Source organism: Phocoena sinus, chromosome 16 (genome assembly GCF_008692025.1).
Source record: "Phocoena sinus isolate mPhoSin1 chromosome 16, mPhoSin1.pri, whole genome shotgun sequence".
NCBI classification, from domain to species: domain Eukaryota; kingdom Metazoa; phylum Chordata; class Mammalia; order Artiodactyla; family Phocoenidae; genus Phocoena; species Phocoena sinus.
This window is the reverse complement of record NC_045778.1, coordinates 22821143-23108171: the sequence shown is the minus strand read 5'-3', so window position 1 is coordinate 23108171 and position 287029 is coordinate 22821143. Positions and strand designations below refer to the sequence as shown.

Sequence of the window (287029 nt, the reverse complement as noted above, 5' to 3'; positions counted from 1 at the left end):
GGCACGAACCCATGTCCCCTGCATCGGCAGGCGGACTCTCAACCTCTGCGCCACCAGGGAAGCCCGAGAAGGGTGGCTTTTATCTTCCTCTTTATGCCCAACCATATTATTCTCGTTCTTATTGTTGTTTTTTACTATTAGTATGTTTTCTTTCTAAAAAAGTTTTTTTTTGTTGTTTTTGTTTTTTACTTTTGAGATCCTTAGCCTAGGAACTGGCAACAAAATGAGTTCTACATTAATGTTAGCGTCTCCAAATTGTCATTTTAGATAGTTGAATATGGTGTATGTGTTGTTTGGTAGCCATCTCAGCTACCAAAAACCGATACACAAACATGGATTTGGGAACCATCTGTTGAAAGGGTATTATGTACAGAGCGGAGTGCCAGACACTGTAGGAGATTCAGAGATGCCAATTTTCCTCTTTCAGGAGCAAAGGAAAGGAAGAACAGGAAGTATTGAGGAAAGAGACCAAATAAATGATGGTCAGGAGCTGGGTGGGTTCCTCAGGGAAGGCTCCCTGGCAGGGGTGGGTTTATGGGGAAGCAGATAAAACCTGAGCCTCATGGCCCTTCTTTTGAAGGGGACCTACCCAGGGACCAATATGGTCACATGGTTTTGCAAAATTTGCAAAAGATAGATATTTTAAGTGCAATAGATTAAGCCCCTTGTCTTTTGTCACTCCAACTTTCCCTATGTCACACCCCTCATGTTGGGTTGTGTTAAACATTGGGCATGTTTGGGGATCATACTAAGGGCAAGTTGTATTGGGGATAGAGTTATTTTGGGTTTAGATGGATACATGAATGAATGATTCTAAGTTACATCCATGTCTAGATTAGTTATTGCTAGCTGTTCTGGTTATAAGAATTCCTTCCAGAAATATCCCCAACTCCTGCTGTGCCGAGTCACCCAGCGTTGTGTGGTGACATAGAGGTGCAGGGCCAGAAGTTGTGATGGGAATGCATCCCACAGCCCCTGGCAGAGAAGCATGTTAACGGGGGAGCTGGGTGGCTTCTGTACACAAGGCTCGCTGTGTACAGAAACAGCATCTAATGTGTGGAAATTCCTTCCTATCATCAGATGTGCAATATTTGTAAGCAGATGATTTTTTTTTAACTTTCAGTGTGGCTTCTGTCACTTAGCGTGCTTTTCAGATTCATGTACATTGTTGCAGGGGTCAGCAGTCATTCATTTGTATTGCCGAGTAGTATTCCAGTTCATGAAGGGACCACATTTGTTTATTCATTTCTCTGTTGATGGACATTTGGATTATTTCCAAATACAGCTGTTATACACATTTGCATATGGGATTTTTTTCCCCGTGGACCTGTTTTCATTTCTCTTGGGGTGGGATTGCTGATTCATAAGGTAAGTGTATGTTTAACTTCACAAGAAATTGCCAATTTGTTTTCCAAAGGGCTGAACCGTTTTGTATGTCCACCAGCAACGCATGGGAGTTCCAGTGACCTCACATCTTCATCCACACACATGGTATTATCAGGTGGCATTTTTTCCTAGTCCTTCTAAGAGGTGTGTAGTGGGATCTCATTGTAGTACCAGTTGGCATTTCCCTAACGATCCCACAGGAAGAAGGTGTCTCTCCACATACTTCCCACATTCTTGCCCTTCTCCCAGTGGTACGCTACTAGGGGGGGGCTGGTAGGGGGCTGGAAGTGGGCTCTCTGTGGCCCTGGTAGGGGGCTGGAAGTGGGCTCTCTGTGGCCCTGGGTGCTGGAGCTTTCTCAGTGTTCCTGCCCATCCCCGCCCTCCCTCGGCCCCATGGCAGCCAGACTGCCTTATATCTGTGGCTGGACTTGTGTGCAAGTTTCCTGCTTCTCCCCAGAGGTAGCCGACCTCCAGTTGTATTGGTATAGGATCCCAGGCCCAGAACTGTTTCCTGCCCCTACCCCAGGGCAGAGGGATTTTCTTTTTTCCTCCGAGTATTTGTATGGATATATGCTTTCACATATATCTATATCTATCTATATATATATATATGGAAATGAAGCCACAATGCATATTTATCTGGGTTCTGGGAGAGACAGGATTTGTTGGCCCTCTCCTAGCGATTTAAGGCTTTTGCTCCTTTAAGACAAGGGTCTGGAGAGGACTTCAAGTTTGGCCCTTTTCCCACAGCAGCAGCCAATCCCCTGCTTGGCTTGGGGGGAGGGAGAGGGAAGGGGGGTTTGCTCCCATCTTTTGCCCTTCCCCCACTCTTTCTCCTGAGCACTCAGTGGAGGTCCATAAATAAAAGCTGTTTGTGTGTGCAAACTCTCCCCGTGGTGTCTCGGGGACCCAGCTATTCCAGACTGTATGCCAGCACACACCTGGCTTCCAACAATGTGTTAACATTTCAGCTGATTTCTTCTCACCCACTTTTATGGAGGCTGTGTGTCTTCCCCCTCCCCTCCCGGCCCCACGCCTGGCGGCAAGCCTGGCACAGGTGCATCCTGCCTCCCATGGAATTCAGACTACTTGGTTGCCCTGTGACCTCAGCTCCCCGGCCAGCTGAAGAAAAGTGATGATTGTATATTATCTCCAGGCTTTTCTCATTGCTACTGTGGAACGCTCTTTCCAGCTGTCTACACCCTAGCAGAGCCCAAATCCTCCTTTCTGTCTTTGAAAACTCTCGTCTGCCCTCTACCCACCAGCGTTGCCAAGCTAATGCATGAGTCTTATTATACCAAAATATAAGATTTCTGCCAACAAAGGACATCATGCAAGAAGTTAGTGTACAGATGGCTGAACGGGAGGAGATATTTGCAATATCTAAAACTGACAAGCAATTAAAGTTGAGATATATAGAGTTCCGAAAACCAACTTTAAAAAGGCACTGTAAATTCTAAAAAGTAAAACTAAAAACTATAAAATATAGAAGAAAACATAGGAGAAAAATCTTTGTGACCTTGGGTTAGGCAAAGATTTCTTAGTTACAACATCAAAATACCAATTCATAAAAAAAACTTTTGATAAGTTGGATTTCATCAAAATTAAGAACATTCGCTCTTTGAAAGACATTGTGAGAAAGCAAACAAAATATTTGCAAATCATATATCTGATAAAGTGCTTGTATCCAGAATGAAGAACTCTGAAAACCCAGTAAGAAAACAAAAAACTCAATTTTTCTTTTTTAAACGGGCAGGAAATTTGAACAGGCAATTCACCAAAGACTGACCATTGGCAAATAAGCACATGCAAAGGTATTTAATATCATTAGTCATTTAGGAAACTCAAAACCACAGTGAGATACCACTGCGCACCAATTAGATTGGCTAAAATTAAAAAGACTGACATAGCAAGTATTCGTGCAGCTGGGGGGGGTGCGGTGCAAGGGAACTGGAAGTCTCATACACTGCTGGTGGGGATGTAAGATGGTCTGACCACTTTCAGAAGCAGTTTGGCAGATTTCTAACAAGTTGTAAGTATATACTTGCCATATGGCCTAGCCATTCCACTCCTAGGTATTCACACAAGACAAGTGAAAACATATATCCATACAAACACTTGTATGCCAAAGTTCACAGCAGCTTTATTTGTAATAGTCAAAAACTGGAAACAACCCAAACGTCCAACAAATTGTAGCATATCCATTACAATATAATTCTATAAAATAACGTCTACTTAGCCATAAAAAAGGAAGAAACTATTGATATGTGCAACGACATGGGTAATCCTGCTGAGTGAAAGAAGGCAGATATAAAAAGAGTATAATTTGTATAATTTTCATTTACATAGCATTCTAGAAAATGCAACCTATAGTGAGGAAGCAGGTCAACAGTTGTCTTGAGTTGGGAGGACGCAACTTAAGGGTTATGGCTATGTTCATGATCTTTATCATAGCGATGGTTGCACAGATGCATACATGTCAAAACGCATCAAACTGTACACTTTAAACGTGCGGTTTACTGTGTGGTTCAATTTCTCAATAAGGTGTTTTCAAAAAAGAAAAAGTTAGTAATCTCGCGCCCAGGGTCACACAGCTGGTAAGTGGCAGAGCGCGATGCAATTGCTGGAGTCCGCGTTTGGAGCCTGGGTCCTTAATCCCCGAGCTCCCTGCAACGTCGGCACGGAGGAAAGTGCTGGAAGGCAGCCCCAGCGGTTGTTAATGATTACCAGTGGGCGGCCCCTTCCCGGCTGAGCTCCAGCCCCGGGGCGGCCCGAGCGCCGCCCCGCGCGACGGCTTCCCAGTGCGCCGGGCGTCTCGCTCGTCTGCTCCGCCGCTACCAGCTGCTGCCCGCGTCCGCGCCCGGCATGGTGAGCGAGTTGGTGGGGCGTGGGGCTCACCCGTAGGGGCGGCCGGGTTAGGAGGGGGCGCGCGGGAGGGGCGGAGGAGAGCCAGGGGCTGCGCTGGGTCCCCGCCCAGGCCAGAGGACGGCGCCGGGAGGTACGGGGCGGGGGGTTCCTCCGAGGCCTTCGCAGAGCAGCCGCGCGCCCGGCTGGGAGAGTGGGGGTCTCTGTCCCACCCCCGCCCCCGAGTGGTGCCCCCTAGGAAGCTGAAGCCGGGAGAGGGGCGGTGGCGGGTCCGGGTTACAGCTAGGCGGGAGCCCCGGCCAGAGCCCGCGCGGGGCCTCAGTGCCGCGGGTGGGGTTTAGAGACCTTTCTGGGCGGGGGTGGGGAGGGGCAGCATAGTGAGCCCAGGGCATAGTTCCCCTTGGTGGAGAGGTTCTGTCCTGTATTGGGGCGACTGAATTTGCGTGTCCCTCTGTCTGCCTGTTTACTGCCCTTCTCGCTTGCTCTTCTGCTAAGCCCTCTGTGCTGTCCCCCGACCTCAGAGCCGGCCCCTGGCTCCTAGTTTGAGGCCTCTGCCCAGCAATGGGGACATGGTTGCTCAGGGTCACCCGCCCTCCAGGCTGAGCTTTCCTGGGAGTCTCAGGCCCTGTGCTCAGCTAGGGAGGTGAAGGTGAGCCTGTGGAGAAGCTTCTAGACCCAGGAAGCTTTACTAAACAGCAGAAGTGTTAGGCCTCAAAGCGTTAGGAGCGGTCGGGACTGCGGTGCCACCTGGGAGGGCACTTTGAAGGTAACGGTTCAGATGGAGGGGAGGTGGTGGGTGAGCTGATTGTGAGGTACACTGAGGCCCAAAGCCACAGGGCGTGGGTAATCAGTAACCCCTCTGCACACTCCCAGAGGCCCAGGCTGAGTCCAGGCCTGACCTGTGATTTACTAAGCAAACACCACCCCTGCCCCCTCTCTGATCCCAGATTTCAGAGGGACTTGTCAGTTCAGCCCCAGGCTGTGAAATGTAGGGGATTCCAGAAGACTCTAGAAAGGAGCCTCCTAGGAGCCCGCTGGCGCACTCCTTTCAGAGCCAGAGAACTAAATGGTGGGTTCTGATGCCTTGGCTGCCATGTGGTCACCCGGTTGCCTGGATACACGGACCAGGCTTACCAGCCACTGAGACAGGGTCAGCTGTCTGGGGGTTGGGCGGTGATGCAGATCTCGACTGCCCTCACTGGCCTTCCAGAGCCCAGTAGAGGAGACAGAGCCAGCCAGATGGGTCCAGAGAGAAACCACACTTTCAGGAGGGAGAAAACGGTTATCAGAGCCCTGAAATGTTTTTCCAGTTCTGCCCCAAACCTGAAGGCCTGTCATAAGCTTACTTGCCCCAGCAAGTCTCTTTTTAAAAATGCAGGTGATATTCCCTTAATAACAATGGAGTTTATTAAAGTGTCTCCTGGCTCCTCTGTCTGATTCCTAAAGTGGAAGTTCTTGTGCCTTTATACCCATCAGGCGAGGGGAGATGAGTGCCCCAAGGCCACCTGGCTTCCAGTTGGCAGGCTGCCTCATAAAAGCTGAATTAACCTCCCTTGCCTTCTCTTCCCAGACCTAACTGATTTAATTTAGCACTCTCACTTTCCTGCCTTGGGTAGTTCTACTTCAGGGGCCTAAATTCTGGGATCCCTTAAGCTCCTCCACCTGGATCTTCTTAGAGGCTGGAACTGACCTTTGCTTTCTTCTGTTCTCCAAGAGAGGGTTCCACTCACCGCCTGAATTAACGCCAGTTTGGGCTGCCTCGAGGGCATTTTGCACAATAGGAAAATAGGCTGAGGCAGTGGCTTTGCCATTTGCCCTTGGCCAAGTTACTTCTGCTTTGGGGACTGAGCTCTGTGGCTCCAGCTTCTCAAGCTGACAGAATAGAAAAGAAGGTGGAAAACTGAGAAACGTAGGCCTAGCAGCTGGGAACCAGAGGCTGCCTGGGAGCGTGGTGGGATACCCACTAGGAGGTAGTGCCAGTGGTTGTTGACCGCGGTGTGGCTGGGGATCGCCTGGACCATGCTTTAAGTGCTGGTTCCTTTGCCCAGCCCCGGGGATGCAGACACATGGACCCACCTTGAGAAGGATTCCTGTGCTTTTGCTGACTGAGGGTGGGGGGTGAAGGAAGAGAGGTCATTTCCCCTCTCTAGGCCGCAGTTTCCTCTTCAATACACAGCAACAGTAGGGGCTTGATTTACTTTTGCTCCCCCATGAACAGAAGAGACCTAGTTTTTTTACGGAGGAGTGCCCTCTGTAAGGCTTTGGGGGCAGGGGTGGGGAAGGAGTGTTTCTCTGCCCCAGCGATTTGCATTACACCTCAGGACTCTCTGTTCTCTAAGAACCTATCAGTGCACCAGACAGAGCCCCTCCTCCCAGTCTGTTGATTTAGACCAGCTGCCCTTTGACTGCGCCACCAGAACTGCCAGTGGAGGCTGGCTAAATTTCCCCAAAGGTCCAGAGCCCTCTCTTTTGTCCTGTGAAAAAAAACGAATGTCCTTGGTCTTCTGTGTTTTCCCTCTCCTAGGCTGGCAAAGCGCACAGGCTAAGTGCTGAGGAGAGGGACCAGCTGCTGCCAAATCTGCGGGCCGTGGGGTGGAACGAGCTGGAAGGCCGGGATGCCATCTTCAAGCAGTTCCATTTCAAAGACTTCAATCGGGTATGGCATCAGGGTGGGACAGAGTTTCCTGAGACTGGGGCTGATCGGGGTCACGCTCCAGAACGTGTTCCTTCCCTTAAAGTTCTGTTAGCCAAGACTGTCAGATGCTCCGCTAATCCAGTTTACTTGGAAGGTGTCCTCCTTGGGGATTGGAGAGGGCGGAGATGGGTCTTGGGCTCTCCACACCTGGAACTTTTCGAAACGATCCTTAGAGAAGACAGTTCAAGTGGGAAGCGGATGCACATTTGAAGACATTTTAGTAGATAACCAAAAGATTGGCGAAGACTCAGAAGCTCTCGGGGGTTTCCACCTTGTTGGTGGTCCTGGTAACAAGACTTCCTACTGCAGAAGGACCACCTCAAACTGCAGCCTCAGAACGAGTGGCAGGGTGCTAGGCGGAATGCTGAAAGCTGGAAGGATCACCTTGTAGGGAGCGAGGCAATCCTCCTGAGTCTGGGCCTTACGCTGGCCATAAAAGGGGGCCCAGCAGTCCTCTCCTTCAGGACACTAACCTGGGTCTCACTTCATTAAACAGGCTTTTGGCTTCATGACAAGAGTGGCTCTTCAGGCTGAGAAATTGGACCACCATCCTGAATGGTTTAACGTGTACAACAAGGTGAGTGATACATGCCTAGAACTCCAACTCATTCTGAAGGCCACTTCCTTGGACTTGCCTGTGGGCTCTCCTCACCCGTAGGTCGACTGTCCGCTCCTGTTCCTTTCTTCTCCTTCCTAGGATCGACATAAACACCCCTAGAAAATATTCAGTCTCACTACAGATTAAAGAAAAGCAACTTGAAACACTAGTGAGACAACGTGTGGGTTAAGGAGACATTAAGAAGGCAAATCCTAGAGAAGGAAAGGCTGTGGGAACCAGGCATATTCACTGTTAATAGCTCTAAAGGGGTGACATTTTCTGGAGATATGGAAGAATGAAAAGGCAGTAAACTTGAACTAAGAATACCCATGCACACCAAGGAGATCAGCCTGTCCGCTGAATGAATGGAAACAGTCATTAAATGCCTGTCGTGAACCAAGAGCTATGCTGGACTCTTTCTAAAGGCATTAAGGCTGGAAGTGATGTTCTGTAAATGGACCGTGTTGAGGAGTTGGTTTGGGGTCTTGTCTCTGGCCTTTAGGTTGCTCTTGATATCTGGATCTTTCTTTTTTAATCCTATGCTGTGGTTACCAGTGTTTATGGAGGTGTAATAGAAGACAGTTTTGCACTGAGGTTAGAGACTCGTCAGGAAGGCAGCCCCCAGGAGAGGGGTTAGTGTCTGGTTACACTTCTTGGTGTGGCTGAGCCCGGGAGCTGGTGACTCTCTCCTGCTCTTAGGTGCAGTCGGTGGAATCAGCTGGCCCCGAATCTCTGGTTTTGTTTCAGGTCCACATCACCCTGAGCACTCATGAGTGTGCGGGCCTTTCAGAACGGGACATAAACCTGGCCAGCTTCATCGAGCAAGTAGCAGTGTCCATGACATAGACCCTGTCCTTCCTCTCTGAGTTCTTCAGGGGAAAGGGGGGACTGAACTGGGGATCCAGAGAGGGAACTGGGGAGCCCTGAGACGTTGGTGCAGTCAGAAGGGCCAAGTTGACCCCGCTGCTTCCATTTAGGGGCAAGTCCTTGCCTTGGAAGGAGAGGCCAACATCACTGCCAAGACGAGGAACTTAGACCGTTTTTCCCCACACCACTCTCATCCTCCTTGGGGCCCTGTGACATGTACATTGATTTGAATAAGTTCTTCTCTTTCTTTACAACTTCCCAGCAACAGTAATGATTTTCTTTCCTGGCTGTGTCTTGTTCTCTGATTCATTTCCCAAGAAGCTGTGATAGAAGCTGTGTTTAACATAAAGTCTTATCTTAGAAACCAGTAACCTAAAGCCATCCTCATCCTGTGTGACAGAAGCCCATGTGCTTTTATGCCTCAAATAAAAACACTATTTCACTTGGCCTCAGGCTCCGGAATCTTCTTTTCGACAAGTCAATCCAAATTGGAGTCAACAGGCATCTAAATCACCTACTCTGTGCAAGACAGAGTTCAGGCCACTAGGGGGAAAGGGGACCAGGGCACCCTGCCTTTTAAGCTCCTTATTACCTCAGGGAAATAACTAGAAAAATAGTTAACTATTACTAGGCAGCATGAGTGAAGTTAACGCCAGATGCAAAGATAAGTGAGTTAACGAACACAAAGTGATTCACAAGGGTGAATCAGAAGGCTTCATTTCAGCTCTGCCTCCAAGACCTGATTAGGATTCTGGACGCAGAGGTGACTGAGGGAGCATCTTGAAAAGATAAAGGTTAGCCGGACATTTATATGCATGGTGGGACCTATGACTAGATCTTCTTCCCAGCCTGCAGGATCCAACACATGGAGATCTCTCTTTTATTTATTTATTTTTTACTTGAAGCATAGTTCATTTGCCAATTTGCCATACTGTGTAAATTTCAGGTGTAGATCAGTGATTTGGTTACATATATGTGTATGAGTACATATGTATACACACACACATATATACAGTATAGATATCTTTTTTATACTTCTCCATTAAAGGTTATTACAGAATGTTGAAGATAGTTCACTGTGCTATACATACATCCCTGTTGTTTATGTATTTTATATATGGTAGTGTGTATCTGTTAATCACATACTCCTCATTTATCCCTACCCCACTTTACCCTTTGGTAACGATAAGTATGTTTTCTATTACTGTAAGTGTTTCTGTTTTCTAATAAGTTCATTTGTACTATTTTTTATATTCCATATGTAATTGATATCATGATATTTGTATCTGTCTGATTTCAAGTAGTAAAATAATCTCTAGGTCCATCCATGATGCTGCAAATGGCATTATTTAATTCTTTTTTATGGCTGAGTAATATTCCGTGTGTGTGTGTGTGTGCGCGCGCGTGTGCGTGTGTTTGTGTATCACATCTTCCTTATGCATACAGCTATCAGTGGACATAAAGGTTCCTTACAAGTTTTGGCTATTGTAAATAGTACTGCTTAAATATTGGGGTGCATGTATATTTTCAAATTAGAGTTTTCTCCACTATATGGCCAGGAGTGGGATTGCTGGATCATATGGTAACTCTGTTTAGTTTTTGACGGAACCTCCATACTCTTCTCCATAGTGCCTGCACCAATTTATGTGCCCATCAAGAGGGTAGGAGGGTTCCTTTTTCTCCACATCCCCTCCTGCATTTATTATTTATAGCCTTTTTGATGATGGCCACTCTGCCCGATTGTGAGGTGACAGCTCATTGGAGTTTTGACTTGCATTTCTAGAGTAATTAGTGATGTTGTCCATCTGTTCATGTGCCTATTGCCCATGCTATGTCTCCTTTGGAGAAGTGTCTGTTGAGGTCTTCTGCCCATTTTTAAAATTGGGTTGTTTGTGGGTTTGGTATTGAGTGGTATGAGCTGTTGGTATGTTTTGGAAATGAAGCCCTTGTCGGTCACCCCATTGCAGATATTTTCTCCCAGTTCATAGGTTGTCTTTTGGTTTTCTTTATGGTTCCCTTTGCTGTGCAAAAGATGAGAAGTTTGATGAGGTCCTATTTGTGTAGTTTTGCTTTTGTTTCCATTGCCTTGGGAGGCCAACCTTAGAAAACATTTCTAGGATTTATGCTAGAGTATGTTTTACCTAAGGTTCTCTTCTAGGAGTTTGGTGGTGTCATGTCTTGCATTTAAGTTGTTAAGCCATTTTGAGTGTATGTTTGTGTGTGGAATGAGGGAGTGTTCCAACTTCATTGGTTTACATGAGGCTGTCCAGCTTTCCCAATACCACTTGCTGAAGGGACTGTCTTTTCTCCATTGTATATTTTCGCCTCCTTTGTCAAAGACTAATCGACCGTAGGTGTGTAAGTTTATCTCTGGGCTCTCTATATTTTGTTCCCTTTATCCCTATGGCTGTGTTTGTGCCAGTACTATGCTGTTTTGGTTACTGTAACTTTGTAGTGTTGTCTGAAGTCTGGGCGGGTTATGGCTGCAGCTTTGTTCTTTTTCCTCAGGAGCGCTTTGGTAATTCTCGGTCTTTTATGGTTCCATGTACATTTAGGATTATTTGTTCGAGTTCTGTGAGAAATGTCATGGGTAGTGTGGTAGGGATTGCATGAAATCTGCTTTGCTTTGGGTAGTATGGCCATTTAAATGATACTAGTTCTTCCACTCCAGGAGTATGGGATAGCTGTCCACTTCTTTGAATCATCTTCAGTGGCCTTTATCAGTGTGTTGCAGTTGTCAGCATATAAGTCTCTCACCTCCTTGGTCAGGTTTATTCCTCTGTATTTTATTTTTCGATATGATTTTAAACGGGGTTGTTTTGTTTACTTTCCCTTTCTGATATTTCATTGTTAGTGTGAAGAAATGCAACAGATTTCCATATGTCAGTCTTGCATCATGCTACCTTGCTGAATTTGTTTATCATTGCTCGTAGTTTTTGTGTGGGGTCTTTACGGTTTTCTATGTATAGTATCAGGTCATCTGCATACCAAGAGAATTGTACCTCTTTCCTTCCAATTTGGATACCTTTTATATCTTTTTCTTGACTGAGTATTGTGGTGAGGACTTGCAATACCATGTTGAATAAAAGCAGTGAGAGTGGGCATCCCTGACTTGTTCCAGATTTTAGTGGGAAGACTGTCAGCTTGTCCTCATTGAGTATTATGTTGGCTGTGGGTTGGTCATGAATAGCTTTTATTATGTTGAGATGTGTTCCCTCCATACCCGCACCGGTAAGAGTTTTTATGATGCATGTATGTTGAATTTTATGAAATGCTTTTCCTGCATCGATGGCGATGATTGTGTGGTTTTTGTCTTTTCTTTGGTTGATGTGCTGTGTTGCGCTGGTTGATTTGTGGATGTTGAACCCTCCTTGTGAGCCTGGAATGAATCCAACTTGATCGTGGTGTATGAGCTATTTTTGTTTGTTTTTGGGTTTTTTTTTTTAAGTATGGTTAATATACAGTGTTGTGTTAGTTTCTGGTGTACAGCCAAGTGATTCAGTTATACATTTATGTATCTCCATTCCTCGTTGTACTTTTTCCATTATCGTTCCTTATAAGATATTGAATAGAGTTCCCTGTGCTATACAGTAGGACCTTGTTTATCTGTTTTATATATAGTAGTCTGTATCTGCTAATCCCAAACTCCTAATTTATCCCTTCTCCGCCCTTTCCCCTGCGGGAACCATGAATTTGTGTTCTATGTGTGTGAGTCTGTTTCTGGTTTGCAAATTAGTTCATCTGTGTCATATTTCAGATTCCACGTATAAGTGCTACCATATGATATTTGTCTTTCTCTGTGTGATGTCGTATGATCATCTCTTCTGCAAATGGCATAATTTCTTTCTTTTTTATGGCTGAGTAGTATTTAATTGTGCATATATAGATATACATACACACATCTATTTATACATATGTCTATATGTATAGCACATCTTTATGAATTCATCCATTGATGCACATGTAGATAGCTTCCATGTCTTGGCTATTGTAAATAGTGCTTCCATGAACACTGGGGTGTATGTATCTTTTTGATTTAGAGTTTTCTCCAGCTATATGCCCAGGAATGGTTTTGTTGGATCATATGGTAACTCTACTTTTAGTTTTTTTTAATTAATTTTTATTGGAGTATAGTTTCTTTACAATGTTGTGTTAGTTTCTACTGGACAGCAAAATGAATCACTATACATACACATTTATGTGTATACACACACACACACACACACACACACACACACACATCTATTTTGGATTTTGTTCCCCTTTAGGTCACCACAGTGCAATGAGTAGATTTTTCTGTGCTATACAGTAGGTTCTCATTAGTTATCTTTTATACATAGTAGCAGTATGTATATATGTCAATCTCAATCTCCCGATTCATCCCACTCCCCCTTTCCCCCTTGGTATCCTTACGTTTGAACTCTACCTCTTTGTCTCTGTTTCTGGTTTGCAAATACGATCATCTAGATCCTAGATACGATCATCCTAGATTCCACATATATTCGTCAATGTACGATAAGTGTTTTCCTCTTTCTGCATTTCTTCAGTCTGTATGACAGTCTCTAGGTCCACCCACTTCACTACAAATGACCCAGTTTCATTCCTTTTATGGCTGAGTAATATTCCATTGTATATATGTACCACATCTTCTTTATCCATTCTTCTGCTGATGGACATTTAGGTTGCCACCATGACCTGGCTATTGTAAATAGTGCTGCAGTGAACATTGGGGTCCATGTGTCTTTTTGAATTATACTTTTCTCTGGGTGTGTGCCCAGTAGTGGGGTTGCTGGGTCATATGGTAGTTCTATCTTTAGTTTTTTTAAGGAACCTCCATACTGTGCTCCATAGTGGCTGTATCAATTTACATTCCCACCAATAGTGCAAGGGGGTTCCCTTTTCTCCACACCCTCTCCTCATTTCTTGTTTGTAGATTTTTTTGATGACGGCCATTCTGACCAATGTGAGGTGATAACTCATTGTAGTTTTGATTTGCATTTTTCTCATAATTAGTGATGAGCATGTTTTCGTGTGTTTGTTGCCCATCTCTATGTCGTCTTTGGAGAAATGTCTATTTAGGTCTTCTGCCCATTTTTGCATTGGGTTGTTTGTTTTTTTGATATTGAGCTGGGTGACCTGCTTGTAAATTTTGGAGATTAATCCTTTGTCAGTTGCTTCATTTGCAAATATTTTCTCCCATTCTGAGGGTTGTCTTTTCATCTTGTTTGTTTATGGTTTCCTTTGCTGTGCAAATGCTTTTAAATTTAATTAGATCCCATTTGTTTACTTTTGTTTTTATCTTCATTACTCTAGGAGGTGGGTCAAAAAACATTCTTGCTGCAATTTATATCAAGGAGTGTTCCGCCTGTTTTTTGTTTTTTTGGGTTTTTTTTGTGGTACGTGGGCCTCTCACTGTTGTGGCCTCTCCTGTTGCCTGTGCTCCGGACACGCAGCCTCAGCGGCCATGGCTCATGGGCCTAGCCGCTCCGCAGCATGTGGGATCTTCCCAGACTGGGGCACGAACCCATGTCCCCTGCATCGGCAGGCAGACTCTCAACCACTGCGCCACCAGAGAAGCCCCCGCCTGTTTTGGTTTTTTTTTAAATTATTTATTTATTTATTTTTGGCTGTGTTGGGTCTTCGTTTCTGTGCGAGGGCTTTCTCTAGTTGCAGCAAGTGGGGGCCACTCTTCATTGTGGTGTGCAGGCCTCTCACTGTCGCGGCCTCTCATGTTGAGGAGCACAGGCTCCAGACGTGCAGGCTCGGTAGTTGTGGCTCACGGGCCTAGTTGCTCTGCGGCATGTGGGATCTTCCCAGACCAGGGCTCGAACCTGTGTCCCCTGCATTGGCAGGCAGATTCTCAACCACTGAGCCACCAGGGAAACCCCTGCCTGTTTTTTCCTCTAAGAGTTTTATAGTGTCTGGCCTTACAGTTAGGTCTTTAATCTATTTTGAGTTTGTATTTGTGTATGGTGTTAGGGAGTGTTCTAATTTCATTCTTTTACATGTAGCTGCCCAGTTTTCCCAGAACCACTTATTGAAGAGGTTGTCCTTTCTCCATTGTATATTCTTGCCTCCTTTGTTGTAGATTAATTGACCATAAGTGTGTAATTAATTGACATTAATTGATTGTTTCTGGGCTTTCTATCCTGTTCCATTGATCTGTATTACTATTTTTGTGCCAGTACCATACTGTCTTGATTACTGTAACTTTGTAGTATAGTCTGAAGTCAGTCTGAAATCAGTCAGTGTAGCCTGATTCCTCCAGCTCCTTTATTCTTTCTCAAGGTTGCTTTGGCTATTTGGGGTCTTTTGTGTTTCCATACAAATTATAAAATTTTTTGTTCTAGTGAAAAATGCCATTGGTAATTTGATAGGGATTGCATTGAATCCGTAGATTGCTTTGGGTAGTACAGTCATTTTCACAATATTGATTCTTCCAATCCAAAAACATGGTATATCTCTCCACCTGTTTGTGTCATCTTTGGTTTCTTTCATCAGTATTTTATAGTTTTCTGCATACAGGTCTTTCACCTCCTTAGGTAGATTTGTTCCTAGGTATTTTATTCTTTCTGATGCAGTGGTTAATGGGATTGTTTCTTGAATTTCTGATTTTTCATTGTTAATGTATAGGAACCTAACAGATTCCTGTGTATTAATTTTGTATCCTGCAACTTTACTAAATTCATTGATTAACGCTAATAGTTTTCTGGTAGCATCTTTAGGATTTTCTATGTTTACTATCATGCCATCTGATTGATTTGCATATGTTGTACCATCCTTCTGAGCCTGGGATGAATCCACCTTGGTCTGTGGTCTTTCTAATGTGTTGTTGGATTTGTTTTGCTAATCTTCTGTTGAGAATTTTTACATGTATATTCATTAGAGATATTGGCCTGTAATTTTCTTTTTGCTAGTGTCTTTGTCTTTTTTTAATATCATGGTGATGGTCACTTCACCAAATGATTTTGGGAGTGTTATGTCCTCTTCAGTCTTTTGTAAGAGTTTCAGAAGGATTGGTATAAGTTCTTTGTATGTTTGGTGTACTTTCCCAGTGAAGACATCTTGTATTGCTCTTTTGTTCACAGTAAGCTTTTTTTAATTAGATATTAATTTCACTTCTGGTGGTCAGTGTGTTTAAATTATATATTTCTTACTGATTGAATTGTGGTGGACAGTAATTTTCTACAAACTTTTCCATTTCTTCTAGGTTGTGCAGTTGTTGGGATATAATGGTTCACAGTATTGCGTTATGGTTGTTTGTATTTCTGCAGTTACCGGTTATTATATCTCCTCTTTCTTTTTTTTTTTAAGCATCTTTATTGGAGTAAAATTGCTTTACAATGGTATGTTTCTGCATTATAAAAAAGTGAATCAGCTATATATATATATATATATGTATATATATATATATATCTCCCCATATCTCCTCCCTCTTGGGTCTCCCTCCCACCCTCCCTATCCCACCCCTCTAGGTGGACACAAAGCACCAAACTGATCTCCCTGTGCTATGCGGCTACTTGCCCACTAGCTATCTTTTTACATTTGGTAGTGTATGTAAGTCCATGCCACTCTCTCACTTCGTCCCAGTTTACCCTTCCCCCTCCCCGTGTCCTCAAGTCCATTCTGTACGTCTGCATCTTTATTCCTGTCCTGCCCCTAGGTTCTTCAGAACGTGTTTTTTTTTTTTTTTTTGGATTCCATATATATGTGTTAGCATACAGTATTTGTTTTTCTCTAACTTCACTCTGTATGACAGACTCTAGGTCCATTCACCTCACTACAAATAACTCAATTTCATTTCTTTTTATGGCTGAGTAATATTCCAGTGTATATATGTGCCACATCTTCTTTATCCATTCATCTGTCAGTGGACACCTAGGTTGCTTCCATGTCCTGGCTATTGTAAATAGAGCTGCAGTGAACATTGTGGTACATGACTCTCTTTGAATTATGGTTTTCTCAGGGTATATGCCCAGTAGTGGGATTGCTAGGTGGTATGGTAGTTCTATTTGTAGTTTTTTAAGGAACCTCCATACTGTTCTCCATAGTGGCTGTATCAGTTTACATTCACACCAACAGTGCAAGAGGGTTCCCTTTTCTTCACGCCCTCTCCAGCATTTATTGTTTGTAGATTTTTTGATGCTGGCCATTCTGACTGGTGTGAGGTGATACCTCACTGTAGTTTTGATTTGCATTTCTCTAATGATTAGTGATGTCGAGCATCCTTTCATGTGTTTGTTGGCAATATGTATATCTTCTTTGGAGAAATATCTATTTACGTCTTCTTCCCATTTTTGGAGTGGGTTGTTTGTTTTTTTGATATTGAGCCGCATGAGCTGCTTGTAAATTTTGGAGATTAATCCTTTGTCAGTTGCTTCATTTGCAAATATTTTCTCCCACTCTGAGTGTTGTCTTTTCGTCTTGTTTATGGTTACCTTTCCTGTGCAAAAGCTTTTAAGTTTCATTAGGTCCCATTTGTTTATTTTAGTTTTTATTTCCATTTCTGTAGGAGGTGGGTCAAAAAGGATCTTGCTGTAATTTATGTCATAGAATATTCTGCCTATGTTTTCCTCTAAGAGTTTTATAGTGTCTGGCCTTACATTTAGGTCTTTAATCCATTTTGAGTTTATTTTTGTGTATGGTGTTAGGGAGTGTTCTAATTTCATTCTTTTATATGTAGCAGTCCAGTTTTCCCAGCACCACTTAATGAAGAGGCTCTCTTTTCTCCATTGTATATTCTTGCCTCCTTTATCAAAGATAAGGTTGACCATATGTGTGTGGGTTTATCTCTGGGCTTTCTATCCTGTTCCATTAATTGGTATTTCTGTTTTTGTGCCAGTACCATACTGTCTTGCTTACTGTAGCTTTGTAGTAGAGTCTGAAGTCAGTGAGCCTGATTCCTCCAGCTCTGTTATTTCATTCTCAAGATTGCTTTGGCTATTCGGGGTCTTTTGTGTTTCCATACAAATTGTGAAAGTTTTTGTTCTAGTTCTGTGAAAAATGCTGCTGGTAGCTTGATAGGGATTGCATTGAATCTGTAGATTGCTTTGGGTAGTATAGTCATTTTCACGGTGGTGATACTTCCAGTCCAAGAACATGGTATGTCTCTACATCTGTTTCTATCATCTTTAATTTCTTTCATCAGTGTCTTATAGTTTTCTGCATACAGGTCTTTTGTCTCCTTAGGTTTATTCCTAGGTATTTTATCCTTTTTGTTGCAATGGTAAATGGGAGTGTTTCCTTAATTTCTCTTTCAGATTTTTCATCATTAGTGTATAGGAATGCAAGAGATTTCTGTGCATTATTTTGTATCCTGCTACTTTACCAAATTCATTGATTAGCTCTAGTAGTTTTCTGGTAGCATCTTTAGGATTCTCTATGTATAGTATCATGTCATCTGCAAACAGTGACAGCTTTACTTCTTCTTTTCTGATTTGGATTCCTTTTATTTCTTTTTCTTCTCTGATTGTTGTGGCTAAAACTTCCAAAACTATGTTGAATAATAGCAGTGGGAGTGGACAGCCTTGTCTTGTTCCTGATCTTAGTGGAAATAAATTCAGTTTTTCACCATTGAGAATGATGTTGGCTGTGGGTTTGTCATATATGGCCTTTATTATGTTGAGGTAAGTTACCTCTTTGCCTACTTTCGAGAGGGTTTTTATCATAAATGGTTGTTGAATTTTGTTGAAAGCTTTTTCTGCATCTATTGAGATGATCATATGGTTTTTATCCTTCAACTTCTTAATATGGTTTATCACACTGACTGATTTGTCGATATTGAAGAATCCTTGCATTCCTGGGATAAACCCCACTTGATCGTGGTGTATGATCCTTTTAATGTGCTGTTGGATTCTGTTTGTTAGCATTTTGTTGAGGATTTTTGCATCTATGTTCATCAGTGATATTGGCCTGTAGTTTTCTTTTTTTGTGACATCTTTGTCTGGTTTTGGTATCAGGGTGATGATGACCTCGTAGAATGAGTTTGGGAGTGTTCCGCCCTCTGCTATGTTTTGGAAGAGTTTGAGAAGGATAGGTGTTAGCTGTTCTCTAAATGTTTGATAGAATTTGCCTGTGAAGCCATCTGGTCCTGGGCTTTTGTTTGTTGGAAGATACTTTTTTTTGAATTTTATTTTCTTATACAGGTTCTTATTAGTCATCCGTTTTATACACATCATTGTGTACATGTCAGTCCCAATTCATCACACCACCACTCCCACCCACCGCTGCTTTCCCCCCTTGGTGTCCATACGTTTGTTCTCTACATCTGTGTCTCAATTTATGCCCTGCAAACCAGTTCATCTGCACCATTTTTCTGGGTTCCACATATATGCGTTAACATGCGATACTTGTTTTTCTCTTTCTGACTTACTTCACTCTGTATGACAGTCTCTGGATTCATCCACGTCTCTACAAATGACCCAATTTCGTTCCTTTTTATGGCTGAGTAATATTCCATTGTATATATGCACCACATCTTCTTTATCCATTCGTCTGTAGATGGGCATTTAGGTTGCTTCCACGACTTGGCTATTGTAAATAGTGCTGCAGTGAAGTTTGGGGTGCATGTTTCTTTTTGAATTATGGTTTTCTCTGGGTATATGCCCAGTAGTGGGATTGCTGGTTCATATGGTAATTCTATTTTTAGTTTATTAAGGACCCTCCATACTGTTCTCCATAGTGGCTGTATCAATTTACATTCCCACCAACAGTGCAAGAGGGTCCCCTTTTCTCCACACCCTCTCTAGCATTTGTTGTTTGTAGGTTTTCTGATGATGGCCATTCTGACTGGTGTGAGGTGATACCTCATTGTAGGTTTTTTTTTTAATAAATTTATTTATTTTATTTAAAAATTTTTTTTGGCTGCATTGGGTCTTCGTTGCTGCATGCAGGTTTTCTCTAGTTGTGGTGAGCGGGGGCTACTCTTCATTGTGGTGCGTAGGCTTCTCATTGCGGTGGCTTCTCTTGTCGCAGAGCACAGGCTCTAGGCGCGTGGGCTTCAGTAGTTGTTGCACACGGGCTTAGTTGCTCCACGGCATGTGGGATCTTCCCAGGCCAGGGCTTGAACCCGTGTCCCCTGCACTGGCAGGCAGATTCTTAACCACTGAGCCACCAGGGAAGCCCATCATTGTAGTAGTTTTGATTTGTATTTCTCTAATAATTGGTGATGTTGAGCAGCTTTTCATGTGCTTCTTGGCCATCTATATGTCCTCTTTGGAGAAATGTCTATTTAGGTCTTCTGCCCTTTTTTTTTTTGGTACACAGGCCTCTCACTGTTGTGGCCTCTCCCGTTGTGGAGCACAGGCTCCAAATGCGGAGGCCCAGCGGCCATGGCTCACGGGCCCAGCTGCTCCATGGCATGTGGGATCTTCCCAGACTGGGGCATGAACCTGTGTCCCCTGCATCAGCAGGCGGACTCTCAACCACTGCACCACCAGGGAAGCTCCTGCCCATTTTTTTGATTGGGTTGTTTGTTTTTTGTAATATTGAGCTGCATGAGCTGTTTATATATTTTGGAGATTAATCCCTTGTCCATTGATTCGTTTTCAAATATTTTTTCCCATTCTGAGGGTTGTCTTTTCATCTTGTTTGTAGTTTGCTTTGCAAAAGCTTTTAAGTTTCATTAGGTCCCATTTGTTTATTTTTGGTTTTATTTGCATTACTCTAGGAGGTGGATCAAAAAAGATCTTGCTGTGATTTATGTCAAAGAGTGTTCTTCCTGTGTTTTCTCTAAGAGTTTTATAGTGTCCGGTATTACGTTTAGGTCTCTAATCCATTTTGAGTTTATACTTGTGTATGGTTTTAGGGAGTGTTCTAATTTCATTCTTTTACATGTAGCTGTCCAGTTTTCCCAGCACCACTTATTGAAGAGACTGTCTTTTCTCCATTGTATATCCTTGCCTCCTTCGTCATAGATTAGTTGACCATAGGTGCGTGAGTTTATCTCTGGGCTTTCTATCCTGTTCCATTGATCTGTATTTCTGTTTTTGTGCCAGTACCATATTGTCTTGATTACTGTAGCTTTGCAGTATAGTCTGAAGTCAGGGAGTCTCACTCCTCCAGCATCGTTTTTCTCCCTCAATACTGCTTTGCCTATTCGGGGTCTTTTGTGTCTCCATACAAATTTTAAGATTTTTTGTTCTAGTTCTGTAAAAATTGCCATTGGTAATTTGATAGGGATTGCGTTGAATCTGTAGATTGCTTTGGGTAGTATAGTCATTTTCACCATATTGCTTCTTCCAATCCAAGTACATAGTATATCTCTCCAACTGTTGGTATCATCTTTAATTTCTTTCATCAGTGTCTTATAGTTTTCTGCATACAGGTCTTTTGTCTCCCTAGGTAGGTGTATTCCTAAGTTTTTAATTCTTTTTGTTGCAGTGGTAAATGGGAGTGTTTCCTTAATTTCTCTTTCAGATTTTTCATCATTAGTGTATAGGAATGCAAGAGATTTCTGTGCATTAATTTTATATCCTGCAACTTTACAACTTCATTGATTAGTTCTAGTAGTTTTCTGGTGGCATCTTTAGGATTCTCTATGTATAGTATCATGTCATCTGCAAACAGTGACAGCCTTTACCTCTTCTTTTCTGATTTGGATTCCTTTTATTTCTTTTTCTTCTCTGATTGTTGTGGCTGAAACTTCCAAAACTGTTGAATAATAGCAGTGGGAGTGGACAGCCTTGTCTTGTTCCTGATCTTAGTGGAAATGAATTCAGTTTTTCACCATTGAGAATGATGTTGGCTGTGGGTTTGTCATATATGGCCTTTATTATGTTGAGGTAAGTTACCTCTTTGCCTGCTTTCCAGAGGGTTTTTATCATAAATGGGTGTTGAATTTTGTTGAAAGCTTTTTCTGCATCTCTTGAGATGATCATATTGTTTTTATTCTTCAATTTGTTAATATGGTGTATCACATTAATTGATTTGCATATATTGAAAAATCCTTGCATCTCTGGGATAAATCCCACTTGATCATGGTGTATGATCCTTTTAATGTGTTATTGGATTCTGTGTGCTAGTATTTTGTTGCCAATTTTTGCATCTATGTTCATCAGTGATATTGGTCTGTAATTTTCTTTTTTTGTAGTATTTTTGTCTGGTTTGGTATCGGGGTGATGGTGGCCTCATAGAATGAGTTTGGGAATGTTCCTTCCTCTACAATTTTTTGGAAGAGTTTGAGAAGGATGGGTGTTAGCTCTTCCCTAAATGTTTGATAGAATTCATCTGTGAAGCCATCTGGTCCTGGACTTTTCTTTGTTGGAAGATTTTTTTTTAATTAATTTATTTATGGCTGCGTTGGGTCTTCGTTGCTGTGCGCAGGCTTCTCATTGCCGTGGCTTCTGTTGCGGAGCACGGGCTCTACGCACGCGGGCTTCAGTAGCTGTGGCTCGAAGGCTCTAGGGCACAGGCTCAGTAGTTGTGGCACACGGAGTTAGTTGCTCCGTGTCATGTGGGATCTTCCCGGTCCAGGGCTCAAACGCATGTCTCCCACACTGGCAGGCGGATTCTTAACCACTGCGCCACCAGGGAAGCCCTGTTGGAAGACTTTTAATCACAGTCTCAATTTCAGTGCTTGTGATTGGTCTGTTTATATTTTCTATTTCTTCCTGGTTCAGTTCGGAAGGTTGCGCTTTTCTAAGAATTTGTCCATTTCTTCCAGGTTGTCCATTTTATTGGCATATAGTGGCTTGTAGTAATCTCTCCTGATCCTTTGTATTTTTTCAGTGTCAGTTGTTACTTCTCCTTTTTCATTACTAATTCTATTGATTTGAGTCTTCTCCCTTTTTTTCTTGATGAGTCTGGCTAATGGTTTATCAATTTTATCTTCTCAAAGAACCAGCTTTTAGTTTTATTGATCTTTACTATTGTTTCCCTCATTTCTTTTTCATTTATTTCTGATCTGATCTTTATGATTTCTTTCCTTCTGCTAACTTTGGGTTTGTTTGTTCTTCTTTCTCTAGTTCCTTTATGTGTAAGTTTAGATTGAGATTTTTCTTGTTTCTTGAGGTAGGCTTGTATAGGTATAAACTTCCCTCTTAGAACTGCTTTGCTGCATCCCATAGGTTTTGGATCATCGTGTTTTCATTGTCATCTGTCTCTAGGTATTTTTTGATTTCCTCTTTGATTTCTTCAGTGATCTCTTGGTTATTTAGTAACGTATTGTTTAGCCTCCATGTATTTGTGTTTTTTACGTTTTTTCCCTGTAATTGATTTCTAATCTCATAGCGTTGTGGTCAGAAAAGATGCTTGATACGATTTCAGTTTTCTTAAATTTACTGAGGCTTGACTTGTGACCCAAGATGTGATCTATCCTGGAGAATGTTCTGTGCATGCTTGAGAAAAAAGTGTAATCTGTTGTTTTTGGATGGAATGTCCTATAAATATCAATCAAGTCCATCTTGTTTAATGTATCATTTAAAGCTTGTGTTTCCTTATTTATTTTCATTTTGGATGATCTGTCCATTGGTGAAAGTGGGGTGTTAAAGTCCCCTACTATGATTGTGTTACTGTTGATTTCCCCTTTTATGGCTGTTAGCATTTGCCTTATGTATTGAGGTGCTCCTATGTTGGGTGCGTAAATATTTACAAGTGTTGTATCTTCTTGGATAGACCCCTTGATCATTATGTAGTGTCCTTCTTTGTCTCTTGTAATAGTCTTCATTTTAAAGTCTATTTTGTCTGATATGAGAATTGCTGCTGTAGCTTTCTTTTGATTTCCATTTGCATGGAATATCTTTTCCATCTCCTCACTTTCAGTCTGTATGTGTCCCTAGGTCTGAAGTTGGGTCTCTTCTAGACAGCATATGTATGGGTCTTGTTTTTGTATCCATTCAGTCAGTCTGTGTCTTTTGGTTGGATCATTTAATCCATTTACATCTAAGGCAGTTATTGATATGTTCCCATTACCATTTTCTTAATTGTTTTGGGTTTGTTATTGTAGGTCTTTTCCTTCTCTTGTGTTTCCTGCCTAGAGAAGTTCCTTTAGCATTTGTTGTAAAGCTGGTTTGGTGGTGCTGAATTCTCTTAGCTTTTGCTTGTCTGTAAAGCTTTTACTTTCTCTGTTGAATCTGAATGAGATCCTTACTGGGTAGCATAATCTTGGTTGTAGGTTTTTCCCTTTCATCACTTTAAATATGTCCTGCCTCTCCCTTCTGGCTTGCAGAGTTTCTGCTGAAAGATCAGCTGTTAACCTTATGGGGATGCCCTTGTATGTTATTTGTTGTTTTTCCCTTGCTGTTTTTAATATTTTTTTTCTTTGTATTTAATTTTTGTTAGTTTGATTAATATGTGTCTTGGCATGTTTCTCCTTGGATTTATCCTGCATGGGACTCTCTGCGCTTCCTGGACTTGCTTGACTATTCCCTTTCCCATATTAGGGAAGTTTTCAACTATAATTGCTTCAAATATTTTCTCAGTCCCTTTCTTTTTCTCTTATTCTTCTCAGACCCCTGTAATTCGAATGTTGGTGTGTTCAGTTTTGTCCTAGAGGTCTCTAAGACTGGCCTCAATTCTTTTCATTCTTTTTTCTTTATTCTGCACTGCAGTAGTTATTTCCACCATTTTATCTTCCAGGTCGCTTATCTGTTCTTCTGCCTCAGTTATTCTGCTATTGATTCCTTCTAGAGAATTTTTAATTTCATTTATTGTGTTGTTCGTCAGTGTTTGTTTGCTCTTTAGTTCTTCTAGGTCCTTGTTAAACATTTCTTGTATTGTCTTCATTCTATTTCCAAGATTTTGGATCATCTTTATTATCATTACTCAGAGTTCTTATTCAGGTATACTGCCTATTTCCTCTGTTTGTTTGGTCCGGTGGGTTTTTAGTTTGCTTCTTCATCTGCTGTGTGTTTCTCTGTCTTCTCATTTTGCTTATCTTACTGTGTTTGGGGTCTCCTTTTTGCAGGCTGCAGGTTCATAGTTCTCATTTTTGGTGTCTGCCCCCAGTGCCTAAGGTTGGTTCAGTGGGTTGTGTAGGCTTCCTGGTGGAGGGGACTAGTTCCTGTGTTCTGGTGGATGAGGCTGGATCTTGTGTTTCTGGTGGGCAGGACCATGTCCAATGGTGTGTTTTGGGGTGTCTGTGACCTTATTATGATTTTAGGCAGCCCTCTCTTGTAATGGGTGGGGTTGTGTTCCTGTCTCGCTAGTTGTTTTGCATAAGCTGTCCAACACTGTAGCTTGCTGGTTGTTGAGTGGAGCTGGGTCTTAGCGTTGAGATGGAGATCTCTGGGAGAGCTTTCGCTGTTTGATGTTATGTGGAGCCATGAGGGCTCTGGTGGACCAATATCCTGAACTCGGCTCTCCCACCTCAGAGGCACAGGCCTGACACCCGGCCGGAGCACCAAGACCCTGTCAGCCACACGGCTGGTTTCAGTTCTGGTTAGAATTTGACAATCCTGATGATGTTCAGTGATTTTTTTTTTTTTTTGGCTGTGTTGGGTCTTTGTTGCTGTGCATGGGCTTTCTCTGGTTGCGGCAAGCAGGGGCTTCTCTTCGTTGTGGTGCAGTGGCTTTTCTTGTTGCGGAGCACAGGCTCTAGGCGCAGAGGCTTCAGTAGTTGTGGCACGTGAGCTCTAGAGCGCGGGCTCAGTGGTTGTGGTGCACGGGCTTAGTTGCTCCGCGGCCTGTGGGATCTTGCCGGGCCAGGGCTTGAACCCGTGTCCCCTGCATTGGCAGGCAGATTCTTAACCACTGCGCCACCAGGGAAGCCCCTCAGTGATTTTTTTTTGTTTAGTTTCCAAAACTCCTGAATCAGTTTCCAGGTTCTCTGCATTCAGTCAACACTGATGCCCAGAGAGAGACCATCTCCTTTCAGTGGATGAGCATTCTTTTATTCGTAACCTATTTCCTGTTTCCTGAAAGAAATTTCCATTTCACCCTAGCCCTTGTGCATCACAATGCACTGACTGGTGATAACAGCAGTGCAGCAAAGGAGACAAAACAATTCAGAAGTTTGTTTCTCCTTCTCTTTCCTTTCTTATTTTTTTTTAACTTAGGTCCTCTTTCTTTTCTTCTTGGTGTTCCTGGCCAGAGGTTTGTCCATTATGTGTACTCTTTCAAAAAACCAACTCTTGGTTTTTTTGAATTTTTACATTTTTCTTCATCTCTATTTTATTTTCTCTCTGATCTTTATTATTACATTTCTTATGTTACCTTTAGGTTTTGTTTATTCTTTTTCTAATTTTCTTAGGTGGTAGGTTAGGTTGTTTATTTGAGATTTTTCTTATTTTTTAGGAAGACTTGTATGGCTCTGTACTTCCCTCTTAGGACTGCTTTTGCTTCGTCCCAGAGATTTGGTATGGTTAGATTTTCATTGTTGTTCGTCTCATGGTTTTTAAAAATTTCCTCTTTTATGTCATTGTTCACCCATTGGTTTTTTAGTAGCATGTTGTATGGTCTCCATATAAGTCTTTTCTTTTCCTTTCTCTCTCTGGTTGATTTCTGGTTTCATGCCATTGTGGTTAGAAAAGATACTTCAAATTTCTATCTTAAATTTGTTTAGGCTTGTTTTGTGAGACAGTATGTGGCCTGTTCTAGAAAATGTTCTATGTGCACTTGAATAGAATGTGTTTTCTAGTTTTTTGGATGTAATATGCTGAAAATATCTATTAAGTTTAACTGTTCTACTGTGTCATTTAGGATCTCTTTTCCCTTATCAATTTTCTATCTAGAAGATCTCTTTATTAATGACAGTGGGCTGTTAAAATCTCCCACTATTATTATATTCCCATCAGTTTCTCCCTTTATGTCTCTTAACATTTGTTTTATTTAAGTGCTCCTATAATAGGTGCATATATGTTAATGAGTGTAATATCCTCTTCTTGTATTGATACCATTATTATATAGTGTTTTTCTTTGTTTCTTTATGGCCTTGGCTTTAAAGTCTATTTTGTCTGATATGAGTATTGCTACCCCCTGCTTTATTGTCATTTCCATTTGCTAGAAATACTGTTTTTGATTACCTCACTTTCAATCTATGTGTGTTCTTCACCCTAAAGTGGGTCTGTTATAGCCAGCATATTGTAGACTCTTGTTTTATTATCCAGTCTGCCAGTCTTTGTGCTTTGATTGGAGCATTTAGTCCATTGACATTTAAGGTAATTATGGAAAGATATTTTTTATTGCCATTTTAAACCTTGTTTTCTTATTGATTTTGTATTTCTTTTCTTTTTTTTTCCTTTTGTGATTTGATGGTTTTCTTTTGTATTATGCTTTTTGTTCTCTTCGCTTTTCGTGAATATGTTTTTGTTTTGTGATTACCCTGTTTTCAAGTACGTTTACCCATTACTGTATCTACTTGCTTTAGACTGGTAGCCATATAGGCTCAAGCATAGTCTAAGAAGAAAAATCTACATTGTCTTACTTTCTTCCCCCACATTTTGACTCTGATGTCCTCTTTTACATCTCATTTATACTTTTGCTGTTCAATGTGGCTATCATCACTTTCACAAAAATTTTTTTGATTATTTTTCCTCAATCTCTGTACTGGTTTATTTAAGTGACTTTTTTTTCCAATTGTGTGATTTTCTCTTTCCTATAGATTCTTCTTTTCTACTTAGAGAATACCTTTCAATATTTCTTTTAGGATTTTAGTGTTACTGTATTCTTTTAGTTTTTTCTTCTCTGAGAAATTCTCCTTCTATTCTAAATGATAATCTTGCTGGTTAGAGTATCCTAGGTTGCAGGTTTTTCCATTTCAGGACTTTGAATATATCTTGCCACTCCCTTCTGGCCTGCAGTGTTTCTGTATTGTGGTCAGTTCATAGTCTTATGGCGGTTCACTTGTAATTAATTCTTTGTTTTTTTCTTGCTGTCCTTAGAATCCTCCGTTTATTTTTCACTTTTGCCATTCTAATTGTAATGTGTCTTGGTGTAGTTCTCTTCAGGTTCATCTTGTGTTGGACCCTCTGTGCTTCCTATACCTGGATATCTGTTTCCTTCTTTAGGTTTGGGAAATTTTCAGCTATAATTTCTTCTAATACATTTTTGATCCCCTTTTTCTTCTTCTTCTGGGATTCCAATTGTGCATAGATTGACGTGCTTTATATTATCCCATAGATCTCATATATTGCTTTTTCTTGTCTTTCTGTCTGCTGTTCTGATTGGGTGATTTCCATTACTCTATCTTCCAGATCACTTATTCATTCTTCTGCATTATTTAGTTTGCTATTTATTGCCTTTAGGTTGGCTTTCATCTTGGCAAGTGAGTTTTATAATTTTTATCGTCTCCCCTTTATAGTTTCTAGTTCCTTTTTACAGTGATTTGTATTTGTTGATAGCCTTTCTTAATTCTTTCAGTATCTTTATTACCTCCTTCTGGAACTGGGGGTCTGGTAGTCTGTAGAGGTCTGTTTCATTATTTGCTCTTTCAGGGGATTTTCTTATTTTAATTGGGAGTAGTTCCTCTGCCTTTTCATTTCATTTAAATTTCTCTGACTATGGATTTAAGACAAAGTTATATACTGTGGTCTTGAAGGGCTGTTTTTCTGTGGGAGCATCCCTGTGTGGCCTAATATTTTTGGTGCGAGGACTTTTTAGTGTGGATGCCTGCCATGTCTGTCTTCAGGTTGTGCTGGATGTTATAGGAGGTACGATAGGTGTTGTGGTGACCAGAGCCTGCACTGGATGTTCAGCAGGGCCTCCTCTTTGCTCTGTGGTTGTCACAGCCCTCTTTGGGGCGGGTCTGCTCCCCAGTTGTTGGAGAAGAAGCCCCATATCCATTTCTGAGCTGTGGTGTGAGGTAGGCAGGACTGGAGCACTCCCGCTGAGAGAGGAGCCACTGAGTATTCTTCCACCGGAGCTGTCCACTAGGAAATGTGCTCTGTGGTGTTGCCTGTCACCTGTTGTGCAGGCTCACAAAGTACACTGTTGTTGGCACTGCCCTTGGCCCCGAGTCAGCCATGGGAATGCAGGCAGTCTACCAGGTGTACCTCAGGTGCTGTGCTCACAAAGCCACTAGCACAGATCCACCAAAGTCAGGCATGGGGACCGCTGTAGTTGCACACCTGGACCCGCCATGGGAGCTAAGGAGTCAGCTCAGGCCCTGACCATGCATCTGCATGCACGGGGCCCACAAAGCCTGCAGCTACTAATGCCGGACCCACCATAGCTACAGGAGCGCCAGTAATCTGCTCAGGTGTCCCACAGGCAATGAAGGTACAAAGCTGCGTGCAGCTACATAAATCCACTGAAGTCACACGCCTCTGCCTGTGGGCAACCCGCCAGCACTCGCATGCCCCCCGAGCTGTAGAGGGGGAGCCGTGCCCACTGTAAGCACCGAGAACGAGGCCGCTACGGCGAGGCCCCCCACTCCCTTGGTGTGCACGTTAATAACGGGGCTTCTGTGACCAACCCATACTCTGTCCTGCACACACGCCTGGCCGCAGCCTGGACCACGCTCCAGCCCCTTTGGGCCATCTCTGCGCAGCCAACCCGTCCTCTCCCTGTGTCTATCTGCTGAAGCCGAGTTTCAGCACCCAGCCCCACGTGCTCCAGCAGATGCGCGTCTGGGCTGCGGAGTGCAACCAGGTGGCCGCGACTGTCTGTGCTGGTCTCTCTCTGTTCTGCCTGCTGCAAGCCGGCTGGCCGCACTGTCTGAGCTGCTGAAGCTCCCTGTCCCGGCTGATCTCCCAGCTGGTGAAGGGGGTTCCTGGGGTGAGGAGACCTTGCCTCTTTCACAGCTCCCTCCAAGGGGTGCAGGTCCCATCCTGATTCTTTTTTTTTTTTTCTTTCATCCTACCCAGTTATATGGTGATCTTTCTTGAAGCTTTGGTTGTATGAGATCTTCTGCCAGCCTCCTGTAGGTATTCTGTGAGAATTGTTCCACATGTACATGTATTGTTGATGTATTTATGGGAGGAGGTGAGCTCCATGTCCTTTTATATTCTGCCATCTTGATCTCTCTGTCCGGTACCTTTTTTTAGTAACAAGTTCTCAGTAAAGCTTAATGTCGAACCAACAAGGTTCAGACAGTGGTTCCCCCATCTGCTTCACTTCTGACATAAATTCTTCTAAATGTGCTTTGACCTAATGACTGGATCAGGGGACAAGCCACTAGACATGGCAGTATGGACTGTTATGTCACCTTTCTGCCTCTGCTTACTCATGGATCAAAGACTGAAAAATGCCAACCTGGAAGGCACTACAGTTATATGAAGCACCTTGATGTGGTACAAAGACACAAGGAACACTTTTTGGAAATAAACATGTTTATTCTAAAATTAATGCAAATAATTGAAATTATAGCAGAGGATGTTAAGGAGCTATTATGGACCAAAAAAAACACAAGAAAAAGTAAGGCAATTACAACTCCAGCTCAAGAAAAGGCTCTCAAACACATGCCTTCTGCTTACGGGCTATAGCTGGTGGCTACCAAGTTAGGCCTCTGTCATTACTTCTATCACTACTGGGTCTAGCTAAAAGCAGCTTGTTGCTGTCAAGACCCACAGAGAAGGCAAAGGGGCTCACAGCTGTGAGCATCAGGACACCACTTCTTGGGTGGACCACGCCTCCTCACCAAACATATCCTGGCCCCTTTTTCTCTAGGGTTTACCCCAAAGCAAGTAGGGGCTCAGGGAACCAAGTCCTTTGGCAGAAACTATATGGCAAAGGCGGTATTCCTTGGCTTGATTCTGGCCAAGTGTGAATGGGCTGAGAGCCAGAATGAAAAGCTGGGTTACCTGAAGGACAGAACTTCAGAGCCTGAATAACCCTTCAGAAAGACTTCTCACTTCCTATTCATAATGGGACAAGAGGCCCAGTGGTTACGTGTGCAGATATCTGAGGAGTTCCATCAGCTCCCAAACCAAACGTAGGGCTTGAAATCAGTGTCCTTTGGTGAAATGGATCCACACTGCCCAGCTGGGTGGAGACCACCCCAGATGGCTCAATCCATCAGTAAGATGTAAGCAGGTGTGGATGAGGGGGGCGACTGAAAACTTAAGAGAAGGCCCTGGCCCTGAGGAACTGAAGATGTGAGTTCCAGACCTTTAAACAGGTGTGGCCACCACTTCTGGTGGAGCTACCAGGAAGGTGCTTGGAACTGAGCAGAACTGCCGCTCGTCCATGTCTGAACTGGTTCTGGTATCAGTGGTCACACACAACCATTTCAACACCAAGGGGCACTTCTCCCCAGCAGCCGGTTTGGAGCTGCCACCACCCCAGTAGGTATCTTCCCTGTGTGAATATAGTCATCCACAGTGACTAAAACTGGGGACATTTTATTAACTGCTTCTTAAGAGATTATTGCTGCAATTAGGAAGGGAGCCTTGAGATGGAAAAGGGGGAGAATAAAGACCGAAAAGATCTAAAAGAGGCCAGTACCGTTTTCCAGGTATAAAACCGGTCATGTTAAAAGTGACGTGGCAGTATATTCACGCGACTACTTAATTCTAACCCAGAAAAGAGAGTACAGTCTTCGCAGAGGCCGATGTGACACCTGCTAGCAACAAGACATCATCAAGACATTCTACCCACCACTGCCAGACTGTTACGTGCACAGGTGTACAGAATAGAAAGCCCACAAGTGTTGGTCAGACTAACGCTCGTGACCATAACCTAAAGTGGCAACAAGCACTGTCACAGCACAGAGGAAGGTCCTGGGAGACACGGGAAGCAAGAGCACACTCTGCAGGACACGTGCTTCTCCATCTCAGCAGCTGACAAACCACAGTGCTGCCTGCCGGGGGGTTCTGGGCCCCTGGACTTCCTCTGTCCAACCTGAACACACTGGAGATTCGGACGGTTCATGCACAGTCTCTCTCTCAGGAGGTGCCCAGCAGTTCAGCCACCAGGGGGAACGTGACTCTCACCTCCAAAGGATCTGAGCCTCTAACAGAAACATACCCCAACCATCCTTGGAACCCACAGAAGACAGGACGAAGACACCACACCAGCCCTGCAGTGACATGGCCAGCTGGTCACAGTTAGTGTGGAGGAAGTACAGAGCTAAAGAACACTTCAGACAACCGTGCCAAGGAGCCGGCGGGAAGTCCGGGCGTCGTGGCTCTCCCGGCCGGTGTTCCCAGCGAAGAAGGCTAGAGGAGTCCAGCCTGAAGAGGCTGAATATTCAGGAGTCCCTGAGAGGGGTAGGGGACGAAGGAAAGTTCCTCCTGACTTACCCCTACCCAGGTGAAAGCCTCAAGGACCAATCCAGTTGCCCTCGGCCCGGGTCAGGAGTAGCCCGGCCCCGCTGAGGAAGAAGGCACATGGGGTGTCAGCATGAGAGCAGGACCACGGCTCAGCCTAGATCAGGGCCCCGCGTGGGAGGCGGAGCGTGGGGAGCGGGCGCAGGGTTGGGTCCTGTCCCTGCACCACCCTGAGCAACTAGTCTGACGAAGGAATCCCAGGCCCTGGGCCACAGCTGACACTTGCCATCATGTCTTCCTATTCCAGAAAGTTTACCTCATCCTAGCCAGGGCCGAGGAGCTTGCAGTACCTGAGGCTTAACTGCCGTCGTACCTTTGGGAGCTGAATAAAGGGGGAAGAGGCAGGAAGAACACAGAATGGAGAGAGATTTTCCCTGCCTTGGGGGCTCTCTCACGCCCACCTCGGGTAAGTTGAGGCAATTTGTGAAGGTGCTTTGAGCTGTTCCTTCAGGCAAGCAAACATGCTTGACGGCTTGGAGTGGCAGGGAGGGGAGGACTGCTGCCAACTCTGGTGACACATGTGAATTTGGGTGCTCATCCCACCCCAATCCTCAGGAAAGTACAGAAAAGGGCCCAGGAGAGAGTTCAGGTGTGCCCCAACGCTGCCAATTCAGGGAGGCAGCCCCAGAAGGCCCTAGATTCTCTGAAACCGCGTTCTTTCCCTCGTCCATGGAAATAGGGACAAACCAGTGGGGACATAATTTCCAACAACAGTCTTCAAAGATGACGACAACCAAGTATCAAATGGGAACTGCAGGCACCGCCGAGGACCAGCGACTGCTCCAGACCCTGCCGTGGTGGACTGAGCAGATCTGCTGGACCGTGCCGGCCCCGCAGAGCAAGAAGATGGCTGGTCAACCTGTGTCTTCGAGAGACAACACAAGCTGCAACAGAAGGGACCCTGAGACAGCTAACCACTCACAGAGGAGGACTGGAAAAGCCTCCTGCTTAGAGCAGACCTCACCCTCACCAAAGGAAACATCGGTTATGGAACACTTCCCGTCTGACTAGCCCACCTGCCTGAGGTAACAAAGCAAACCTTTTCCTATCTTGTAAACCGTAGCCCAGCTTCCCTAAGGAGTCAGGACAGGTCAGAGCTCCCACACCGTGATTAAGTGAAGCTGAAAGCAAGAGGGGTTAGAGAAGGAAATGGTTAAAACAATTCCCAGGGTAACATTTAGGACAAGGGCAAAATAATTACGTCATGGAATCCTTTAGAGTCTTCACGTTAAAAACCACAAAGGGATGGAAACAAGAATCCTGAGGATCAAGCTGTCTCATGGTCTGCCGTGCTGTGCTCTGTGGAGCAAAGACCAGATGTTGAAACCACGTGGCCCGTCCCACACCCCGAGAACCTTCTGAAGGCCAGAGGCACCTCAGGGCCACGGAGGATCCCAGCTCAGCGGGGTTTTGGAGAACCATTCATCTGGCTGCCCTGAGTTACAGCGTCTGTGCTGAAAAGGCTGTCCAAGAAGACGGAGGACAGTTCTGCCACCAGGTTCCTGTCGACTGTAGCCTGGGCCATGCCGTAGATCGCACCCTACAAGCCCAGTCACAGAGTGTCATTAGAGACGGGGGGTCCGGAGCAGCCCGCGCTGCGGTCGCGCACTCCTCCTCCCCCCATGCCCGCCTCCCCAGCCCAGGCACTGTGCGAGCAGCAAGGCATAGGCTGTTTTTCACAGGCATTTGCCAGCCTGCCATTCTGCCTTAAGAACCGTCCTACGGGATTTGGTGTAGAAAATTCCGGAGGAAACAGGCTTATTGCCTTTACCTGTGTCAAAATTTTCTTTTGAAATGGACACTACCACCACCTGTCTTTGTACAGCACTTTCAAATTTACAAGGTGCTTATTATATCTAGCATACCTCGTTTGAGACTAAAACAAACCCTGGGAATGGGTGAGCAGAGATCATCAGTTCTGACTAATAAGGAAAGAGGTTTGTGGATAAGGGACAGAGGCAGGAACAGACTGGAGATCATCTGATTCTTTCAAGCCCACCAACACCACCTGAACTTCCACAGGAAGAAAAAACCCCACGTGTCCCTACCATTCCTGTGGTCTTTGCTTTCGGATTCTTCATGATTTGAGTGACGGATTCCCGGATGTCCTTTAGGAACTGTATCGCTACTCGCTTACGGGTGTGTACCAGTGTGATGCAGAAATGAATGCTATGGGAGAAGAAAGACAAAGTGAGATGAATCCTGGAATAAGAGGGGGAAAAAGTTCTGAAATCAGGCAGCCCCCAACACAGGAATTGATTGACTGCTTCTTCATGGTGCTCGTGACAAGTGTAGCCAAAGTGCTCCCAGCCGTGGGCATCAGGGCTCTCAGATACATGGGCTGTCAAGAGGGCTCCATGCCCTCAGCGTGACCGGGAACCACCCTGACAAGATGAATACAGCTGGCTGTTCTGTCCTCCCCCTCCCCTCAGAAACTGTCCACTGCTGTTCCTTCAAGCATGTGACAACCCACAGGACGCTTTTATCTTAGGTGGTAAACCCTCATGGGGCTAGGGCCATGTGGCTGGGGTCTCGAAGGTCTTCAGGGCAGAGAAGAAACTGACTGCCCCTGTAGGGAGATTGGGGTACAGTGGGATTGTGAAGAGGAGAAAACGGAATCCAGATGGGACTGGCAGTGGCACGACACATGACAGGATCGGCAGGGGTGCGGAGGACACTAAGAGACCTACTCTGTTGAAGCAGAGTGTTTATTTAAAGGCATCCTGGAAGATTAGGTTAGAAATGCCTATGGAAGGCGACAGCAGCAGGCCTGAATGACTGCAGGCCCTGGATTAGAGGCCCTCCGTTACTCAGGTCATGAGAGCACCTGCGGATGGGCCAGAACAGAGCCCAGAGAGAGAGCAAGTGTGTGTGGGGCGGTGGGAGACGATCTCATGACCGACCACTCGTCTCAAGGCTGCCACCTAATTTGCCAGACTTTAAAGCTAACAGTCTTGTTCTTGATATCGAATAACTCCAAATAGCAAGACAGACATCCTGAGATACTACAGGTGCCACTAAAGTGCTGGGCTCTAGCAGTCACTCTCTGTACTTCAGGTCGTCTTGCTGTCCAAGTCCTTCAGCAGTCATGGAGCAAAGGAAAGTCTTCAAGCTCACCTGGGTGGGAACTGCAACTGGTTCAAGCTCCAGCCCTTGGCATTCATCAGGTTGAATAGTCGATAGATGTCAAAATCATGGGAGCCCAGAGCAATGACTGACAATTGAGGATTCCCAAAAACAAAGATGCCTTTGATATTTTCCAGTCTTAAAACAAAAAGAACAGAAAGGAAATTCAGGCACGTACATTCTTCTGGTCATCTCATGTCTCCCTTGTAACAAATCTAACCTTTGGGGGCTTGAGTTTTCTCATAAGGTGGCTAGACTGAGATCAGTGGTTCCTAAATATTAAAAATATTTTTAAGGCTCAAACCCCACTAGATCCAATGAATCAAGACTGTTGGCTCTTAACCTGTCTGCCCAACCCCCAAATTATAATATGCCCCTCAGGGGTATCTGAGGGATAAACGCTGTACTTTTTTGTAAATCCTGGAAAAATAATCCATCTCTCTTTAAAAAAGTCATCCATGTAGGGCTTCCCTGGTGGTTCAGTGGTTAAGAATCCGCCTGCCAATGCAGGGGACACGAGTTCAAGCCCTGGTCCGGGAAGATCCCACATGCTGCAAAGCAGCTAAGCCCATGTGCCACAACTACTGAGCCTGCGCTCTAGAGCCCACGAGCCACAACTCCTGAAGCCTGCACACCTAGAGCCCATGCTCCACAACAAGACAAGCCACTGCAATGAGAAGCCCATGCACCACAACCAAGAGTAGCCTCCGCTCGCCGCAACTAAAGAAAGCCCGCGTGCAGCAACAAAATTAAAAAATAAAAATAAAAAGTCATCCACGTAATCCCTAAAGCAAGAAATGGTACAGCACTTCTCAGCAGATGGTGTATCAGGACCATATGCAGGCCTTTTTCAAGTGAGCTGTGCCTACTGGCTGCTTTCATTCACCCTCAAGAGCGTGAAGAGGCCTCCCCAATCCTGGTGACACACGGAGAGCCAGGCAGGTGACACACGAAGAGGTGTGTTAGACAAAGCACACAAGCTGGTTCTAGCCTTCACCCCAGATTTCACCACCCCTTCCGCCCTCCCCCTCTCCAGTTCTTCTCTTACTCCAGCGATCCTCCAAGTGTGACTCAGACCAGCAGCATTAGTGTCCACTGGGAACTTTCAGAAATGCCAATCTTCAGACTCCCGTTCCAGACCTACTGCGTCAGAATCCTAGGAGTGGGCCCCGGCAATCTGCATCTTAACAAGCCCTCCGTGTGACTGATGAGGGTTCAACCTCACGTTCTGAGAAGCGCTGTCTTAACCGTTAAGCTGTACACCAGCACCTGGCAAGAGCTGCCAGTTGTCAGGGAGACAACACGGCCCACGGATGAAGCCCGGGTGCGGCCTCCAAGTCCCAGCACGCAAGGGAGCTGACCCCCCCAGGCCAACACCACACTCCGGGCCTGCAGACGGGCTGCAGCCACGGCACTGGGCCTAGCAGCTGCCTTGAGCCTACAGCAGACAAAGCAAGTGACACGGCAGAGCCCCCCAACCTTCCAGACATACTCTGACTTGAGGAAGCGAGTGGTTTTGATGATCTGCTTGGTAGCTTCAACGTAGCCGCTCTCACCGAAGTACATCAGGGCGGCCCAACAGGCTGCACTGATGCCACCAGGCCGTGAGCCCGCAATGGTTGGGGAAGCGTAGATGCCGCCCTGCCAATCTGTGTCAACGAAGAACTGATGGTGCCTGTACTTCTTGTCAGAGTATAACACCACTGAAGAGCCCTTGGGAGCGTAGCCATACTGAGGGGCAGAAGCAGACAGGTGAGTGTACAGTTCCACGCAGCAGACCTGCCCCAGAGCTCTCTTCATGCAGATTCCCCCTGTCTGTCGGTTTCCCTCTGTTCCCACTCACATTAAGATTTCCAACTTATTTATTAAAAAGTATAAGAAACTTCAGGGCAGTTCATGGGGTTTAAATTCTCTGTTTTAGGAATGAGGAATCTGAGGCCCAGGAAAAGCAACGTCTTGTCTAGTTAATCGGTTTGCTTCCTATCTCTCACGCAGCATAGAGTTTTCCTTATTCTTATTTAAGACAGTACCCCAGGAAGGTATGTCAGGATGGAAGCAAAGATAAATTTCCACTGGAAGCCAGGACAGGTGGAATTGAGGTCACTTGTAGCAACTAAAATCACGCTCTGACCCCCTTTCCATCCTTTCTGGCTGAGTATCATGCTTCCTTCTTAACACCATGGTGCTCAAAATCTAGAAGCTACTTCATCCAGCTGTAAAATGAACTACGTACTTCACGAGTGTGCCCTCCTAATTAGCTCACTGAAGCTAACACGTGACTGATGTTACCCCCTGAGCCACACAAGGATAGACAGTAAGAAAGAGGGCACTTTGCCTCAGTCCACCAGGGGTAGCAGGCATGGACATTTCAAACATCACAAGCCAAACATTCCTGAGCACATAAGTTCATCCCTTTTTCAGAAGGGCTCTTCCAGTGATAAAACTCCAGTCACGCAGGTACAGGAGCCCCAGGAGCTTGGGGGCTGCAGCGTCAGCGTACCTCCTCTTAGGAACTCCGGTTATCAACCTCACCTCCTCCCCCCACCCCCAAGGATCTCAAGGCTTCAGGGAACCTTTGTGTAAGGGCCACTACACTAGCATGTCGCAGTTACATACAGTCACTGGATACAGAAACTCTCTTAGCTGTGACATAAAGATAATAGCTTCCTTTTCACTACTGCTGGTCACCTCTAGCATTGTACCTTGTCATACGAATCAGCTGCCTTGGTGTGAGCAAAGAGCCAGATTTAATTTTATATTAATGGGGGAAACTAATGCTTTAACCAATTTTTTTACTGGTAGTAGTCAAAATAATCAACTGTCTACTTTGATTAACATGTGGTCTCTTCCCTCACTCACCTTATGAGTATCAACTGAAATGCTGGTCACACCTTTCACCCGGAAATCAAATGGGTGCTCCAGTGGGTATCCGGCTTTCTCCATAAAGACGATGAGGAAGCCCCCCAGACAAGCGTCCACGTGAAGAGGTATTTTGTATTTGACAGCCAGCTAGTTCCATAAACCAAAGACCATAGACAATATCAGTTATAGCTCTACAACGAAAACTTTGCAAGACATGGGTGGAATGGTGGGATACAGGCCCAAGGCATTATGTACTGTCTTCCATGTTTTAAAAACCTGGCTGTTTTTGACATTTTTTAATAAAGCTTGTCTTTCAAATGTAGTTAGCCTTCAAAATAATTCATCTGAATGTGGTTTCTATTTTATATTTAAATACGTGGGTCCTCAAACTCACCTGCAAAATCCAGCAAGAAATGAGAAGCACTCTGATTTAGGCTGGGGGCGGGGAAGGAGGGAGGGATGCTCTGGGGCAGCATGGTGAGCTCTGGCAGGCATGCCCTAAATGCAGATTATTTCCTGATCTGAATCAAAACGTCAGTACTGCTTCAGAATGTCCAGTTTAAACAAAGGCTTCCTCCTCGTGTTATCCCTCCCCCGTAGCAGAAGCTAGTCACTTTCAGAGGCTTCGGCAGAGCTGTGCAGCTTATCACAGGGCGGATGAGAGCTGTTCATCACCACTGGGCTAGAATCTAAACTCAAAATAGCTTCTTTTTGCCAAGTACTGCACCATTAGATTCTACTTTAAAAGCTCAGTCTGCCTGCCTAGTAGTCCATTCTCACACATACCTTGGCCACATCAGGGACAGGATCTATCACACCGTGAGGAAACTGGGGGGCAGAACAGACGAGCATGGCAGTGTTCCTGGAGATGGCTCTTCGCATGGCCTAGGGGTTTAAAGTTGAAAGGAAAGTGAGAAGCCACATCACAATTCCTCCTCTTTTCTGCCGCCAGGAGCCATCTAGGCTACTAGCCTCGAGTTCCAGTTCCACTAGCACCCCTGCTTCACCTCTCCAACCTGGAAGAACACCACCGCCCTGCCGTGCTGGCCGGATACAAACATTTGGGGGGAACAGTCTGAGAGCACAGTACAAAAACAGCAGAATCACCGTGAGGGTAAAAAAGAATATTCGGCTAAGAGGCAAAAGAGCCAAATGTGAGTCCTTGCCCCACCTATTAGCAGTGAAGCCTTGAGGAAACTACGTAACCAGCCAGTGTGTTTCCGCGGCTGCAATAACACTAACAGCTTCTACGACCTCCCCAGGTTGTCATGAGGCTCAAATGCGATTCTGATAACACTGAAAACTACAGAGTTCTTCTGTGTAAATGCAAGGCATAAAAGTAATTACTAAAGGAATATTACTCTGGCTTAAAATATCCTGCCATTTGCGACAATGTGGATGAACTTGGACGACATTATGCTAAGTTAAATAAGCCAGACACAGAAGGACAAATACTGCACGATCTCACTTATATGAGGAATCTAAAACAAACTCATAGATGCAAAGAGTAGAACTGTGCTTGCCAGGAGCTGGAGGATGAGGGCAACAGGGAGATGTTGGTCAAGGGGTACCAAGTTCCAGTTAGGCAAGATGAGTGAGTTCTGGAGCTCTAATGTACAGCCATGTGACTATGCTGAGCAACACTGCACCGTATAGCTGAAATCTGCTGAGAGATCTGCAGGGTGGTCTTACGTATTCTAACCGTGAAGAAAGAAAATGGAACTATGTGAGGTGATGGAGATGTTAAATAGCTTGACTGTGGTGATGATTTCACAATGTACGCATGGATCAAAACACCAAGTTGTATACCCTATACACAATTTTTTACTTGTCAATTAGTTAATACCTCAATTAAGGTGGGGGGAATAATGCTAGTGCTAATAAATTGTACAGTTTACTTCTGAAAAAAAAATTACTATTATAATGGCAATGGTACTAATTCAGGCCAATCGAAAACGACAGTGAGAGTCTTAGGGCAAGTTAGTCCTGGCTCATTTTACAGACAGAAGAGAGTGATGGTGCTGAAACAAAACCTTAAAGTCTCAGGTTTGTCTCATCTTCCTATTCGAGTTCATGAAAAGACTGAAGCTGCAGTGACTCACCACTGCCAGTGGCAGTTTTTGCAACTCTGGCTACTACAGTCAAAGGCATTTTGAGCCTATCTGTGTGTGACACTGGAAAAAGCACTTCCTGCTTCTTGCAGCCCAAGACAGACAACAGCCCTTCAGAGGAACTCACCCGAACATCCACCTCCATCACTTTGTTCAGTGGAACCCGTTTAATCTTCATCCCAAAATAGTTGGCTGCTTTGTCAAATGCAGCATGGGCACTCTGGGGGGCTACACTAAAGGACAGGGAAGAAGAAAACAGTGAAATTCAAATCAAAACAGGGTTCAAGAGATAACATGGTTAGCAGCTAATCTAAATCACCAGGAAGCAACTTCTGATTACTTTTAGTCCAGTTTTTAAAACTGTTTATATTGTTTTATTTTTCTTTTTAAACACAGACAAAAAGAGGTCACCTGATTTTCTAGAGAAACCTTCTCCCTACTTCTTCCTGCTACCAAACCATTTTGGTAGCAGGAAGAACTTGGAAATAATGCCACATGGAGGGATCCCAAGCATCAGTCAGGGCTGACGGGGAATCTGGCTCAGATCAACATGCGGTCGAACCCTCTAGGGGTTGCCTACCCAAAGACGGGTACCTCAGTGAGGAGCAAGCTTCCTGACACAACACATGTTCAAGCACAAAACATAAGATTGCTCGGCAGGGATGCTAAAGCAGCAGTCAAGCATCAGATCAGTGCTCTTCTCCATCTCTGGAAGACCATGATCCTATGAAAAACGACAATCCCCATTTTTCCTTCATATTTGGGAGCAGCATTTCAAACAGTATTGAAAAAGGAAACCAAGTCATTTGCTTTCAGACTTCCCTCATTTACTCCTCTCTTACAATTAATCTGTTCCCTTTAAGGCAGAAAAATCGCTATCACTGAATAAGTACCAAGCATCAAAGATTCGTGCATCTTTGCACGAATGGCAGCCTAACTTACTCTTAGGCTAGGTATGGATCACAGCATGAGATCATGTACAACAAAACTCTTAGTCACTTGACACTTGTGGAAAAAAATTAACCCAAAAGATGTGGTATGAACACATTGTACAAGGAGGGAACCTAAAGAAAAAAAAAAATGCAACCAAGTATCAAAATTATGTCCATGGGGTGGCAATACAGGTACATCTCAAGAAGATTTATTAAAACTTTCCTCCCAGAACACAGCTGTCAGGCTGAAATTTTCTTAGGGAGCACCCCGAAGCAGCCTATTATACTTAAGTAACTTTCACTGAACTGAGATAAGTAGAGAGCTTTCCTTAGGCACGAGATAAACTTATAGCATCACAGAATTCAAAGATGTAGTCCTATAACTCTGTCAACTTTTAGAAAAAGGATCAATATACACCAGGTATAAATCTGGGTGGTTGGGAAAGGGAATGACCTTCAATATTAACTAGCAGATCCACTTAGGATTTTGCTGAATGTGAAGGATAATGGTCAGGGGCACAGGACGGGAGAGAAGAGGACTGGAATTACCAGAGGAAGACAAGAATCAGAAAACAGATTATCAGGCTGTTTCACACAGCAGTATTCCACACAGACAAACCTAACAGGGGAGAAAACCCAGCCACACATACAGTCAAGCCCTCCGTATCCATGAGTTCAGCCACCCAAGGAAGGAAAATATTCAGGGGGAAATGAGTTCCAAAAAGCAAAACTTGTATTTGCTGCATACCAGCAACTGTTTACATAGCATTTACACATTAAGTATTCTAAGTAATCTAGAGATGATTTAAAACCATACGGAGGGGCTTCCCTGGTGGCACAGTGGTTAAGAATGCGCCTGCCAATGCAGGGGACACAGGTTTGAGCCCTGGTCCAGGAAGATCCCACATGCCGCAGAGCAACTAAGCCTGTGCGCCACAACTACCGAGCCTGCGCGCTAGAGCCCGTGCTCTGCAACAAGAGAAGCCACCACAATGAGAAGCCCGTGCACCGCAATGAAGAGTAGCCCCTGGCTCACCGCAGCTAGAGAAAGCCTGCGTGCAGCAACGAAGACCCAATGCAGCCAAAAATAAATAAATTAAAAAAAAAAACACAAACCACTATATGGAGGATATGTATAGGCCATATGCAAATACTATACCACTCTATATAAGGGACCTGAGTATCGAGGATTTGGTATCCATGGGGGTCCTAGAACCAATCCTCCATGGATACCAAGGGAACTGTACATACATTTCTGGAGTTTTGATCCCATTCTCGAAGGCCAGTTCCCGATAAGCTTTACAGGCCATCAGAATACTTTCTGTCCCCCCGGAGGTCACCTGTAATAAAAAAAAGAGAGGCCATCTGTGGAAGGCAGTTAGGGACGGCTGTCAGCGCGCACTTCCCGCCTTGATGTTGAGGGTGTCTGATGCACAGACAGGTGAGCTCTTGGATGCATGCTGCAGAGCACATGCTTCTGTCCACAAGAAGGAAAACGTGGCTTTATTGGCTAAGCCCGATCTTGGTTCAGGAGAAGAATAAAAACTACTAAGTGATGAGAAGCTCCACACTGTATGAACAAATGTACCTCTGCCCAGATCCCATCTGTGCACAATCCGCCTACATTTCTGTTGTTCGTCCAGCTGCAGATAGCATAGGGCATTTTACCTCATCCAAAAGCATCAGGATTACTGACTTTCATTTAAAATTTTAATGCCCATTGAAGAATGTGAGACTGTGAAGTTACAACTCTAGTCAGCTATGCAATACACCAGAAGACCAAGAAGAGACACTCAGATATTCCAAAGTAAACTTGTCGTTTTGACAAGTTTGAAACACAGAAAAAAGCAGAAGCCTCTACTTAGAAGTTTGTTAACTTCTCTGAAATTAAAAAAAAAAAATCCTAATGTTTTTAAAGTGAAGAAAAATGTTCTCCTGAAGCTACTAGGCCTAGCACCTCTGATACAGGCGAATTTCTTTACCAGATTTGATACAAAAATACTCAGAGGTCATTTCATTCATCTTGTCTTCCTCACTGGACTACAAAACTCATGAAGGTGGGGACCGTTCTGTTCATGACAATATTCCTGGCACCTAGCTAGTAGCTGGCACCTACCAGATCCTCCATTAACATTTCTTAATGCCTGATTTGACTCTCAGTAAACCATGACCAATACAGGTATGTCATATCCATCTGGCTATCCTTTGATAACATCTAAGAATGAAATAATTTCAAAACAAACAGGGGAAAAAAAAAGCCATAGCACTGAGCTAGGTGGATATTTCCTTAGATTTATCATCTCCAAAGATTCATATAATCTTAGAAAGCTTTTCCATTTTACAGGTAAGAAAACTGAGCCCCAAAACTGAGAGACTAAGTGATTCATCCAGTGTCATCCATCTTTTGATAAAAAGTAAAACTTTCTATATTTTCATATTTAGTGTAACTTAACATGAGATGAAATGAGAGCAGGCGATGACTGAAATTTCCTAAAGTAATATCCACATATAAGACAAAAATACCACAGGATACAAAATCCCAGTGGAGGGACTTCCCTGGTGGCAGTGGTTAAGAGCCCACATGCCAGTGCAGGGGACATGGGTTCGAGCCCTGCTCCGGGAAGATCCCACGTGCTGCAGAGCAGCTAAGCCTGTGCGCCACAACTACTGAGCCTGCGCTCTAGAGCCCATGAGCCACAACTACTGAAGCCCACGTGTCTAGAGCCCGCAACAAGAGAAGCCACTGCAACGACAAGCCTGCGCACCGCAACAAAGAGTAGCCCCCGCTCGCCACAGCTAGAGAAAGCCCGCGCACAGCAACAAAGACCCAAAGAAACCAAAAATAAAAATTAAAAATCCCGGTAGTCAGGAATTAGCTGAGAAGAGTCAGTCATTTTGTAATTGAGGAAGCCTTCAGGAAACATGACCGTCATCCACACAGTAAGCCACTGAACTCAGGCACGGGACACTTGTTTGTAGGTCTCTGCATTTCTCTGCTTACAGTTGAGGTCAGTGCTGTAAATCGCGGCATGTCCTGTGGTCCAGCATAAAACCTTAGAACATCACATGAGGGGCCAAGCCAGTTGTGAAGGAAGTCGAGAAAGGATCAAGTCCTCAGCACACTCATCTCTCACTAAGGTCCAGTAATGACCTAAGCAGAAATATTTCCAAACCCCTAGTCACTCACTCACTTCACATGTCCTATTTTCAGTCCAATAATTCATCCAATCAACATCATTATCTGTTAGGCAAACACCAGTGTACTTTGGACTGTAAAAGCAGGAACACCTAAATTTTACTTCCAATTTTTATTTCTGATCCCTAAATTCTGTGTTCAGATATGCTGCTACTCTCCCATTTCCCTCTACCCCTGGCACTACCCCTCCAAAAATGGAAATCTAATTCTGAAGTAAGAAGACAGAGGCCTCAATAACTACTTATTACGTTAGTCAACATCTTTCAACATTTTTAAAACCTCTCACTCTAATATATGACATCTAAATCAGCAACAAGAGAACAGGTCCTATTTGGAAATTTTTCTTTTAGATACTCTTTAGATACTCTTTTAGATACATTTGCACAAGCCAAAGCTGTTTCCCATGGCAACAATTTCCTTCAGTATATAAAGTCACCTCTCACCCATTCGAACTGGGGCAAATGAAGCTAATAAAAGGACAGTTTAAGGTTGAAGAAGAAAGAATGAGAAGAGCTTAATACCTTAGTTGGAAACAGGCTAAAGACTGCCCAGCCAGTTGGCCGTGTCTGCTTGTTTCCCACCTCTGAACTCTGAACTGTCTTCACCAGAGATGGCTCATCAAGAGAGACAGAAAGACAGAGACGAAAGAGAGAAACAGAGAAACTCACATAATCCCAGAGGTAATTAGTTCTCTTATAAAAGTCTAAGTATCAGAAGAGACTGGGGATCTTAGACTCTGTCTTTCCTTCTCCTGACCTGACACAGCACTAAAAAGGGTCCTAATGGGAGAGGCATGGTTTAACTGTAGCAATGCAAAAACCACCCCCCCCCCCCCAGAGTTGGATTTCTGGATTAAGATGGAAGACTGAAACTACTTCACAGACTTTCTCTCCCCCAGTATGTGCAAGAATAACGGAAAAAAGCATTAAAACGCTGCAATAACGACAACCAAACAAAGATCTTAGGAGAGGGAATCTAACACAATAAACTTCAAATACTGATGATGAGAAAAAGAAACAAGTTTCTAAAGCACAGCAAAGAGTAAAACCCAGTTCTTCATCCCTCCTCCAAGACATGGAAATTGTCCGGGTAAGTCAGCAAAACCCTGAGAATTCTCATTAACACCCCCCAAATCTTCAGAGAAGCAAATGGAGGCGGTTTCTTTATTGTCAGATGAGTGGGTGATAGACATAGCGGCTGGGGAGAAACAAGCAGCCTGGGGAGAGAGAACACCAGGACTGACTCTTTAAAAGTGAAGACTCCAGGGATACAGGATGAGCTAAAGAAATAAAGCCCAAAGAGTATTATTCTCTTCCAGCTAGGCAGAGTGAACTCTGGTAGGTAACTTTTAACAAAATCTCAGAAGAGGCCTAGATATTCTAATACAGGTGGAACAAAGCTTCACCCAAGCCTTGCCTCTCAGACAAGAAATGACCCATCATGCATCAGAACAAACAGAACGTCTAGAGACAGTCACTGAAGCACGAGCCAAGATGAAAGAAATGGCATGGTAACTATGCAAACATATGAAAAGGAAAAAAGGCAGCCTGCAAAGTAAAGGCCAACTCAGGAGGAAATTCCTCCTGTTTCTCACTGCAGGACAACATCATAAGAACATGAATTCAAGAAAACAGAAGCTGAAAGACTGGCCACTGAAACAACAGAGTGAGACCACAGATCTGGAAAAAACCCCAAAGTACCAAGTAGCATGATTCCAGAATTACTAAATACATTAGGAACGGCAAGAAACAGACTGAACACTGCTGAGAATAAAAATACTGACTTAGAGGAAAGGTTTAAGGTAAATTAGTGAACCCAGATAAGAAAGAGATTGAAAGCTCAGTGCTGCTCTACATTTGCAGAACTGTGTCCACCTGGCTGGTTATAGATAACCAAAAGGCATACAGAGAGGAAGGACGGGCACAGGTGGAAATCTGTGAAATCATATTCTCTAAGAAAAGCAGAGAATCCTAGGAAAACTGTGGTGAAGAGAAGATTCAGGGGGAAAGAGGCTTTCAAGTATACAAAGGTCTCCCACATGGAAAAAAACAATCATGGAACTTCAATTTCCAGCAATATACATTATATAGCTTGGGCAACCCTCCTAACTAGAACAACTAAAAAAGCTTGATAAAACATTAAAAAATATTTTTACATCCACCACTGAGTTAACATAAAGGAACACACTGAACCCCCAAACAAAGCAAAATCAAGAATCCTACAAGATAAGTGAATGTCAAAGCTGGTTTTAACTCTGAGGATTATTGCCAACTCCTAGATCTAGACCTCAAACTCCCACTTTGACAAATAAACAGGAAATAAATGTAGGGCCTGCTCAAGATAAGGAATCTAAGAGGTGATGGCTGAAAACAGAGACTTCACCCACACTCTTAGCAGTACAAGAAATAAACCCCGCTAGTACAGAAGAGAACAGCAAGAAAAATTACTTTTCTCAACCCAGATGCTCAGGGTAAAGAAAAATAAGGATCTCTCAAGAATGTATGCCAAGACAGCTTTTATTCGAGTTTGTGGTCTGAGTTCAGACTACTTCCATAGTACAAAACTGTGAGCTGAAACTCAGACTTAAATTGGTTCCAGTGTGGCCGCACTTCACAGCAAATCCCCAGTAACTGGCAGAAGTAAATACAAAAATACAAATCTTCTCTGGAAGAACTTAACTTCAATCTAGGCCTCAAAGTTAAGTTTCCAAGAAAATGAGTGACTCACAGAAAAAACCAAAACAAAAAAACACAAATATAAGGATACAAGACAGCATAAGTGAAACCAGCAGAAGCAGACAGGTAAGGCTCATCAATAATGGAATTATCAGACATAGACTATAAAACAATTATGTGTAATATATTTAAATAAACAAAGCATAAGACAAGGAAAGGGACTACAAAGAACCAAGCAAATTAAAAAAAGAACCAAACCGAATTCTCAAGAATGAAAAACACAGTAAATGAAATTTAAAAAACAATGGAAGAACTAAAGAGTGGATTATACACAGCTAAAGGGGGAATTAATAAAAACCCTGCATGTATCACCCAGCTCCAACAATTCTCAACTCATAGCCCATCTTTCTTCTAACCTCAACTGCCCCAGCCATTGTTGCTATTGAGAATATCAGTCATTCTAAAAGTTAAACCTTTACAGGTTATCTATGTCTTCTGGCTGCTTTTAAATACCAACTAGAGGTGTGTTAGCCTTTCTCACTCTATCGTTCATGTCTCTTAACTTTCTATTTGTCTCTCCAGGTTTTATTCTGGTTAACTTTTAAAACTCTCTTATTCCATAAATTTGACTTAGGAACCATGTAAATATTTTACATGGCTATAAATGAACTAGGGCTCCTTGAATGAATGGCTGATTCTGGGTCTGGAGCAGGAAATGTAAAAGGTAAACCTGGAATATCTCATCAAATAAAAATATTTTGTCCAGGGCTTCCCTGGTGGCGCAGTGGTTGAGAGTCTGCCTGCCGATGCAGGGGACACGGGTTTGTGCCCCGGTCTGGGAGGATCCCGCATGCTGTGGAGCGGCTGGGCCCGTGAGCCATGGCCACTGGGTCTGCACGTCCGGAGCCTGTGCTCCGCAGCAGGAGAGGCCCGTGTACCGCAAAAAAAAAAAAAAAAAAAAATTTGTCCAAAAAAAGAGAAGGAAAGAAAGGAAGTTTGCAAAGACTACTTGAATCATGCAAAAAGACCCAGGAGCCAAAATTAAGAAGTTCCCCTTTGTGACAGCCTGGAGGGGTGGGATGGGGAGAGTGGGAGGGAGGGAGACGCAAGAGGGAAGAGATATGGGAACATATGTATATGTATAGCTGATTCACTTTGTTATAAAGCAGAAACTAACACACCATTGTAAAGCAATTATACCCCAATAAAGATGTTTAAAAAAAAAAAAAGAAGTTCCCACTGGCCAAAAATGGAGTAATTTGAGTATCATTCTGAGTGACAGCTACAATAGACTGACACACACACACTATTCTATGATTCATCCACCCCACTGTTGATAAGCATTTGAATTATTTCCAGTTTTTAGCTATCATGAACAATGTTGCTATGAATATACATCTATCCTGATACACACATGTACGTTTTTCTAGAATATATCCCAAGTAGTGGCATATCAGGGTCATAAGATATAGGTATCTTCAACTTCACCGGATAAGGCCGAAGTGGTTTTGTGCTTGTTTAAACTGTGGTCTCTTAAAAGTTCACAGAGCCTGTCATACAGAGTGAAGTCAGAAAGAGAAAAACAAATATCATATATTAACGCATATATGTGGAATCCAGAAAAATGGTACAGATGAACCTATTTTCAGGGCAGGAATAGAGACGCATATGTAGAGAACGGACATGTAGACACAGAGGGGGATGGGGAGGGTGGGACGAATTGGGAGGTTAGGATTGATATATATACACTACCACGCGTAAAACAGATGGCTGGTGGGAACCTGCTGTATAGCACAGGGAGCTCAGCTCGGTGCTCTGTGATGACCTAGACGGGTGGGATTCGGCGGGGTGGGGGGGTGGAAGGGAGGTCCAAGAGGGAGGGGATATAGGTATACATATAGCCGATCCACTTCATTGTACAGCAGAAACTAACACAACACTGTAAAGCAACTATACTCCATTAAAAAAAAAAAGTAAACTGAGCAACTGATCTTCAGAAGAAATTATTTAAAAAAATATTTAGTGAGGCTTGAAAAAAGTTCATAAAGAGTCTAACGGCACAGAAGAATACCCACGTACTGTAAGTATACTGGCATCTCCCCTCTACATCATCCCATTCATCTAAATGCCATAAGGGAACCCACTGCTAGATTATGGTTGGTTTTTAACAGTTTTGGAACTTTTGGGGGGAAAGTGAATGCCAGGAATACCAGTTTTGTTAGCTACTGAGTATCTGAACATGTTGATTTTTCATGGTGCCAACTGAAAAGTAAATGGAGAGATATACCATGTTCTTGGATTGGAAGAATCAACATTGTGAAAATGACTGTACTACCCAAAGCAATCTACAGATTCAATGCAATCCCTATCAAACTACCACTGGCATTTTTCACAGAACTAGACCAAAAAATTTCACAATTTGTATGGAAACACAAAAGACCCCAAATAGCCAAAGCAATCTTGAGAAAGAAAAACGGAGCTGGAGGAATCAGGCTCCCTGACTTCAGACGATACTACAAAGCTACAGTAATCAAGGCAGTATGGTACTAGCACAAAAACAGAAAGATAGATCCGTGGAACAGGATAGAAAGCCCAGAGATAAACCCACGCACATATGGTCACCTTATCTTTGATAAAGGAGGCAGGAATGTACAGTGGAGAAAGGACAGCCTCTTCAATAAGTGGTGCTGGGAAAACTGGACAGTTACATGTAAAAGTATGAGATTAGATCACTCCCTAATACCATACACAAAAATAAGCTCAAAATGGATTAAAGACCTAAATGTAAGGCCAGAAACTATCAAACTCTTAGAGGAAAACAGAGGCAGAACACTCTATGACATAAATCACAGCAAGATCCTTTTTGACCCACCTCCTAGAGAATTGGAAATAAAAACAAAAATAAACAAATGGGACCTAATGAAACTTCAAAGCTTTTGCACAGCAAAGGAAACCATAAACAAGACCAAAAGACAACCCTCTGAATGGGAGAAAAAATTTGCAAATGAAGCAACTGACAAAGGATTAATCTCCAAAATTTACAAGCAGCTCATGCAGCTCAATAACAAAAAACAAACAACCCAATCCAAAAATCGGCAGAAGACCTAAACAGACATTTCTCCAAAGAAGATACACAGACTGCCAACAAACACATGAAAGAATGCTCAACATCATTAATCATTAGAGAAATGCAAATCAAAACTACAATGAGATGTCATCTCACACCAGTCAGAATGGCCATGATCAAAAAAATCTAGAAACAATAAACGCTGGAGAGGGTGTGGAGAAAAGGGAACACTCTTGCACTGCTGGTGGGAATGTGAATTGGTACAGCCACTATGGAGAACAGTATGGAGGTTCCTTAAAAAACTACAAATAGAACTACCATATGACCCAGCAATCCCACTACTGGGCATATACCCTGAGAAAACCATAATTCAAAAAGAGTCATGTACCAAAATGTTCATTGCAGCTCTAGTTACAATAGCCCGGAGATGGAAACAACCTAAGTGCCCATCATCGGATGAATGGATAAAGAAGATGTAGCACATATATACAATGGAATATTAGCCATAAAAAGAAAGAAAATTGAGCTATTTGTAATGAGGTGGATAGACCTAGAGTCTGTCATACAGAGTGAAGTAAGTCAGAAAGAGAAAGTCAAATACCGTATGCTAACACATATATATGGAATTTAAGAAAAAAATGTCATGAAGAACCTAGGGGTAAGACAGGAATAAAGACACAAACCTACTAGAGAACGGACTTGAGGATATGGGGAGGGGGAAGGGTGAGCTGTGACAAAGCGAGAGAGAGGCATGGACATATATACACTACTAAACGTAAGGTAGACAGCTAGTAGGAAGCAGCCGCATAGCACAGGGAGATCAGCTTGGTGCTTTGTGACCGCCTGGAGGGGTGGGAGGGAGGGAGAAGCAAGAGGGAAGAGATATGGGAACATATGTATATGTATAACTGATTCACTTTGTTATAAAGCAGAAACTAACACACGATTGTAAAGCAATTAATACCCCAATAAAGATGTTAAAAAAAAAAAAGTAAAACCTAACGCTGCTTATTGGGAAAAAACAAAAAAGTAACTATAAAATGTTCTCGTCTTTGGATGGGCCCTTCAAAATTAAATTTGCAGACTTTCTAATGATTACAAAAGTATTTGGTATGATAGGATTAGCACCCCTAGGTTACCATTACAGCACTCTGGGTTAAATCTAACTATCCTGATAAGCTGAAATTTACTTTTTTCTAGAGAAGGCAAGATCAGTTTGTGGTACCAAACCTCAACAGAAGTTTATCAATCACAGTTTAGGAAAACTAACAAACATCTACTGGGAAGAATAGTTGAAAGAAGGAATCCTCACGTGCGTCTCTAAATACAATGACACCCTCTTCCTTTATTCCTAAACCAACTGAGATTCAATTTATAGCAAAATAATAAACATCCAGCTCAAGCAAAACAAGTATATCAAAAAACTATGGGATGGTTTGAAAAAATTATATAGATAAGTGGGTAGGTAGGTAGGTAGGTGGGTGGAAGAAAGGGAGGGAGAGAAAGAGGAGGTGAGAGCAGATATGACAAAGTATTTATATTTAGTGAATCTAGGATGTTCTTTAAACTATTCTGACAACTTACTGTAAGTTTAAAGTTTTTCAAAATAAAAGACTGAAGAGAAAAAATATCTAGAAGATATTTACCAAAATGTTGATACTCCATGAATTACAAAATCATAACCTTTAAAAATCGCTGTTAATCTCGATCTTCCTACAATAATCATGTATTACTTGTGTAATAAAATGTTTTGAATAAATTCTTCCATTTTAAGCTAAAAAAATCAGATTATAGGATGCCACCTGCATATACTTACACATCCACAGGAATCTGGTCCCCCATTGAATAGGGAACAAGCCATCCTCACAATCTCTGCTTCTATCTTACGTAGTCCTGGGAAGATATCTGGATGCAGCGGATTACTCCATGCAAAATCTCCATAAGCCTGCAGAGAAATGCAAGCAGATGTGAAGACGATTACATTGTATAGAAAAAAAGAATCATGCAACAAACAAAAGTTTCTAGGTATCAGACACAACACTAGAAACTGGAAAAATGGTAAGATATGTTTCCCAATCTAAAGAAGATCAAAATATACTGGAGGAGACAGGCAGGCATAAAAATTATTTTACAATGTGGTAAGAGAGGAAGTATAAATGCGGTTAAAAGCACAGACTAAAACACCAAACAGCCCCAGTTTGAAATCTTAGCTTTACCTGTCACTTCTAGCTGTGTATTCTTAGGTCAGATAACCTCTCTGAGGCTCAATTTCCTCATATGCTAAAGGGGATAATCATAGTACCTACCTGATGGGGTTCCAGCCATAAGTAAATAAGATAACGCATGCGAAGCACTTTAACTATCTGAAGTGCGATACCGGATGTGGTAAGGGTAAGGGGCCTTAAAGAGGGAATAACGGACATCCTGAGTGGTCTGGAGGTTATCTGTTCAGTGGAACCTTGAGACATGAGTAGGAATTCATCACTTAGAACAGGAGGGAAAGGAAAACAACATAGGAGCAAGGTGTACTCAGTAAAGAGAAAAGGCAGTGGTTAGTATTCATGAGGGAGAATAACAGGAATGGTTGAAAAAAATAGGTGGGAGCTGGCTCACGAAGGGACTTGTATTTTCTGCTGCATGGGCAGCTTGACTTTTGTCCTGTAGATAATGGGAAGCCACTGAAAGATTCTTAAGCGTAGAAGTAAGGTCAGGGTATTCTGTCAAGATACAGCTGAGCAAAACCTATAATATTTAGTAAGGTATGCACAGTTTCATAGTTACAATAATCAAACACAAAGACCTTAGAGACCAGCAGTCCAATGCCAATTTTATACGACAAAGTGGGGTTTAAAAAATAAATCTGATTAGAAGTGGAAGAAGCTAAGGGCAATTTTAAAGTCCACAAAAAGTGAGAATTATTTGAATTATAATTGAGACCACTGCTCATTCTCAGATCATGTGATTTGAGACTCATGTTGTACAGGAGATTATGACCCAGTTTCCATCCCTTGTCTCTTCGGATCCAACAAAATATACCTTGTCATTAATAATCTCAAATGATGGACTACCTTCCCTAGTATCTGCCTTCTACACAGGGCGTCTGTTAAGCCTGGAAACATAAGTAACATTTTACTTTTTTACAGATGGAAGATGTCTTTGATCAATATTATGCATATTCGCCTATGTCTGGGTAAAGAGACACTTTCTAAACCTCTTTAGTTTTATTTTAACAATAAACTTCCATTAAGTAATTTTTTTAATTACAAAAATAAGGAGAAAAAAATGCGGTAATCTAAAGTGGCAGGGCCACACACTCCCTGCAAGTACTGGGCACTCGCTCACCTTCACAAGGAGTTCAGTGAGCTCCTTCTCCCCACTGTACACCGCTCCGGAGGCCTTCCCTTCTTGCCACAAGACATCTACAGAGAAAGGGAAGACCACTGGATCAGTAAGCACGAGCCTTTGGGAAGACAGGTTCTAATAAAGAAGAAATAGGAAGAAACTCCTCTGTGTACAAAAGAAAAAAAAAGTTGGAGTGGAAACCCAAAGGTATTCTTACATAAAATCAAGAAAAAGAACTCCAGTAAAGAGCTATCACAGCAAAATAAAGATGAAAGGTCAACAATTACCATCAACAACAGTGTGAAAAAGGTATTAACAGCATCTAGGTACAGTAAAGACAGTCCAATAATAATGTCACCATCCCCAACTGCCTTCTAACAGCAGAACAATTTTCCTTTATCTGTACTCCTTTTCTGTTCTCTGTATGGCTCAGCTTGACCTTTTTTGGCAGTGGCTTCCTTCTTCTCTCCCTTCCTAGCCAGTCAAAGGAAGTGTGGGAACTGCTATGAGCAGAGTTAGCAGAAAAGAGTAAGGCGAAGGTGCAGAATTTCCGTAAACTAACTATCACCAGAGCTGGAGCCAGGGAACTGAATCCCTGACTAGACAAACCGTGGTGAGAGATGAACCACTGGCATCCTGTCCTCAGGGACCCCTCCTTCAGACAAGCCCGGAAACCCATACAGAATTAGCCACCTGCTTCCAGCAACCTCTGCCGCAGCACTAAGCATCAGGAACAGCCATCACTGCGAGAAGGCTCAGAGGACAGGTTCCTGACCAGAATGTAAGGTCCGACTTTCCACTTCCTGTCTGAGGTGCCCCCCCCCGCCCCCAGAGACACTCTACATTATCAACAAATCTGTTCATGTGGGTGTCTCAGGTCCTTTTAGGACAACATGGCTGTGCCCATTGAAAATGGGTAGTGAGGATTACAGAAGCACCCTAACTGAAAACTGTTGCCATGGGCTCTACAAAGCCAAGATCTGCAGTTCCAATGAGAGCAGAAGACTGAGTAGTGAATATGCCGACAAACCCCTCATTGTCACGTGATCTGCCAGCCTGTGGCCAGTTAGACCCTCCCTCTTTCTTTAGAGGACACTGGTCTGTGCCATGCATGTCTTCAGACCAGAGGTCACCAGCATTTCAAAAGCACGATATATGGTTTTATTTCCTGTTCTTTTACTGGGGCTACAGAGTATGGCAATGGACAGTGACTTAAAAATGGAAGGGAAGGAAATATGGGGCAGCCAACCAGCCCTCATAATCACAGAAATCTTTAATACACAGGCCTCAGAGAATGCTAATCCTTGCTTTATATCATATATAAATCCTGCACTGTATCGAGTTTTGTACCATCTGATGTCAAAAATTCAACAGATTTCAATTAGAAATTTTAAAATGTAATATGGTATCCTGGACTAGATCCTAGAACAGGAGAAAGAACATTATAGGAAAACTGGTGAAACAGGAAGAGAATTTGTAGTTTAGTTAATAGCACTGTACCGATGTTAATTTTTTAGTTTTGACAAATGTACCACGGTTATTTTAGATGTTAGCATCAGGAGAAGCTGCGTAAGGGGTATGTGGGAAATCTATTATCTTTGCAAATTTTCTATAAATCTAAAATTATGCCAAACTAAAAAGCCTATTTTTAAAAGGTATTTGTAATATGATCTTAATTTGTAACAAACATGTTTGTGTTAATAATAGTTAACACTTATCGAGCACTTATTATAAGCCAGGTATTATATATTTACATGCATCATCTCATTTAATCTCTACAATTATCCTTTCAGATAAGTATCATTGTTATTATCCTCATTGTAGAGAGACAGAAACAGAGGCAGAGAGAAGTTAAGTAACCAACCCAAGGCCGTATTTTAAGTGGCTGAACCAGATGTGAATCCAGGCTGAGTGAATCCGGGCTGTACTCTCAAACATTAAGCTACTTATTAGTTCATTTATCCTTCCCACACGTGCTCATGCATATATGTACGTGTGTGTGCTTATTACACAAGACACTATTAACATTCTGAGACGATACATATATATCATCTGTGTTTCTTTTGAGGATGAAATTATACTGACTTGTTATTTTCTTCTGTGCCTCTTTACAGATTTCACAATTTCTATAATGAATCTGTATTTCATTTTATTAGATACTTTCTCTTTCCAAAAAACAAATCGGTCTATTTTATTCAGGCTTAGAAAAGAAAATGGAACCAAGTTCCACCATCTCCGAGATTTGTTTGCTTTATGGGTGAAGGATGAATCTATATAAATACAGTTTTTAAAATACGAAATTCAGCCTTTGAGACAGGGAGTGGGCCCTCCTGAATATAGAAGCACCCGGGATGAACTCTTCTTAACCTCTGCCAACATCAAATGATGACCAAATAAGCAGCCACATTAAGGAAGCAGGGAGCATATATTTGCTGAGAATCGTACCCATAGAGCTGTATTCTTTGAGCTTCTCCAGAACTGCAGCCGGGCTCATTCCTTGAGAGGGCAGGGCTTTCACGTAATCTTTGTCCACTTTCAGGAATGACATATTCTTGCTAATATCTTCCTTGGTCTTGTTCAACTTATCTTGGATCTCCAAAGATAAGGAAGATAAAGTTAACAGGGAGCTAGAAGAATACAGCGCGGAGAGTAGAAGAACCAGTTACAACACCAAACCAACTGCTCAACACTGGGCACTGCACAAGTGCTTCAGAATAAGGATGATATTTTTTCTTAAAAAGGTGTGGTGACATTTTGACCATTCAGCTATTTTCTGGCCTGGGCAATAGTCTCTTAGAAGTTTGAAAAGTCAGCTTTCTCTCTGAAGGTCAAAGAGACACTCAATTCCCTACTCCACCCCCACCCTTTTCCTCTGCCACGAAGACCTCACCAAGTCAGCACTTCTCTGAGGGCGATATTTGGACCTTGTTCGACCCTTGGCAGCAGCTACAGTGTGTGCACCAAAGAAACTAAGGTAGAACCATGAACAGTAGCCAGAAAACAGGCCAAGCAGCAGTAAAACAGATTCTGGTGCTTGAGCAAGGGATGAGCTCCTTCACCAAGGCATGCCCAGAGCACACCAGGCATCTGGAGGCCCTACACAAATCCCCACACAGAAGCCCAAGACATGCTGGGAAGAGCCAGGGAGGCTGCCACCTGTCTCCTCAGGTTGACAGCTTTGCACTGCTTGACTCTTAAGTGCTAGGAGGAGCTGAAGTCCTTTCTGCTACATCACTTATCAGCTATGGTTATTTCGTTTCCATCCTCATCAGACATTTTCTTTCATTCATGCACTTATTTACTTAATAAATATTTGTTGAACTACTACTGTGGGCCAGAGATACACAGTGAACAAAACAAACTTAGGCCGGGAATGGGGTGTGTGTGTGTGTGTGTCCTGTTCTCCTGAGCTTATTTTTAGCATCACAGTCAGAAACTAAAAGTCAGGTAATGAAAAGCGCCATGGATGATTAGAATCCAAGAGGGTCTTCTCAGACGTGGCCCTCAATGAAACCACAGGGAAAGCCTCTCCTTTAAAACATGTCTGCAAAGTCTAACACGCAGACATTGGCAGGAAGCAGAGTCCACACTCCTGGGCAATGCCAGGGCATGTGATGGACATGAAGATATTTTTTAAGTTGTAAATAAAGAATTATGCTGCATAAATGTAACCAGAACTATGAAAGCTGAGCTTCCATGCATAGATGCTGCTGCTGTAATAAAGCAGACAAAAATGATAGAGAGGCAGGTTAGGAAGCACAGCAAACACATCCTCACCCCAATTCTTGCCTCAGAACCTCCACTGCATTTTAATTTCTTCACAGCATTTATTTCAAAGTGAAACTCTTATGTATTTGTTTACTCACTGATTTTCTGTCTTTCCTTAGTACTGAAATATAGATTCTATGGAGGAAGGACTTGGCCTTGTTCACCACTGTGTCCCCAGCACCCAGAATAGTACCTGACCCTAAGCGGGTGCTCAATGAATGACAGAGGGACACACACACTCAAAACAAGTAACTTTTGTCTCTGCGCCTCAAAATCTGCATCTAAAAATTGAAAGGTGATTATACAATTTCTAAGTACCTTCCAATTCTGTTATCATATACATTTAATGGGTTCTGGAACCCCAGCATTTATTTGTCTCAAAATCTGAAACTGAAGGAGAAAAGTGTGATGAATAAAAGCAGAAAAAATACAGAGAATAATACGGGGAAAAGCTATTATCCTTTGTGATCAGTCCATCCTTTCTGTCTTCCCTCTCCCCTACCCTTCATTTTCTAAGGACTAAAGTAGATTTAATTTTAGGACTTAATATGATTAGAGGTCAAATAAAAGCCCTCATGCTCCTTCTCCACCCTAGTTATTACTTCCACTTCCCCACAGGAAATGAACCTGAAAATACAAAGTTCTGGGAGACTTAGCACAGTGGTCTGAATGGACTTCAATCAAAGGCTAAAAGATGGTCAAAGGCCATCTTTTCTGGTTTGGCCAGGAAAGGGGAAAAGGAACTGAAAGCCAAAAGTGAAAGAAAGCTTGCAGCAAAGTTGAAGGGCAGGGCAGGGAAGCAAGGAAGATGAAGCCATCAAGGATCATGTGCGTTCCTTAGAGCCTGCAGTGGGGCCTGCCCTGTTTATTTTCACCTGTGATAAAGAATCTGTGGGAAGGGCACAGACGTGACTGTCTTATCCTGAGCCTGGACGAGGATAGAGAGGATCCAGTGAAGGGAACATACTAGACTACAGACATGAACAAAGAGCAAGAGAATGGCTCTGCTCTAAGTTTCTAAACCTGGGATCAGCAAACTACAGGCCAAATCAAACTATAGGCTGAATTTGGCCTGTGCCTGTTTTTGTAAAGAGAATCTCACTGGAACACAGCCAGGCTCATCCCTCTACCCATCGTACTATCACTGCTTTCCCTCTGCAAGGGCAGGGGTGAGGAGCTGTGGCAGACATGGCAGGGCCTGCAACGTCTAAAATGCTTCATACCTAGCCCTTTACAGGAAATGTTTGCCAACCCTGATCTAAACCATGTAAGCACTCAATCCCTGACAAGTGTCCAAATTCAGCCAAATATTGCTCCAAAGCTTCATGTCACTTCTGTCAGGTTGTCGAATTTCAAATTTCTCCTGAATAGCATCTTTCTCCTTCGGTCAGATACGTTGGAGAAAGGGCTGGGTCAGCCTTCTCATTCTTGGCACTTCTGCTATTTTGAGTCAGCCAGTCCTCTGCTGTGGAGGCTGACCTGTGCACTGGAGGGTGTTCAGCAGCATCCCTGGCCCCTATCCACTAGATGCTGACAGCACCCACCTCCTCTTGTGATATCCAAAAATGTCTCCAGACATTGTCGAATGTTTCTTGGAGGTGGGGGACAAAACTCACCCAGCCCCCTTGAACTTCTAGTTTCAGTGACTATACAGAAAGAGGTCTGATGACCATGGGGGTAGGAGGTGGTAGGGAAAATCTACAGGATTCTGCTTACCTTACGACCAATAATAGGCATCTTCCGGATAAGCTTAAAACATCTCTTTTTAAACCTTGACCATAAACCTAAAAGAAACAAATGGTTCTATTATCCAAATAAATTTCCACATATTATATGACCTGACAGTCATAATGTATGAACTATTCAACATGTCCTCCGCAATCTCACCTGCCCTCAGATGGCAAAGGTAGTTTCTTTCCTTTTTTAAAAAACCTTTTAATTTTTGAATAAGTAATACATTTACATGGTTCAAAAATAAAAAAATAAACACACACACTCTCTCATCTATCCCCCAGACCCTCATCCTACCCCCAGGTTAATATTACTACTAGTTTCTAGATACCCTTCTAGAATTTCTTTATGCATATACAAGTAAGAATAGAGGTATGTTCTTATTTGTCTCTTTTACACAAAAGGTAGCATACTCCAGCACTGTACTAGACCTTGTTCTTCTACTTAGCAATATTCTCTTAAAGATCTGTGCTTCCTCATTCATTTTTATACCTGTAGAGTATTCCATTAGATGGATGTACCCTAGTTTATTTAACCTGCCCTTTCCTGATGGAAACTTAGGTTGTTTCTAATATTTGCTATCACAAACCATGCTGAAATAGCTAACCTTGTAACACACACCATATGTGTACGTGACAGTATACCTACAGGATAAATTCCCAGAAAGAGAATTGCTGGGTCAAGTATATTGCAGAGCTCCTTACCTTCCCAAGGTTTCCAGATGCCCAACATTTCTCTCCCCTCCCTCAAAACAAATGCCCAACCCGTGCTTTTCTTCAGGATCTATGCTCCAGTCTCTCATCCAACACACATCCCAACAGCATTTTCTGGACCTAAAAAGGCCTTCAAATATCACGGACACCAATCGGACTCCATTCTGTTGGGCAGTACACAGGACAAATATGGAATTCTGACCCTATCAATTACAATAGTTATAAATACATGGCATCTAAATAGACAGTCGTGCCTTTTAATGAATTCACTTCAGTATATCTCAACTGACTCTGACAACAAGATTCTGAGGTTGGCAAAGAAGGCACTACCTACTATCCAAGGGCAGCTAAGGATCAAAGCATTAACTTGCTCAAGGCCACAGATGAGATCAGTGATGGGGCGGGGATTTAACTGAAGTCTTTGTTTTTCTAGTCCTAGACTCCCAGGCCTCTACACTGCTTCAGACGCACAACAGGAATTTTCAGTTAACCCAAGTGAGTTTCTAAGGAATCTACACGTAGACTTTCTGCAAAGATACACGGCATGAACTGAATGAACTTCACTGCTTTCCTAGGAGATCTGGGAAATCCAATTTCCTTGGCCAGAAGGTGCTTTCAACAGCCAAAGAATGTGTCTGTACCTTTTTTGGGTATTTATTATATGATGCCTTGCATCTTTACTAATTGTTTTTGCTTAGGTTGCATCCCTAAGTGCCAAGCACTGAGGTCAACACTCTGTAAATGTCTGGGACAAAACCCACTATCTAAGACACAGACTGACTAAGACAAAGGGACTGAAACCACTGTTACTTTTTGTTTCAATTTTGGAGTATTTCCTTTCAGTCCTGAGATCTTACTGTATGTACAATGTCATACCCTCTTCTCATTTACAGCATTTTCTACATTATTAAAAATTCTTCCTAAACGTATTTTTCAGTGTTACCACAGTAGTCCATCAAATGAGCGTAACTTAGTGTTGGATAGTTAAGCTGCTTGTTATTTGATTATTTCTAACAATGTTAAAGCTGTAAAGATTCAGAACCACTTCCTTATTTAACAGATGAAGTAATTAATTAATGAGCTAGAAAGAGGTCTAGAAATCAGCAAGCTGAGTCAGGTGTCCAAAAGTACATTGATGTGACCACAGGTGGAGGAGAAAAGAGTAAACGAATTTTGTGGAAGTTGTGAGATAATATGGTATAGGGTAAAAAGAACAGAATACAGACCAGAGATGGAGAAATTGAGAATGAAAAGATTACATGGTCAAGACCTAAAAAGATAATCTCAAAAGCAAAATTTCCCAGAGGTACAGGAAAAGAAAGTAACGAGAATGTTTTAAGGTAATACAATAAGAAATGCCAGTCTAAGAACGACAATGCTTGGCTCTTTACAGTTTACAAGTTCCTTTCACACCACTTATGCCACTCGATCCTCCCATTTTACTGCGAGGAAACAGGCCAACAGGCTTAAGGGTGTTGCCCAAGGTGCCATGGCTAGAAACCTCCTCCTACCACAGAACTCAGATTTCTGTTGATGAACTGCAGACAGTCCCACAGTTTAAGTCAACATGAGTTAGTAAGGATGGAGCAGGATTAAAGGAGAGATCACATCTTAGAGGGTTCCAGCCCTGCCCGGCCCCACCCTCCTGCCACCTCCAGTTCTTATCTACCCGTGTCTGTCCGGTGTTTCGCAATTACCCTCCCCCCTCAGAAGGGTACCCGGAATTTGAAGATCAGCAAAATTTATCACTAGACGGACATTAGACTCCTCTAAGGCAACATACTACAAGTGACTGGATGTTCAGTAATACGTGGAATACTTCTACATGAGCAAGGTGCTGAAGAAATCGGCAGTTCTATCAAAATTACCTCCGATCTCTGGCGGGAAGACATTTCTATCTGTGTCTAAAATTCAAGTTGGAAGTTACAAAATAAAAAATGTGTTGTGTGTGTATATGTATTAAAGCAATATGAAATTGCCAATATTCAACAATTTTTGACCAATAAAAACTACATTTTATATGATTCAAGCAGATTCAGATACAGAAAGAGATACAGATACATAAATGGTGGTTATCTCTAGGTAATAAGATTTGAATTTTTTTCTTATGGTTTAGCTACATTGCCTAATTTTATACAATGAACATGTACTGCTTTTATAATAAGAAAAAATGTTATTAAAAATAAAACAACCGCAATGGCTTGGAGCTCACAAAGATTCAGATGCCACATACCATTAACACACTGCTCCTATTAATTTTCTCATGGTGTACTCAGAAGCCAGCACATTCTTTTTGAACGCTAAAGGCAAGTAAGTACTGAGACCTAAGACAGCTTGCGTCAACTACCGGTTAAGCAAAATGCACACGGGCACCGAGGGCTGCACAATGGAAAATAGAAGTGAAAACCTAAAGCTAATACTAATCACAGCAAAGAAATATAAACCTCAAGATCTCTGGCCTTAGTTTGGATTTACAAATGCACCATCTTAAAAGGAAAGGTACACAGAATGGTGGCTGCCAGGAGCCGGGGAGAGGGAGTCGTGGGAGGTTTGTGTTTAATGGGTACAGAGCTTACAATGATGAGAGAGTCCTAGAGAAGGACGGTGGGGATGGCTGCACAGCAATGTGAATGCACCTAATGCCACTGAACTGTCCACTTAAAAATGGGTGAAATGATCAATTTTATGTTATGTATATTCTATCACAATAAAAAAAAGAGAAGTACATGTACTGCTACTCCTTAGAGGCCTCTGGAATTGGACAGGATGGTGGGCAGCACTGAATCAAATGCTTCCCAGGAAAGGAATCAGCCTGAGCAGAAGGGAGGGGTTGCGTCCGTTTCCAAACCATGGAGCAAACAAAGCACAAGGGTTAGTCTGTCTAATCTGTCAGAGTTTATGAGAAAATCTTGCACGGACTAGGAGCAGAAATTGAGGACAGGGTTTTTAAAGCTGGAGTGAGCTAAACTTCAGACAGGGCAGTCACGTCTCATTTCCATTTTAACTAAGTGCAATGTTGACTCCACCATAACTCGGCAATGTTACTAGAACAGCTGGATGGCTGTCTGCATGGTAAAGAGAGGAAACAGAATCTGGCCTCTAAGTTGACTTTTCTGGGGGAAGAGGAAAAAAAGCAGAAACAGTATTCAGTTAAAGAGCCCCTTCAAACAGATGTTATCGGGGAAGCAAATAGTTATGGAAATTTTAAACAAATGAGAAATGGCAAGCAACTCTCGTCAATGTTATTAACTCAGATACCCTACTAAGGGTGAGAAAGGAGTGCAGGGGAGTGTACAGAGCACCCACCACCTCTCCTACCATTTACTTACAAAACACAGCCTGCAGGGGAAAAGAATTTGTAAGGAGGTACCACACAACCAGGTGGTTGGGAGGTTGGGAGGGGTGCAGGGAGTGTGGGCAGGATCTGAGGAAGGATGGAGGATGTTCAAACTGATCACTAATAGACTTCTCATCTTCCACACTCCCTGAGAAGCAGCCTCCTCTTCTCATGTCAGTCTGGCTCCCAGAGTCACTACCCAGGAAGCTCAAAGTGTACTGTCCCCTGACAGCAGAGGTTCAACTCCAAGAGGACATGGACCCTGTATTACTTGTATGGATCCCTAGAGCCTGGCAGTGCCTGACACATAGCAGACATTCCAATGGTCACTGCATGAGTGCTGTTCCAATGTCACATAATCTTTATTGAAACAATGGCCTAAAATGAAAGCAATAAACTCATGCTTGGGGAACTCCAGGTGACACAATTATGTTCTAGGCAAGAAGCTGAAAGTGAAGAGAGTTTAAGCCATACTCTGTGGATCCTTACCAGGACTAATCTCTCAGGGGTTTTAATGTAAACTGCAAATCCAGAAAAATCAATGTAACAGTTACAGTTACACAAGTCCTATTAAAATTTTACCAGTCAGAAGGCAATGTCCTTTCTATTTAAACAGACTTTAAAAATCAGAACCAAACCAACCAGACAAGAAATTAGTACAGTCCTTTAGCCATCAGTTCCAAAGCTAGTGTAACTCCACTGTATCTTTACAGGGGGGACAGTATACTTACTCTCTGGCTGGAAGATAAACTCGTATACCCAGACTATCAGCAGAGTCCACACGACACTCCATGCAATTAGCTGCCAGGGCTCATACTTGGTGCAATGCCCGTTTACATAATTCTTGGCCTTTGTGGAATACACTTCCAAAATCTCGAAGTAGGGCTCAAAGGCCTTCTAGAAATACAAAAGAAAAAAAGAAATATTACATTCAAAGAGAGAAAGGAAGTCTATTCTTAGTTTGCTCTTCAACTCATTTTTCAAGGGCAAGGCCACTCATGATCTGGCCCTACCCCAGCAATAATCTTATCATCCTGCTTCTGCGCTAGGAACTCCAGTGCACACTGCCCCTTAACAGACAAGTGGACTTTGACAGCGTTTTTGATCTTCTATCTGTAAAATAAAAGGTTAATTGGACTTCCCTGGTGGTGCAGTGGTTAAGAATCACTTCTTAACCACTTCGAGCCCTGGTCCGGGAAGATCCGACATGCCACAGAGCAACTAAGCCCATGCGCCACAACTACTGAGCCTGCGTTCTAGAGCCCATGAGCCACAACTACTGAGCCCATGCACCACAACTACTTAGCCTGCACTCTAGAGCCCAGGAGCCACAACTACTGAGCCCGCATGCCACAACTACTGAAGCCTGCGCACCTAGAGCCCATGCTCGACAAGAGAAGCCACCGCAATGAGGGGCCCGTGCACCGCAACGAAGAGTAGCCCCAGCTCACCACAACTAGAGAAAGCCCACACACAGCAACGAAGATCCAACGCAGCCAAAAATAAATAAAATAAATAAATAAAAGGTTAAGCTAGATCATCATTTCAGCTCTAAAGTTTCTAGATGACTGCAGTATTCACTGTCCCACTCAACTAATCTTCTCAATATGAATGTCTTTCTCTTCTTCTCTACTTGAATCTTTCCCAACCTCTAACACAAAAGGCAGCAGACTGTTTCCGTAAAAGGCCAGATAGTAAGTATTTTAGGCGCTGCAGGCCAAAAGTCTCTGTCACAACCACTCAACTCTGCTGCTGTAGCGCAAACACAGTCACAAAATAGTGGGTAAAGAAATGAACGTGGCTGTGTTCCAACAAAATTTAATTACAGATGCTAAAATTTGAATTTCATGTAATTTCACATATCACAAAATATTCTTTTTATAAAAACAATTTCAAGTTAAAATATCATTTTAGCTCATGGGCTATATAAAAACAGGCAGCAGGCCAGATTTGGCCCATAGGCCATAGCCTGCCAATCTCTGCTCTAAGGCCCTATTTGACGAAAACTCTTATAGCCAGGAACCGTATCTTATCATTATGTGTATCCCTCACAATACATAGCACAAGAAAAAATCTTCTCCCATGAAGTTACCAGAATACCCAACTCATGAGAATTAATCTCCCCCATTAAATTCTCGTCAAGCATTCATTTGTGCCTCTACACAGAGCTTATCACAATGTGCCTTGCTGTCTACTCATCTGTTTCTCATCTCCTTTACAACATGATTAGGTCCCTGAAGACTGACCGGATCCCAGCCATATTCACAAGCCACCGGGTGCCCTGTAAAAATAAGTTCGTCTTCAGTTTGCCATTCACTCACTTATTCAACATTTATGAAGCTTCTCCAGTGTTTAAGGCATTAAGCTGGGGGAACATTAAGGTATATATGCTAAGTTCTTGCCCTTACTGAGCTTACAATCTAATGAGAGAGGTTCATACATACACATGCAGACACACATGGGCACACACATATATAAACAAGTAATTGGAACTCTTCAGGATAAACACTATAAAAAGGATGTAAATGAAGTGCTAAGAGAGACCACTAAGGAAGGCCTATCTAACTCTACCTGGGGGGAGATAAGGAAGATATGACAGAAGATAAAATCTAACAATGATCAAAAAAAATTCTCTAGGCAGAAAAATTAAATGAAAAAAAAAGTCATACCAGGAAGACAGAATAATAGCTGCAAATGCATAAAAAGAGTCTGAGAATGGCAAAAAGGTCTGTGTAGTAAGAGCACAGGCTAGATGAGGGCAGAGACCATATCTGTCTTCTCCAGCACTAAATCCTCAACATATAGCATGGTGCCTGGCAAACAATTTGTACTGAATAAAAGCTTGGAGAGCGGCTTGACAGTGACCAAGTAAATGAATGAACACATCAAGTTACAAGAGAACTGAGGCTGGGAGAAATACACTACGTCCAGATTTTAAATGGTCTTGGGAAAAAAAAGCATAGAGATTGGAAGTATAAATTGATAGGTACTTTTTGTAAAGTGATTTGTCAGTATCTATTAACATTTTAAATGTATATTCAATTTTACCCAGAAATTCTTTTTGGTATCTATATAATTGCACCTATGTACATGTTCAAGGATGTTCACTTCAGTATTCTTTGTAACAGCAAAAGAAGAAATATAAATAACTGTCCATTGATAAATGGTTAAATAAACTATAATATATACATTTTATGTACCCATACTATGCAGCATTAAAAAGAAGACAGATTTATGGACTTCCCTGGTGGCGCAGTGGTTAAGAATCCGCCTGCCAGTGCAGGGGACACGGGTTCGAGCCCTGGTCTGGGAAGATCCCACATGCCGCAGAGCAACTAAGCCCGTGTGCCGCAACTACTGAGCCTGCGCTCTAGAGCCCGTGAGCCACGACTACTGAAGCCTGCACACCTAGAGCCCATGCTCCACAACAAGAGAAGCCACTGCAGTGAGAAGCCCATGCACCACAACAAAGAGTAGCCCCTGTTCGCCCCAACTAGAGAAAGCCCGCGCACAGCAACAAAGACCCAATGCAGCCAAAAATAAAAAATATATACATAAATAAATTTATATTTTTTTAAAAAGACAGATTTAAATGAACCACATGGAAAAATTTCCAGAACACGATGTTGAGTTAAAAAAAAAAGAAAAAAGCAAATAGCAGAAAAACAAAACGAAAGGTATGGGTATTAATCAGGAGAGCAATTTTTTTTCTTTAAGATAACTTCATGGGAAAGGAATAGAAGGAGGACAGAAATTAGAGACAAAAATTTTAGTTAAGAGGACTGTTGAAATAGTCCAGGGGAGGGGCTTCCCTGGTGGCGCCGTGGTTAAGAATCCGCCTGCCAATGCAGGGGACACGGGTTCTAGCCCTGGTCTGGGAAGATCCCACATGCCACGGAGCAGCTAAGCCCGTGCGCCTGTGCTCTAGAGCCCGTGAGCCACAAATACTGAAGCCTGCGTGCCACAACTACTGAAGCCCGTGCGCCTAGAGCCTGTGCTCCGCAACAAGAGAAGCCACTGCAATGAGAAGCCCGTGCACCGCAACGAAGAGTAGCCCCCGCTCACCGCAAGTAGAGAAAGCCCGCACACAGCAACAAAGACCCAATACAGCCAAAAATAATAAATAAATTTAATTAATTAATTTTTTAAAAAAAGTCCAGGGGAGAAATAAACTGGGTTTCACCTTAAGCAGTATGGTATCTGGGCCAAAACATGGTATGGATTTGAAACACATTTTTAGAACAGTGTTTGATAAGTTATTAGATATAGAAAGTATGGAGAGGGGAAAATAATTCCAGATTTTCAAGTTTGAGAGACTGGCTAAGTGGTGACAGCATTAACCATGGCAGACTAAAAGAGGAAGGGAAGCTGAAGATGGTAGAGGAGATTCTGAGAACAAGATAATGCTGTAGGTTCATGTTCCTGTTGGATATCTACATGCAATGTTCGAGGAGCAGCATGAAAGCTCAGAAGGAGGACGGGTGCTCAACTAATGTTTGTTGAAAGCATTTATACACTTAGCAATTAGGCTGCAGTATAAGGTAAGTAGCACTAGACAAGTACTGGGTTCCCAGAGGGCTATCCATGGAAACACAGTTTATCTGCAACCCCCTCATAGTTCGTGGTGGCCATTCCCTAGAGCCCACTGTTGCTATCAACAATCTCAATCCTGCACAGCAGTGGCAGTGCTGGTCGAGACCCGAGAAAGACCAGAGGGGTCTACCACCATTGAAGGCATGTCATAATTTCAACTATCATAGAGAATCTTCTAGTGTTAAAGCTGTGATCAAACCAAATGGTTGAATCGTGTGTATGAATGGGATGACGGAAGAACAATCATACAGATCAGCTTTTCCTCTGGTGATTCTAGTTCCTGGTTCACCCAGAAAATAGGGGTTACCAATTGCAAAAGATGACTGTAGATATTATCACAGCACTGACTAAACCAACGAGTAACACAACTAGTATTAGGGAAAGAGCAAAGAGTCAGCACATGCAAACTACTTCCATTTTGAAAAAGCCCATTAAGATATGAAGGCATTCCTTGCTAACATTTACAAAATTATATTCAGCAGAAGTACATTTTCTTTGTAATTGCTATGAGAAGATAATGGGAGTCCTTGAATACATCTCCTTAAGAGGAGATATAGAGAAACACCTCTCAAGGAGATCTATTTCTATATTCTCTTACTCCTGTGACAGAATGATACTGTACTTGGATGGGTCCTAGCAAGCTTTTTGAATGGGCAACCAGTTGGTCACAGAAATTATATCTCCTGGCCTCATTCCAAGGTCCTTCTAGGTTACCACAAACAACCTAGGCTCAGTCCCAACAAAGAAGCACCTCACAACACTGACAACTCGCTGCACTATAGGGCTCTGTGGGGTAACGTGTGCTATCTCCTTGGAAAAAAGGATGAGGCAGTTCCTTGGGGCCTTGCAACCAGCACCAACCCCAGGCTGGGTTCTGATGCAATATTCCAGCCCTGGGGAAGTATACAATCTAAATGTTGAAGAGAACTTTAGAGATCAAGCCCACATTTTCACTTTACAGAGGCCCCGAAGCAGCACGGCGTACCTCAGCTCATGCGGACGGGCGTGTGTCAGAGTGGAGGCTAGGAACCCACGCCTCCTGCCAGTATTTACTACTCTTTCAATTCTTCACTCTCAGTGTCACAGGCAGAGGATCACCAAACACATTACAATCCAGCGCTATCCCAGGAATTTTCTTTCCACAGTTTATGCTCCTGGCAGAATATACCTTGGATATATGGTAACATACAACAAACCAAAATTGTACTGCTAGGTCATGACTACAGAAAAAACATCTAGACAGAGATGGCACGAGAACTTAATATAATTATAATTACTATTTCCCACCGCATCTTTCTTCTTATAGAAATATATTTTGTCTATATACACTTGCATATTTATTTATAATTACAATACTTAGGCTTCTGTCTATTTCAACTTAATCTCTACATTGTGTCTCTGGAAATACAAGAACCATAAGTGGTCGTCTATGAAGGCCACTAGCTTATTGTGCAACTCCAGGCAAATTATTTCACCCACCTGTGCCTTCATTTCTTTATCTAGAAGGGACGCAGAATATTCACAAAATAAAGTGTCTGTGTACATGTGTGTCTGTGGGTATGTGTGGGTGTTCGTGGCTGTTTATCTCCAGTATTTGCTTAATAGAAAAGTAGTTTTGGTAAAACTTCCACAAAAAAAAGCATTCTTTCCTTCACACTTCTATAAAATTGGAAATGTATTCCCCTAGAGGAAAAAAACAAAATACTTTGCCCAATGAATGTATATAAAATGATAGTAAGAATACCATAAATCTTTTAAAAGTATAATATTAAAGGAAAAAAGATCAACTTTAGTGTGAAGATTTAAAATATTAACTACTTTGAAGAAGCTACTGTCAAATAAGGATGAATAAACTAACCAGACTTTCTCTTTTTATTCATCCCACTTCAATCTAAAGATTTAGGTTTTAGCAGATACCTAAAAGACATCAAAATAGTACTCAATAATCCTAATCATTACTAGACAAAAGGCAGCTGCTGGGATGTATGGGAGCTTGGTAGCCTACTATTCTCATACTGAACCCTCTCACCCCCCAAATCACTTCAAGGCAGCAAGACACTTTCGTGAACATGATAGTAGCAGTCTACAAATTTGGTAAATTTGGGGCCTGCCACTTTTTTTTTTTTTTTTTAAGCATATGGTTTGGGCTTTTTTGGCTGTGTTGGGCCTTCATTGCTGCGCGTGGGCTTTCTCTAGTTGTGGCGAGCGGGGGCTACTCTTTGTTGTGGTGCACGGGCTCCTCACTGTGGTGGCTTCTCTTGGTGCGGAGCACGGGCTCTAGGCACACGGGCTTCAGTAGCTGTGGCTCACGGGCTCTAGAGTGCAGACTCCACATTGTGGCACATGGGCTTAGTTGCTCCGCGGCATGTGGGATCTTCCCGGACCAGGGCTCCAACCCGTGTGCCATGCATTGGCAGGTGGATTCTTAACCACTGCGCCACCAGGGAAGTCCCAGGGCATGTCACTTTTTAGACCAAAGAGTTTCAAACTTTTCCAATACAGTCCCACAGAAATGTATTTTACAACACAAACTAGCACGCACAGCAACAGAAAGATATAAGACCAAAACAAAAATTTCCAAAATAATACTTAACACCTTATTACTTGTGATACACTTACATTCCTTCTCTATTTCTTCCTTCTTTTTTCAAAGGCTTGGCCCACTAAATTGACCCTGCATCCCTCTAAATGGATCATGACCTTCAGTTGTAAAACCAGTGTCTTAGAGTGGTTTCACTCCTGGCTTCCTTAAATTTAGAATGCGGTTCTGTAATGCAGTGAAGGGAGTTAACACTAAGGTTATTTTCCACTCAACACAATCTCAGCGCTTTTTATACTTAGGATTTATTCTCTTAACATTTTTGTGAGGCCAGGATTATGACGTGATGGAGTGACTCAGTCCAGCAAACTCAGAATTCTTCAATCACAAGATACTTTCCTATCAGTACTAGCCCACGGTTCTCCCCAATGGTAATAAACTCTTTCAATCCTTAAATCACTTCAAGAGAACAAGATTCTGTAAGCAGACTTCCCATAATGGCACTATCCACACCCCCATTCCCCCCAAAAAAACTTCTTTGAGAACTATTACTGTACTTAACCAACTGCCAATTAGGCAGTGATAATTTTCCCCCATTAAATGTCCTTAATTACCAACTTATACCAGAAGAAACATTTTAAAAATGACTATCACTGAAAGAAGACATTTCCAGACCCACACTGGATGGTGCTTCTTTCCTTAATTATAACAATCCCTTCACCATGATTTAATGGGGGCTAAACAGTAGAATGCTTCAAAATCATCCAAGGAGCTTTCTTCAGAACACTCCACCCCAGAGGTTTAGTAAGTACAGAGTGGAGCCCAGAAATATATATTTTGGAAAACTTCCCCCAGGTGATTGTGACAGACATCCTTGCTTGGTTAAGAACCCTTTCTCTACACCACAACATGGCCCCTACTCTCCCCATCCCCTTCTTTGATAAAAGAATTACCCAATAATTGAGTTAACATATTATAAGACAGGGGTAAAAAGACATCCACCAAGTTTTATTGTAAGTGTTAAAGTTGGGGCCCAGCCACATCAATCCACAGATCAATGCATTACTCATGGCTAATATTTATTCTTTGGCCAGATACTAAAGAAAATCAAAATCTTCCACTCTGCAATGCTACAGAGAAAAAAAGGATTTTGTTTTCCTCTTCCTTCCACTTTCTTCACCTCTAATACAAGTGCACAATTCAACACTCAAGAGTTTTTCCAGAAGAGTCAGAAATCTGAGCTTTAAAGCAGGAATGGGCTGTTGAGGAAAAGAAAAACCTGTTTCACCCAGTTCATCCACACCTGAATGTCTTCAAATCAAATGGTACTCTAGTGACTGAGACTCAGATAAGGGAGTGAAGTTAAAATACAGAAGAAAGCCTAAAAGTTAAGTATTTATTCTTACTCTACTTCTGCTCTAAAAATGGGAAAAAAATTAACTGAATCTGATTCTCTTTCATATTACATTCTGCAGAACTTCAAAGTGCAAAGCAAACAGGTAAGAAAACACTATTGTCTTTAGAGCCTCAAAAGGCATTAAAGTTTATCAGCAAAAACAGATCACAAGCTCAAAGGGAAAATTCCCTTGGGTCATTAAAGAAGTAAGAATTGAGCAATAAACCAAACAGTCATTCCAACCAACCAACTGGTGACTGTGTGATATAGAAATGTTTAAAGGGACCGAGTCATCATTTCTTAGGAGGTAAAGAGCAAACCATATACTTCCCCCAAAATTCTACTACGTAAGTCAAAAGATCCAGTATCTGAGAAGCTCATCTCAAAAAGCTTAACTGTCCACATTTCCCTTCCAGCCATGCCTGGAGTCAAGTATACATGCTCAGTACTAGTTCACAAGCACTTACAAAGTCTAATTGCTCTACACTTAACACTGGAGTATTTGGGCAAAGCACCCCGTCACTGAGACACAATCTTGGCCTCAGAAAGGAGAGACAGCCATGCAATGTTCTCCAGTCACTAGGAGTGCACTCACAGAAAATCCAAGCTCCTGGGTTCATAAAAGTGGGCAGCCCCGAAGACTGCCAAATGGTTGCTGAGAACTTCTTATTCATTTACTTATGGTCAGGACCATAAGTCTGTCTTCAAGTGAAGACAGATGCTGATTCTGTCAACTAACAACTCTGAGCACCTCTCTTCTGATGTATATCAAGAAAGGCACTACAGGGAGCTTAACCTAGCAGAGAAGACTGAAATGCATTAAAACTTAAGTTGAACAAGCAGAGGAACAGGCTGAGGGATGTAGAGGTAAGGGCAATCATGGGTTTTCTTGGTAAATACATTCTCAGCCTGAGAGAAGTAGGGAAGATGTGGGGGAAAAGTACTCTGCAAACCTGAACATGTCATGTTGCCAAATTTGCTATGAACTCCCAGAGTCTCTTAAAGTCAGTAGCTAGATGACTTTCTGTACACGTGCACAGAAGTTACCTTTCAAAGTAAAAGAGGTTCATTATCCTCTGAAGACTGGAAATGAGAACCCCCTGGAGAATAAGCAAGGTCTAGTGGAAATAATCCTACGTTCTTCACACACAAAGGAGAAGTCTTGACTTCCCTGAGCATACCACAACTGCGGAAGAAGTTGTCTAGGCTTCTCCCTGCCTGTACTTCTTTTACTAATAGGATTATCTAGCTACCTTTGTCAGAGTTAAGAAAGCTAGACTTTTTTTTTCTAGAAAAGCTAGACTTTTCTAAACTAGTTATAGAAATCCCCTCCCTGCAATAGTCATGCTGATATTAGAGATGAGAAATACTGAATATATGCCCAAAAGTGTAACCTAAGTTAAGATGCAAAGCCTACTTCTCTGGAGATTTCTAACAAATAATCCTGTTCAAAAGAATAAACCAGAGACCTATCCCTGGGTCTCCGACTGATACTCAACGGATACAAACATTTTTCTAAATCTAGTCACAAAGGAGATGCTTTTTAAAACTGAAGTAAAACTCTAAATTTAAAATTAACACTTGGAAGACTTTCAGACTTTTTGGATAATCTGTTGAAAGTGCAGGAGAAAATGTGTGTTTCCAGTGGAAAATCATACATTGTCTAGGACATCCCTCTGATTCTGATTATACGGCAGTTATTTTACAAGTCTGGAAGATGTAGATAACTGATAGCAATGCAAACTGATCTTAATCTATAAACGTACAAAGTCTGCCATGTCCAGTAAAGGTTCAAATGACCTCCCTCTCCACTATGGAAGAAACTAGTTTTGCCTCCATTTGCATACTCATTTTAATATTCCTGATCTATAAATGTATCTGTTCTTTGGACTTCTCCTTTGAACACTGTAAGTAAAATAAAGTGTGTATTCATTTTCTAACTGTATGAGTGTCATGATTTTACCTTTTTTGGGAAATTATCTTTTAACAAAAGCTAAATCTTCTCAGTCCCCTAACCTCCCCCACCAAAAAATGCCTGGGAATATAAAATCTTGCAAATAATTACGAAGGGTTCAGGACATCCTGAAGGCCAGTTATATATGGGATCCATATTCCTCAGATTAATAATGCCTTCCCTAAAATGAATCATAGAAGTAGCCTTAATATGACAAACTATCCTATTATATATAAAGCAAACAACATTTTTGAGAACAAAATAGAAACACTGGATATATCCATCACTTACAATTCTTCAGGAAAAGCCTCATGAGTATAATAAAAAGGAATGAAGTTCTGATCCATGCTACAACACGGATGAACCTTGAAAACATCACGCTAAGAGAAAAAAGTCAATCATAAAACACCACATAGTATTTACATGATTCATTTATAGGAAATGTTCTGAATAAGGAAATCTATAGACAAAAAGTAGTTTGGTGGTTGCCTAGGAGTAGGAGACGGGGAGGAAGTGACTACTAATGAGTAAGGGGTTTCTTCTGAAAATGTTCTCAATTGTAGTGACAACTGTACAACTCTGTGAATATACTAAAAACCACTGGATTGTATACTTTAAAGAAAAAAAAGCATTATGACTCAGCAATTCCATTTATGCTCACCAAATGTTTTCTTAGCTAAGACCAACCACCTAAGATTGTTTGGATTCAAAGACTTTCTTTAAAAAAAAGTCTTTCTGGAAAAAAAGTTTCCATATGGGCAAAGATAGCAGAAACTTTGTAATTCCAGAAACAGAGATTAAAGCTTTGGACTCCAAATGAAAGCAACCCTAAGTATCTTAAAAATAACATAGAAATTTGTAGAGTAATTTTGGGTAAACTAGACAAAAAGGGTCATTATTGTCCAGAGGTATAGTTTTTAAGAATCTATAAACAAAATTACTAACTGCTAAAATGACAAAACTTTTTCAAAACACTTTTTGTGTTTTTTCATGAACACATACTCCAGCCACTACCCAGGATATCTGAAAAGGACCGACACCTCTGAGTATTGTCCTGAACTGACACCTCATCACGACTCCTGTGAATTCTTTGAGAGTCGTGTTAATAGTGTTTTACAGGCCACTGTGGTGTCCTAGAAAGTCTGGATAGTGTCAAAGGCTTCTACTCTAGTTTTAGCTCTCACTTAGAAGCTGTGTGACCTTTGGCACTTATTGAACCTCTGTGCAACTGGATTTCACTCATCTGCAAACAAAACTAGATGCCATTGTTATAGTTCAACAAAAAATTCACAAGAAAAAATTCACAGCGTTGCTGTGAATATTAAATGCAGCAAGGTAATGAGCAAATGACTGCAGATAATAAACACTTCACAAATTATTTGATGAATCTGAATTCTCTGATAAACATTTTCCTTTCCTTTTCAGTTAGCAGCAAGGAAAAGTGACCTTTGCAATGTTCCAGGCAAAACCACAAAGGTAGAGCTGCGAGAGGCTTTAAGTAGTTTGATTTCCATGCCTAGGCTGTATTTTACTACAGATGATGGTAATAAATGCAGGTAAATAGTGAGCTGCTCCTCAATTTTGTAAGACAGATGTTAAATCAACTCAGCTTTCCACAATCTAATTCAATCAGAAGGTTGCAAGTGTCCCCTTACCTACTAACAAAACAGGATTAAACCAGTTACCTACTTATGTTTACAGATCATAAACCTGATTTCAGTCATCCAGATAGACTATTGTTGATTGCTGCAGGCATGACTCATGCGAAAGCATCTGAAACCTTAAGCTTATCAAAAAGGGCTGGGTAATAGTCTAATCCTAGGCTTTCTTCCACCCTGGCTGCAATACAGCTCAACAAGGAGCAGGTCCACCATGGCATTCTCATATTTGTCCTCAATTCCTCCCCATTAGAATTTGAAACAATTATCAATTTCCCTCAACTGTCTCAAAGACTCAGCACCATTAAGACTGGAACTCAAGGCAGGATTAATGTATTCCTTTTTAGCCTCACCTACCAAAATGCAATTCAAAGGAGTGAACTCAAATGCCTCTCAGGAAAAGTCTCCAAAAAGAAGGTCTTCCCACTACTAAGCACAAGGCGTAAATATACCACAACTACTTAGGTTCCAAAGAGTTCCAAAGGATTATGATTTCAGCCTTGGACTTAACTGCTACAAATGGTGTTTTACAAATCTAAACTCTGCTCTTAACAGAGCCCTTTTAATACTCAAAAAGAACCAAGGTGTTTTTTTTCCATCAAATGTTTATTAACAGTTATAGACAAGGTAAACGAGAATGCCAAGAAAAGGGCATTTCACATTTTAGAAGTACCTACACTACTTCAGGAAAGAGTTCTTAAAGCTCCCTCCACTGTGCAGGTAACAAAATGTTAAAACTTGTTGCCCAAAGCTAAATCCAAAATTATATACTAAGAAAACCCTACAGGAGTATAAACTGGTACAACCACTTTAGAAACCTGTTTGGCAGTATACCTCATGACCCAACAATTGTATTTATGTTTACTAAAAGACATGTTCAAGAATGTAGCAATGTCATTCATAACAGCCAAAAACTAGAAACATAAATGTTCATCAACTACAGAATGAATAAATTTTGATATTTTATATACCATAAAACTACACAGCAATAATTCTTAAAAATATTGCTACATCAGACCATGGCTGCAACTCACAGATACAATCAACATTCAGAACAAAAGACATTCACAGAAGAAAATATATTGTATGCTTCCATTTATATAAAACTGAAAAATAAGCAAAACTACAGTGAGAAGAATGACAGCCTTTGGTGGGTATCAGCTGGGAGGGATATAAGGAGCTTTCTGGGATGCTGGACATTTTTCACATCTTGATCTGGGCAGTGAGTACGTGTATCCATATACAAATATTCATTGGCCTGTACAATTAAGATTTGTGCCCTTTACTATACACAAATATCCCTCCAAAAAGAAAACTCCACACTTTGTTTTTTTTAATTTAAAAGTGCTTTGTTCACTTCGTAGGATAACAGGACACGTAAATAACAATGTGCCAGGAGAACAGGCTAGGACGAGTGCTCTGCGGTTTCTGCCTATACAACAGGCAAGTCATTCATTCATCAAACACTTATAGTTTGCCTATTTCATGACAAAAAGCTCATATAGCTATGTTATATTAAGCCAAAAAGCATTATTAGATAAAACTCACTAGATAAGATGTAACAATTTTAGATCTGGATGCACCTAGTAATAAAATATCAAGTTATGTACAACAAAATCTAATAGAACTACAAGAAGAAATAATGGAAACAGTCCAAATATCCATCATCAGTGAAATGGCTAAAGAAATTGTAGTAATCATATAATGAAATGCTATACAACAATGAAAATGAATGAACTAAACTATAAACTACATGCAACAACATGGATGAATCTCGCAAATACTGGGCAATATAGGAAAATCACCAAAAATACATATAAATCGTTCACTGCAATCCCTATCAAATTACCAATGGTATATTTTTCACAGAACTAGGACAAAAAATTTTAAATTTGTATGGAAACACAAAAGACCCCAAATATCCAAAACAACCTTGAGAAAGAAGAATGGAGCTGGAGGAATCACACTCCCTGACTTCAGACTATACTACAAAGCTACAGTAATCAAAACAGTATTGTGCCGGCACAAAAACAGACATACAGATCAATGGAACACGATAGAAAGCCCAGAAATAAACCCACACACTTATGGTCAATCTACAACAAAGAAGGGAAGAATATACAACAGAGAAAAAATAGTCTCTTCAACACATGATGCTGGGAAAACTGGACAGCCACATGTTAAAAATTGAGATCAGAACATTCTTTAACACCATATATAAAAACAAACTCTAAAAGGATTAAAGACCTAAATGTAAGACCGGATACTATAAAACTCCTAGAGGAAAACATAGGCAGAACACTTTCTGACGTAAATCGCAGCATTATTTTTTTTGGACCTCTCTCCTAGAGAAATGGAAATAAAAACAAAAATAAACAAATGGGACCTAATTAAACTTAAAAGCTTTTGCACAGCAAAGGAAACCATAAAATGAAAAGACAGCCTATGGACTGGGAGAAAATATCTGCAAACAATGCTACCGACAAGGGATTAATTTCCAAAATACACAAACAGCTCACGCAGCTTAATATCAGAGAAAGAACCAACCCAATTAAAAAATGGCAGAAGACCTAAACAGACATTTCTCCAAAAAAGACACACAGATGGCCAACAGGCACATGAAAAGATGCTCAATATCGCTAATTATTAAAGAGATGAAAATCAAAACTACAATGAGGTATCACCTCTCACCAGTCAGAATGGCCATCATTAAAAAGTCTACAAATAGGGGCTTCCCTGGTGGCGCAGTGGTTGAGAGTCCGCCTGCCGATGCAGGGGACACAGGTTCGTGCCCCGGTCCAGGAAGATCCCACATGCCACTGAGTGGCTGGGCCCGTGAGCCACGGCCACTGAGCCTGCGCGTCCGGAGCCTGTGCTCCGCAGCGGGAGAGGCCACAACGGTGAGAGGCCCGTGTACAGCAAAAGAAAAAAAAAAGTCTACAAATAATAAATGCTGGAGAGAGTGTAGAGAAAAGGGAACCCTCCTACACTATTGGTGGGAATGTAAACTGGTGCAGCCACTATGGAGAAGAGTATAGAAGTTCCCTAAAAAACTAGAAATAGAGTTACCATATGATCCTGCCATCCCACTCCTGGGCATACATCCCTAGAAAATTCTAATTCAAAAAGATACATGCACCCCAATGTTCACAGCAGCACTATTTACAACAGCCTAGACATGGAATCAACCTAGCTATCCAGCAACAGATGAATGGATAAAGAAGATGTGGTACATATATACAATGGAATACGACTCAACCATAAAAAAGAATGCAATAATGCCATTTGCAGCAACATGGAGGCACCCAGAGATGAACACATTAAGTGAAGTAAGGAAAAGACAAATATCATATGAAATCACTTATAAGTGGAATCTAAAAAAATCATACAAATGAACTTATCTACAAAACAGAAATAGACTCACAGACATAGAGAACAAACTAACAGTTACCAAAGGGGATAGTGGAGGGGCAGGAGGGGGGATAAATTTGGAGTTTGGGATTAACATATACACACTACTATATATAAAATAAACAACAAGGTCCTACTATATAGCACTATATTTATTATCTTGTAATAACCTATAATGGACAAGAATCTGAAAAAGAATATAGATAGACACATATATATCTATATATATAACCAAATCACTTTGCTCTATACCAGAAACAAACACAACATTGTAAATTAACTATACTTCAATTTTTTTAAAGGTTAAAAAAATACATATAAATCCATTTGTATCAAGTTGAAAACAAACAAAATTAAAATTCAGGATGCAGAACTAGGTGGTAATTTTTTTTCTTAAACAGCAAGGGAATAACTATCCCCAAAATCAGGATAGTAGAGCGAGATCAATGGAGAAAAGGGAAGGAGATGTAACCAGGGTGGGGCACATGGGGTTGGTGGTGAACGCTCTATTTCTTAACCTGGGTGGTAGATATATTACTGTTTTCTTCATCGTTATTCTTTAAAATGAGGATATGTGCATTATACACTCTTCTGTTTGTATAATAAATTAAGAATGCAGGCAAGCTCTTTTCCTTCCCATTTCCTCTTCCCGCCGAATGAAACGCGAACCTGACAGCTCAAGCTCAAAGCAGCTATCCTGACCTGGAGAGGATGCACTGAGCGGTGGAACCTCCTCAAAGACCTAGGAATGGCAGTATCGGCACCAACTGTTGACTCTGGATTTCTCTTACTTTAGAAAAATTTATTTCTACTTTTTAGAAATCTCTATTTCTGTAGATTTTTCTCTTATATTCAGCCAAACCTAATCCTGACACATTCAGTGATTTGGACAAATAAAAGCTTTCTAACATTTAAAGCTGTCCAACAATGGAAAGGACTCCCTGAGAAACTATACCGCACCCACTCCTGGCCAGGCATTGTGGAAGGAATTCCCACATGGGAAGGGAAGTGGCACTGCAAGATTTCTAAAGGCCCCTCTGGCAATTAAGATTCTAAGGCTACTACGGGAACAAACTAGCTCTGAAGCTGTGGCAACTCTCTGCCTCTGAATCTATCCTTCTGTTATCAGCGAGAACATTCCTTTTCTATAACGTTCCATGACCTACATTCTTCAAGACTGCTCCAACACTATCTTCTCACTTGTACCTTTCAAAACTAACTTTACCTTGACTTCAGTATACTCCTCTACCGAACCTTCCTCAACTCTGTTATGTGCTTCATGGGGCTGTCCTATAAATTAAATCACCCAGGTTCCTGTATCCTCTGGTTTCCAGTTGGGTTTGACCAATGAAAAGCTCCAGCAGACCAGAGGGTGGGAAAAGAAAACATGTGAGGTGTTTATTCCCCTTGATTCCCTTCCTGCTAGGCCACTGGTTGGAAGTGGCTGCATTCCCATAGGTTACCTTCTCCTTCCGCTAAGCTCTCTCAAGTTCCAGAAATTACTCCCTCTCTTGCTCCATCAGGCCTAAGGGTGCTAATTGCTCTTAGCCCTGAAGTGTTTCACCAACCCCTGTTGGTGTTCCTTAACTCTGAGCAATCACACTGCTGGAGTGCACCAGGAGATAACTGATAGACCCAACAAACTACTTTCAGCCTGCACTGTTCCGTCATCCCTGATGGCTCCCATCTCCCCTTACCCCATAGCATTGTTTTTCTCTCAGTAATTGCATTCTGTATGCTTCCACATATGGACTGATTCACTACAAATCAGTTCCCTATGGAAAAGTCTTAATCCCAGGCTGATTCCCACTTCTGCCACCAATGCGTACAAACTACATGTAATACTAGATTGGGCAATGCCTAATTAAGAGGTAAATGTTACTAAAAATTCCTGACACACAGACTGCAAAGCCAAGCCAAAGACTGGGATTTGGGGTTTATCTATTTATAACTTTCCTTTCCTTTAGACCAAAAGCTGGAGAAATTATCATACTTGTTATTATATTTTGCTTTATTTACAAGAATGGAACAAGGCCAAAAACAGTGCTCATCCTACAACGGCCACTCAAATTGTCAACAAAAATTGAAATGTCCTACCAGTTGCAATGAATCCTCCCTTTCTTATAGACAAGCCTACAAGTAAGACACCAGATTCAAATAATAGAAATGAGCTTTTAGTGTCAATCTTTCAGTTTATTGCTTAAATCCCATTTGAGAGTCATAAAGAAAGCATCCCTGAAAAAGATTCAAGGGTCAAAGATAAAGCTCTAATATCTGGAAAGATGTGATTTTTGCACCCGAGAAACAAAACTGAGACAGGCTTACCGTTTCCAAATCAACAGTGCTGCAGAAATGTTGCAAAAGACAGCACTTCTTAGGACTTTTACTGTGCTTCAGAATATCATGCTGTACACTCCCCAATATATATTCCAAAGCAGCAGAGCTTGATCCACGGGCAAAACAACCCAAGTATCACTGTAACAGACCCATTAAACTCTAAGAAAAGACCTACTGCCCCATCCACATGAATGCCAGGGCGGCACAGATATTGTTACTTATGTTAAGGAACCTAGAGCAGCGTTTCTCAACCTGGGCGCTTCTGACATTTCGGGCCAGGTAATTCTAGGTTGTGAGGGACTACACTGCAGAGTAGGGCAATCAGTTGCATCTCTGACCTCTAGCACTCCTCCAGTATGACAATCAAAAGTGTCTCTACACATTGCCAAACGTCCGGGGAATGGGGGCTGGGGCAAAAACTGCCCCTGGCTGAGAACCTCGACCCTAGATCAACTTTTATCACTCACACCCCACCCAGCACTACCACAGTGCATACGGTAACTCTGAGTCATCCATCTGGATGGGTCTATAGGAGTAGACTTAGCTTTATAAAGTACCTTTTTTTTGTTGTTAAAGCTAGGAGTATTTGGCAACTCGCAAAGCGATACACACCCCTAGCACTAGGAAGGAGGGGAAGATGGATGGAAAGAATGGTTGCTAAAGTGGAGAAAGATTGCTAAAAAATTTCCAGACTTGAATTCCCTCTGAAAGCATCAGAATTCTCAGATGAATGAATACACTCACTCACTTTATTCTCTCTGAGACGTTACGTGGAAAGTATCACAGTCCGTGGCATAAATGAACAAATGGAAAAAGGCAGGCAAAACCCCTTAATCAAGTGAGGACAAAGTCAAAGGCAGGAAAGCACTGAGGGCTGACAGCCCAAGAACCTTTGTCTGGAATCCAAAGTTTGTCATATATGGACTCCAGTCCATCTTCAAGTTTTATTGCCATAGCACACTGTCCACAAAAGTGGCTTTCTACCCTATCAGACCCAACGCCCCCTTCTGTAACAAATATTTTGTAATGCTCTTTATTCTGAAATGAAATTCAAAGATTATAACATTATACCCATAGATATAACTTTTTTAAAATTTCAATATAGCGCCCAAACTGCAATGTAAGGGAAGAGAAACAAGAAGATTTGTATAATAAAACGTATGTTCAGACAAGACGAGACTGCAAGACAAAAGCATCCCCACCACTCTTCCGAAGTGTCCCCTAGAGGGCAGAGTTATCCCACTCCTGCTCCACACAAACCTGCTCTCAGCAGTCACACAGTTCAGCAACCTCCATCCCTTTCGATGAATATGACACAGAGGCAGCATCACAAAATAGGTAAGAAAGAGGGCTTTGGGGCTTCCCTGGTGATGCAGTGGTTAAGAATCCGCCTGCTAATGCAGGGGACACGGGTTCGAGCCCTGGTCCGGGAAGATCCCACATGTCACGGAGCAACTAAGCCCGTGTGCCACAACTACTGAGCCTGCGCTCTACAGCCCATGAGCCACAACTACTGAGCCCATGAGCCACAACTACTCAGCCCGTGTGCCACAACTACTGAGGTGCACGCACCTAGAGCCCGTGCTCTGCAACAAGAGAAGCCACTGCAATGAGAAGCCCGCGCACTGCAACGAAGAGTAGACCCCGCTGGCTGCAACTAGAGAAAGCCCACGCGCAGCAACGAAGACCCAACGCAGCCAAAAAAAAAAAAAAGAGGGCTTTGAAGTCAAACCAGCTGTGGCTAAAACACAGTTCCTCCACTTCACTGCTATGGTACCCTCTAAGTCTAGTTTCTCACCTATAAAAATAGAATGCCAGCATATTTTTCAGAGTTTTTGGGAAAATTAAATGAGCATGTAGAATATCTATTTCTGCACCTAACACATAATATGTGCTCAATAAATGTTAGCTATCAGACTTAAACTATTATTCCTGAATCCACCTCGTATTATGTCTTAGCTTATGCCCATCTTACTCTCCCAGGAGAAAGTATGGATGACTGGATATTCATTTAGCAGAGATAGTCTAAAAAGGATTCAGGTGCAATATAAGAAAGAAGTTGCATCATATGACTTGTAAGGTTGTTTCTAATTCTGAGATTCTACCATATGCTGCCCTACACTGACGTTATCTTCTATTAACTGGGGTCCTTTTTTCCCAGTTAGAGGACCAAGAACATGTCTAACGCATCATACTGTACAAAGCAACTACGGAGAAACACCTTGAACTCAGATCATGACAGTTTAGTGTCCCCCTTGAAAGCCCAGCCCTGGTCATTGGTTCTTTACCATTTAGCACAGGGCAGTCAAAAAAAGAAGGACAACTTTTCCAGAGAGGCACCTCAAGCAACCTGTACAGTGTCTTCAGAGAGTGATGATTCAAGGGCCAGCTGTTATCTATATGAATTTATTCCTTACACCAAGGAGCAAAGCAACACCCCTAAACATCTAGATTTTCAAATATGGAAGTGAAAACTAGTGGTGACAGCTAGAGAAATACTTCAAACTGATTCCAAAGTTAATATTCTGAATAAAAGCACTCACTGCTCAGGCTGTTAAAGGGAGCCCACAGGCCCAAGAAGTAATAAGCACATGGCTGGGCATGGAGTTATAGCCTACTGACATACAGGAATCTTAATTTACATACACATACTGCTTTATAAAACAGAAGTTGCCAATTATTGCAAATCATTCTGCAAGGTGCTAACAGTGGTTATTTCTGAGTAGTGGAATTATTGGGGGTTGCTTCCTTTTGCTTATTAATAGTTTCCAATTCTTCTAACATATTGCTCTCGTAATGAGAATTCAAAATTACACAACACAATTTATTATCTACTGACAATCCATGAAATCTGGGGCAAAAAAAACTATTTTAGGTGAACTCTTCACTGAACCTGTGGATAAACTAAGTATTGATCTATGTCTCTAAAAATCATCCTTGTTCCCCACCTCAAACCAGAACCAATCACAACTTTGTTGCCCTCTTAATCTCTCCTGCAGACCTTACAGGTTTTGACACTACAGGACATCAGCACTGGATATTAAAAAAACCTCACTATTAGTTTTCACCAATTTCCCAGTGACAGCTACCAACTACCAGTTGTAAAGAGAGGGAAAGGAAATGTTTTAAATCAATGTGTTTTTTGCACAAAAAGACATCAGATTCAAAGAAGTGACTTACTCAAAACTAAACGCAGACACTTCTACATCGCTATTTGAAAACCACTGGCTCCTCACAATCCTCACAGTAACAAGCCTCTATGAAAAAAAATCAATAAAGAGCCTCCATGGAATCATGAATGTCCCAAGAATAAAACGTCATTTTGGTAAACCCTCATTTGGTAATTGTATTTTCCCTGCTCAGTGAAAAAACAGCACAGAAAGATTTCAAGAGGAGAGGGGAAAAAAACAGCCTCTACCAAAACAGGCATACTCCTCAGCACAGCAGAAGTAAATTCAAACCAGCTCAATTCAGCAATTAAGCAATTCACCATATACGAAGCACCATGACAGGTGTTTATCATCTCTAAACAAATAAGACAAGATATCTGCCTTCCAGGGAATCAAAACTCTAGTCTGGGAAACAAACACTTATAAACTAATATACGGCAGATCCAGACAAAATTTAATAGAAGTTTTAAAACTGTTCTGGTAGTATAAGAAAGGAGAGATTAAAATCAACTGCAAGAATTCTGAAAATGATTCTTAATATTCATTATATATATATATATATATACACACATACACTTAAATCAGTCACTTATCCATCTTAATCATTGAACCCAAAATAAAAGGTGGCAGAAACTCTCAGCTACCAAAAGCAAGCATCAGAGGTGAAATCTACACACTCATCCTTCGGACTAAAAATAAAACGTAAACGACAAGTGACTTACAACAAGGAGAATAGATGCAAAAAGGACTCACCAACATCAGAAGGTCCGTACTAGGCATCTTCCTCTTCCAAGCTTCCTTTCAGTGCCTCCCCTCTGCAAAAGGGAATCACGTTTGTTTACTTCTAACGCTTTAAACGCTCCCGTCGGCCCGCCGAGATTCGCCAGAGCTGCAGAGAAAGGGTTCTATCCCTCCTTTAAGAGCTCAGATTTCACTCCTAGCATTCACACTCCACCCCAGCACCCCAAACCAGCGAATCAGAATCCTGCTGGCACTCTGCTTACCTCCCACAGCTGCCCAAACGCTTCCAGAGCCACCCTCCCACAAAGCAATCCCCCCAGGTAGCTACCGGGGGAAACGCCCAGCCTGCAGTGGACCAGGGCCTGAAGGCCCGGAGCCCCGCCCATTCAAACTAACCCGGCCAAGGAGCGGACGCTACAGGCAGTCCAGTCCCAGGGTCCAGCCTCCGGTGGACTCCCTTTAGAAACAGGTAGGCCTCGTTCTCGACTTCATCCCTCCCTCCCCACAACCCTCTCCTCGCCGGCGAAGGACCAGCAAACCTGCCCACCCCAAGACCACTCCTACCCCGCCAGCGAGTGGAGTTTCGGACCCCGCTCCTTCTCGGCCCTGGCGCCCTCCCCCACCCACTCGCGAACCTTGCACTCACTCAGACCTCGGGTGGTCGGCGCCCCTACCCTCAGCCCGAACCCGAGCCCGCCCCAAGCTGCTAGCCCCTCGGTCCGGCCTGGCCCTTCCTCCTCTCCTCACCCCTCCGCAACAGGACCCCTCCGCAACAGGACCCCCCGCAGTCCAGACACTCCTCTCTCTCCCCGGCCAGGACCCGCCTCCCATTCAGTCCCGACTCTCCCCTATCCCAAGCCGAAGCCCTCCTTCCCAGCCCGGACACTCCTCCTTCCTCCGGGTCCGCGGCGGCCCCGTCCACCTCCTCAGCCGGGAGCAGCTTCTGCGCTCCTTCCCTCGGACACTGTCTCGCCGGCCCTGCTCCTCTTCACCGCGAGACCGACTCGCGGGCCGCTGGGCGAAAGCTCCCCAGGCGGCGTCTACTCCTACCGCTGCTGCCGCCGCCGCCGCCGAGATTAGAGATCCGGCCGCCGGTGGCCCCGCCCCTCCCCCCGCCCCGTCCGGAAATGGCTCCCAAGGTGCCCGCCCCGTTCCCCAGCCCTGGCGTGCGCGGCTCCGCCGCCGGTCACGCGCACGCCCCGGCCTGGGCGCCAGGCCCGCTGTCCCCTCCGGGCCCCACGGCGCGTGCGCGCCTCCTGCTGGCCTGGCGGGGGCGGCGCCCGGGCCTTTAGAGAAGGTGGAACGTGCCCGCCCCAGAGGGTACCCAGCTTCTTCAGTCTCCGTTTTTAAAAACCAACTTGCTGGTCACTTTTGGCCACTTGGAGCCCCTGAGAGAGTCAGCCTGCAGAGCACTGTGCAAACTGATCCATAACAACGACTCAAGATGGGTCTCTAGAGAGGCCTTTGCGATTTTGAGTGACTCAGAGATTTGCTCCTTGTCTCCTTCCTGGAGACTTCCACCGAGGTCAACGATGCCTGAAGAAAAGCGACAGGAAAACGCCCTTATTGGAAATATTATCCCCATCCTCCCCTCTCCCCACAAAAATGGATAACAGTGACTATAGTTGTTGGGCAAAAATGCTACCAATACTACTTTATTTTCGTGAGCAATGTTGGGAGTCATCTGATATTCAAGTGAGAGCACCCACCAGGATCACAGAGGTCACCCTTCATTTCCAGAAGAACTAACTCTTATGTCAGTTTCATGACTTGCCCATGTTGTCGTGGCACTAATTCAGCAGAAGCAGAAGACAGTGTAGTTACTTGTAACTGATCGGTGATCTGCATACAGTAATTTTTTCCAACAAATTATTTAAATGACACCTACATGGCATCTTGAAATCTTAATAAAAATGACACTTATGAGTGTACCCAATTCCATCCCTTTGCAAAATGTCATGACACTAATTTGGGGTGTCATCACTACCATCGTTACCCTCATCTAGTGCTCTTAGGATGGAAGTCCTTGTTATCACATCTGCCCTTCTCTGCACAGCCCCTTTAGCACTTCCCAGTTTCCCAGCCAGAATGGTCAAGACTATGAAAGAGTCAAACAGGTTATCTCTGGGCTTCATTGCCCTCAGCCCTACCCATCAGAAGTCCCAGACATCTCTACTATCCAGAGCTCCTAAACCAGGCACTAACACCCCCATACCCCTAGTCCTCTTGCTGTTCCCCAGCAGACATGCATCCTCAGTGTTGAAGGGTCAGAAAATGTCCTGGGCTTCCTGCCAATGCCTACTCATCAAGAGTAAATTTGGGATTCCAGCTATGTCCTCCCCAGCCCTCATCCCCGACCCCTCTGCTTTACTTCTTCTCAGATCCTAGGATCTGCTCTCCCTAGCCTCCTGAACTGCCACCTCTCATCCTTTCATCTAGAATTTCTGTGGAGCTGACTGAAGGGCAAGGTCCACGTCTGACTGCTCCCTAAATCTGTTACAACTTCTCTGCTCCTCACACTGCACAGTAGGGGGTCTGTTCATTCTTCCCAGATGAATAAATTCAACCATATTTTCTAACCTTTATTGTTATGGACTGAAGGTTTCCCCCTCCCAAATTCATAGGTTGAAGCCCTAACCCCCAATGTGATGGCAGGGCCTCTGGAAGGCAGTTAGGTTTCAATGAGGTAATGAGGGTGGAGCCCTGTAATAGGATTCATGTCCTTGCAAGAAGAAGACCAGGCAGAGCATGCTCCCTCTCTCTCTCTCCCCCTCGCTCCCTCTCTCTTCTCTCCTCTCTCCTCTCCTCTCTCTCTCTCCTCTCTCTCTCCTCTCTCTCTCTTCTCTCTCTCTTTCTCCTCTCTCTCCTCTCTCTGTCTCCTCTCTCCCTCTCCTCTCTCTCTCTTCTCTCTCTCTCTCTCCTCTCTCTCACTCCCTCTCCTCTCTCTTTCACTCTCTCTCTCCCTCTCCTCTCTCACTCTTCTCTCTCCTCTCTCTCTTCTCTCTCTCTCTCTCCCTCTCCTCTCTCTCTTCTCTCTCCTCTCTCTCTCTTCTCTCTCTCCTCTCTCTCGCTCCCTCTCCTCTCTCTCTCTCTCTCCCTCTCCTCTCTCTCTCTCCTCTCTCTCTCTTCTCTCTCTCTCCTCTCTCTCTCTTCTCTCTCTCTCTCCTCTCTCTCTCTCCTCTCTCTCTCCTCTCTCTCTCTCTCTCCTCTCTCTCACTCCCTCTCCTCTTTCACTCTCTCTCTCTCTCCCTCTCCTCTCTCTCTCTTCTCTCTCTCTCTCCTCTCTCTCTTCTCTCTCTCTCTCTCCTCTCTCTTCTCTCTCTCCTCTCTCTCTCCTCTCTCTCTCTTCTCTCTCTCTCGCTCTCTCTCTCCTCTCTCTCCCTCCCTCTCCTCTCTCTCTCTCTCTCTCTCTCTCTCTCTCCATACACAAAGAAGAGGTCATGCAGGCACACAGTGAAATGGTAGCCATTTGCAAGCCAGGAAGAGGACCTCACCAAAACCCAAATTTGCTAGCACCTTGACCTTGGACTTCCCAGCCTGCAGAACTGTGATAAATAAATGTCTATGGCCACTCAGTATGTGGTATTATGCTATAGTAGCCTAAGCTAAGATACTTACTTTGCCAAGAACTATGCTAAGGCAACTTTACATCAAAGGCCGTATTTATGTCCTAACTTGCCCAGCTCAGGTGACTCTCATCATCTCTCAACTTGTCGACAAGGACATTAAGGCCCAGAGAAGGTAAATGATCATCCCAAAGACACACAGGAGAATGGAGCAGAGTTTGGATGGGAAGTGAAATCTTCAGATTTTGTAGGAAGGACCTAAGATATGTTTGTTAATGAATTGGAATCAAAGAACGTTAGAGCTAGAGGGGCCTTCAACTATTTGCAGTTCAACCCCATAATACATGCATGAAGAAACCAAGGCGGGGAAAGGAACATGACTCCTGGCAGTTCCTGGCAGAGCCCAAGGGCCCTGGATGAGGGTGTGTGCGGGGAGGGGGACAGGGGCTGAGACTTCCGGCACACTGTTCCTGTCCCCACACTCCCTCTGACTGCAGCTTAACATCAGGGATTACAAGAGAAGCATCAAGTAGAAAATGACCAGAGATAAAAGATGCATGAGGATTAAGAAAGAAAACTTCAGCCTTCACAGGGGGAATCAAACTGGAGCAAAGTCCCCACTGACTATCGGACTCACCTGTCCTAGTGCTCTATTGGTGAGCCCTCGGGAGAAAGCAAGAGAGCAGAGAGCAAAGGGGATATAAATGAGAGAGAATTACAGTTCAGAGAGAAAAGAGATGTGCCAAAGCAGGAGCGATGGCTAAGGAGGGGACAAACGTCCACCTCTTTCCCCTTTCCCCCCGGATGCTCACACAGTAGAGGCTTCAGAAGTTCTACAAAGGAGGGGCTCAGGGAGGCAGAGGCGGGGTGCTGGGGCTCCCATACTCGCGGCGTGGTCTCCCAGTGAGCGGCCCTGGCATCACCTGGGAGATGATTAGAAATGCAGTTTCCTGGAGCCCCACTCCAGACCTACCAAATCTCGATCTGCATTTTAACAAGATCCGCAGGTGAGATATATGCGCAATAAAACTTGAAGCAAGTCCCTCAACACCCTGCTTGCAGAGAAAGCACGGTGTTTTTTTTAAGACTGTGCATTTGTTTGGGACGGTTTAAGGAGGTTGATGAAATGTATGAGGGTGAAGAGGAGAACTAATGCTCCCCAAATTGGCGTTTGGCGCCATCATGGTGCCTTCCGGGATAAAAAAAGAAGATTGGGAGGGATTAGAAAGGCCTATGGGGGACGAGGGAGAACCGAAATACCTGCTGATGACAGAGGGCCGGGGATGGCAGGGGGCAGAATGTGGAGGAAGACAGTCTGGACTTTTTTCCCCATGTGGCTTCTTTTAAAATAATCCATGCTGGCAAATCTGGTTCTGCTTACAATGGCAGCTAGCCATGGCCAAGTCAGTGACAACCCTCCCTCTAGACACAAGCACACAGTCCCCACTCTAAAAAGCATGAACGTGCTATCATGCCTCCAATCCTGACCCTGACACCACCACCCCCAACCCACCCAACTGGGACTTTCTATGGAAGCTCAGCTTAGGACAGGGCTGCGGGAAGATCTCGGGGCAGCTGCAGCTTCTAAACCACCCCTGGGAAGGAATGGCCCACAGGAAAGCCCCCTGCAGGACATCTGGTCATGGAGCCTAAAACGCCCTGCCCAAGGAGGGGCAGGAAACCACCCAACAGCAGCAGGCTGGGAAGATCATGACAGAACCGGCCACTGGGGAAAAGGGTGCTAACAGCCGCCCAGGGCAGGGAGCATGTTCCCAGAGGTTGCCACACTGGGATAAAGAGCAAGGTGCGGTGGATCACTGAGCTACATGTGCCAGGTGCCAATTCAGCCAAAAGTCAGAGTGGCCAGGCCAGATCCTGAGAAACAAGTTATTTCCCAAGGAAGCCCACCTTTCCTGAGGAAGCCCCCTGTTGCTAACCAGGCTACACAATCACTCCTAGCAAAGCATCAAAACCAGAGAGTGACTGCTTATCAGAAACCAAATAAATACAAACTTCCTTGGGCAGAAGGAAACCAGCTGGGCCTGCGATGACAGAACAGCTTTGAAGCCAGACGAGCCTCTACCCAGAGATCACTGTGTGGGCTCAGGTGAGTGGGTTTAACTGAGCCTGGGCTTCCTTGGTTGAAAAATAAAGGTTAATAGCATCTACCCTGGGACTGTGAGGGCGGGTGGGTATGTGTACCCAGCACAGGGCCCGATCCACAGTAGGCACTCAAGAACTATTAGTCTAACCTCCTCCACCATGTGCATGATGGAGTTCAGGTAAGATGCCAATCTAGGCTCTGTGACCAGCTAAAGCAAGCCCAGCTCTCTCTCATCTCATTGCTCTAGGTCTGGCTCAATCCCCATCAGGACCTGATCCTGACAGTTGATTAGCCTTTCCAACTTGCCCCTTGCCCCATTGAGTGTACCCTAGGCCTTTTCAAGGCTTACCCAAGAGCTACAGATCTATCAATATTCCTGCAGATTTTTGGTGTTTGTAGATCAGTAAGACCCAAACCAACTAAACCCAACACCCCTTGTTTATGGGAGTTACAAAATATATGTCGTAAACAGGGGTGAGTACCTACCTACATAGCAATATAGTGTCCTAACTTCAAAACTGAAAGCCATCAGAAAAAAATCCTACGTGAAGTTAGCAGATGCGTGAACTTACAATGGATACGTATGCGTTGAAGAGAAGATAATATTTAATACTGTTGTCATTTTTTCCTTTATATTTGCCATTTTGAAATAAGGCTAAATTAGTATTTTTATACAACTACATACAATTGTTCTGAACGGGAAAGCTACAAATGCAGTCCAGTACAGAGGTGTTGTCTTGTTGACTCTAGTACTATGTGAGCAGCATTACCATGGGTGACGTGATCTTCCAAAATGATGGATTAAGAGTTGATAAAGTTCCAAACAAAATGAAGGATAACCTACCTGCAACTTTCAACAGGGTAGATGTGCTCCGGGAAGAGTGTACGATAAAACCATGTTTTTAAAGAAATCCACTTTTTCTTGTACGAAAGTGAAATTGAGGTCTTGGCCCATGTGACTATGAACTGGTTTTTCTCCTACATGATTGTTCTGGCAGGATGTTAAAAAAAAAAAAAATGTGTAGGGCTCAGGACAGTTCTTCATTGTGAGGGACTGCCTTTGCAATGTCTCTAGCATCCATCGCCATTACCAAATGACAGCAGAACGACCCCCATCATTGTGACACCCAAAACTTCTTAAAATTTTGGGATTCCCCCTAGGGAGCCAAACTGTCCCACTGAGGATTGAAAACAGGAATGCACGCTAACACAAGCCTCATGTTAATATCTACAGCTGAATATCTGTCAAGTTAGGAGGGACTCAAGCGTCATCCGGCCCATCCTTCCCTTCTAGCAGGCACATCAGAACCTCCAAGGAGCGTTTCCAAATCCCCATGTCAGGGCTTTCCTACATTCCCTGGTGAATGAGGGGTGGGGCCCAAACATCTGTATTTTGAACATCCCCAGATAAAAGTTGCTAAGTTCTATCCATTCTCATCAATTTCTATGCCTTGGTCCCACAGCTAGTGGAAACCGAACCTAGAATTCCTGCTGTAGAAGCCCAGGCCCATAAAACATGATGAAACTTATAGGTTCTCGTGCTGGCTTTGAGACTCACATGCTGTGTGGCTTTGGATTCACCCTTTACCCTCTCTGGGTCTCAATTTCCTGAGCTCAAAATTGGATAGAGAGGGGAAGCTGCTCTCCAACTCTTTCAGTCTAGAATTCTCTATGCCCTACTTGGGTTACACTTCCCAGAAGCCTCTGTTTAGAAACTCTACCTCTCTGTGCCCAGGGTCCCAGGAGGGGCCCTTGATCACAGAGTTATTTGGTTGGAGAGGGTGTCTGCCCTGGTCCTGCGCTGAGGATGCGTGGTGTGGCCAGAATGCCCTGGAAGGCCAGCGCCTTCTCCCTCTCCCTCTCCCTCCCCTTCAGTGTTGACACAGATGGGATGCAATGAAGAGTAATATAAGTCCTGTGTAAACAGAGGACCAGGGGGCCAATTAGTAACCTTGACCCATGGTTACTCCTTGCCTGGCCCTGCAGAACCGGTTTCCAGGACTGACTCACTCAGAGGAGCTGGGCTTCGGGCAGCTGGGCGGGCAGCAGCTATATCCGGAGCTCAGGGTCAGGGTAGAAGGAGAGGGCGTCCATCTCTGCAAGCAGATGGAAAAGATTTTATGCCTTATAAAATTAAAGAAAATTTCCCCAGTTTTTTGTTTTGTTTTGTTTTGTTTTTTAAACTAAGGGCAGTTGTTCTCCATGCTCCATGCTCGGGGGAATGGACTGAGACAGAGGGATCAAGGACAGCGTGAGCTGAGAGGGCAGGCTGAGCAGGAGTTAACCAGGCAGAGAGATGCAGGAAGAGTGTTCCAGCTGAGGAAACTGTATATGCCGAGGCCCAGAGGTGGGCTCAGGAAGGCCAGCAAGCACGGCAAGCGTTAGGGGGAGGGGAGGGGAGGGAGAGGCAGGTCAGTAGGGACAGATGTGTAGGGCAGGTGTACAAATGCACATGCCTTCAGGGGCCCAAGCAGGTAATGGGAGAGTTACCATTTGGGAATGTAGACCTCAGGCTCGTTCATTCATCCATTCAACTATTTAATGTTAGGTTGCAGTATCCTGGGTTGGGGAATGAATCACTGAGCAAAACAAAAGATCTCTGCGTCATGCAATTTACATTCTAGTGGAAGGAGACAGACAAATAAACAGAATAACTAACTATATGGCAAGTTAGAAGGTGCCAAGGGCTATGGAAAAAGAAGCAAAGCCAAGTATGGGAAATAGAAAGTGTGGGGCATAGAGCAGGATGTCATGGGTGCTGCAGTTTTAAGTAGAATGGCAGGCAAACGCAACATGTGATGACTCTTCATCCTTAGTTAGCAACAGGAAACAGCAAGCCAGCATAATTTCTGGACAAAAAGAGCACAAAATTATTGTAGGACCATGTTGTGTTCTTGTTGCAATTTGCATAATCTGTCTTGTGACCATGATGTAACTTGCTGAATCAACCCCTCTTTGTTAATTCCATCTTTCTCTCCCAAGAGAGAGAAAAGAAATTCATAGTTGCATAGTGATTGTCAAGTGATCTAAAAGGTCATAAAGAAGAATATGACTAAGGAACTCCCAGAACTTTGGGCAACTTACTTGTTTTGAAGTTTTGTTTTTTCATCAGAATATACTATATGTACAGACCAGTCCACAGATCAAAGAGTAGAGCTTGATGAATACTCATGGCGTGAACATCAGTGTTCAGCACCCCTAACATGAAACAGAGTATGGCCAATTCGACTGTTTTTAAACAAATGCAACTGAGAACTAGATGGAGATGGTAAGTGTCCTGAGACCTCAGGGCCCTGTAGGATATAGTATTTCTAACTTTATCGAAAGAGCAGTAAGCAGCCATTGAGGTCCTTTTAATCAAGGAGCTGACCGTATCACATTTGTTTTTTAAAACAATTCCTCCGCATAGTATAGAGAATGGCTGGAAGCCCAAATGGCAGACTAGGTACAGGCTTTTGCTTTCATCTCAGCAAAGAGTGAAGACAGTTGGCTCTAGGATAGAACAAGGGCGTGAGCTTCAAAGATGGACTCTTGGAAAGTGAGATAAACAGAGTAAAAGGAGCTTCCCAGAACTACAGTCCACCCTGTGCCCTGACCAGCAGGCTGCCATGTGTGACCAAGCTAGCAGCCCCAGGGGAAAAGTCACATTCATAGCTCAAGACAAACTAACCCATGTCTAGTGAGCTATACCTTTAACCTGTTAGAGCAGGATTGGGGTACCTCTCCCTTAACCACGGGATTCTTTCTGACCTGATCATTTCCCACAAAATAGAGTTGGTTGTAGCAGTAACCAACAGAGTGGTTACATTCATGCTGAGGCTATTTCTATCTACCCTAGTGTTGTCGGCTGAATTATGTCCCCCAACAATTCATATGTTGAAGTCCTAACTCTCAGTACAGTACCTCAGAATGGGACATTCTTTGGAAGAGGGGTCGTTGCAGATGTAATTAGTCAAGATGAGGTCACACTAGAGTGAGGTGGGCCCCTAATCCAATATAACTGGTGTCCTTTAAAAAGGGTAGATGTAGACACATACATGCACACAGAGAGAATGCCATGCGGAGATAAAGGCAGGGATGGGAACTATGCTTTTACAAGTCAAAGAACACCAGGGACTGCCAGCAAACCACCAGACTGGGGCAGAGGCATTGGGCAGATTCTGTCTCACGGCCCTTAGAAGGAACCGGTCCTGCGACACCCTGATCTCAGATTTCTAGTCTTCAGAACAGTGAGAAAATAAACGTCTGCTGTTCAAGCTACCCTGTTTATGGTCCTCTGTCACAGCAGTCCTAGCAAATTAATACACCTAGATTCTCAAACTAGCCCCACACTTCAATAGGTTGACAAAGGAGGAATGGGAAGGGCAGGGTGACACGACCACTCCTAGTTGCCTTACATCCCCTCTGAGCGTCCAACTGTTGGAGCAGTGACTGGGGTCGGGAAGCCTCCAGAAGCCCTGGGGTCCACCGCTGACTGGCTTCATGGTGGGCAAAAGCAGCCTGAAGCTCGTCCTTGTGGATGTGCTTGAGGGGCCTGCTACACTCAGTTTTGGGGTGCAAAGAAACACCTGCCGCTTAGGGACAGGTATTGCAGGGGGCACTGCAAAGGAATCCACTCATTCAGACATATTTCAAATACCCACTCTTACTATCCACTTCTCATGTAATTCATGTACTCCAAATGTTTAAACCATTTCCACTGGCTGCCCAGTCAAACATCTAACTCAACACTGCCTTGTTATCGCATCATCTTAGACTCAATTAAAAACCCGTTCTGGTCAAATATCCTTACCAGTCCCTCCAATATACAAATCATTTCAGTCCTTTAAAGCAAGTTGTTTATCGCTATAGGCCTGCTTCTGATCCTGGCCACATCCCCCCGGGGACGTCTTACAAAGTCTCTGGTTGACAGCAAAAGGTCCTGAGGGGATTGCTCAATGTTGTCTCTGGAAACAACCTCACAACTATAAAAACAAGTCAAAAACCAAGCCTTAGTGACAGAGAATCAGTTACAGAAAATACATGAACAAGGGTCAGCAGAGATTGCCCGGGCCACACCCCAGGCTGTTTGGAAAGCGCTTACCTGATGTCTTCCATAAATGATAATCCATAGCAATAATCATCTATCAATGGATGTACTGATCTGTCTGTGAATTAGATCATATCTGGAGAGGATGCCCTCCAAGGGAAGGTACCAGACAAGGCCCAGTTAATTGAATGTTATTCTTGAACTTGGTCCACAAGGCCCCTTATGATCAGCCCCTGCCTCTCTCTACCTTCATCTCCCCCATCTCTACCTCACCCTCAGACTTTATACCCCAGGCATCATTAGAGTAACTATGTAATTAATCATCCAATCTGGGACACTTTTGAGACTGAGGACATAACTAATAAGTTTTCTGGGACTGCAGGCATAATAACCTGGACTGTGTTGCGCCATCTGGGATTTCTGGTTTCCCTAGTCATGTGGAATTACTTAGAGTTGCATAACATGCCATGGGCTCTTACAGAGTTGTCATCACAAAGAGGGCCGAGGCTTGATTTACGTGACTGTGAGAATAAATCAAGAATATTGACTGGAAGCTTCAAGGAGATATATTTTAGTTCAATATTAAGAAGAACTTTCTAGCCAACAGGACTACACAGAAAATGGACAGGCAACCTTGGGCAGTAGAGAGCTTCCCTGTCACTACAGCTGTTTTGTTGACAAATACTAGCATACAGTGGGTAGGACTTCTGAGGCGAGGACTCAGGCATGTAAGGGGTGAATACGAAGAATAACTACCTTAGACTCTGTTTCATCTATTCATTCATTCAATGAATATTTATTGGGCATGAGGCATTGCACCAGGAGTTTGATGAATTAGTACAAAACAAATATACCCATGTAACCACCATGCAGAGCAAGGCCCTATGCTTGGTGATAAACAAGATAGATGTGGCCTCTAACCTCTTGGAGCTGACAGGCTTGCAGAAGAGATACATGAGATTGTAAGAATTATTGGGTATTCAAAGAGAGTATGAGGGGAGAACTTGGGATGGGAGTCAAAGAAGGGACATGTAAGTCGAAAAGGGATGAATGTAGGAAACTTGTCTGGTTCCATGATCTTAGATCTTTCTGGAGAGCTCAGACTTATTCTCTCTTCTCTGATGCCTGCTTTTCCACATTGGGTAAGCTTCCTGACTGCTGACTTAGACCAGTCTATAGCTGCCAGCTCCAGAGCTGTGAGTCCTGTTCAGATGACACGTTACCAGGTAACTGACCATCCTAGGGGAGACAGGAGGGGTGGAGGAGCCATGTGGGGTCGTTAGTCACGCCTCTTTCTTTCCTCCTTTATTCTCTAAAAGATCATCAGAAGGCTAGTCACACAGACTTCAGGACAATAGAGGCACAGGCAATGCCATGGCAGGTAAACCCCAAGAGCCTGGCAGAGACTCAACTTTCAGAGCAGCCAGCTCTCATCAAAGCACCCAGTGATACTGGCCACAATCCAAAATCTCATGTATGAAGCAGAAGAGACAACAGGTGAGATAAAGGGCATGTGATCACAGGATTTTCTCCTGTACATTGATGGGAAATAATACCAGGATAATACAGCGTATAAATAAGTACTAGGGATGTATGGTACAACATGATAAATATAATTCACGCTGCTGTATGTTATGTATGAAAATTGTTAAGAAAGTAAATCCTAAGGGTTCTCATCACAAGGAAAAAATATTTTTTTTCTATTTCTTATATTTTGTATCTATATGAGATGATGGATGTTCACTAAACTTGTTGTGATAATCATTTCATGATGTATGTAAGTCAAATCATTATGTTGTACACCTTAAACTTGTACTGTGCTGTATGTCAATCATATCTCAAAAAAACTGGTAGGAAAAATAAATCAGTTAAAAAAACAAAATCCCATCAAAAATTTTTGTAGATGCAGATAAATTATTCTAAAATTTGTATGGAAAGGCAAAGGAACTAGAAGAGTAAGGACAACCTTAAAAGACAAGGCTGGAAATCTGCAATATTGTGATTTATCATAAGAAATATGTATCCACTTAGTCTTCATCTTCATTCCTAGCTCCTAAAACCCTTGGAATTTCCTAAGTGATGAGACAGCTAAAGGCGACTTTTGTTATTCATAACTGGTTCTTTCAATCACACACCTGACTATGTTACTGAGGTAATATTTGGTTGCCAGGGGAACCTTTCAGCCCTAACCCCCTGACCTGGGGCTGGTGGTGGACTCAATCACCAATGGCCAATGATTTAATCAATCACCCTTACCTATTGAAACCTCCATAAAACCCCAGAAGGATGGTGTTTGAAGAGCTTCCAGGTTGGTGAGAGGTCCACATGTTGGGAGTGGTACACCCCAGTTCCAAAGGGACAGATGCTCCTGTACACGGGATCTTGCTCTAGGTACCTCTCCATCTGCATCCTTTACAATAACCCTTTACAATAAACTGTAAACATAGGTAAATATTTCCCTGAGCAATGTGAGCCATTCTAGCAAACTTTCAAACCTGAGGAGGGGATCGTGAGAACCCTAATTTAACACTGGTCAGTCAGAAATACAGATGACACAAAGCGAGAGAGAGGCATAGACATATATACACTACCAAATGTAAGGTAGATAGCTAGTGGGAAGCAACCGCATAGCACAGGGATATAAGCTCAGTGCTTTGTGACCACCTGGAGGTGTGGGATAGGGAGGGTGGGAGGGAGGGAGACGCAAGAGGGAAGAGATATGGGAACACATGTATATGTATAACTGATTCACTTTGTTATAAAGCAGAAACTAACACACCATTGTAAAGCAATTATACCCCAATAAAGATGTTAAAAAAAAAAAAAAGAAATACAGATGACAACTTGGACTTGCGACTGGTGTTGTTACCAACAAGGGCTCGTGTGCTTGTGGCCACAGAAAGCCAAATTCTGACAGTGGGTGTTGGCAGCAAAGTAAGGGTTTTATTGCATCACACCCAGCAAGGGAGTGGGAGACAAGCCTCATGTCCACTCCATTTGGTCTTTGAGTGAGGGATGTTTTGAAGGGTTAAGAACAAAGAGGCTGGGATTAATCATCATCAGGTGACATTTCTGTGACATTCAGGTTCTGGGACTCAGGATGTCCCTGGTTTTGGATTCTCTGGCCAGGTGGTCCATGGCTCAAGGGCCTGTTATCTCACTTGCCCTGGAGAAACAATCTGAGTTTGTTCGTTAATGATGATATCTATAGTAGCAACCTGAGTACATTAACGATGTTATCATGTTATCGACAACAGCAATTTTAGTCATCTGAACCTGGTCGATGAGTGTTCAGTTAGCACAGGATTGAGGTCAGAGGGAACAAGAAAGGGAATAAAGTTTTGGATTGAGAGATTAATCATCAACTCAGTAAGGGAACTTAGTTTTAGCGGGACACTCAGTTTCAGTGTCTGAAATGGGGGCAACCTTATGGGACTGGGCCCTTAACCTGTGGGGTCTGATGCTGTCTTCAGGCAGACAGTGTCAGAATTAAGTTAAACTTGTAGGACACCCAGTTGGTTCCTGCTGAAATGGGGAAATGCTCGGTGTGGGAAAAACCCCATACATCTGGTGTCAGAAGTACTGAGAATGGAGAAAAAAAAAAGTTTTCTCCAATGAAGTTTTATACCACTAGATATCAAGATGTATTTAAAACTACAGTTACTAAGAGAGTGTAGTATTGGCAGAATGCTAGACCCATAGTGCCCTCGAAAAGAACGAGTCCAGAGACAGACCCACACGTATATGGACACTTGAATTTTGATAAAGGTGATACCAGAGAGAAGCAAGTCAAAGACAGTGTTTTTAAAAATGGTGCTGGTCAAATAGATATTTGTAGGGGGAAAAATATGGCTCTTGATGCCTATCTTACACCTTACACAAAAAGCAATTCCAGACTGATCATAGCTCTAAATGTGAAAAGTAAGATAGTAAACTTTCTAGAAAATAATATGAAAAATATCTTCATAACTTTGGGTAGGCAAAGAGCTCTTAAGTAGGACACAAACGCCATTCATCACTAAGGACAAAATTCATCAACTGGGCTAAGTTAAAATGAGAAATTTCTCTCCATCAAAAGACTGCATTTTGGGGCTTCCCTCGTGGCACGGTGGTTGAGAGTCCGCCTGCCGATGCAGGGGACGCAGGTTCGTGTCCCGGAAGATCCCACATGCTGCGGAGCGGCTGGGCCTGTGAGCCATGGCCGCTGAGCCTGTGCGTCCGGAGTCTGTGCTCCGCAATGCCTGGCACATAAGAAGTACTCCACAAAATTTTATAGTGCTCCTCTTATAACTGAGGCATCCCAGCAGGAGGACTGTACTTCAAACCATTTACAGGCAGACAGAATCTCTCTCCTCTTTTTGACGCTCCGTAAAGAGCAGTCAGAAGGGTCTCCTCTCAATTCTCTCATAAACCTTATAAACCAGTGTTGAGGGCATTCCATACGATACCCCCTTCAATCCCAAAGCTGCAATCTGCACGGAGACCCGGTGTTCAGTTTTAAACAACACAGTGGTAGGGGCAAGAGGTGCAAGGGGAGGATGAGTGGGTTTTATTCTCAGCTGAGTCAGACGGTCACATTGTGGGAAAACCCTCAGGTGAGCTGAAAGCAGCACAGCGGGGCTGGCAGGAGGAAAGAACGCTCTCTCTCCTTTCAAATACAGTCTTATTTGTCATAGTAGCCATCAGGATTCCCAGAAGCATGCAAGAGTGGGGCTTTCAGAATGGTTTCAAAGGGGTCACCTCATTCCTGCAGAGACAAGCCCAGAAGCCAGAGCCTGAAGGGAGAACATTCTGACCCGTGTGGATGGAAAAGCACTGGAGGCAAGGCCAAGCTCAGAGGCACCCCCCACCCCGCCCTGAATGGGGCACTGCAGTGCTTTGCGTCCCCACCCCTCAGTGGGGAGGGGCAGAACTTTTGAAGAACTTGGGTTTGCCTCTAGCTATCCTCCTTCCTGCTCTTCCTCCCCAGCAGAGGACACAGAGTCTAGAAGCCTTGGGCCACTGATATGAAGCCAGGGGTGCCGAGAAGGAAGACCCTCGACTAGGCCCACCCCCATCCATTTTGAGGCCCAGCAGCCTCACTCCTAGGACAGCACCAAGCATCGTCTGCAAACCCTTGCATTGTTTACAGACTCTGTGTACACCCCTCACAGCCTCTGATCTCACGTCAGCCCTGTGGACAAAGGATTATCCCGGTCCCCTGTTTCAGCGGTCCAAGTTGAGCCTCAAAGAAACAAAGTAAACTACCCATGGTAGTTCTCAGGCTCAGGACTCATCCCATCCCCCTCCATCTCCCCTCCACCAAGATACCAATTACAGATCATCTATGCTTCAATTAAAAAAAAAAAAAAGGATACCAATCACAGTGATTATTATTACCACTTTTGAGTATCTCTTGTGCACCAGGCATATGACTAGGTGCTTCGCTTCTATTAGTTCGTTTGTCCTTCAGAACAACCTGAGAAGTAGGTGAGGGTACCCCATTGTATTGGCTCAGAGAGGGTAACAACATAAGTTAGCATACTTGGTGCCAAGCACTAGTGTATTACGTCATGCAGTCTCAAAACCCCCGTGAGAATAAGTGCAAGTATCATCTCCATTTCAGAGACGGAGGAACTGAGGCTCGGAGACATCAGGTGAATTGTCTGAGGCCTCATAGCTAGGAAGTAGAGCTGGAATTGGAACCAGGTATTCTTACCACTGTTCCACACCTCTGGCAGTACAGACGACTTACTCAAGGTGGCACATCTAGGGAGTGTCAGAATCCCATGGAAACTCCTGCCGAACTGAAAGCCCAGGGTCCTCCCACCCAGCTAACCTGCCTAGAGAAGGGCTGCAGGGATGCTTTGGCGTCCCTGTTGGCGGCCTCCTCCTCTCCATCTAAGAGACAGCTCTCTGCGAATCAATCCCCAGAAATAGGACGCCTGGAGACAGACCCCCTCCGTGGTGGCAGACAGCCCGGTCAGGCTGACAGAGCTGGTACCCAGCCCAACCAAACTTTTTGCCAGGTTTTCTCTCTCTGCCTGATGCTCGCTGGCTGAAACCAGCCCCTGATTCTCATTTTCTCCCTTGGTCCCCATTGAAAGCGCTGAATGGGAGATAGAAAGGGAGCTTGGAGGGAGGCAAGCAGGTCCTCGAGCGAGCCTTCCTGACCCTGCAGGAAGGGTAAGAGAAGCTGGATGGGGGTGAGGAGAGGGGTGCCGGGCTTCTGGAGTTGTGGGGCAGAGGTAACCTAGCAACCACTGGCTCATGCAGTCACAAAGCGACAGGCTTACCCACAGAACTGACGAGCCTTTCCATTGATGTGTCCTTTTGCTCTTTCCTGCTGGGGCAGCAAGGGCTACTCACCCACATGCTATAGCGGCCACTTTCCTCCGTGAGTCCAGGGATCTCCACAGGGCAGGAAATGGGCACTCCAGACAGCCCAGGGCCTGGGGGAGGACCCAGAGGGGCCAAGAGGGGAAAAGGGAAGTTCTGTCTCTGCATTGGTGTCATCAGGCCCCTTGTGCCTGGCCAGCTGGGGGCCCAGGGAGAGAGGGAAGGAAGGTCAGGGTCAGATTCAGTGGGGCCCCGGCCTGGCTTGCTCTGGAAAAGGCAGGCCTGGCCCGCTAGAGGCTCTGTTGACCTCTTCACAGCAGCTGTGGGCTATGACCCATTAGTGGCTTATAAAATCAATTTAATAGTTTGCATCTAACACTGACAAAATGAAAACAAAAAATAGGATGAAACTATCAGTATGCATCATATGTAACAAGGGTAAGAATTGCTTCAGTTTCACACACACACAAATGCACGCACACTTGTGTGCGTGAATTGGGTTATGATGTAAAAATGAGTTTCTTACTATGGTCACAGTCAAAAGTATTTAAAAATCTCTGTTCTATCGAGTTTTCTTCCTGTAGGCAGGTGGGTATGGGGCATCCCAATGCCCTGTCCTCAACCCTGCAGCATCTAAGTGCTCTAGAGCCTAGCCCCCATCATTAAGGATGTCCAAACTTCCTTCAAAGGAAGCCCTGCCAACTGGTTTTCTCTGTAGGCAAAGATCAGGAGACTTTGAGTCAGGATGCCTGGCTCCTTGCTGTTTGATCTCCGAGTCTCTCCTCTTACCCGATCTCAGGCAGTGCTGTCTGCTCCCCTCCACCCTAACCTGATGGAAGGCTGGCCCTGGGCGATCTCTGGGGTCCCTTGCAGATTCTATGACTCAGATGGTTAATTCTCAGAATGCACTGATTTCCTGCTTCAACCCCATCCTTGGCACCTGCAACCCCAGCACTATATGTACAGATCCATAGATTTAGATTAATCACAACTCTTGGCTTTAACACCTATTATCTTTCATTCATGTCATCACCAGTAAATGCACTTCTCAAACCAAGAACTAGAATACCACCATCAACACATCATATTTGCTCCTCTCCTTCCCCCCTCCCCTTCCCACCTGCCCCCAGAAATAGCCTCTATCTGAATTTTGTGTTTAGCGTTCATTGCTTTTTTTCTTGTTTTATCACGTTTATGATAATTTTCCTTGCTTTTTGTTTCTTTCTTTCTTTTTTAATTTTGGTTGTGCCGGCTCTTAGTTGCAGCAGGCAGGCTCCTTAGTTTTAGCTCGCCGGCTCCTTAGTTGCAGCACGTGTACTCTTTAGTTGAGGCCAGTGGGCTCCTTAGTTGCGGTTCACTGGCTCCTTAGTTTTGGCATGCATTCTCTTAGTTGCGGCATGCATGTGGGATCTAGTTCCCTGAACAGGGGTCGAACCTGCGTCCCCTGCATTGGAAGGTGGATTCTTAACCACTGCGCCACCAGGGAAGTCCTCTAATTTTGCTTGCTTTTGAACTTTATCTTTATTATTATTATTTTTTTTTTTTTTTTTTTGTGGTACGCGGGCCTCTCACTGCCGCGGCCTCTCCCGCTGCGGAGCACAGGCTCTGGACGCGCAGGCTCAGCAGCCATGGCTCATGGGCCCAGCCTCTCCGCGGCATGTGGGATCCTCCTGGACCAGGGCACGAACCCGTGTCCCCTGCATCGGCAGGCGGACTCTCAACCACTGCGCCACCAAGGAAGCTCTGAACTTTATCTTTAAAAAGCATCTCAGGCCATATGGTCTCCTGCAACTTGCTTTCCTGGACTTAGCATCACATTTGTAAGATTCATCTATGTTGTTGCGAGTAGCTGTGGTTCGTTCATTGTCGTTGCAATATAACGTTCAATTGTCTGAACGGACCACAGCATATTTATCTATTCTTCTGCCACTGGACATTTAGACTGTCACCAGGTTTTTGCTAATTTGAACAATGTTGGTTTGAATATTCTTACACATAGCCCCCTTTGCATATCTGCAAGAGTTTCTCTGGGGTATATTTCTGGGAGAGGAATTGCTGGGTGATATGGCATGCAAATGTTCAATTTTATAAGATATTGCCAATTTTTTCCCCTAAAGTCTGTTCCGGTTTACACTCCTACTACCAGTCAACAAGAGTTCCTGTTATCCGTCTTCAACACTAGTATTAAATTCACCGGTCCTTACTCTGTTAGAGGCCCTACAATGGCTACGGAAGTGAGGACCCAATTGGCAGAGCATCCACTGACGAGGTAAGGTCCCAAATGCCTTCCCTGCTGACCAAGGAGGTGGAGGGGGCCGGGGTGGGCGGAAGACAAAGGAACTCAACAAACTGAGGGTCCAAGTGGAGATCACCTTCCACTGCCATCAGCCAGGCCCCCAGTGGGTTCTCAGGCCTGAGTTAGCAAAGTCACAAGCAGGGCCCCTCCTACGTAGGGAGAGAGTCACAGGCAGGGGTCAGGAGCACAGAAATTCCAGGGGTTTTCAGGGGCTGACTTCTGTTAGTTGGGGGTAGCGGAGGCCAGCTAACAGTGACTTTCAGAGAAGGTTTGCTTTATTTCTTTAAGTCCCAGACCCCTTAGAGGCGAATCGAGGACGGAACAGGAAACTCAGGGGCCTGGTCAGCAAGATCCGCAGAGGTTCCTGGGGCAAAACGCCTTGCTTAGCATATCCAGAGTCCATCTATACACCTCCAGAAGGACTCCCTTCAGCCAGGACCACCAGAAGGGAAAGCAGACAGTGAGCAGGCAGGTGGTCCCACCAGGCCCCTGGCGGACAGCAGCCCACCTTAGGATCCTCGCTGGACCTACTCCATCGCCTCCTCCGGGGGCAGAAGCACAGCGTCCTCAGGAGAGGGAAGGGGTGCGGGTGGAGGACAGAGAACCTGAGACACTTGTCTCCAGCGAAGCGAAGCAAGAGCTTGAGGCTTCCCTGCAGCGACGCAGCCCTGACAGCCGCCCTGTCACCTCTGCATCTCCCAGGAGGGGCCCCCACGGGACAAGGACTCGCTGGCCTAGTCTGGCCTTGGCGCCAGCTTCGGCCCCTGGACGCTGAGTCTGGGCCAAAACTGCCCCTGAGGGCAAGGGGGGAGGGTGACAGCCTATAGCTGGCTTCTCTTGGGCTGCCAACTGTTTGGCTTGGGGAGAGGCCCATGCTAGGGTCAGCCCCCTGGCCCTGGAGGTGTATATAATGTACCTTTGCTCCAGTCCAGGTATTTGGATGAGTAGGTGGGTCTATGGCTTCTCTTTCTGGCTTTAGAAATGGTTTCTGAGAGAAAACTGGGGTCCTGGCTCCCTGCTCAGGCAACTTAGGAAGACAGAAGGGTCCCTGCGGCCGGATGGCATGGCTGGGAAAGGACCCTGGGGGAGGCTCAGCTTTGGTGTCACGGGGGTGGCGGTGAAATCCCAGAAACCAGACTTCAGAGCATCTCAGGGATGGATTCCAATAAGCTCAGGTGGGCACCGCTGCCGGGGGGCTCCATTTGCTTCTCCCTGACCCTCTCCTTCAGGCCAAGGACTGAGCCAAAACCCGAGAAGAAGTCAGGGTGCAGGCCAAGGAGCCACGCGGACGGCGGGCCACAGAAAGAACTGATGATCCCAGGGATTGTGGATTTCAAGCTGATCCGAGAGGCACTGAGGACCTCCAAGCCCCAAACTCCCGGTGCCCACCGCTTCGGCCACCTCAGCCATCACTCCTTCTTCTCCCGGCACCACCCCCATCCCCAGCACGTGACCCACATCCAAGGTAGGGCTGGGGCAGGCCAGAGCCTGGCCGGAGGTGGGGACAGGGGAGGGCGTGCTGGAAAGGGAGGACCCAGCCCGCGCTTGGCCGAGCCAAGACACGACCTGAGACAGGGGCAGGGTGCGGGGGTCCAAGGGCAGACTGCCTAGCCCTACGGGATTTACGTCATTGCCGATTCTCCCATTTTACAAATCAGAGAAAGGGATGAATGTTCTCCTGCAGAGCTGCATTCTCTTGTCTAACTCAGGCCATTTCATCCACTCAGCTATTCATCCACCAAATATCTAATGAGTGTGAACTATGGGTCAAGCAGTGTTTTAGGTCCTGGGGTTATGAGAGTGAGCGAGACAGACAGTGCCTGCCCTCACGGAGCCGACTCTTTGGTGGGAAAGAATAGGAAATAGATAAGGTGTCAGATGTGGTAAGTGCCAAGGCTATACGGGGAGGCCTGACCAACAGCATGACATTTGAGCAAAGGATAAAGGAAGACAGGGCATGACCCGTGTGGATCTCAGGGGGAAGAGTGTCCCAGGCAGAGGGAACAGCAAGGACAGAGGCCCTGAGGCAAGAGCAGCCTGGCTCTGTTGGAGAAACAGCAAGGAAGTCAGTGTGGCTGGAGCAGAGTCAGGAGGGGAGAGAAAGGAGATGCATCAGAGAGGCAGCTGGGCCCACAACGCGTGGGCCTTGGAGCTCACCGTGGTCACCCTTCAGCCATGTCACTGAGTCAGGTGGGAGCCACTGGAAGGTTGAGAGCAAAGAGGTAGCAGAAGGGATCTACTGGCTTCTGAATGGATGGTGGCTTGGACCGGGGAGGTAGCAGTGGAGGAGTAGTGTCCCTGCTCGAGAGATATACAGAAGGTAAGGCCAACGGGATTTGCTGATAGATTCAAAACAGAGTACGAGACGGGAGAGGAGGCAGCCTGACTCCCAGGTGTTTGGCCTGAGTAACTGGAAAACTGGAGTTGCACTGGCTGAGACGGGGAAGCCCACAGAAGGGGCCAGTGGAGGGTGGGGACGGTCAGGGGTTCAGTCTGGGACGTGGGAGATGCAACATGTGCGATGCCTCTTAGAAGTCCGAGAGGAGGTATCGAGTAGGCAGTCAGGTCCATCTGGGGCAGAGATGCCAACGTGAGAGCCGCTCAGATGGGGGTGGTATTTGAAGTGACGTGCTGGATGGGATCATCAGGGGACCATGTAGATGCGGGGGAGGAGAACCTGGCATGAGCCTGGGGACCCCAAGGCTGAGGGGTTGAGGAGATGAAGAAGAAGCAGTAGCCGGGCGGCTGGTGAGCCAGGAGGACCCAGGAGAATGAGGGGTCCTGGCACCAAAGGAAAGTGTTCGGGAAGACAGAGTGAGCACCCTTGGTACGTCCTAACCAGGCTGTTCCCCAAAGCTTAACTAATGATGCTATAACATCACACAAACCTTAGACTGGAGGGTCCTCACGTGTAAATGTCTCTTACCACCTCCAGGCTGCCACGCACTCAGCCCTGGAAGCCTGACAGATGGCATGAAGTTTTATCCAGAGGGTCTCGCTCCCTGTGATTTGAGCCCAGGCCCCTCTCGTCACAAACTGTGGCTTAATGCCCCCGTCCCCACATCCTCTTCTTTAAGCTGCCTGCCTCTGTGCTCACACCTGCACTTCACTGCCCTGTCGTAGAACACCGAAAGGACCCCAGGACTAGGGTCTCAGGAAGCCAGGGTTCCTGTCTTACCTCTGCCTGACTCACTGCGTGACCCTGAGCACATCCTTTCGCTGCCATTCTAAGTGTCCCCAGGGGTAAGGTCACAGTGGTTACAGAGGCCCTCCCAGCTCTCGCCATCTCTGGGCTTGTGGTTACTGGAGGAAGTGGGCCAAGTGCAGCCCCTGCTCACCAGCCTCCTCCCAGCCCCCCGGAGTTCTTGGGGTCCACTCAGGCCCCCCTTCGCACAGCCTCTATCCCTTCACAGATCTCACCGGGAAGCCTGTCTGTGTTGTCAGGGACGAGTTCTCTCTGGCCGCCTCACGTCAAGCCGCACTCTTACCCCGCTCTCTGATCGGGATGCCCACCATCTCGGTCCCCATTGGAGACCCGCAGTCCAATCGGGATCCCTGGCTTTCTTCTGGTGGGTACTTGGGCCACAACCCCTCTACCTTGGGGTTATACGTGTGCCTGGCTTGGGTGGGTGCCTGAGAAAGAAAGGGCCATTGCTCTTAGGTCAGTGGGGTCTGGTGGGGAACCCCAGTGTTTTCCTTGTTTCCTCAGGCAGCTGCATTTGCATTACTCCCCAACCCCAGGTCCTCAGAAATGCACCCCTGCTTGGCTTTGATGTGTCTGAGGAGTCATGACAAGCAGATTTGGGCAACAGTCATGTGACTTACAGCTCTAGCCAGGAACAGTGTTGGAAACACTGTATTTCGTAACCTGCGTACTCAGGCACCAGCCAATCAGAACAGTCAGCCATAGATAGTGCATTGGGGGGCGGAGGGGGAGGGCAGCATTTCAGAGGCCTCTGCTCTGCCAAGCCTTTCCCTTTCCCTTAAGGGCGGGAGGACCCTGGGGAAGGGGCAGAGGGGCTTGGAAGGCTTGCTGCAGTGCTCGTTACCAACCTCGCCAGGAGTCACTCAGTATTTTAGTAACTGCCACAGCATATCGACTGAATCTCTGTCCTGGCTTTGGGCTCCTAAAAGAGGCAAAGCTAGACTAAATCACAAACATTTTGGTACATGTAGCCAAATGTTCTCCAGTATCTCCCAGTAAAGCCACAGGCTAGGACACCAATATCAGTAGCCACCATACCCACCAACCCACCAGTGGTGTGATTCCTACTCCTTCCCTCAAGGGCACCACCTCCCCGGTGAAACTACCCTTCCCTTGAAGATGCAGGGCAGAAAGACGGGGAGAAGAGGAGGCTCTTCCACCTACAGTCCTCCCCACATCCAGTGTACAGGGAGGGCAAGGAGGAGAGCCCCAGGTATCAGTTGGCCGGATCTCGTCCCCTCCTTCCAGAGGCCTGGAAGAAGGAGTTGAAAGACCTGGCTTCCCGGGTGGCCATCTTCACCAAGGAGAATGCACTGAAGAGCAAGGAGGTGGGTGCAGAACAAAGCAGCTGCCTGAGAAGAGATGAGATGGACTCACTCCTTTGTAACTAAATCCCTCCCACGTGGCTTCCAGGAGATCAGTGTAGAGCGAGCCTTCCTGAGAGGCGCTACTGTTGGCACAGGGGAAGGGGCCCATGAATTCAACCCAAGGGAGAGGGTCCCAGTGAGGGTTCAGAGGACAGAACGTACCAGGTGGAGAAATCCAAGAAGGGCTCATAGTTTAGAAGCGGATGGGGAGAGGCGTGCCTAGTGGAAGCACACAGCATAAAGGCTCACAAGCTGGAAAATGCAGGGCATCTTTAGAGACCAGAGGGCTGAGGAACAGGGTACCAGTGGGCAGCAGTGAGGGAGAAGGTGGGAGAAGGGCTGACTTTGGACGTAGGCAAGATCAGCTTGTTTCTCATTTCTGAACTTAGTTTCGTGTCTAATCTGAGAAGGGGTGGAAAATCCCTGAAGAATTACAGACAGAATGGGGGTGGCCTCCCAGGTGCTATTTGCTGATAAACCAATAAGGACAAGTGGGAGGCAGCTTGAAGGTGATTGAAATTGGTCCTAGGACAGGCCCGGAACTTTGTGGCTGAGTCTGGTCCCGCCCTTGTCTTGGGCAACAGAGTTCTCGTCCCTGCTCTGCAGCTAACTCACTGTGACACTCAGGGCAACTCAGCTAAGCTGTCTGGGTCTCCGTTTTCTTATCTTTAAAATGGGGAGAAGGATACTACCAGTCTTAACTGGAGTTCCAGGGGCAGGAGGTGCTAGGCCTTGTGCCCACAGGCCTGGCTCAGGAAGGTTTCCCAGGGCAAAGAAAGGATGGCAAGCTGTGGGGGACAGTATCCTACACCAAGGCAGGATGCTGTTTTCAAATCTCTGATGGGCTGGGGGGAGGGGCATGGGGAGGGCCTACCCAAGAAGAAGTACAAGGACCACCCGAGAACCATGGCGGGGAGCCAACATTCAATGAAATTCCAGCAGGAAGAGCAATAGCTATAATGGAAGGGCCACCCCACTGGCAAGAGGGGTCTAGGACAGGGTCGGGCTGGCCTGGGTGATATCCTGGGTCCCTGGCCTCCTCCTCTTCTTTTCCCCCTTGTCCCCTCTGCTTTCTCCTCTTTCTCCCTCTCCGCCAAGAGTCTCTGGCTGCTTTTTTCCCAGCAGAAGGAGGAGCCTCAGCGGGAGAAGGGGGCAAAGTACTCAGCAGAGACTGGTAGGCTCATCCCTGCTTCCACCCGGGCCATGGCCCGCTGCCACTCCCGCCAGGGCGTACGAAACCACTGTGCGAGCACAGATGGAGGAGACCAGACCTTCATCCTACAGGATCAGGAGTTGCTGGTGAGGTGCTGGGAAGGTTGGGGGCTGTGGACCCTACAGAGGCCCTAGTCTGAGGGCAGAGAACATGGTGGTACCTGCTCCCAGGCTCACAGGGATCCAACTAGGACCCTTGCAAACTGCTTTCAAGCCTGGCTTCTCCCAGGGAGCCTTGCACCTGAGACCATAAGGCTCAAAAACCCCAGACCTGGGAGTCAGGAGCCTGGATTCCAATCCCCAGCTGCCTCTAGCTTTCTGTCTGAGCCTTTCCCTCTCTAAGTCCTTTTCACTCTCGGGACCTTAGCTCCATGATTTAGCCAAACTGGGAGCACGGACACGTTGTCACAAGGTCTGGTCCAGCTGTGGCACCTGACGTGTTAGCGAAGGGAGCCATGGCGGTGGAATGAGAAGCCTGGAGGTGGAGGCCCTGCCTGGCGTGTCCTCACCACGCCCAGCCTGCTGCCCCCCCGCAGCCTGCAAGGCTGGTCACAGCCACCTCCCCAAACCCTGGAGCCGTCTGGTCTGTGCGGCAGCGAAGCATAAAGTCCCCTCCTCCGTGTTCGAGTGTCCCATGGGGGCCTGAGAGGCACGCGGGAGTCGTGCTGGTGGGCGAGGCAGTGCGAGTCTCTGTTCAAAGGTGCACACGTTCTCCAGCATCCTGACACCTTCCCTGTGACCAGTGCTTTAAAGCACGCAGTCCCCTTGGAGCCTTAAGACAGTTCAGGGAACAGATAGAGCAGACAGGACCCCATTCCACAGATGGGGAGGCTGAGGCCCTGCCGGGTGACAGCCCACGGCGCAGGTCCCCCGAGAGGGCGCAGCATAGCAGGGGCTAGAACACAGTGCTTTCTCCACCATAGGGCGGCCTCACCTTCCCTGGAAGTAGGTTCTCGGGTCCTGTGGGGAGGGGGCACAGGGCAGGTAAGTTGGGTGCGGAGAATGGAGAGGGACCCCGGGCAGATGGGGGCGGGGGTCACCTCAGGGGGCGGGTACCCGGGGGTGAGGGTGGGCAGCCTAGCAGTCGCAGGCCTGGGGAGAGGCCCGGCCCAGTTCCCGCTCTGCCAGGGATGAGGCAGACCTGCTGGGCACTGACAGCGCACCTTGGGTCCTGGGGAGACTGACCACCAAGCGCTGAGGGAACCCCACTTTCCTAAGACTCCGGGGGCTCTGCCTCCCCCCGTGGGCCCCAGCTCCACACAGGCACAGCCGCCAGCAGCAGCCTGGCCTAGGAAGCCCCCATCGCCCTTCCAAGACAGAGCTGGATCTCTTGCCAATGATCCCTGACCGGAGGACGCCGCAGGGAAAGGGCCCTGAAGTAGCAAAGATGCTGGAGGCTGAGAAGGCTGAGAAGGCGGCTGGGAGTGAAGAGCACAGGGCTCTGGGCGGGAAGGAGCCCCCGGCCGAGCAGGGCACAGAACCAGCTGACTCCGACCCTCAGGCCGCCCACAGGGATCACCCCACCTCTTTGCTAACATCTCCAATCTCTGAACTTGGGAACTTCAGGGAGGGGAGGCCCATGGGGTCCCTGAAATCCCCACACCAAGGACCCAAGCATTTGGGACTCGGTGCGTCTCTGAGGAGCTGACGGGCCAGCCCCGACCTTGCCTTCCCAGTGAGGGACTTTGGGGTACAACCAGCCCAAGTAGGGCTCAGGGACGAGGGGTCCAGGTGTCTGATTCTGAGGCTTTGTTCTGCCACAACAGCTCTGCGAGGTGTCGTCCTCTCTCGAGGCCTCAGATGCCTGCCTCATCTGCCCAGTAGGGAGGTTAAGAATCTTCCTCCAGGGCTGTAGGCAGAGAACGCTTTCTACAAAGTGTAAAGTCCCATGCGGAGGGGAGGCAGGGACCGTCGTGGGGACACGTCTAGCCAAGCAAGGGCTCTGGGAGACCACTTCGCGGGGGAGGCAGCTGTGCAGCCAGCTACGTGCTGTCCAGCCAAGCTGACCCAGGCCTGTCGTCCTGCCCACAGATCCTGGAGCTGCTTTCTCAAATCCTGCAAACAGACTCCTTGAATACTATCCGGTTCTGGCTACTCTACGCGCCGCCCAAGGGTGAGGACACAGTCCCGGGCCCAGAACCTCGTCTGAGTTCAGACCGCTGAGGGCTGTGTCCACTGTTTCTGCAGGACTCAGGTGTCACTCGGCTCCCACCCCAGGGCCACACACGGGGGCCTCTCCTCCTTTTTTGGAGCCCCAAACTAATCTCTTCCAGCTAGACAACGTCACTGCTCCCCCCTCCACATTCCTCAGCAGGGTTTCCACGACCCTGCTCCTTAGGGGGGACCCCCTCCTCCACACTGACCGCAGGCCTCGGCCCCTGGGAGGGAGACATTCAAAGACCATACTTAGTGGACACGGCCTTTAATCCACCACCGTGGGAAATGCACACGCACAGAGATGCAAATACACGTACATAAGAGCACACACACACGTGCACATGGACACGTAAATGGACGTACATATACTCACTGGGGCGGTAGGTGGAGGGTGTATCTAAGTGGGAGGGTGAGGAGTGATGAGAGCCAGAGAGCTGACTGGACGGGAGAGTGGAGGAGGAGCGGGGGGGGGGAGGGCGGGTCCCCAGCAGGCTTCCCAGGGGGCCAGGGGCCGAGGTGGCAGGTGAACCAAGAACCAGGGACACTCGAGAGAGGTGTGGAAGGCCGAGGCATGCTGCACACACAGGGGCCAGAGAAGTGTGGCCTTCCCCACGGGCCCCCGAGGACAGAATGTGAGATGGTTAGAGAGAGGCGCCTGGGCCCACTGGGCAGAAGAGCTGGAGGCCCCGCTCCCTGACTTTCCCACCTAGTGGCAGGATGGGGGCCGAGGTCTTGCCCCTGAGGATTCTCCCCCGCTTGTGCTTACAGAGAAAGACATGGCACTAGGCCTCCTGCAGACAGCAGTGGCTCAGCTCCTTCCCCAGGCCCTAGTCTCCATCCCAGCAGAAAAACTCCTGAACCAGCTCCAGGAAATTCAAGAACCACTTCAAGACAGGCAACAGCTACCCTACAGGTGGGCTTCGCACCCCTCAGCTGCCCCTCTCCTCCCTAACATTCAGCCACCTGTCCTCCCAGGTGAGGCCAGGGGAGGCCAGAGGAGGGAGCCCGGTGCTGGCCAGAGCCTGGGCTGCCTAAGCCTGTCCTGGAGGAAGAGGCCCATGCTCTCCCCCGGAACCCCCAGTTCTACTTATGCGGCTTGAAAGCTTACTCTACCAGACCAGACTCCAGGGGCCAGCTGTGGGGATGCTAAGGGGTGACCTGTGTCACTTATAGCAAGACAGGGCTGGGTATGCCACATCTAGCTCTCCAGGAGCTCTTGGTCTTTGGGAAGACAAAGCAGAGAAGGAACGGTGACGCAAGGCAGGCAGAAGTACCTTTATTAAGTCCTCTGCATGGCTGGAGAGAAGGATTAATGATGAGCTGGGGAAAGGGAAGATGAGGGAAGTCCGCACACAGCAGGGGAGTGGGGCCTGAGTGTCAGCCATGGGACCAGCAATCCTGAGTGCCCACTATGTTTGCCTGACACCGCTGGGTGTTTAACACATTTCTAGTCCATACAGCCACCCACGGAGGCAGTATTACCTCCATTTTACAGATGAGAAAACTGAGGCTCAGGAACAGTTGAATGACAGCCCCAAATCACGCAGCTGGGCAGCAGAAAAGCTGGGGTTCAGACTTAGGCTTATCTGACTTCCAAGCCCAGCAGCGCTCAGATCCACCAGGGAGCTTACTGAAAAGGCAGATGCCTAGAGGTTGTCACACAGTAGGGTGGGGGTGAACGCGGATATGTGTATTTCCAACAGTCCCCTAAGTATGTCTGATAGCGCCTGGGGACACTGCTGGGATGGATAGGATTTGAACAAGCAAATGAGAGGGTGGGGAAAGTCAGGAGTGGAAGTCAGAAATGGGAAGTGTTAGGGAATGTTAAATTTGGGAGTGGCTGGAGCGCGGGTGGGTGGATTGGTGAGAAGGGGGCGGCGTGCCGTGCTGGCCTGGATGTGCTGAAGGTGTGGGTGCTCTGGCCCTGGACTTGGTTTTCTTTTCCACTTTGAGACCAGGGGTGGCACAGTGGTAAGGCAGCTTCACTGTGACCTTAGGCAAGCCACCTCCCATCTGTGAGCCTCTGTTTCACCTTCTCAAAACACCCTTTCCTGGAATCACAGGGAGGAAAAATTACATCGGGTGCATCAAAAGGCTTGCTGAGTGCAAAGCCAATACAAGATATGAATGTTATCCATGCTCATCAGTAATTCATTAGGGAAGCAGGGTTTCTGTCTTCTCCACTCACACAGGAAGGCTTCCCGTCTGCAGGGAAGCAGTAAGCCAAGGGAGGGCAGGTGCAGTGGCCTCCCTACAGGTCCTTACAGAAGGGCCTTGGTTCCCTGTGGCTACAGCGGGCGATGGAGTCACAGTTGTTGGGGTCCTGCTTGGGGTGGGGCCATCCCTGGACAGACACCTGCTGGCTCTCAGGAGGGGTGGGTCTTGCCTCTCCCTGGGGCACCTTCCCCACTTCCCTGCCCACCCTGCCACTCGGCTGGCTGCACGGCTCCAGCCTGACCTTCCCAGCCTCTCCTTGTGTTGGTTTTAGCCAATCCCTGAAGAAGACGAAGACGCCACCTCCATCAAAAAGCGAAAAACCAGGTAAGAGTCCACATAGCAGGTCACTGGGGGCTCAGAGAGGCCCACCATGGCTAGATTCCTCAGGGGATACAAGGACCCCCTGGAGATGAAGCCCTGCCCAAAGAAGTGGCTCGTTTCATCCATCCATCCATCCATACACTCATTCGTTCAGCAGATCCTTAATTAGTACCTAAGCGCTAGCTTCTGGGATCACTGGGGGAGAGTTTGGAGACGAGTTCCTGCTGCCGTGGAGCTTCATCCTAGGGAGAGGAGTGCAGACCGCAAAGACACCTGGGGCAGATGGGTGCCCTAAGGAAAATGACAGGGCGATGGCAGAATCAGGAGGACTGGTAGGGTGGGGAGAGGGCCCCTTGAGCCGAAAGGCAGGAAGGATCCCGCCCGCTCTGGGTCAAGGGAGAGCCTGCGAGCAGGGCTTCCACCCGCCAGGTGTGTTGGTGAAAGAGCAGGCAGGCCAGGGTGGCCGGAGCCTTGTGGGTTGGGGACAGTGGTAAGAAATGAGATAGGTGGGCAGAGCCGGCCTGTGGGAAAGGCCAGGCCTGTGGTCTCATAAAGAGAGCGTGGGGTTCACTGGAGGGTTGTCAGCAGGGTGTGGTGGGACCCCTCTGGCTGCTGTGTAGATAATGGACTGTGGGGTCCCAGAGGGGATGAAGGAGACCAGGGAGGAGGGGGTACCTTAGACCAGAGCGGGGGTGGGGGGGAGGGGAAGGAAGGTTGGAGGGGAGAGGAGAGGACAGGTATTCTCGATGTACACTGTTCTCCCCCACTAGACTGTAAAGGGTCCTGTGTGCCGGGCAGCGTGTCTGACACAGAGTAGGTACTGCTCAGACATCTGTGACCTGGATGTAGAAGAGGGTGGTGAGGCTGGGGGAAGGGAGCCAACCCCTCCCAGGTTGCCAGGAGAGCCCGAGCGGAAGCCTGGCCTCACCCAGGCACACACATATCCACCAGGGCCTGGCGGGGAGAAGGGGTCTCTCCAGATCTCCTGGGCAGCTCCCAGGTAGGGACCTGGCCCCTCACGCTCTCCTGCCTGCTGTGTTCCACCCCCTCCCCCAGAGAACCCTGGGAAAGCACAAGTTCTTCGCGTGCACTCCAGCCAGAACCCAGAAGAGAAGGCGGCAAAGCCAAAGGTAGAGCGTTGAGGAGTTCGCACCACTTTGCCCACCTTGCTCAAGAAGAGCCCCTGAGTTCAAAGATTCGGCCTGCACCTCCTCAACAGCAATACCGGTTTTCCTATCACATGGAGCCTATTAAAATACTGTCTTCCCCTTAAGAGGACAGTTCCGCCTTCCTACCAGGAGGTCTGTGCTTGGGTAGTTTGCTCCAGGAGGGGGGATGAGCTGTACCAAACCATCCTGACTCCCTTGGAGAAAGCCTCCCCATGTGGGGCTTCCCTGGTTCTGTTAGGTTCCAGAGAACTGAAGGGCAGGTGGTAGATGGGGCTCTGCTCATCCTTGAGCCAAGTCTCCCAGGGTTCTGGGTAGATAAGAGCAGAGGGTGGGAACTCACAGGCCACTTTACAATACTGATCCATACCAATTATTGAGTTCCTACCAGGCACTGAGGCAGGTACTAGCTAATTCATATAGAACACTATATGGATTGCTGTACATATTTTATATATGGTACTATGTTTGATGTTCCCCAAAGCTCTATGAGGTAGAGAATCCCTCCCATTCTATAGATGAATAAACTGAGTGAGGCTCAGAAAGGTGAATTAGCTTGTCCAAGGCCACACAGTAAGTGACAACCAGGACCCAAACGCAACATGTCTGGATCTAGAATCCCTGCTCCTACCTGCTGTACTCTGTTGCCTTACGAACAGCAACCCTCACCAAAAGTTGTGCTCACATTCCTGAAGAGCATATGGTTAGGAAAATGGTGGTTGGCAAGATCAAGAAGGACAGGGACATTATATAAATGTGACCCAGATGCAACTGGGGTGTCTCTATCCTTTAAGATATAGAGAAGACGGCTTTGACCCTCTGGGAAGTCCAGTGTCTTCCTTGAGATTTCTGCAAATTGCTTGGGATGGGGTGGGGAGGTCGGCATTGAGTATTTACAATTTCATGGTCACCTATGGCTCTGAGCTCCTACTTCTACTGACTTAGTTCAGTCCACGGATTGTGGCTCTACTCTATACTTCCAGCACTGCCCCCATTCCCCCACATCAATTCATATGATCCCTTTCACACAAAACTTGTGCACGGCAGGCTTCAATCAAGATCAGGGGCTTCCCTGGTGGCGCAGTGGTTGAGAGTCCGCCTGCCGATGCAGGGGACATGGGTTCGTGCCCCGGTCCGGGAAGATCCCACATGCCGCGGAGCGGCTGGGCCCGTGAGCCATGGCCGCTGAGCCTGCGCGTCCGGAGCCTGTGCTCCACATGGGAGAGGCCACAAAAGTGAGAGGCCCGTGTACCGCAAAAAAAAAAAAAAAAAAAAGATCAGGGGCTGGATGGGGATTTTCTGTGAACCCAGCAAACAGCTTCATGGTCAATATTAGATCACCTTGTTTTTAAAAGTCCTTGGCCACTCTTCCACTGGGGATGTTTCCCTGGTGGTAGCATCGCATATAACAACTATGCCCTGGGGCTTCCCCAGTGGCGCAGTGGTTGAGAATCCACCTGCCAATGCAGGGGACACGGGTTCGATCCCTGGTGCAGGAAGATCCCACATGCCGCGGAGCAACTAAGCTCGTGTGCCACAACTACTAAGCCTGTGCTCTAGAGCCCGTGAGCTACAACTACTGAGCCCACGTGCCGCAACTACTAAAGCCCACGCGCCTAGAGCCCGTGCTCCACAACGACAGAAGCCACTGCAATGAGAAGCCCGCACACCGCAACGAAGAGTAGCCCCCGCTCGCCACAACTAGAGAAAGCCCGTGCGCAGCAATGAAGACCCAACACAGCCAAAAATAAATAAATAAAATTTATAAAAACAACAACAACAACAACAACTATGCCCTGGGAATTCCCTGGTGGTCCAGTGGTTAGGGCTCCGTGCTTCCACTGCAGGGGGCACAGGTTAGATCCCTGGTCAGGGAACTAGGACCCCGCATGCCGCGTGGTGCGGTCAAAAAGACCAAAAAAACAAAACTAAACTAAAACCTATGCCCCTTGCCATCTCACTGAATTTCCCCTGCCCTGTCCTCAACCCTGCCACCAGTTTGCCCCCAGAAAGCCCACACTATTTTAATTTTTTCCAATTATTTTCTTGTAAAATATACATAACACAAAATTAACCATTTAAACCACTTTGAAGTGTACACATCAGTGTCATTAACGACATGCACATTGTGCGCAACTATTACCACCATGCATCTCCAGAACTCTTTTCATTTTGCAAAGCTGAAACTCCGAAACCCATTAATAATTTCCCATTCCCTGCTCTTCCCAGTCCATGGCATTCCACTTTCTGTCTCTGAATCTGACAACTCTAGGTCCACCATATTAGTGGAATCATATAGTCGTATGCATTATCCTTCTGTATCTGGCTTACGTCGCTTAGCGTGATGTCCTCAAGGCTCATCCATGTTGTAGCATGTCTCAGAATATCCTCGCACATTTACTTTTTTAATCGATGCAGCAGTTCAGCTCCTCCAGCCTCTGTTCCCAAACCCTCCAGCTCCACATTGCCGTCTAACCTCATTTAGGGGCTGAGCTGAACACAAGGACCGTTCATGGAATAGGGTCCTTGCCGCTTGGCAGCTGTGGTTACAAGAGTATATCCCTACTCCGTTATGAATAAGTTTTTGAAATCCAGACAGTGAAAAATTCTAAAAGCTATCTGTTTCCAAAATATATCATACTTCTTGGCACAAAAGTCCTGGGTCCTTAGGTAATCCTTCTACCCCTCCTCTAATTTTTCAGGAAAAATTGCCATGAGATTAATATCTGCCCCTGCAGATTCTCATACTTTCTTATTCCCTGGAGCGTACCTCTCTTTTAAGTTCCTTAGCCCATCCTTCAAATCTATTTATTTTGCTTTCTCCATCTCGTGTTTCCTTTTGCAACTCGCTGCAAAATGCTTGTGTCACTGCCTGGGTTTTGTACCCACTGTCACTGCATTGAAAGACAAGATGTTTCAGGCCTGGCTTCTTACCTGTGTATTTTGCGGGTAGATGGTGAACAGATGAGACCTTTCTCAGCAGCTCTGCAGTCTGTTAGGAGAAAGATAAGGGGACTGAGTTCAATCATGTGCACATAGAAACACTGTGGAAATAAACATGTGCTATGCAAATGGGAATGGGAAACTACCATATTGAAAAAACACAGATGGCTAACTTATGGTTGCATGGGATGATCTGACCTCATTCGATGCTCACAGCCACCCGTAAAGTAGGTCTTATAGGTGGAAAACCCAAGGCTCAGAGCAGAAGCAACATCAAAATTTACACAGCCCATAAGCAGTGGATTCAAACTCAAGGCTGTGGGCTCTTCTGTCAGTGCCCTTTACTTTCCGCCAGCTGCCATCTTGCAGGATCACCCCAAGTCCCACTTGTCTCCAGACAGAGAAGTGGACCCTTCTCTCACTTCCAGCCACTTCACCCTCTCTTCCTTCTGGTTCCTCTTCTTCCGTCTCTTAGGTATGGAGTTCGGCAGGGTTTGCTGTGACTCCTTGGCCCTCTTTAAAGTCCTCCAACAGGCCTGCATCCTTTCTCCATGTTTTAAGGGAGTCACTGCTGAACCCCAGGGGGACAGCCAGCTGGGAGAATTGGAAGGTTCCAGACATCTCACAAAGCACTGGCCAGAGTCGTCACTGGCCTTCCTGGAAATGCAAGTGGTGTCTGGCCTGCCCTCCTCGTCACCTGCACAGGGCCATCTTGACCTCAGGGCCATCTTGACCTCAGATCCTGTGCAGGTTGGAGGCCGGGCTGGATACTGGGCTGCGACCTGTAAGCTCTGCTTGGCTTTGCAGAGCTTCTGTGCCCTGCTTAGCAGCACTCCCTGTCTAGGCCCCCTTTTGGGCATCAAGGTGACTTCTGGGTGTCAGGACCCCATGACCACTCCTGGGTCACTTCTAAATTTTCCTTGGCTCAGGCCCTGGAATTTCTCTTCTCACTACCCTCTGCTTCTCTGCCTGCCTGAAGCATGAGGACAGATTTTCCCTTCCAATCTTCTCTCCTATGGCTCTAGGTCCTCCTTGGGATCCAGCCTCCTTAGTCACTGTGAAAGCCATTGTTGGGTTTGCCCAGATGCCCCCACCCCCTTCCAGGTGGGCCTGAAACTTAGCTCCGTCCAACCAGAGTGCCCCATTCCTGGGCACGGTGACTGGTTCAAGGATTGGATAAGCATGTGACCCAAACCAGGCCAACCAGAGTCCACCCTTGGGATTGTTTTGTTGGCTGGGAAAGAATGTTGGCTTTTGAGATGACGCCATCATCGGTCATCATTGCTCCAAGAGACAAAGCTGTGGATTCAGTCACACCTGATGGTCCTGATTCTTCCCCATTATATGAGACAATAAAATTATTTCTTAATCGAAGTGTTGATTTTTATGCACTTTTAACAATTACTATTTTAACCATTGTTAAGCATACAGTTCAGTGATATTAAATACATGCATATTATCGGGCTACCATCACCACCATCCATCCATACAACCCTTTTCATCTTGCAGAACTGAAGCTCTATACCCGTTAAACCACAACTCCCCATTCCCTCCTGCCCCCAGCCCCTGGCAACCACCCTTCTCCTTTCTGTCTCTATGGATTTGACTGTTCTAGGTACGTCATATAAGTAGAATCATACAATATTTGTCATTTTGTGACTAGCTTACTTGACTCACCATAGAGTCCTCAAGATTCATCCATGTTGCAGCATACGTGCCAGAATTTTCTTCCTTTTTTAGGCTGAACAATATTCCCTTGTGTGTATAGCCTCCATTTTGTTTATCCGTTCATCCATCGATGAACATTTGGGTTGTTTTGCTTTTTGGCTATTGTGGATAATGCTGCTAGGAACATGAGTGTACAGAAGAAGTTGATTTTTATGTCACATGTGACCAAAGGGATCCTGGATAATCTAAGGTCACATAGCTAGTAAGTAGAGGCTCCAGAACTAGAATACAGGCTCATCAGACTCCAGAGCCACTGACAAGAGCCCTTGGTTCCCAAACTTGAACCATTCTCATACCCCCGTCATGAACATGTTACAACTGTTCACCACCTGTACTATTCCTTCGTATTTCTTTAAATTTACCTTTTTACTTTTTTTCACTTAACTATAGTTTTGACCTCAGCGACAATATCCCTGGCATCACGGTTTTGAGGTGTTATTTATAAAAGTTTCTCATACACACAAAAATAAATAGAAATAGAAATGTTTAAAATGATAATGTTCCTCCGTGTGCCCCCTAAGTTCAACTTGTACCACCAGAGTACACTTTCCACACCTCGGGCAACGTTGACTAGAACAGATAGCAGTTTGAAGATGAGAGAACCACGCTTGGGATCCTTGGCTAAAGGACACACGTGGGGGTCAGCTTCTCCATGCCCAGTTTGCTGGCTCAACAATCACCCCACTGACCGCCCTCCACTTGATGGGTGAGATGAGAATAGGCTGGAGACCCATTTTCAGCAAAGGCAAGGAAAGGTTGTACCCTCCCTTTTGGAGCCTTAGGAGCCCACTCTTGGGACCTCCCTCAGAAGCTCTCAAGCCCCCTTCCCAGCCCATGGCAAACCCTCATGGTAGCACCCATGACATGGCGTCCAACTTCAGGTTGGACAAGGACAGTAACAGAGATCCCACCACCTTTCCTGACTGCTCAAACCTTAGTTCTGTCCCCAGAGCCACAAAGATCAGGTCTTTCCTTCTTCCTCTGGCTTTCTAATTTTGCCCTTCTCAGAACTCTTTTAGGTCTCAAACCACGCCTCCTTTCAAATATTTATACCTTTAAAAAAATTTTTTTTGGTCTGATCGCATTAGCTAATACTTCCAGAGAATAATGTTAATTAATAACTATGATAGTGGGCGTTTTAATATTATTTAATGGGAATGCCTTTCATTTTTCACCATTGAGCATGAGTTGACTTTGTTTACATATCAAATATACATAAACTGAAATATTCACATATTCGTAAAGTTAGGTCAAGAAGTATCCTTCAGCTCTTACGTGTTTAATCCATGCTGGAACCTTATGAGGTAGACACTATTGTTGATGACAATTCTACAGATAAGGAGCTGGAAAAAAAGAAGTAACTTGCTCAAGGTCGTATAAGCAATAGGAAACCGATTCAGGATTCAAATCTTGCAGCTTGAATGGGCAGAGCCCATTCCCTTAACCCCATTCTAACTCCCCATAATAACTCCACGTGGTAGATATTAGCACAATTTCATAGACGAGAATTCAGAAGAGAGGTTAAGTGATCCGTCCGAGGTCAAACAGCTGACAAGTACATCCTTCTCACAGGTTAACAGGGTGGTCTTAGAGTTCATCTCTACTGCACATTGGCTTAATTTCTTCTGTGTGCTGTGTGATTTTCTTCCTCAAATCTGCCTTCCATTTCACTGTCTTGTGTTTCTATCATGTCAGCTGTACCCTTGATATTATTCTACTACATTCATTAACTGTGCAGTGGTATTATTTTTGTCCTTGTTTCTTTCCTTAGTCCTTTTCAACTCATTCTATTGCCTTGTCTGAACTTCAATCTCTTGTTTCAGAGTTCAAGTTGCCTTTAATTTCTTGAGAAAGCAAAACAGTTTTGTTTTTTTTTTAATTAATTAATTTATTTATTTTTGGCTGCATTGGGTCTTTGTTGCTGTGCGCGGGCTTCCGTTGCAGTGGCTTCTCTTGTTGCAGAGCACAGGCTCTAGGCGCCCGGGCTTCAGGAGTTGTGGCTCCTGGACTCTGGAACGCAAGCTCAGTAGTTGTGGCACATGGGCTTAGTTGCTCCACAGCATGTGGGATCTTCCTGGAGCAGGGCTCGAACCCGTGTCCCCTGCATTGGCAGGCGGATTCTTAACCACTGCGCCACCAGGGAAGCCCCAAAACAGTTCTTATCTAATATTTTCTTCTGTTCCTGGGTGTATCTTCTTCCAGAAATGTGCACGTCATCTTTCTTTTGCATGTTCTCCTTCCTCTGTCCCACTCCGTCCTTTTTTCCTACAGAGTTTTTGCACAGGTACCATGTCAGTTTCTTTTGGTTTCACTTACGTTGGATCTGGAGTACTTCTTTCCAAGCCCCTTATTTGCACAAATGGTGACTTCTTGATTCTCCTCTTTATTTACCTGGGCCTTGTGTGCACCCTCCTCTCTGAACATTAGCTTGAGGTCTGACTGTCATTGGTTTATATTCTTCCTGTTTCCCTCTTCAGCTGCCTGGGACAGAGGGGTTGGAGAAAACTGGGGCCTGGGAAGCCAGCAAACCAACTGCATCTCTGTTCTCTTCATCTCTAACTTTAAAAAAATAAACTTTTAACTTTAAAACTGTGTTAGGAGGTTTACAGAAAATTTGTGAAAAAACAGAGTATCCATATATCCTATATCCAGTTTCTCCCACTCTTTTTTTTTTTAATGTAACAGCTTCACTGAGATCTAATTCACACACTGTGAAGTCCACCTATTTCAAGTGTACAATTCAATAGCGTTTAGTATTCACAGACTTGTGCAACACAATCAATTCCAGAACATTTTCGTTACTCCAAAAAGAAACTCCAGTACACATTGGCAGTCACTCTATTTCCCTCAAAGCTCCCCCTTCCCTATGCGGCCACTGAACTATTTTCTCTCTCCATGGATTTGCCTATTCTGGCCTTTTCGTATAAATGGAATCATTTAGTATGTGATTTTGTGACTGGCTTCTTTCACTTAGCTTAACATTTTCAAGGATCATCCATGTTGTAGCATAGGTCAGTACTTCATTCCTTTATGGCTGCATAATATTCCATTGTATGGATATACCACATTTTGTCTTTCCATTTACCAGTTGACGGACATTTGGGTTGTTTCTATCTTTTGGCAATTGTGAATAGCACTGCTATGAACATTCATGGACAAGCTTTTTGTGTACATATGTTTTCAATTATTTGGGGTCTCTACCTAGGAGTAGGAGCTGGGTCCTATGATAACTCTGTGCTAAACTTTTTGAGGAATGGCCAGGCTGTTTTCCAAAGCAACTACAACATTTTACATTCCTACCAGCAGTGTATAAGGATTTGAATTTCTCAACATCCTGTCAATACTTGTTATTGTCTTTTTTTTTAATTATAAGACTTTTAGTTTAATTTTATTTTTGTTTTTAACATCTTTATTGGAGTATAATTGCTTTACAATGGTGTGTTAGTTTCTGCTTTATAACAAAGTGAATCAGTTATACATATACATATGTTCCCATATCTCTTCCCTCTTGCATCTCCCTCCCTCCCACACTCCCTATCCCACCCCTCTAGGTGGTCACACACCACCGAGCTGATCTCCCTGTGCCATGCGGCTGCTTCCCACTAGCTATCTATTTTACATTTGGTAGTGTATATATGTCCATGCCACTCTCTCACTTTGTCACAGCTTACCCTTCCCCCTCCCCATCCTCAAGTCCATTTTCTAGTAGGTCTGTGTGTTTATTCCCGTCTTGCCCCTAGGTTCTTCATGACCTTTTTTTTTTCTTAGATTCCATATATATGTGTTAGCATACAGTATTTGTTTTTCCTCTTTCTGACTTACTTCACTTTGTATGACAGACTCTAGGTCCATCCACCTCACTACAAATAACTCAATTTTGTTTCTTTTGATGGCTGAGTAATATTCCATTGTATATATGTGACACATCTTCTTTATCCATTCATCCGTTGATGGACACTTAGGTTGCTTCCATGTCCTGGCTATTGTAAATAGAGCTGCAATGAACATTTTGGTACATGACTCTTTTTGAATTATGGCTTTCTCAGGGTATATGCCCAGTAGTGGGATTGCTGGGTCGTATGGTAGTTCTATTTGTAGTTTTTTAAGGAACCTCCATACTGTTCTCCATAGTGGCTCTATCAATTTACATTCCCACCAAGAGTGCAAGAGGGTTCCCTTTTCTCCACACCCTCTCCAGCATTTTTTTTTTCTAGATTTTTTGATGATGGCCATTCTGACTGGTGTGAGATATCTCATTGTAGTTTGGATTTGCATTTCTCTAATGATTAATGATGTTGAGCATCCTTTCATATGTTTGTTGGCAATCTGTATATCTTTTTTGGAGAAATGTCTATTTAGGTCTTCTGCCCATTTTTGGAATGGGTTGTTTGTTTTTTTGAAACTGAGCTGCATGAGCTGCTTGTAAATTTTGGAGATGAATCCTTTGTCAGTTGCTTCATTTGCAAATTTTTTCTCCCATTCAGAGGGTTTTCTTTTGGTCTTGTTTATGGTTTCCTTTGCTGTGCAAAAGCTTTGAAGTTTCATTAGGTCCCATTTGTTTAATTTTGTTTTTATTTCCATTTCTCTAGGAGGTGGGTCAAAAAGGATCTTGCTGTGATTTATGTCATAGAGTGTTCTGCCTATGTTTTCCTCTAAGAGTTTGATAGTGTCTGGCCTTACATTTAGGTCTTTAATCCATTTTGAGTTTATTTTTGTGTATGCTGTTAGAAAGTGTTCTAATTTCATACTTTTACATGTACCTGTCCAGTTTTCCCAGCACCACTTATTGAAGAGGCTGTCTTTTCTCCACTGTATATTCTTGCCTCCTTTATCAAAGATAAGGTGACCATATGTGCGTGGGTTTATCTCTGGGCTTTCTATCCTGTTCCATTGATCTATATTTCTGTTTTTGTGCCAGTACCATACTGTCTTGATTACTGTAGCTTTGTAGTATAGTCTGAAGTCAGGGAGCCTGATTCCTCCTTAAGAAACAGGAAACATCTCAAATAAACAACCTAACCTTGCACCTAAAGCAATTAGAGAAAGAAGAACAAAAAAGTTATCAGAAGGAAAGAAATCATAAAGATCAGATCAGAAGTAAATGAAAAAGAAATGAAGGAAACAACAGCAAAGGTCAATAAAACTGAAAGCTGGTTCTTTGAGAAGATAAACAAAATTGATAAACCATTAGCCAGACTCATCAAGAAAAAAAGGGAGAAGACTCAAATCAATAGAATTAGAAATGAAAAAGGAGAAGTAACAACTGACACTGCAGAAATACAAAGAATCATGACAGATTACTACAAGCAACTCTATGCCAATAAAATGGACAAATTCTTAGAAATGCACAACCTTCTGAGACTGAACCAGGAAGAAATAGAAAATATGAACAGACCAATCACAAGCACTGAAATTGAAACTGTGATTAAAAATCTTCCAACAAACAAAAGCCCAGGACCAGATGGCTTCACATGCGAATTCTATTAAACATTTAGAGAGGAGCTAACACCTATCCTTCTCAAACTCTTCCAAAATACAGCAGAGGGAGGAACACTCCCAAACTCATTCTACGAGGCCACCATCACCCTGATACCAAAACCAGACAAAGATGTCACAAAGAAAGAAAAGTACAGGCCAATATCACTGATGAACATAGATGCAAAAATCCTCAACAAAGTACTAGCAAACAGAATCCAACAGCACATTAAAAGGATCATACATCATGATCAAGTGGAATTTATCCCAGGGATGCAAGGATTCTTCAATATACGCAAATCCATCAATGTGATAAACCGTATTAACAAACTGAAGGGGCTTCCCTGGTGGCGCAGTGGTTGAGAGTCTGCCTGCCAATGCAGGGGGCACGGGTTCGAGCCGTGGTCTGGGAAGATCCCACATGCCGCGGAGCAACTAGGCCCGTGAGGCACCACTACTGAGCCTGCGCGTCTGGAGCCCGTGCTCAGCAACAACAGAGGCCGCGACAGTGAGAGGCCCGCGCACCGCGATGAAGAGCGGCCCCCGCTTGCCGCAAATAGAGAAAGCCCTCGCACAGTAACGAAGACCCAACACAGCCAAAAATAAATAAATTAAAAAAAAATTTAAAAAAAAAAAAAAAAAAAAACAAACTGAAGGAGAAAAACCATATGATCATCTCAATCGATGCAGAGAAAGCTTTCGACAAAATTCAACACCCATTTATGATAAAAACCCTGCAGAAAGTAGGCATAGAGGGAACTTTCCTCAACATCATAAAGCCATATATGACAAACCCACAGCCAACATCGTCCTCAATGGTAGAAAACTGAAACCATTTCCACTAAGATCAGGAACAAGACAAGGTTGCCCACTCTCACCACTATTATTCAACATAGTTTTGGAAGTTTTAGCCACAGCAATCAGAGAAAAAAAAAAGAAATAAAAGGAATTTTATTTCCAAACTGGAAAAGAAGAAGTAAAGCTGTCACTGTTTGCAGATGACATGATACTATACATAGAGAATCCTAAAGATGCTACCAGAAAACTACTAGAGCTAATCAATGAATCTGGTAAAGTAGCGGGATACAAAATTAATGCACAGAAATCTCTTGCATTCCTATACACTAATGATGAAAAATCTGAAAGTGAAATTAAGAAAACACTCCCATTTACCATTGCAACGAAAGTAAAAAACTATCTAGGAATAAACCTACCTAAGAAGACAAAAGACCTGTATGCAGAAAATTATAAGACACTGATGAAAGAAATTAAAGATGATACAATAGATGGAGTGATATACCATGTTCTTGGATTGGAAGAATCAACATTGTGAAAATGACTCTACTACCCAAAGCATTCTACAGATTTAATACAATCCCTATCAAACTACCACTGGCATTTTTCACAGAACTAGAACAAAACATTTCACAATTCGTATTGTCTTTTTAATTATCGCCATCCTAGTGGGAGTGAAGTGGTATCTCATCGTGCTTTTCATCTGCATTTCCCTGAAGGCTCGTGAAGTTGAGCATCTTTTCATGTGCTCATTGGCTATTTGTGTCTGCTTTGAAAAAATGTCTATTCAGATGTAATTTTGTTTTTAAAAACAAAACTCCTGGGCTTCCCTGGTGGCGCAGTGGTTGAGAGTCCGCCTGCCGATGCAGGGGACACGGGTTTGTGCCCCAGTCCGGGAAGATCCCACATGAGCCATGGCCTCCGAGCCTGCGCGTTCGGAGCCTGTGCTCCGCAACGGGAGAGGCCACAACAGTGAGAGGCCCGCATACCGCAAAAAAACCACGAACAAACAAAAAGCAAAACTCCTGTTTTGTATATGAGGATTCTCCATCCTGTCTGGAACTTTCCTAGTTCTACAGGGGACGCCCTGAGAGGAAAGCCCACCAGCCACTCTGGTTTGCGGGTCTCAGTTATTTTTGCTTTTGCTATAGCCCAGCACTTTGTTAAATCCGTTCTGCTGAGCCTTTGTTTGACATCAGAGATTATTAACATAGGGTAATCAGCGCTTGCATACTTTCTTCCCAGCAGCTGGGAGAGGGTAAAAGTTCATGCTAGCAGTTCTTCTGTCTCCACCTGAGAGACCCTTTCCACCAAATTGGGGGGTACCCATGACGTTTTAGATTTTTCTTTGCTCAACTTCTCTCATCGTACTACTTTTAAGGATCAAAGCCTGTGTCCATTCCTGGGGCCTTCATTCAGTCTGGCCTAAATTGTTGCCTCCCTAACGTGAATCTTCACGAAGCACGTGGTTTTGGTTGAGACCCTTCCCAAGTTTCTATGTGAGTAACCCACTCCTTGCAATTTTTTTTTCCTTTGGGCCATTTCAGTATGCAAAAGGAAATAAAAATAGCAACAGAGATGCCATAATAGTAATTGTGTTTCAATTTTTGCTGACTTGGCTGTGAAGGAATAAAAACCTGGACAAGATTAAAGGCGTGAGGATCAACTCGCACTGAAAAAATCAAAAGCAGCCCTGCCGTCATCAGGCGGGGGGGACAGACACAGACAAAGCCAGATGCAAAGTTAACAGAAAATGCAGCTCTTCCCTAGGTCATGCCACAGCTGTAAAATGCCATAATCACGCCCACTCTGCCTGACTGTTGCTTTCTTGCCAATGAGACCCCCAGAGCTCTGTTGCTATTTTCCTTTATTCCTGGGGATACCCAATTGCTAAGCTGCCCTTGCCCCATGACAGCGCCCAGCCCCTGGTTAATCGCCACTTCTTATCCTGCCTCAGAAACAGTCACCAATCCAGGACTGACCCCTGCTTCCCTGGGACTCTTCCAGAACCCTTCAGGGGGAACCCCACCCTTAGAAAAGACACTCCCTGCTGGCTCTCTTTAGTCCAGCGGCATCCCACACTCCCTCACTGACCCAGGTCAGTAAGTTTTGGTTTTGTCCGACCACAGGCTTGTCCTCTGGGTCTGTGGCTGCTTGGAGTGTAAGAGTGGGTATTGGATTAGTGGCGCCCCGCTGTTTTTCCCATTCGGCTCAGCTTTTGTTTGCCGCCAGCAATAGTTAACCCAGCGTAGTGACTCATGAGGTTCCTTCCTCCTGCCAGCGGGAAAGGAGAAAAATAGTACCTACTAGTGGCTCTCCCGGATCTGTTCACCACTTCCAGGATAGGGGTGGGTTCCAAACCCGGCTGCCCACACAGGAAGGTGCACAATCGTCCAGCCCCAACCAGGGTCAGCATTTGGGTGAAGGGCCCACGATCAGTGTGCACATGCCAGGGCCTCTCCATGGAGCCAGGGAGCAACCTTCATGGCACTTGATCCTGCCCCCAACGAGCCGTCTGTCCCCACACAGTCCTTCCTCTCGTTGGGCCTCCGTTCACCCCTCAGCTCACTAAGGCCCCTTCTTCCTACCTGGACAGTCTATGATCTAAGTTCAAATGACAGAAATAAGTGGGGTTCCCAGTAATAAAAATCACTATCGCTCCCCTCAGTCATGCCCCAAACCAGGTCCCCTGGCTCCTAGGCCTCTCTTTCTTGAGCAGCTAGGCATGTCCCCTCCAGACCTGTCTAGCCTAGGCAAAATGAGGGCCCTCCGCCCTTTAAGGTAACTGGACCTGGAGCTGCACACCCTGGACTAGGAGAGCGAGGCAAATGGGGAGGAGAGGAAGGCTCCAAGACAAGATGCTCCTGTGGGAGGGTCCAGCCCAGCCCACCTTTGCCCAGCTCAGCAGACCAGATTTCAAACTCAGGATCCAGGGTTCCTCTTGAAACACCAGAAGCTGTGGAAACCCAGGGTCCTTGATCTACTGGCATGAGCTCTCATTCACCATAGTCCACACCCTCATTTACAAGACTTGCCTCTTGTCTGAGAGCCCTAGCCTGGACACACACACTGTCCCTTTGTGGCTACTCTAGCTTGCTCAGGTCCACCCCTCAGCTCTCTAGCTCCCCATGCCCTAACTCGCCGCATCCACGTACAGTGGCCTCAAGGCCCTGAGACAATGGGACAAGCTCTTGGCTGCAACAAGTGCCCAAGGAGCATTTCATTAAATCACTGAGCCCTAGAGAGGGGAAGATTTTTTCTTTTTTTTTTTTTTTTTAATTTATTTATTTGTTTATTTTTGGCTGCATTGGGTCTTCGTTGCTGTGCGGGCTTTCTCTAGTTGTGGCGAGCGGAGGCTACTCTTTGTTGCGGTGAGCGGGCTTCTCATTGCGGTGGCTTCTCTTGTTGTGGAGCACGGGCTCTAGGCGTGCAGGCTTCAGTAGTTGTGGCTCGCAGGCTCTAGAGTAGTTGGCTCAGTAGTTGTGGCACACGGGCTTAGTTGCTCCGTGGCATGCTCCGTGGCATGCTCCGTGGCATGTGGGATCTTCCTGGACCACAGCTCGAACCCATGTCCCCTGCGTTAGCAGGCAGATCCTTAACCACTGCGCCACCAGGGAAGTCCCGGGGAAGGTTTTGTCCATAGTCACGGATCAGGAAAAGTTCTGAGTGAAGTGTATTCTGCTGCATTCTAAATTACAGAAAATTCTCAGAGGGACTCCAATTCCATTCACTGCAGTAGGTGTTGACTGACCCCCTATTGTGTCCTGACCACATTCCAGCTCTGCAGTTACTCACTGAGTGGAAGGATAGGCTTGGTGGCTTTAGAGCCAGCTCAACTGCTCATCATGTGACCTTCTGCAATTACCTCATGACTCTGAGTCTTGGCTTCTGATTCATATGAGAACTGTTCCCAGCTAGAGCATTAGATTAATCAGTAAGTGGATTTCGATACTAGGAGCCCCAGCCCTTTTCTTTTTGCAAAGACTGTCACTTACTGGATAACTGAGGCTGTCCTGCATACAGAATTACAGGTGTGTGTTTTGTCAACTGCACGATCTCCCCTCAACTGCCTATATAGAGATTGTCTGTACCCTTTGCTAGCTGTGTGACTTTAGGCAAGTGACTCAACCTCTATGAGTCTCAGTTTCTTCATCTGTGAAATGGGAATGATAATAGCACCAACTTCATAGGGTTGCTGTAAAGATTTAGTGAGATATTAGGTGGCATGTCACAGTGCCTGGTATATAGTATGTGTTCAATAAATGTTAGCAATGTATTTCCCTACACTCAAGCACTCATTTCCAGAAATTAATCTAGAATGAAAGCCACATTACTAATACCACACCTACTTCCTTGATAACTCTTTATACAAGGGACAGGCTAACACAAAAGGATCTCATGGCCACTGTCCCAATCTTCATGATTGCCCCGTGGAAGGCTCAGTCCAGAGATGGCTTTTCCTGTCTTCTACATGATGGGTAAAGTGATACACTAATGGTCAGACACGAAGACGGCTGAACTAGAATCTGGGTCTCCTACCCCTCAGACCAGTATTCTGCCTCCTACATCTTGCTGACCACTTGGCAAGAGGATCAGCTGAGATGGTGATTTTTTTTTTAGAAGTATTTTATTTTATTTTATTTTGGAGGAGGGGCTACGTTGTCTTCGTCGCTGCGCGCAGACATTCTCTAGTTGCGGCGAACGGGGGCTACTCTTCGTTGTGGTGCACAGGCTTCTCACTGCAGTGGCTTCTCTTGTTGAGGAGCACAGGCTCTGGGCGCAGGGGCTTCAGTAGTTGTGGCACGAGGGCTCAGTAGCTGTGGCGCACGGTCTTAGTTGCTCTGCAGCATGTGGGATCTTCCCAGACCAGGGATCAAACCCGTGTCCCCTGAATTGGCAGGTGGATTCTTAACCACTGTGCCACCAGGGAAGTCCCTGAGACAGTGATTTAGAAGGCTCTTTGAATGTCCTACGCTCTTGGGGACAACATTATGAATGTCAATTCTCACCATGCAGACAGCAAATTCAAAAAGTTCTGATAATATCATCTGTTTGGATGCCCAAGACTTCTTCCGTAAGATTTTTGAGAGAAGATGATGAAAACCAAAATTTTTAATATTTGGGCTGTGGTGCTTTTACACCATTGGAGAGACTAAAATGTAAACATCCTTTCTGGAAGGCATTGGGAAATATATATCAGGTGCCTTCAAGATGTGGTTTTGGTACACTTTTCACTCCAGTTAACTTCTGGAAAGTTAACTTCAGAAGTTAACTGGAAATGTCTTCTGAGAAAAATGAGGTAAACATGAAAAGATCAACCTTGTATCACTGTTTACAATAACAAAATTTAGAAACAACCTCAACTTATGGTACTAGGGGATTTGGTTAAATAAATGACCATTTGCCATACAATGGGGTACTATGTGTCATTAAAAGTAGATATGTAGCTTGACATATTTCAGGATGGAAAGCTGTCATTCTTATATTGTTGCAGGGGCAGTAGGGAGGGGAGAAGTTACTGATGGCACACAAAGTAACATCCTCTGTGTGTGTGTGTGTGTGTGTGTGTGTGTATACAAACACCCTCCCTTACACATGCACTTCATAAATGCACATATCTGAATATGTCTGCTAAGTAGAAACACGAACTTTTTTCTCTCTCATCAGTTTTATAGATTTTTTTCAATAATGAGCCTATATGCCTTGTGCAATTTTTTCAAGGAGAAAAAGATCTGGGGTGCAGGCCTTGGGGATTTCTCCTCAGTGGGAGCTGGGTTCCTCCCCAGCCGTGATCCCACCCCCTAAACCTCCACCTCCACCCACACCTCCCCCTTCCCTCAAGCCCTCAGGCACCTGAAGTGATGCAGGGAGCAGGTGTTCCTCGGAGTTCCAGGTCAAGAGGCTCTGTGTCTTCCCTTCTTCCTCTGCCTGCTTGGTCGTCACAGGTGGACAGCCTGGAGGTCCACCAGGAGGTGGTTTCCAGCAAGAAAGGGACCAGAGGCCAGGCTGCCCCACGGAGGCTGGCTGTTTCCGGGAACGTGACAAGGCTCTGGCTGCTCCCCTAGAAGATTGGGAAGCTGAGTTTCTTGCCCTCCTTGAGATATAGCCTTCTCCCTCTCCCTCTCCCTCTCCCTCCCATCTCCCTCCCCCTCTCCACAAGAGCCCCAGGGCCAACAGCTGAGTCCCAACAGAAGTCACAGGCTGGAGCCCCAGGGAGGCCATCTGGGCACAGAGGACAGTCATAGTGAGGACCTCCCAGGCCACGTGGGCAAGAGAGTGAGGGTAACCTATGCAGATGATGGAGTTTAAGAAACGCTGCCCCCACATATGGCACCTTGGCATACTGAATAGTTTAATCTGAAGGAGTCTGAGGAAACAACAGAAGCAGGAAGGTCACTCTGCCCTTCCCCCGTCCTTCTCCTCTGAAGCAGGTCATAAACCCTCAAGGGAGAGGTGCCCTTATACGCAGAGGAAAGGAGCCTCCAGCTCTGAAGACAAAGTGTCAGCGAGAAGAATCCTAACACACAGGACTTACCACGTGTCCCCAGTTTCCTACACTCACCTCACAGTCCTGAACCCGTCACCCTCGCACGACTACCCACCCACCATCACCCCCAGCACAGAAACACTAAGGCCTGTTTCTTCAGGTCTTCATATGCTTATGAAGGCTCCCATGACACATAAAACTTCTATCAAACAAATCTGCGTGCTTTTCTCCTATAAATCTGTCTTTATCGGTTTAATTTTCAGACCCAGACAGGGACCCCAAGAGTGTTGAGGAAAACGTTTCCTACCCCAACACAGACCTGTCCCTACTGCTCCAAGGGCAAGGAGACTCAGAGCTCCAGGAGGCTTCCTAAGGTGACAGCTGTGGTGGCCCCTTGCAGGAAGGTGGCCATGGCCAGAGAAAGCTTGGCAGACCACGACAGGGCTCTGAGAGCGAGTGAGGGCTGACAGACCCTGAGCATCTGGTCACCCCATCAGGGCTCTGCCAAGCGTGGGGCAGGCGTGGACACAGCCGTGCAGTTGCACGGGCCCTGAGAACCGCCTCCAGGATAAAGACAGGCAGCCTGACACCTGGACCCTGCTCTCCATCATTCCTGTGCAACCTTTCCAAGCTAAAAGAAGTGAGGGATGTTTCCAACACTGCAATGGAAAGAGGCCTGGCCCTCGGTGCTAGTCCTAAGGCCGCTTGCTGTTGTTACTAATATTCACGATAATGACGATGAAGCTAGCACTCGGCAAGCACTTGCTGCGTATCAGGCATCGGGCAGGATCTCACTTAGTCCTCACCGACCTGTGATACGGGTACGGGTATCGTCTCTGGGAGGTTCGTCCCCTAGCCACATGGCGCTTAACTGGCACAGCCAAGACTCAGGTCCCAGGTCTGTCCTACTCCAGGTTCTTAATCACTAAGACCATCACAAACACTCATTCATTCACTCACTCAAAACACAGTGTTTTAGTTTCTCCCCTACACCAGGCACTTCCTATGACCTCCTGTTCTCAAGGGCTTCTCTGCCCCCTCCCCCTGGCCAGGTGGACACACTGTATGAAGACAAGGCTGGAGGCCCCCAGACCTTGGATCTGGTCCGTCTCCCTCAGGTGCAGCCCCAGTCTGAGACAGCACTGGGGCCAGGGTCAGGAGTGGCCAGCAACATCACGCAGCGCCCTGCCTGCCTGCTAGCCGGGAGATGCACTGCCACCCTTGGAAGAGATGGGAGCCACAGAAGAAGGTGACCTCACACAAGTCCCTGCCCTCTCGCTAGAGTCCTCAGATATAAATGGAGTGGCTGGCAGGTGATTCTGAAGTCCTCCGAGAGCCCCTGGCCAAAAGTTCTAAGCCGCTTCACAACTCTCTGGGCAGGCTGGTGTCTTTTTTCCTAAGATTCTACAAGTGTAAGATTTTTATATTTTAGCAACTGATTTTAAAATCTTATGTTTTAACACAACATTGTAAAACAACTATACTCCAATTAAAAAAAAAAAGACACACACACAAATCTTATTTTCCAATATTTTTGCATGTGAGGAAAAAAAAAGGACTGACCCAGCCAACAGGACATTATTAGCCTCCACTCAGTTATAAAAGCCTACCACCTCTGGTAATGAGAGGCACCGTGCTATCTTTAAATGTTATTATTTTTCATTATATATAAAAAAAAAAATCCATGCTCATTGCAAATGTTTGGAAAATAGAGAAAATTGGGAAAAGTAAAAAATAGAGTCAAGACTCCAAAGAAAACTACTAGTATTTTTTAAACATATTTTCTCATTCTCCAAGATACGATGGTAAATAAAAGAGCAAGGTGCACTAAAATGTGTTTTAAAATCTTATGCTTCAGTTATTCCTAGAATCCCAATATCAAGTATTTCTAGGATTCTATGATTCAAAAATTCTAAGATTTCCTTATTCTAAGACTCTCTGGCTGCAGGAAGGGAGACCAAAGTCCTCTTTTCATGCCCTTGTGAGCTACCATTTGGGTAGAAGGGAGAGAGAATGGGTTATTCCATCCTCACAGCTCCCTAGGACTTGGACAGGCTGTGTAAGCGTCTCATCCACGCCCATGCCAGCCCTCCAAGGACGCCCTGGCCCATCCTCTGCACCCTTCCCCGCGACTCACTGAGGCTGGGTTCTGGTGTTTGCCTCTCAGAAGGTGTTTGGTGGGTGCTGGCAGCCCTGGAGCCTCAGCCGCCATGGCCTTGGTGGGGCCTGACCCATGAGGTGCGGGCCCAGGAAGAACACACTCTTTCCCTCTCCCTTTACGGTGGGGGCCAGAGACACCTCCAGGTGGGTGCTGCCCCACCAGAACCAAAGGTTCCAGGCCTAGAATAGGCTGGTGGGGCAGGGTCTCCCAGCACACGGTAAGGACTCACCCAGGAGCTCGGCATTTGGGCTTCCCCGACGTGGGGTCCGAGTGGTGGTGGTGGAGGGGACTCTGCCGGCTGCGACCCACCTCCCCACGGAATAACATCATCCTCTGCGGACGGGTGGGGTGGTAGAGCCGGGGCTAGGGACTGTGGGTGTGCGATGGGTGCCTTCTCTCTGCCCTTCTCCCTCCAAGCAACAGCCAGTGCTGGTCTCTTCATTCCTGCCCAGCTCCCCCGGGCACCTCCGGGCAGAGCCTGCGGGGAACCCGGGCAGTGGCTGGCCAGCTCCCCCACTCCCATCACCAGCCAGGCCCTGTCGCCTCCCTGCCCGCAGTGTGTCTCTCCTGCCCCTGCCACTCCAGCCTCTTCCTCACTCTGGGTTTGAGACCCACTTGACAAAAGGAGCCACCTAGCGCTGCCATAGCCCACTGTGTGACCCTGAGAATGTACGTACTTCCTCCCTGGGCCCATCTCCCCATTCTGTGAAGTTGAGGGTCCAGAAAATTTTCAGGCTCCTTCCAAGTCCAGACAGGCTCTGACTCCGTGGGAGAGAAGTGGGGTACGCCTGCAGATGGGCACTACCCCAACTATCCCAACACAAATACATGCCATGTCAACAAAGTCGCTAAAGCAGAGGCGATTTCTCTACTGAAACCCACACGTCGGCGTGGGGTTCCTGCCCCCTGAGGTCCTCAAGCGGCTAGAATCTCTGCGCAGAGTTTGCGGCCCTCCTCAGTATTTCTGTGACTTCGTGGGAGGGACTGCCTGCTGAGTTCCGATTTCCAGGGCTGTGCTCACCCCTTTACCTTCACCCACGCATCAGTTCATTTCTCTCAATTTCCACCGAAATAAACAAAACTCCTGATTCATGCAAAGCCCTTAATTTGGACATTCCCAAAGGACTGAGGGGACAGCCACGCCAGAACAATTAAATATTAGACGTATTATGCAAATTGCATCCTAAAAAGCCCCCAGCCGCTCCCATCTGCCCCCACTGCCATCTCTGTCTTTGTGGCTCCCCCCAACCCGTCTCCACAACCATTTTCTCTCCGCATTAAGGGTGCTCTCCGTGGTTACAAGGGGCCCCTTATGCAGCCTTTTCTCAGCGCCCCCAGCAGCGCAGACCCACTTACTCGGTGATACAAATTCTGCCGCTCAATTAGAAGGCAAGAGTGGCTCCAGTCATTTGCTTTCAGTGACATTTCTTTTGTCAGTGGTGATTGCTCTATCAAAGCCTCCTGAGATTTCTTTAGTGAGCTCCCCTAGTTACGTTTAGAACAGGATGAGACTTTCATACATTTGAATCCCAAAGATTTTTTTTCTTTCCTACAGCACAACGCTGAGATAAAGTGCAGTCAGTCCTGCAATTCGGGCCTCAGTGAAGCGTGAGATTTATTACCCTGCAACCTGGTGGAAGCCTCGTTCGTGCCAGCCTGGCAGTGCCCGGTGTGGGTGGGAAGGTCAAGGGGCCACAGAAGGAACACCCTTCCCTAGGACAGCGAGGTGGGACCCGCGCACCCAGGAGCCCCAGCCCTCCCGAGCCGGGGTGCAAGGCTGCCCCCCAACATCCCTCTTCTACCCCACCCAGCTCCACACACCCCCAGCAGAGGGTGCCCCGGGAACCTGGGGAGCTAGCTGGAGGGGCTGCAGGTGGGAAGCACCCCCTCTCCTCACCGCTTACCCAGCAAATGCCCCTCGCCTGTCTCGGCCTGGCCCGGAGACTTAGGGCTAAGTCCTTTCACTCACCGGCCTCCTAGGTGCAGGGCCCAGACGCTCTGGGGCTGAGCCCCCCATTGGGGCTCACCTTCTAGCTCTGGATGCCTCCCTTGGACAGGTCCCTTTATTCTCAGTGCATCAGTGGCCATACCTGTAAGGTGGAATAATGAAACACAGAATGAGATTATTTAGTGGAAGCACCTTGCAAACTGGCCCAATGCCAGTGTCAGACCCAAGTACAGTATATATTAGCAAAAAATATCATCCCAGGCTGCTGGTTCAGGGCTCCTGCCCAGTATTTAGTCCCCTGTGGCTCTGTGACCCTCCATCCCCCTGCCCATGGCATTCCAGGTGAGAAATCCTTGAACCCTCCAGGTTCCCATAGTTTGAAGATTTCTGGGGCTCCTGCAAACATAGGGACTTGGGGGCCCACTGCCTGTGGCCCCAGCTCTGCCCCTCATACCAACCCAGATGCAGAATTTGGTTCCTGCACAAACCGTCAGGAGGAATCCAGTCATCGTGAGCATCTGGGATTTCTGGAGATTTTGCAGGAGTTGTGTGCGTCCCAGGGAAGAGCTCCGCTGTTAACCCCTGGCATTCAACCACCACTCCCCCCTTCCCCCATCTCTCTCCGCCCACTGCCACCTCCCACTCAGCTCTCACGGAGCCCCCTTGCTCACAAACTGTCGCCCCCAGCCTTCGGCAGTCTTTGTACTAGGGGACCCTTGCCTTGAATCAGCATCCCCCCAAGGGACGTTACCAAGTTGGACGCTCACCCAACTGCCCAGAGATGGATGAACACCTCCAGCTCCCTTTGCCTGGGTGCCTACCCAGCATCCCTGCGTGGCTGAAAGCCTCTCTCAGCTGCGCCCTCCTCCTATCCTCTCAGCCTCCACAGTGTGACCTGGCCTGCGCCCACCCCCAGCCCTCCGTGGGGGACGTGGCCACCTCTGCTCAGAGTCTCCCTGGCCGCACACGGACTTCCTGAACTTCAGTAGCCCGGATCAGGACAGAATGCTGGAGATGTTCCTGTCCCCTCAGCCATCCCCAGACCCCCTGCATCCGCTGTATGGGACCCTCACCACCACTCTCCCCTCGATAGGCTGTAGGAATAGCCGGGGGAGGGAGGAATAGGATGGAAATGGCAGCTAACACGTACGTAGCACTTGGCATGTGCACGCACTCTCCTAAGGGCTTTACACGTACCACAAACACGTATGCAACGCATGCAAAAATAAACCACTTAATCCTCACACTAATCCTGTGAAATATGTATTATTTCCATTTTACAGATGAAGAAACTGAGGCTCAGAGAGGTTAAGTAACTCGCCAAAGATCACACAGTGAGTGATGGAGTCAGAACTGGAAGCCAGGCAATCTGGTCTCTGCTCTTTTCCACAGGAGGCTTCTGAGCCCCCATCGTCTCCCTCACCAGGGCCTATGCTCCCCCCAACCCACATGGTAACACCTGGAGCTTAGATGGAACAGAAGGTGGGAAACCACTGGCCTAAGAGGAGATGTGAGATCTGTCAGGAACATATTGCATGAGCACAGGCAAATCTTAACTCCTGGCCTGGACGCTGCTACCACTGGTTTGGTTTGGGCATAGTCATTTGGTCTCTCTGGACCTCAGCTTCCCCATTTGCACAAGGGGGTCAGACCTTGCTACACATTCTCCTGCTGCTAATCTTGTATGAACTGAAGGCCTAAGTGTCCTCTTACCGACCAGCCAGTGATAGGCTCCTCCTAGGAGACACGACCTCCAGCTGCAAGGCCCGGCGGGCTGCTCACCCCCTCTCCTGGCTTCCAGCTGCCTCTTGGTTTCCAGGGCCCGGTCCCCAGGAAGAATCTAGGGAGCCCTGTGGGAATTTGAAGGGAGGCAGGGAACCCACCACCTCTGTGCATCCCTGTTTATCCTGCAAATGCTGCATTTATTAAGGGCAAGTCCCGCCGTCGTGGGCTCACGGTCTAGGGGGCAGACAGGCCTTATTCAGTCACCACGGAGATCAACTCACAAGTGCACCAAATTCTCTGAAGCAGAGGTTGGAGAAACAACCTCTGAGGAAGACCGGCAGGGCCTTGGCAGCTGCGGGAAGGATTTTGGCCTTCTCCCTAAAGGCAATGGAAGCCACTGGATGGCTTTTGGCAGGACCCCTGTGAGGCAGAACTGAACGGCCCCACCCACAGATCTCTTTAATGTTATTATTCATCATCAGATTTTTAGGAACAATAGTAATTCCTCACTTGCTAAGCACTTTCATAGACACTTTCTCCTTTGCTCTAAACCAACCTTGTGAGTCGTTCCATATTCCCATTTTGCAAATAAGGGAGCTGAGGCTGGAAGGGAGGCGGTGGTCTGGCAGGCTGCATGTGGGTCCAAGAGCTGGTGTGGAGCCAGGCCCCCTGCCTCCCTGAGCTTGTCCCAGGGGGACTCTGAGCTTGGCGGGCGCCCTGCTGCCTCCACCTCTCTGGGAGCGATGAGGCACCGCCAGCCCTGGTGGCCACCCCCTCCCAGGGAGTCCTGGCAGCAGGAACAGGACCTTCGCCCAGCAGCGGAGGGTCTGCCGAGGCGCCTCTGGCTGTCCGTGCACGTTTCTTCCAGCAGCACGCAGCCAGGAGTCCCGGAGGTCGCTGCTGAGGCCTTTTGGGAGGCAGGGGGTGGAGAGAGAAAGATACAAATAAGAAAAGAATCATGCCTCTCCTCCAGCAGCCTACAGCCTAGGGAGGCAGAGACACTGCACTCAGCAGCTCAAGGAGTGATCAGCAATTCTGATAGGGAAAAAGTATGCCCATTTTACAGATGAGAGTCTTCCAATTCCACCCAGCTGGTAAATGGTGATGCCGGGAGTCAAAAGAATCCCTGTCCAATTGGGGGAGGGGAGCAGTTTTCCCCAGGAACAGTGCAGCGTTTTCGCAGAGATCTTGGGTGACAGAGGTCTCCCATTACCCTGGTTATGTGATTAAAAATTATTTTTTTTAACTGAGATATAATTTTCACACAGGAAAATGTGTGTGACAAATGTGTGTAACCACCACCAGAATCAAGGGACAGAGCATCTCCAGCTCTCCACAAAGTTCCCTCATGCCCACTCCCAGTCTCCTTCCTAACCCCAGCCCTGGCAACTAGTCACCTGTTTTCTGTCCTCAGGGTTTTATCTTTTCCAAAATCTCCTGTGGAGGGACTCACCTGGTGTGTAGTCTCTTGGGGCCTGGCTCTTTCACTTCGCAGAACGCTGTGAATATCTGTGCGTGTTGATGTATGCACGTACATGTGAGTGGCTCACGCCTTTTTATTGTTGAGTAGTATTCCGTCCGTTGTATGGATACGCCAGTTTATTTATCCATTCACTATTTGCTATACGTTTGGGTTGTTTCCAGTTGAAGGCTATTTTGAATAAAGTTGTTAATGGACATTTGCATACAGGTTGCTTTGTGGACAAAAGTTTTCATTTCCCTTGTGTGAGTACATAGGGCAGTCGTTGCTGAGTTGTAGGTAAGTTTATTGTTCAACTTTATAAGGAGCGGTCCAAATGTTTTCCTAAGAGGCTCTACCACTTTGCATTCCCACCCAAATGTATGAGAGTTCCAGTTGCCCAGCATCCTCCCAATACTTGATGTGGTCAATCTTGTTACTTTTAGCTGTTCTAATGGGTAGGAAGTAGGATCTTTGTGGTTTTAATGGGCCTTTCCCTAATAACCAATGACGTTGAGCATCTTTTCCTGTATCTATTTGTCACTGTATATCTTTAGTAAAGTGTCCAAATCTTTTGCCCATTCTTTGGGGGGGGCGGTTAAGAACTCTTTATATATTCTGGATACAAGTCCAATATCAGATATATGATGTGAAAATATCTTCTCCCAGCTTGTGGGGATTCGTTTTTTTCTGTTTTTTGCCTTCTCATTTTTTCACCACTGTCTTTTGAAGAGTAGGAGTTTTTAGTCTTGACCAAGTCCAATTTGTCAAGCTCTTCTTTTATGGTTTATACTTTTCTTTTATGGTTTATACTCTAACCCAAGGTCACAAAGATTTTTAAAAATGTTTTTCCTCGGTAAGTGCTACGGTTTTAGTTCTTACCTTTAAGTCGATTATCCATTTTGACTGAGTCAATTTTCGCACATGACATGAGGTGAAGGTTGAGATTTATTTTTTTCCACGCGGATCTTCCATTTTTCCAGCATCATTTATTGGAAGACTACCCTGTCCTGATTGACCTACCTTGGCACTTTGTTGATAACTAACCACGGTTGTGTGAGTCTATTTCTGGACTTTCTATTCTGTTCCATTGTTCTGTGAGTCTATTCTTACACCAAAGCCTTACTGTCTTGGTTACTGTAGCTTCACAGTAAGCCTAGAAATCAGGTAGCGTAAATCCTCCCACTTCGTTCTTTTTCAGAATTGTTTTGGATATTCTAGATCTGCCATAAAAATTTTATCATCAGTTTGCCAATTTCTAAAAAACACGCAGTCTGCTGGAATTTTGAGTGGAATAACATTACATTTATAGATCATTTTGGGGAGAATTTGACATCTTAACAATATTGAGGCTTCTTTTAGATATTCTCAGGTTTCTCTCAGCAAGGTATTATAGTTTTTCATGTACAGGTATTTTATGTCCTGATGCACTGTGAACAGGTATTGTTTTCTTAATTTGCACTCTCAAACTTGGTTGGAGCCCCCGGGATGCTGTCGAGGCTCTCCTGTCCTGCCCCAGATACTCCTCGTGTACATCCAGAGGAGGCCTGAGGAGAAGAGGGGATGAGTAGGTGTAGACTCCCCTGCGCACGGGGCTCCTTATGATTCCAAATGGTCACCCTAACCTTTAAAAATCTGTTAAAATTTCAGTTGCATTTTCTGCTTCTCTGTTGACCACTTTCTTCCATGCTCTTCCATGTTCTGCCAGAGGTGGAAGAGTGCATGGGCCCTCTCTCTTCTAGGGACTTGTCACCCTCTGAAATTTAATCCACTTGGGGCTAAGAGGTATGACTTTGTAGATTAGCTTCTTCTCATCGTTAGGGTAGGACTGATATCTTGTAGCGTTCTGCATCCTAAGCAGGGTGTAGGTAACTTTTGGTCAGGGCCGTGGCCTGGGCTTCCAAGACCACAGTCCCCTCAGGGATGGGAGGGCCACCGGGAGACTGGAAAAGGGGAAGGATTCCACAGGTGGAGGCCTGGGGGCTTAGAGGAGCCCAAACCCCTGACTCTGGCCCACTCCTGTGGCACGGCCGGATAAGCTGTCCTTTTTTAAATCCATGATCTTGTTGTTTGCAATACTCTAGAACTGACAGCAGCAGATAAACCTGGTTTTCTCACACCAAAAAAAATTGTGTAGCCTTGTTAGTTATAATACTTTAAATTGTGGGAAAGAAGATAAAAACCCTCTTCCTTAGCTGCTTCCCAATCCTCTACACTTCACCAGGGCCACCCCGCAGCTGAGGTTTCCCTGAATCACAGCTCATTACTTACCATGACAATTCAGGCAGCAAATGGCAGAACTACCAAAAGAAATGCTGCAAGTGTCTGTGGTGGTGGTTGCTGTTTGTACGTCTGGTTTTGTGCCCCCAAGAACGTTACTCCCCTGTTGCTGGACGCCTCATCAAAGCCAAAGATGTTTCCATTTATGATCACCCTGCCATCGGCATGAGTGGCACAGGCAGCCAAGTATTATCCTATTTATTAGGATTCCTTGTCCTGCTGATGGCAGCTGATCAGAGGTCAGTACCTGGAACACTCTGTGAAGGACTCTTAGGGGGAGAAGGCACTGATGGATTGGCAGTGTCTGCCATGGGCAAGAGATGGGGAAGCATCGGCATGTGTTTCCATGTGCTATCCCTGCCCCATGAAATGTGCCACGACTGCTGTCAGAGCTGGGGTGCTGGGGCTCTTAGAGGGCCCCACTCCACCCATACTACCCACCATGGCAAGGACTGCACTGCACCAAGGGCATGTGCCCACCCAGGGTCCATGATCTCCCTCCTTGCAGGCTACACTCGGAGTACAACGGCCCACAGGATGCCCCGCCCAAACGGTCCCAAATCTAGGGCCTGTGGTAGCATCTCCCTAGGTCAGTCCCCCTAAGGTGTGACTGGGTCACCATGTAGGCACCCCTAGGCCCAAGTGGTAGCTGTTTAGGAGGGGCAGTTTCCAAGGGGAAGCTGTTTGCACAGGGATGTAAATGGAGCTTGGGACTTGAGGCCTAGACACACACAGGTGTGTGAGGTCCCTGGACAGGGGTCTCCTCTTGCCCTGGGCCCCACAAATGTCAGGGAGGGGCCTGTGATACACTCGTTGAAAGGGTGTGGTAAGGATTAATGACGTCTGTCATGGGAAAGGGGTAGTCTGAAATTATACAGCACCTTGCATGTCGGCCCTCCCTGCCCAGTAAGATGCATCACGTTCCTTCCACCTCCCGTCTGGCATCCTCATCCTGCATAGACTTTTCCAGGGAAAGAGCGCTCACCACCTTCCAAGGGAGACACCCCGTGTGTTTGAAAGTTCATTAGAACGTCCTTCCCTATGCCGACCCCCAAATTACCTCCCAGGTGCTTCCACCCTTTGGACCAAGCTCTGGACAGTGACTTGCCCAAGGTCACACAGCTACTTGGTGGAGGAGCCTAAGTAGGACCCCCAGGTCCCCAGGCCCGTTCTTGCCTCTCCACCCTAAGGTGATGTTTAGAGGAGCCCCAGAGCAAGCGGGGCCACGGCGGGGAGGCTGGGGGGCCAAGTCTTCTCGTGGCTCTGTCCCTCCCTGTCCACCCCCAACCCCAATCATCTTACCAGCCCAGCACATTAGAGCTCTGGCTTTGCTGGCCCTTTCCACTAAAACAGAGAGAAAAAGAAAAACACAGCACAACGTTCTGGGGTCCAAAACAAACACCAAGGACAATGTTAATAAATACATAAAATTGTAAGGATCTGGATCTCAAAGGCACTTAACACAGGCAGGCTGGGTCGCGCAGGAATGGTTCAGTGTGTGCCCCAGCCTTGCCGGGAGGGGGCAGGCAGCGGGCGGAGAGGGCACCTGGGGAGCCCCTCTAGGGCCTCCACTCTCCGGGGGTTGCCGCCCGGGGCCCACTGCTCCTATTCCTCTAGCCTGGCTCAGAGTGGCCCCCTTGCCCTGGAACAGAAGAACTAGCCAGCACCTCTACGGCCTGCTGAGGAGTCTGCGAGACCCTCTGCATGACTTAGAGTGAGGATCCCTGGGAGAGGTCCCGGGAACCGGGTGGCTTCCTGAGAGCCAGAGGGCCCAGGGAAGTTACCTGCCCTTGGAGGTAACATGGGTGTGGCTGAGGCTCCACAGTGCTGTCTCCTCCCCACCTGCATGAGGGGCAGAGGCTCACGTCCTGCCCTGGGGCACTTGGCCCTTGTCATCCCCAGGACCCGGCTATGAGTGGGCTCCGGTCCTCAGCCCTGGAGCCTGGTCACCCCCACACCCGCACCCAGTACCACAAATGGACCTCCAGTCCAGCTTTAAGCCGGGTGGGAGAAGAAGACGTCTGACTCCAGCAGGAGCGGTCTTTGGTAGAGGGCAATGGACTGGCAGGGCTCTAAGCCTGAGAAACTCACGTCTCCTCTGTGCCCCACAAAGTCACCTTCCAGCCCGTGCTCTCTTCACGCGCCGGAGTGACGACCACAGTTGCCGTTCCTGGTCCAGCCAGGGGGGCCTAGCACCAGCTGGGGACCCCCTGGACGATGAGGACACATGTTCCAGAGTGTCCAGAGCCCCCTTCTCAGGGGGGCCCGTGGGTGAGGTTAAAAGGCCCACCTGTAAACTGGAGGCACCGGAAGTAATAGGAAGTGCCACCTTCAGGGGCAGAGGTGGCCACCAACATGGCCCTCCAGCCAGCAAGTGCAAGGTGGACTCTGCCCTTTGGCCATGGCCAGAGGAGCTGTCTGGAGCTCTCGCTATGAAGAGCTGGGTCTGAGATGAACTGGCCTCCCGCCCACCCTAGCCCTGCAGCTGGAGCCTCACGACCACATTCGGCCCAGCCCACTTCCTCTTGGACCACCCTGTGAGGGTTCCCCCGACCTTTCCCGGCCCTGCTCTGCCCCTCTTGGCAGAGGAGCCTGGTACTCAGGGTCTCCACAGGGGTCCCCACAATTTCTGGCAAAGGGAGGCAGTGTGAGGCCCGGTGGCTGTGTGTGTGTGTTGTGGGGGGGGGGGGACTTAGCTGGCCCTCAGTCCTGGCAGGAGAGACTGCCAGGAGCCCCTGAGAGGTTTGATTCGGTCACCTGGGCTGCTTGCTGAGGTATCTCCGGTTAGGGCTTTCCCTGATCTGTTTCTTCCTCATAGACCCACTTCATGGGGTGAAAAGTGTCACAGCCCCAAACTAGAACAATAAGAAGGCAAATAATTTAAAAAGGCAGTCCGTGCTTGCCCTGGCCCCCGCTGTGTGTCCTCTGAGCCGGGATGTCTGGGGCAGCACAGAGCATGTAAACTTGACCGGAGGGATGGGCAAGGCCAGGCTCATGTCACCGGGGAGGTGGTGGGAAGGCTGGTGCCTGGATGCTTCGGGTCTTCCCTGAGCTGCCCCTTATCTTCAGAGACTGGTGTAGGGGCCCCAGCCCAGCCCCAGGGCAGTCCCCGGGGGGCACTAGGAGAAGTGCCCCAGAATACTGTAGGGTTCCGTTTCTGAGCAGCAAAGCGGCGGCTGGGCTCACTGGGAGCTTGTGCCCAGAGGTCCTGGGAGCTGTGTGGCTCGGCCATGCTGATGGCCCGTCTGATCCCGCTGGTCCCACAGTGGGCTCCACAGCCTCTGGAGGGGCCTTGGGTCCTCGGAAGGGGCTCCCAGGAGTGGAGAAGGGTGGCGGTGAGGCAAGGCTGGGGTCCGGGCTCGTGTCAGGGCCGGAGGCCTTCGTGGTACAGGACTCACAGCACAGCCGGTGGTAGCCAGGGATGGAGCAAGTAGCGATCAAGCACTTCCATCTGGCAGAAGACGGACCTGTCCTCCACACAGGGCTCCGCTGCAAGGACCGATGCTGGAGGACGCCCATCAGCCAGGTTACAACCCCCACTCAGCCCTCCACCTCCCGCCCTCACCACCTCCCAATCAACCCAAAGGAATCCGATCCACTCTGGCCAGGGCCAGGCAGATGCCCGGGTTACTCACACTGTGACGAGCAGCTTAAACGTCCTGCCCTGGTGAGCACGCATTTGGAACAGTAAAGCCCCCCACCAACAAACTTGGAATCAAGCAGATCTAGGTTCCGATCAAGGCTCTATCACTAAAAAGCTGCAAGGCTTCGGGCAAGTCATTTAAACTGTCCAACACTCAGTTTCTTCTGTGAAATGGGGATAATGCTGACATTTACCAATGAATAATAATATGATTATTGTAAGTAGCATTTGTAAAGTTCCTGGCATGAGGGGTGCTCATTATATTAGTTTTGTTTGCTTCTTGTTCAAATGTCATCTAAAAATGTTTTTGCATTTCTGTGATAACTTCAGGTAGGTCTCTCCAGATGATGTGAAGGCAGGAGCTTTGCTTTCTATTAATTTTCCAGGGAAAGAGAAAAGGAGGGGGACAGGGAAGAGGAGAGGAGGGGGAGAGAAAGAGAAGAGAGAAAAGGTAGGGTGCTGGCTTAGGGGAACAGGAGAGAGGCTAGAGAAAATGGAAAGCCAGTGGCCTCTAGATGGCGCTAGAATTCTAGGGTCAGAATCAGAGCTCCCCTTTGCTCCCCAGAGGAAAAGGAAAAGGAAACCCAAGCACTTGAACAGCCTGAGCCTCAGCACAGGGGCAGAGCAGCAGCAAGACTGGAGCCAGAAGTTCCTTTGAGGACCATTTAATCAGATCCCCTCCATTTTACAGATGAGGTCGCTGAGCTCAGAGAGTTTCACGAATTTGTACAAGGTCACACAGCCAACTGATCCTCTAACTAGGAGTTTTGGGTCTGGGATCTTTCTGCTACTCATCTTGTCAGACCCTGGTCCTTGGGAAGGTAAAGAAAGGGAAACAGAGAAGGAACCTAGGAAGGAAGCACAGAACATAGAGCCTGGTATATAGTAGGTGGCTTAGTTAATATTTATTAATGGATGGATGGGTGGATGGATGGAAAGATGAGAGGGTGAGCTGCTGGGCTCCTGATCGTGAAGCAGAGAGAAATGACTGCTACTATATTTGTTGTTGGCTGACTACTAAGCAGGAATGCATGCATTATCTCATTTAATTCTCTCAACAGACCTATAAAGAGAGCTCAGAACTACAATTGCTTATCCAAAAATCTTGGAACCAGATATGGTTCATAATTCAGAACTTCTGAGGTTAGAAGAGTAATATTCAGTGTATTTACATTAATTTCCCCAGTGGAGACTGGAGGTCACCGTGCAACCAAATACGGCAATGTTTCCGTAGCAAAAGAATAACTAATCTCTCGTTAGTTCAGTTCAGATTTTGCTTCCCAGTGAGTCTGCACCAAATTTAGGGGGACACTTGCAGCTTTCAATATTTTGGAACTGCAGATAAGGAACCATGGACCAATATAAGCATCATCCCCACCTCACAGCTGAGGAATCCAAGGCTCCAAGAGGCTAAGGTCACGTGGACAGACTGGAAGCTGGGTCCACTCCACTGCACGGCCCATGCCCACGATGCCGTGAACACTGGAAGAATGGGGAGGGGGTGGGGTCCAGAGATACACTTACTTGATGATATCTTGTTGATGGGATCTAGGGGCCCAGATTGTGGCACCCACTCCCCGTCTGGGGTCACAAGTTCTCGGACGTCAGCCCTCACTGTGGAATTCTGGAGATTTCCTGTGAAGGGGAAAAGCAGCTCTAGTATTTGGGCTGGGAAGCCAGCCAAGCTGGGCCTCAGGTCTAGGCCGGAGGAGCTGGGCTTGACCCCCATCCTACCCGGCTTACCTCCGCAGGCGGGCAGGCTGCAGACCTGGACTGTGTCCGGCTTGTCCCCCTCACACTGCCCCAGACTGCTGGCGTTGGCCCGGCACACCACCTGCCGCAGCTGGACGCCCTCTCCGCAAGTGACGGAGCACTGCCGTGGGGAGACGGGGGCGGGAGGTGTGGAGAGACAGTGGAAGGAGGCGGTGAGCTCTGCAGTCCAGCCAGTGCCCAGGACAGAAAGGGGACAGAGAAGGGTGCCAAGTCTCTGCTGGACCAGAGGGACATGCAAGGACTGCTCTCAACAGCCTCTCCAGGACAGCACAGCAACTGTCAAATACTCCTGTACCAGGTGGGAAAGAGCCACTGCCCCGATCTTGGAAGCCCCTGAACCTTCCCACCATCTGGAGGGGCCTGTGGGACCCCATTCCGGCACTACTGCTTGTTTTCACTCTGTCTGGCCTGTGCCTGGGTCCTTAAATATTTTGTGTATCACCCTGCTGCCATCCACTAGCCCAAGGGACCTGAGGCAGGTCCATGCACTTGATGATACCTTGTTAAGGGGATGTAGGAACCCAGACTGTAACAACAGCTAAGCTGAGAGAACTGGATGATGGGGTCACCATAGACCCCTCTAGCTCTGACATTCAATGACTTTGTTTCCAACACTCAGCTTGTAGAGACATGCTCAAAAGTGTCTTCTTCTCTAAGAGGGAAAGGTGTGGGTACAAGGAACAGAAGACCATTTGAAAGGGCTGCCACACACATCATGCCCTGGAACCCACATACTCTGATAAAGGGGTGGGGTGGCTTCAGGAAAAGCAAGGGTGCCCTACGTTACCAGGTCACCGGGTTTGTAGGCACTGAGCACAGCCTCCCCTAGCGGGATGGGAAGGACTTGCAAAGGTCCACTTCTCATACCAGGGCAGGTGATGAGCAAAGGAGACACAAGGGTCACATGCCACACAGAACAGTGGGACAAAGACGGCTCATCTTCCCAGGAGGAATAATTACAAACAGCAATAGCTCTGGAAGGCTCTGCCCATCTTACAGGGGCAACTATCTTCCACCAGCTGTCACCTCCCTGTTTTACGTAAGGGGCCCTTTATGGATCAGCGGTCTTTCTGGTTTATATTCAAACAAATAAAGCTATATATTATGGAGAAGAATATAAAATCTGCACAGGTTGTGTGGGGATTTTTAGTTCTTTAAAATACTCTGTATTACGCAATATTTCAAGCCTACAGGAAGGTATGAGGAAGTTGGTCATGAACGCCTGTTCAAACACCCCCACTAGCAACTTCAGTAAATCAGTATTCTGGCGCATTTTCAAATACCGCGTTGTGCCTTTTTAAACTTTAAGTAAATCGTATCCCCATCGGTAGTGCTACTTCCTTCATACTTCAGTGCTTTTTCTCACCTATTTTTCTGAGGGTTATCTATATTGATGAGTATGGCTCAAGCTTATTCATTTTTCTTGCTGTATGGTATTTTATTACATGAATAGAGCAAGGGGTTTTTTTTGAGGGGGGTCCAATTTCCTATGGATAGATATTTAGAATATTTCCTGATATTCTGCTGTTACAATAAACATCACTGTGCTTATTTCCATGATCGAAGGAGGTTTTAAAAATTGTAATCAAATATGCAGATCATAAAATTTACATTGTAACCATTTTTTAGTGTACAGTTCAGTGGTACTAAGTACATTCACATTACTGCACAACCATCGCCACCATCCATCTCTAGAACGGTTTCTTCTTCCCAAACTGAAATTCTGTGCCCATTAAACATTAACATCCCACTCCCCTCTCCCCTGGTCCCTGGCAACCACACTTCTACTTTCTCTCCCTATGAATTTGACTGCTCTAGGTGTCTCACATAAGTGGAATCATACTGTATTTATCATTTTGTGTCTGGCTTATTTCACTCTACATAATATCTTCAAGGTTCATATCAAACTCATTTTTAAGAGAAAACCCCAAACTTGAAAAAACTTCCCTGTGGCCCCTGGACTATTCCACAACCTTCTTACTGTTTGCCTTTTTCTTCCCTGGCCTCCCAGCAATGAACTTGCTACAGAGCTGCCAGAGTGATCTTTAAACCTGAAATCAGAGCTGGTGACATACACGTTAAAACCTTTCAAGTTTCCCGCTGCTCTTAGAATAACTCTAACTCCTCATAAAGCCCTGCAGGATTTGACCCCCTGCCCACTCTCCAAAGATGTCGTGTAACCCCTGCCCCTCTCATTAAGCTCTAGTCCCAATGCCCTTTAGGTTTCTGGAACATGGCAAGGTTGTTCGTGTCTCAGGGTCTTCATATGGCTCACACCTCAGGTCCCAGCTCGAATGTCACCTCCTCAGAGAGGCCCTCCCTGATATGTTACCCTGTTTACCTCTGCTCAGCTCCAACTGCAACCTGTCAATGCTTTTGTTATTGGTACTTGTCTCTTACGTCTCCCTCACTAGACAGTAAGCACCATGAGGACAAGAATCAGGTCTGTCTGGTTGGTAGTGGGTTCCAGGCATTCTTAGCACAGTGTGCCTGGAACGTACTTGGCACCTTAGTTTCCCGACCAGGGATTGAACCCGTGCGCCCTGCAGTGGAAGTGCCGAGTCTTAACCACTGGACATCCAGGGGAGTCCCAGTAAATATTTCTTAATACAAGAGTGTCTTGGGGCTTCCCTTGTGGCGCAGTGGTTGAGAGTCCGCCTGCCGATGCAGGGGACACGGGTTCGTGCCCCGGTCCGGGAAGATCCCACATGCCGCGGAGTGGCTGCGCCCGTGAGCCATGGCCGCTGAGCCTGCGCGTCCGGAGCCTGTTGCGCCACAACGGGAGAGGCCACAACAGTGAGAGGCCCGCGTACCGCAAAAAAAAAAAAAAAAAAGAGTGTCTTACAATTTGCTCATCTGTAACACAGGGATATTAGCCCAGGCCTCCTAACTCTGTGAAGGTCAAAGCTGATAGTGAATGGATATAAAGGCCAAGCCCAAAACCATGGCCCAGCATATCGTTGGACTTAGTTTTGAGAAAAATCAGATCAGATGTGGGGAGAGGGATTCAGCCAGAAACACTCGGCCTGCAGGGAGCGCCAGATCTCTCTGCAGCTCCTCCACCCAGACCGTCCTCTTCCTTGACTTTGCAAGGCAGGTGCCTGTCGGCCCAGCCCCTCCCACGCCCTGAGGACAGCTCACCTGGGACCAGGCTCCCGTCCGCCACTGGGCTGGACAGGGCACGCGGTGGCAGGGCCGGCGGGCCTCGGGCCGGTCCCCGGGGCAGGCCTTGGCCGGCATGGCCTTGTGGGTACCGTTGGAGAGGGGCAGCAGGCACTGCACTCCCCGAGTCTGCACCCCCAGCTTCCCACAACTCCGGCTGCAGGTGCCCCATTCCTCCGTCACCCACCTGGAGACAGACAGGGAGAAAGGTGGAGGAAAGGCGGGACTATGGGACACTTCCTCCCAGGGCCACTCCCACTCCCTGAACCACCAAAGGCAGGAGCCACAGAGATGGTTTGGGCTTCAGAATGCTTGGGGGCTAAGCCAACCACCCACGTGGCTCTGCAGCTGTCAGGCGTGTGGCCTTAGGGAGGTCACGTATTCTCTCCTCTGTTTCCTCATCTGAAAAATGGGTATAATGCATATTTAAATCCTGACACCCTGCAGGTCCTTGGACAAGCTATTAACCCCCCTAAGCCTCAGTTACCCCATCTTTACATCAGGATTCTTTCAACACTTCATAAATATTCGCGTGTCTATCATGCGCAGGCACTGTCCTAGGTGCTGACATTCAGCCGAGCACAAACGGATGAAAATCACAGCTTGCAGAGTAGAAGCCCCTACCATGGGGCTCTTGGGACAATTAAAGGACCTGTGTATGTGAAGCACATGGCAGAGTGCACGGCATGCAGTAGGCATGTCGTAAGTGCAGGCACTATGACTATCACCGTCAGCGCCTGCAGAGCTTTGGTGCTGATCAGCTAAGCCGCTAGTCTCCAAGCGTCTTTTAGCCACAGAGCAGCTTCCAGCAGCACCTTAAGCAGGCGCCCACTGGAAGAGTTAGACAAAAGCAAAACTGCTCTGGTGGGGTGGACGGAGGGGCAGCCCCCAACTCCCACTCCCCTCTGTTTCCTGAGGCATCATTTAGTAAACGATGGCTTTAGCCAACCCCTTCCCTTAACAAACAAAACAAAAAGCCCCGAAACTTCATTTGACATTTTACAGATAAGGAGACAAGCCAGGGTGGGGTGACCTGCTAGGGGTCATGGCAGAGTTAGCCCCGCATGCTCTGTGATCACAGATGTTTGCGGGCAAAGTGGCCTGAATAAAAAGTAATACATAAAAAAGAACCATGGGGCTTCCCTGGTGGCGCAGTGGTTGAGAGCCCGCCTGCCGATGCAGGGGACATGGGTTCGTGCCCCAGTCCGGGAAGATCCCACATGCCGCGGAGCGGCTAGGCCCACGAGCTATGGCCGCTGAGCCTGCGCGTCCGGAGCCTGTGCCCCGCAACGGGAGAGGCCCCAACAGTGAGAGGCCTGCAAACCCCAAAAAAAAAAAAAAAAAAAAAAAAAAGAACCATGGAGAGCCAGGGGGCTGGGGATCGTGGCCCGGGCCAGGCACAGGGAGGCCATGGCAGCCTCTAGCACCGGTCAGCAGCTCCCGCCCTGGCTCTGAGGTCCCTCTACCCTGTGGGAGCAGAGCTGCTGTGGATCAGCAAGGCCGAGTTGGGACCCCCCAACCCTGGGAGGACTCCTGGGAGGCAGGAGGATGGACTCAGCTCTTCATGGTTTCCTACTGGCCAGCCACCCTCGGCCCTACCTGGGGGCCACTAGAGAAGCCTGCTGGGGCTGAGGACGAGCTGGGCAACAGGCCCAGAGACCAGACATCGATCCTCCACAGATTATAGCTCTCTCCTCTCCCCAAAGCCACCTCCAAGTAACCCCAAGAACATGACCTTGGGCTCAAAAAGAGCCTGTGTCCTCAGGCCAGGGAATCCCAATCAGGGGCTAGACCACAGCTCGGGGCTGGAAGGCCAGACCGCATCCCTGGGCCCCAGATGACTGGGCAGGGAAGGACTGGTAGACAGCGTCCTGGCCTAGGTTCTGGAAACACTGAAATCCTCTTCACCTGCATGGACCCCCTGGATCACTGAGGGAAAGCTGTGTCCCCAGATCGGGCCTCAGCTTCCCCATCTGTAAAATAATCCTGGGAGGAGTAGAACAAAGGCAGCATCTTCCTCCTTCTGGGAGTGAAAGTTAATGCAGAAATCCCAGAGGGGATGGACGGGCAAGGAAGCCCGCGCGGGCCATGGGCAGAAGCTGGCGTGTGGGTGCTCTCTGCTCAAGAAGTCCCAGCTGCGGGGGCTACGTGCCTCCACCCTCCAGCGCTGGCGGAAGCAGGCTCACCTGCCCCTCGTCCTGACGTCAGGGCAGAGAGAGGGTCTGCGGTCAGCCTCCTGTCCCTCCCCCAGAAAGCACTCACGCAGGCTGGGCACACGGGTGCTGGTTGCAGCGCCGGCGGATGGGCTTGGGCCTCTTCCTGTGGTCGCACAGGTGCCGCTGGACCATGTGGTGGTCTCGTCGGCGCCGGCAGCCGTACTTGGTGAACTGGATCCCTGAAGGGAGGACAGCCTGCCGTGGGGGTCAGTCTCACCAGGCCCCCACTGTCCTGCCCAGAGCCTCAGGGACAGTGAGCTCCGGAGAGACTGCAGCCAATCCCCCCTCCCTCTGTGCCTTTGCATCTTCCCATCCCCAAGTCACTTTCTGAAGAAGCCTTCCTTGACCAGCCCATCTCAGGTGTCACTGGTATAGCACAGGTGGGGACGTGGGCTGCTGTCTCTGCGCGCAGCTGGTGAGCCCTTACAGGGCAGAGGTCCTGCCCCGGATACTGCTCTAGCACCCCCAGCCCAGCCCCAAGGCCCTGCCCAGGCACCCTGCCACACCCCAGAGACCTTCAAGGAGAAACTGAGGCACGAGCCGGGGACATGCCAAGTGGAGACGATGTCAGGCCCCCGACCCCTCCCACTCCTCCCACAAGGCGTCTGCGGTCAGGCAAGCGAGTACCTCCTCCGCAGGCCTTGGTGCAGGGTGCCCAGTTCTTGAGTGCCCACTCGTAGGTGTCCGTCTCCTCCAGGAGCACGTTGTTGCTCCCGATAAGGGGCAGCAGGTCCTCGTGGATGACGTACTTGTAGGCCAGGCTGCTGCGGGGGCCACCCTCAGCTGGGGGGAGCACCTGAAGGGAGACAGACGAGGTGGCAAAGGACTGGAGAGCAGGGAAGTAAGGCCAGCATAGGGAGACCGGGGAAGAGGGGTCAAAGGGGAGGATGTGGGGTCAGAAGCAGAACCAGTGAGAGCCAGGAGGGGGCAGCACTGAGCACGCACTGGCGAGGCCTTTCAGACCTGTAGCCACATGGCAAAACTGAGGCTAATACAACCAACTCATGCAGCTCAATATCAAGAAAACAAACAACCCAATCCAAAAATGGGCAGAAGACCTAAATAGACATTTCTCCAAAGAAGATATACAGACTGCCAACAAACACATGAAAGAATGCTCAACATCATTAATCATTAGAGAAACGCAAACCAAAACTACAATGAGGTATCATCTCACACCGGTCAGAATAGCCATCATCATATATACACTACCAAACGTAAAACAGATAGCTAGTGGAAAGCAGCCGCATAGCACAGGGAGATCAGCTGCTGCTTTGTGACCACCTAGAGGGGTGGGATAGGGAGGGTGGGAGGGAGGGAGACTCAAGAGGGAAGAGATATGGGAACATATGTATATGTATAACTGATTCACTTTGTTATAAAGCAGAAACTAACACAGCATTATAAAGCAATTATATTCCAATAAAGATGTTAAAAAATAAAAATAACAACAGCAAAATAATATAAACTCCAAAACAGAAAAAAAAATCTACAAACAATAAATGCTGGAGAGGGTGTGGAGAAAAGGGAACACTCTTGCACTCTTGGTGGGAATGTAAATTGATACAGCCACTATGGAGAACAGTAGGGAGGTTCCTTAAAAAACTACAAATAGAACTACCATACGACCCAGCAATCCCACTACTGGGCATATACCCTGAGAAAACCATAATTCAAAGAGAGTCATGTACCACAATGTTCACTGCAGCTCTATTTACAATAGCCAGGACATGGAAGCAACCTAAGTGTCCATCATCGGGTGAATGGATAAAGAAGATGTGGCACATATATACAATGGAATATTAGTCAGCCATAAAAAGAAATGAAATTGAGTTATTTGTAGTGAGGTGGATGGACCTAGAGACTGTCATACAGAGTGAAGTGTAAGTCAGAAAGAGAAAAACAAATACTGTATGCTAACACATATATATGGAATCTAAAAAAGAAAATGGTCAGAAGAACCTAGGGGCAAGATGGGAATAAAGACGCAGACCTACTAGAGAATGGACTTGAGGATATGGGGAGGAGGGAGGGTAAGCTGTGACAAAGTGAGAGAGTGGCATGGACATATATACACTACCAAACGTAAAACAGATAGCTAGTGGGAAGCAGCCACATAGCACAGGGAGATCAGCTGGTGCTTTGTGACCACCTAGAGGGGTGGGATAGGGAGGGTGGGAGGGAGGGAGACGCAAGAGGGAAGAGATGTGGGGACATATGTATATGTATAACTGATTCACTCTGTTATAAAGCAGAAACTGACACACCATTGTAAAGCAATTATACTCTAATAAAGATGTTTTTTAAAAAAAAAACAAACAACTCAAGCTAAGCAGCTACTGTGTGCCAGGCCTGAGAACAGCCTGTGTGCCCATCGGTGATTCTCCTTCCCACACACCTAAGTTCCAATGAAGGCAGGAACCATGTCTGCTGGTCTGTCCTGCTCACCAGAGCACCCACACTGCCTGACTCTAGAAGATGGTCTACAATAGAGACTCTCATCACATATAGGATTGCCAATATTTTCTCCCAGTCTGTTCAGGTTATCTTCTCACTTTCTTCAAAACGTCTTTTTTGATGTACAAAAGCTTTCGATTTCCATGAAGACCAATTTATATCTTTTTTTGTTGCTGTTGCTCATGCTTTTGGTATCATATCTAGCTCTTGTACTCGGGGCTTTGATCTATCTTGAGCTGATTTGGGTATATGGTGTGAGGCAGGGGTTCAACTTCATTCTTCCGCATGTGCATGTCCGGTTGTCCCAGCACCATTAGTTGAAGAGATTCTTCTTTTCCCACTGAATGGTCTTGGTACTCTCGTTGAAAATTAATCAGCCATGGGTGTATGGGTGGACAACAAATATAGGGTGAGTAGGAAGCACATGCTGGACTGAATTAATATGCTGACATCAATAGGCTTCAGAGCCTGCCCTCTAGGACCTCCCTGACTAATGAGGGTAGCACCAGGAACAAAGCCTGTAGAAGGTCTCCCTGCCACCAGCCGGTGCCAATAGAGCCCCTCCCGGTCTGGTCTCCTGAGTTAACGATCCCTGCTCCGTAAGCCCTGGCTTATGGTCTAGGAAGAGGGGGTGTGGGCAGAGGTGGGCCTCAGCTGGGACAGTGGCCCCATCCCCCTCTCAGGAGGCTGGCAGTGCCTGACAGCACTCCTGGGCCACAGGCCACTGGACTCCTGGACTCACTTGCTGGCAAAGCCATAATGCAACTGGATACTGGATGATGGCAGAACGATGGGGGGACCAACCCAGGTCCCTCCAGCTCCTCCTGGGCCCTATTTCTGACCCCGTGTTAAGGAGAACAGACTCCCTGTGTGGGGCATCTCTGATCAGACAGTGAGACAACCATTTCTTTGTTCCTCCTCACTTGCCATCCTCCCAGCCTCGAAGCTCAGAGGGCATCTTGGCCTTGCCCAGGCTCCTGAAGACACCAGAACAGGATTTCCACCAGGCCTGCACTGGCTCAGCAGCAGAGACGGTGAGCTAGGGGATTGGGCTGGGGCAGCAAGCGGGGGGGTGGGGTGGGGCGGGTAGGGGCCACCATGCAGGGTGGGGACTCACCAGGACGGCAATGGCTTCCGGCAGGGGCCCACCGGTCTTGAGGCTCTCCTTGGCGTCCTCCACCGCGTACTCCCACTCCAGGCCCATTGCAGTGAAGGTCCGGCTCGTGGCTTCCTTGCCCTTGGGGTTGAGGATGAAGCTGCCTGTGACCTGGTTCTTCACCGCTGGCCATGGGGAGAGGGTCACACAGATTTCTATTCCCCTCCACAGGAGCACCAGCCACACCTCAGGGGTTTCAAGGCCGTCCCAGTGGGCCCCTAGGGGCTCCCTGCCCACCTGTCACTCCTTCCCATCTGAGCCTTTCTCCAGTCCGATGGATCATCCCACTGCCCCCACATAGCACCCCTGCCTCTGGACCCTGGTGCACACCATTCCTCTCACCTTGTCTCCCCTTCTTCCTGCCCGACTAATCTCCACCCACATTTAAGGCTCAGCACAATTCTCCCCTCCTCCATGAAGCCTTCTTTGATTGTCCAGTCCTCGGGGATTTGCCCTCCCTACAACTTCGACAGCAGAGCGTAGAGGCTAAGAGTACAGGCTCTGGAGCCGGATTGATCTGGGAAAGTTACTTAGCCGCCCTGTGTTGCCTCAGTTTTACCATCTATAAAATGGGAATGGTAATTCTACCTAGCTCATAGGGCTGCTGCCCCATGAGGATAATCGCAGTATCCCTTGCCCACCTACCCTGCCATGGGGCTCTTGGGACAATCAACGGAGTTCATATATATAAAGAACTAGGCAGAGTGCATGGCATGCAGTTGGCACTTAATAATGGTAGGCACTATTACGGTCATCAAATCAGCATCTGACTTTTAGCACTGTTGCAATTACAGATATCCTGTCTCTCCCATAGCCTGTCAGTGTACCTCCTCCATCTCAGCGTCCTTAGCCCAGCACAGGGCCTGGCACAGAGCCGGAGTATAAAAAATATCTGTTCATTTTTCCCCCTTAAAGTCCCAGTCAGCGAGTAACTCACAACTTGTAACTGAAAGGCGCTGGGTGACCGGCGGGCGGAAGGTGTGTAGCTGCAGACGCCCCAGCAAAGGCCCCCGAGTTACAGCCTCATTCACCCTGGAGGCATCAGGGGTCAGAGAATGGCTGCACAGTGGGACCCGAGCCCCCAGCCAGGTGGGGATGGCAAAGGCTCTGGAGCCCCGGGGTGTCCCCACCTGGTGTAATTATAAGAGCTAAGGATCCAGGGCATGAACCACGTGCTGTTTACTCTGCTCCCGCCTCAGTGGGATCCTCACACGCATCCTGAGGTCGGTGCTGTTATTAATCCAGATGGGGAATCAGAGGCCCGGAGAGGGGCAAGGGTGTGTCCTGGACACACAGAGGCTGGTAGCCCAGCTCTCCGGAGGGCCAGCCTCCCTGCTGAGTGGGAAGAGAGACGCCCCCTCCTTTCCCACGACCTGATCTCTGCCAGCCCCCAGAATCACCAGACCCTCCAGGCTAGAGCTGAGCATCTCCTCAGGCCCTTGTCTGCCTCCGCAGCTCACGACCACTGCTGTCCCTGGTCCCTGGATGTACACCCCGCCTTCCTGGGGGTGGTGGGCTGGAATCTCCACCACCTCCTACCAGCTCTGAGCCCAGGTCCTACCACTGACCCACTCGGTACCTCCAGCAACTCTTTTAACTTCTCGGAGCCTCAATTTCCTCAACTGCAAAACGGGATAACAAGAGGGTTATCGTGAGGCTCCGACGAGATAACGCATGAAAAGCGCCAGCGCAAAGCCCCACACACGGTGGGTATTAACAGCACGGCTTGTCTTCCCTCCACTCCTTTCAGAGTCCATGACCCCAAATTCCAGGAGCGCCTCACACATTTGGACCAGGGCCTCAGCCTTCACTGCCAAGGCTGCCACCTGTCCCGGGCTTCTCCAGAGAGTACATACCCTGTTAGCACGCATGTGCACACACACGGGCACACACACGCTCACTCCCACATACACATTCTGCACATTTACACCAGGGCCGCTGCGGATCTCACACACGTATAATCACACAACCTGTGCTGACGACAGGTCTCAGTCCTGCTTCCCTCTCCCCCAGGCTCCTGGAGAGCTCTAACCCGCACCCCATAAACACACAGCAAGTGTGCCCGCCCAGAGCCTGCCACAGGTGCTAGGAGCCTCTGCCCCGACCTCCAGGAAAGCCCACCTGCTGCCTACAAGCCCATCTAGCTCCTTGGAAGGGCTGGACATCTGAGCAGGGTTGGGGGGCCGTGGGTGGAAGGGGCTGGCCAGGGGCCCAAGGGACTGCTGACATTATGGAATCATCTGTAGGGGTGCAGTAGGAGGAGTGTCTGTAAGCAACCATCCTCTTCCAGGGGTAAATGACCTTCTCTCCTTGTCCCTGTGCAGGCGTAATTCTCCACAGCCAGACAGGCAAGTGGGCAGGGAGGCGGCCAAGCCAAAGCCCTCCCGTCTCACACCCCCTGTGCAGAGGTGCAGTTGGCAGGGGCACGGGGTAGAAGATGGGAGACCCAGGCCCAGACTGGCTCACCCCGCAAGTGAATGAGGGCACACAGAGGGCCCACAAGCCACTTTGCGCATCAGTTTCCCCTTGTGCCTTATGCCTGCTTGGACTACACTCAGGTGCCCTCCAGAGCAGGTTAGGAATTTTTACAGCTGTGCTAATGCAGATGTATTCTCCAGGGAGTGCAAGTTCTCCAGGAGACTTTAAAAATGTTTTGTATTATTTTAACAATAACCTAAAAATATGAAAAGTCAGCACTTTTGTAATATACAAGCTTGCCCAGAGATGTTAAGTTTTGGGTTCATGTTTATGACGAGCTGGTGACAAGCAGGGTGACTTGGTGGGCACAGTGGGTAAGAGCGGCCTCTGTGACATGCTGAGGCCCAGTGACATCACAGCCCACGTGCCCTCAGTAAGGAGCCTGAGCAGAGACGAGTGTGGGGGAACCCAGCCACAGCCCAACGTGCGGGCAGCGGCCTTTTGCCCACCTGCTTGCCAGAAGCCTCCGCCAAACCATGCTTATGTGTTTCAAATTGAGATATAATTCACATACCAAACCATTCTGCCTTTCAAAGTATGCAATTCAGTGACTGTGCAATCATCACCACTGTCTAATTCCAGAACATTCTCATCACCCCCCAAAGAAATCTGCCCATGGGGGCTGTGGGCTGGGGGGGGGAATCTTCACTGGATCTCCTTTCATACCTTCTGATATTTGAACCATGCAGCAGGTTCCCATTTCAACATGAATAAAAATCAATCAATCAATAAAAAAGGGTTCTCTCAGGCTTCCCTGGTGGCGCAGAGGTTGAGAGTCCGCCTGCCGATGCAGGGGACACGGGTTCGTGCCCCGGTCCGGGAAGATCCCACATGCCGCGGAGCGGATAGGCCCGTGAGCCATGGCCGCTAGGCCTGTGCGTCCGGAGCCTGTGCTCCGCAAAGGGAGAGGCCCCATCAGTGAGAGGCCCGCATACCGCAAAAAAAAAAAAAAAAAAAGGGTTCTCTCCCATTACTCAAACTCATGAAATGCCCTCTGCATTAGAATCCTCTCCTCTGCCCTCCCAGCTCCCCCCACACCCGAGGGCAGGTCCCAGGGCCTGGCTGCCCATCTCCTGGCACCCTGGCACTCACCAATGTGGTGGGGGACCTTCTCCAGCTCCTCAATCTGGATGTGCCTGGCACCTGCTGGGATCTGCACCAGCTTGAGAGCTCCTGCCACAGAGGAAGATGCAGAAAAACCATGAGCATCCTGAGCGGGTAGCCCCACTGCCAGCATCCCCCATCACCCCCTCTCCTCACAGATACCCAGGAACCTCAGTTTCTTTGTCTGTAAAATAGGAATGGGCCCTTCTCCATAAGGTGCTGAGAGGATCACAGTTCATATAGCTTAAGATGCTCTATAAATACTACTGGGCTCTGTGTGTGTGTTAGTTCCTATTATTTGCCACTTTCTTGACCCTCCTTTTCTCTCCTGACTTTCCCTCCCCTCTTTCTTCTCACACTTTAAGCCACTGTAGGAATCTTGATGAAATAGGCCATGAAGATCCAGCATGGGGGGCCCCCGTGATCCTCCCAGTCTGAGGCCTGAAAACTAACCTTTCTCAGAGCAATCAACTTTCCCCCAACAAGGAGAGGCATGGCAAAGGTGAAACACTCCCCAAGGGGAAATGAATCTAGTTCATACTAAAGTGTAAAGGACTAATATCTGGCCCTTTTCAACAGCAAGTGTGGCCAGATTGGACGTGGGGAGGGAAGTCAAGGAACTCTAAGGCACCAGGAGTTCAAAGCAGGAAGCACTTCAGTTAAAAAAAAAAAAAAAAAAAAAAGTGAGAGAGAAGAGCAAAAAGGAAATTACCAGTCCAGCCTGGGCCTCATCTACAGATCTGTCTGGACCCTCATTCCCACTAACAGCCCCAGGCCAAAGAGATGGCTGAGTTCCTAGGACAACACAGTGCCAAGCAGGAAATGCTTCTGAGCTCCTGAGCCCAAGTGCAGGCGCAGCATGCCTGGAAAATGAGGAACCACAGCCGGGGGCAGCTGTGGTCTGAGACAGGCTCCAGGGCGCCCCCCCAGCACCAGAACTGTGGCCCGGCTCAAGGAGGGAGGGCCCACCTAAGGGATGGTTCGGGCTCTAGGGACGCTAGCTGGGCCAGAACCCCAGCCCCTCCTGGTCGTCCCCCAGCCCTAACCTGCTCACCTGCCTGCTTGGAGGCCTTGCCCAGAGTCCCCTTCACAGTCCTGCAGTGGGAGTTGTCGCCGCCACAGACCCCACACTTGTCATCTGCCTTCATGGACCCCACCTCCTTGTCACAGCCGACGGGCTGAAGCCAGAGACGGGGTCAGCGGGAAGAGGCTTCCATGCCCCACCAACACCCCCAGGTTGGCAGCCCCTGGCCCCCTCCTCAGTCCCCAGGCCCTGACAGGAGAGGACCCTGGACCGAGAGGCATTCTTGGAGTCACCGTGTGACATGGGCAAGGTCTTAAACCTGGCCACGCCTCTCCCACCGAATGGGGTTGGGCAGTAACCCTTTTCCAGCATCCCAAGGTCATGTTGAGGACCAAGGGGTGTCATGGGTGAGGAAGGGGAGGCAATGCCTGTCTTCCCAGGGAGCAGAAGGAGGCAGTGCAGCCCTCCAGTCTCCCGGGGCAGGCAGAGGGTGGGTAGCCAGGAGGGGGGCACCTACCACGCACTCGCCGCGGGCACAGACGCTGTACGGGTCCCGGTAGCTGCAGCGAGTCCCGTCGTGGACCACCTGGTTCATGAAGACCACGTCCCCTGTGTCCTCTGACTGGCAGATCAGCTCACACTTCTGGGCGTCTGTGGGGAAAGGGACCACACTGAGCCAGCTGGGCTCAGAGAAGGTGGGTTGGCCTAGATCGACATTAACACGTGGCCTGAACAGGAAGCTCCAGGGGCCAGCTCTGGGCAACGGGGGGAGGGGAGAACTAGGTGTGGAGCTGGGCTTAAAATCCTTGCTGTGTCACTTATGAGCCATGTGACCTTGGGCAAATTATCTGACCTCTCTGAGCCTCAGTTCCTTATTTATTACGCCTGATTAGTAAAATGCCACATCATGTTGTTAAGAAACATCAAGTGATAAAACAATAATAATAATAATAAGCCGACACTTAATGAAAGCTTACTATGTGCCAGGCTTCTAAAACCTTTATACATTCTTACCGTACAACTTTAAATGCTTTTCGTGAATTAACTTAAGCCTCTCAATACCCCCAAGGAAGTAGCATTACAGAGGAGGAAACCAAGGACCAGAGAGGTTAAGGAATTTGCTCAAGGCCATACAGCCACCCAGTAAGAGGCAGAGCCAGGATTCTAACCCAGGCAGTCTGGCTTGAGTCCTGCTCTGACCTCCACATACACATCACCAGTCACACGTACGATGGTGAATCTTACCATGCTTGCGAACATTAGAAGGCTGCATGAAAGTAACGCAGAACAGTGGTCTGTGCTTGGGTTTACAAAATGGAGCGGCAGTGAGGGAAGGAGGGAGATCCTTTCTAGTTCTAACAATCAAATCAAGGCTATTAACGTCCTACAAGGGTAGGGTCCGGAGAACATATAAACACTTGCTGTGTTTCTTAGAAAAAGGGAGGTTGGGGCTTAGCTAACTTCCTGGAATTTGTCTAAAAGTCCCGAGAAAACCCAAAGTCCAGCTGCCCCATTGGCCTTGCAGCCCTTCTCCACCCCTGTTGCAGCAGCTTGTGTGGGTCTGCGTGGATGTGCAAGGCTTCCAAAGCAAAATTTGTAGGGAACCATCTGGCTCCAGGGTCCTCATCCCTGGGCTCCCGGGATACCTGGTGACGTCTTGCCCCAGCACTCGGGACTCAAGTCCGGAGCCACAACATCCAATACTACTTTGGATTTCATGCAGAGGGGGAGTCACATTCCTGGCGGGACCTGAGCCAGGGGCTAAGTGGTGGGGGGCTGCAACCTTCCCAAAGACAGGCAGGACCCTGACCAGTGCACCCCAGGCAGGTGGGTTTCTGGGCAGCCCTGGAAGCCAGCCGACAGGGGCACGGGAGTGGTGAGCTCCCCAGGCTAGGAGGAGTCTAAGCAGGGAGAAGACACTCCCTACAAGCATGTTCTGGAGGGGTCTGTGCACTGGCGGGCAACACACAGGCCTCCAAGGTCCCTTCCAACTTGAAGGCTGTCATTCTAAACGTGAGCTGAAGATGGAGCGCGTTGCAATTGATACTCTGGAACCAGGGCTACGAAGAGGTGGCCCTGGGCTCAGGAAAGGCCATTCTGATCGGCGCCTCTGATGCCGAGGGCTACGTGGTAGGGGGTAAGCATCAGGCTATGGAAGGACCGTGAAGAGGCCGGCAGGGGAAAGTAGACTAAGAGGACTGTTAAAGGCCCTTCCGGCCTGAAGGCATGAATCCAGCCCTTCACTGGGTTCTCTCTGCCGCTGCGAGAGCCATCACTAGAAATGCTCCAAAACAGATAGGCACTGGCTTGGCCCCAGAATTCAGACCCTCCGCTTGAGTCCTGAGACCTGTGTCCAGGGTAGCCTGTAGGGGGCAGTAGGAGGATCCCACAGACTCCCATCGGCCTGACTTTCAAATCATTTTCATTAACTACTGACACAGCAGCACCATCACTAAAACCTAAAACCATGGTATGTAATAGGACAAAGCTTCTCAGGAGCAAAGCAAGGGGCACCTGCACCTGTACCAGGCCTTCTGCACAGGTAAGGACATGTCCGAAAGGCACCAACCCCGACAGCCAGCACTGCTGCCAGCCGGTACCTCTGGGCCAAATAACCCTTGCTCAAGACATTGTCCTTGCATCTGACAGAAAACGGTCAGCAGAAGCATACAAATCAAGGATGGTTGTGATGACGATTGTGGCTCCCCCAACGCACACAGCGCAAAGGCCTGCACAAAGGCGCATGGCAAACTTGCTGACTGCAATATCCCTTTTGGTGCCACCGCTGTCCCTCCACCTTCACTGGTGGGCCAGGCCTGGGAAGCCCTGCCTGGGAAGACACGGACTCAGCAGATGCCCAAGGCCACGGGGTGGGCGTGGGGAGCAGGACTCCACTCACCGTCGTCCGGCTCGTAGGGGATCCAGCTGTGCTTGGCATTCTGGTGGACGTAATAGGAGTTGCGCTTGGCGCACTGCTGGGCCCGGAAGTCCTCGTAGGGCCCCGGACACTCCTCACCGTTGCAGACCTGGTACTGGAACGTGGGCCCCGAGCACAGGCGGCCTCCATAGGCTGGGCTGGGGCGAGCGCAGAGAGACCGGGCTGGCTGGAAAGGCTCGGGGTGGGGGCAGGCTTCCCACATGGTGACCTGGGGTAGCCCAGCCTTTTAGAGTAGCATAAAAAGGGGCTCCACTAACTTACAAACTAGAGAGGAACCCCCACTGTGAGGACTTCTGAGCTCAGAGCCTTGTGGTCCCTTCAGGCATATGCCACCTATTTTGTGTGTGTGTGTGTGTGTGTGTGTGTGTGTGTGTGTGTGTGTGTGTGTGTGTGAGATGGGGGAGAGGAGAGAATGAGCAAAAGAAAGGGGGCAAAGGATGGGGGGAGGGGGAGGGAGAGGGAGGAAGACAGGAGGGAATGACTAACCCCCTCCAGCTGGGCTAGAAGAGAAATCAATCTGATTCATCTTTGTATATTCTTTCAGCCGTTACACAGCTCCTGACACATGGTAGGCCCTCAATAAATGACTCAGCTGCTCCTACTTGCATCCACTTCCATTTAATATCATAATAAACCACGGAGTGGTAAAAGAGACTTGGATTTGGAGTAAGAAGACCTGGCTAAATCTAACCCCAAGTCTTGCTGTCTTAACTTCTGCTTTAAAGGAGGGACCACGACACTTCTTATTTTACCTACCTCCTGGTGTGCCTGTGAGGAATACATTTTAAAAAGGTATTTAAATCTGTACTCTCTTCCCCATTAAATTAAAAGGATCCGGTAAGATTATGGATACAAAGTAGCCAAGTGAACAAGGTGACTGGAACTCTGCTCAGAGATGCTGGGAGGATTACATGGGTTTATGCATGGAAGTGCTTAGCACCCCACCTGGCACAGAGAAAGTGCTCCGTGCACTGGGGTAATTATAACAGCAGCTGTCCTTTATTAATCTGTGCTGGGCATGGGCATGGGCATGGTGCTGAGATTGCATAGATTATACTTCATTTAAGCCTCATAAAATAAAAAGCTATTATCGTAGACGAGTTCAATAAATGGGGATAACTATCTCTCATGACTGGGAGGTGGTCTATCCAGAGTGGGCATCACCGTGCCTTTCTTTAACCTGGCTTTCCTACCCCCCAACAGGTTGAAGGCTGTTCATTTTGTCTCATATTTGTAAAGGGTCAGTACACAGGAATAGGCTGCTCCAGGGGGCACGGAGCGTCCCATCCCTGGAGGTACACAGCAGAGTATGAAGGACCACTCCTGAGGATGCTGGAGGGAGGGTGACCACCCCCGAGCCTCTGTGATCCCAGGACCCTGCCATTCTGAGGTCCCCATCGCGTCACTCAGCACTGTGAGGGGTGGGACCGGCCCTGCCCCACAGAGGTTCAGAATCACTGAACGTGGAGACAGCTGACCCACACGGCCGGCCCCAGCCAGCCCCCATCTCTCATGAAGCTGTTCTAAGCAGGCTGCTTCAGCTTGGGAGACGGAGGCCATCAAAAGCTGGTGCTCAGAGGTTCCAAAACCATGGGAGGGGGTTCCCATAGAGGGGATAAATGGGAGAAAGAGATTATTCCCCCAGAATGCTGACATATGGGCAGGGGGTAGTGAGGGGGGGGACTTGATGTTAGAAAGAGATAAGTTAAGAAAAATTGAAGGAAGTTTTGCTTCAGGTAGCAGGAAACAGACTTGGGGAATTATCCTCCCAAGACATGGCTAGTGAACATTTAGACCAGTGTTTTCTCACAAGTTTAGCTGAGGATGAGGGTCACAGGAGGGCTTGTTAAACTGGCCAAGCCTTGGGCCCACCCAGATTCTTCGCAGACGATAATCTGAGAATCACTGGTTCGGACCCAGTTCTCAGATGTCAGTCAGACACAAAGAGAGACGTCAGACCCAGGGTGGAAGTGGTTTGGCGCCCCCAACAATTCTGGGCCGTCATCCACTGGAATACGTACACAGCCACCTGCAGGGGACCCTTCTTTCTTGTGCCCTGCCCCCCCAGCGACTCCCTCTCCAACCCCCTCGGGCCCCTGCCCTGCCCACCTCAGCCAAGTGCACTCACGGGGGATTGTCACAGCTCCGGCTACGGGATCGAACCCCGCCCCCACAGGACCGTGAACATGACCCGAACTTAGTCCAGGAGCTCCAGCCTCCATCCTGGCCATAAGTCTGCTCCGGCGACTTCCAGATGCAGTGACCTTTGAAGCACCACTGGGATGGAGCAGAGGGTGCGAGGTCACCCTAGGGCCACCGCTGCCTAGCCTGCCATAGAAAGTGCCCAACCGGGCACACGGCACAGCTGGCAGGCACCACGGGTGAGCCCAGAAAAAGGAACGTTAAGAGCACAAGCCTCAGGGTCACACAGAATCCCAGCCCTACCATGCGCTGAGGGACCTTCAACAAAGGGCTCCCCTTTCTGATCCTATTCCTCGACTGTACCATGGGGATAACAGCACCTGCCCACAGGGCTGCTGTGAGCATTCAGTGAGATAACACCTGGCACACACAGCCCTCCAAAAACGGCAGATGGTATTATTCACGGTGACAATAGCTGTGCAATTATTTGGTTTACCACCCCCAGAGAAACAAAGGGCTGATAAGGGAGAGAAGACACAATCTTCCCACACAATCTAGAGTTGGTCTTGGCTCCATACCTTGATATCAGCATCCAGGGGCCCCAGGCAGGTATGTTCATGGGAGGGAAGCCAGCCACCCGGGAGGTCCATCCATGCAGTGGAGGGAGCATATGCCTCAAGTCCAAAAGGCCTGGGTTTGAATCCCAGCTCGGCCACTACTAGCTATGTGTGTTTTGGCATAGCTTCACCTTGCTGAGCCTCAGTGTACTTGCCTGTTAAATGGGACTGTTCTAAGAACTGAAGGCAGCAACACTTACAAAGCCCTCAGCACAAGGCCAGGCACAAAGGAGGGCTCAACCAAAGTCAACCCCCTTCCCTTTTCCTGTAGGGCCATAGGTAAGAAATACAGCAAAGCTCTCTGGGTCTTTTTCAAGAGATAACTCAGTAGTTCTCAGCCTTGGAGTCACTTGGGGAACATTTAAGAACTCTGGATGCCTCAGCTTCACCCCAGACTGAGTCAGACTCTCTAGAGGTAGGGATTTTTAAAAGAAGTGGTAATTTTTAAAAGAAGCACTATACAGTTGACCATTGAACAACTCAGGGGTTAGGGGTGCCTGCCCTCTGCAGTTGAAAATCTACATATAACTTATAGTCGGTCCTCCATATCCATGGTCTGCATCCACACATTCAACCAACCACCGATTGGTAGTATTGTGGTATTTACTGTTGAAAAAAACAAATCCGCATATAAGCAGACCCATGCAGTCCTAACCTGTGTTATTCAAGGGTCAACTGAAATTTACAGACCATAAACTTCACTCATTTCAAGTGTACAATTCAATGACTTTTCATAAACTTACAGCATTTGGCAACCATCACCACAATACAATTTTGGAACATTTCCACCATCGTAAGAGATATCTTGTGCCCGTTTGCAGTCACTCCCTGTTCTGGGATGTGGGGGATTTTAAAGCTCCCCAGATGGTTCTAATACGCAGACAAAACCGAGAGCCACTGATTAACTCTTATGTGAAATTGTGATAGGAGAGGGTCTGGAAACTCGAACACACCTGGAGCAGGTAGACCCGAGGCTCCAGGATAATAACCCTCCAGGTTTGGAGCCCACAGGGCCTGTACAAGGCCATGGGAAGCCCCACACATCTGTGAGGGGACAGACCATTTATAGATGAGAATGGGAAGAACAGATAAGGGCAGAGGGTGAAGGGCAGAGGGTGAAGGGCAGAGGACAGGCTGCTGGGGGCAGCACCGTGCTTCTTCCCAGCCCTCTCATTTGCTTTGACATGACTCACTTCACAACAACCTGAGGAGCGGGAAGGATGCTTGGTCAGGGCTCAGCAGGGGTCAAAGAATGGACCAAGGTCACCACACGGAAATGGGGGCGGGGGAGCAGGGCCAGCGATAGAGCAGAGGCGGGTTTCAGACCTCAGCTCAGGGCTCTCAGATCCGGGGTCCTCCTGACACTCACACATGCAAGAGGGTGCAAACACACCCCAGGAAGTACATGAAAGGGCAGGTTTGGGGGAGAGGGGTAAGAGACAGCATGGTGGGCGCGGGGAGCAGGCAGAACACCTGGAATCTTCCCTTCACCCCTTCTCAGCCAGTCACGCTCTGCCTGACCTCCACAAGTTCCCTAACCTGCCTGGGCTGCATTCTCCTCAAGTGGCAGTAAGCATTCCTGCCGACGGGCTGGGAGACAAGGCCAAACTCTGCTGCTGTAGAAGCCAAGGACTGTTGTGCCAGAGAGGAGAGGGCGTGTGTGTGAGTTCTCGCGAGGACTCCCTGCCCATCTGCCCGCACATGAGGCTGGCTCCTGTCCTCAGCCCTCCCCCAGCCCCCCGCCACGCATTCGTATCCACACTCGGCAGCAAGGTGGGCCTCCCGTGGGGCCTGCACCCCAGGAAGGCGCTCCTGCTGCAGCCCCCGGTCCGCAGGTACCTTGCCTGGCGCACACTCCGTCCCGTCCAGCGGGGGCCCCTTCTTGGTCTTGCAGAAGTAAGGGTTGTCAGGGTGGCTGCACCACAGCTGCTTGCAGGCCTCGAAGGTCCTGAACTGCACGGCAAGTTCAGGGTCACTGGGCCGGACTAGCTCCCCAGCTCTGACGAGTTGTCCGGGGGCAAAGGACAGTGACAGAGCGAGGGGAGGGTGTGGTGGGCATTGGGGCCAGAACACTGCGAGGGGGACAGGAGGGGCCCGTCTAGCCAGAGCCCCGCGCGCACACAAGCTCGACCCCACCACAAGAGCCACTGGCCTCAGCGACCCCTCCTCTCTCCAACAGGGCACCGAAGAGAAGGCACCAGCCACAGCCCACACGCCACTGGTCTCCCTCCCCAGGCCTCCCTCCCTGCCTTTGCAGAGGCCACTCTGTAACTGAGCAGGGACCAGGGTTTGAGGCTCTGGGGAGGCTGGGTCCACTGATACCCCCTGAGCTCTGTGCATGTGGAGGGCTTTGAGAGGGCTGCCAGTCTAGCCCAGGCCCTGCAGCACCCAGACAAGGTCAGGACTCCCACCTCCCTCTAATCTCACCCAGCCACACCAGAGGTTGGCACCCTTCTGTTTCAGACTGTCCAGGAAAGCCCCAATTTCCTTTTCTCTCCTATCATCCCCTGCTGGCCAGACTAGCGTCCTACAAACACAGCATCTGGGCACTGAAATCGCATATCCCAGCTGTTTCTCCACTCCCAAAGCAGAGACCAGGTGTTCCAGTGTGGCCTGGGCAGTGAGCAAGGTGGCCACACACAGGGCCTTCTGGTCCTGCAGAGCTGAGGAGGGGGCTGCATTCCTGGATGGGGGCGGTTTGAGGTACTCGAGGCATCAAGGCCTGACCCCTCAGAGAGCCCCCTGCCCTGGGATGTCCGCGTCTCTGAGGCTCCACCTGGGCCCTGGTTAGCAGCTGTTCAATTCTCTCCTAGGTGGCTCTAGCTGATCACCAGGCTGCAGGCTCTCCCCTGCCCTGTCCTGCAGAGTAGGGACAGGGCTCTGCTCCCTTGTGTCTATCTCCTCAAGTATGGGATGGGGATGGGGGTGGGGGAGGGGTGGGGAAGCATGCAATGGACCGCCTGGAGAGAGGTTATATGGGGCACACGAGAACTTTAACAGTGTGGGAAGTCTGCCCAAAACATCCTCCGGTGCCCAAAGAGCAGAGGGTGGCAAGTATTTCTCCACCAGGCCAGAGCCCAGCACCTGATCTGACACATGGGCCACCTGACAGATAAACTCCCCCGGTGACCAGCCCAACCAGGATCCCAGCGGGGGCCCACCCTCTCTGTTCTACTCTGTCCATCTTTCCAGGCATTCTCCAGCCACCACACATGCTGGCCCCCCACCCCTCTGTGGGACTGCGTGGGGCGGGGATATGGCAGAAAGTGGCGGGGCCTGGGCCCTGGTCACCCTGCCTGGGCTAAGGTGCTCTGACCAGCCTGCATCCCAGGAGGACCTGACCTGGCATCCAGCTGGCAGAGGCCGTGGGAACTCACCGCTGAGCAGGTGTGGTACCCAGTGCCGAAGTCAAAGCGGCATTGCTCGTCCATTGAGTAGTCAATGCCGGGCAGCTCCGGGGGTCGGGGCCAGGCGGGTGCAAAGGGATCATCAAGGAGGCAGTCATAGGAGCTGCCGGCAGAGGCAGGGAGGTGAGCAGGGTGGGGACAGGAATTCCCAAGCTCTCCCTTCCCAGGGGAGGGGGTGTTAACCAAGCAAGGAAGGCCTGCAGGAATCTGCCCCCCGCTGCCCTGTGCCAGGAGCTGTGTTGTCCAGGGAGGACGGGCTGTCCTGCCCTCCCCTCGCTTCCACCCACGACCATGTCTGGGAGCTCCAGGGCAAGGGGACCTAGGACTGCGGTTAGGCACTCAGCTTGTGGCTTTCTTACGGGGCCTGTTTTGCCCGCATTACAGAGACACATCATGGCCCAGATTAAGGGTTGGCTCGTGGACAATTTGAGGGCTCACTGCACTGAGAGAAGAAGACAAGTCAGCCTGCCGTGCAGGACGTACATTGGGCGCCGGCCGGCTGCTGCGTGAGGTTAGAGACAGTATCTCTGCCGGCACCCGTCCCGCCCAAATCCACTCTGCGCCCATTCTCGGCCTTGAGCTCCTGAGTCCAATGCTTGTCCTGGGCCTCCACGTCCCCAGAGCCCCAGGAGCTGACCAGCAAACCCAGAATTGAGCATGTGTCAGGAGTAGGATGGTGTTAGGAGGGGAGATGACTTGGGGGAGATGGAGTGGCAGGCTGCTTGCTCCCCATCCGGGCCCAGAGGGTAGAGGTGACCTACGGGAGGTAGCGGCTGAGTTCCAGCTTGCTGCAGTGGGACCAGTGGAAGCGGTGGAAGGCAGCCTGCACCAGGGGTGCCATGACGCTGCCCAGGCTGGTCTCATCTGCGCAGCCGTTCCCCTGACCATCGTGCTCCATGCCGAGCCTAGAGGGTGGGGGAGGACAGAGGGGAGCCCTCAGTCATGCCCAGGGAGCCCACCCCTGGGGAGATGAGCAGGCGGGCCTGAGACCCTGCTCTGACCAGGCTTCAGACTGTGACTTTTGGCCTCAGTTTCCCCACCATGCAGTGGAGAGGGCCACCCCTCTGGATGGAAGCTGAGACCCCACCTGGCCCCCCAATGGGGCTGGACTCATTCTGCCCTCCTGACCCCTCCTCAAACCCTACCCACGTCCTCACAGTTTCCAAGGTCAACTCCAGCCCCACTCTGGCCCCAGGACACCTTTCCTGGCCGCCCTCCCTGTGGGCTGCCCTCCCACAGCAGGGAACGCCTGCACCACCGTTAACAACTCACACGCCATGCACTGTCTTCCCTCCAGACCCAAGGTCTCACGTGCAAGGACCAGTTTCATTCTGTTCAGTTCGACCTCCCTTACTGCGCCCTCCCTGGGTGCCAGCCTCCTTAGCTTCTCCTAGACCCCGCGGTACCCAGCACAGAGCTTTGTGTGTGGTACCTACCTGCCGTGATGATAGTTTAAATGTAAAGGTTTGCTCTTCCTAGTTAGTATTTAACACCAAAGCCCAAAGGTTCTAAATTCTTAAACACTCCCAGGCGTCTGCATTTGGCCTTGACCACTAGACAGACACATGGGCCTCTAAGCTTGACCTTGTCTCTCCATAGGGAGGCGCTCTGTGAGTGAAGAGTGGACACGGCCTGCCCCCCCACATACAGGAAGACAAACTCCTGGCTCCAGGATATGTGGAAGCATTGGCTGCCAGGGCAGGAAGGGACCTCAGAGGTTTCCCTGGTGTCAGCCTCCATGTTGCAGATGAGGAAACGGAGGCCCCAGAGAGGAGGTGCTACCCACCCAGTGAGGGGCAGGGCTGGGATGAAATCGCAGGGGCAGGCAGATGCAGAGAGGGGCAAGGCCAACCACAGATGGCAGGCTCGCCCTCGGGACTGGCCCACTGCTCTCATTCTCATGTCCTTCCAGCTGCAGAAAACAGCCCTCACTCTGTGTGTGGGCTGGGGGCGGGCAAGCTGGGGGCGGGTCCCGTAGCTCTGCCCTTGTGGACAGACAAGGCCAGGAGACGTGACTGTCACAGGTATATGTCACCACCAGACGTTGGATGGTGGATTATTTGTTTTCTCCCAGCACGTAGCTTCTTGTGTGCTTTTCTGTCCCGTTCTCCACTGCAGCCCTATTTCTAGAACAGGGCCTGGCACACCGCAGGTGCTCAAGAAATACTGGTTGAATGAATGAATGAACATGCTCTAAACCAAATCCGGGCCCGAGGATCACACACGCCTGCCACCCGCTTGGCCCGAGGCCTGGGTCTAAGTGCCCCTGTTTATGATGGACTCAGGCCAGGGCTCCATCGCAGAGCACTGGGAGGGCCGTGAGGTGTGGCTGAGATGGAGGGATAGAGGCCACCCAGAGAGCAGAGCACTGCCTATAAGGCGACACTGCTACTGGCCTGCCAGAGGCAGGGCCACATCTGGTCTCCCAAGGCCCTGGATTTGGGGCTGGGCCCAAGGCAGGCCCAGAATTGCTGTCTGGGCCCCAGGGCTCCCTCCCCGTCGGGGCAGCTCCTCTGGCATCTCCCTGGACACTGGGAAGGGAGTCCCAACTGGGGCGAAGCCTCCCACACCCGCAGACCTCCGCAGAGCTCAAGGCACAGCTCGCCCCTTGGAGCCACTTACACGTGGCCGGTCTCGTGGGCCACCACGAAGGCCGAGGAGAAGCCATCTTCGTGGTTAAGGGCACAGCTTCTCAGGGGGTGGCACATGCCAGTAACAGGCGCGTACCCTGCCAGGGAGAGGGAGAGAGGGCAGAGAGAGAGGTCACGTGCAGGTGAGGTAGGACTCGACGAGGTCTGTGCCGAGCCAGCCACCGCAGGGACGTCCGGACCTGGTCACCACTGGAGGGTCCCTGGAGGAAGAAGGATCCTTCCAACGCACCCCCCCCGTGTGTACGCACCCGCAGTACAGCTCCTGGGCCAAGCTACCCCCACGTCCTAAGGCTTGCCGCCCTCCCTCCTGGCCTGCAGCTCTCTGTGCCTGTCGGCCCCGAGCTTGCATACAGCCAACTTCCGAGCTGCATCCCTCCAGACAGTCAGTCCGCTGGTGAGTCAACAAACAAGCTCCAAATGTGTCTATGCGGGGTAGCAGGTGGCACCGTGTTAGAGACTACGGGGAAAACAGGCACGAGCCCGCATCCCCCCAGCACACCCACACACCGGAGGGGCAGACGGCTTAGCAGGGAGACTAGGGGTCACGAGGTCAGCCTAGGTGTGGGCCTGCAGGGCCGGAGTTCAAGGAGCACAGAGGGGTGTGTGGGGTGGCTGGGGGGGAAGGGCTCTGACCGAAGGGGTTGAGCGGGACCAGGGAATGACTTACGGGGGCCTAGAGCTGGGCCTGGAGGACAGGCGAGAGACTCTGGCGAGGTGGGGGGTGGGCAGGGGGAGGGGAGGACACGGGCAAGGTGCAGACACAGCTGCGCAGGCCTCAGGAGCCGCGGGCAGTGCAGGGGGCTGGCACGTGGCACTGAGTAAACAGCTTTGTGTGCGAGGCCCGTGATCTACGGGGGCTGCTTCCCCGCCTCCCCAGGGCCCGTAATCAGCTGGGAGGGCAGCCTGGGCTGAGGAAGACATCTGAGGAGGGGGAGATGGTAGAGAGAGCTCCCTGCCTCGGGCTTTCAGCCAACCATGACCAGACAGCTATTCCCTGTCTTCGGAATTGCTGAAATCCCCTCTTATTTGAGATGGTTTGGGGGTGTAACGAGAAGCTGTGGTGAGAAGGCTTCTTGGGTCCCGATTGTCCTGGAGGTCTGGATGTAGTCTACAGGGCATGCAAGTACACACGTGTATGTGTGTGTCTTTGCACATGTGTCTGTGTGTCTGCACGTGTGTCTGTGCATGAGTATGCATGTGTCTGCACACACGTGTGTCTGCGTGTAGGTGTGTAAATCTGTTTGTGTGCGTACAAGCCTGCCTTTGGGGCTTCAGGGATTCAGACAAGCAGCCCTTTTGGTAGAGGCTGCCTCTCTTCTAGCATCTAGCATCAAACCAGAAAACACTACAAAGCCCTCAACTTGGAGCCTGAAGATCCCGTCTGAGTCTCAGCTTTGTCTCCTCTCTGCTGTGAGGCCTAGGCAAGCCTCGTTGCCACCCTGTGCCTTGGTTTCCCCATACAGAAAACCTGGGGGCGATCAAAGCTTCCTATGTCTGCAGAGCGCTTTCAGCCATCCTCTGTCACAGACATGGGATGCATCCCTCAGCCCTTTTAGCAGCCCGGGAATGGAGGAAGGCAAATACTACTATTTCTCCCATTCCACAGTTGGGAGAATCTCAGGAGATGAATGAGTTTGGATCACTAGGCTGGAGAGGCATGGATCTGTGGGTAGAGCAGGGCCTTCCTTTCTGAAGTCTACACCAGCCCCGCCCTAGGTGCCCCATGGCGTGCAGTGAGGACAGAAGGATACAATGTGGGCAGAAGCATCTTGAAGATCACTGAGGTCTTCAATCAGCCAGGCTCCGGGATGGTGATCACAGGGCCTAGGGCCTGACTCACAGCAACCTGCAGGCTCAACCAAGGCAGCAGGGACCAGGGCGGGGCCCCTTCACTTCCCCTGGCCCCCGAGAAACCATTCCAAAGCTCGCCTACCTGTCCGGCCAGGTCCTGTCTCCAAGGTCCCAAGGATCTTTTTGTTGCCAGAAGACCTGGCCCTAGAGGCAGCCTTGGTCTCTGCCCTGCAGCTGCACACAGCTGGCCACGGCAAATACAGTACCTTGCGTACCTGAGGGCCCAAAGTCCTGCCGGGTGAGGAAGACGACGTGGTCGTGGTGCTCCGCGTGGCCGGGGTCCTGGCGCTGCTGAGACTGCGCCCAGCGACACACCTGCTCCAGGCTGCGAGAAGGGTTCCGACGCTCGATCAGGCTCAGGGACTGGGGGGTCAGAGAGCAGAGTGCCGGTCGGAGCCCACGGACTGCAGCAGGCACCCTGCGCTGTGCTCCCAGCAGCAGGGGACACGGAGGCCCGCAGGACGGCAGGGCCTGCCCCAAGGTCACCGCTGTCCCGGCTCCGGCTGCCACTGGCACACAGCCCCGTTCCGTTTTAGGGAACGTTCCTGTGCCAAGCCCTGTGCTGGGGCACCTGTCTGCTGAGAACTCACATTATTGCTAATTCCTCAAGTAACCCACAGGCAGCTGCTGTACTGAGCATCTCCGCTATGCAGTCATTGTCATTAATCTCCACAACAGCCCCTAGAGGAGAGTTCTGTTTTTACTCCCGTATGGGGGAAAACAAGCAACAGAGCCCAGAAGCCCCGGCCACAACCCTAGCAGGACTTGTCTCGGTCACTGGCCCCCCCCTCTAAGCCCCACTTTCCCCACCGATTCATGGAGCAGGACCTCCAGCTAGCTGTAGGGGTTGAGGACCGTCCATTTACCCGATTGGAGGGAATTCATAAGTCCCCGCTTACCAACCCCAGATGCCTCCGCCACTGAAACCTCAATTCTAATGGTTTGGGGGTTCTAATTTTGGAAACAAAATGTTTCCTAGATGCTGTTATCCCTCCCCGATACCTTAGCTGGTCTGATGTTCTGGCCCCCCACCCCTTCTCCCTCAAACACTGCCTGTTGACACGGGGGTTTACCTGTCGGTAGCCAACCATGATCAAGCGGACAAGGGCGATGTTTATGTGGACCCCCAGGGACTCATCGTGGTAAATCTCATCCACCTTCAAGAAGAGATGAGCGTGTGGTGTTAGGGGAAGCAAGAGTTCATTGAAGGCCCACTGCATGCCAGGTATCTGACACGCTACCCTACTTCACCCTTACCACGGCTTTATCTGGCAGGCATCCCTATCCTCAGACGAAGAAACTGAGGCAGAGGGAGGCAAGATGACCTGCCCAAGGACACACAGCTAACAAGCTGCACAGCTGGTTTTCAAATCCTGGCCCACCAAATTCCAACACTGAGCTCTTTCCACGAAGCCAAAGCATGAGGGGACCTGGTCTCAAACCCAACAACTCGGATGGAATCTTGTCTTTTAATATCTCTGAAGAGTCCTTCCAGAAATGTCACCCAGCTCAGGTCACTCATCCTCACAGCCCTGTGTACCTTTCCAATTGCCTCTGGAATCATCTGTGTGCTCTGCAGTGCCTGGGCACTCCTCCAGGGCAAATCCAGGAGGAAAGGGCTCTAGGGCCTTGGACCAGCAGCATCAGCATCACCTGGGGCTCGTTAAAAATGCAGAATCTTGGGCCCACCTCCTGAGTCAGAGTCTGAGTTAGAACAAGATCCCCAGTGATACTCAGGCACGGTCAGGTTTGAGGACAGGAGCAGTACATTGGATTATTCCCTTCTCCCACAGGCTCAGGGACCTTTGGGGCGGTCATGGCACAGTTCATCGAAGAACGCAGCCCCCAGCCACTCCCCTGTTAAGGAAGTCCCGGAACTGTGTCCACAACAGATGGACACCGCCTCTGCCTGCCCACCCCCAAGGACAGGCAGTTCACTTCACCCACTCCTGAAGATGCCTATCTCCTGAGTAGTCCCACTGGACAAGTCCATCTTTTTTGTTTTAAATAACTTTTATTCCTGGATATAAAATATTTCACTCTAAAAACTCTGAAAAATACCCCAAAAAAGTAAAAGAAAAAAGTCAGAGGCGATCAAGATGGCGGAATAGTAAGATGTGAAGCTCACCTCCTCCCACAAATACATCAAAAATACATCTACATGTGGAATGATTCTCATAGAATATCTACTGAACGCCGGCAGAAGAGCTCAGAGCTCTGAAAGGGCAAGAAAATCTCCATGCAACCGGGTAGGACAAAAGAAAAAAGGAAAAAAGAAAAAAAGGAAAGTGAAAAAGGAATCAGAACAGGACCTGTACCCCTGGGAGGGAGCTGTCAAAGAGGAAATGTTCCTGCACCTGGGGAGTCCCCTCACTGGTGGGGAGATCAGCAGGGACAGAGGGGGGCTTCGGAGCCTCGGAGGAGAACTCAGCAACGGGTCTGCAGCAGCTAGAATGGAGAGAAACCTGCACAGATGGTCAGTGCCATCGCTCTGCACTCCCCAGCCTGAGACACGTGGCCACCAGTGTGGACGGGGGCTGGGTGTGGAAGCTTGGGCTTCAGAGATCAGACCGGAGAGAGGACTGGGGTGGGCTGCGTGGGAACACCGTGAGGGGCTGGAGTCTGGTGCGACCACAACTGTGGGTGTACACAGAGGAAGCCTGGGCCGCCTTAGAGGCCAAGCGCCACTGTGTGGGCGGTGTGTGCGGGCAAGGGGAGGACCTGCTATTCCAGCGTTTTTCCCTGTGTGAGCTCTCAGGCAGCAGGACACTGCCTACACGGGCTCCAGGAGTGGTGGCAAGCTGCCTCTGCTCCCACGGCGTGCTCCAGGTGTGCACATGAGCTGCCACCGCTGCCAATAACCCCAGGACCAGGCACCAGCCGCTGCATTGGCACACCTGTATCAAGGGGATAACGGCCAGCACGCGCTGAGGAAAGACGCAACATGCATCCATACTAAAAACAGCCCTCGCACCAAAAGTATTAAACCCACACAAGCTACACAGGGACACTCCCACATATAAATAGCCCTCCGAGACCACAGTAGACAATTGTTTCTCCTAAACTCACAGAATTAAGAGAAATATAAGTAAAATGAAGAAGCAGAGGGACCACTCCCAGTTGAAAGACCAAGGGAATTCCCCTGAAAGAACAAACAATGAAACAGACCTCTTCACTCTAATAGACACAGATTTCAAAAAGGAGATAATGGAAATACTGAAGGAATTAAGAAAGGCTATCGACAGAAATGCAGAGTACTGTAAAAAGGAACTAGAAACTATAAAGGGGAACCAAGAAAAATTAGGAAACTCATTTGCCGAGACAAAAAGGCAACTAAAAGGCAATGAATAGCAGAATAAATTATGCAGAAGAATGAGTAAGTGCCGTGGAAGCTAGAACAATGGAAATCACCCAATCAGGATAGCAGACAGAAAGTCAAATGAAAAAAAAATGAAAGCAATATAAGATAATATATTATATGGGATAATATATTATAGGATAATATAAAGTATGCCAATGGGATGATATAAAGTGTGCCTATGGGATAACATAAAGGAATAATATAAAGTGTGCCAATCTATGCATGATAGGGATTCCAGAAGGGGAAGAAAGACAAAAGGGGATCGAAAATGTATTTGAAGAAATTATGGCTGAAAACTTCCCAAACATAAAGAAGTAAACAGATATCCAGGTACAGGAAGCACAGAGGGTCCCAAACAAGATAAACCCAAACACACGTACACCAAGACATATTATAATAAAAATGACAAAAGTTAAAGAGAGGGTTCTAAAGGCAGCAAGAGAAAAACAAAGAGTTAATTACAAGGGAACCCCCATAAGGGTATCAGCTGATTTCTCTACAGAAACATTGCAGGCCAGAAAAGAGTGGCATGATACATTCAAAGTCCTGAAAGGGAAAAATCTGCAACCTAGGATACTCTAACCAGCAAGATTATCATTTAGAATAGAAGGAGAGATAAAGTATTTCTCAGACAGGCAAAAACTAAAAGAATACAGAAATACAAAACCTATTCTGAAGGAACTATTGAAAGGTCATCTCTAAATAGAAAAGAAGTAAGAATATATAGGAAAGAGAAAATCACAATTGGAAAGCAAATCACCTAAATAAGCCAGTCCACAGATTTAAAAAAAATCAAAGAATTTCTGTGACAGTGATGATAACCACAGTGAACAGCAAAAGGATGAACGCAAAGATGTAAAAGGGCATCAAAATCATAAAAAGTAGGGGAGGAGAGTAAGAAAATGTAGATTTTTTTTTTTCATTTCCTAGAATGTGTTTGAGTCTATATGATTACCAGTCTAAGGCAAGTAGAAACAGGATAGGGTTAACATACTTGAAAAACAGGGTAACCACAAATCAAAAACATCCAAGAGATTCACAAAAACCAAAAAGAAGAGAACATAAGCATAACACAAAAGAAAATCATCAAACAACAAAAGGAAAAAGAAAAAGAAAGGGACAGAGAAGAAATGTAAAATCAACAGGAAAACAAGGCTAAAATGGCAATAAATACATATCTATTAATAAGTACCTTAAAGTCAATGGACTAAATGCTCCAATTGAAAGACACAGAGTGGCAGATTGGATAAAATAAATAAATAAATAAACAACAGCCTACAATATGTTACCAACAAAAGACCCACTTTAGGGCAAAGGACACACACAGATTGAAAGTGAGGGGATGGAAAAGGATATTTCATGCAAACAGAAATGAAAAGAAAGTGGGGGGTCACAGTACTCATATCAGACAAAATAGACTTTAAAACACAAGCCATAAAGAAAGGTAAAGAAGGACACTATATAATGATAAAAGGATCAATACAAGAAGAGGATTTTACACTTGTCAACATTAATGCACCTAATGTAGGAGCACCCAAATAAATAAAACAAATACTAATAGACATAAAGGGGGAAACTGACAAGAATACAATAATAGTAGGAGACTTTAACACCACACTCACATCAATGGACAGATCTTCTAGACAATCAATAATGCAACAGAGATCCTAAATGATACAACAGAACAGTTCAGACTTAACCGATATTTTCAGGACATTACATCCAAAATAACCAGAATACACATTCTTTTCAAGTGAACATGGAACATTCTCTAGGATTGACCATATACTAGGGCATAAAACAAGCCTCAACAAATTTAAGAATATAGAAATTATCTCAAGCATCTTTTCTGACCACAACAGCATGAAACTAGAAATCAACCACAAAAAAAGAAATGAGAAAAAAAAAAATTACATGGAAACTAAACAACATGCTACTAAAAAACCAATGGGTCAATGATGACATCAAAGAGGAAATTAAAAAACACCTTGAGACAAATGACAATGAAAACACAACCAAACAAAATCTATGGGATGCTGCAAAAGCAGTTCTTAGAGGGAAGTTCATAGCAACACAGGCCTTCCTCAAAAAACAAGAAAAATCTCAAATAAACAACCTAACCTACCACTTAAAAGAATTAGAATGAGGGCTTCCCTGGTGGCGCAGTAGTTAAGAATCCACCTGCCAACGCAGGGGACACGGGTTCGAGCCCTGGTCTGGGAAGAACCCACATGCCACGGAGCAAATAAGCCTGAACACCACAACTACTGAGCCTGCGCTCTAGAGCCCATAAGCCACAACTACTGAAGCCCACACACCTAGAGCCCATGCTCCACAGCAAGAGAAGCCACCATAATGAGAAGACTGTGCACCGTAACAAAGAGTAGCCCCCACTCGCCGCAACTAGAGGAAGCCCACGCGCAGCAACAAAGACCCAACTCAGCCAAAAATAAATAAATTAATTTAAAAAAAAAGAATTAGAAAGAGAAGAACAAACAAAACCTAAAGTCAGCGGAAGGAAGGAAATAATAAAGATCAGAGGGGAAATAAATAAAATAGATTTAAAAAACAATAGAGGGACTTCCCTGGTGGCACAGTGGTTAAGACTCCGCGCTCCCAATGCAGGGGGCCCAGGTTTGATCCCTGGTCAGGAAACTAGATCCCACGTGCATGCCACAACTAAGGAGCCCACGAGCCGCAACTAAGGAGCCTGCAAGCCACAACTAAGGAACCCACCTGCCGCAACTAAGAACCAGCACAACCAAATAAATAAATAAATAATTTTTTTAAAAAAAAAAATAGAAAAAAATCAATAAAGCCAAGAGCTGGTTCTTTGAAAGGGTAAAGAAGACTGACAAACCTCTGGCCAGGTTCACCAAGAAGAAGAGAGAGAGAACCCAAATAAATAAAATAAGAAATGAAAAAGGAGACATAACAATGAATACCACAGAAATACAAAAAACCCTAAGGGAATACTACAAAAATTTATATGCCAACAAATTTGACAACCTAGAAGAAATGGACAAGGATCTAGAAACATACAGCTCACCAAAACTGAATCAAGAAGAAACAGATAATTTGAACAGACCAATCACTAGAGCCGAAATAGAATCTGTAATTTAAAAATTCCCTACAGGGCTTCCCTGGTGGCGCAGTGGTTGAGAGTCCACCTGCTGATGCAGGGGACACGGGTTTGTGCCCCAGTCCAGGAAGATCCCACATGCCACGAAGCGGCTGGGCCCATGAGCCACAGCCGCTGAGCCTGCGCGTCCAGAGTCCGTGCTCTGCAACGGGAGAGGCTGCAACAGTGAGAGGCCCGCGTACCACAAAAAAAAAAAAAAAAAAAAAAAATTCCCTACAAATAAAAGTCCAGGACTAGATGGCTTCATAGGCAAATTCTACCAAACATACAAAAAAGAATTTATACTGATCCTTCTCAAACTCTTCCAAAAAACTGAAGAGGAGGGAACACACCCAAAGACATTCTATGAAGCCACCAACACCCTGATACCAAAACCAGACAAAGACACCACCAAAAAAGAAAATCACAGGCCAATATCGTTGGTGAATACAGATGCCAAAAGTCTCAACAAAGTATCAGCAAACCGAATCCAACAACACATAAAAATAATCACACACCATGACCAAGTGTGATTCACCCCAAGTTCACAAGGATGGTTCAACATATGTAAATCAGTCAATGTGATATGTCACATAAACAAAAGAAAAGACAAAAACCACATGATCATCTCAATAGATGCAGAAAAAGCATTTGACAAAATTCAACATCCATTTATGATAAAAATTCTTACCACAGTGGCTACAGAGGGAACATATCTCAACATAATTAAAGCTATTTATGACAAACCCACAGCCAATATAATACTCAATGGTGACAAACTGATAGCCTTCCCACTAAAATCTGGAACAAGACAAGGATGCCCACTCTCACCTCTTCTGTTCAACATAGTATTGGAAATCCCAGCCACAGCAATCAGACAAGAAAAAGAAATAAAAGGTATCCAAATTGGAAGGGAAGAGGTAAAATTGTCATTATAGGCAGATGATGTGATTCTATATTGAGACAACCCTAAAGACTCCACACATAAACTACTAAAACTGATAAATGAATTCAGCAAGGTAGCAGGACACAAGATGAACATACAGAAATTGGTTCCATTTCTTTACACTAACAATGAAATATCAGAAAAGGAATGTAAAAAAAAATACCTTTCAAAATCACAACTCCCAAAATAAAATACTTCGGAATAAACCTGACCAAGGAGGTGAAAGACTTATATGCTGACAACTATAAATCATTAATAAAGGAAACTGAAGATGATTCAAAGAAATGGAAAGACATCCATGCTCTTGTATAGGAAGAATTAATATTGTTAAAATGGCCATACTACCCAAAGCAATCTACAGATTTTTAATGCAAGCCCTATCAAATTACACATGACATTTTTCACAGAACTAGAACAAATAATCCTAAAACTTATATGGAACCATAAAAGACCCAAAATTGCCAAAGCAATCCTGAAGAAAGAGAACAAAGCAGAAGGCATAACCCTCCCAGACTCCAGACAATACTACAAAGCTACAGTAATCAAAACAGCATGGTATTGGCAAAAAAACAGACATATGGATCAGTGGAACAGAACAGAGAACCCAGAAATAAGGAAAGCTGGACAGCTGCATGTAAATCAATGAAGTTAGAACACACCCTCACACCATACACAAAAATAAACTCAAAATGGCTTAAAGATTTAAACATAAGACATGATGCCATAAAACTCCTAGAAGAGATCCTAGGCAAAACATTCTCTAACATAAATCATAGCAATGTTTTTCTTAGGTCAGTCTCCCCAGACAATACAAATAAAAACAAAAATAAACAAATGGGACCTAGTCAAACTTACAAGCTTTTGCACAGCAAAGGAAACCATAAAAAAACGAAAAGACAACCTACAGAATGGGAGAAAATATTTGCAAACAATATGACCAACACGGCCTAATTTCCAAAATATACAAACAGCTCATACAACTCAACAACAACAAAACAAACAACCCAATAGAAATATGGGCAGAAGACCTAAATAGACATTTCTCCAAAGTAGAAATACAAATAGCCAATAGGCACATGAAAACATGCTCAACATAGCTAATTATTAGAGAAATGCAATTCAAAACTACAATGACATACCACTTCACACCAGTCAGAATGGCCATCATTAAAAAGTCTAGAAACAATAAATGTTGGAGGTGTGGAGAAAAGGGAACCCTCCTACACTGTTGGTGGGAATGTAAGTTGGTGCAGCCACTGTGGAAAACAGTATGGAGGTTCCTCCGAAAACTAAAACTAGAATTACATATGATCCAGCAATCTCACTCCTTGGCATATTTCCAGACAAAACTCTAATCCAAAAAGATACATGCACCCCTATGTTCACAGAGGCACTATTCACAATAGCCAAGATGTGGAAGCAACTAAGTGTCCATCGACACATGAATGGATAAAGAAGATGTGGTACGTATATACAAGGGAATACTACTCAGCTATAAAAAAGAACAAAATAACGCCATTTGCAGCAACATGAATGCAACTAGAGATTACCATACTAAGTGAGGTATGTCAGAAAGAGAAAGACAAATACCATACGATATCACTTATATGTGGAATCTAAAATACGACACAAATGAACCTATCTACAAAACAGAAACAGACTCACAGATACAGAGAACAGACTTGTAGTTGCCAAGGGGGAGGGGGTTGGGGGAGGGATGAACTGGGAGGTTGGTGTTAGCAGGTGTAAGCTATTATATACGGAATGGATAAACAACAAGGTCCTACTGCATAGCACAGAGAACTATACTGAGTACCCTATGATAAACCACAATGGGAAAGAATAGTAAAAATGAATGTTTATATGTATAACTGAATCACTTTGCTGAGCAGCAGAAATTAACACAACACTGTAAATCAACTATACGCCAATTAAAAAAAAGCTCCCAAGTTATGAAAAGAAAAAAAAGTTGCCTCCTATTATATATTAGCCAGATAAATAATAACTATGCCGTGTGTGTGTGATTTTACAAAATTGGAATCATGCTGAATATACTGTTTGTATTTTTCTTATTTCCTGAAACATCATTCTGTGGATTTAAAAGCATCACCTCTAATGTCTACAGGTGATGGGCCATCACTTACGTAACTACTCCCCTAGGAGAAGTGACTTGTCCAAGAGCAGAAATGACGTGGTCAGCAAGTCAGTGTCAGTACAAAGCAGTGTAGCCGCCAGGAGCCAGAGTCCTGGGTTCAAACCCCAGCATTTCCTCTTAGGAGCTGGGTGGCTCGGGGCACATCAGGTAACTCCTCAGAACCTCTGTTTCTGTAGACTGGGGATCATAATGGCTGTCGTGGGGCTGGCACGTGGATGCTCAAGCCAACTCAACATCTGGGGATTACGAGTGAGCCCCACAGGCAGAGAGGCCCATGAGCACGGTCGGTGATGGAGGCAGAAGTGGAACCAGCCTCTGACTCCTGCCCACATGGCTTCCCGGGAGCGGGGCTGGAGATTCATGCATGACCCTGTTCTCACCATTTCACCTCTCCACGCCCTTCAGCTCATGAGCAAAGGAACCAGCCTACAACCCACAAAGGGACTGCTGTCTACCCGATGGAGAGGGACAGTGTGGCCAACCCTACATATGAGAGTCCCACGGGGCGGGGAAGGCCAGCTGGGGGACCAGAGGTCTGCTCCTGTGCTGACGCACCCCTCCTGGGACACAAGAACAGAGCCCCAGCCTACTCTCCCACACCTGACAGCTGCTCCAACCCGTGAGCGTGCAGACTTCAGAGCAGCCAGCACCAAGCTTCCCCCAAGGGCCTGCCTGGCACCCATGTCTGACCCCAACTGACACCAGAAACCAGTGCCTGCTGGGGGACAGCAGGCCCCACGAACCCCATCACACATAACAGTGGAAAGTCCGATGGGTGGGAGCACCTCCCTCCACCCTCCTCTCCTCTCCTGCAGGAGCAAAGACATCATGGGAGCAAAGTGGCCAAATGCATACATATATGATGTCCTTCTCCACCCGCCTGCCCCGACTCATCCTAGGAGAACACGCACACATTTTCTCCCTCACAGAATTCCAACCTGAGTACTCTTTGCTGACCCACTGAAACGACACTCGATCTGCGGTAGGATGACTCCAATAAGCCCAACGTCTCAGCCCCTCCGACACCAGTACATGGCCTTCCTTCTACACAAGGGTGCGGCCAGTGTCTCAGACCTCCCTGATGGTGCCCTGTAAGAGTGTAGACCAAGAACGGGGTCACAAGCAATGCATGCTCCACACAGCCACATCTGTACACGTCGCATACACGTGTAAACCCACCAGTGACCCCAGGGCAGGCGAAGGAAGCGGTCACTGGGTACATGGGCGGGGCATCTGCAGGGCCTCTGGCCATCTAGAGTACCCGGGCCATTGCCTTCCTGCCCTCCTCCGTCTCCAAAGTGGACCAGGCAGATTGCTGCCAGAATCCTGCCACATTACTCATTTCTGTCCCACACTCCGCCAGCCAAACCCACTCTTCGAGGGCTGCAGTGACCCCTGCTCTACACTGCATCTCCAGGCCGGGATACTGGGAGGTCCTCACAGAACTGGAAAGGGGGCTGCTGCTCTCTGAGCAGGAGGAAGAATCAGAGCCTGAGTGTCCAGTACAGTAGGGGGTTGAGTGGGGCCTCCTGACACCGACTCCCAGTCCCAGGTAACCGGTTCAGACGCAAATACTGAGCAATTAATACTAAAAATTAATTTTGCCTCTTCTACAGAAACAAAAAAGAAGTCAAATACACATTTCTTGCACAGTAACTTACCTTGAAATCAACCTTCATGGTTAGGAAATAAAGCACAAAACTCTTTTGATAATCAATGCTACACAATTATTCACTTTCACCATTAAATAACACATTTAATCAGCTAATTAGATAGATCCCTACAAAGACAGAGAGACAACCTTTTTATCTCCCACGTGAGACACCACAGGCTTCTGAAATAATCTGGACACCACAGGCTTCGGTCACTGGTGTATCAATCTCTGTGGCGCAGACCCCCCGTGCCCCACCCCAGGGGTCAGGGGAGACGAAGAGGGTGCTTGTGGGAAGGAGGGTCAGGCAGGTCTTACTGGAGGAGCCAGAACGATCCTTGACTGAGAAGGTCGTTGACCCTTTGGAGGTGGGGAGAGGCTTGATGCAGGAGAGAGGAACGCGGGAACCATGTGGAGCCACCAAGAGAGCCCCAAGGTCACTGGCAATCAAGGTAACTGAGGCCAATCCCTACGTGACGGGGAGTTTCTTCCCAGCCCATGCCCGCACACCTCCAACAGGGCACTCTCGGCCATTAGAAAGCTCTCTGTGCCATGAGCCCCATTCGGCCTTCCTGTCCACCTCCCCCACTGGCCTCGTGTCTCCCTCTTGAAGTTTCACTGAGCGCATCGGCTCCATTCCTGGAGACAGATAGTCACCACTGACTCCCAGGGACTCCTCTCTAAGCTCACATCAGTCAAAGAGAACGTCTTACAGGCAGCAAGACAGAAGACAGATCACTCACCAAGGAAGGACCATTGCATTAGGAGTAGGTTTTCAACAGCAACAAGGGAGACCCTGAAGTAACACCATCAAAGCACCATGACAAATAAACCATCAACCTAGAATCCTGGACCCAGCAAACCATCTTTTAAGAACCATAATGAAATAAAGACATTATCGAGTGAAAGAAAACCGCGACTGGCACACGGACCCACTAAAGGATCTGCAGGTAAGGACGATGGAAGGCAGCCTAAATACGAGAATGCATGAATAGTTTTGAGCCTGTGATAGGAGCACAGGATAGGTTCCGCAATGAGATAGTCTGGTCTCTTCTTATATTAAATAAGGATAATGAAAATGAAGCAGTTAAACTTTCTCCCATATTCCGCCCCCCCAAAAGTAGGGTTGGCCCTGCCACTCCAGGGGTCTGGTCTGTCTCTGGGGCCCTGGCTCATCTGTACACACCCTTATTAGCCCTTGAGTGGGGACCTCAGTGGCTTTGATTCAGCTGGAGCTACCCTGACACTCTGCACAGGCCAAAGAGGGGGCTGGACAGGGCTGCCGTGTCCAGCAGAACCACAGAGGCCGTGGGCATGTGGGTTCCACCCACAGCCCTGAACTGGTGCCCCAGCAAGGAGATGAGGCTGCCTGAGAGACCCAGGACCCCAGCCCTCCGGAATAAACACAGAGCTGCTCCCTGACAGGCTCCAGCCTGGCTATGCACTCAAGGCCTGGCTCTGTCAGCCTCTGCCCGCCACGGCTGTCTCCCAAATGCCAGAGGTGAGGCCAGCTCGCCAGCTCAGGGGAGATCAAGAATCGCTTCCCATGGTTGTGGGAAAAAGCATGATTGCTGCAAGACACACCCACGGGGCAGAAAAGAACAGTGTCTGGTCTCCCTGCTCCCCCAACCTCAGCCAAGTTCAAGACCAAGACCCCCCCAACCCAGGTTAGAGTTCCACATAACATACTGGCCTGGGATGGCTCTTGGCTGTGTATCAGAAAAACAAGCACAGATCAGGACTCCCTCTGGCCAAGGGGAGATGAAACAGCAGAAGCGAGAGGATGGTTAGAGAGCACTAGGGCTGGAGGGTGACTGCTAGTCACTGAACACCTACAATGTACCAGGCACTGTGCTGAGGGCTTTGATGCAACCTCACGCAATCTTATGGGAGGACCTATTCCTGTTTCATATGTGAGAAATCCGAGGCTCAGAGAGGTTAAGTAACTTGCCCGAGGCTACCCAGCTGGAAAGCGGGAGGGCTGGGATTTGAACTCTGATCTCTATGAGTCTTAGCCACTACACACAGCTGCTCTCCAGAACCAGCTTCTGTGGCAGGCTGGCTGGGGTGGGCTTTCCCTGGCCTGGAAGAGAAGATGAGAGGAGTGGGATTCCATGTCCAGTGAACAGCAACTCGGCCAGTCAGGGATTGTTATAAGAACCCCTTCCCTCTTCTCCTGTAACCCTGTGTGGCCAGGCCTCCCGGGGGCCTTGTGGTCAAGCCCAGGGAGCAGGAAGAAGGGAAGGGGGGTCTACTGGGGTGGGAGCTCTGAATCTGTTCTCCTGCCCAAAGGCGGGGATCAGAATCTCTGGGCACCTGCAGCAGCAATGCCCAGGCTTCAGCCCATGGCTGGCGGGGGAGAGCTAGGCCCCGGGGAGCCCATGCGAGGGCAGCTGGCAGCCTTCCCTTCTGGACCAAGCCAAGATGGGCTTCTCCTTCTTGCTTCCAGCAGAGAATGGTCCCCCACCAACCCCAAGTTCCCTCACTCCCTAGGGAATGTTGCTTCTGAGGGGCTACGGAGCAGAATGTCTACCTACTGCTTGGCAGCCGGGTTCAGCAGGGCTCCACAGGGAGGGGCAGTGTGGAGAAAGCCAGACCCTGGGGTCTTCAGCCCGCCCCTCACTCAAACAGGAGAGGGTACTTACTGCCACCTAAGGGCTGGCACAGCCCACACCTCCCAGCATCACCTCACAGAATCCTCCCAGCAACCTGCTTGCAAGGAAGTCATTGCCCTTCTTTCCTTTTTAATCAATACACTTTCAATTTTAGCTTTAGATTTTCAGAAAAGCAGCAAGGATAGTACAGAGTTCCCTGTTATTAATATCTGCCCTTACCATGGTACATTTGTCACAATGCATGAACCAATACGGACACATTAGTACTTACTAAAGGCCATATTTTTTCAGGTTTCCCTAATGTAGGGGTATTGTCCCATTTTTTGGCTATGAGATCGCATCTGGGTCAGCACATTACACTTAGTTATCCTATCTCCTTCGACTGCTCCAGGCTGTTTATCCTCTCTGATGGCCCTCAGACCTCCCTGCGTTTTGATGACCTAAACAGTTTTGAGGAATACTGGTTAAGTATTTTGCAGGCCGTCCTTCAGTTTGGGTATGTCTGATGTTTTCCTCATGGTTAGACTGAGGTTATGGGTTTCGGGAGGAAGAACACAGAGGTGAGCGCCCTCATCACATCATGTCAGGAGTGCGGGCTATGGGACTTCCCTGGCGGTTCCGTGGTTAAGACTCTGCGCTTCCACTGCAGGGGGTGCGGGTTCGCCCCCTGGTCAGGAAACTAAGTTTCCGCATGCCATGCGGCGTGGCCAAAAAAAAACAAAAGGAGTGCGTGCTGCCAGCATAACATCATTGGTGATGTTGACCTTGATCACCTGCAAGAGAGGCTGCTTGCCAGGTTCCTCCACTGTAAAGTGACTACCTCCCCCTGCCACCCGGCCCTGGCTTCCATGCTCTGCTCTTTAGAAGGATGTCACTATGCACAGCCCCCCACTTCAGGAGTGGAGAGTTAAAATCCACCTCCTTGAGGGCAAAGGACCTACGTCATTTATTTGAAATTCTTCTGCAGAGATTTGTTTCTTCTTCCCCATTTATTTATGTATTCAATCATTCATTTATCAGTATGGACTCGTGGATATTTATTTTATACTCTGGGTTATAATCCAATACCTCATTATTTATTTTATTGCTCAAATTGTCCCAGCTTTAGATCTTTCAGTTGGCTCCTGTCCTTCTAACACACTCCCATCATTTTTGGCTTGGGGGTCTTGGGGGGGCACTTCCTTACTTTCTGACATTACAAGATGCTCATCTTGGGCAGTCCCTGCCCCAGCTCTACAGTCAGCCACTCCTCCAAGGAGCTCCAAGGGGCATGGTATGTTATCTCTGTTTTCATGGCCAGAAAAGCTGGCCCAAAGTGATGGAAGCGCTCGTCTAGGGACAGCAACCACAGCTGGCGTTCAAGCGCAGCCTCCACTCATGTGCCTTCCCTGGTCACTGAGAGCCTCTGAACCTGAACAGAATGCGGCAGCGTTGCTTGAAGGTCGGGGAATGGCTACAATGACTTCTCTGGCCCTTTCTCAATACTGGGCTCTGGGGCCAGTCCTACTGGCCAGTCCAATCCCTGACCCTTCTAGCAACACGGCACACGGCGACTCTGCAGATCAGGCGCCCCAATGCACCCTCCAATGCCCCCATGAGGCCAGGACGCTCTTCCTTCCCTTTGTTTATGATTGCAGGAGGCCAGGTGGCAGTTCAGGTGTGTTGCCACTGCCTGTGCAAGCAAGATCCTCTTGTTATTCCTGGTGGCTTCACAGGATACCGCAATCCCTCAACATTTCAGGCAATGAACCGTTTAGGGACTATCTGAGGAAGGAATGTGAATCACGGGTGTCCCAAAACCTCCACTGCCACCTTCAGGAAGGACCAAGAAGACACCGCATGGAAGCTTGCAGAATGGGTGTCCGTGCATTGGATGACGTCCCAGAGGAAGAGAGGAGCGCTCCTGCATCATCACCCAGGCTCCTGATAGCACAGAGGACAATACTGTGTGGAAAAGCACAGATTTTGATGACTCTCTGCTGAAAGTGATTTGGACAAGTGATACTCTGAATGTGAGGAAGTTATGGGAATACCTTAGTTCCCCACTTTGTCACATCTGTGTACATACAAGAGTAATATATGATCAAAATCTAAGCCTAAACAAGGCTAAAGAGCTCTTCCAATAAGTACAAATACACATGCTAAGTGATAAGAAAACATCATGTCAGAATTTAATCACTAGCACTTTTTCTCTTTCTCGAGTCCATGAAATAACGGAGCATCTGACGATTGATGGGGCCTTAGATTTCACAAAATGTAGTAAATATGTGTTCACACACGTCTGAACTCATCTGTGTGTGCACATGTGCATGTATCCATGTCACACGGATAGATGCGGGCATATGTATATGCACGTGTGTCGACACATGTACTGTACACATGCCTGCATGCACACGTGCGGATGTATGTCAGCAATATACCGCTGCCTACAGCCTGGGGTCCCTGCTCTCCCCAGGCCCTCGGGCGCTGACCCACGCAGGAGCCAGAGCTGGGCCCTGCTGTGCCCTGGGCTGGGACACCGAGGCCTCATCAGGGAGCCATGCTGACTTATAGGCCACGTTGGTAGACCCTGCCTTTGAGGTCACCAGTGAGATCTTGAATACGAGGCTGCTCTCTGGGTGGTGCGAGGAGGGTGCTGAATCTCCAGGTTACTTTCTCAGCTGCCACAGGCTCACCTACTCCATCCCCTCCCTGCGAGTTCAGTCACGGGCTGGTTTGGGCTACAGGCCGGCACTTTAAGCGGCCTCTAACCAGCACACCTCTTCAAGTGTGGCTGTCCCTGGGGCTCCCAGAGCCTGCAGGCTGGCCTGTGCCGTCCTCCCGGGCCCGGCCACTCAGCCCACCTCACACCCGGGCTGTTCGTGCAGCCTGGTTCCAGAGTGCTCAGGGCCAGGCCTCCCAGCCCAACAGAGTCCCTTTCATGAGTCCACAATACTCAGCATTTATCCCCCGCGACCTATTTCCAAAATGCAGGAGCAGTTACAGCCCAGGTCAGCCTGCTTGTGTGTGAAGAGAGGCAGTGAGCAGGCCTGGAAAGACCCGTGCTCTGCGCGTGATCTCGCCCTGCGCCGACCCTCCTCTGAGCCTGTGGAGGCCTGGGCACAGCAGGCGAGGCAGAGGTCAAGCGTTTGGCACAGGGCCTGGTACACGGCCTGCGCTCAACCAAGAGCAACGGCTAGTTTAAAACTTATACCTCCCACTTCGGCGGCTGAGGAGCGGCCCATGAGATCACCCTAGAAGCAGTCAGGAGTCTGACCTCCATACCTGCGAGGGAGAAGCCAGATACAACAGCCCCTGGTGAGCCGTCAGGCTCTCTTCACCCCCGAAGGGTGTTGCTTGTTATCACGGCTCTCCTGCCAGGAATGCCTGCCGGGAATCCCAGCACTGGGCCTGTTCTCTTCCCGGTGGGCTCGCCTGCGTGGGGCAACAGGAGCTTATACCTTTTTGTTTGTTTGGCCCGTGCCACGTGGCTTACGGGATCTTAGTGCCCCGACCAGGGATTGAACCTGGGCCCTTGGCAGTGAAAGCACTGAGTCCTAACCACCGGACTGCCAGGGAACTCAGGAGCTTATACCTTAGGGCGGGGGTCACACGTGGTCACGAGGGACACTTTGACACTGACGATTCTCTCTCGTGGGGGCATCCTGTGCCCTGGAAGGTGTTTGGCAGCATCCCTGAGCCCCTCCCATTAGATGCCAGAAGCACCCCAGCCCCTCCAGCTGTGACAACCAAGATATATCTCCAAACCTTCCCAAGTGTGCCCTGGGGAGCAAAATTGCCCCCGGTTAAGAAATACTACCTTAAAGTAAATGAATTTTTGCTTTCCCTTTTTGGGGGGTGGCCTCTGAGTGTCATGAAAACAGTGGAAAGTTTCTAGGGGAGAGTCAAAAAAAGAGAAAGGACCAAAAGGAGAGGGAGGAAGGGGATTTGCATCCTTCCAGTGAGCAGGGAGGCTGAACTGCTCACATATCCCCGAAAGGAAGAGGTCTGGCAAAGCAACACTCTGTCAGCAGGAAAGCAGTTTTCATGGTGTTCCAAACCAGCTGTTATGATGAATATCTAACACGTTTAGTGACAACAGAAAGCCACGCTCCCAGGCTGAGGCCACCAAGGTCCAGGTCTGACAGCCAAACCTCCTGGATCTAGAAGGGGAGCCAAGCTTTTCCTAGCAGGCCATCTAAGAGGTGCTCAACACCTTCGTAGTGTCAGCCGAGTGGGGCAGGTAAGGAGCAGGGTGGGCAAAGGGTCTACCACCCAGACAGGTGGGATGCCAAGAGGGGTCCGGCTGCAGGCTGGCTTGGTGAGGACCAATGAAAGGGCCTCTTTGCTCTTCTCACCTCCCTCTGCCCTGGCTCCAGGCCTGAGGAGGATCCCCATATCCTCACATCAAAGGGATTCTTCATCCCAGAGAAGATTCGGTGCGTCACCCCAGGCAAGGAGGGGGCTCCTGCCGGCACCAGCAGGCCTGGCCACAGCCAGGAGCCAAGAGCAGGAAACGTGCCCCAGGGTGAAACGTCAGGATCCTGACTCTGCTATGGAGATGCATCTCAGGAAGAGGCTCCTTCTGCAAAGGGCCAACGTTCTTCCCACCTCCCGGGCCGGGAGTCCGGCGACCCTCCTTCTCCCTCTTCAAGTTCTGCCACAGCAGTAGTGGAAGGAAGGTGCAAACTTTGGAATCAGACAGGTATGAGTTCGAATCCCAGCTCTGCCACTTGTTAGCTGTGTAGATTCTGAGCAAGCCACTTAGCTTCTCAGAGCCGCAGAACGGTGCCTGCATAAGGCAGCAGTGAGGATTCAAGGAGCCTGCCTGTAAAGTCCTCAGCTCTGTGCCTGACATGCGGTAGGTACTGGAATGACAGGATAGCTAAGAGTCCCCACATCCTGGGTCTTTCTGCTGCCCCATCACAGCCTCAGCTGGCCTCTGGCATCCATCCTCTCCTGCCCTCATCCACCTGGGTACCACCATCAGGCAATGTTCTTCATGCATTCTCTCCACTCAAGAGCCCACGTTACTGCCCGATGGACCATCCTACCACAGCTATACTACTGAGAGTTCTCTGCAGGCCTCTGTCACCTCCCTTGCACACCAGGGCTGTGCAGCCCGGCTGCCACCACGCTTGGCCTGTATGCTCTTCACCTTGCCAGACCCCTCCCTGCCAAGATTAGCTCAGGACCAACCTCCTCCAGAAAGCTCTCCTCTCTCCCCGAGTCCACAGGGATACCACCTCCTTCAGCACTGCCCTCAAAGGTCCCCTAGAACAGGAGTCTGTCTGTCATACTAGGTACACAACAGGTACTCACTAAATGCTGAAAATTGCCCCTTATGTTTCAAATGTTTCCCTTGGCCAAAGCAATCCTGAGAAAGAAAAAGGGAGCTGGAGGAATCAGACTGTACTACAAAGCTACAGTCATCAAAACAGTATGGTACTGGCGCAAAAACAGAAATATAGATCAATGGAACAGGATAGGAAACCCAGAAATAAACACACACACCTAAGGTCAATTAATCTGTGACAAAGGAGGCAAGAATATACAATGGAGAAAAGACAGTCTCTTCAATAAGTGGTGCTGGGAAAACTGGACAGATACATGTAAAAGAATGAAATTAGAACATTCTCTGGGTTTCCCTGGTGGTGCAGTAGTTTGGAGTCCACCTGCCAGTGCAGGGGACACAGGTTCGATCCCTGGTCCAGGAGGATCCCACATGCCGCAGAGCAGCTGAGCCCGTGCACCACAGCTGCTGGGCCTGCACTCTGGAGCCCACAAGCCACAACTATTGAAGCCCATGCTCCTGGAGCCCATGCTCCGCAACAGGAGAGGCCACACAATGAGAAGCCCACGCACCATGACAAGGAGTGGCTCCCACTCACCACAAGTGGAGGTGGCCCGCGCGCAGCAATGAGGACCCAACACAGCCAAAATTAATTAATTAATTAATTAAATTTTTTAAAAAAAGAACGTTCTCTAACACCATACACAAAAATAAACTCAAAATGGATCAAAGACTTAAATGTAAGGCCAGACACTATAAAACTCTTAGAGGAAAACATAGGCAGAACACTCTTTGACATAAATCACAGCAATATATTTTTTGATCCACCTCCTAGAGTAATGAAAATAAAAATAAATGGGACCTAATTTAACTTAAAATCTTTTGCACAGCAAGGAAACCATAGACTAAACAAAAAGACAACCCACAGAATGGGAGAAAATACTTGCAAACAAAGTGACCGACAAGGGATTAATCTTCAAAATACACTAACAGCTCATGCAGCTCTATGTCAGAAAAAAACAAGCAACCCAATCAAAAAATGGGCAGAAGATCTAAATAGACATTCCTTGGGAATTCCCTGGTGGTTCAGTGGTTAGGACTCCGAACTTCCACTGCAGGGGCTACAGGTTCAATCCCTGGTCGGGGAACTAAGGTCTTGCAAGCTGTGCAGTGTGGCCAAAAAAATAAAAAATAAGTAAATAGACATCTCTCCAAAGAAGACATACAGATGGCCAAAAAGCACATGAAAAGATGCTCACCATCACTAATTATCAGAGAAATGCAAATCAAAACTACAATGAGGTATCACCTCACATAGGTCAGAATGGCTATCATCAAAAAGTCTACAAACAATAAATGCTGGAGAGGGTGTGGAGAAAAGGGAACCCTCTAATACTGTTGGTGGGAATGTAAAGTGGTACAACTACTATGGAGAACAGTATGGAGCTTCCTTAAAAAACTAAAAACAGAACTACCATATGACCCAGCAATCCCACTCCTGGGCATATGTCTGAAGAAAACCATGATTCAAAAAGATACATGCAACCCAATGTTCATTTCAGCACTATGTACAATAGCCAGGTCATGGAAGCAACCTAAATGTCCACTGACAGAGAAATGGATACAGAAGATGTGGTACATATATACAATGAAATATTACTCAACCATAAAAAAGAATGAAAAAATGCTATTTGCAGCAACATGGATGGACCCAGAGATTATCATACTAAGTGAAGTCAGACAGAGAAAGACAAATAACTTATGATGTCACTCATGTGGAATCTAGTTTTAAAAAATGATGTATATGAACTTATTTATAAAATAGAAACAGACCCACAGATTTCAAAAACAAACTTATGGTTACCAAAGGGGAAACATGGAGGGGAGGGATAAATTAGGAGCTTGGGATTAGCACACACACACTACTATATATAAAATAGATAACCAACAAGGACCTACTGTATAGCACAGGGAATTCTACTCAATACTCTGTAATAACCTATATGGGAAAAGAGTCTGAAAAAGAATGAATATATGTATATGTATAACTGATTCACTTTGCTGTACACCTGGAACTAACACAACATTGTAAATCAACTATACTCCAATAAAAAAATTTTTTTAATGGTTCCCTTGCCCTGAGATTTGAAGAAGCCTTAAGGAAAGAGACCCACTACAGATGGGTAAAGCAAGGAACAGCTTGGAAAGCCAAGTCCATCCAGGGCCCAGCAGCATGTGAGGGACTGCTGAGGAGGAGTCCTTGCCCACCATCTGGAGCTGCATGAATATTTATAGCACATGCCCAGGTTAATGCAAAAGTAAAGTGAGAGGCAAGATGCCCCTGAGAGCTGCAGTGACTGGTGCCTGATGGCCTGATCAGATCATTCCGAGTTCCACTAAGGGCTTTGTCCCCTCCTCCCTGGGTTAGCACAATGAGACCATCCATCCTGGGAACCAGATCTCTCTCTGATCCCACCAGGCCAGCCCTGGCCCCGGAAACCGGGATCAGAAACGGTCACAGGCAGGCAGGTGCTGCGAGGGAAGAGCAAAGGGACACCCTTTTTACCGGTTTCATGAAATCCCTAAGGGAATTAGCGCTTCAAGCATTCCAGCCAAATACAAGTTCCCACACGATGGACAGGATGTGCTGCTGGTCCCCTGGGAGCGAGAGGTTGTGGGCAGCCCCTCCACTCACTGCCACAGGAGGAACTCTGGCTGGCTGTCCACTGCACCTGGGAAAGTCCGAACCCCAAACCCTCACTTTCCCCCTGGGGTAGCCGCAGGTTTGCAAGGCAGCAGCTCCTTAGGCATGGCCCATCTCAGTGCTGTGAGCCTCTCTTCCCCAGAGGAACAAGCCCTTGAGGGAAGCTCTGTCTCAGCTGCACACCTCTGCTCCCACACCCACAAGGGTGAGGCAGCAGTGAGCAAGGAACCAGCCTCAAACAGCCCTCCAGAACCTCTGAGAAGACATTTACTCTCCTCCTCGCCTACTTTCTGGTAGGTTGTGAGAAGGAAGGTAGAACCAAGACTATGGAAATAGGCCTCCAAAGCAGGGCCTCCTGGCACGGCCTTCAGTGCTGTGTGTCCTGTAAGGGGCCTTGCCAAGGGCACACAGTGGCGCAGAACCCACAGCATGTGGGTTTCTACCCTAAGCGGGGACCTCAGGGACTGGCACAGGGCCCTGGTCCCTCCAGGACACACACACATATAATCACTCACTTCCTGGGGTCGCTCCCAGGGAGGGTCCCACTCCTGGCCTGTGTGGGGACCCACTCAGAACTGTAGAGTTGGTATAAATATTATTTTAAGCTGAAGACATTTGAGATTCAACAGATGCAGAAAGAAACCATCTCAGAAATTCCCACCTCTGACAAAGCAGCAACTTCTGGCTACTATAAATCCCCTCCTCAGAGGAATTTCATGGTCATTAAAAAAAAAAAAAGGGGGGGCTTCCCTGGTGGCGCAGTGGTTGAGAGTCCGCCTGCCGATGCAGGGGACACGGGCTCGTGCCCCGGTCCGGGAAGATCCCACGTGCCGCGGAGCGGCTGGGCCCGTGAGCCATGGCCGCTGAGCCTGCGCGTCCGGAGCCTGTGCTCCGCAACGGGAGAGGACACAGTAGTGAGAGGCCCGCGTACCGCAAAAAAAAAAAAAAGGCAGAAAGCCCACTTGCACCTGCATAAACATATATTATCACAAACTTTCTTATTTCCCAGTTGTTCTCCTAAAGCCCATTTATCTTTCCTAAAGAAACCTATTTGCCCTTCCCATAGAGCCTCTTCTCCCCTCTCGTCCATTTATTAAGTTAGGCATAGAAGCCCCAAATTCTAACCACCCTTTTGTGAGTTACTCATCACTGAGCACTTGCGCGGACAAGCACGTTGCATACGTAAACAAACTTTCTTTTTCTCTTGCTCATCTGTCTTTTGTCAGTTTAAATTGCATGTCTCCAGGTACTAAACCTAAGAGGGTAGAGGAAAAGTTGTTTCTTCCGTGACATCTGGGTCACCAGCCATGGACAACACCACTTGGCTGAGGCTACAGACCTCTGCAGAGGCCGTGGGGAGAGGGTGGCTCTGAAGTCGACAGATTGTCACTCAGATCTCAGCCCCGTACCCGACCAGACGGGAGACCAAAAAGTTACAGCCAGCTCTCTGCGCCTCGGTTTCTGTGTAAGGACATCAGGGATACTCAGACCTCTCACAGGGTTATTGGGAGACTTGAGTAAACGAGGTCACGTTTATAAAGAGCCTGGCTCCCGGCGGTTGCTCAAAAATGATTCTAATGACTTCAAAAATTATGTAATTTGCAATTGTTTTTTTAATGTATTTTTAATGAATAAATGAAGGCTTTCACTATGGTGTCTTATTTATTTATTTTTATTTTTAATTTATTTTTTTTTGGCCGTGCTGTGCAGCATGCAGGATCTTAGTTCCTGGACCAGGGATCGAACCTGGGCCCCCTGCAGCGGAAGTGTGGAGTCCTAACCACTGGACCGCCAGGGAAGTCCCCAATTTGCAATTGTTTCTGGACATACAACAGTTTATGTGCTCTGAGGGAAGGGACTACATACATTTTCCACTCTTTCTGAGCCCTTCACTGTGGAAACTATTCTTCTCTCTGCATGCTTCACCGCTTGATTTCTAGGAACAGACACTGCTCCACCTGACCGCATTCGCAGCAGTAGACCACCTGGGGGCCCAACCCAGCGCTCCAATCACAGCAATTAGTCCAGGATGACCATGTGACCCAACCCAGGCTAATCCTCCCTAGGAGGGCAGAAAGGATCCCTTTGCCTTTGGGTCCTAAGAGCAGGAAGTGTGGGAATCTGGGGTTGCCAGTGGTCCTGTTTCCTGCCATGGAGAGAAAGCCTGGCTCCTGTTGGCTTGTATCACCAAGCAGACAAGCAGGGAGGAAAGAAGAGGGCATCCTAATGGACCTGAGGCCCGAGTCCCTGGAGCTGTCCTGTCCCATAAACCCCTTCTTTGGCTAAGCTAGTGTGAGCTGGGTCTCTGTCACTGACGACCATAAGAGCCCAGATCACACCCACCCCCATCTTGCCAAATGCCTAGCATAGGGGAGGCCCACTGAGGCAGCGTGGCACCTGGCTCTGAACAAATGAATGAATGACAGCCCAGACTGGGGATGAGGCCGGCTGGGGAGTGGGGCTCCAGCAAGTCTGTTCTACCCTTCCAGAACCTGCTGCCATGCTCACACTTCAGTCCAACCAAGAGAAGCTGAGCAACGCAATCCTTAATGCAGGGGCCCAAACGGGAAGCTTTCTCTGAGAGATGCGAGACAGAATGGAGCATGTGACCCAAGAAGAGAGAGCTCTACGGTCTTCCTCAGACTACCCACTCTCAAGCACTCCTAACTCCAGGCCTTCCTTCTCTCCACACCCTACTCCCCAAGCAGAATCCAGAAAGGGAGGGGCGTTGGCAGGTCAGCTCTTGGGGAGGTATGGGGGGGGAAGGTCCCACCATTTAGTTACTTAGTCCTCTCACACAGCCAGAATCCAGGGTGTGCCCTTGTGTCCTGAGGGAATCTGCCACTTCTCTAGCCCCAGGAGGGAGGATGCAGCCCATAAGTCAGATGCGCCATCAGACTCCCTGCCATCCGTGGAAAGGGCTCTCTACCTGCAACCCAGTCCAGGCCGCAAATTCAGGGAATAAAAATGTGTACTTCCGTGAAAACTATGCACTGTCCACAGCACACCTATTGGCCTTATCTGAATCTGATGCTACAGAAGCTACTTTACAACTGAGAGCAGTGTTAGGTAACAGATAGCAATGCAAAACTCTTGTCTACAGACATGTAAATTCCGTCTTCCCTTCCACCCTGTGAAAAAGCCAATTTTGGCTCTATTTGCACGTTTTCGTTTCAAAATTCCTGATCTATAAATGTCTCTGTTCTTTGGGTTCTCTTTTGAATGGCTTGTAACATCTGTCTGGTTCCCTCACTGATCAGTGAGTAGAGTAAAATCTTTAACACAACGCCTGCTTTTATTTCTGTGTGAAGAGTCATGATTTTACCTTTTTCTGAGAATTCTCTTTTAGCAAACTCTGGGGCTGTGAATAGAGCCCAGCTCACATTCCTGGGGTCTTCAGGATTCAGGACCGAGGGTCCCAGCACCGAGCGCTTCCTAAGGTCTCCCCTGCGCCCTGCCCCCTTCCCATTCTCCCTCCTGTTCTCCACCTGCTGGCTCCAGGGGCCAACCTGGCTCTGCCATTAATGGGATTAGTACTCAGTTGTGTGGTCTTAGGTTGGGCTAGCAATTTATAGAGTCTGGGTGGGTGGTCAAGTGCGCCAGTGAGGTGGGTGTGTCCATAGGCAGAGGCAGAGTCACCCTCCCCCCACCTCTCTTTCTCAAATGGCTGCACATGGTAGCTTTTGCTTTTTGAGTGGCAAACCACATGCTACTTCAGGGATAAAAGAATTAGTAACCAAACAAAGAGGTGGCAAGGGGCAGACTTTCTGGCCCCCCTCCCCTCCCTGGGGCTCCTGTAGTTGGAGCTGATTTCTACCCCTGCCCTTTTCTTAATGCTGGCATTGTAGACAGAAATCTGCTGTTTTCTCCTTTTCCCATGCTGGCTCCCTGCTTCTCCCATAGACACCACTCACTTCCACATTTACCGATCACCTATCAGGTGTTGTACTAGACACCTATGCTGTGTGCTGCTGGGTTTCAAAACAGCCTAAGTCAAAGTTCTCACCCTCAAGGACCCCACCTTCAGAGACTTTGACAAAGAACCACATATACACACACAAAGACAATACAGCTATAAGAACGCAGAACACGTTGCTTGAGTACTCTCTATGTGCCAGGTGTGTGCTAAATACTTTACACATATTCAACCCAAGAGCAGACGCTATTTTGAAAAACGGAGGCTCTCAGGGATTAAATAGTATAACAGACACAGATTGGGGTGTCTGGTGAGCTCAGAACAATTTCTCCAGTGGCCATGCCTATGTCCAGTCCCTCTCCTCCTCTGAAAAACTCTATCTCCTTCTCCAGCATATAGTGATTGGGCCAAAGTGTGGTCATGTGATCCAAACTTAGACCAATCAGAGTCCAGCCCCAGGAACTTTTGCCTGGGAACTTGAGGGGAAACTTCTTTTGTCTCTGGCCAGGGATCTATGGCAATAAGAGTCAGCTTCACTGAAAAGATGCTCAACATCACTAATTATTAGAGAAATGTAAATCAAAACTACCATGAGGCACCACCTTACACTGGTCAGAATGGCCATGATTAAAAAGTCTACAGGGCTTTCCTGGTGGTGCAGTGGTTAGGAATCTACCAGCCAATGCAGGGGACATGGGTTCAATCTCTGGCCCGGGGAAGATCCCATATGCTGCAGAGCAGCTAGGCCTGTGCGCCACAACTACTGAGCCTGCGCTCTAAAGCCCATGAGCCACAACTACTGAAGCCCGTGCACCTAGAGCCCATGCTCCGCAACAGGAGGAGCCACTGAAATGAGAAGGCCGCGCACCGCAACGAAGAGTAGCCCCCGCTCGCCGCAACTAGAGAAAGCCTGAGTGCAGCAATGAAGACCCAACGCAGCCAAAAATAAATAAAATAAAATAAATAAAACTTTTTTAAAAGTCTACAAAACAATAAATGCTGGAGAGGGTGTGGAGAAAAGGGAACCCTCCTACACTGTTTGTGGGAATGTAAGTTGGTGCAGCCACTGTGGAAAACTGTATGGAGGTTCCTCAGAAAACTAAAAATAGTGCTACCATATGATCTGGCAACCCCTCTCCTGAGCATATATCCAGACAAAACTCTAATTCAAAAAGATACAGGTACCCCTATGTTTATACTAGCACTATTCACAACAGCCAAGACGTGGAAACAACCTAAATGTCCATGGATCAATGAATGGATAAACAAGATGTGGTACATATATACAATGGAATACTACTCAGCCATAAAAAAGAATGAAATAATGCCATTTGCAGCAACATGGATACAACTAGAGATGATCATACTAAGTGAAGTAAGTCAGAAAGAGAAAGACGAATACCATATGATATCACTTCTATGTGGAATGTAAAATTTGGCACAAATGAACCTATCTATCAAACAGAAACAGAATCACGGACATAGAGAACAGACTGGTGGTTGCCAAGGGGGAGGGGGCTGGGGGAGGGATAGAGTGGGAGGTTGGGGTGAGTAGATGTAAGCTTTTATATAGAGAATGGATAAACAACAAGGTCCTACTGTCTAGCACAGAGAACTATATTCAATATCCTATGATAAATCACAATGGAAAAGAATATTTAAAAAAGGAATGTACATATATGTATAACTGAATCACTTTGCTGTACAGCAGAAATTAACACAACATTGTAAATCAACTATACTTTAATAAAAAAACTTAAAAAAAAAAAAAAAAAAGGCCTTCCCTGGTGGCGCAGTGGTTGAGAGTCTGCCTGCCAATGCAGGGGACACGTGTTCAAGCCCTGGTCTGGGAAGATCCCACATGCCGCAGAGCAACTAAGCCCATGCGCCACAGCTACTGAGCCTGCGCGACTGGAGCCTGTGCTCTGCAACAAGAGAAGGCCGCGACAGTGAGAGGCCCGCGCACCGCGATGAAGAGTGGCCCCCGCTCTCCGCAACTAGAGAAAGCCCTCGCACAGAAATGAAGACCCAACACAGCCAAAAATAAATAAATAAATAAATAGATAAATTTAAAAAAAAAAAAAAAAGAAGAGCTTCATGACGCTAATAGCCAGAATCTGTCTTGTAGAGATGTTGGTCAAAGAGAATCAGGATGTCACACAGAGAGAAGGGAACCTAAAAACAGAGTCCGTGTAAGCCTCTACTACCGATTACACTTACAACCAGCTCCATCCTGTCCCTTCCACAACCTGGCCCATTTCTTTTAGCCCTGTTTTTCTTAACCTAGTATGAATTCGTTTTCCATCACTTACAAGCTACACATTCCGAAGAATACAGGTCCCTTGCCTAAGGTCACACAGCTTACCAGGGTCTGGTTGCGTGCCCTCCTAAGAGCCACCTTGCCTCCCATGTGGCTGGATTATGGACCCCAGACAGCACAGGCAGCATCACGCTGTTTTATTTTCCTACAAATGTTGCCGGGGGATTGGCATGACCATGGAGTTGACACTTCTGCTCATCAACTGTTTAGTTCCCAGAAATGTGTTACCACTTCCCTCATGGAAGCCATATTATTATCACCAGCTACTTACTGGGAGCTTATGCCATGCGAGGTACCATGCTATGTGCTATGCGCCTCATTTAATGTCCCCAAACCCTCGCGTAGTAAGTACTGGTAGCGCTGGGGGGTTTTTGTTTTATTTGGGGTTTTTTTTGGTTTTTTTGCTTTTGTTTTTAACGGACCATTTTTAAAGTCTTTATTGAGTTTGTTACAATATTGCTTCTGTTTTACGTTTTGGTTTTTTGGCCACGAGTCATGTGGGATCTTAGCTCCCCGACCCGGGATCGAACCCACACCACCTGCACTGGAAAGTGAAGTCCCAACCACTGGACCGCCAGGGAAGTCCCCAGGTAATGCTGTTTTAAAAGTGGGGAGGAACTTCCCTGGCGGTCCAGTGGTAAAGAATCCACCTTCCAATGCAGGGGACGCAGGTTCGACCCCTGGTCGGGGAACTAAGATCCCACATGCCGCGGGGCAACTAAGCCCACGCACATCAACTAGAGAGCCTGCGTGCCGCAACTACAGAGCCCATGCGCTCTAGAGCCCACGCGCCACAACTAGACAGAAGTCCGCACGCCACAATGAAAGAACCCACATGCCACAAATAAGACCTGAAGCACCCAAAAAAGGGACACCCGAGAGGGTTGGTGTTTTGGGGTTTTGACTTGCCCCCAAGGTCAAAAGACAGGAAGGGGCAGAGCCAGACTGGTTGATTTCAAAGCCCACGCTCTTGGCCAATCCACTAATGTTCCTCCCCACGCAGTACTGTGATCATTGTGATTGGCTGCACGTCCGTCCGTCACAGCCTCCAAGAACCTTGCATGTTAGACTGAGTGTAAGTTGATCCTATCGCAGCCCCGGCCCGCCTGCAGTCACCTTTTGGTCTGCACGAGAATGCAGCCAGCCAACTTTCTTACAGGCCTCAGGTCAGAAGACCCTAACCTTAAGGCCAGTGGAGGCCCATGTAGGGGCTGGAAACTTTGGCTTTCTAAAGAGGCCCCACCTGGTACAAATGAACTTATCCGCGAAACAGAAATTGAGTCACAGGTGTAGAAAACAAACTTATGGTTACCAGGGGGGAAGGGGGAGGGAGGGATAAATTGGGAGAATGGGATTGACATATACACACTACTATATATAACATAGATAACTAGCACAGGGAACTCTACTCAATACTCTGTGGTGGCCTACGTGGGAAAAGAATCTAAAAAAGACTGGATATTTGTACACGTATAACTGATTCACTTTGCTGTACACCTGGAACTAACACAACACTGTAAATCACCTATACTCCAATAAAAAATTTTTTAAATAAAATAAAAAAGAAAGAGGTCCCACCATGTATATATATCTTCCTTCTCAGCTCTTATGTTCCGGATGAATGTCTATGATGAGCCGTCGAGCTGGGTCTCCTGCAGACTCCAAGCTGAAGGCCCCGCCCTGTTGTCTCCTGTTGATGGGTTGCTTGCCTCCTCCTGCCTGAACTCCACAGCACCCTAGTATTCTGAGCTGGGGCCTGACCCCCACGTCACCCCTCCACCTGGCTTCATAAAGGAGGGCCTAAGGTCCTGTCCCGTCTCCCCAGCATCCGGCCGAGGCCTGAGCAGTTTCCACCATAGGTCCCACTTGCGCCTAGACCGGTCCCCATCCTCCCAGAGCCACAGCCGCAGGCGCCTCTGACAAAGGCCTCTTGCCGGAAGAGAAACAGCGCAAGCCCACCCCTGACGCTTTCACCCTCCTTTCCCCTGGTCTCCCTTGTCTCTACGCCTTTAGGTCAGAGGTACCCAACTGTAGCCCACAGGCCAAATGTGGTGTGTAAATAGGTTTTATTCAGCATTCACAGTGGGTTTCTTTATTTTAGCATTTTAAAAAATTGGGTGTTTCACTTAGATACCTCAATTTAAATTTTCTATATAAAAGGTTTAAAAAAAAACACAAAACTGTCTGCATTTCTAACTTTTCTTTTAAAAACTGGCCTTTCTGTGACAAGAGCCCTGCATCTCAGCATGAGAGCCGCCAGTGGCAGCTGTGCAGTGACCACCTACTTTGGACAGTGCATGGCCTCTCTGCTTCACAGTCTCAAAATCTGCCCATGACCCTCATTTTCCCTGCCCGTCTGATCTCTGTGAACACCCAAGGCCCACCCTGGCGGCCTGGGATACCCCTAGCAGACAGACAGCTCACTAGCCAGTCTCCCCAGCCTGGGATTGGGCATTTTCTTCAGATGATGAACCTCAGGGAAGTCCCTTCAACTCTAAGGCAAGTGAGGCCCCCGGCCATGCCTGACCCAGGCTCTGAATGTGTCCAAGCCCAGAAGCCACTGGCCATGGGCTCTGTTTTGCCTGTAGCACCTCAGCTCGGGCATGCACAGCTGAGACCCCGCTGAGGCCTGGGATGGACGTCATGCCTGCTCAGGCCCATCTCACCACGGAAATCGCTGTCCAGCTGGACTAAGGAGCAGGCAGTGACTTCCCCGAGTCTACCCAGAAAACACCAGGCCCAGGAGAAACGGTCCATCAGACCAGCGCCGGTGGCCCCCACCCCAGCCCCTGCCCCCAGCCCCGGGACTCGGGGACACTCACGATGTTCATGAGGGTGAGGACGTAGTTCTGCACATGCTCCTTCCCGTGGAAGCGCACCACCGAGTCGTCCACCGCCAGCAGCACCTCCATGCTGTAACTGCCCGGCTTGGCATGTCGCCGCTTCCTCTCTGCTTCTCCCAGCCGGTCCCCCACCAGGCCCAGCAGGTTGGGAAGGTCACCCAGGCCAAAAGCTGGAACCGAGACAGGAAGAAACCGAGGTCAAACCCACATAAGGGACTGTCACCGTGACGCCGCCCCCGTCAAGCGTGCCCCTTTCCCTGCCTCTGAAAGCCAAGGCAGCATGAGGGTTTGTGCCATACCAGGTAACTGGTGGGCATGAGCCCTTTCCCTGGCAAGAGGACACGGCGAGTCTCTGAGGCAATGAAGAGCAGAGAGGCGAGAACTGGCCCGGGTTCCAGTTCCTACTCGGTCCCATCTCCCTGTACATCCTAGCCCAAGCCCCACTGCTGCCCCAGGCTTCCCTCCCCCGCTGTGACATGGGGAGGGATAATCCTTGATCTCTTGCCCCACAAGCTTGCTGTAAAAATCAAAGGTGGCACTGGGTGTAAACATCTTAATAAAGGAAAAAAATTGTGATGTTACCGTGGCCTATGCAGGGCATTTTAGGGACCCCTAGAGCATGCCCTGTGCCCCTCAAATCCCTCCCAATCACCGCCAGCAACTCCAAATTTCACCATCACAGCTTTGGCCTTTTGGATGAAAGCAAAATATTTACTTCTTTAACCAGCATTTATTAACTTGTATGATGTTATCTAGGAGTTGTTGAACTTTTTCTGTAAAGGATCAGATAGTAAATATTTTAGGTTTTGTGGGCCTTCCGGTCTCTGTCTCAGCTCTTCAATTCGACAGTTGGAGCATAAAAGCAGCTACAGACAATATGTAAACAAATGAGTCTATCTAGGTCCCAATAAAACTTTATTTACAAAAACAAGTGGTAGGCCACATTTGGCCCATGGACCTTAGTTTCTGACCCTTAATCTAATCCAATCCAATCCAGCCCTTACAACAACTCTGTCAGGTTATTGACTCCATTATACAGGCAAACAAACTAAGGTTCAAAGTAGTGTGTCCATGTCTGTCCGAATCTAAAGGCCTTGCTTTGAAACATACTGCTACCTAGAAAGGTAACACCTCAGGCAGTTATCAGTCATTTACACCATAGCCTGAATAAGGAATGGAGCAACATCTGTTGGGGCAGTGGAGTGAGGGTGCATGAGGACACCATAGGGAAAGCTATGAAAGCAGGACAGGAAGCTGGGGTCCCTCAAGAAAACTTCAACTGAACTTAATGACTTTCCTGCCATCCTACCCTGAAGCTCTGATACTTGTGCACTGATTTCTAAGACTATTCATTTATCCACTGTTATTTGAGAACCCCCACACCCCCAAGACTGGGCCAGGGGCTGAGGCTGTAAAGATGCCACCACTACAATCCCAGCATGTATCCAGAGGTATGGCTGCAGGAGGGTCCCCACACTTCCTAGAAAGGTTGAGGGTGGGTGGGTGATGAAGGTAGGGTCCTGTCCTTGAGTCCCCCTGACAGATAAGACACCAGATGGTATCAATAGAGTAACGTCAAGGGCTATAGTAGGACTGACTAGGGCAGGCTTCCACACCGAGACCCACACCGGGACTGGGGAGCTGGGGAAGGCTTCTGGAGAAGGGCGTATCGGAACTGGCTGGCGGAGAGCAGGAGACAACCTGCTGTAGTGCGGGGAACACAGGGCCCCGAGCAGGGGGAGCTGCGCCTGCAGCATCTATTGTGAGTATAAGGAGACCCCTCCCACAGTATGGGTGACCCTCAGGAATGAATCAACGGACACCCGAGTTCTGCCTCTAAGCCTCCATGCACATGGGCACTTCAGGGACTGAAATCGGATCACAGGGCAACAGGGAACCACAGGGCTCCATGTCACTGTTTCTGTTTTCCCTCTGGTGAGTAGTGCTATCGTGCAAAGGAAGGAAAGCACTAGATTTAAGAGTTGGGAAAATGGGGACTTCCCTGGTGGTCCAGTGGGTAAGACTCTGCGCTCCCAGTACAGGGGGCCCGGGTTCAGTCCCTGGTTGGGGAACTAGATCCTACATGCATGCCACAACTAAGAGTCCGCATGCCGGGCTTCCCTGGTGGCGCAGTGGTTAAGAATCCGCCTGCCAATGCAGGGGGCATGGGTTTGAGCCCTGGCCCGGGAAGATCCCACATGCCACAGAGAAACTAAGCCCGCGTGTCACAACTACTGAAGCCCACATGCCTAGAGCCCGTGCTCCGCAACAAGAGAAGCCACCGCAATGAGAAGCCCGCACACCGCAACGAAGAGTAGCCCCTGCTCGCTGCAACTAGAGAAAGTCTGCGCGCAGCAACAAAGACCCAAACACAGCCATAAATAAATAAATAAATAAATTTAATGAAAAAAAAAAAGAGTTGGGAAAATGTATGGACACTGGCCTAGTGGAGAAACCAGAAATGGGCAGCCGGCCCTCTGAACAATGCAATGCACAGCCTGGTGAGCAGGGCTCAGGCTGGTGTCCACCCTCCCTGCCCCTGAGGCCAATGCCCAGGAGGGGAGAAGGAGGGGCAAGGGCTCTATCCACGGAGTGAGTACAATCATAACAGCCACTTCCAGCACATGAGCAGTGCCCGGAGGTTGCAGCAGCGCAAGTGAAACGGGGAACTTGACCCCTCACAGCTCTCCCTGCCAGGCCTGTCAAAGGGAAGCTCAGAGAGGTTGCCTGACTCATCTCAGGTCATACAGCAAGTTCATGGCAAAAGGCCAGAATGTAAACCCAGACCTGCCACTCCCCATTATCACACCCTAACCGGCACCCAGGTTTCTCTCTCAACAAAAACAGTAACGGGCATTGGGGAGGGCCTGCTGACATCAGCTATAGACCTTGGAGATGTTCCAGTCACACCCTCTTTTCTGGGTCATATATAGGGAATCCTCAAAGCGAGGAGAGGTGAGGCCAGCAGGTCACTGGGAACCTTCACTGAGCCCACCCAAGAAGCCCCATGAGAATGGAAAATGGTGCAGCTGCTTTGAAAACCAGTTTGGCAGTTCCCCCAAAAGTTAAACACAGTGTGGTCATAGGACCTAGCGATCCACTCTTAGGTGTATATGCAAAAGAATTGAAAACATATGTTCACACAAAACCTTGTATAAGAATGTTCATAGCAGCATTATCGTAATAGCCAAAAAATGGAAACAACCCAAATGTCCACCAACAGAAGAACAGATAAACAAAATGTGGTCTCTCCACGGGATGGACTATTACCCTGCCATAAAAAGGAGTAAAGTACTGATACGTGCTCCAGCACGGATGAACCCTACATGCTAAGTGAAAGAAGGCCAGTCACAAAGGCCACAGACTGTATGATTCCACATATAGGGGATGTCCAGAAGAGACAAATCTCTAGAGAGAGAAGATCGATTGGTGGTTGCCAGGGGGTTGAGGAGAGGAAAACGGGAGTGACAGCTAATTCATGGGTATCAGGTTTTTTATGGGAGTGATGGAAGTGTTCTAGAATTAGATAATGGTGATGGTCCCACAAAATTGTGAAGAGATATATACAGACTGCCAACAAACACATGAAAGAACGCTCAACATCATTAATCATTAGAGAAATGCAAATCCAAACTACAATGAGATATCATCTCACACCGGTCAGAATGGCTATCATCAAAAAATCTAGAAACAATAAATGCTGGAGAGGGTGTGGAGAAAAGCGAACACTCTTGCACTCTTGGTGGGAATGTAAATTGATACAGCCACTATGGAGAACAGTATGGAAGTTCCTTAAAAAACTACAAATAGAACTACCATATGACCCAGCAATCCCACTACTGGGCATATACCCTGAGAAAACCATAATTCAAAAAGAGTCATGTACCAAAATGTTCATTGCAGCTCTATTTACAATAGCCCGGAGATGGAAACAACCTAAGTGCCCATCATCGGATGAACGGATAAAGAAGATGTGGCACATATATACAATGGAATATTACTCAGCCATAAAAAGAAATGAAATTGAGCTATTTGTAATGAGGTGGATAGACCTAGAGTCTGTCATACAGAGTGAAGTAAGTCAGAAAGAAAAAGACAAATACCGTATGCTAACACATATATATGGAATTTAAGAAAAAAAATGTCATGAAGAACCTAGGGGTAAGACAGGAATAAAGACGCAGACCTACTGGAGAATGGACTTGAGGATATGGGGAGGGGGAAGGGTGAGCTGTGACAGGGCGAGAGAGAGTCATGGACATATACACACTAACAAACGTAGTAAGGTAGACAGCTAGTGGGAAGCAGTCGCATGGCACAGGGAGATCAGCTCAGTGCTTTGTGACAGCCTGGAGGGGTGGGATAGGGAGGGTGGGAGGGAGGGAGACGCAAGAGGGAAGACATATGGGAACATATGTATATGTATAACTGATTCACTTTGTTATAAAGCAGAAACTAACACACCATTGTAAAGCAATTATACCCCAACAAAGATGTTAAAAAAAAACAAAAACAAAAAACAACAACAACAACAAAAGCCAAACTGAATTGTATATGTTAAAATGGATTTTCTCTCGATTAAAAAAAGCAGCAGCAGCCTTAAGCCCCAGCCTGGCCAGGGGACGAGCTGCCCTGGCGTCTGGCAGCCCCGGCCCCCAGCCGAGGAGCCAGAACTCTGGCAACAGGCACGTATGTCCTGTTGGCATCCAGGTCCCAGGGACCTGGACGGTGGGAAGTCGGCTACAGAGCAGGACTGAGGAAAGGACAGCATTAGGAGCATAGGAACGTCCAGGGCACAGCCTCCAAGGTCAAACCTCTCATCTTAACCGAGATGTTAAATGGAGACAGCCGCATCCAGAAACACTTCACAATCTGGGCTCAGATGCAATGCTGGCCTTAAATTAACAGTGAGTGAGTCACAGGTTTTCAAGAAAGTCCCCTATCACCCTTGTCTTTCTAAGGAAGGACCCACATGGGCCAAGGGCATGACACCACCCACAGGCCCACAGGAGGTTCAGCCTGACCCCCACCCTGAGCTCAGCGGTCTCGGCCTCCCAGCCAATGACCGAGGTGGTGGACTGTGTGGTCGGTTCCAGGCTCACAGCCCTGGAGTAGGAATTCCCCAAGGTCTCTCCCCATAAGGGAGGATTTATGGTCTTTTGATTCAGAACTGGCCTCAGATAAAATTGGAGCCCGAGGGAGACTTGTCATTCCTCCCAGCCATGGTGGTGGGAATGGTCACCACCTGCTCCTGAAACCCTCCCCAGCCCCCCAGAGGCTCCGCCCAGTCCCTCAGCTCCCCCACCCCGCCGCCGCCAGGCCTCCACCATCGCGACATAAGTGCAGCATCACTGTGAGCGACAGGGGGAGAGCAGCTGAGGCTTCAGAGGAGGATTATATGTGGGGACAACTGGTTTCCAGGCATTCCTTCACACTGGGCCCAACCCTGCCAGGGCCCAGGCAGGAGGGTGTGGTCACTCATGGCCAGATTCCACCCAGGGTCTCATGTCTTAGTGGCCAAAGGGACTTCGAGACAAGGCTCAGTCCGACTATGAAGTCGGCACGGGCCCAGGACCAGCACAGGTCGCATCCACTCCTTCATTCACTTAACCAAGTGTCCTGAGTAGGCGTGCAGGCCGGGGTGCAGGCTCTGGTGCTGGTCACTGGGGTGCAGAGACGCCCCTCGCAGGGCTCTCACCCTAACATGGCGGCAGTTACCTTAATAACAAGACCGTGATAAGAGCAACCATTCATCAAACACCTACTATGCGCTAAGCTCCATGCGGGGATTTCTATACACACTATAATACACACAGCCTTAGAGGTAACAATGATCGCCCCCACTTTACAGATTAGAAAAAGAGGCTCAGAGATGTTAAGTAACTTGTTGGGGTCACACAGTAGACAGTGGTGGAAGTAGGATTTTTAAATGGTCTGTTGGACACAGAGCTGACCCTGGTGGTCTGACCCCAGGCAGTCTCCCTACAAGTGCCCTAAGAACCTCCTTCCCGTGGTTCCCAGGGGCTGAGATGATTTTCAGCGGGGGGGGGAAGAGCTAACTGCAGCCATTCCACCTTCTGCCTTGGCAGAGAAACAGCCTTGCAAAGCAGCTCTGAGCCCCTCAGAGACACTGGAGTCCCAAGGACTACAGTTCAGGGGACTCAAGTACCCTTCTGGCCGCCAACTCCAGCCTGTTATGGTAGCCCCTAAAGCCCAGTGGCATTTCTCTGCTGGTGCAAGAGGTCTACATGGCCCAGTCCCATTACACAGCTGAGAAGACTGAGGCCAGGAGTTGAGAAGTTCAGGCCAGAAGTTACCTAAAAACACCCCCGAGGTGTGGACGGAGGTAGAGCTGGGGGCCCCGCCCACAGCCTACCTTCATTGTGAAGGTCCCCGAGAGGCTCTGTCCACGCCTGCTGGACGACTTCCCGGCGGTACACCACGTGCATCCTCCCGCTGGCCTCCGTCTCCTGCTGCCCCCGCTCCAGGGGCTCAATGAAGTAGTCAGTGCTGTCTGTACGGATGAGGCCCGCCTGAACCAGGGGCACAGCGAGCAGAAGGAAAGAGGGGGAGAGAGAAGAGATGTGAACACACGGCAGAACGGGTGAGTGTGTGCGACTACAAACGAGTGTGACTAAACGAGTACAGACTCTTCCTCTAGGGGCTTGGGGGGCCCTGGGATGCCAGCAGGGACATGGGAGGGGGTGTCAGGGGGCCAAGCACAGGCTCCCACGCCCATTGCAAGCAGAGCAGATCCACTTCCACTGTGTTGTACACTCACGGGGTTCCACGTAACGTTTCATTTAAACAAAGGGTTCCAGTGCTTAAAATGGCAGGTCACTGTCACAGGGACTAGGTACACACACCAAAGCACCCCAAAGTGCTATCACTATCCTGCAGATTTGCCTGTATCTACAGACAGACAAGAAGGGAAAGTCCTATCAGTAAAGGTTAATTATCCCTCCCTAAGGTGGGCACTGGACCCCAACTCCAGTACAAAGCGCTGTTATTTCAGATTTAAAGGATGTGCGCATACACACCAGGGAGGGCAGCTCGTGTCTGCTGACGATATAACGAGCCAGGACAGTGCCCCAGGAGTGTGCGCTCTGTTTTTACTCTAATTTTTCGCCTGCATCAAAACGGGCCCTTAAAAAAAACAAAAATCAAGTGTTGGCCTTGGAAATGAAAACATAAAAATATAACCTTGGCCAAGCCCAGCCAACATGTTACTAGGTCCCAATGAAGGCAATATTCACAGGGGCCAATGAAACATATAACTGGATGTGTGTGAACAGACGTGGTACAGGTCCCCTACCTACCACCCACACATCAGCTCTATAAAGCAGTAAGAGACATCCATCATGGTGCCTGGAAAATAGGAGGCAACCCTTTAAAAATATATACTTGTTGAATTCCTTCACTCATTCGACAAATACCTATGGAGTGCCTACGACATACCAGCCCTGCGCCAGACACTGGGGACGCAGCTGTGAACACAAAGCGCGGAATGAAGGAGGCATTTTTATACACCTTCCCCTCGCATAGGAGCTGCCTCTTTGTAAAGCAGCCACTTCTGTGTGCAACAAAATTCCACCAACTGTCCCACCTCAGCCTGTTCTGAGCTGGCTTCTTAGGGAACCCCCTTCAAGGCTTCCTGAGCACACAACAGCGAACTCCCAGCAGCAGCCCATCTTCTTCCTGTCCCTTCCTGCTGTGTCTCTCCATCAAACTGCAAACACCCTGTTGGATCAAATCCAGGATGGCCTTCTGCTCCAATCCGGAGGCCAAAAAACGTTCTAGGGAAAATAGCCAGCCTTACCCGAATACGTTTGGGGCTTCCCAAGGTAACCATTTGAACAGGCGACACTCAATTGTCTGCAAAAGTTCTGGTCTGCTTACTAAAATGACAACGTCAAACTCTATATTAAGCACACGTCCTTTCATTTAAAGCGCTTTCCCTCTTTTTTACTTTTGCACCTGCCATGTGCCCAGGGCAGGGAGAAACAGATAAATAAGGCCCAGCCTTCGGCTGTGAGTTGCTCATTGTCTGGATGGAGGGGCCCACAGAGGAGCAGAGGGTATCCAAATTGTTGGGCTTTGCGCACTGGCGGATATACCTGAGGGACAGGTATCCATCAGGCTCTCGGTTGTAAGGGGCAAAAATTCAACTTGAACCCCCTTGGACCAAAGGGGAGCGTGTTGGCCCCTGGACAAACCATGGCAGGTGCAGGCACTGGAAGTGAGGGGCCCAGTGCCCACGGCTCCCTCTCCACCCTCCTCATGGGCCGCTCTGCATCAGCTTCATTCTCCCGGACAAGGCTATGTTCTTAGAGGCACAGCTCTGCTCTGACACCACAGACAAGCAGGCTTTCCTTGCATAGTCTCATCTGGAACAGCCCAAGGGAGACTGTGGTTGGTCCGGCCTGAGTCACGTGGTCACTCTGGGACTGGCAGTCTCCGCTCGACCTCCACGGCCAGCGGCAGGGTAATCAGTACATCGGAAGAAGGGAGAAACTGACAGGGTAGCAAAAGAAACCTACGTGAGCTGGAAAGGGCACAGCAGGTAGGGGACCCAGGCACAGGTGTGGAAGCAGGAACGGCAGTGTGGGGCTGGGGAGGCATTCAGGCTCGTGGGCAGAGACTGAGCCAAACCTGCATAAGTGATGGGCCTCTTACCTGCAAAAGTGAGAGGCCCAAGTCGAAGGGCTTCTGCCACTGCGGACCCGCAGAGCCCGCCGAAGGAAGCCGTCTTCCAGGGTACACAGGGATGCAGGATGGGAGGGCCCAGGGCATTCCAGCCAAAGCTACTGCAGCTCGGCTGCCAAGAGAGACTCTCTGCCAAGCCCCACGCCCATCCATCCCATCCCAACTTCTGTACCCCCGTCTGATACCCAAGGGCACTGTTGCCACCCCACCAAAACCCCCCCGGACCAAGCAAAGCAAGAGACCCTCACAGCACAAGTCAGACAACCTGTGCTTCATCCAGGCCAAACTCACACAAACCCAGGCTCACTGAGGGCTGTAGTTGCTCTGTTTCTCTCTACCCATCACAGCTCTGCAAACAGCCCGGCAGAGAAGAATTCTCCAGACCAGGGGGCAGGAGACTCCATCCAGCTACCGCCCCCCGCCCCCCACCCCTGACACTGGGTCACTTGATCACAGCCTCCCCCGTTCTGGGACTTGGTTAACCCACTACACAGAAGGATTCTTCAGAATCTGGCATTCCCTGCCACATCACCCACTGGGTCCCTGTGGCCACCAGACCTCAGTGCCTCATATGAGGGACGCAGGTTCCAGAATGATACGCACAGCATAGGGCTGGGCTGCAAGGTACTACCTTCCAGCCCACCCCTCCCTTTCAAGATGGCCATGCCTGCCCCAGTCTGAGGCTTCAATACCCTGACAACATCCCCAGTCAGGGCACCTCTGACATTTGCTGGGATGCCTCCAGTGACAGGGAGCTCCTCCTCTCAAGATATAACCTATTCTGGGTGGGGACACTCGTAATGGCTTACTGAGTTGAAACACACTTCTCTACATTCTGCCCTTTATGAACAGTCTTATTGCCACTGCTATTAATAACAGTACCTGCCACTTATATTTACACATCTTAATTCATCTTTACGACAACCCAATGAGATAGGCACTAATATTAGACTCATCTCGGGCTTCCCTGGTGGCGCAGTGGTTGAGAGTCCGCCTGCCGATGCAGGGGACACGGGTTCGTGCCACGGTCTGGGAAGATCCCACGTGCTGCGGAGCGGCTGGGCCCGTGAGCCGTGGCCGCTGGGCCTGCGTGTCCGGAGCCTGTGCTCCGCAACGGGAGAGGCCACAACAGTGAGAGGCCCGCGTACCGCAAAAAAAAAAAAAAAATTAGACTCATCTCATGGATGAGGAAACAGAGGTTCAGAATGGTTAAGTAACTTGCCCAGAGTCACCCAGCAAGTAAGGGATAGGACTAGAACAACAGCCCAGCTCTGTGTGGCTGTTTGACCTAAGCTCTGTTACCTCAGGCCGCTCAGGCCCTGCTCCTGCCCTGGGGGCCCACTTGGAGCATTCTTTCGTAGTCCCGACTGCAAGTCCCTGGGCCTCTGGTCTGGCCTTGCAGAGCAAGCAGGATATTCATTTCCCACCTCTGGACGAAAACATTCGATGGAAGCCAGTCCACCTGCCACCACTGACGTGAGGATGAGGAGAAACTTCAGCACACAGCCTTAGGGGGAGCAGACCCCTCCCGCCGCCTGGTGACCACCCTCCACGCACACACCAGCTCTCCTCTACCAGCCATGGAAGCCCTGGGATTCCTGGGACTGGACTAGCCCCCATACCCTCAGCCCTCTCCCCAGGGAAGAGTTAAAGGAACCCCTATTTTTCCACCCAGTGAACTGTTTAGGGCAAAGACCCAAGCCCTGTCATATGCAAGGGCTAGGAAATAAGTTTCAAACCTCTTTGTAACTGCAGATCCCACCAGCCCCACCTCCACCCCACCCCCTCACTGACATCCAGATCAGAACCTCCCTAGTGATCACCCTCATCTATTTAGGGCATCATGTCCAGGCCTTGGCAGTTCTGGGCCACCTCTGGGCTCCCTCTTGGCCTCCGAGACCCTCCTCCTGGAGAAGGGATGGCAAGGCAGGCCCGGCCACCAGATCAGGAGGCGGCCTGGGCCAGTTCCTCCCCGCGGCCCTCCGTTTCCCCGTCTGCACCAGGAGAGGTTTGGCCCGCGCTCCCCTCCAGCGCTGCCCTGGCCAGGAAACCAGGCACCGCTCAGGGCAGACAGCCTGGCAACGGGAACCTTCTGGCTCTCTGCCTCCTCACCAAATTACTCCCGTCTCTCAATTTATGAGATGTTTATATTTCCGACAAGTGGTGGCTAATTTTAAGCACTAAAATCAAATCAAATTTCTGTATAAGAAATCAAGAAAGGGGGAGAAACTAAGTTCTGGTGGAATGGAAAATAAATGTCAGCTGTATCTGTTTTCACCCATAACTTATTCTTCTGGAAACAGTAGATAAGTAGGAAATATATTCCAGAAAGATCCTTCGTGCAATAAAAATGACAACAAATAGCTGTTTATATCCAATTGAGCCACATACTATATAGGCCTTCGGGCAATTTCTCCAAATGGAAACCCAGCAGAGGGCAAGCCTGGCCCCCTCAGCCCTGCTCTAGACCCTTTAATACGCTGCTCCTGAGGACTCTTTCCTGGAAGGTGTGTGGCTGAGGGAGGGGCCTGTTTGAATTTTCCAACACGGCTGTGACACTGTTCTGGTTGCAAAGGTGACAGCTTCTTCTGCGTCTTCATCCAGAGGCCCTCAGGCCGTGCTAGCTAAGGTCTTCCAGTCCAGCTTCCCCTCAGGAAAAAACCCCAAACCCAGAGTGTAATTCCAGAGCACCTGAAGGAGACGGGTGACGACAGCGTAGGTGACTTGCTGCCTTAGAAATCACCTGTGTCCCGCCGTGGGTCATAACTGAAGAGCTCAGTTGGTTACCGGCAGCTGTCTATCATCAGGGTGAGGTCCCAAATATTTCAGCAGATAACTGAAGTCATACTATTTTGAAATTCGTATGTATGTGGGAATGTGTATATATAAACATGTTTATTCTAAAACTGCATGTACTTGCACGTAAACTGGGAGGCACAGGTAAAACGAGCCAACAAACAGATCTCCAGGGAGGCCAGAGATCGAGATCCCAAAGGACACCTTGGACAGTGCACAAGTCCAGACTTGGACAAGGACAGGGGTCCATCTGTGCTGAGTCAGGTGCAGAGACAACGAGCAAGGACCCAGCCCGGGTCTGGGAAAGGGGAATCCCGAGCCCCCTTGCTGCCCCCTCAGATTGGCCAACCTTTGTCAAATGCCCAGAAGGAGGGCCCATTTCGAGATGGCGGCTGCAGTGGAGCCAGCTGAGGTGTGGGCCAGGTCTCCCCTTCCTTCTTCCAAGGCCGGCCTATGTGGGGCCTCCCCAGCAGGGAAAGAAGCAGAGCAGGTCACCCCCAACCCTACCATCCTGCCACCTCCCAAGGAGAGTGCATTCTCGGGCCCGAACTTGTTCTGGAAATTCCATTACGAGGGTTTGACTGCCAGCTGTGCTGTCTCAGGTTCTAGGCTTCCAGCAAATTCAGATGGAAACTGTTCCACTGGAGGAAACAAAAGTAAACCCAGCAAGTGGAGGCTGGGTGATGCACACCCTGGGAATGGCATGAGAATCAGAAGTGGCTTCCACTAGGCTCGCCCCCAACAGCGCCACCTACTTCTATCCCCAGCCACTGCCAGCCAGGCCGCCTCCGAGATCACATCACCTGCTACAACCTCAGAAACCTTGACTGCGGGTGTCTCCTTCTCTCCCCGCACCATCCTGCTCACCTAACTCTAGCACGCTGGCTCCAGCTACAATTAAACTTCATCAAGACCTCCAACACATGGCCCCACCACTCCACCACTGTCAATCCCCCCTCCAAGTCCTCACTTCTCCCCTCACCACCTTGGACTTCTCGATCCAGACACACAATAGTTCTTGTGCAAACACCCATAACTCTCTCCTGCCTTTCCCTCCATCCTGCTCTCCCAGAGAAGCCTCTGCCCTGGTTCAACCCAAGCCGCCACCCACTCCACGTCTGCACACTGATGGAGAAAACGCACACGGTGCCCACTGGTCTCCCTTGGAATCAGTGTCCAGAGCTCTCGTGTGAGCACAATGCAGGCAGGGGACTCTGCAGCACTGCCCTGTTACACCTGTGTTCCCGTTTTCCCATTGGCTTGGACATCTAACACTGGTCCCGCCCCCACCCTCTCCTGTTTTCAAGGAGAAAACAGACACCGTCAGGCAGGGCTCTCCCACCACCACATGAGCTCCCATAGCCGTGCCCCGTGCTCAGGACCACCCCCTTCTCACCGCCTCAAGACTTAACTCCTGCAATTAGCATCCCTCTTTCTGGCATCACCAGGCCCTCCCTCTCTCCTGATTCAGTCTCGTTGACATGAATTGATAAGTGTACTTGAGGATCTCCCATCTGTGAAATTCCCTCCCAGCCCTGTCCAGCTACTGCCAGGGTCTCTGCTTCCCTCCACAGCAGAAAGAGTTGTCCACACTCACCGCCTGCACCTCCATGCCTCGCCTCTATCCACACCACAGGGGCTTCTAGAACCACCACTTCTTGGAAACTGCTCTCATCACAGTCACCTGGGACCTCATGTGGCCAGAGCCAGAAATCACTTCTTTATCCTGGTCTCGCTCAGCTCCTCCAGCCACACAGTCATGCTCCCTGGGGATTTCTCCTAATCCTATGGGGATTATGTATTTGCAGGTAACTCCAAAATTACATCCTCAGCTCTGACCCCTCCCGAAATTTCATGTAAGACTGTCCAACAGTCTCCCTGATAGAGACCCTGGGCTTCCGCTGGGCACCGCAAACTTTAAAGCAGACCTACTCCTCCTCCCCATGCCTCCCCCATCTCAGCAAATGACACTATCTTTTCCCCAGTTACTCAAGCCAAAAACCAAGGGGAGGGGTGGGCCCAGGGATTAGGTTTTTTCAAGTCCTTCCACCTCCCCAGTGGTTCTGTTAAGTCAATTCAACTGAAAGACACACCCAACATAACCTGCAGGGACCAGACCCTCTGTGGGATCATCCTGGGCCATTGCCTCTGATGCACGACGAACGTGAGGTGGCCAGTGCTACCCCACACGCCCCCATAGCCTGAGACCATCGTTCCCTCTCTCAGTAGGTCTTTATGAAGCATCTACTGCGTGCTGGGCTTGGGGGCGGGGGGTGGGTGCAAAAAGATATGAAACCAGCCTCTGCTCTCCTAGTGAGGGACTTGCGTCTAATATAGGTAAAGAACTCTTACTGCTCACTAAGAAGAAGACAACCCAATTTAAAAATGGGGAAAGAACCTGAGTAAACATTTCTCCAGGGAAGATATACAAATGGCCAATAAGCACATGAAAAGGTGCTCAACATCATTAGTCATTAGGGAAATGCAAATCAAAACCACAATGAGATACCCCTCATACCCACAAGGATGGCTAGAATCAAAAAGTCAGACACTAACAAGCGTTGACAGGGATGTGGAGAAGTTGGAACCCTCATACATTGCTGGTGGGAATGTAAAATGATGCAGCTACTTAGGAAAACAGTCTGGCAGTTCCACAAAATATTAAACAGAGTTTCCATATGAGCCAGCAATTCCACTTGGTATAAACTCAAGAGAAATGAAAACATAAGTCTACATAAAAACCTTTACACAAATGTTCACTGCAGCATTACTGACAGCAGCCAAGAAGTGGAAACAACCCAAATGCCCATCGGCAGATGAACAGATCAACAAAATGTGGTGTATCCATATAATGGAATGTTATTTAGCCATAAAAAAGAAAGAAATGCTGAAAAATACTACAACATAGGTGAATCTTGAAAACATTATGCTAAGTGAAAGAAGCCAGTCACTAAAGGCCACATATTATACAATTCCATTCATTTGAAACTCTAGAATAGGGCAATATATAGAGAAAGAAGATAGATTAGTGGTTGCCGGGGGCTGGAGTAATGGATCCCAGCTGGGGTTGGCGAGAGAGGGTGGAGAGAGGGGGCGGCGATAGCTAAAGGACACAGAGCTTCTTTCTGAGATAGTGAAAATGTTCTAAAATTGAACATGGTGATAATTACACAATTCTGGGCATATAATAAAAATCCACTGAATCGTACACTCTAAATGGGTGACTTACACGGTATGTGAATCTCAATAAAGCTGTTAGATGACACACACACAGGGAGATAAGCACGGAGATGACACATATGCACAGGAACAAGAGACACACATGCACCCAGATGACACACAAAGGGATGACACACACACAGACAACACACATGCACTCAGACGACACACATGCATGAGGTGCACAGGCTGCCCGCTACCATGGAAGCGTGAGTCAGCACGGCTGGGATGAAAGCCTGCGGACGCTGAGATTCCACATAATTCAAACCTGATGTGGAAGCCCCAAGCCACAGGAGCTCTGCTGGTGGCTGGGCTGCCAAGGCGTGGGCCCAAGCCAAGGAGAGTCTGAAAGCTGATTCATGCCGAGCTGCAGCCTTGGGGACAGGCAGGAGGAAGGAGCCCTCGGAGGATGGAGCCGAGAACCGCCAGGTTTGTCCTCAAAGGGCAACGCACACCCCACACGGGCGCAGCAGAAATCCCAGAAGGCCCTGAGGCTCAGATGAAGCACGGGAAGAGGAGAGCCTCCACCAGCTGGAGGCAGTTACCCTGGATGAATGCTTACTGGCTCCGCCCACTTCCCAGGGTCATGACCTCTGCAGGCCTCACACCCTGGGAGGTGCTGGGTGAAAGGCTACTGGGGCCTTGGTGGGCCCAGCCCATTTGTAGCAAAGATCCTTCTCCCCTGCATCCTTAAGGGGAAAAGTCCTTACCAAGAAAAGACTGATTCACAGGAATTGTAAATGTGAGACAGAACATGGGCAAACCAAAGGCTGGTGGAAATGCACCACCTGGGTGTGAACTTGTAGGCAATTTCCTTCTCTTTAAACATTTAGGTGTTTTCTAACTTTTCTATGATTCCCCTATCTGAAAAGGAAACCTGATTCTGCACAGCATGTCTGCCTGCTACAATGAGCAAGAAAAAATTGTATAACAATGACTTTAAAACAAAGTTTAAAAGAAGGAAACAAACCCAGTGTAACCCTCCTTTTCTGTCATCCAACCTCCCTGCAAAGCGATGCAGCGGCTACACTTGGGAGTGAAATACCTGGGGCTCTGTCCCAGCCTGGACCCTTCCCAGCTGGGTGACACTCTCCAAGCCTCAGTTTCCATGCCTGAAACGAAATGAAATGATGTAATGAAGGGGACATGCCCCCTGCTGAGCCCTGGCCCACAGCAGGTGTGTGGCCTTTTCCTTTCTTTCCTTCTTCGGACTGGCTCTCCTGGTCCCCCAACTTTTCCGTCAAACACAAATTAGACTTTTCCAGGAGGCTACAGCAGTGGGTCTTACCCCTAGATGTCCATTAGGGTCACCTGGGGAATCTGCAGACCGACTGACGCCCAGGCCACACCCCCAGACAAATGAATCACATCTAGGGAGATGGGGCAGTGGTGGGGCAGTGGTGGGGCGGTGGGTGGGTGGGGGAGCGGCAAGCATCAGCATTGTCTCAAAGCTGCCCAGGTGATTCTCACGTGCACCCAGGGCTAGGAACCCCTGGTCTCAATTCTAGAAGCTCCCAAATGGTGTAATGGTACTAAATGGAATGTTTAAGTGATCATCCATGTTTCACAAACACAGCAGTATCAGCATCAGGTGTCCGACCAGAATCAGTCGGTCATAATACAGGAAGCGGGCAAGAAAGACAGACAGGGGACAAGAGGACACTGAGTACACACCCGGACCAAGGGGGGGCGGGGAAGGGGAGTCCAGACAGGCCGGGTGACTGCCCCCCTCTTACACTGTGCGCATCTCCCCGGGCTGAGCACGACCAAGGATCACCTGGACCACACGTGAGTTGTGCCTTAGGTGCTATCTTAGAACCTAGCCACCGCCTGCCCTTAAGGTGCCACTCCACTGCGAGTGAAGCATAATTCGCCAAAATTGCCCTGAGCTGGGTGGGTCCGAGAGGTGGGGAGGGAGGCTGTGATCTACGGGCGGCCAGTGGCCAGTCAATGTTGTCACAGCCCTCCCAGCTGGGAGCCCACAGTGCAGAGAGTGAGGACGTTAACAGCGACATCTCTACGTTGCCCCTGCTGCTGCAGGCGGCGACAGAGTCTGTCCTCTGGCTCTGCGGGGAATAGAGCTGCTTAGATCTTCCTGCAGCTCTGCTTCAGGCTTGGCAAATGTTCTTACAGGAAGGGTGCTTGCTTTTCACGACACCCCTCCCTGCCCAGTGGCAGGGGTCCTGGCCCAGCGGCAGGGCGGGGCCTCACATGCAGGTGCTCAGAGAGTCCCCCTGTGCCGCAAGCCCCCACCCTGGAGCCCAGCCAGAGTCAAGGGCAGACCTTGCCAGGCTGGCAGCCACCATTAATTTCCATTCCCTACGCCCAGGAGCCAAGTGGCTCTGAGGCTTCCCCCCTCAGTCACCACCACGGACGGCCCACCAAGCTTGGGCTGGGAGCTCCACCTGGCTCCCTGCTTGGCGCAAAGTCCTGGCAGCAGCGGAGGCTTCAAGACAAGGAGACAGGAAGCAGCCCTCAAACGCCAGGAGGCGGTGTAGCTGCCAGGCCCTGGGCTGGGGAATGGTTCCCCGCCTCTAGGCCTGAACCCTACAGCTCAGAAGCAAGCCAGAGGACAGTGGGGTGGCTCCAGGAAAGGGTGCGGCCGGTCCTACCTGCAGTGGAGGGCTGGCCCCCAGCAGGTCACTTGTCCCAGCCAGGGCTCCCCTCTGATCCATCCTGACATCAGCCTGCCCTTCCAGCCCAGCTCACATGTCACCCCATCACCGCCCCCTCCTCCACGTCCCCAGTGGTTCTGGCGGGTGCTCTGTCCCGCCCACATATGTCTGTCTGTCCCTCTTCCAGATGCGAGCTTCTCCACAAGAGGACAAGTACCGATCCACAACACAGGACCAACTTCGGAACAAGGCACCTTCGGCCAACATCCTCAGGTCCAAGCCTCCAGAATGAACCCCCTTGGGCATACCACCCTTAATGAGAGTCCTCTCCCACAAAACACGCTGTGGCTTAGGGGACAGCCTCGGGACTGTGAATTATGAGGTGAGAAAATATAAGCACTCAACGAGGCCTCTTTGGGCTGGAGGAGCTAATTCAGAGTGTGGGCTCCTGCCAACCTCAAGGGGCGGAAATTAACTTCTGCTGTGGGGCGGGGTGGCCTGGGGGGACGAATGTTTTCTGGACAGATCAAAGGTATAAATATTTGGCTGGCTTAAAAGCAAAAACTGACAAAGGGCTTCAAGCAAGCGTTGGGAACAGGGTTTGCATTCAGACCGACCAGGTCCTAACAAACACTCCCACATTCAGAGGTTTCTCTAAAAGGGCCTGATCTACTGCCCCCTCAGCCATGTTATGGAAAGAAGAAGAAAAGGAGAGTGCAGGGTTTTAATGTTCCATGTCAAGTGATGTGTGCATAACGGCAACCCACTGCCCTGCGAAATTCTGAAAATGGATAAAACAGCGGCAATGGCGACTTGGAGCTGAGATGCACCAGGAGGTTTCGTTTGAGCTTCAAATCCTGCTCACTGGGAGGTTGGCATTTGTTTTCTCTGAACAGGTCTCCCAGTCTTCAGGAGGACAACGACACGCAGAAGTTGAGCTGTCCACCCTTGCAAGGGAAGCCTCGTAAACACCTCCACTCGGCACCCAGGCCCAAGGACTCCCAGGACGCCCCCCACGAGGCAACCGATGGACCAATCCCTTCAGTGTTTGCGCTCTGAAGTCGTTGCCATGGCCACCGAGGCCCTGGCCGTTACAGGGTTTAGGACCTCGAGGAACGATTCCCGTCTACTAACTCAGGAGAAGCTGTGTGGGATTGTGGGGGGAGCACGGGACTGGGAGTCAGGGACCTGGACCCCACTGGCCCTGACAGTCGCCCACTGCGTGACCCTGGGTGAGTCTTTTCCCTTCCCTGAGCCTCAGCTTCCTTGTCTGGAAAAGTGAGAAGGGGACCGAGAGGCCCCCAAAGCCTCTTCCAGTCAGAGCTGAGTTAGGGTGAACTTTGGCAGTGATGCTGAGCTGAGATTCACTGCCGGAGGTGTTCATAACAGGAGGGTTATTTGTGCTGATACGGAGCTCCCTGGAGCTGCCAGGGATGAGGCAGCCTCTACAAATATTACTGCTACTGTTCTTCTTGTTGTTGTTCTTGTTGTTTCTAAGGCTTTATAGGCAGGAAAAGGCCCACATGCTGAAAACAGAAGGCCGGGCCTGGCGGATGATTTGGGAACTTTCCACTGCAGGGTCCGGGGAATGCGGAAATTCCCCAGGTCCTCACCAAAAGCCCAGCCCTGGGCCTGGACCACACTGAGGCTGGAAGGCAAGTGGAAGGCAAGCACAGCCCCCACCCCACTCACCAGCCCACGGAGCAGCCCAGAGGTCACCCTCCCTCCAGCCAGCCCGAAGATGCCAGGGAAGTAAAATAAAACCAGCCCCTAGACCAGCCCTCCCTGGAATGGGAGGCCGGCTCTGCACGGAAGGAGCGGCAGTGAGGTGATGTCTGGCTTCTATTCCATATCATAAATAAGTTATTAACCCAGAGCAGACAGCAAGGCACAACCGTGGGGAAACTAGGGAAGTGAAACTGCAAGATCAGACCGCCTCGAAGACTGGAAAACCACCCAGGATCCAGACCCTGGGCCACTCAGACAGAGGACCTGCTGGGATGGGGCCTTCTGGGAAGCAAGAGCACTAGAATGGGCGTCCAGGGGTCTGGAAACAAACCCACTGTGGAACCTGCCTCAGTTTCTATGTTTATTCCAAGAGATCAACAATAATAACAGCAAATGCTACCATTCATTGTTCTGGACCCTGTGGCGGCACTTGTAAGTGCCTGATTTCTAATCAACAAAACTACAAGGTAGGAACACCCACTTTACAGATACAGAAACTGAGGCTCAGAGAGGTCGAGCCACTTGCCTAGGGTCAGTGTGGGAGAACGATTGCAAAGATGGCTGCAACAATGCCTCCTGTCTCTGCTCCCATGCCTCTTTGAAATGAGGTAGGGTCCATTCCTCCACTCTTGGAAAATCTAGTCTGGCCTTGTGGCTTGCTTTGACCAACAGAATGCACAGAAGCAACATTATGCAACTTCCAAGACTAGAAGATCTTCCTTACGAGGTCTTGCAGCTTCCACTTTTACCCTCTTGGAATGCTACCCTGAGACTGCCATGAAAGAAGCCGGTCTCACCTACTGGAGGATGTGAGGCCACAGACAGGAGAACTGAGGCTGCCTAGCCAACAGCCAGCGCCAATGCCGGATGTGTGAATGAGGTCAGCCTGGACCTTCCAGCCTTGCCAGCTGTCCGGGAAGCAACCGGCAGAGGAATCACCCAGCCAACCAACAGAATTGTGGAAAGAATATGCCGTTGTTTCAAGGTCAGCGGTTTTAGGCTGGTCTGTCTCACAGCTGTGGATAACTGATACAGTCACTCAGTTTCCCCACACTGCCTATCTCCCCAGGAAAACCTGTGCTCCCGCCTCCTGGGATTTGGTTGGGGTCAAGTCACCACATGCTGACTGCTGCCCATGCCTGCAGCCCCCAGACCACAGCCCCACAAGCAGGAAGTGACCACGGGAGACATACTCTATGAAGTGTAAGAAGGGCTGCAGGACACTTTCTACCTAAAGACCCACAGTCACCCTGATGTGGCAGGTCAGAAGCTCCCTTTCTCTCTAAAAAGACAATTTCTTGTTTTTGTTATAGAAACATAAATTCTACAAAGGACTGAGGGCTTCTCAGGGAACTGTGTTACCTGAAGAGCAAACGTGATGAAGCAGGTTGCACCCTCGCAGAGGATGCGAGCTCTGGAGACAGAAACTCGCCGGTAAACGGCACACCGAGGGCAGGAAAGCAAACAGTCTCGCCTCACCCACTGGCTCAGGCCCACGGGGCATGGGTGCCTGGAGCACACACTGGGACACGCACTCAGGGGCAGCGTGCACAGTTGACCTGCAGGGCTTGCCGGGAGTGCAGGAGGCCAAGTGGCACTGCGAGTGCCACGTGTCATCCATCGCTGGCCTAGGAGCAGACAGACAGCCACAGAGAGGAGGACAGGCCTGCTGTCCCTCCCCATCTGACAGAGGTGAGAAGATGCCAACATGAGCTTTATGCCGCCTCTGAAAGGGAGCCCGCCACGTTCCCTCTCCCGGTCCGTCAGCTCACTCAACATCCACTGAGGGCCTGCCCTGTGGCAGGTGCCGGGGTCATAGAGACACACAGGTGACTAAGCTCAGACCCTGCCCTTTGAGAGCCCAATGGGAATGTTCCAGGGGAAGAATGTAGACGGGGGTGAGAAGCAAGTTGCAGCCTGAGAAAACAATGAACAAGCCTGGAGGAGGTTGGGAGGAATGGTCTCTGCCTGCCCAGCTAAAGGCCCAGAGACCCCTCTGGGGTTGTAAAGCAGAAAACTGGGGTACTCTTGACTTCCTCTCCTCTTCTTTCCTGCGCCCATCCCCTCAGACCCGGTGGACTCAACCAATAAATCCACACCATTTAATAGCGACGGCTGAAGCATATCGGGTACTGTGCTAATAAAGCCCTTTGCACATATGACAACTCTTATGAAGTGACTAATATTATCCCCACTTTGCAGATGAGGAAACTGAAGCACAGAGAGGCTTAGTAATTGCCCAAGGCCACACAGCATGAAAAAGCCAAGGCTGGGATTTCAACCCAGGCAGTCTGGTTGCAGGGGTCATGCTCTCATCCCCTGCACTGCTCACTGGCAAGCTGAGGCCTCCAGCTAAAAGCCCTGCTGCATTGGGCCCACATACTGTCTTAAAAAATAGAACACTTTGCTTAAAAATCCATATTTCTGATTTCTCTCTTAAAATTCTCAAATGTGATACCAGATAGGCACTCCCTTTAAACAGGAATTTGCCGCTGTCCCACCCCTCCCCTAGTACCTGGCCCTCTTCCCTTGCGCTAATCCCTGCTCCTAGAGGCAGCTGAAGTCCCGACCTCCTGTGTACCGCGAACCCAGCCCTGTGCTAGGCATGCAGAGAAATGCAAACATTTAAGACAGTTCCTGACTTCTGGGAACTGGGTGGCCAAGATGGGGGATGCCTCAAGCAGAGGGAAGGGAAGGCACCGTGGGAGGTGTGAACAGCATGAGCAAAGGCATGGGCTCCAAAGTGAGGTGCAAACACACCAGGCTGGCTGGGGAGGGTGAGGGTCTGCAGGGCAGGATCCACCATCGGGGCTGGAGATGCAGGTGGAGCAAGGCAACGAGCTCTGCACCAATGCGGGGCCAGACATCCCCCGCCCCTCCCAGGGTTGTCGGCACAGCTGTGTAGGGGCAGGCAGCCCGCAGGCCACCATGTGTGGGGACAGGCCTGCCGGGCAGTTGGGTGAGGGCACCTCTGAAACTCCAGGCCTCCCACTCCACATCCCAGGGCAGGCACAGACAGCAAGGCAGAGCTGGGTGCTTGCCAAGGAGCTGCCAGGAAAGCCCACTCACTCCCTAGACGTCATGGAACAACCCCGGGGCAAGGACAGATATTGGCACAAAGACACCGATGAGCCCCAGGCAAATCTGCTACACTAGGACTGTGCCAGCATGCAGCTGGAAAGATTAGCATCTTCCCCACTTTTTAAGTCACTAAAGTGACTCCTGCTTACAAACCTCCCATGGCTCCCTATGGCCACAGGGGCAAATCTAAGTCCACAGTGAGGCAGAGTTTCTCCAAACTACATTTTCATCGCCCCCCTTTCCAGTGGAGAGCAGCTGAGATGACTTACCATTTCCTGAATCCTGCAAAGACGTAGGATTTCCTTCCCTGCGAATGCCTAAAATTCCTAGCTCTTGGCTTTAAAAGCTCCTATTGATGCTTTTATACCCAGGCCAAATGTCCCCTCCGCTGGGAAGCCTTCCCTGAGCACCTCTCCTTCTCAGTACTCACCTCTAGGCCACCTACCAAGCGCATTACACTTCCCTGCATTCCTACACAACACTGATGTTTAGTGTGATCAGTCTTGTTTCATGCTGTCTACTGTGCATATCAGCCTTCTTTAAACCATGGGTTCTGGAGCACAGGGAGAGAGGGGTGAGTTTCAACCCTGCATCCCCAGGAGCTAGTCAAGGGCCTGGCTGGGGGGGAAGGTGCCTACAGATTGTTAACAGAATGCTCCACTTGGCACCTCTCAGTACCCTCCTACCCTGGAAGGCATGTGGGGTTATTACAGACCAGTCGTAATACACTCCCGCGCACTGAGCAAGCACCATTCTGCAGAGAAAGCTGCCACAGCAGAGGGGAGGCAGGGCCTGGCCAACCCGGGAACCAGAGGTGGCCTCGGGCTCACATCAGAGAGCACTGATAATCTACGTACTGTTGCAGTACAAGGGACTCCAACAATACTTTTAGTATTTCTCACCATTAATGATAGCTGTAATTACTGTAGTAATTACTATAAAAAAGTAATAAATATTACTATTAATAATCCCCACTTTTTAAGGCCCCACCATATACCAGACCCTTCACTTTTTTACATTTTCTTATTTAATCCTCTGAACAGCCCTATAGACGATTGTTCTCCTCGCCTCCTTACAGATGAGGAATCCCAAGCACAGAGAGATTAAGAAACTTATTCAAGGTCACACAGCTAGTCTGTACTAGAGTAGAGAGACTCCACAATTTCTGCCACCCTAGACTGTTTCCTAATTATGACTAAAAATGCCTGTCACGGGGCTTTCTATGCGCCAGGCCCTACGGGTAACAGCTTTACTGAAACATAATTCATGTACCGTACAATTCACCCATTTAAAGTGCAGAATGTCTGTATACGTATATGTATATGTATATGTATATGTATAACTGATTCACTTTGCTGTACACCTGAAACACAACATTGTAAATCAACTCTACTCCAATAAAAACATTTCTTTTTTAAATTAAAAAAAAAAGAAAGTGCACAATGTAATGGCTTTTCGTCTCTGCATAAAGCTGTACAACCACCACCGCAATCAACTTTAGGACGTTTCATCACCCCACAGAGAAACCCCGGGCCATTTCAACTGTCAGTGTCAACACACACGCCCTCCACCTGGCATCTTAATACCATTTTAAAGACAAAAGGACTGAGGCTCAGAGAGCTGCTGGGACTTGCACACCGTTGGGCAGAGGATAGGAAGCAGAGCTGGGACACAGCCTCCCCTGCCCTCTCCCCATACCGCCTGCCAGGGGTCTACTCTGTAACCCGTTAAAAATGCACGTTCTGCAGAGGGTGGAAAACAGAACCAGATGGTGACAAATCTTACACGTGCGGCTGCTTCCACGCCAGGCCCCTGACTCACAGAGGCACTGAGAGCAAAGAGGGGGGGACGTGACGCCTCCCAGCCCCCGTGACCCCAGTGCAGGGGCAGCGAGGCCTGGGAGCCCCGGAGACAGAGGTAGAAGCGGGGCAAGTGGCCTTCAGGAGGCTGGCAGCCTGGGCTCCTGATGGTTTGCAGGGGTCCCACTCTGCTGATCTCATTCCTGCACCCCACAACCCCTCCGGGACCCACAAAGTAGTGGCCCCCCACCCAGGCCTCCATGTGCCTCTCAGGACTTCAGAACCACAACTGCTAGCAGAGAGTCTGTTCTGCACCTGGCCCCAGCCAGGGGACCTGAGATCACCCAGGCCCTCCCTGCCCACAGGCCCTGAGGTTTCGGGTCACAGGAGCATTGGGGGGACTGCCACGTTGATTGGCCGGGATCCCCAAGGGAGGCTCTGCAGAGTAGACCAGCAGGCTGCCACTGCTACCTGGGCGCACTCCCAATCTGGGACCCCAGTGTCTGACAGCTGCCCCCAACCCCAGAGGAAACACTCTGCAGGTACGACTGGGCCTCCCCACATCGCCTATTTCCTTCCCCCAAACACCCACAAGCCTGCTCTGGGTCAGCAGTTCTCTCTGCTGGCCAAGGGCCTGGCACTTTCTTTCATGTTTATAATGTCTGAACAATTTTGAGCCAATGCCACCTCCTCCAGGAGCCCTCCCTGATCCCCTAACCAAAACAAACAGGTCCTCCCGCTGCTGCCTCACACAGGATTGTAATCTGTCTGCTTTTATGTCTGGTTTCCCATTATCCTCCAGACTCATCTGGGGCAGGGGTCCTGGCTTCCTCATTCCTGGTCCCCCACCTCCGACCCCCTCCCCGACTATGACACACCAGGCCTTCCAGCAGAGCAGGTGGGAAGTGAGATAAAGTGCCCATTCCTCGGTGTCAGGCATGAATTAACCGCCCGTGCACAGAACCCGCCCAGTGTCTGTCCCGGTGTCCGTGGTGACTGACTGTGGGATGGCAGGAGACGTGGAAGAGATAATGGTCACTGCTCCCACTGCAGGTTCCAGCTGGAAAGGAAGATCGAGTCATCAGCTTAGACACAGCACTTCTCACCAGAGCAGCTGAAGTCCAAACGGCTGCAAGTCTGTCCACACAGAGGAGGGTTTGTTCCGACCGTCTTCCAACTGGAAGGTCTGCTAAGCCATGAGGGCCAAGCTCAGGATTGGTGTCTCTCCTCTCTGCACCTGCAGCCCCGCCCAGGCCTGGCAGGAGCAGACCCAGGACCCGCCAGGAAGGGGCAGTCGACTACACGTTTACAGTGGCCTGGCTTCAAGCTCCTCCAGCAAGGCCTGCCCTGTGTCACAAAGTACCAATGCCAGAGCTAGAAGATGCTCTGAGCTCATCCATTACAGGCTCCATGATACATCCAGGAGGTAAGGGAGGCCCAGAGAAGGAGGGCAGCTTGCCTAGGGTCACACAGTCATGGCTCCCAACTCCCAGCCCAGACTCTTCTCAGATAACAGGCTGCTGCTTCCCTGCCCTAGGTCCCCTCTCCTATCCTGCCCTTCCTTCAAGGTCAGACCAAGACCCACCTGCCCAGTGTCTTCTAGGATCACCTCCCCAGCCCCGTCCAGCATGGTGCTCCCTCACTGGCAAGTTCTTTCCTCTGCCCAGAACGCCCTACCCACCCTCTGGCTCCAACAAACTTCTATTCATCGTTCAAGACCCAGTTCAAATACTATCTTCTCTAAGACAAAGATAATAATCACTCCCATTTACCGAGTAGCCATCCCTGCTGTGCTACAGAAAACCAAAAAGTTACTGTGGAAACTATTTGTGGGGTACCCCCTGCTTAGCACCCAAGTTCCTTGAGGACAGAGACCTGACTCTCTGCAAAGCAGGGTTACAACAATGTCTGTGTATGCACCTCATACAACCGAAAGGCTTTATAAACTATAAAGTCCTGTGCCAATAGAAGCTATATGTATTGATATTATCTTCACACCTCCTCCCCATGACTCAGTTTCCCCACTTACACGATGGATGAAGTTAATGAGTGCGCATGACAGTACGTGTGCTGTGCCTGGGCTGTGGCTATGGCTCATGACTGCTGCTGTGATTATTCGTGTCACTTTCACTTTCTCACATCTCCGTGTGGACCCTGCCCATGGCCAGTGCTCAGTACGTATTTTTTTGGACTGAATGACTTCAGCATTTGAGACATGGAAGAAGATGGGGTTAAAACCCAGAGTCTACATAAAGATGCAGAGTGAAATCTTATCATCAGAAGGGCTGCACTGTGGCCTTGGAATCCAAAGGTGGCTCAGCTGGGTGACAGTGAACAGCCCTTGCTCTCACGGGACACAGGGCCGTTTTCTGGAGTGGGCTGGAGGTGAGGAAATCCCTGCCCTGGACAGGGAGCCTCTGTGCTGTGCTGTGGTCCCTGTCAGGGACCAGGTCAGGGAGACCCCTGAGAACTAGCCTTAGGGTCTGGACTCTGGAGCCCAGGGCACAAGCAGGGGCCCAGCCCAGGAGGTCCAGTTCTGCCTCTCACCAAACGCAGGGACCAGGCAAGCCACTCCCGGAGCCTCAGTTCCACCACAGAACAGGCTTCCAGAAGCTCATCCATGGAGCCTCCGAGACCTGACCCAGCTTCTGCAAATGTCACATAGAATAGAGTTCTGTCTGCCAGGGAGGCGTGAGTGCAGCCCCTCCTTGGATAAATGAGAAGAGTAAAGCCCAGAGAGGGGAAGTGACTTGCCCAGGTCACATAGCCAATAAGAACGTTTCCTCAGAGGCCACCAAAAGTCAGCAACGTCAGCTGAGCATCCAGTGACCACCTGTCGATGTCTGCTGAGCTGGTTCAATGATAAGAAGGTTTCCAGGGTGCAAAGGGTGTGGGCAGTTACATGTTAATGGCGATGATCATCCATTCATGCCTCTGTTTAGGTGCCCGTGGACATGGATGGAGGTTGTCAAGGAATGTCACTGAACAGCTTACGGCCCATTCGGCTGATGACTTCAGGTCACCATGTCATTCAGCCCAAGCCACTGACAGGCACTGGTGCTTTCTATCTCTCCATCTGCACAGACACTTTATCTCCAGGTGATTCCTCACGTCACTTTGGATTTTCAACCAAAACCTGTGGCCACAGCATAGCGCTAGCCGCAGGCTGAGGAGAGTCCCAGGACTGCTGAGCCAGGGCGGGATGGCGGCCAAGGCTCACCCTGGCACCAGGACAAGGTCTCAGCCTTCTCCAGCTACCCTTACAATCTCTGTTCCTCAAAGTCCGCTCCACAGAACCCTCGCATTCCAGGTGATTCTGGTGCACACTCAACTCTGAAAACCAACCACTGCCTAGACCGTGCCTCTCGAGGGGGGCTCTAGTGCCTCCAATGGGGCAAAAATTGGTTATTTGGGAGGCAGAAGATTTACTCTTTTCATATATAAAGCACAGATACACATAGAGTTTAAAAACAGATATTCAGCATAGCTGTGGTATTAAGGTTTCACTGGGGAGAAATTAGGGGAAAAATGTCTAAAAGGCTCCTCAGGGGGATGATAATGAAAAAAAGATTGAGAAACCCTGGTCTAGAGAAAGGCAGCCACGACATTCAGCAGGAAGATACCTCGTAAGGATGGGAAGATGGTAAGAAGTGTTCCCAGCCCTGCCAGTAAGGAAAGACTCCTGCCCTTACCATCCCCGCACCTGACTCATCCCTCTCTTAAAGCTCAAAGGCAGACGGGCAAGCAGGTCCTTTCCTGGACATATCAGCTCGTGCCTGGCAAAGCGGAGACCATGAAAACAGTGCCCATCAAGGCCCTGGAGCTGCCACGCAGGCTCACGAGGGCCTGATATACAGCAGACGGGGCAGCAAGGGGAATGGGATCCAGCCTGAGTTGAGCACAAGAAGGAGAGAAGCCACCTGTGGCTTTCTGGTTTGCAACATGGAACCAACTAGCAGGGGGTTCCCTGTGCCTGGGAGGAGGGAGCAGGTCCTGAGAAAGGGAACTCACATCAGAGAGCCACGGAAGAGCAGGCTAGCTTCGGGACCAGAGACAGTGGGGCACGAGGAAGGACACAGCAGTAAAAATAATAACAGCGGGCTTCTCTGGTGGCGCAGTGGTTGAGAGTCCGCCTGCCGATGCAGGGGACGCGGGTTCGTGCCCCAGTCCGGGAAGATCCCACATGCCGCGGAGCGGCTGGGCCCGTGAGCCATGGCCGCTGAGCCTGCGCGTCCGGAGCCTGTGCTCCGCAGCGGGAGAGGCCACAACAGTGAGAGGCCCGCGTACCACACACAAAAAAAAATAATAATAATAACAGCAGCTGATACTGACAGCCCTGACCATGTGCCAAGCAGGTGCCAACCACTGGCCGTGCTGCCTGGTGAGGTAGGTCATATTTTCATCAACAGCACATCAGCTCCAGGAGGGCAAGGGGCTGTGTCTGTCTCAGGCACTGCCGTATCCCCAGCACCCGATTGGCACGTGGAGCGCGCGGTAAATATATGCAGAATGAATAAATCCCACTTCACGGGTAAGGGAAAGGACCACAGAGGGCAAGTAACTTATCCAAAGTGACAGGGCCAGTGAGCGGCACAGCCAGGACTCAACGCCAGCAGAGCCTGCCCGCCTCACGCCTGCGTGTGTCTGCTCTCAGACCCCCGACAGGTGAGCTGCGGTCCCGGTGTGTCCGTAGATGGTGAGGGGATGGACAGGATAAGGTACCATCCTATCTCGGCCACTTTACAGCTGGCACAGCATGAACCTGGTGGCCAAAGGGGCACGCGGGGCTCTCTCTGGAAAGCGGCGCAGCCCCTGACTTGGCCCAGACTGCAGGCTGTGCCCACAGGAATCCCGAACACACGGGAGCCAAGGAGAAAACCATGTCGGTCTGGCTCGGTGAGGGGGACGGAGAGGAAAGGGGGAGGGTGGGGGGTGCTGCTTGATGAAAGCCTTGTCCCTTACCAATCCGTCGCAGTTGCTGATGGCGACAGCTGCCCCTGGCATGCCCGTGACACCCCCGGTGTAGACACACTCCCTCTGCAAGGGCTGACGGAACAGCTCCCGAAAATCCTCCTGCCACTCCACCGAGGCTCCGGGTACCACCAGCCGCCGGTTGGGCCGCAGGTGTAAGTGCAGTTCCTCCCCAGAAACAGTGACGTTGAAGTAGAGGGAGGAGCGCCCCCCGCTGCCAGGCTGCAAGGTCACTCCTTTGGGGCGCAGTGGGCTTCGAGCCACCCGCAGGTGACCGGAGCGTGACAGTGGTGCGGGTGGTCTGTCCACCTCTGTACTCCCTGAGGAGGCTGCTGGTGGCCCGGATACCACGTGGGAGAGGAAGCGTCCCTGAGAATCTGTGCTGCAGGGCACTGTCACACCATAGTCGCTGAGCTTTCTTGAGAAGCGCAACTCTGTTGGAAATGAAGAAAGAGTTACTTCGGTGCCGTCTGGGCAGAGCTAAGCGGGAGAAGCTGGAAATCCCATGGGGGCGGGAAGGGCTCTGCAACCTTGACCGTCACCTTGGAGGAACCCCTTAGCCCAATTTCATCTATTTCTCATCCAGCGCTTCCAGAGCCCTTGGATCTTTGCACTTGGATGATCGGTGTTCAAGTTCGTAAACTGCTAGACACACGCTGCTCCCCATAGCCCCCAGGCCCTTGTTACAGCTGGCGGAGGGAAACAAATGATGCCAAAGAGTCCTGTCACTCTAGCAACAAACCTTCCAACCTTGGGCACTACAGAGGAAATTCCCCGAAAGCCCCCAGGGCAAAGAGGGATGGCTGGATGTGCCCAAACTCCCCAGGGCCCTGAAGTCACCAGCCCACCCCGGGGTAGGTAGGGCCCTCGTCGCCAAGCTCCCGGAACACAGCTGGCAAAACAAACACACCTAGAAACTCAGGGCCTCCTGGGCACGTGTCAAGGAGAAAAGAGGAGCTGGAGAGGGAAGGGAGGGAATACAGGTTCCACATTTTTCCAGGTTTAGAAAGAAAACTTTTTTAAGCAGCAGTGGCTGCCGAGATTTTTACATGGCCCAGCCCCAAGCTGGGTAAATATAGATCTTCAAAAATAAAAGTAGACACAGGGGTGACCTGCCCACTCGGACTGAATTAAGTGTGAGGTCATGGCCCCATGCTCCAGGCTGCAGGCCAGCAGCCCGTCCTCACACAGCTCTCGCTAAGCCGAGCCAGGCTGGGCAGGAATGACAGCTCCCTGGCTTCTAGGCCTAGTGATTCATGGATAGGACTTAGGGAGGAATTTTCATTTCCACACAGCTCTATCTCGTGTCCCCAGCCCCCTTCACGGCACTGATAAAACCTAGAAAATGATGTGCCCTGAAAATCCCTCCTGCCCAAGGCAGTTATTGGAGGGCGGGGAGGGAGATGACGAACTTTCCTCTGGTTTTACCCTTTGCAGCAGAACACCCCCAAGACTTCAGCTAGGGGGATCCTGTTTGGTACGTGAACGGAGCTCAGAGACAAGCAGGGACCCTGCCTGGAACTGACCAGAGCCCCCTCCCCATGCTCAGAGCCACCAGGAGGGCACCTCACACTGCAAAGTGAGGGTGGAGTGTGTCTGATCTGCATGTGAGAGGCTGTCTGCACAGCACAGAGTGTGAGAATGCTGGGGGAGAGGGATGTATGTGTATTTCTGTGCAGCAGTGTGAGTGCCTGGTGTTCACTGGGGTGTGGGGCAACCACCTGCCAGCCTGATTCTGTGTGTGTGACAGTCAGACATTTGCACATACGTACACACATATGTGCACACATGCATACAAGCTGGAGACAGAGAAGACACTGAGAGAAAGACACACAGGAGCGAGAGACAGAGAGTGAGAGAGAAACACAGAGACCAAGAGACAGATACACAACCCCTAAGAAAAGGCTCCTATCCTCGAGTGCTCTCCTGGAGTCTCTCCCTAGTCTTGTGCCAGAAAGGGACAGAAATCCCCGGACACCGTCGGTGGCACTGGGGTAAGAAAAGAGAGCTCAGACCCAGCGTGTGCACAGCCTCCCACCCGCTCGAAAGCTGCCGGGCTCCTCGGGCACCCTCGGGCCACCCTGACCCGCGTGCACCCCGGACCCCGCGCGCCCCTGCGCGCCCTACCCGCACGCACCTGGGGTCCTGCTGCCCGCGTTGGCGCAGAGCGCACAGTGCAAGAGCAGCAGGCAGGACAGCCGCGCGCGGAGAGGAGCCATGTGGCCGCGCGGGCACGCGGGCCGGGAGGGCGCCGAGCCCCGAGCTCCGGGCTGCGAGCGAGACTGGGGCGCGCTCGGGGCTCCGGCCGGCCTCCGCCTCCTCCGCCGCCTCCCGCCTCGCAGCCTCCAGCCGCCCGATCCCGGCCCCCCGCGCGGCGCCGCCGTCTGGACCGCTGGCTCCGGGAGCCCGAGGTTGCCGGCGGGAGAGCGGAGCGGCCGACGCGCCAGCGCCCCCACTGCCAACTGCTGGCGGGTCAATCCGCCAGCGCCTTGACGCTCCGGGACGCTGCGGGAGCCGGGCAAGTGGACCGCGGGGCGGGCCGGGGGTGGGCACACTGGCGGGGCGGGGCCGGGCGCGGGTCGGAGCTGGGGGCTCAGAGCGCCCGTGGGCGGGGCGCAGGGCGCGGATCGGAAGTGCCACGCGGAGCCCGAGCTGGGACTTCGGGCTCCCTGGGCGAGTGTCCCCTCAGGCTCATGGGCTCCCCGGGAGTGATGGCCCTTACTTTCCTAGGCTCCTCCGCCCCACCACCCTTTACTTGACTGCAGGGCCCAGTTTCCAGAGCTCCTGGGCCGATGGGATGTCCCACTGCCTTTGGATGGCGCGATGGTGAGCACCACCCCACCCCCACCCCCCGCCCCAAGAGAGTGTCTCCTTTCTCTCCTAATGGTCTTGATGCCCCCAGTAATCTTCCGCCCCTTGAATCTACCCATTTTGCAGACTACAGCTCCCTGGGCCCCCTAGTGCAGTGACTGATCTGTGTCTTAGTCAAGAGCAGGGCTGAGCAAGGTGAGCCGAGAGCCCTGGCGTTACAGTCAGCCAGACCTGATTGAAATCCTAGCTCCGAGCCTCGGTTTCCTCGTCTGTGAAATGGGTGTTAATTATAGCACATAGTAAGGTTCAATAAATAACCACTCTCTGCTTCCACACCTGGCACCAATGTACCCACCACACAGCCTAAGGTGGGAAAAACTGAGTCTAAGAGATAAGAGTGGCTGCTGGTTTTGCAATGCTGCTGAGACCCGTTCAGTAGTCAGGCAAACAGGCCAACTCCTGCTTTCCTTTCCTGCTTTACTCTGTGAATGTGTTCCTAACAATTTTCGAATGCACCGTAAGTCCAGAGGTGGGAATTGGAGAAAGGAGTTTTGTTATTTTTGGTTTGTTTTGTTTTGTTTTTAAGGACCGCAGAGTAAAGAACCTTTCTGTGAAGTGTATAAAGACCCCTAATCTTTCTTTTGAGTTCAGACATTTTGTTGAGGGCTTTCTTAAAGGGTGGCCAACTTGTGGATGCAAATTCTCTGACCAGACTTCTCTTGGGAATCCCTGGGTCCCCTGAAAGAGAACTTGGGTTCCTGCCCTCTTCTCTCCACGTGAGGTTTCCCAGTCCACACCCTCCCTGGGCTCTGAATACGGTCCCACTTTGTGGGCAAAGAGCTGGAATCTTCATCCTCACGGCTCCAGGACCTGACTCAGGGCCTCCTGGAAAGCAGCACTTGTGGAATGAATGAAATGACATCAGGGTTTTGGAGGGCCAGTACATTTATGAAGGAGGTTCAGAGAGCTGAGGTGACATGTCCCAGGTCACACAGCTCATTTGCAGCAGAGCTGGCATCAGGACCCAGAATCTAGTGCTGAGCAGGAGAGAGAGACAAGGGTAGGGGTCAGAAGGCTGTTGTAGGCTAGACTGCCAGTACAGACCAAGTGACCAAGGGCAAGTCATTTCCCCCTTTGGGCTGCAGTACCTCATCTGTCAAAGGGGAAATGGTGAGGATCACAGGAGTCACAGACGTAAACTTTAAAGTCCTGTGGAAATGCAGAGTGTGTTCTATTCCAAGCAACATCAGAGCATCCAATTATTTGAAATGGCACCACCAAACAGATCTATATTAAGTTTGGGAAGAACGGAGTTCTCTTTCTCCTCTTTCTGGTTCTTTAAGATCTGTGAAGTCAAGGGCCAGACTGTGGTTTTGCATGTGAGAGCTGATGAAGCAAGAGTGTGAGGTGTCCACGTGTCAGTGGGAACTTGCAGGAGAAGCAGTGAACCGTCTCCATTCTGGCCCTCCGCAAACCCACCAGATGAGCTCAGCATTAAATGGCCTGCCTCCCTTCTCAGGGGCTCAGTTTTCCCAGCTGCAGAGTGGGGGCCCTGTGGCGACAGAAGGGAAAAGTCGTGGCATGTGATTGCTAATTTCCTCCCTCTGCAGGGCCATCCCAGAGGAACTTGCAGTGCTCTCCCTGGACTCCACCCCATACTTCCTGCCTTAGACTTGGTAAGTCAAGAGGGAGAGACTACAGCTGGGACCCCAGCAGCCTGACTCATGAACTGTGGGCTGAGGCCTTCCCTGGAGCCAGTCTCGGCAAGCAGAGAGCAAAACCTTTCCCTGGCTCTCTACCCCAACCCCCTTCCCTGGGGCTACAATGGTTGCTTTTGTTGGCAAATATTGTATGTCCAAGCTCTTTTCTACTGAGGAAGCCTTTGTTAGGAAGAGGGGACATGGGAGCAGAGCTCAGAGCCTGGGCCAGAAGGTGGAGGAAATGGTTGCGTGGCCAGCCCTGTTTCTGGAGATGATCGGAGCCAAAGCAAAGAAATCTCCTAGCATCTGCTGGAACCCTCCAAGGACGGCAGGTTCTGGGTTCCCAGTCTCTCACCTGAGATGCTGCTTGGATGTTTCTCTTGCTCACAGCCCTCCAACACTTGTCCAACACTCCTCCCGTCCAAAGCCCTGGCAGGAGATGGGGAGATGCAAACAGCTTGCACTGCACACAGTCGGCAACCACCTGGAAGACACGACAGGTGCAAGAGAAAGCCTGACAACCAGGAGAGACAGGGACGGAGAAGAGTGCACCAGATGTGGATGTGGGAGGAGGGTCACCCGTGAGCACCCCCTGAGGAGGAAGACAGCCCCAACCACTGGCACATTCTCCTTTGAGCACAGACAAAACCCTAGAGACTGGAGCTGGAGGTGCCCTGAGACAGTCTCCAAGCCAGTGCCCCAACCCCATTTTACAGGTTCTGTCTAGAGAGGGAGGGGGCTCGCCTCTGGTCACACAGCTAGTTTAGAGTGAGACTAAACCCCTGGCTTCAGAACCCAGGTACCTGCTCTCTCACCTGCAGGAGCACAGCCTCTCTCCCAGGCACCAGCTCTTTCCCTCCCCTGCTCCACCTTCCAAGAGGAGGAAGAGGGGGTTTGAGGTTGAGACAGCAAAATCTCCCCAACTCAGGGGGAGTCACAGACACCCCTAAGGAAGTAAGAGTCTCAGCCTGAGACAGGTCTCTGCAGCAAGAAGCCAGGAGGTCCCTGGCAGGATGTGGATGGGGGAGACGACACAGTAGTGGTATAGGTTTGTCACAGCTTGGGGGCCCAGCAGGTGGCTGTCATTTGTTGAGTGCCAGCTGCTGTGCTTTACATGTTACCCTGAAACACACACAGAGCGGCCCTTTCTTGTATCTCCTGATGTGACCAGTGACCCTCTGGGCTCTGACGTACTCAGGCGAGGAGAAAGGGATTCCCCCCTAGCTCAGTGACAGCCACACCATCCACCCAGTTAGGAAGCCAGACAGCCAGGCCACCCTAGTCACCAGCTCACCTCCAAGCCCTATGTGCTCAACTCCAAAGGACCCCCAAATACAGCTACTTCCATCTCAAATGCGTCCCCTGCCCCACCAGGTCACCGGCGTCCCTTCAATGGCCACTGCCATAAGTTTGTCCTAACAGATCCTCCTCCCAGCTCTGGCCCCTGACACCTCTTCTCCAACTGCATCCGAGGACATATTTGAATCACACCTTAGATCATGTATCTGCCTTTGCTATAAAACCTCCAAAGGCTCTGTTACTCTTGGGATAAAGACCAGACTCCCTAACACAGCCTATGAGGCTCTGCACAGGGTGGTCCTGCTGTCCTTCCTGCCTCCGTGTCCCCCCCTCACAGCCCTCCAGGCTAGCTCCTTGTATGCACCATGCTCATCTTGCCTCAGGGCCTTTGCACAGGCTGTCCACTCTGCCCTGAATGCTCTATCCTGCCTCTTTGCCCAGTCAGTCCCTGCTCACCCTTTGGACAGCCTTCTAGTCGTCACTACCTGAAGCCTGTCCGGCCCGCCCAACCAGGGACACCATCTCTGTCCATCTCCTTCACAGTACTTCTCACTGTTGAGTTTCACCTGATTTTGTGTGATTCACAGATTAACATCTGCTTCCCCCGCTGGACCACAAGTTCCACAGGGAGCAGGAACCCTGTTTGGATTTTTTTCCAAATTGTATCCCCAGTGCCTGTCCTGTGTTTGGCACCTAGTGGGCCCTCAATGAATATTAGTTAAATTAATAATCAAATGAATGGAAGCTGGAGAAGGAAAAGTTCATGGAAAATTTGGGGAGTTAACCATTTATAAAAACCGCCTAGCATAGGTAAATCTATAGAGATACTAATTAGGTTACTGGCTGCCACGGCTTGGGGAGGAAAGGAATAGGGAGTGAGTGCTAATGGCTGTGGGGCTTCGATCTAAATTCAGATAGTAGTGATGCCCGCATATATTTAGTATATATGTGACTATACTAAAAACACTGAATTGTACACTTTGGAAGAATGAATTTTATGGTATGTGAATTACATCTCAATAAGGCTGTTAAAAAAAAAGAAAAAAATTGGGTACAACCATTATGGAGAACAGTATGGAGCTTCCTTAAAAAACTAAAAATAGAATTACCATATGACCCAGCAATCCCACGACTGGGCATATACCCTGAGAAAATCATAATTCAAAAGGACACATGCACCCCAGTGTTCACTGCAGCACTATTTACAATAGCCAGGAACTGGAAGCAAGCTAAGTGTCCATTGACAGATGAATGGATAAAGAAGACGTGGTACATATATACAATGGAATATTACTCAGCCATAAAAAGGAACGAAATTGGGTCATCTGCTGCAAAATGGATGGACCTAGACATCGTCATACTGAGTGAAGTAAGTCAGACAGAGAAAGACAAATATCATATGATATTGCTTATGTGGAATCTAAAAAAATGATACAAATGAACTTATTTACAAAACAGAAATAGAGTCACAGATGTAGAAAACAAACTTATGGTTACCAAGGGGGAAAAGGTGGAGAGGAGGGATAAACTGGGAGACTGGGATTGACATACACACACTACTATATATAGATAGATAAGGATAGATAACTATTATAAGGACCTACTGTATAGCACAGGGAACCCTTCTGAATACTCTGTAATGACCAGAAAAGAGTGGATACATGTATATGCATAACTATTCACTTTGCTGTACAGCAGAAACTAACAAAACATTGTAAATCAACTATACTCCAATAAAAATTAAAAAAAAGAAAGAAGGAAGGAAGGGAAGGAGGGAGTGAGGAAGAAAGAAAGGAAGAAAGAAAATTTGGGGAGTTAAGCATTTCCCAGAATAATCGTTCCAGGGGAAAGCCTGAGACATATACTTGCAAGTTCTGATTCCATCATCAACAAGAAGGTCCCCAGGCTCCACAGTCAGGCAGAGATGGGGGGAGAACAGTCGCCTTTGTGTCCCCCGCAACCCTTGAAGAGATACTGAAAATAACAAAGCAATCATCATAGCAGCCACCTACTGACCAGGCACTGGGCATATCTGCATCAGTTCCCGCAACAGCCCTAGGCATGAGTACCCTCATCCCCCTTCCAGGCTCTGCAAGGTTAGGCGATTGCCTCAGGCAGTACTTGCAGCTACTTAATATCAGGCATATTGACTCCCAAGTTGGATGCCAGCCCACAAGCTTCTGAGTGCACCGTGGTGCCTGCATGAGATTCCCCCACCCTCATCCCCTTAGAGGTCACCTAGTTCATTTTGTCTTCCTTTTTATTTTCAGAAAACCTTTTTGTTGTGAAAACTATAACACATACAGAAAAGTGCCATCTGCTCATTTTATAAAGGGCTAAACTGAGGCCCAGAGAGCAGAGGTGACCTTTTCAAGGCCACACAGTGAGATCACTCAGGAGCAAAATAATACCCCAAGACTCCCAGTTCCTGGTCAGGTGATCTTAGAGCATCACCACTCTAGGCTCCTCCCACCCAGGACCAGGCCCCTCTGGCCGTTCATCATTGGTTCCCACCTCAGCCCAAAGTGAAGATGAAGAAAAGTTTAGATCTCTTCTTCCTGATACCTGAGAGCCACTGTCCTGCCAAGAAGTTCTAGGCCAGTCGTTCTCAAATCAGGGTTTCCAGGAGCAACAGAATATCGGCATCACTTCAGTGTCTGTCATCAATGCAGATTCTCAGGCCCCACCCCAGGCCTGCTTAATCAGGAACTCAGAGGAGGGGCCCAGTAATCTGTATTTTAACAAGTCCTCCAGGGCATTCTGATGCATGTTCCTATTTAAGAATCATTATTGTAAGCATAGCCTTGAAAATAGGGGCAAAAGTGGGACTGAGAACAAACTCACTGAGGATTTGTGACCTGTTCCTTATTGATGGCTGCCCCCCACCCCTCACCTCCCATCCCATCTCCAAAACCTGAGCTTGAGTTTATGTGAACTCTGAGTCCTTGGCAGAGCTCCGGGACATACAGAGGAACCAGGCCCTTCTCCACATCACCCTTCTCCCTTTTTCCCCCAGCATTCCCTCTGCACATTTTTTGGCAAATGTCTAATGACCGTATCTAGGAGACCCGGATGGGCTAAGTTAACCACAGTGATTTGTCATGCATTACAGAACAGCTGATACCCCCGGGACCAGCTGAACCATGAGATCAGTTAGAAACAATGCTGTCGTGCCCTGTGTGTAGACCTTCTGTGGTTGTGGTTACTGTGTGTTGAGGGTTCAGGGAGAGGAGGTTTCCCTGTCCTTGTAAGGAAGGATGCCAGAAAGGCCAGCTGTCCTTCAGGAACTCTCCTTCTGCCATTTCCTCTCCCCAAACTGTCGGTCTACAGTTACAATACCAGCATCCCTCTAGCCAAAGTCCAGTGCAGCCCCTGACACTGGCCCTTTGGGGTTCAAGAGAGGTAGTGAAACTGAGCAGGACCCTGTGTCCCCTGTCTCTTGTTTGTAGGGAATAGGCTTCAGCCTCCAGGACCTTCCCTGAGTTCCAAAGGGCAGGTTCAACAGGTTGCTAATCAGGGAAGTGAGGGGATGCAGAGACAAGGAAGGAGCAATCAAGAAACAATAGTGCAGGGCTTCCCTGGTGGCGCGGTGGTTAAGAATCCGCCTGCCGATGCAGGGGACACGGGTTCGTACCCCGGTCCAGGAAGATCCCACATGCTGCAGAGCAACTAAGCCCGTGCACCACAACTACTGAGCCTGTGCTCTAGAGCCCACGAGCCACAACTACTGAGCCCACGTGCCACAACTACTGAAGCCCACATGCCTAGAGCCCGTGCTCTGCGACAAGAGAAGCCACCGCAAGGAGAAGCCCAGGCACCGCAAGGAAGAGTAGCCCCCACTCGCCACAACTAGAGAAAGCCCGCGCACTGCAACAAAGACCCAATGCAGCCAAAAAATAAAAGTAATTAATTTTTAAAAATATTAAAGAAAAAAAGGAAGAAACAATAGTGCAGCCTTAGGGCAGGGTCCTGGTTCCACCTCAAAGGATACACATAACAATATCTTTGAGCTCTTCTGCAGAACTAAAACCCCCAACAAATGGAAGATGTTAACTACAGTACTTGATGAAGCATTCTTCATTCCAGAGAGGTCACAGTTTGATAACCTCGAGAACCACAGAAGCTCATCAGGAGACCACCTGAGTTCAGATTAAAGGAGCGCAGGCCCTGCACACACCCTGATCCTTAGCAGCAACCCCACCTTTGAACCAGTGCTATAAAACTCCGCACCAAATCCCCCAGGTTGGGACACACAGATTTTGAGGGTATGAGCCCGCTGTGTCCCCCTTTGCCTGTCAAAGCAATAAACCTATTCTTTTCTACTTCACCCAAAACTCTGTCTCTGAGATTTGATTTGGCACCAGTGCACAGAAGCCAAGTTTTCGGCATCACTAGGCAGAAAGCAGAGACCACTCCCATTTCATGGAGCCCCTTGGGTATGACAGAAGGACTTGGAGAGATTTGGCAAGGACCCATTTCTCACAAGCCTTTCTTCCAATCCTGGTGTCCCCTCAGATGCCATGGTGGCAGCCTGCAGCAGAGAAGAGCCAGGCCTCCATTCTGTTCCTTTCTCCAGATCAGTTGAGTTACATGTAACAACAACAAAATTAAATATAGCTTAATTTATTGCCCCATGTAATATGGAATACTGAAGCAGGCCCATTCCGGCCTGGTTAATTTGGCGACCCAAAAGAATCATCCGACACCCCAGCTCCTTCCTCTTTCCACTCTGCCATGTTTGGTGGTTAGTCTCATCCTCAGGCTTGTCCCTTCTGAGTCACAAGATGGCTGCATTAGTGCCAGGCAACATGTGTTCACCAGATGCGAAGATCACCAGAGGCAATGGAAGAGGGAGTTCTTTCTTGTCCCCACTTTAAAAAAATTTTACTATGCAAATTTTCAAACATACACAAAAGATGACAGAATAGTATGAAGACCCGCCTCTCCCCACTTTCACCCATAACCCAGCTTCAATCATTAGCAGCCCATGGCCAATCATGTTTTCTTTACTTCCTCCCCTCCACACCCTGGGTTATTTGAAAGCAAATCTCAGGCATTATCTCCCATTTAGTATCAGTAGTTAATAGATAAAGACTCTCTCTTCTTTAATAACAAAACAACATCAACAACAAAAACCATAATGTCTCTGTCACACCTAACAACACACCTAACCACAATTCCTTCAAATCATCTTATATCCCATCATTGTTAAAATTGCCCCAACTGGCACAACTTTTTTTGTTTTGTTTAGGTTTGTTTTTAAGACTTGGTTTGTTCGAATCAGGGTCCAAACAAAGTCCACACATTGCATTTGGCTGATGTGTCACAGAAGAGTCTTTTCATCTAAACCAGGGGTGGGCAAACTACACCTAGGGCCAAATCCCGCCACCGCCCTGTAAACACTCCCCACCCACGTCCACTTGTTTACATGTTCTTTGGCTCATTTCTTGCTACAAAGAGAGTGGAGTAGTTTCTCCAGAGCCAGCATGGCCCGCAAAGACTGAAATATTTATTACTTGGTCTTTCCAGAGAAGGTTTGCTGACCCCTAATCTAAACAATTTCCTCCTCTTTTTTTCTCTCCATTTTTTGATTGAAGAAACCAGGACATTTGTCCTACAGAATTCTGCTGCATTTTCTTGTGCCCATTTTGATGAACAAGGTAAAGGCTTCCAGAGGCCCCCTTGCAGCAGTTTGCCCTCAGAGTCCAGAATTGCCCTCAGCCCATTCCTCAACCAGTCTCCAACAAGGGCCAAGGCCCTCCTATGCAACCATAGCTGCTCTGAAGAAGATGAACAAATCATGTTTCTATGAAAAAGGAGGGAGGGCAGTGAATGGTTACTATGTGGGAAGCCCAGATTGATTCCAACTTTCCAAAATGAGCCAACTCAGCAAAATGCCACAGCTGGTCCTGTCTCCCTCTGCGGCTCTAATGGTCAGGGTGGCCTCCTCACTCCCAGGACACAGATTCTCCCTGCTCTGGCTTCCAACTCGTGGCCAACATCTAACAAACTCCTGGCATGCCCCCGTCGCAGCTCTGTGCTGGACACCGGGAGTCAGAGGCGACCGTGGCAGACCAGTCTGTGTGTTCTGAACTCACCGTCTAGTTGAAACAGGAGGGAAGGGGGCAGGGCACAACCTTTAAAAGAATGAAAGAATGACATAGCCCGAGGACACGACATAAACTGATTAGAACCAAGTAGGTCGGGTTCCCCTGGTGGCACAGTGGTTAAGAATCCGCCTGCCAGTGCAGGGGACATGGGTTTGATCCCTGGTCTGCGAAGATCCCACATGCCACGGAGCAACTAAGCCCACGCGCCACAACTACTGAGCCTGCGTTCTAGAGCCCCCGAGCCACAACACAGTTGCAGCCTGTGTGCTGCAACTACTGAAGCCCGTGTGCCTAGAGCCCATGCCCTGCAACAAGAGAAGCCACCGCAATGAGAAGCCCGCGCACCGCAACGAAGAGTAACCCCTGCTCGACGCAACGAAAGAAAGCCCGTGTGCAGCAATGAAGACCGAACGCAGCCAAAAATAAATTAATTAATTAATTTAAAAAAAAAAAAAAAAAGAAAGAACCAAATAGGTCCAAGATGGCAGATGAGTCGACTTCCACTACACCTTGAGCCTCAGGACACGCTCACTGTAACACATCAGCAAGCTAAATGACACGCCCACAGGTGCCATGACAGTCCCAAGGCCAGCCATAAAGGTCAAAAAGTGGGTGGTGGCCCAATTTCTGGAAATCTCCACCCCTTCCCCAAAATAGCTGGAATACTCCCCCCACTCATTAGCCTATGAAATTACCCACCCCTATAAACACTGACAACCCCGTACCCTGGTGCCACTCTCGCCTTCTTAGATGGCCCACACTCTGTCCATGGAGTGTGTATCTCCCTAAATAAACCCTCCTTCACTTTACTATGGCTCGTTCTTGAATTCTTTCCTGCGCAAAGCCAAGGACCCACACTTGGTGGCTGTCCCAGGGACTCGTCTGAGACCTGGGACGTGACCATCCTCTTGAGCCTCACTCTATTTCCTGCAACATAGTGAGGGTCACAGACAAGGGGGCTCTGTTGGGGGCGGGGGTGACCTGCTGGGAGGGGCGTAGGCACAGGTGCTTGAGGGCACAGAGCAGGGACTCCAAACCTATAGGTGAACCGATGGAAGATGCTTCCTGGAGGACATGCCCTGTGGCTGATGGAGAGAAGTGGGCAGGGATCTGACCCTGAGGTGCCTAAAAGGCCATGTCCAGGGCTCTGGCCCATCCAGAGGGCTCCAGCAGCCACCAGAAGCTTCTATGAGTGGGCAGGAGCAGTGTTAGGATTTGGAAAGCTAGTGAGATGTAAAAACTGCTCTCAAATTCCTCACTCACACTGATGTACTGGGTACTCGAGGATTTAGAGCCTGAAGGGGTGAAAATGTTAAGATATAGTGGGAGAGGGTGCTTATCACAGGATTGTCTGTCTTTCTGAAATACAGCAGATATACACATATTAAGATGTAGATCTTTGTGTTATAGTTTATATTTAAATATATAATTTATATAATACATACTATAAAATGTATATTATAAATATTATATATAATGTATATAAATAAATGTATAATATATTATATATTATGATATATAAATGTATAACATATTTAATATATAATACAATACATACTTTAGTAACTATATAATGTGTTATATAATTATGTATCGATATAAACTATAATATAAAGATATATACCTTTGGGACTCCCCTGGTTGCCCAGTGGTAAAGAATCTGCCTTCCAATTCAGGGGACACGGGTTCGATCCCTGGTCAGGGAACTAAGATCTCACATGCCATGGGGCAACTGAGCCCGCATGCCACAACCACTGAGCTCCCGCACCTCAACTAGAGAGCCCGCGTGCCGCAAACTACAGAGCCCACATGCCGCAAACTACAGAGCCCACTCACTCTGGAACCCGCGTGCCACAACTAGAGAAGAGAAAAACCCACATGCAGCAATGAAAGATCCCGCATGCCTCAATGAAGATCCCACGTACCACAACTAAGACACAACGCAGCCAATAAATAAATAAATAATAACTCTTCCAGAAAAAGATATTTGCCTTATATATATATTTGATATACTTCAGAAGGACAGAGAATACTACTTTGTTTCTATATATTGTCAACACGGTGGAGTAGCAGTCTGGTGGTGAAATTGAGTCTCTGAAATGCAATTCAGGTGGTGGTGACTTCTCTTTACTCAAGGCCAACTTTGCTCCAATAGGTTGCCCTGGGCTGTGCCCCTCTTTGAGCCTCAGTTTTCTAAATCTGGATAATGAGACTACAAATATCTGCCTCCCATCAAGAACAGACACAAACCACACCAGCCATGTCTGAAAGCTCTTTAAGAACCAGCACAGAGAAGGCATAATATTATTGGCACTTCTGCTTCCTTCTTAGCCCCTAAAACTGAAAGCCCTGAGTGACTCAGAAGACCCTGCCCTCTGCACCACTCAAAGGACAGAGTGGTTGGAGGTGAATCTACGTTCACTCATTTCCAGGATGACCTGCCCCTTTTCAAACTGAGGACAACCCAGGTGCTCACGCTTTGCCTGTGAAATTCTAGCCTTCCAGCGCACAGAGCTTTCATAAGCCCTAGCTTCAAGTCATCACGAGTCGAAAACTGTCATGTGTGCAACCTCCAAAAGAGGGAGAGGCTGTCACCCGCCATCCAGCCATGGAGAAGGCTGCATACGTTTATTGAGCATCAACTCTGTACTGGGCATGGTGGAAAGCACTGCAGAGACCCCAGCTCTGACCCCAGTCAGCCCCTCCAGCTCTGCTCTCCATTTACAAACTTTGAGCTAAATTCAGATGACCTGAATGCATACCTGCTTGCGATTCAAGTGGGAAGATGATGTTTCGTGTCATGTCTAGCATTTGCTCAGCAAGAAAAGAAACTTGGTTGGGAAGTGAGGAGGCCAGGCTCTGGTCAGAACTCTGCTGCTGACTGACTGGGTAGTTCTGGGCAGTCCCTGCTGCCCTCTGCACCAGGAGTGGGTAGATGAGATCATCTCTGTGGTGCCTCTAAGCCCCGACCATCCATGACTCAGCCCCCAGGGCTTTGCACCCCTCAGCCCGGGTGCCTCTGCCCCACGCCTCCATCCAGCAGGCCAATACCCTTCCTTCAAATCCTTTGTCAGTGGTCACCTCCTCCATGAAACGCTCCGAGACATAGAACTACTCCCACTCTCCCAGCCAGCAAATCATCCAATCACACCCTCTTCTGCTCCACGTCTATACCTTGGACAAGTCCGTAGGACTTCCTGTGCTGAAATCATCCATCTGTTTAATAACTGTGAACTAAAGATCTCATTCCACCTTTACTTACTGCCTAGCATATAGTCTGGAACACAGTAAATGCTTTGTAAATGTTGGATGAATCAACGAACGAATGCATCAATTAATCATTTGTGGTTTCTTAAGTCTGCTGCAGTGTTAGGAGATTCCTGTTGTGGTCCGGAGAAAGACACATATTTCCTGTTGAAGCATTTCTTATCAACTTCTTAAGGACAGGGGCCATTCTTGGCTCAGGTTTTGTCTCACCAGAGCTTGGCACCCAGTAGGTGCTCAATGGATGTGTGTTTTGTGGACCAGCATCAAGGTCCCCTCCCCTCAGCCCTCCACACTGGGTGAGCCACTCTCTCCAGGGGGCTCAATGATTCCTCTAAGAGTTTGAACTCATTGCCATGAAGGGCGTGTGGATTAGGGATTAGATTAGGATAGAAAATGTCTACGCTGGCACCAGTGTGGGAAGCTGCAGGTCAGGCTCCCATTGGCAGGGTGGTAATCGCAAAGAAAAGCCCGCCAGCTCCTACAGCGTGCCCAAGATGACCATCACCACCATAGTTTACCGACCCGGGCTTAAGTAAAAAGTCACCAAGGGGGCTTCCCTGGTGGCGCGGTGATTGGGAGTCCGCCTGCCGATGCAGGGGACACGGGTTCGTGCCCCGGTCCGGGAAGATCCCACATGCCGCGGAGCGGCTGGGCCCGTAAGCCACGGCCGCTGAGCCTGCGCGTCCAGAGCCTGTGCTCCGCAACGGGAGAGGCCACAACAGTGAGAGGCCCGTGTACCGCAAAAAAAAAAAAAAAAGTCACCAGGAGAGAAACTCTCCTATCTCCTGTTACTAAATAATAGTGATAATGGTACATTTGTGGAGCGAAGTGCAGGTACCACAGACTGCTGTTAGGACTGGTCTAGGCCAGCTCAGCCTTCGGCCAGGGGCGGGGGCAGGGAGGGTTGGATGTCCTAAGTGTGACCCAGCCAAGGATAACGTCTCCTTCCCTTAGGACCCAATGTCAAGTTAAAATTGATTTTACCATCTTGATTCATTTAACCTCCGTGGGTTAGGGATTGTCCCCATTTACAGATGAGACAAACTGAGGTCCAGAGAAGTTAATAACCAGCCCAAGTAAGCAGCAGAGTTGGGACTTGGAGTTGGCTCATAGACTCCAAAATCCACGCTCTCCAAGCTCCTGGAGGGTCTGCAAGCACAGCATTTGTCACCAAATTGTTAGCTTCCTAATGGTTCCTCATAGCACGTGGCTCCCCATGGTGCCTGGAGCTGGGCTGGATCCACAGCCAGCTCTCAGGAGACTGCAGGGTACTGATCAAGTTCTGTGCCTGATTGAGTTCTGTGCACTGATTAAGCTCTTGATAGAAACAGTCCCTGCAGGCCCAGCTGGAAGGTGAGAAAGGCTATCAGGCTCCAGGGATACTCAGGCCTTGGGAACTCAGTGAGGCTGGATACACACCATCTCACCCAACAGCTGATGGCATCACCCCCAGTGGTCACCATTAGTCACCCAACCGCCACCAGCACTTCTGTTCTTTTTATAACTCCAAGCAGCTGAGGCCAGCTGAGCCCTACAGCCAGCCGTGCACATTTACGCTCCACAAGCCTCCAGAATACGATTTTTGGCAAGGCCTCCAGATCAATTAGCCAAGTCAGCCTTGGAAACTGGGAGGCTTGTGTGGGTGGGAAGCAGGGCAGAAATCCCTCCCAGGGCCCCTGACTCAGTCACCGAATGGTTACTTAGGGTCAGCGGAGCTGAGCCTCGGGCAGAGCGGTAGAGAGCCACAGAACACAAGGTCATGGAGAGAGCAAAGTGCAGGGAGAATTGAGGTACACAGTGAAGACCCAAATGTGAAATAGGCTAAGACTGCACAGTACAAACTAGACTGCACAGTACAAGCTGCAGAACCAGGGCTCCTGAGCCGTGTGCTTCCCTGAGTCCGCTCCAGCTGGCCCAGGGGAAGCGTCCTCCTACTCGGAAGCAAGCGACCTCCACTGAGTGATCAAAGTAGGTCCACATACCCCTGCAGCCCCATGGCCCGGAGAGCAGCTGAGAGATGAGCCCTCTCTGGAGGCAGCCACACCCGGTGACCTAACTGCCTTACCCGGGGCGGGGGGAGCCCTCCCTCAGTCCCGAGGGAGCGGCTTTTGGAAGGTGCACCGCTGTCAAGGGGCAAATGGCCCAGAAAGCAGGTGGATTTAGCCGTCACCGGAAGAAATGTCCACAGCTGCGGTCCATCCTGCGCTCTGGGTTTCAAGCAGCACTGCCAACAGCCTGGACTCAGATTGGATCCACCCAGCGCTGTCTGTCAGCCTCCGGGACGCCTGGTCCTTCCTCCTCCTCCTGGCTGCAGCAGTGCAAACAGCAGCCGAAGTGACAGGCGGGCAGCGCACTTCCCTCCTCCCTCGAGCCCCACAGCCTCATTACCAGGAAGGACAGTGGGGAACATTTATGCCCCAAAAACCCCTTGGGTGAGAGCCTTTGCTACCACGTCTGTGGGGTATATATCCCCCCCGCCCCCTACAGCTGCCTCTGTCGGGCTCTTATCCTCTCCTCTTCCAGGAAGATACGTCTCCATCAGCACCCATCCTTGTCACCAAACCTGTGAAGCTGCGAAGGGTCTGAGATGTCACCCTACTTGTACGCCAATCCCCAGTTCCCTGACAGAAGACACTAAACTCCCGGGTCAGAGATCAAGGACCTTTTGGCTCACAGCATTCTTAGCTGCATGAGCTTCACATTCCCTTGCCCCCAAGTTCCACCAAGTTGGAGGCGGGCCTGGGTGGATGCCATGCCCTCGGTGGGTTTGGGTCACAGCTGAGGAACCCTGAGTTTAGGAAATTCCAATCTTACAAGGGGCTACTAGCAAGCCTGCCCATTCATTGCCTTGGGGGCACAGCAAAAAAATCTGCCCTCTGCCCTGGGGAGAGATAAGATCTTCACCTTGCAGGGCCATTTGTTATGCAAAAATCCTCAAAGAGATAGTTCCGTACAGAAAGCCATAGACATCTCCCAAAAGATACTGTGGGGGCAATGCAAGCCTGTAAGCTAAGCAGGAGAGGCTACCTGCCTCCATAAATACAAGGGCGAGCTGTGAGCCACATCCTTTTCTTCCCTTGGCCGAGCTCTGCCTTGGACTAGAGCATCTAGAAGCAGAATCCAAGACAACACAGGTGAGGGCTGGTGGTAGAGCCAGGTAACTGGAGTCCAGGAGAGGGAAGGAGGCTGGGGACAGGGTGGGGACTTCCAGGACCACATCAAACTGATAAGGAGGTCCCCCTGGGGTGCAGCCTCTGACTCAGATGTGACTGCTCACAGAGGACCCCAACCCTTGGGATTTCTTCCTGCTTGATCCATGTTACTTCCCCGACCCTAACAAGACAGAAAGCCCCAGTGGAACCCAGATCTCATCCAGATGGTAGGAACCTGAGGGCTCTACAAATTTAGCCCAGAGGTTAAAGCTCTGGGCTCTGGAACCAGACTAGCCCAGGTTCAAGCCCAGTACACCAGGTTCAAGTCCAGGTCCAAGCCTAACCAACCACCTGAGTGACCTGGTCCAAGTCACTTCACCTCTCAAGTGTCTCACTTTCCTTCTCCGTAAAATGAAAAGAAAAAAGGTACCCACTCATGAGGGATCTTGCAAAGATGAACCCGATAACCCATGGGAAAGGCTAAGCTATCACAAAGTAGCAATGCTGTGAATGATGACCACTAGTATGCCAACAATTTCTCTGGTGGGAAAACTGAAGGCAGAAAGTGTAGGTGAATTGGCCAAAGTCACACTGCAGGAGAACACAAGCTCTTAATATTCCAACCCAGGTTCCCCAACATCCTGCCCAGGGCACCCTCCCCAACAGGGGGTGCCCTATCGACCAACTCTACCTCCTTCTTTCCATCGTCTCTCCAACTTCAGCAGCCTGATACCCCCAACTCGGGCAGTAGATACTGTGGCAGGGGGATTCCATGCACTGCTCCTGGTTTGCAGGATCCCAAAGGGCTTAAGGAAAATAAGCAACGCTGGCTCGCCACTTACCAGCTCTGTGATTTACAGAATGTTTCTTAAACAACCGCCCCACCAAGTCTCAGTTTCCCCATCTGTATAGTGGGAAAATCACAGCTGGTTTATCAGACTGTTACTGTATACAAAGTACTTAGCAGAGTGCCGGGCACATCGTAAGAACTCGACAAATGTCAGCTGTTATTCTGACTGCATTTAGTATTCTTGCTCTAAATGAGGATGACAAAATACTCAGACACACAGGTCTGGGGGCTTTGGTATATTCTGTGCTCTGTAAATGAGAAATTGAGAAATTACCAAATAAGACTGTGCATGGATGTGAAAGCCCTTTTAAACTATACTAAGCTGTGCAGGTGAGAGAGGCAATGATTAAATGGCCCAGAAACGTGCTTCCATCAGAAAGGCCTGGAAGCAGAGCAAGTACATAGAGCTGCAGCAGGGTGAGGACATGGTGACCACAGGCTGGGCTCAGTTTTCTAAGCTCCCTACGCTAGAATGAGAACAGGGGTGAAGATGACCACAATGCCAGCAGCCGCCTGTCAGAAGTCCCCACTAGGTCCTTTCATATCCACAACGATCCTGTGTGCTTCGCTGGGCAAGTGGGTATCAATACTCCTGTTTATAGATGTGAAAACAGAGGCTCTGGCCCATGGTCACAGAGCCAGCACTGGAACCCATTCAACAGAACACCCAAGGTCCCAAAGATGTAGGGACCACAGTGGGGCCAGAGCTGGGTGGGTCTACAGCATCTAGAGGGCCTCTGTCCTATTTCTCACAGGTCAGATTAAGCATTGGCTGGGTGCGTGACAAGGGTGAGCAACTCATCCTGGTTTGCCCAGGACTTTTCCAGTTGTAGCATTCAAAGTCCCTGTTAGGCAAACTGCGATGGTTGGTCATGAAATCGAGCAGGCCCTGAGGGCACCTTCCTGGGTCAGACCTCCCATGTCCCCCGCTTCTTGCTTATATTTTGAAAAGTTTTAGCCTCCTAGGAATTCCCCAGTTCCAAAGAGCAAACGTAATCAGTTAATAATTAGAGGAAAACAAAGGAAAGCAGTGAAACAAAACAAAATAATAATAGCTTAGCCATAAAACAAAGTCAAGGACACTTAGTTCCTCCTCAAGGGCTACAGATAATATCCTAACACATATCCTTGAGTTGTTTTGCAGAAACTAAGACCCGCGCCCCCACCAGGTAGAAGAAGTTAACTGCGTGATGACCACCAGAACATAGACCCCAGACAGGTTGGAACGAGAAAATTGATGACTGAGATTCCTGAAATACCACCCTGTTATCTCACCACCAACCAATCAGAAGAATGTCCACAAGCTGATCACATACCCTGCAACCCTCACCCCTAATGTGCCCGTAGAAACCCTTGCCTGAAAGCCATCAGGTAGTTGGGTCTTTTGAGCATTAGCTGCCCATTCTCCTTGCTTGGCACTCTGCAACAAACACTGTGCTTTCCTTCACCACAACCCAGGGTCAGCAGATTGTCGGGCGAGCAGACCCAAGTTCAGTTCAGTTAACAGTGACCGGGAGCCCCTGGCTTCAGAATGGGGCCTATTCCCTTCCAGAGAGCCCCTGAGTACACTCAGAGAAGCCATTCTCAGCTCCTGCTTCACACCCCACACTCACTCCACTGTTGCCAAGGAGACCTGCCCGTGCTGGAGGTGGAGGTGCTAGAAAGAGGGCAGGTGTGGCTGAGTCAGCGGTGCAGTGCGTGGAGAGGCTGAGGAGGGAAGGAGGTGAGAAGCTGCAGAGACCTTATACTTATATACTTATATGCTCTTATACTTCCTTCTCGGGCTCAGCTCCACGTGAGCTGATGCTCCTGTCTCCACAGCTCCTCCCAGGCATCCCTCCTCCTACTGCGGCCCACTTGCCCTGCTTGTGGCCGGCGGGGGAGCCCATGGATGTGACCAGCCTATGGCACTTGGGATCCTTCCTGGAGGACACATAGCACTTTCTGTGGCCCAACGGCACTTGCACCCTCTGACACGATGCCTGCAGTGGGGCTCTCTCCAGCACCTGCCCTTGGCCCCCACCAACTGGCCCACCTAGAGCTCCAGCTCCCAGTGTTACCTGGCCAGGGCCAAATCCAGCTCTCCCGCACTCCCGAGGAAGTTGGGCAATGTTCCAGAACCAGTACAGCTTCAGCAGAAACTTGGTGGAGCGTTGCTTCTTGCAGGGGTGAGGCCTGCTGGGTGGGGGAAAGGTCAAGGAGAATGTAATGCTGGGAAGGAGGAAGAAGTAGCAATGTTCTATTTGCAATGAGAAGCATAGAGACGGAGACAGGGGGATGAGCAGGGGCCACTCAGGATGCCTCACGGGAGCCTTCCTGGGATAGGACGGATCCAGCAGTGCTAGTTTACTAACAGGGGGGTCAGTGATGTGGTTGGTGGTACTGATGGAGAATTAGGCTGAGAGAGCATTTACTATGTTATTTAAATGATTTTTCTGTACATTCCAAACTTTCAACATGAGGAAGTATTGCTTTCATAATCGGGGGCAACATTAAACAAAATCAAACCTATAGGCTCATCCATATCCGTTTTCTATGTGGCTTCCACAAAGTTTTTCCTGGCTCCTTGGAGGGACAGTGAAAGAGCCCCTGTGACCTGTGCCAGTGCATGTGCCATGGCTCGGCGGCCACCAACCAGGACTGCTGTCCCAGCAGAAGGGGCTGGCCAGCCTGGAGGTCATGAACATCCTGGTGACAGGTCTGTGGAGAGACTGGACCACTGCCACGGACGCCTACCCGAAGGTCTTTTTTGGCGGCCAGGAGTTGAGGACCGGCATGGTGTGGTACAACGATCACCCCAGGTGGACGACACGCCCTGCCCACGGGGTGGGGGGACCTGAGGGTGCAGGACTCTGGCTGGGACGATGACTACCTTGGCTCTTGTGACCCCAAACTTACTGCACAGAAGTCGGATGTCAAAGACACCTGTTCCCTCAGTGAAGGGACCCTGGAGTTCGTGTGCAAGGTGACTGGCGCCCCACACCTGAGAGGAGCCGGGTGCCTGCACTACAGCCCTCAGGAAGTCTTGGGGGAGCTCTCAGGAACTGCAGTGGGGCTTGTGGGAAGGGCTCATCCCACCCAAAGGCTGGGCCTGCTGCCTTCCCCAAGAGCAACCAGAGACATCTGGGTTCCCAGGAAGCTGAAATGCAAGGGACATAGCTCTGCTGAGGCCCTTCGTCCAGGGAAATAAAGGGATAGGAGGTGGCTGACAGGGCAGATCAAGGGCTACTGGGAGGAGGTGGGATGGGGATGGGATCTCCCCTGCTTTTTATTCCACCAGGTGCTCTGTAAAGCTGTCTTCCCCAGATGCCCTGGCTGGGCAATGAATTCACGAATCCTTATACAACCCGTAACTGGTCCCTCCAATGCTGTGCTGGGCACTGAGAACCATGGGGTTTATTCTTAGAGCTGCTGGGCTCTAAGAATGAGGACAGCCTGCTGCTAATTATCTGGATCCTGTGATGTGGGCTTTGGGTGGCTCTCAGCCCCAGCCTGTCCTGCTCAGAGCCCCTTGCTGTCCAGGGAGTGAAGGGGCTGCAATGAACTTGACTTTGCTCTAACCCCAAATCTCCTGAGACCACTTAGGGGCCTTCCTTCCATCCTCCCCATCCTGCACTGGGAACCAAACAGAGCTGTCCTGGCCTCCCTGTCACCCACCTCAGTCCTCATAATCCTCTCCGGGTGGGTCTACTCATGGAAAAGTTCCGGGTCCCTCTGAAATTAGTAAGCTGCTCTGGGGTTCCAAGGAACAACAAAAATGCCTGTCGTGAGTTTATTTCTCTCTTGGTGGAAACGGAAGAAAGAGGTGTACCAGCCACTGGAATACGACATTCAACAAAAACCTTCCTATAATCCTCAAGAGGGCCTTATGCCACAGCAAAGAACGCTTTCAGCGGGACCCTGGATCTGAAGCCCGTGGAGTCTGCTGGCGGCCCACCTCTACAGAGGCTCCTGACTCGGTATCCCCAGATGTCCTCCGCTTGCTGACATGTTGCATGTTACCCACCCTGCGTGGGACAGGAGACAATCACACTCCCCACTCCACCCCCAGAGGCCAGGCCTTGAAGACTCTTGTGGGACCCAGTCACAGGGAAGACAATTCTGTCCCTCACCGCCCACCTCAGACCCACAGGCCTGACCCCAAGGTCCCTCAGGATCTGGTCTATTCTCTTCCTTTTCTCCAAAGGCCCATTTTAAAGTGGATTTTTTGGTTTTTGGTTTTTGTTTTTTTTTGCGGTACGCGGGCCTCTCACTGTTGTGGCCTCTCCCGTTGCGGAGCACGGGCTCCGGACGCACAGGCTCAGCGGCCATGGCTCATGGGCCCAGCCGCTCCGCGGCACGTGGGATCTTCCCGGACCGGGGCACAAACCCATGTCCCCTGCATCGGCAGGCGGACTCTCAACCACTGCGCCACCAGGGAAGCCCAAAAGTGGTTTTTATTTTTAACCAAAGCTCCATCTTTAACCCAAAGATAAATTCTATCTTTTAGCTCTTCCCCAAACCAAATGAAGACAAACAAAAAAATATGCTGGTACACACCGATCAGAACAGCTATCATCAAAAAGTCTACAAATAATAAATGCTGGAGGGGGTGTGGAGAAAAGGGAACCCTCCTACACTGTTGGTGGGACTGTAAATTGGTGCAGCCACTATGGAAGACAGTACAGACATTGTTTAAAAAACTAAAAATGGAGTTACCATATGATCCTGCAACCCCACTCCTGGGCCCATATCCTGAAAAACTGGAAACTCTAATTCAAAGATACGTGTACCTCAATGTTCATTGCAGCACTATTTACGATAGCCAAGACGTGGAAGCAACCTAAGTGTCCATCGACAGAGGAATGGATAAAGAAGATGTGGTACCTATAGGCAATGGAATATTAGCCATAAAAAAGAACACAGTAATGCAGTTTGCAGCAACGTGGATGGACCTAGAGATTATCGTACTAAGTGAAGTCAGACAGAGAAACACAAACATCATATGATATCACTTATATGTGGAATCTAAAAAAAAATGATACAAATGAACTCATTTACAAAACAGAAATGGACTCACACACACATAGAAAATAAAAACTTATGGTTACCAAAGGGGAAAGGGGCAGGGGGGAAGATAAATTAGGAGTTTGGGATTAACACATACACACCGCCATATATAAAACAGATAAACAATAAGGACCTCCTGTATAGCACAGGGAACTAAGTTCAATATCTTGTAATAACCCATAATGTAAAAGAATCTGAAAAAATATACATATGTATAACTAAATCACCTTGCTGTGCACCTGGGACACTGTAAATCAACTATTCGTCCATTTTTAAAATCCGCTGGTCAACCTAAAACAGCATTTTCCCCACTTGTTGACAATAAACTTTCAAATATAGTAGGGTCTACTCTCAGAACTCCATTTGCATTGAGAAGCACAGCCTCTCCGAAAGATAGAATCTCCATATGAACTGGTCTCAGAACTGAGATGACTCATCTCCTGTCTCCACCAGTGCACACCCTCCAGCAGCTGCTTGCCCCTCCCCAGGGGTGGGCGCTCACTACCTCTGAAGGATGCTTATTTCATAACAGGATGATTCTGTTAAGGATGACTCGTTAACAGTTGTTTTCTCACCTTCAGCTCAAGCCTGACCCTCCTCCCTCATGGTCTAGTCTTTTCTCCGGGCACCCAGACACGCTCCTCCCTCAGCATCGCTGGACAGCAGTAAGGACCCCTGAGGTTTGCTCACCGGCCTTTCTTCACGCACAGCATGCTTCCGGTCCCTAGAGCACCTGACCGGCTCTAGCTCCTTGGGCCTCGCAAGAGCCTCGCAACAGTAGGCAGGGCTAGTCTGGGCACGGATGGAGAGGCGGACACTCAGGACACTTTCCCATCACCTCCAGTTCATGCATAAACAAGTGCACCAACCTGGAAGCCAGGCCTCCCCACTCCTCGGTCAGTGCCACGTTCGTCATGTTGGATCACACTCCCAGGAAGCTCTGAGGTCGGATGGTCTGTGTCAGTCCCAGCTCTGCTTCCCGCTGGCTGAGGGACCGCTCAGCCTCACTTTCCTCATCTGCAAAATGAGAAGCAGGACAAGAAAATGCGGGGTAAGAGGGCGAGAGATTGTTCAGGCAAGGATTGCTCTCCTCCTTGGCACTTTACCCCCACTACCGACGTGCAGGACTGGCTGCCGGCAACATTGCAAAGAAGCCATCTGGTGGTTAAGTGCAGGAGTTCTGGACTGAGCCCACCTGGGTTCAAACCCCAGATCTGCTGCCTACTACGTGACCTTGCGTAAGGATTAAATGAGATAATGCACATTAAGTGCTTAACACAGTGTCTGCCCCAATAGATGCTCAAAACAATACTTTTAAATTTGAACTTTAATCCTCCAATATCCACAGTATGCACCCTCCCCTCACTGCCAGCTCCTTTGCTTGCATGATTCTATACCCTCCAGATGCCTAGCTCCTACTTGGCTCCCTTCCCAAGTTGGATGTTTATCCCTTAGTTGATAGGGAGGCACGGAAGGTGGTTGGACAGGGAATGAACCTGTTCTACAGGAGAGGATCTGAGCACATGAGGCTCTGTGCAACAGGCCATGGGTGACATGAGGAGGTCTGACCCTACCGGCTGCAGGTCTAGGAAAGGGTACGCAAACCCAAGAGGTTGAATGAATATACACAGCTGTTGATGGATTGAGGGAAGGGGCTGGAGGGACGAGGAGCAAATAAAGATGATCCCACTGGTTCTTGTCTTGGTAACCGGGAGCAGGTGGGAATCACCCCCTGAAATGGGGAAGAGAAGTTCAGAAGGGAAAGGGAAGAGTTTCTTGGAACAAGGTTTGAGGTTTCTGGAACTCAGCCCATGGAACCCACCCCAGATCCCTGGGCTGGGGAGAAATCCGAGTATCGTCAGCCTCTGGGGTGGCAATGGAAGCCACAGGAGAGGATAAGTTGACTCCAAGGCCAGTGCATGCAGACAGAAGAGAAGCTTGATGGTGGAAATAAAACACTCCTGGTAACTAGAGGTCTTGCCCCTTCAGAATGACCTTCATAAGGTTCTTATGTGTGGCATAAGATAGAGGTATATCAGTGAAATAAAACTGAGGACCCAGAAATAAATGCATGCCTTTTTGGCCACGCTCTGCAGCATGCAGGATCTTAGTTCCCTGATCTGGGATTGAACCCACACCCTCGTCAATGAAAGCCCGGAGTCCTAACCACAGGACTGCCAGGGAATTCCCTAAACACGTGCTTTTATAGCCAATTGATTTTCAACAAGTGTGCCAAGACCATTCAGTGGGGAAAAATTCGTCTTTTCAACAAATGGTCTGGGAATACATACTTGCTATACATACAGGGAAAAATAATGAAGTTGGACCTTCACTTCACATCATATATAAAATTAACTCAAAATGTATCAAAGGATGTGAACTACACTTACTGTGGTAATCATTTCACAACATAGGTAAGTCAAATCATGTGGTACATACACCTTAAACTTACAAGGTATGTCAATTATTTCTCAATAAAGTTGAAAGGAAAAAATAATAGCAAGCAGGAATTCTATTTATTCCACCATTACAACTTCACTCAGACTGTACTCTGTATGCTTTAGGAGTAGATTTTCCATATCCATACTGATGTCTTCTCATGATAATGTTTATCATTGATAGCAGTTGTGTTTTTCTTTCTAATATTGGAGATTTTCTTAGGATATTTTTAAAAAATTAATTTATCACCTGAAAAAAAAAGTGGATCAAAGACCTAAAGCTAAAATCTAATATTACAAAACTCGTAGAAGAAAATTTAGGTATAAATCCTCATGGATTAGGCAATCCTGCCTTGTGTTAGGCTATTGTTTCTTAGATTTGACACCAAAAACATAAGCAACAAAAGAAAAAAATAAACTGAAATTTATCAAAATTAAAAACTTTTGTGCTTCAAAGAACAATATCAAGAAAGTGAAAAAGGGCTTCCCTGGTGGCGCAGTGGCTGAGAGTCCGCCTGCCAATGCAGGGGACACGGGTTCGTGCCCCAGTCCGGGAAGATCCCACATGCCTCAGAGTGGCTGGGCCCGTGAGCCATGGCCGCTGGGCCTGCGCGTCCGGAGCCTGTGTTCCGCAACGGGAGAGGCCACAACAGTGAGAGGCCCGCATACCACAAAAAAAAAAAAAGAAAAGAAAAGAAAGTGAAAAAGACAACCCGCAGAGCAGGGGTAAATTTTTGCAAATCATATATCTGAAAAGGGTCTAATATCCAGCATATATAAAAGAAATTTACAACTCAACAGTAAGACAAGTGACTCAATTTTTAAATGGGCAAAGTATCTGAATAGACATTACTCCACAGAAGATATACAAAATGACCAATAAACACATGAAAAGATGTTCAACATCATTAGTCCTTAGGGAAATGCAAATCAGAACCACAACGAGATGCCACTTCCCACATGCAGATGGCAATTTCTCAAAAAGTTAAACCTAGAGTCACCACGTGACCCAGCAATTCCACTCCTAGGTATATACCTCAAAGAAATGAAAATGTATGTCCGCGCAAAAACTTGTGTATGAATACTCATAGCCCCGTCGTGCATGATAGTCAAAAAGTGGAAACAACCCATCCCCTGATAATTGGTAAACAAAATGTGGTATAACTATACAATGGAATATTATTCAGAGATGAAAAGAATAGAGTACTGATAAATGCTACAACATGGATAAATTTTGAAAGCCTTATGCTAAGTGAAGGCGTCCAGACACACAAGGTCACATATATATATCATATGATTCCATGTATATGCAATTTCCAGAATAGGCAAACCCATAGAGAGAAAAAGTGGATTAGTTGCTGGATATGGGCTTCTTTTGGGGGTAAGGAGAATGTTCTAGAACTGATAGTGGTAATGGTTGCACTACAGTATGCATGTACTTAATGCCACTAAATTTTACACTTTAAAAGGGTGACTTTTATGGTACACAAATCTTAATTTTAAAAAGGAAAAGCGTTTATTTTTAGGTATGGGCTTATTCTGATTTTTTCTTTCTTTCCATGTTAGTTTCGGTAAGCTATGGCTTTAAGAAAATATTGATTTTACCTAAATTGTCAAAATTATTGGCATGAAATTGTCCATAATATCTTATGATCTTTTTAATGTTTGTAGGCTCTGTACTGATATCACCTTTTTCATTCCTGATCTTTTTTTTTTCCCTGATCTTTTTAATTTGTGCCTTCTCTCTCTTTTTCTATATGTCTTGCTAAAGGTTAATAAATTTTATTTGTCATTAAAAAAAAACAACTATGGCTATTGATTTTTCTTTATGGTATATCTGCTTTCTGTTTCATTAATTTCTTCTCTTTATTATTTCCTTCCTACACTGTTCGGATTTAATCTGTTGCCCTTTTTTGCATCTTAAGATAGATACTTTAGTTATTGATAGTAAATCTTTCTCCTTTTCTAATATATGCATTTATGACTATAAATTTCCCTCGAAGCTTGACTTTCGTCACATCCCACATATTTTAGCATTTTATATTTTTATTATCATCCAGTTCAAAGTATTTTCTAATTTACTCTTTGTCTTAGGGTCATATTGAAAGATATTGGCTGATTTCCAAACATCTGGGATTTTCTTTTGTTTTTTGTTCTTGTTATTGATTTCTAGCTAAATCCATTAGATAACAGAGCATTCTCTGTAAACTTTCAATCCATTGAAATTGATTCCACTTTTGAGACTTATTTTATGGCCCAATAGATAAACAATTTAGAGAAATGTTCCATGTGCCCTTAAAAAAAGATGCTCTTTTATATAGAGGCTGGATCTTCTCTTCCATACCTATCATTTTCTCTCATATCTTTTCTCCCCCCATTCTCCAGTTTATTTTTATTTCTTTTTCCTTCTTTTCATCTTCTATTTCTCTTATGATATTATTTATGTTATTTATTCACTCTGGTATTCACTCTAGTTTTCATTTCTAAGACAGTTTTTCTTTTTAGAAAAGAAAAATAGTTTCTCCTTACTAAATTCTACGTGAACTCTTTTCAAGTCTTCCTTTTGTCCAATTATCTCATTTATGAATTTTTTTTTTTTTTTTTTTGCGGTACGCGGGCCTCTCACTGTTGTGGCCTCTCCCGTTGCGGGGCAAAGGCCCCGGACGCGCAGACTCAGCAGCCATGGCTCACGGGCCCAGCCGCTCCGTGGCATGTGGGATCTTCCCGGACCAGGGCACGAACCTGTGTCCCCTGCATCAGCAGGCGGATTCTCAACCACTGCGCCACCAGGGAAGCCCCTCATTTATGAATTTTTATGTTCCTGTGTTATGCTTTAATTTCATACCTTCAGTCATTTTTCAAAAAAATTCTTTTAGCTCATTTTGAAATGTTGAAGTAAAAATGTCATTTGTTTTGTAGGCATGCCTTTCCAGAGAACCTCATTGTCTGAGGACCTGTTTATGCTCATTAGTTCCTTTTCTTATTAGAACCCTGAGTGGGGCTGGGTTCCTTCCCTCAGCTCTTTTCTGTTGCCCGTGTTTAAGTGAGGTAGGTTTCCCTGTACTCCTGAATGGGAAGAATGGGCAGATTTCTTGGCCAAGATTCATGGCTCTAGGGCTCCCCCTTCTGTTGTACTGGAAAATGGCTTTAAGATGTGGCTTCGGAGGAGTTTGAGAACTGCTTCCTGTTACACTCCCCTACTTTCATCTGGATCTTCTCTTTACTTGGTTTCTCACTGTCCTGTCTGGTTTGGATTCCACTCCCAGCCACTTCTCCTCAGTGTAGGGCTTTGTCCTAAAAGGGATATTTGGCTGGCAACTTTCAACGTTTCATGGGGAGATTTCATGTGCTACCGGGAGGATTAATTTACATCATAATTTTAAAGCACTTCTCAGGGTGCCTGGCAGATAGTGTTAAATATGGGATATTTATAATAATTATAATCATTAATACCTACCCATTTTTCCTACATACTAGTCCTACTCATAAACACAAGCTATTTCCTTGATGTGGGTCTCTCTCTTTCCTGCCTCCATGCCATTGCTCCTGCTATCCTGCCCCCTGAAAACCATGTCTGCCACCTACCAATCCGTCAAGAGCGTCTGAGTCCTGTGACATCAGTGGGTTAACTGAACCTAAAACCACCACTCTGGACCACTGAAGCTCCTCATTTCTAAGCCACATATCCCAAACCCCCTTTAAAATTTTATGCCAATGACCTACCTTTTATTTAGATCTTTTACTCTGTGCTAAGCCCTGTACATACATTACCTTTCAATCTCCACAGCAATACTTTGAGTTATAGGCATAGTGGGATAGGTACAATTATTGGCCTTATTTTACATATGAGGACACTGAGGCTTAAAGAGATTAGATACTTATCCAAGGTTGACTGTTAGTTGGCATACAGCAGTGATTTTGACCAGGCAGTCTGGCTCCCAAGACTATAAACTCAGCCACGGTGCTAAAACTTCTCCGGACTGTTGTCCCCATTAAAGATAGAATCCTATCATGTGTGGCTCTGTAATCATCAGCACCTAGCATATAGTAGGTGGTCAGTAAAGACTTCATGGGTGAGTTACAATAGATGAATGTGCACGGTACTTTGTGCTGGTCAAATGCATAAGGCTTCAGGGTTTTAAGACAAAACTTTTCTAGCTGAAAGGCACATGGAAAAGTCTCTGACACTGCTCTATTTCTTCCAAAGAGCCATTAGTCAGACTCTTACTCAGAGCTTCTTTTTTTTTTTTTCCATTCAGCTTTAAGCTCAGTGAGACGTTTAAATTTTCACAAGCCCTTGGCCACTAGTAACCCATTACAAAACTCCCAGACATGACCAAGCATGGCCCTCAAGACATTCACAAAACCCACATCAATTTTCTAAACTCTATAATCTGAGGCCACCACTCTCACAGAGAAATCCCAGACCTACTGTTCTTTAATAGAAATATCAGAAAATTGGGAGCTCACTGATCAGTTAGAAATCCAATTTTTCCAGACGTTGGAATTTCACTTGGATGTGGACTTACTAGGCAGCTGTATGTGAACTGGGCTTCTGAGAAAGACCCAGCCTTGAGCCAGAAAACCTGGGTTTGGTCCCTGCTCTGTCACTTGTTGGCTGTGTAATGCTGGGCAAGTACTTCTTGCTGGGTCTCAGTCTTTCATTAAATAAAATAATTAGGAATAACAACATTCTGCTTATGTCACAACATTGTTAGGGGTACATTCAATAACGTATGTGACAGTCTTTGTAAACTGTAAAGTCCATGCTATACAAAATCAAAAGAGTGAGCCATGGGAGCCAACTGGGAAGGCTGGGCTGCCATGTTTAAACAGCCATGAAGGGACCATTGAAGCAAATGAGTGACCCAGGAAGGCACCTAGTGAAAAGTGAAGAACGGAGCAGAGAAAGAAGAGGAGATGAAAGACTGCAAAGTCTGAAAGAGAAATACAGAAAGGACAGGAGAGAGGGAGGAGCCTGATGTCTTTGTAGTTCCAGCATTCTGAAAGATTCCCACAGTAATATATCCTTACAGCGACCCTCATTATCTCTATTGATAAAAAAAAAAAAGCAGGAGATTCTACTTCTACTACTCATTTCTATGATATACACATTAGCACTCTAGATTCCTGTTTTATTAATAGAGACTTCTCAGTAGATATTAATGTGGTGGGGTGAACCTCAAAGCAAGGGTGTTACAAATGCCCTCTCAGTGCTGTCCAAGTTGGGTTGATTTCACATGAAAATGTCAGCATCCACCATGCTTAGATCTCTTTGTTAAAACAGGAAAAACTTTCCATTACTTTAATGCTGTATGAATTCGCTGGCGGTTGCTATACTTATCAGAGGCTTTTGAATCTTTTGGAATAAAATAGAAAAAATAGAATAAAATAGTCTAGCACATAGTAGGTGCTATTTTATTTGAATAATAGGAATATTTGAATAAATATGAATAAAACATTTATTGAATGAATAATATTTGTGAGATCAAATACTATAGAATAATTATCCTTAAAATCTCCCCTGCTGCAAAACACCTAGAAAGGTCAAATTAAATATAGTGACATGTATCAGAAAACATAGATGAGATTTAAAATAAGTAAGAGAAATCCCAAGGAGCCAAAACCAAAGAAGTAATAACTAGGGAGAAAAGCAGGCAGACCAGCCATGGATGCCCTGAGGGCATGTGCCTCTCCAGGAAAACCAGAGCCCAAGTTGTAATGACCAGAGGAGTAAAAGGCAATCATGTCTTAAGGACGGGGGTGGGGTAGGGGAAATGAAGCTGAGATCATCCCACATAAAACCTAAATAAATGCTCAAAGGGCTAATAATGTCAATGAAAGGGGAGACTAGAAAAAGAAAGTATTTATTGGGAAAGGGAGTCAAGAAAGATATTTGTTTGTCTCACTCTCAAATCTGAGTGGAAGGACAAAATCGCTCCTAAAACATCATAACCACAGACCTACCCCTCCCCCTTCATTTGAGGTTCAAATTTACACCACGTGTATGGGTTAGAATATGCCAAGCCAAAAAATTAATACAAATAGATGGGTTGGTAAAACTGGGAGGTGCCTCATAAAACCAAAGCAAACCTACTTTGGAGGAATTTCTCAACCCAGGCTTTGTGGGATTCCCACAGATAAAGGCAATCAAGCATGAGCTCACAATCTAAACTTACAAACAAAACGCTCAAGGATACAAGCCACTAAGAGGGGAGAGTCAGCTGATATAACAACATAAAGGATTTGATACACCAAGGGTTACAGGTATTGGCATGACTAGACATAAAATTTTAAATGAGTATGTTTGAATGTTTTTAAACTTTTTTAAAGGAATAGAAAACATAATCACAAAAGTTGGAACAGAATGAAACAGAGAGCTTATAAGTAAATAATAAGTCATTGGAAGTAAAAATGAACTAGACAAAAATCTGGAAGTTTGACCACATACTCCGTAGATAAGGCTAAGGAAAACAGGTCCACTCATGCATTGCTGTAGGAGTGAAAACGGATGCCAGCCCTATGGAGGGTATATATATATATGTATATATGTACATATGTATGTATATATATATTCTATATGTATATGTGTAACATATGTGTGTATATATATGTATATGTGTATGCATGTGTGCATGTATACATGTAGTTTATAACAAAATTGAACATATATAAGGTTCTGACCCAGCAATTCAACCTCTGGAAATTTATACACAGATACACCTGCACATATCCAAAATAAGATATGTACAAGGTTATTCACTGCAGCATTGTTTGTAAGAGAAAAAGACTGTAAACAACACAAATGCTCATCAATAGGAGGCTGGTCAAATAAGTTATTGTTCATCCATATAATAAAATACTATGCAAGTGTTTAAAAATAAAAGAATGAGGAAACTATGTGCTGATATGTAAATATCTCCAAACTATACTATTTAATAACAAAATCAAAGTACAAAGCAAGACGTATAACATGCTTCCTTTTGTGTGAGAAAGGGAGAAAATAAGAAAACATTTCTACTAGTATTTGCTTGTATCAGTGTGAAAAAATTCTGAGAAGACACCAAAGAAACTAAAAATAAGAAAAAAGAAAAGGAAAAAAGTGGCACCTGTGGAGGTAAGTTAGAGCGGGGGCAGGTGGGTAAAGGAGCAGGAAGGGGTTTAATCACTATATATCTTTTTATATTGTTTTGATTTTTGAATCTTGGTAAATGTATTACCTAATTTAAAAACTCAATGGATGGATTAAATAGCACATTAGACAAAGCTAAAGCAAGAATCAGTGAACTGAAACAAAGAACTAGAGAAAAATAATGAGAACACAGTACAGAGAGACAAAAAGTAGACAAGAAAGAGTATAACAGACCAGGAAGAGAGAGTGAGAAGGCCTATTATATTGCTAATTGCAAAAGTCAAAAATAGAGAGAATGGGGGCTTCCCTGGTGGCACAGTGGTTGAGAGTCCTCCTGCCGATGCAAGGGACACGGGTTTGTGCCCCAGTCTGGGAAGATCCCACATGCCGCGAAGCGGCTGGGCCCGTGAGCCATGGCCGCTGAGCCTGCGTGTCCGGAGCCTTTGCTCCGCAACGGAAGAGGCCACAACAGTGAGAGACCCGCGTACCGCAAAAAAAAAAAAAAAAAGAGAGAGAGAGAGAATGAGGGAGATGGAATATATGAAGGGATAATGGCCAAGATGTTTTCATCATTTTCCAGAATGATGAAAGATGTGAATCCTCAGGTACAGGAAGAACAAATCCCAAACAAGATCAATTAAAAGCAATTCATATCTGGATACATACTTTGTTGTACAATTTCAGAAAATCAAAAATGAAAAGATCTTAAAAACAGTGCTTCCCCAACCCAAAACCACAAATTCTCAATAAAAGTAATGACAATTAAACAACAGCAACAATGGAAGCCAGAAACAGTGGAGTAACTTCAGAGTGTTGAGAGATGTCAACCAGCAATAACTTCAAAGTGTCAGTCAGCTGAAATTATGATTCAAAAACAAGGGCGCAACAAAGACGTTTCAGGCAAACAGAAACTGAGAGTGTATGCCACCAGAGACACCCACTGATGCCCTTCTAATGCGTGCACCTTAAGAAAAAGGAGAATTATCCCCAAAGGAAGCCCAGAGAATAATGAGAAAAGAAATTGGTAAATGTGTAGGTAAATATAAACAAACTGACGGTATCAAGTAATAGTACCAATGACTAATTTAGTAGAGGAAAAGTAAGCTAGAACTAAAATACCAGAAAAAATAACCCTCAGAAAGAGAAAGGGTGATTTTAGATAACAGCATACTAAGTATCCCTGGAAAGGAGAATAACAGTAAAGAATGTTAGATCTTGAGAAGAATGCGTGTTAGCATTTTTATGGGTAACCACTAGAGAATCAGAAAGATTCTAAGATCTAAGCCATGAGAGGGAAAAGAATGTACTTTTTAAAAAGTTTAGTCAATCTACCATAAAAGAAGGCAGGAAAGGAGTGCAGAAAGGGAAGCAAAGAAGAAGCAGGACAATGAAAAAACAAAACACATGATGGCAGAAATAAACACTAACAGAACAATAATCACAATAAATGTAAATGGACTTAATGCAGTCATGTAGTTACTCAGATTGGATGACAAAACAAAATCTAATTATGTTTAACAGAGACCCACTTAAAACATAAGAACACAAGGAGTTTGAAAGTAAGATAGATCCCCACAGTGAGTACTAATCAAAAGAAAGTCGGTACCGTTAAAAATGATTAAGATAGTAAATTTTATGTTATGTGTAATCTACCACAGTCTAAAATAGCAATAGTAAAAAAAAAAGTTGGGATAGCTCTATTAATATGAGACAAAATTGATACTGTGGCTAAAAACATTACTAGGAATTAAAAGGGTCACTACACAAACAGTTCAATTCACCAAGAAGGCAAAATGATACTACACTTGTTTCATAAAACAGCCTCAAAACCTAAAGCAGGGCTTCCCTGGTGGCGCAGTGATTGAGAGTCTGCCTGCTAATGCAGGGGACATGGGTTCGTGCCCCGGTCCGGGAGGATCCCAAGTGCCGCGGAGCGGCTGGGCCCGTGAGCCATGGCTGCTGAGCCTGTGCGTCTGGAGAGACCACAGCAGTAAGAGGCCCGCGTACCGCAAAAAAAAAAAAAAAAAAAAAACCTAAAGCAAAAGTTGACAGAACTCTAGCTGCAGGGAGAAATCTACAGATGTTGAATGTCTTCACAGTGGGAGATTTTAATGATTCTCTCAGTAATTAATATATCGACAAACCATAGATTTGAACATAGAACCCTGCAACCAAAAATTAGCAAATAGGTATTCTTCTCAAATACATAGGAACGTTTACAAAAACTTAACATTTAGTAGACCACAGAGAAAATTTCAACAACCATCAAAGAATGGCTGTCATATAGGCAACATGTTCTGACTACAATGCAACTATGTTAGAAATCAATAACCGAAAGATAGCATTTAAAACTCCATTTTCGGACTTCCCTGGTGGTGCAATGGTTAAGAATCTGCCTGCCAATGCAGGGGACACGGGTTCGAGCCCTGGTCTGGGATGATCCCACGTGCCGCAGAGCAAATAAGCCCGTGCGCTACAACTACTGAAGCCTGTGCACCAGGAGCCCATGCTCTGCAACAAGAGAAGCCACCACAATGAGAAGCCCGCGCACTGCAAAGAAGAGTAGCCCCTGCTCACTGCAACCAGAAAGCCCACGTGCAGCAACAAAGACCCAACACAGCCAAAATTAAATAAATAAATAAAACTCCATTTTCTTCAAAATGTAAAAAGCACACTTAAAACAATAACTCAAGGGCTTCCCTGGTGGCGCAGTGGTTGAGAGTCCGCCTGCCGATGCAGGGGATGCGGGTTCGTGCCCCGGTCCGGGAAGATCCCACATGCCGCGGAGCAGCTGGGCCCGTGAGCCATGGCCGCTGAGCCTGCGCGTCCGGAGCCTGTGCTCCGCAACGGGAGAGGCCACAACAGTGAGAGGCCCGCGTACTGCAAAAAAAAAAACAAAACTCACAGGTCAAAGAAAAATCATAAGGAAATTTAGAAAATATGAAGAAACTAGGCAATAATGAAAATACTTCATACCAAAACTTTAGAGATACAGTTAGAAAGATTGTTAGAGAAATGGAGAAGCTTAAATGCTTACATTAAAAAAGAAGAAAGTCTAATCCAGTAATTCCACTTCTGGGTATTTGTCCAAAGAAAACAAAAACACTAACTTGAAAAGGTATCTGCACCCCCATGTTCATTGCAGCATTATTTACAAGAGCCAAGATACAGAAACAACCTAAGTGTCCATTGATGGATGAATGGATAAAGAAAATTAAGAAAATTATAGATAGATGATAGATATACAAACATATATATTTATCATGATTATTCAGCCATAAAGAAGAAGGAAATCTTGCCATTTGCAACAGCACGGATGGACCTTAAGGATGTTATGGTAAGTGAAATAAGTCAGACAGAGAAAGACAAATACCATACGATCTTATTTATATATGGACTCTTCTCGTTAAAAGCCAAACTCATAAATACAGAGAACAAATTGGCAGGGGTTGGGGGTCAGTGAGATGGGTGAAGGAGGCCAAAAGGTACAGACTTCCAGCCACAAATAAGTCATGGGGATGTAATCTACAGCATGGTGACTACAGTTAATCATACTGTATTGCATATCTGAAAGCTGTTAAGAGAATAGATCTTTGAAGTTCTCACTACAAGTGAAAAAAAAGATTTTGTAACTAAGTAAGGTGATGGATGTTAACTAGACTTTTTGTAGTAATAATTTCACAATATATACAAACATCAAATTGTTATGTTGTACACCAGAAACTAATAATAATGTTATACGTCAGTTATACATCAGTTCAAAAAAGAAGAGTGAAAGTTAATGAACTAAGGATTCATCTCAAGACATTAGAAAAAGAACAATAGAAGAAACCCAAAGAATACAGGAAAAAGGAAGGAAATAAAAATATAAGAATGAAATGAAAAAAATGGAAAATAATGATACAATGTAGAGGATGAATAAAGCCAAGAGCAGATTCTTTGAGAAAAGTAACAAAACTACATAAAAATCTTTAACAAGAATGATTTGGAAAAAAGAGAAAAACCATAATAAAAATGATAATCTAAAAAAGGGGTATCACTACTGATTAAGAAAAAAAAACTTTTAAGAGAAAGAGAGACTGTTGTAAATAACTTCATGACCACAAGTGTGAAATTTTACAGACAAGAAGGTTTCCTAGAAAAATGTAACTTGCCAAAACCGATACCAGAAAAACAGCTGGAGGAGAACCTGAACAGAGCTACTGAAGGCACGGACCCTGCAGTTACAAATCTACCCAACTACAAAAACTGAGCCTTCTACAAACTCTGCCACAGCAGGGAGAAAGTGGAAAAACTCTTCAACTTATTTCATGTGACTGAAGGTGATAACTCAAGAATAACTATGGATAACTCATTTGAGGGGCGAGGAAGAATCCCAAAGTTTCACAAATCTGTAAAGAAAAGGGAACAAAGAATGATCACAGGACGAAGGGAACAACGCCTGGGACTGCATTTTGGATCTCTAAAATATGCACAGTAAAAGTACAATCTAAACACAGGATTTGTTAAAGGACCTCCTTCCTTTCATTACAGTTCGTGTTTGCAGCAGGTAGAGTTTATATAAGTAGATGTCCTCAGGATCAGTATCCTTCTCATGCATTCTGTGTAGAGTATCCATGGAGCTTTTCTGTCAAGAGTAAACATTTTGTAACCTCAAAAAAATATATATCAAAACTATATCCACGTGCATAAGAATGAAGGTGGACCCCTTTCCATACACAATATAAACGCCAAGTAGATCACAGGCCTAAATGTAAGAGCTATCTATAAGGCTCTTAGAAGAAAATATAGGGTTTTTCATGACCTTGGGTTAAGCAAAGACTTTTAGATAGGACACTAAAAGTATAACCAACAAAAGAAAAAAATAGATAAATTGGGCTTCATCAAAATTAACATCATTCATGCTTCGAAGGACACCATCAAGTGAGTGAAAAAACAACTCAGAGAATAGGAGAAAATATTTGCAAATCATATACCTGATAAGGGTCTAGAATCTGAAATAAAGAACTATTATAAATCAATAAGAAGAAGACAAATAACCCAATTCAAAAATGGGCAAAGGACTCAAATAGACATTGCTCCAAAAAAGATATACAAGTGACCAATAAGCAAATGAAAAGATGCTCAACATCATTAGCCACTGGGGAATCAAATCAAAACCACAATGAGACAACACTTCACACACATAAGAATGGCTATAATCAAAAAGTCAGATAATAACAAGGATGCGGAGAACTTGGAACCTTCACGCACTTGCTGGTGGCAATGTAAAACGAGGCAGCCACGTAGGAAGACAGTTCCTAAAGAGTTACTGTAGACCCACCAATTCCACTCCTACATATAGATCCAAGAGAAATGAAAACATATGTACACACAAAGAATTTGTACACAAATGTTCATAGCAGCATTATTCACAATAGCCAGAAAGTGAAAACAACCAAAATGTCCATCAACTGATAAATGGATAAACAAATGTGGTATGTCCATACAATGGAATATTATTCAGCCATAGAAGGAATACAGTATTGATACATACTACAGCTTGGATGAACCTTGACAATATTATGTTACTTGGAATAAGCCAGATACAAAAAGTCACATCTTGTATGATTCAATTAACAGGAAAATCCATAGAGACAGAAAGTAGATTGGCGTCGGGGGAAGGAGCAGTGACTGCTAACGGGTACCCGGTTTCTTTGCGGGAGTGATGAAAACGTTCTAAAACTGATTGTGGTGCTGGTTGCACAACTCTGCGAATATACTAAAACCCACTGAACTGTACACTTTAAACGGGTGAATTGTGTGCTATGTGAATTATGTCTCAACAAAGTTGTTAATAATAAACCCTACAGACGGTGTCGGAAAATTGCATCTTACGTCTCTGCGGAAAAACTGTGATGAAAACACATTTCAAGTGCTAAGTTTCAGTCGGAGAGGACAGCTGTCATCAGCTACACAGGCCAAAATCAGTAGTTGTAAACTTCAACGTCATCACTGCTCTTTCACGGACCACCCCCCACCAGCATCTCTTGGACATTCGCCACTTCATACGCCGAGTGAAAACTACTAAATGCACATTTCAGCATTAGGATCCTTAGCAATCCCAAAGTCCTCCCTTTGGTTTTACAGATGAGGAAACGAACCTAGAAAGGGGTTAAAACTGTACTGCCAAGAGTCACAAAGCAAGTTTGCATCGAAGCTGGGATTAGAACCTGTCTCCCCTACCTCACCTTTCTCTTCCTACAGATTTTCTGCAGGGTTCCACGCCCCTCAAACTGGTCTTCTGAGCACGGTCCAAACCAAACTCCTCACAGCCTGGATATCTGACTTAGGCCGCGGGCGGGAGCTAGAAGGGGGTCAGGAGGCCGCAAATTCTAGGACAGGGAGGGGGACATTGTGGGGAGGAGATGGGGCTGGGTTTCGAGAAGACAGTTTAAACCCCAGTTCCCGTAAGAGCAGGGGACACAGTGGGGGACATAAACTCAAGGGATGAGCCATCCCATGGTGTCACATGTGGTCTGAGGCCTGTGGCTACTTCTTCCTGTCGCTAACGTGGTTAGAGGGCGAACTCACAAGAACAGTTCCCCACTTACCCAACTATCTCCACCTCAGACCAGTATGACTTTGCCCCCCGAGAAGTTGTCCTGTGAGTCACTCAACCCATGGAAACCTCATGTAAGACAAAGGTTGGAGAAGGCCCCAGGCCTCTGGCCTCACCCAAGTCTCGATTCCCCGCAGTGTCGCACAGCTGCCCGCCCACCTGCACTATGGGGTCAATCACAGACCAGGGCTAGGGAGGAGGCTGGAGACCGGCACGGCCACTGGTTCCCCTCACAAAGTGAGGAACAGGAGACCCTGTCCTGAGGTCTGCGTTTGGGGCCCAGAACTGGCCTGGGCTGGGGTGCAGGTGTGGGCAGGAAGTGGGCAAGCAGGTGTGAACAACATTTATTTTCTCCCCACTGCCCCGGGAGGAGGGAATGGTCACGTGCTTTAACACTCACAGAGGGCCAGGCACTGTTCTGAGCACTTCACACGTAGAAACTCCCCAGTTCTTCACAACCCATGGGGTTGAGATGAGGAAACTGAGGCACAGAGCGGCTAAAGAAGCTGATCAGGCCACCCAGTTAGTGCGCACCCGAGCTGGCCCAAATCCAGGCAGACTGGCTTCCCGAGAAGCAGGGAAGCTGTCCCTGCTGGCCCGTCATCAGCACCAGAGCTGAATCTCAAAGCTCTCAGCCCGCTGCGTTCTTGCTCCACCCACTAAACCTCACCTGTTGGCCCCGGGGTTCCCATGCCCCAGGCGGCTCTGCTTGGCAGATGAGCCTCTGGCCCTCTCGGCTTGCTTCCTGAGGGCTGTCAGCAGGCCGGATGAGAAGGTGAGGGCAGGGTGGGTGCTGGTGGGCGGGGCAGAGCAAAGGGGACCCATAACTAGAGCTGGGGGGCGGGGCAGGAAGCAGAAGTGATGTGAACTGTGGCCTGCGTGATGAGCTGTGATGAGCTGTGAACTGTGGCGTGGGGGGCTGCACCACCATTTCAGGAGCCTCCCGTGGGGAGAGAGGGTGTCTCTCTCGTAGGAGCATCTCAACACAGGACTCCAGGTAGGGAGGAAGCAGGGGGTCAGGGCGGCTGGGAGCCTCTGAGTGGACAGAGGGGCACAAGAGCAGGGCTGCTCTGTCTGGGGAAGAGGCTGATGGAGGAGGAAATGCTGTAGCCCATGAGGCAAAAGACTTGGGTCCAGACTGTGCCGTGTCACTAACTCGCTGGGCAGCCTCATGCCCACCCTGGGCTTCAGTTTTCTCTTATACAAAATGAAGAGGTTGGAGTACACAGTCTTTAAGGCCCCTTCAAATGCTGACAATTAAAACTAAGAAAGCTGGAAACGGGCTCCCCGGGAAATAACATGACGAGGGTCAGGATGGAGACTGAGTTCTTTAGACTAAGGTTATGAACTATGCTGGCTGCCTAAGCAAGATGATCGGAGGGCCTTCAGCAGACTCCCCTTCTCCTATTTACCTCCCTGGGGCCTGCCATTTTTGCCTAGAATTCCACCATTCAAGCCACTCCTTTAGGTAAGGCACGGAAGGTTCCAGCTGGGATACAGGGTAAGTTCCTGCTCTCCGTAATCCCCCGGGGCCTCAGACAAGCTGCTGTCCGTCCCTGGCAGGTGCCAGAGTGGAGAGGCCTCTGAGGAGCTCAATCTGGACGGGGTAGAGGGAGGAGATTCCAGATCATAAGCAGGCCCAGTGAAGCTTCAGAGCCGCCTCAAAGTGAGGAAGAACCTTTCAGCTAAGCACTGTCCGAGAGTCGGCAGTAGGCAGCTTGCAGACGCGGCCAGAATCCCGAGGAGCGTGGCAGGGAATGCCAAAGGGGAGACGAGCGAACCGAACGGCCCCTCCCCACACAGGATCTAGGGGCACAGGCGCATAGGCTGCTTTTGTTCTAGAATTCAGGCTGATGTTCTTCCATGAGCTCAGAGAGAGGGCCCCAAAGGGGAAATGGGGAGAATGAGGGTGATGTCCAACCTCATTTCTTTTCTAATTCTGTTAAGGGCTTAATGGGGGTGGGGGGAGATAATGAGAGAGGTGAGGTGGGGAAAGAAAGCATGGCTTGTCCTTGGGTCCACAATAATACCTCTCCAGAATCCAGGCTTCCCTAGAGTTCCCAGATTCCCCAGATTCCTCCCCAAATCTTCTATGGCTACTCTCCGTCCCCTCCTCTGCACGCAGAGCCCCCTCTCCACCAGCAGTAGCTGTGGTCCTGGGGACAAAACCATCCATCTGGATTCCCATTTGGACTTAAATAGTGAAATCCTAGCAAGGGTCTCCTCCTGGCTGTGTGACCTTGGGCAAGTCCACTCCCCTCTTTGGGTCCATCTGTACAATGTAGGGGGTGGACCAGGTTTGTAAAGGCCATGCCAGCTCTGACATCCAATGACTTAGGAGATATCTCATTCCCTCCCCATCCCATAAGGCCTGATAAGCTCCAGTTGGAGGGGTTGGCCCTCCTCCATGCCCCTGCCCACAGCTTCTGCCCTCTGTCTCCGCAGCTCCATGGCCTCCCGAGCGCTCCTCCCCAGCGTCCTCCTCCTGCTTCTGCCCGCACCCACCCCTGCCCCCTGCTACACGGCCGCACGCTCTGAGTGCCGGCGCAACCTCAAGTTCGTGCCCGGCTCCTGGCTGGCAGGGGAGGGCGTGGATGTGACCAGCCTCCGGCGCTCAGGCTCCTTCCCGGTGGACACACAGCGCTTCCTGCGGCCCGACGGCACCTGCACCCTCTGCCGCAACGCCCTGCAGCAGGGCGCCGTCCAGCGACTGCCCCTGGCGCTCACCGACTGGCGCGCCCAGGGCTTGGGCTGCAACCGCAAAGTGGTCAAGGGTGAGGGTCGCTCCACCGAGGAGGTGGCTGGGGCGGCGGCCAACAGCATCCGTAACGACTGGAAGGTGGGGCTGGACATGACTCCCAAGCCCAGCAGCAACGTGCACGTGACCATGGCGGGCTCACACTCCCGGGAAGCCAACTTCGCGGCCCAGAAGACTCACCAGGACCAGTACCGCTTCAGCCTGGACTCAGTGGAGTGTCGCTTCTACAGGTGAGCGCCGGGGTGGGGGGAGTGGAGGGTGGACGGGACTTGGAAAAGGCGTAGGAAACTCGGTGTGGTCTGGGAGCCCTGGAATGGCAGCGTGGGGAGCTGGAGGCCGCTTCCGCCAGGAGGAGATGGCAGTCTTGGTTCTCACGTAACCCCTTCCCTGAGGCCCTGATCTGGAAGAACCCAGGGAGAGAACAGGTGGAGGGCAAGCCAGCAAGGCTATGCTCAGAGCCCCAGGTGGTGCCAGTCTGGTCTACTGAGCACCCAACCGCCACTTCCCTGGGCTAGCTTCCTGTGGGCAGGAGGCCTGGCTGGGGCCCTCCTATCCCTGGGCCTCTTTCATCCGTTCAAGCGCTCTTCACTTCTGCCTTGCCAAGCTCTGTGCTAAGAACTCGGGCTACAGGTTGAACAAGAGCAGCCATGCCCTGAGCCCTCAGGGACCTACTCACCCTAAGAAATGCATGGGACCCAGAGTCACCCACCCTGACTTCTCTCACGGGAGGCCATGTTTCCCACACAGTGAGGCAGGGCGCTCCTGCCTGCGTGGCCAGAGTTGTCAGGAGCCCAGGTATACAAGGCCCAACCCGGGGGACAGACAGACAAAGGCCACAGGACTAGGTTCCAAAGCCAGAGAGATACCATCGGTGTCACACCATCACTTGTAAAATTAGAAAAGAAAAAGAAAAGAAAAAACTTTTTTTGAAAAACAGAGACAAAAATACCTATACGAAGTCCCTAGGTCACCAAGGGGCAACGGGCAGGGGGGGTTTCCCTGCTGGCTTGGTGGTTCAGAGCTTGAGCTTTGGAGCCAGGCCACCTGGGTCCAAGTCCTAGTTCCGCCATTTAATGGGAGCTTGGGCAATCTCACAGGAGTTATTCAGGGGAAAACACTACCCACCACTGGGTCCACCTGATGTTTTTCTCTCCCCTCAGTTTCCACCTGGTGCACACTCCCCCACTGCACCCTGAGTTCAAGAGGGCCCTCAAGTCCCTTCCCCCCCACTTCAACATCTCCACCGAGCTTCACTACCGGAGGCTCATCTCCAGCTATGGCACCCACTTCATCCGGTCCATGGAGCTGGGCGGCCGCATCTCGGCCCTCACCGCCCTGCGCACCTGCGAGCTGGCCCTGGAAGGGCTCACGGCCCAGGAGGTTGAGGACTGCCTGGCCGTCGAGGCCGAGGTCAGCATAAGAAGCCACGCCAGTGCCTCGTTGGCATTCAAGGCGTGTGAGGAGAAGAAGAAACAGCACAAGATGGGGACCTCCTTCCACCAGGCCTACCGGGAACGCTGTTCTGATGTTGTTGGCGGCCACCACACGTCCATGCATGACCTGCTGTTCGGGAACCAGGCCAGCCCCGAGCAGTTCTCAGCCTGGGTGACCTCGTTGCAGGACAGCCCCGGCCTGGTGGACTACACGCTAGAGCCTCTCCACGTGCTCCTGGACAGCCATGACCCGCGGCGGGAGGCGCTCAGGCAGGCTGTGAGCACGTACGTGACGGACAGGGCACGCTGGAGGGACTGCAGCCGCCCGTGCCCCCCGGGGCAGCGCAAGAACCCTAAGGACCCGTGCCAGTGCCTGTGCCATGGCTCGGCGGCCACCAACCAGGACTGCTGTCCCAGGAAGAGGGGCCTGGCCCGCCTGGAGGTCATGAACTTCGTGGCGACGGGTCTGTGGGGAGACTGGACCACTGCCACGGACGCCTACCTGAAGGTCTTCTTCGGCGGCCAGGAGCTGAGGACCGACACAGTGCAGAACAATAACGACCCCAGGTGGATGACACGGCTGGACTTCGGGGATGTGGTCCTGACCACAGGGGGCCCCCTGAGGGTGCAGGTCTGGGATGCAGACTATGGCTGGGACGATGACCTTCTCGGTACCTGTGACCAGACTCCAAAGTCTGGCTCACACGAGGTGAAGTGCCACCTGAAGCATGGTCACCTGAGATTCTCCTACCACGCTAAGTGCTTGCCTCACCTGGCAGGGGGGACATGCCTGGAGTATGCCCCCCAAGGGCTTCTGGGGGAGCCTCCAGGAAACCGGAGTGGGCCAGTGTGGTGAGAGCAGTGGGCCCTGAGAGGACCAGTGTGCCGAATTGGAGGGGTCTCACGAAGGGACCCAGAGGACCTATCTCCATATCCCCATTAGACAGTTGGAAAACTGAGGCTTTTTTTTTTTCAGTGAGGTGGCTGAATTTACAGGCCAGCCCTGAGTCACCCTGTCCAAACTACCTTAGCTCTTCGATATTCTCAAGCCCCAGAAATGAGCTGGAGTTGGGCCACTGCTACACAGGTCCCAGCTCAGGTCAGGAGCCAGGCAGAAGGCCAGGAGGCTGTTCCCACCAGGCTGCCTGGTGTCATTTGTACCATTCCCTTACAGCCCCTCTTCTAGCGTGGTGAATTCTTCATCATATTAGATCTAACCCCTTTGGCCCCAGCTGCTCTGTTTGCTCTGCTTCCTTTGCCCACCAAGCTTTGCCTCTCAGACAAATCCAGAGCTCTTTTGACCTGTCTCATTGTGTACACAGCCTGACAGAGGACCAATAAATGTGATGTGACGGTGAGCGTGATGGTGTTGGTTGTGACAGAGGAGAGGATGGAGACCAAACACAGCCTTGGAGATAAACTCCTACATTAGCAACCCTACCCAACAGAACGGGTGGTTGACCCCAGAGGTAGGCAAATAATGTAAATAAACTATTTTTCCACTTTGGCTGGAAATGGGGGGACCCAAAATATTTTACTTTCCTCATAACTCTCTGATTTGAGTAACAGCGGCATAAACAGTGATCAATGCCAATGGGCATTCAGCTCTGAGCCGAGAAACAAGAGGGAATGGTGAGGATTCTGGTGAACCAAAGGGCACGTCTTATCCAGGGAGGGGGTGGGGGATGGACAGCTCTGCACCAGCCAAACATTCCCAGGCAGGAGTGTGAGCCCGGTGCTGCCAGGTTTTCTAATTTCTTAAAGTAACCAGAAATCCCAGCGTGCCTTATAAGTGTTGGCAATTCATTTCACTTTGTAAAAATAAACCTATATGGGCAAGCACAGTACAAACCAAAGAGGACATGTATGCAGGCCATGACTGATCCGGAGCAACCAGTTTGGAAACTCTAATTTCGGCAGAACCCATCTGGCAGACTAACAGCTCTCCCCTGCCCCACAGTTCGAGGAGAGACGGCAGTGGTTTCAACCAGGCAGCGTCTGAGGGCTTCCTGGGCTTGGCATGCAGGAATCCCCAGAGCCTCAGGCTGTGATATAAAGTGAACTGGTCCTTGTTTCATGTGCCTGGGACACAGGCCTCAGAACACAGGCCCATGGGGTGGGTGGCAAGATTCAGGGTAGCCTCCTAGACCTGGTAGGATTCGGCTGTGAAGGGCCGTTGTCCATGGGGTTCAGAGTTGCTGATACAGCCCTCCTGACTCTCTTTGAAACTCCCCACAAATTAAGCCCTTTGAGGTCCGCGTGGACCCATAGGCTCAAAAGCCCAGCAGTGACATTGCACTGACCCTGAATCCCCAAGTTGGGCGGGGGGATTGCCAAGCTCTGGAAGCCTGGTTGAAACCACCGTTCTTACACCTTTCCCTTCACAGCCACGTGCACAAACGAGAGCACAAGAGAAATCACGGAGCTTCATGCTGTCTGCTGCACTTATTGAAAATAAACACGGGTATGGGCCATACCCTCAAGGAAAGCAGGGCCAGGGCAGGCCCGGCTCCGGAAACAACTCTGGCAAGAGAAGGCAGGCTTGTTCTAGTCCCCACGTGGTCAGTGACCTCCAGCAAGCCTCCCTGAGCCTCGGTTTCCCCAAAAGGACAATCCGTGTTTTACTCCCTTCCCAGGCTGTTTGGAAGGGGGCCATGAGCCTTTCTAGAAGGTCAGTGCTATAGAAGCAGTCCTGGAAGTTCATCTGCTTAACCCTCCTGGTTTTCCATTTAAGGAAACTGAGGCTCAGAAGGGATTTGACCGTGGCTGCCGAGGTTAGTGGCCGAGCCAGGTCTCCGTGAGTCGTGGGCACTCCACTCTGAGCACAGCTCTGGAGAGACCAGTGGGACCCCGACAGGAGGGCCCTTGGGGGAAATGGGTGGTATTACCGAGGAAAAGGAATGGCTGATGTTGAGGGGCAGCTATGGAGCTCTCAGCCCTAATGAGGTATTTTCATTGACATTTCGCTGACATTTCGTCACACTTGGGGCCCCTTGTTTGTTCGGGATGTTCCCTGCTGTGCCAGGTGACTTCCATCTGCCCTCAGGTCTCATCCGTACCCTGCCCCACCCAGCTCTGGCCCGGAGGCTGGCCGATCTGAGCCCGCCTGTCAGTGAGCATGATATGGGAGGAAGGGAGAAGGGGAGAGCACAGTTACAGGCCATGGACTCCCCTCAGTGCCTCTCAGTGAGGTGGCCTTGGGTTGACTGTGTCCCTGTATCACTGCTCCTCTCTGGGAAGTCTCTGCATGTCTCTCTCTTTCTGGGTTCCAGCCACTGCTCCCTCCTCTCATCCCTTCGGACCTAGGGATGGTAACCGCTTCACCACTACTAATCCCGAGCTATTGTACTACCCCTTCTGCTTCTCTACAGCCCCCTACACCTTTGTAAACAGGCTCTTTATAAAAATAAATAAATAAAAACCCTCCTCAAATTACCATAATTTGAATATGCCATTTAGGCTGTGGTCTCAATGTTCGTGTCTCCCCACAATTCATATATTGAAATAGTAATCCCCAGGGTGATTGTGTTAGGAGGTGAGGCCTTTGAAGGTGATTAGGTCATGAGGGTGGTGCCCTCATAATGTAGGTTACTGCCCTTATAAAAGAGGCCCCAGAGAGATCCCTGGTCCCTTCCCCTATGTGAGGACACAGTGAGAAAATGCCTTCTATGAACCAGAAAGCAGGCCCACTGAATCTGCCAGCACCTTGATCTTGGACTTCCAGCCTCTAGAACTATAAGAAATAAATTTCTGTTGTTTAAAAACCACGCATTTTGGGGCTTCCCTGGTGGCGCAGTGGTTGAGAGTCCACCTGCTAATGCAGGGGACACGGGTTTGTGCCCCGGTCCGGGAGGATCCCACATGCCGCGGAGCGGCTGGGCCCGTGAGCCATGGCCGCTGAGCCTGCGCGTCCGGAGCCTGTGCTCCGCAATGGGAGAGGCCACAGCAGTGAGAGGCCCACGTACTGCAAAAACAAAACAAAACAAAACAAAAAAGAGCCACCCAGTTTGGAGTATTTTGTTATAGCAGCCTGAACAGATTAGGACAGCTTCCTATAGGGGTGCTGATGACACAGCACCAATGAGTCTGGTGGGAAGCAGAGCCACCTCCCCTCAGAAGCTGAAAATGCCCTATTCTTGCTTCTCCAACCTCCCCTGCAACTAGGAAATGACATGTGACTGGACCTGCCAGTCAGATGCAGCTGCCCAGGCACGGGGTCCCTTCAGAAGCTGAGGCTGAGACCAGATTAGAGTACAGGTAATTATGTTGGAAGCGACCCCAGGAAGCCCACTAGGGGAGAGGGGAAGTAGGCCAGGGGAGGGAGGGTGACCCATAAAAGGGTCTTTATCCAGCAAGTCACCATATGGGCAACCAGAGCCAATGAAGAGTTATCCCAGCTGGGATGGAGGGAGCTGGGCATCCATACAGCACTTCCCATGCGTCACTGGTTAGGGCGGAATTATTTTTCTACTTATTTCATCCAGACTTGGCTTCCATTTCTGGCAACTAATAACGCTGGTGATGACACCATTCCATCTTTCCCGTTGCTGCTTCAACACCCCCATCCCCTTTCCCAACCATCCTCCCACCCCACCCTGGCGGGCCCTGTCCTTAGAGCCACCATTCAATTGCCCCCAGCACTTCCCTCCCCAGGGCATGGAGCACAGAAGGGCAGGGACCTTTCATGGGTTCCATCATTCACCGATGGTTACTGATCACCTTCTGTCAACCAGGTCCTGGTGCCAGTGAACAAGCCATGCAGAGCATCTGTCTTCTTGTGGCCTGTGTCTGATGGGAAGATGATGTGGGCCCGGAGGAGATTCAGGGAGCAGGGTGGCACTCAGGCTGTGGGCTGGGCTGGATTGCTTGTTTTTTCCTCTCTCTCTCTCTCCCCGCCCAAGTGATCTCTTCCAAGACTTCGGGCTGGGGTTGACAACAGCCCGGTTTTTGTTTTTTAAGCAGTTGCCACAGCTCCTTCATCTCCCTTCAAACACACTTCGTGGTCTCCGAGGTGTGGCCCCCAGCTGCTGTGGCGGCAGCATCAGTGTCTCTGACATGTGTGAGCGTTGGAGGATCTGCTGGAGGACAGCAGTCTGGGGGCGTAGAGAGCCTGGGGGGAGGTGCAGGGGGCCCCTTGCAGCTTTGATAGGCTGTGAGTCCTCTCTGCAGTGATCTTTGTTCCCCCACATCCGTCACCAAGGCCAGCCAGTTCAGCCTCTTCTGCTCATAACCACAGCCTCTCTGGCCCAGGCCATCAACATCTCTTGGTTGGACGAGTCTTCCTGTGGCCTCCTCACTGATCACTAGGCTCCTATCTCCCCCTCACTGTCCCTCCTACTCACAGCCACAGTGGTGCTGGCACCCTCCCCGTACCCCCTCAGCCCCGCTCCATGCTGGCCCTCCATCTCTGCCTGAGGGTCCCACGGGGAGGCCAGAAGTACTGGGGAACAGTGTCCATGCCCGACCCAGCCCAGAAGAGCCCTCAACCGATGGCTAATGGGAAGTGGTGTATAAATAGCCCAGCTCCCTCCGCCTGGGCGGTGGGGGGTAACTCTGAGGGGCATATTCTGCAGTGGCTCCCAGAGTTTCCCAACAGGGTTAAGCTCCAGTACCCACAATGGTGACCTGCTTGACCCCAAGTGCTCTCTTGGCTGTCTCCCTTCCCTGTCTCAATTCCCCACTTCCCTACTGGTATTATCTGGAATCACCTCCCACATAAACTACCTGTTTGCAAATGCCTGTCTTGAGGTCTGTCTCTGGGGAAACCAGCTAAGATGCACATCTGACCACATCATTGCCTCGCTTGAAACTCTTCATTGGTTCCTTGTGGCTCTTGGGATACAGTCCAAAGCCCCTAGTGTGATTCACACGCTGACCTCACTCTCAACTCTGCCTTTCCCGTCCCCTACCCCGCCCACCGCCCAAGCCCTGCCTCACTGAGCATGTTCATTGCTCTGTTGGCCACGCTCTCTCTAGCTCTTCACATGTGCTGCCTCCTCTTTCTGGAAGTTTTCTCCTCTACCCGGACTAAGTCCTCCTCGGCTTTCAGGCTTCAGCTTCAAAGGTGGCTTCCTCTGGGAAGTCTTCCCTGGCTCGCAGGTCTAGGTCATGGCCCCCCGTACCCTGCTCCCACAGTCCTCATTATTTCCCCATCACAGTGCCATGAGGCCAAGGGCCATTTCTATCTTGTTCACAGTTGAATCAACTAGTCCAGCACCCAACATAAGTTTGATCCTTGAAAAATATTGGATGGGTGATTAGATGGATAAATGAATGAATGAATAAAACCTACCAAAGAATCTTCCAGCCTCTGCTTGAGCTCTCCCAGAGACAGAGAACTCATTACCTCCAAAGGTAGCTGTTCTACACAGAAGGAAGAAGGTTCTAACCATGAACCATCATGTGACACAGAAACCGACCTCTTTATAACGTCCAGTCCTGTCGTGGATCGGGGATTCTGTGTCTAGATCTCTGGTTCTGACTTGGTTGGGGTGAAGCACCACTAAGCCGATTCCAGTCCAGGCAATGGCTGTCCCTCACTCCTCTTTGTGTGAAGGAGCCACGGAAGGGCCACACACTGCCTGGGTCAAGGTGGACATAGGACTGGGTCAGCCACCCTCCTCTCTGTTACTGACAGTAGAAGCAAGAATCTCTCATGGGAAGGAGACCTTCAAGATGGTGGAGGAGTGAGACATGGAGATCGCCTTCCTCCCCACAAATACATCAGAAATACATGTACATGTGGAACAACTCCTACAGAACACCTACTGAATGCTAGCAGAAGACCTCAGACCTCCCAAGAGGCAAGAAACTCCCCACATACCTGGGTAGGGCAAAAGAAAATAGAAAAAACAGAAACAAAAGAATAGGGATGGGACCTGTACCAGTGGGAGGGAGCTGTGAAGGAGGAAAGGTTTCCACACATTAGGAAGCCCCTTCGTGGGCAGAGACTCCGGTGGCGGAGTGGGGAAGCTTCGGAGCCGCAGAGGAGAACACAGCAACAGGGGTGCGGAGGGCAAAGCAGAGAGATTCCCACACAGAGGATTGGTGCCGACCAGCACTCACCAGCCGGAGAGGCTCGTCTGCTCACCCGCCGGGGCGGGCGGGGCTGGGAGCTGAGGATCAGGCTTCGGAGGTCAGATCCCAGGGCGAGGACTGGGGTTGGCCACGTGAACACAGCCTGAAGGGGGATAGTGCACCCCAGCTAGCCAGGAGGGAGTCGGGGAAAAAGTCTGCACCTCCCTAAGAGGCAAGAGACCATTGTTTCGGGTTGTGCGAGGTGAGGGGATTCAGAGCACCGCCTAACCGAGCTCCAGAGAAGGGCGCAAGCCGCGGCTATCAGCGCAGACCCCAGAGACGGGCAGGAGACGCTAAGGCTGCTGCTGCCGCCACCAAGAAGCCTGTGTGCGAGCAAAGGTCACGATCCACACCTCTCCTCCTAGAAGCCTGTGCAGCCCGCCATTGCCAGGGTCCCGTGATCCAGGGACAACTTCCCCGGGAGAACACACGGCACACCTCAGGCTGGTGCAACGTCACGCTGGCCTCTGCCACCGCAGGGTAGCCCCGCACTCCGTACACCTCCCTCCCCCGGGCCTGAGTGAGCCAGAGCCCCCGGAATCAGCTGCTCCTTTAACCCCACCCTGTCTGGGCGGGAACAGACACCCTCAGGCGACCTACACGCAGAGGCAGGGCCACATCCAAAGCTGAACCCCAGGAGCTGTGTGAACAAAGAAAAGAAAGGGGAATTGCTCCCAGCAGCCTCGGGAGCAGTGGATTGAATCTCCACAATCAACTTGATGAACCCTGCATCTGTGGAAT

General features: G+C 48.2%; 5 protein-coding genes and 2 long non-coding RNA genes across 17 annotated transcripts; 4 read left to right on the top strand and 3 right to left on the bottom strand.

Moving 5' to 3' along the window:
* Nucleotides 1–4144: 4144 nt before the first annotated feature.
* On the top strand, nt 4145–41413 carry PCBD1 (pterin-4 alpha-carbinolamine dehydratase 1). Of its 4 annotated transcripts, XR_004346087.1 has the most exons (5): nt 4156–4254; nt 6776–6907; nt 7443–7523; nt 31803–31961; nt 32235–36161. XR_004346087.1 is itself a non-coding variant. In XM_032607455.1 (4 exons), the coding sequence occupies exons 1-4, from the start codon at nt 4252–4254 to the stop codon at nt 8388–8390; spliced, it is 315 nt and encodes a 104-aa protein (XP_032463346.1). In that variant the 5' UTR covers nt 4145–4251; the 3' UTR covers nt 8391–8858. The 4 variants fall into 4 exon arrangements, 3 of the variants coding, with proteins under 3 accessions (XP_032463346.1, XP_032463345.1, XP_032463347.1); XM_032607455.1 differs by lacking the exons at nt 31803–31961; nt 32235–36161 and adding an exon at nt 8292–8858 and having other exon boundaries at nt 4145–4254; XM_032607454.1 differs by lacking the exons at nt 31803–31961; nt 32235–36161 and adding an exon at nt 38496–41413 and having other exon boundaries at nt 4164–4254.
* Nucleotides 29600–85359, bottom strand: SGPL1 (sphingosine-1-phosphate lyase 1). Of its 5 annotated transcripts, none has more exons than XM_032607448.1 (15): nt 85137–85358; nt 84227–84362; nt 63147–63312; nt 58351–58418; nt 55312–55459; nt 52867–52943; nt 51341–51469; nt 41838–41926; nt 39782–39887; nt 38330–38428; nt 37541–37690; nt 36174–36412; nt 34673–34819; nt 33604–33724; nt 29600–33095 (listed from the first exon to the last, which is right to left on the bottom strand). In XM_032607448.1, exons 2-15 carry the CDS (start codon nt 84251–84253, stop codon nt 32955–32957), a joined length of 1707 nt encoding a protein of 568 aa, XP_032463339.1. In that variant the 5' UTR covers nt 84254–84362; nt 85137–85358; the 3' UTR covers nt 29600–32954. The 5 variants fall into 5 exon arrangements, with proteins under 5 accessions (XP_032463339.1, XP_032463341.1, XP_032463343.1 ...); XM_032607450.1 differs by having other exon boundaries at nt 29604–33095; nt 84227–84288; nt 85137–85292; XM_032607452.1 differs by having other exon boundaries at nt 32491–33095; nt 84227–84288; nt 85099–85359.
* LOC116741254 lies at nt 84379–86155 on the top strand. Its single transcript, XR_004346088.1, has 2 exons — nt 84379–84683; nt 85032–86155. It is a non-coding gene; the product is annotated as an uncharacterized LOC116741254 (long non-coding RNA).
* Nucleotides 86156–103453: 17298 nt separating this feature from the next.
* Nucleotides 103454–115300, top strand: TBATA (thymus, brain and testes associated). Of its 3 annotated transcripts, XM_032608480.1 has the most exons (10): nt 103454–103500; nt 104757–104992; nt 106941–107096; nt 107981–108060; nt 108813–108821; nt 109222–109398; nt 111343–111424; nt 112237–112381; nt 113957–114009; nt 115063–115287. In XM_032608480.1, the coding sequence occupies exons 1-10, from the start codon at nt 103454–103456 to the stop codon at nt 115146–115148; spliced, it is 1071 nt and encodes a 356-aa protein (XP_032464371.1). In that variant the 3' UTR covers nt 115149–115287. The 3 variants fall into 3 exon arrangements, with proteins under 3 accessions (XP_032464371.1, XP_032464369.1, XP_032464370.1); XM_032608478.1 differs by lacking the exon at nt 108813–108821 and having other exon boundaries at nt 107981–108066; XM_032608479.1 differs by lacking the exons at nt 103454–103500; nt 108813–108821 and adding an exon at nt 104312–104475 and having other exon boundaries at nt 109225–109398; nt 115063–115300.
* A 28261-nt stretch (nt 115301–143561) lies between these two features.
* On the bottom strand, nt 143562–237093 carry ADAMTS14 (ADAM metallopeptidase with thrombospondin type 1 motif 14). 2 transcript variants are annotated; one of them, XM_032609091.1, is made up of 22 exons: nt 236749–237093; nt 234603–235045; nt 212073–212229; nt 205676–205866; nt 175866–175949; nt 174999–175155; nt 172913–173018; nt 171052–171195; nt 170261–170393; nt 168723–168836; nt 166253–166401; nt 164086–164261; nt 161704–161837; nt 161217–161340; nt 160151–160231; nt 156542–156705; nt 153595–153763; nt 153014–153146; nt 150731–150938; nt 147560–147689; nt 147341–147451; nt 143562–145662 (listed from the first exon to the last, which is right to left on the bottom strand). In XM_032609091.1, exons 1-22 carry the CDS (start codon nt 236828–236830, stop codon nt 145568–145570), a joined length of 3285 nt encoding a protein of 1094 aa, XP_032464982.1. In that variant the 5' UTR covers nt 236831–237093; the 3' UTR covers nt 143562–145567. The 2 variants fall into 2 exon arrangements, with proteins under 2 accessions (XP_032464982.1, XP_032464983.1); XM_032609092.1 differs by having other exon boundaries at nt 175008–175155.
* A 2393-nt stretch (nt 237094–239486) lies between these two features.
* On the bottom strand, nt 239487–275747 carry LOC116741916. The gene is made up of 3 exons (XR_004346307.1): nt 275691–275747; nt 259719–259866; nt 239487–239606 (listed from the first exon to the last, which is right to left on the bottom strand). It is a non-coding gene; the product is annotated as an uncharacterized LOC116741916 (long non-coding RNA).
* A 131-nt stretch (nt 275748–275878) lies between these two features.
* PRF1 (perforin 1) lies at nt 275879–282609 on the top strand. Its single transcript, XM_032609297.1, has 3 exons — nt 275879–276017; nt 277466–278008; nt 278939–282609. Exons 2-3 carry the CDS (start codon nt 277470–277472, stop codon nt 280065–280067), a joined length of 1668 nt encoding a protein of 555 aa, XP_032465188.1. The 5' UTR covers nt 275879–276017; nt 277466–277469; the 3' UTR covers nt 280068–282609.
* The last annotated feature ends 4420 nt before the right edge of the window (nt 282610–287029 follow it).

Excerpts from the sequence above, each read along its gene's own strand:
- PRF1 (XM_032609297.1), top strand. The coding sequence starts at position 277,470 with ATGGCCTCCCGAGCGCTCCTCCCCAGCGTCCTCCTCCTGCTTCTGCCC. Across the intron at positions 278,009-278,938 it reads GTGGAGTGTCGCTTCTACAG|TTTCCACCTGGTGCACACTC; the intron begins GTGAGCGCCGGG and ends CTCTCCCCTCAG.
- ADAMTS14 (XM_032609091.1), bottom strand. The coding sequence starts at position 236,830 with ATGGCTCCTCTCCGCGCGCGGCTGTCCTGCCTGCTGCTCTTGCACTGT. Across the intron at positions 161,838-164,085 it reads CCCCTACGAGCCGGACGACG|ACGCCCAGAAGTGTGAGCTG; the intron begins GTGAGTGGAGTC and ends CTTTCCCCACAG. Across the intron at positions 147,690-150,730 it reads GGACGGGAGCCTGGTCCCAG|TGCTCCGTCACTTGCGGAGA; the intron begins GTGAGCTGTCCT and ends TCCCCACGGCAG.
- TBATA (XM_032608480.1), top strand. The coding sequence starts at position 103,454 with ATGGCTACGGAAGTGAGGACCCAATTGGCAGAGCATCCACTGACGAG. Across the intron at positions 104,993-106,940 it reads GCACGTGACCCACATCCAAG|ATCTCACCGGGAAGCCTGTC; the intron begins GTAGGGCTGGGG and ends ATCCCTTCACAG. Across the intron at positions 114,010-115,062 it reads ATCAAAAAGCGAAAAACCAG|AGAACCCTGGGAAAGCACAA; the intron begins GTAAGAGTCCAC and ends CCCCTCCCCCAG.
- SGPL1 (XM_032607452.1), bottom strand. The coding sequence starts at position 84,253 with ATGCCTAGTACGGACCTTCTGATGTTG. Across the intron at positions 38,429-39,781 it reads TGATGGAGGTGGATGTTCGG|GCCATGCGAAGAGCCATCTC; the intron begins GTGAGTTCCTCT and ends TTAAACCCCTAG. Across the intron at positions 34,820-36,173 it reads ACTCGCTTCCTCAAGTCAGA|ACTGGAAAATATCAAAGGCA; the intron begins GTATGTCTGGAA and ends TTTTGTTTTAAG.
- PCBD1 (XM_032607454.1), top strand. Across the intron at positions 6,908-7,442 it reads ATTTCAAAGACTTCAATCGG|GCTTTTGGCTTCATGACAAG; the intron begins GTATGGCATCAG and ends TTCATTAAACAG. Across the intron at positions 7,524-38,495 it reads GGTTTAACGTGTACAACAAG|GAGCCATCTAGGCTACTAGC; the intron begins GTGAGTGATACA and ends TTCTGCCGCCAG.